Source organism: Odocoileus virginianus, unplaced genomic scaffold (assembly GCF_023699985.2).
Source record: "Odocoileus virginianus isolate 20LAN1187 ecotype Illinois unplaced genomic scaffold, Ovbor_1.2 Unplaced_Contig_6, whole genome shotgun sequence".
In the NCBI taxonomy this organism is placed as follows: Eukaryota; Metazoa; Chordata; class Mammalia; order Artiodactyla; family Cervidae; genus Odocoileus; species Odocoileus virginianus.
This window is the reverse complement of record NW_027224323.1, coordinates 2,531,350-2,816,255: the sequence shown is the minus strand read 5'-3', so window position 1 is coordinate 2,816,255 and position 284,906 is coordinate 2,531,350. Positions and strand designations below refer to the sequence as shown.

The 284,906-nt window shown below is 52.8% G+C and overlaps 5 protein-coding genes and 1 long non-coding RNA gene across 33 annotated transcripts; 3 read left to right on the top strand and 3 right to left on the bottom strand.

Annotated features, from left to right (window-relative positions):
* Positions 1–123,448: 123,448 nt before the first annotated feature.
* Positions 123,449–147,421, bottom strand: CRLF2 (cytokine receptor like factor 2). The gene is made up of 10 exons (XM_070463760.1): positions 146,661–147,421; positions 146,280–146,420; positions 143,407–143,890; positions 138,260–138,362; positions 136,144–136,307; positions 134,896–135,029; positions 133,914–134,076; positions 132,305–132,410; positions 129,745–129,829; positions 123,449–125,547 (listed from the first exon to the last, which is right to left on the bottom strand). Exons 3-10 carry the CDS (start codon positions 143,486–143,488, stop codon positions 125,272–125,274), a joined length of 1,113 nt encoding a protein of 370 aa, XP_070319861.1. The 5' UTR covers positions 143,489–143,890; positions 146,280–146,420; positions 146,661–147,421; the 3' UTR covers positions 123,449–125,271.
* A 12,293-nt stretch (positions 147,422–159,714) lies between these two features.
* CSF2RA (colony stimulating factor 2 receptor subunit alpha) lies at positions 159,715–226,891 on the top strand. Of its 21 annotated transcripts, none has more exons than XM_070463802.1 (14): positions 159,715–160,125; positions 160,343–160,443; positions 164,981–165,088; positions 174,856–174,957; positions 176,162–176,304; positions 177,639–177,762; positions 178,913–179,039; positions 179,134–179,306; positions 179,718–179,851; positions 180,785–180,814; positions 181,351–181,486; positions 183,771–183,867; positions 187,655–187,736; positions 188,710–188,927. In XM_070463802.1, the coding sequence occupies exons 4-14, from the start codon at positions 174,915–174,917 to the stop codon at positions 188,803–188,805; spliced, it is 1,185 nt and encodes a 394-aa protein (XP_070319903.1). In that variant the 5' UTR covers positions 159,715–160,125; positions 160,343–160,443; positions 164,981–165,088; positions 174,856–174,914; the 3' UTR covers positions 188,806–188,927. The 21 variants fall into 21 exon arrangements, with proteins under 21 accessions (XP_070319903.1, XP_070319902.1, XP_070319901.1 ...); XM_070463801.1 differs by having other exon boundaries at positions 164,913–165,088; XM_070463800.1 differs by lacking the exon at positions 164,981–165,088.
* Positions 226,892–229,510: 2,619 nt separating this feature from the next.
* Positions 229,511–251,129, top strand: IL3RA (interleukin 3 receptor subunit alpha). 3 transcript variants are annotated; one of them, XM_070463812.1, is made up of 13 exons: positions 229,511–230,893; positions 232,193–232,314; positions 236,659–236,757; positions 241,945–242,072; positions 242,599–242,713; positions 243,425–243,554; positions 244,151–244,338; positions 245,133–245,251; positions 246,984–247,010; positions 247,595–247,715; positions 249,199–249,298; positions 250,437–250,518; positions 250,770–251,129. In XM_070463812.1, the coding sequence occupies exons 3-13, from the start codon at positions 236,694–236,696 to the stop codon at positions 250,842–250,844; spliced, it is 1,149 nt and encodes a 382-aa protein (XP_070319913.1). In that variant the 5' UTR covers positions 229,511–230,893; positions 232,193–232,314; positions 236,659–236,693; the 3' UTR covers positions 250,845–251,129. The 3 variants fall into 3 exon arrangements, with proteins under 3 accessions (XP_070319913.1, XP_070319914.1, XP_070319915.1); XM_070463813.1 differs by lacking the exon at positions 229,511–230,893 and adding an exon at positions 230,938–231,344; XM_070463814.1 differs by lacking the exon at positions 229,511–230,893 and adding an exon at positions 231,412–232,035.
* A 1,733-nt stretch (positions 251,130–252,862) lies between these two features.
* On the bottom strand, positions 252,863–257,663 carry SLC25A6 (solute carrier family 25 member 6). Its single transcript, XM_070463815.1, has 4 exons — positions 257,462–257,663; positions 255,316–255,802; positions 254,229–254,369; positions 252,863–253,411 (listed from the first exon to the last, which is right to left on the bottom strand). The coding sequence occupies exons 1-4, from the start codon at positions 257,570–257,572 to the stop codon at positions 253,254–253,256; spliced, it is 897 nt and encodes a 298-aa protein (XP_070319916.1). The 5' UTR covers positions 257,573–257,663; the 3' UTR covers positions 252,863–253,253.
* Positions 257,664–257,783: 120 nt separating this feature from the next.
* On the top strand, positions 257,784–265,940 carry LOC139033879 (uncharacterized). Of its 3 annotated transcripts, XR_011486370.1 has the most exons (5): positions 257,784–258,482; positions 259,205–260,550; positions 263,206–263,563; positions 264,988–265,433; positions 265,528–265,940. It is a non-coding gene; the product is annotated as an uncharacterized lncRNA (long non-coding RNA). The 3 variants fall into 3 exon arrangements; XR_011486368.1 differs by having other exon boundaries at positions 257,784–260,550; positions 264,988–265,940; XR_011486369.1 differs by having other exon boundaries at positions 257,784–260,550; positions 263,206–265,433.
* Positions 261,898–282,957, bottom strand: ASMTL (acetylserotonin O-methyltransferase like). Of its 4 annotated transcripts, XM_070463785.1 has the most exons (14): positions 282,806–282,957; positions 281,032–281,163; positions 278,430–278,477; positions 275,987–276,051; positions 274,719–274,780; positions 272,885–272,993; positions 271,376–271,760; positions 270,250–270,412; positions 267,736–267,899; positions 266,236–266,368; positions 265,096–265,239; positions 264,830–264,886; positions 263,476–263,598; positions 261,898–262,871 (listed from the first exon to the last, which is right to left on the bottom strand). In XM_070463785.1, the coding sequence occupies exons 1-14, from the start codon at positions 282,896–282,898 to the stop codon at positions 262,648–262,650; spliced, it is 1,902 nt and encodes a 633-aa protein (XP_070319886.1). In that variant the 5' UTR covers positions 282,899–282,957; the 3' UTR covers positions 261,898–262,647. The 4 variants fall into 4 exon arrangements, with proteins under 4 accessions (XP_070319886.1, XP_070319887.1, XP_070319888.1 ...); XM_070463786.1 differs by lacking the exon at positions 264,830–264,886; XM_070463787.1 differs by lacking the exons at positions 281,032–281,163; positions 282,806–282,957 and having other exon boundaries at positions 274,719–274,823.
* Positions 282,958–284,906: the final 1,949 nt, after the last annotated feature.

Below are 284,906 nucleotides of genomic sequence, written 5' to 3'. Positions count from 1 at the left end.
CTGAGGACCTGTATCTATAGACACACCCCTGTCCTCCACCTGAGGCTCCTTCACCTGATAGTATTAATTCCCTCTCTCACCATCATGAGTTTGTGGATGAAGAGAAGTAACTCATCAGTTACCACTCACGATCCAGTCCTCTTAACCTCATGTTTCTGCAATTTCCCTGCTTTTATTTTGGTGAATTCTCCGGAAACAGAGTCTATAGAGTCTCATGCCCATGAAGACCACTCTCTTTTTTCTCCCTAGAAAGATTCCATAAAAAATTCCTTCAGTTCCCAGCGTTTGTCTGCCAACGATCCCAAGTTTCCAAGGTTCGCCTGCCCCCACCAGCCACTTGAGTATCATGTTCATGGTGACGCTCTTGAAATGTTACCCACTCCGAGAGGGATGTGCCCACGAAGGGAGACAGTCACCGAGAATGAAATGTTTCCCTGAAGTGGTAGAATGCTCGTCACCCTCCCCGGCTTCCTATCGCCGGGCCCCTCCACTTTCTGTGGTGACAACCCGAGCACCCCCGGACTCTCCTGGAGGAAACACCTGTTTTTTCTGTACCCCGGGGGCTGAGCTCTGCCCAGGTGCCTCTGTCCCCTCCTGCTCGGTCTCCCAGGTCACCTCGGCCAACAGGTGTTTTCCCTCAGAACCGGCTCTCGTCTGAATTCAGCCCAGGAATCACAGGACTGCGGGGTCAGGGGTCAAATGCAGCCGCGCGGATTCCCCCGGGGGGCCGAGGCTTACCAGGTGTTTAATATTATCAGCCCTCATTTGCCGAGAGTCTGATGGCGTGTTCTCCGCGGTCCCAAATAAATTTAACGAGAGTAACTTTCAAAGCCCGCTTATTAGAGCGTCTGCTCAGTGGACGGGCCGGTTAACGGTAATTCGAGGAGGCAGGTGGACCCTTTCTGAGAGAGAACACATACGCTCCGCGGCCTGGCCCCATTTGCGGTAATTTTGGGGTCTCATTTCCATTTGTAAGGAAGATAACTACTTACATATGGAAGCAATAAATAAGAGAAGTCATTAAAATTTCTCTCATTTAGGAAAAAAAAAAAATCTTAATGAAGTAATATCTTTGCCAGGGCAGGCAGAAATGTAAATTAGACATAGGAACGAAACCTATTAAAGAGAATTGCTGTGTTGCTAGTCTTTTTTTTTTAATCTAATGAATTTATGAATTGTTGGTTGTTGGGTCACAGACTTGGTTAATTTCCGACGTGTTTAGCTAGGCTGAAAGGAGGAGGGTACGGGCTGCTTAGGAGCCCACGATGCTGAGTCCATTAGTGAGGTCTCGCTCATTGGAACACAAATGCCCATAGCGGGGGCCTGAGGTTAAAAAATGTGGGTTCGCGCTTTTTGACTCTGGGTTTTTTTTCCTCCAACATCTCTCAGTTGTCATGAGAGAACTGAAACAGCAGAAGGCACAGCCCACCTGCTCCACCGGCCAGCCGATGATAAAGTTTACAGCGAGGTTCTGCTCATGTCTTGTCACCCACTCCTTCTAGCGGGATGTGCCCATGAAGCAAGACGGTCACTGAGAAACGCATCAGGTAGTTGTTTCTGAACAGAGGGAAGTGCTGAACGGAACACGAATCTAATTTGGGGGTCCCTGGGCGGCTGTGTAATAAAACGAGAGGTTTCTCCTACGCCACCGTGGCTTATGTGGGGACTTGAAAAGCCCTTTGCTTGAATGTGCAGCGGAAGGGCTGCTGTGGGTCTCAGTGGAGTTTCAGGGGGGTGAAGCTGTGTGCACCCCTTCACCAAAACTGAGTCAGGCAAGATTCTGGGGTCTGGAAATGTGTAATCGCTGTGAGGTTCCTGGTGGTCAAGGTTTTCGCCAGGAACAGCCAGCACATGTGTCTGAGCCGCCCAGGGACCATGCTGACCTCCCAGAGACGCGTTCACCTGGAGACCCCAGACTGAAGCTTCAGGTGATCCATTTCCCCGTGATCCAATAGCTGTGCGTGAGTAATGCGTCATGGCTTTTCACGGAAACCTCATCCTAAAAGTAGAAATGGACTCTGGTCTTAGTGAATGCTGGAGACTGAATTCTGTCTCCTCCCCCAAATTCCTCCATTGAAGTCCTAAACCCCTAGGACCTAAGGATGTGGCTGGATTTAGAGATGGGTATCTACAGGGGATAAAGGTAAAATGAGGTCACTAGGGTGGGTCCTGAACCCGAAGGACTGGGATCCTTAGAAGATCAGGAAATCAGGTGACACACACACACAGGGGGATGAACACCCATGACACAGGGAGGAGATAGCCGTCTGCACACTCAGGAGATAGGTAAACCCAGCAGACACCTTGATATTGGACTTCCTACCTCCAGTACTGGAAGCCAACATGTTGTTTTTCAGTCACAAGGTCATTATTGACTCCTGCCAACCTCATGGACTTCAGTACAACAAACTTCCCTGTCCTTCACTATCTCCTGGAGTTTACTCAGGCTCAAGTCAATTGGGGCGGTGATGCCAAGCAACCTTCTCAACCTCTGTCACCCCCTTCTCTTCCTGCCCTCGATCTTTCCCAGCAACAGGGTCTTTTTGAATGAGTCGTTTCTTCATATCAGGTGGCCAAAGTATTGCAGCTTTAGCATCAGTCCTTCCAATGAATATTGGGGCTTGACTGTCTTTAGGATTGCCAGGTTTGATCTCCTTCCTGTCCAAGAAAATATCAAGAATATTCAAGTACCATTCTTTGGCACTAAGCTTTCTTTATGATCGAGCTCTCACATTTGTTCATGACTACTGAAAAAAGAATAGCTTTGACCATACAAACCTTTGATGGCAAAGCAATGGCTCAACTTTTTTGTAACGACATAAGATGTGATACTTAAGAGACAAAATCTGACAGAAATTAGGGGTTTCTGAGGTAAAATCTGACAGAAATGAAGGGGTTCTGAGGTAAAATCTGACAAAAAGATGGAGGTTCTGTGGTAAAATCTGACAGAAAGAAGGATTTTCTGAGGTAAAAGCTAACTGAAAGTAGGAGTTTCTGATGTAAAAATCTGATAGAAACTGATAGAAACTAGAGGTTCTGATGTAAAATGTGACAGAATGAAGGATGTTCTGAGGTAAAATCTGAAAGTAGGCACTTCTGAGGTGATATCTGACATGAACCATGAGGTTGTGAGGTATAATCTGACCGAGTCTAGTGGGTTCTGAAGTAAAATCTTAAAGAAATTAGAGGGTTCTAAGATAATATCTGATAGAAACTAGGAGGTTCTGAGGTGAAATCAGACAGAAGATAGGGGGTTCTGATAAAAAATCTGATAGAAACTAGGGAGTTCTGTGGTAAAATCTGTAAGAAACGAGGTGATTCTGATGTAAAATTCACCAAAACTATGGGATTCTGTGGTAAAATCCGACCAGAAGATGAGGTTCTGAATTCAAATTTGACAGAAAGAAAGTCTTTGTTATTACCCGAAATTCTGAAGTAAAATCTGCTAGCAAGTAGGTTTTCTGAAGTAAAATTGGGCCGAAAGAAGGAGGTTCTCAGGTAAATCTGACAGAAAGTAGGAAGTTCTGAGGTAAAATACGATTGAAAAAGGAAGTTCTCACGTAAAAATTCATAGAATATAGGAGGCTCTGTGGTAAAATATGGAACGACAGGAAGCCAGTTTCAGGTACAATCTGAAGTTCTGATGTGAAATGTGAACATCAAATAAAGTTCTAAGTTAAAGTCTGAAAGAAACAGGGAAGTTCTGAGGTTAAATCTCAGGTTCCGTGGTGGCATTTGACAGAAAGAAGGAGGGTTAGAAGACTGGTCAAAGGATTCTTGCGGGAGGCAGTGTTTCAAGGAATTTTCATGATGGAGGTTATGAGGGAACGATGGAATTTTGAGAGATGTATGATGACAGGGATTTCTGTGAAAATTAGATAGAGAGGTTACTCTAAGAAGAGGAAAATAGAGGTCCTCGAATAGATGGATGGTGAGAATGTTTTCTGAGTAAAAATGTATGAGTGATTTCTGCGAGATCCAATGTGAGTGAGGTTTCTGACACATTGGGAGGATGTGAGGAAATTCTGAAGGAGAGTGAGAGGTATTTCTGAGTAGTGGAGTGATTGGAATTCTGATGAAGGTTAATGAGGTCATCAGTGTGGGCCCTGATCCCATACGACTGGGGTCCTTATGAGAAGAAGAGATCAAGATATAGACAGACACAGAGGGACGACAACGTGAGGACATGGCCGACTACACACCCACCAGAGAGACCTCAAGAGGAACCAGCCCTGCCCACACCTGGATCTCAGATTCCAACCTTCAGCACTGGGAGGAACAAATGTGGTGTTTGAACCACCCGTGTGGTATCTGCTCCGCAGTCCCGAGCAGACTCATACCCTGACATACATGCCTGGACTTTCCAGCATCATTTAGGGAGCGTTCACCTTGTCCCATGGAGAAGAGGTGGCTGGGTTACAGAGTGGCTGGTGCTGGAAATGGGGTCCGTTCTTTGGCTCCATCCAGGCGGAAGGTGTGCCAACAACTGCAGGATGACTGGAAACAGAAGTGGAGTCAGGTTCTTCCTGGAGAGGAAGGTGTGCTCTACTCAGGGGGTGCAGTCCAGCTGCCTCATGTCCTCAACGCTCTCGGTGTCAGTGAAGCCTCTTGTCAATGAACAGACCAGGAATCCAGAAACCTGATTTTTGGCAGCTCTGTCTACACACACAGGTGGCGCTAGTGGTAAAAAAATCTGCCAGCCAATATAGAAGACTTGAGAGACATGGGTTCGATCCTTGGGTGGGGAAGATCCCCTGGAGGAGGGCACAGCACTCACTCCAGTATTCTTGCCTGGAGAATCCCATGGACAGAGGAGCCTGGTGGGCTACAGTCCATGGGGTCACAAAGAGTCATAGCAGCTCGGTTACGACTGAAACACGCTTAACAAATAACACACACACACACACATGTGATTGGTTAATGTTTCAGGCTTTCTCGGATGAGAGACACAGTCACAAAAGGGATACATGTGGTCTGGAGGTCAAAGGGGGCAGTCCGGGTTGACCTTGCTTGGAGATCCCACGTGCCAGAGTGGTAAATAAAATAAATGAATAAATAATTTGAAAAATAACAAAACAGATGATCAACAAGGACCTACTGTATAGCACAGGGAACTCTGCTCAATATTCTGTAGTAACTAAATGGGGAAAGAAGAGATACTTGTCTATATCTAAGTGAATCGCTTTGCACCTGAAACTAACACGATGTTGTTGATCAACTCTATTCCAATATAAAATTTTAAAAATTCTAAATAAAATAAAATAGCTTTATTTATGCTCCCAGAGATGTGAAACTGGCATTTGCTCCCCCATGTTCATTGCAGTGTTATTCACAATAGCAAGATAGGAAAAAAATTAAAGTGTCCGTGGTGTAGATACACAACAGAATAGTATTCAGCCTTGATAGAGGAGACTGCCCTGACTCTGTGTGACCCCATAGACTGCAGCCCACCAGGCTCCTCTGTCCATGGGATTCTCCAGGCAAGATTACGGGAGTGGGTTGCTATTCCCTTCTCCACAGCAGATTTTTTTGTGCACCTGGACATCCATCCACGACTCCAAAATTCATATTTGAATACAAGATACAGTTACAAACACCGGTTTCTTCATGGGGTGCTCTTGCAAGCAATAGGTGCATTGTGAAGGAAATTCTTTCTAAGCACTCAGACTGGCGAAGATCTAGTAGCCCTGTTTTGTTGTTGTTCAGTCACAAAGTCGTGACCAACTCTTTGAGACCCCGTGGACCGCAGCACGCCAGGCCTCCCTGTCCATCACCACCTCCCAGAGTTTCCTCAAACTCGCGTCCATCAAGTCAGTGATGCCATCCAACCATCTCATCCTCTGTCTCCCCTTCTCCTCCCACCTTCAATCCTTCCCAGCATCAGGGTCTTTTCCAATGAGTCGGCTCTTTGCATCAGGTGGAGCTTCAACTTCAGCCTTGTTTGGTCAAGAAAAAAAAAGCTAAAACGCTGGGGGCTGGCAACTTTGAGAAGGTGCGTTCAGAGGCAGGCGTGGAGAAATCCACCGCAGAGTGTTGTGGATTTTATGTCCTGACCACAGCGGGTGTACATGGAAATACTTGGGTGGGTTTGTGTGAATTAAAACATTTATAGAGCCCCCGGCTCCCGTTACCTCTTAGCCGTCTTATTAAAGTCCCGTTAGTGTCGACACGGGGCTTGTAAACCTAGTGGGCCCCGGCACCAATTAAAATAATAAAAAACAAGCAGCTGCCATGAAGCGGAGGGTGTTGGGACGAGGTTGATGGAGGAACAGGGGAGGGGGGAAGGGAGGGGAGCCCCCCAAGCCGGCTCAACCAAGAGGCAGGGCGTTGGCTGGAGCAGAGAGCGAGCCCCTGGGCTCCTGTCTTGACTGAAGTAGTGTGTTTTCAGGGACTGGGCCCGAGCTTAAGGTGTGCGTGAGCCTTCGGGGTGACACGAGAGAAAGGAAAGGAAAGGTTAGTCACTCAGTCGCGTCCAACTCTTTGCGACCCCATGGACTATAGCCCTCAGGGCTCCTGTGTCCGTGGGATTTTCCAGCCAAGGACACAGGAGTGGGTTGCCATTTCCTCCTCCCCGGGGTCTTCCCGACCCGGGGATCAAACCCAGGTCTCTCGCATTGCAGGCTGATTCCTTGCCATCTGAGCCACCAGCGAAGGCCTAAATTGTGAAATGACGGGACAGCCCTCAATTGCTGCAAAAGCAAGGAATAAGGCTATGGACCAGCTAGCGAGATGGGTGGTCTGTAATGCGATGGGTCTGCGCCCACCCTCCGTCTCCAAGGATGTGAGCAGAGGAGGCGGGGTGTCCACGCCCCCTGGGCAGACCACGGACCCAGGATCGAGGGGATAGGGACATCCCCGCTTGGCTGATGGGCCAGGGCTGGTCCGCGTCCCTTCCTCCGCCACCCGCCAGACTCCCACCCTTCACGTCTTTATATCACCCCCTCCTGCTCCAGCACTGCTGTAGCCCACTCCTTTATCACACACGCCTCCCACTCCACCATCCCCAGGTCCTTCCCCACCAACCCCGGTTTCCAAGATCCAGTCTCTCCTCCGCAGGGCTTCCTGCCTTGAGTCCACCCCTTCCCCGCTTCCAAGATTCAATCTCTACTTGCCGTGTTTCCTATCTTGTGTGGATCTCTGCCCATCACTCGTGGAGGCGCCATGAGGCACAGAGTTTCCAAGCAGAGTGTGTCAGGGACTTGACCAGTAGAAGCAGCAGGTGGATCACTGGTGGTAGACGGATGGGCTGCTGGTGGTCTGAGAGCCCCCATGTGTGGGAGAAGCTCAGAACTTTTTCTGATCACCAGTCAAGGACCAGGACCTGGGCTCTTGGAAGTGCTATGATTCTTAAAGAGATGGGAATACCAGACCACCTGACCTGCCTCTTGAGAAATCTGTATGCAGGTCAGGAAGCAACAGTTAGAACTGGACATGGAACAGACTGGTTCCAAATAGGAAAAGGAGTACGTCAAGGCTGTATATTGTCACCCTGCTTATTTAACTTATATGCAGAGTACATCATGAGAAATGCTGGGCTGGAAGAAGCACAAGCTGGAATTAAGATTGCTGGGAGAAATATCAATAACCTCAGATATGCAGATGACACCACCCTCATGGCAGAAAGTGAAGAGGAACAAAAAAGCCTCTTGATGAAAGTGAAAGAGGAGAGTGAAAAAGTTGGCTTAAAGCTCAACATTCAGAAAACGAAGATCATGGCATCCAGTCCCATCACTTCATGGCAAATAGATGGGGAAACAGTGGAAACAGTGGCTGACTTTATTTTTGGGGGCTCCAAAATCACTGCAGATGGTGACTGCAGTCAAGAAATTAAAAGACACTTGCTACTTGGAAGAAAAGCCATGTGCAACCTAGACAGCCTATTAAAAAGTAGAGACATTACTTTGCCAACAAAAGTCCATCTAGTCAAGGCTATGATTTTTTCAGTAGTCATCTATGTATGTGAAAGTTGAACCATAAAGAAAGCTGAGTGCCGAAGAATTGATACTTTTGAACTGTGGTGTTGGAGAAGACTCTTGAGAGTCCCTTGGACTGCAAGGAGATCCAACCAGTCCATCCTATAGGAGATCAGTCCTGGGTGTTCACTGGGAGGACTGATGCTGAAGGTGAAACTCCAATCCTTTGCCCACCTGATGCAAAGAGTCAACTCATTTTGAAAAGACCCCAATGCTGGGAAAGATTGAGGGCAGGAGGAGAAGGGGACAACAGAGGATGAGATGGCTGGATGGCATCACAGACTCGATGGACATGAGTTTGAGTAAGCTCTGGGAGTGGGTGATGGACAGGGAGGCCTGGCGTGCTGCAGTCCATGGGGTCGCGAAGAGTCAGACACGACTGAGCGACTGAACTGAACTGAACTGAACAGGCACCTGAGCTACCGCCTGGGGGGAAAGGCTGGGAGGGGCTGGGGCTGGAGGCAGATGTGGGAAACTCTGCTCATTGGAACCGACAAGGCGGCCAGGCGAAACGCCGGGGAACTTCCAAGAAGAGCTTGTTTGTAGTAGACCGGGCCGTCCCAGCCTGCCGTTGGGTCAAAGAAACATCTTTAAATGATTTTTTTTTTTTCCACTGCCCGCCCTGCTCTTTTCCGACAGCCTCTCCCATTTCCCAATTCATGAAGGTTCTCTGCCGAAAAGTGAATCCATCTGGTTCCCATTTGATGGCCGTTCACTGGCAGGTCGTCCTGGAGGTTTTTGCTTTTTTTTTTTCCCTTCTAGGTTGACAGGCATTTTAGGAGATGAGCTGGAGCTAGGAGAGTTCTGACAATGGCAAAAGGAGTTTTCGAGGCTAAAAGTTGAAGAGTCCAGATGTCTGGTGTTATATGCACACAGCTCACCCGTTCTCCAGTCTGGGTGCAGGAGAAGGGGGCGCTTCTGGAATCTTCCTTGGGGGAGCATCCTCCAATGAGCCCACACCCCAAGCCTGAGAGAGCTTGGCCAAGGGTTGACAGATAGTTATGTATTTTAAATGCAGCAGTATGTCCATGTCCATCCCAGACTCCCTGACCATCCCTTCCCCCACTCTTCCCCCTGGTGACCGTAAGGTTATCACAGAGTATTGAGCAGAGTTCCCTGGGCTGTCCAGCAGGTCCTTGCTGGTTCTTCATGTTAAACACAGCCGTGTGTCCATGTCCATCCCAGACTCCCTGACTGTCCCTTCCCCCATCCTTCTCCCTGGGTACCATAAGTCCTGGTCTCAGTCTGTGAGTCCCAGAAACTGGATATTTTGGACCAACTGGGTGTTTGTTGCTATTCTAGGCATAGAAATCAAATTCTAATTACCGGATTCAGTCATGGTGAATCCATTTATTCACTCAGCATGTTGTATTCCATTTTGATGATTCTCTGCTGAAAGGATACCTTATCCTCTATTTTTTTCCTAAATGGAAGCTTCTGTCTGCTCACATGCAAATATATAAATATTCAATTAGGGGCCGTAGATAAACAAGATCTGAGCCGTAGTATAAAGTGGTTTTTAAAAGTCTATAGTTGATTAAAGACTGTATTTACTGGAATTTTATAAATCCCCCCAGTGTGTTATAAATTAATAATTTGCTATATTTATTTGTGTGCCATCTATGTAATCCAGTCAATTATTAATGAATACATTTATTGCATATAAATAGTAAAAATTTCCGTCTCATAACACGACCGATGCCTCATGTTAATATACTGAGAATAGCACATAAATAATGAAAGAAAGGTAGAATAAATAATTGTATCGGAGCTGCCAAGCATTTGTTTTCATTTTTTTTAATTAAAAAAATTTTTATGGCAGCGTGCTTGACGTACATTCCAAGCATTTGTTTTTGTCCAGACACTGCAAAATGATGTCTGAAAAGGCACAGGAAACAGAGGCAGTTGAGCTCAGAAGGATATTCACGTAAACACTTGTTCTGCAGACAGGCTGAAGCCTTGCACAAAGACCCTTCCAGGGTAGATGCACATTCACGTTTCTGCCCTTCAGCGCCACAAGCATGTACTGGGTCCCTACCGTTAGCCAGACCCTGGACGAGGGGTTGACGTATCCTCTGCTTAAGGCTCATAGTCCCCTTGCAAGTGGATGCCGTTACCCTCCAAACCAGAGCTGTGCTTTATGATCCAATCGTCGTGTACGGATGAGAGAGTTGGACCGTAAAGAAGGCTGAGCGCCCAAGGATTGATGCTTTCCAACCGTGGCGGGGGAGAAGACTCCTGAGAGTCCCTTGGACTGCAAGGAGATCCAACCAGTCCATCCTAAAGGAAATCAGTCCTGAATATCCATTGGAAGGACTGATGCTGAAGCTGAAGCTCCAATACTTTGGCCACCTGATGCGAAGAGCTGACTCACTGGAAGAGACCCTGATGCTGGGAAAGATTGAAGGCAGGAGGAGAAGGGGACGACAGAGGATGAGATGGTTGGATGGCATCACTGACCTGATGGACATGAGTTTGAGTCAACTCCGGGAGATGGTGATGGAGAGGGAAGCCTGGCGTGCTGCAATCACGGAGGATTGAAAGCACAGTCTTCAAGAGATATTTATACATGTGTGTTCAAAACACCGTGGCTCACAGCAGGCAGAAGGCAGAGGCAGCCTGGTAGTCGGAGGCTGGATGACAGATAAAGAGAATGTGCTCTGTGCCCTCTGGGACAGCGGCTTCCCGGTGAGGCCTTTGTGGACGCCACACGCCCTCTCCGTGGAGAAGACGCCCATCCCCGAAGCTCCATTGACACATTCAGATCTTCATCTCTGCTTGTTTTCCACTCGATTACCCCCCCCCCAAAGCTTGTGGTCCCCAGAGATGTGATGTTATTTACCCCTGCATCCCACACAGCTGGAAAATGGTCGGGTTTGTGGTTTTTGCAGGCAAAGGGAGCAATTTCGGAAGCCAGAACTCTATGCCTGGAGTTCCCAGGAGAGGGAATGAGCCCCAGGTCTGGTCCTGTGTTGGCTGTCTGGTTACCTAAGTCTCCAATCTGCATCCCCAAGATCCTCCCTTTCCCCACCACCCCGCGGGGCATTGCCTGTCTCCCAAGTCCTGTGCATCCTTAGAAACTCTGCAAGCGTGCTGGGGTCTTTTCAGGACACCTTTGCTGATTGTCCAGGCAGAGGATGGCGGTGAGTTCTCCTTAGGTCTTCACGTGAGGTCGGCCGCTTGGAAGGGGTGGCCGTCGGCCACATGTTAAGAAGGGTTCTGAGGTTCCGTTCGGCTTGAAGGGAAGGAAGCTGTGCCGTCCCTCAAGAAGGGGCCCCTGTGGTGTGTCCCAGGAAGGGAGAGGCAGGAAAGAAGTCGGAGAGAAGGCACTTTCTGTTTTCTTTCTGGAAAAAAACTGGAGAGAAGGAAGCCGCATCAGCTGAGCTATTTGGAGGTGGGAGGGGCTAGAATTTTCAGCCTAGAGTCTATAATACAGTGTCTTTCCTTCCTTCCATCCTGTTTTCTTCCTTCCTTTCTTTGTCCCTTCCTTCTCTCTCTCTCTCTCTCACCCACCTCCCTGTCTCTGTTACCTATCTCTATTCTATAATCTATCAATATGTTTTATCTACCTATCAATATAAGCATCTACAGGGCTGCCCTTGTGCCTTGAGACAGTAAAAACTCTGCCTGCAGTGTGGGAGACGCAGGTTCAATCCCTGGGTTGGGAAGATGCCCTGGAGGAGAGCATGGCAACCCACTCCCGTATCCTTGCCTGGAGAATCCCATGGACAGAGGAGCCTGTTGGGCTATGGTCCGTGGGCCTGCAAAGACTTGGACACAACTGAGTAACACTTTCATGCATGTATCAGTTCATCTATCTACTCATCCACCCTATCTATCTACCCATTCTATCATTTATCTCTCATCTTTTATATGTATCAGCTATCTATTATATCCAGGTATGTCCTCATCCATCCACCCATTCATCCCTCTCTCTTTCTGTCCATCCGTCTGTCTGTCCATACCCATCGATCTATTATCTGTCTACCTATCTATCCATGTATTTATCTGTCCATCCATTGCATGTAGCTGGCTACTGATTCTGTCCCTTGTCCGTCTATATACCTATGCATCTACCATCTCTCACCTCTCTCCCCTCCTCCCTTTTTTCCTTCCTCCTTTTTCTTCTTCTTTTCCTTCCTTCTTGCCTCCTGCATTCACCCCCTCCCTTATTCACTCCTCCCCACCCCCTCCCCTCCTTCCGTTTCCTTCCCTGTAAACTGATTCTGTTCACGGATTTGTCTGTGGCACTCTGGGCAGAAAGAAATACAGCTGCATGCTGAGTTTACAGACGTCTTCAGTATCAACTGAAAATTGGAAAGGCATGGGTGAAAATGAGATTAACCACACTCTCATCAACAGAGACCCAATAGAGGTAAGCCCTATCTATCAAAGCTTAGGATACCTAAAAATACATACATACGTCCAGAAAGACTCCTTGTAGGCACATAGAACCAAATGTCAAAAAAAGAAGAAAAAAAAATCCCCAACAACACACACACAAAATGTGTGATGCATATTTAGCATCGTTTAAGCTTATCAGATGAGCGAAGGGCAAACTGCCAAACACACGTACGCTAATTCAATGTTTACTTGGGATTTTCATCATGAGAACCTTATCTGTAATGGGATATTGTAAAGAAAACACGAGAAGGAAAAGAATCTCTCAGATTTTGGAGAGCAAATTTTGCAGTGTTCGACCTTCAAACTTTTCCTGGTGTCTTTGAAAAAGGGTTGCGGTTTTCAAATACGGCAACTGTCTCAAAGCTGTAAGGCCAGCTGCTACTGCTGCTAAGTCACTTCAGTCGTGTCTGACTCTGTGCGACCCCGTAGACAGCAGCCCACCAGGCTCCCCCGTCCCTGGCATTCTCCAGGCAAGAACACTGGAGTGGGTTGCCATTTCCTTCTCCAGTGCATGAAAGTGAAAAGTGAAAGGGAAGTCGCTCAGTCGTGTCCGACTCTTAGCAACACCATGGACTGCAGCCCACCAGGCTCCTCCGTTCATGGGATTTTCCAGGCAAGAGTACTGGAGTGGGATGCCATGCAGTGTGACCCAAACTCCTTGCATATTCACGTCTTCAAGTGTTTGTGTGCGTGCGTACTAATTCACTTCAGTCGTGTGACTCTTTGCGACCCCGTGGACTGTAGCCCACCAGGCTCCTCTGTCCATGGAATCCTCCAGGCAAGAACACTGGAGTGGGTTGCCATTCCCTTCTCCAGGGATTGAACCCTGGTCTCCTGCACTGGAGGTCAGATTCTTTACTGTGTAATGAAGTTGACCTCAACTTCTTAATTCTATGCCACTTTGCCACTTTTCCAAGGGCTTCCCTCAGAGCTCAGTTGGTAAAGAATCTGCCTGCAATGCAGGAGACCCGGGTTCGATTCCTGGGTCGGGAAGATCCCCTGGAGAAGGGCTAGGCTGCCCACTCCAGGATTTGGGGGCTTCTCCGGTGGCTCAGCTGGTAAAGAATCCTCCTGCAATGTGGGAGACCTGGGTTCCATCCCTGGGTTGGGACGATCCCCTGGAGAAGGGAACGGCTACCCACTCCAGTATTCTGGCCTGGAGAATCCCATGGACTGTGTAGTCCGTGGGTTGCAAAGAGTTGGGCAGGACTGAGCGACTTTCACTTTCACTTTTCCTACGTATTCCAAGCTTTGAAACAGAGACTGTTAAAATACCTCTCTGTCTGTTCATTCATGCGATGCACTGTTCTCTTGAACATCGGCAGCACCCCCAGATAGCCACACAGAAGCAGTGAGAGCTGAGTGTACCGTAGGGACTTGTTCTTCGCTGTTACTCCCTCGCTAAGCCGTGTCTGACTCTGCACGGCCCCATGGACTGCAGCCTGCCAGGCTCCTCTGTCCCTGGGATTCTCCAGGCAAGAGTGCTGAAGTGGGTTGCCATGCCCTCCTCCAGGGGATCCTCCCTACCCAGGGATGGAACCCGTGTCTCTTTATGTCTCCTGCTTTGGCCAGTGGGTTCTTCGCCACCAGTGCCACCTGGGAAGCCCTTTCCCGTGTTTGAGTCCAGTCGTGTTTGGCCTCCCCGTGTGTACGCAGGAGGAACGCCAGACTACGGTGCATCCTGAATGAGTCTATTGCAGTCTCAGCACCCTGAAGGTTAAGGAGAAGGAGCTCGCACTCCCATGGAGATAACTGCACTCTTTAGGATGACTTTCTAACGACAAGGGGTCTAAACATTATCCAAGGAACCGCGAAATCCACTGAACCAGGGATTCCAGTCATCAAGCGTAGATGCCCAGGACTCTCTACGGCCTAGACCTTACTATCTGTAGTGGGTCTGTCTGTCTGTCTGTTGTATCTGTCCCTCTATCTTTGTATATATCATCTCTGTCATCTACCTAATCTGTGCAAGCATCATGACTACCATCCACCTACTTGTCCACTCATTCATCCGTCTAGTCATCTCTCATCTCTATGACCATATATCAATGCAACTAGGTACCCATCCATCACATCTATCTATCTATCTATATCTGTGTATCTATCATCTACCTATCTGCATGCATTATATCTACCATCTAGCTAACTATCCATGCATGCTTCTAGTTATTCACTTATCATCTATACAATTATCTATCAATGTAACTAGTTATCCGTGCATTATCTATGTACCTACCCATCTCATATATCTGTCTATCCACCCGTTCATCTATCTATTGATCTACCATCTATATAACTGTACACCCATGTAACTGGCTATCCATCCATCATATCTAACCATGTATGATCTACCTAGCCGTGCAGGCATTATATCTATCATCCGGCTACCTGTCCATCCACTCATCGATTTTTTCACTTATCATCTGTGTAACTCTCCCTGTAACTAAGTATCCATCCAGCATATCTGTCTGCCCATCTACCTCACGTATCTATCTATCCATCCATCCACTCTTCCTTCCTCCCTCCATCCAGCCATCCCTTCATTACATCTATCCATATATCCTGTCTATTTTCTCTCCACCTCACAGTACTTCTCACATGCAAATGACTTTGCCTTCCTGAGAACATCCGTCGATTCGTGGAGACATTTCTGGTTGTCACAACGCGCAGAAATGGTTCCACTGACACGTGATGGGTGGAGACCGGGGCCGCTGCACATACACCCCACCGGGCACAGGACGCCCCGCATCAGAGGGCCTCCAGCCCCGGACGGCAGTGGTGCTGAGGCTGAGAAAGCCTGCCCGGGCATGACTGTCTGACTACCTCTCTATCTACTTATTCTATCTGTCAGCCTTCTTAGTCTATGTATCTACTTATTCTATCTATCCACTTAGTCCATCTATCCATTCTATTCACCCATCTGTCTAGCTACTTATTCTATCTGTCCACCCATTCACCCTTCTATCTACTTATTCTATTTATCTATCCACTTATTCTATCTATTGGTCCATTCACCCAACTGTCTATGTACTTATTCTATCTGTCCACCCACTCATCCATCTACTTATTCCATTTATTCATCTACTTATTCTGTCTAGCCATTCATCCATCTATCTGTCCATCTGTGTAGCTACTTATTCTAACTGTCCACCCATTCACCCATCTATCTACTTATTCTATTTATCTATCTACTTATTCAATGTATCTATCCATCCATCCATTTATCCATCTTTCTTTCTAGTTATTCTATTTATCTATCTGCGATTGTATCTATCAATCTACTGATTCTATCTATCCATCCATTCACCCATCTATCTACTTATTCTATCTACATATCAGGCATCCATTCACCCATCTTTCTATCTAGTTATTCTATTTATCTGTCTACTTATTCTATCAGTCTACTTATTCTATCTATCCATCCATTCATCCATCTATCTATGCATCCAATCACTCCTCTATCCATTTATTCTATTTATCCACCCATCCATCTATCTGTCCATCCATTCACTCATCTATCCACTTATTCTATCTATCCACCCATCCATCTATCTGTCTGTCCATTCACCCATCTATCTACTTATTCTATCTGCCCATCCATTCATCTGTCTATCTACTTATTCTATCTATATCTGTCCATCCATTTCACCAATCTATCTGTCCACCCATTCATCGATCTACTTATTCTATTTATCTGTCTACTATCCTACCTATCTATCCAGCCATCCATTCACCCATCTTTCTATATAGTTATTCTATTTATCTATCTGCCTACTTATTCTATCCATCCATTCATCATCTATCCATCCATCCACCCATCTATCTATCTACTTATTCTATTTATCTATCTACTTATTCTATCCATCCATTCATCTATCTATCTACTTATTCTATTTATCCATCTATCTACCTATCCTATCTTTCTGTCTAACTATCCATTCATCCACCAGGCTATCTACCCATCACTTCATCCATCCATCCCTTTATCCGACGATGGCTGTGGTTCACAACTGGGAGGATGTTTGCCCCCAGGGGACATTTGCAAAAGTCTGGGCAGGTTTTGGCTGTGACCGCGATGGGGGGAGGGGGTGCGCCTGGTCTGTGGGCTGGGACGAGCAGAGATACGCCTTCCACACCCCACGCGGTGCCCCGGGGCGCCCCACATCACAGAGTCACCCCGCCCCAGTGTCAGCAAGACGAGGCTGAGCAGCTCTGACCCAGACAAACGCCGTGCCTGCTGCCTGTCCATTTGGCAGCTCCGCAAGAACCTTCACTCCTACCCCTTTCCTCGTAATTTCTTTGCCCGCCATGCTTCCCCTGAAATACAGAATCCGGTCCCAAAGCCAGCAAAGTGCACGCGGAATGAGAGCCCATGGCCCACCTTGAAGGAAATCGTGAAGCCAGAAACGCACGCTGATCGTCTGCTGGGGGGCCTGGCGGCGAGTCAGACTCTCTGGGGCTTTTCTGGGCCCGTCGCAGCGGCTTCTCCCCGGGGCCGGGCCATTGTAGGGAGACAAAGCAAAGAACGGGCCCCTGCCGAGACCAGCTGTGCCGGCGTCAGCCTTTCTCAGAGGCCTTTCGTATTCAAATGCACCCCGCCCCAACCCCGGTGCTGGGGGTGGGGGGCTGTAACCTCACCAAACTCTTTCCTCCTCGGACTCACGATTTGGAAACCTACACCCCCACCCCACCCCGCACTCCCCCAGCCTGGAGGATCTCAGCTCAGACCCAGGGCCGGGCAAGTGCCAGTCCAGGCCAGTCTGTCTGCCACGCAGAGCCTCCAAGAATGTCTCCCAAGGAGCCCCTGTTGCCGGGCAGGACGTCCCACCCCACAGCCAGCAGCCTTTCCGCCTTTCACTCTGTGGAGCGAGACCCTCTCACGTTCTTACCATTCATGCGGTTCTCAAGGCAAGAATGCCGCAGGAGCCTGCCATTCCTTTCTCCAACCATTCGGCCACCTGATGACTGACGCAGAGAGCTGACTCATTGGAAAAGACCCCGATGCTGGGAAAGATTGGGGGCAGGAGGAGAAGGGGACGGCAGAGGGTGAGATGGCTGGATGGCATCACCGACTCCATGGACATGAGTTTGAGTAAACTCCGGGAGTTGGTGATGGACAGGGAGGCCTGGCGGGCTGCAGTCCGTGGGTCGCAAAGGGTCGGACACGACTGAAGTGACCTAGCACGCACGCACAATGGTTGTTAACAACCGTGAAAACTGAAAGAATGAATTTCCCTGGAATAAGAAAACAGTAAGGTCACATCTTTTTCTTTACAGAGAACTAAAGCCAGGGAGTTGGCAATGAAAGACAAGGCAAGAAGAGAAGGCACCTGCTGCAGGAATTGCATTTCATGAAAGGATAGGTAGGTATTCTCTGTGTCCACAAACTTAACGGATGAAACTTTCAGAGGACAGGATGACTGAATAAAGCCCTTGCTCATATTTCTTGAAAAGAAGCTAAAAAAAAAAAACTGCTTAAAAATAAAATGTTTGCAAATGCTAATGAAAGTACAAAGTAGTTACAACTACATTTAACTTAAGCTTGTCCGTGAAAGTGAAAGCGTTAGTTGCTCACTCATGTCAGACTCTTTGCAACCCTGTGGACCGCAGCAGGCCAGGCCTCCCTGTCCATCACCAACTCCCGGAGTTTACTGAAACTCACGTCCATCGAGTGCCATCCAACCATCTCATCCTCTGTCGTCCCCCTTCTCCTCCCGCCTTCAATCTTTCCCAGCATCAGGGTCTTTTCCAATGAGTCAGCTCTTTGCATCAGGTGGCCAGAGTATTGGAGCTTCAGCATCAGTCCTTCCAATGAATATTCAGGACTGATTTCCTCTAGGATGGACTGGTTGGATCTCCTTGCCCTCCAAGGGACTCTCGAGAGTCGTCTCCAACAGAGGCAGTTTGAAGCAAATAGAAAGCTGGCCTTAATTTTCAGCCAGCAGAGAGGGGAACAGAGCAGGTTCCTGCCTCAAGGCCTGCGCCCTGCCCCCTACGAAGGGTCTAGTGCCCCCTCCCTCCCTCGTCCCCTGACCCCCCGCCACGCTCCAGGAGAAGTCTAGGGACTTATAGAAGCCAAGGGCTCACCGTCAGGAGTTGGTGACAGGGAACAAAGGTGATAGCATCTTGACTTCCTCTTGCGTTGTTTCGGAGGCAGTCGTGAACGGGCGTCAGTAACCCAGTAACGGAGTCTGGCAGTCCGGTGGCTCTTCAGTCTTGTTTCTGAAATATGTGACAAGGGGAAGGGTGTCATAAGGGTGAACAACAGACAGGGGAATGCATTTAGCATAGAGTCCAAGAGAAATACGTGCAAAGGGTAGCTCCCGCAGAGTTAAAGGGCAGGAAAGCAAACTTAGTTATCCACACATTCAGAGTTAGGAGCAGTTAAAACTAAAAACAAGACAAAACTAGGAATGTTCAGGCCTCACTGCTATCTTCTTTGTTCTTAAGAAAGGGAAAGAGAAAAACTCATTCCTCTTTTTCCTCCTGTTCACCGCAACAGTGCTATCTCCTGGGCTAGAAGTCCTGTAAGTTCCCAGCAAATAGAACACAGCTCTCGACGTTTAGGTCGTGAGGAATTTTTTAGGTCGACGGTACCATGTGAGTGCATCGCTTCCTAAGCGACGTAATGGATGTTTTGGGCAGAAGATGCCTCAGAGGGCGGGGACCCAGGGGCGCAGGCTGGCTGAACCCTCCTGGGGTACAACCCCGTGTTCTTGGAGAGGCAGGAATTTGGCAGTCCAGGGGTGACACCGGAGATACAGGAGAAAGGGCCCCCTTGCTGGGGACTGTCTGCTTCCCAGGTCTTTTCGATGCCATCGGGCAAATCCCTGACTCCCAGAGGAACAAGCCTGACTCAAAAGACTTGGGTTCGTTGCGTGCTCTAAATATTGTCTTCTCCCGCTTCCCCATAAAACTGCTGGTCAAGACCTTTCCAGGAGCCTTCAGAGAGTTCCGCTCACCTTGGTGTATTCATCTCCCTACCTCCAACCACGGTCCAAAGGATGTCATTCCCATAAAATGCACAGAGCCCAGATTTCATTCTTTGGCCTTTTGAAAATCTACACATTCCTGGGAGGAAAAAACAGGAAAAAAAAAAGGAAAAAAAACCCTTAAATGGTCTGCAATTGTGAACAGTGTTTGTCATCTTTGCAAATCAAAACACCAGCTTATTGTTCTGATATATAGACATTTATAGACATTCTAAGTGTGCAAATGGCCTTCATCCTACATGCAGGGTGTGGGATGGCACACGCCCGGGCCTGTGCGTTGTGTAACTGACAGTTTGTGCTGCCTGCTTGGGGGAAGAGTTCCCGTGAAGACGGAAATACTGTTGGGCTAGTAACAGATGCAGGCAGGAGGAGAAGGGGACGACAGAGGATGAGACGGCTGGATGGCATCACCGACTCGATGGACATGAGTTTGAGCAAACTCCAGGAGCTGGTGACGGACAGGGAAGCCTGGCGAGCTGCAGTCCATGGGGTCGCAAAGAGTCGGACATGACTGAGCGACTGGACTGAACTACTGTATTTCACATATGAGATGGTTGGATGGCATCACCGACTCGATGGACATGGGTTTGGGTGGACTCTGGGAGACAGTGATGGACAGGGAGGCCTGGCGTGCTGCAGTCCATGGGGTCGCAAAGAGTCAGACACGACTGAGCGACTGAACTGAACTGACCTGAATGGGGGCTTCCGATGGAGTTCTGGTCACATAGCGCCGGTGGGGCTCAGGACATGAGACCCCAAATGTGGCACCTTGCCAGATGGAATATTTTTGGGTGAAAGGGTTCTCGAAAACAGAACAGGGAAGTTCAGTCTGACTACATCAATGTGATATATCAGGAAAGCTGGCTTGGAGGGCATAGTGACTGGGGTGAGGGGAGGAGGAGAATGTGAGAGAGAGGAGGCAAACCGCAAACTGGGAAGAGGGCATTGCTGTGTTGTTCATTCGCTCCATCGTGTCCAATTCTTTGCAACCCCATGGACGGCAGCCCACCAGGCCTCCCTGTCCATCACCATCTCCTGGAGCTTGCTCAAACCCATGTCCATCGAGTCGGTGATGCCATCCAACCCTCTCATCCTCTGTCGTCCCCTTCTCCTCCCGCCTTCAATCTTGCCCAGCATCAGGGTCTTTACGGATGAATCAGCTCTTCCCATGAGGTGGCCAAAATTTTGGAGTTTCAGCTTCAACATCAGTCCTTCCAATAAATATTCCAAGACTGACCTCCTTTAGGATGGACTGGTTGGATCTTCTTGCAGTCCAAGGGACTCTCAAGAGTCTTCTCAACACCAAAGTTCAAAAGCATCCATTCTTCAGCGCTCAGCCTTCTTTGTGGTCCAACTCTCACATCCAGACAAGAGGGCGTTAGGAAGGAGATTTGGCCCAGAGACAGGCAAAGCCGTGACCTTATGGGACTACAAATGGGGTGGCATTAGGCAACGAGTTTGTAAAATGGTGACAGGAAACGGACTTCTCTAAAGTTGAAACGCTGCCAGGATTCACGTTGATGACACTGAAAATGCAATGAAGATGGATCATCACCAACAAGTAACTGGCCAAAAAATAATAATAGTAATTCGGTTAGGAAAAGTGTACGCATGACGAAAAGGCAGCACGTAGATCATATAAAGAGCATGTTACTATTACAACAAAATCAGCTTCATGAGAAACGGACGTGGGCTATTGAAGACAAAAAACGCAAAGCTTCAGTGAGAGGCACATAAAAGAAGAATTAAGCTGAGACTCGTATTGCCTTTCTGGATGTAGAGGTTTACGACTGTAAATATGTCACCATTTCCCAGATTAAAATATGGACTTCATCCCCTAGGAATTTTTTTTTCAAGATTTGAAAAGAGTAGAGTGATTCAAAAAATGTGGCCATAAGCATAAATTTGGTAAAAAAAAAAAAAAAGAAACTCCAAGTCATTTCTGAAGAAGAGTGGAGAGAAGGAACATGCATTAGCAGACAATAAAATCTTTTATAAAGACCTAATAAATGAAACCAGGAGCGTCCTGGCATAGAAGCAGACAGATCCATGACAGTTGAGAATTATATCGAGGGTTTATGACGTGACGAAGGTGGTTTCTCTAATTCATTCCATAAAAATATCCAAGACTTCTGTGCGTCACAAAATATATGCAAAATTAAAGGGTACATGGGAGGGGGGAACATTTGGAAAATACATCATGGACCAGAAAACATCATTAATTCATAAACGGCTGTTTCGAATCAAAACTAATGTTCCCCAATCCAAGAGCCAAAGTACGTGAGACAATTGGCCAGTAATCAAAAGAAAATATTTGAGTCCAGTAAACATTAGACTCTTGAGAGTCCCTTGGACTGCAAGGAGATCAAACCAGTCCATTTTAAGGGAAATCAACCCTAAACATGCACTGGAAGGACTGAAACGGAAACAGAAACTCCGATACTTTGACCACCTGATGCGAAGAACTGACTCCTTGGAAAAGACCCTGATGCTGGGAAAGATTGAAGATGGGAGGAGAAGGGGACGACAGAGGATGAGGTGGTTGGATGGCATCACCAACTCGATGGACATGAGTTTGAGCAAGCTCTGAGAGTTGGTGAAGGACAGGGAGGCCGGGCGAGCTGCGGTCCATGGGGTTGGACAAGACTGAGAGATTGAACAATGAGAAATAACATTGGAGGGAAGTGGGTGACACGTTAGACCACTGCCCTTCCTCACCTGGACTGGCTGGCCCCCAGGCCGCATGTTTAGAAATGCCAGGGGTAGGTCAAGACACTGTCAGATCCTTGATGCATCCACTGAAACATCTGTTCTGTAGGGTTTTTTTTCTCCCTTCAGCAGCCCATGTCTCACCAGAAAGGAGGAAATGCAATTAAAATGAGAAGGACTCACGGACGTATTTCTGAAGGCGGTTCTTGGAATTTCGGTGGTGACCTCGGACTGGACCATAAATATAGAACTCATATGTGCCTGGCTTCCTGCCCATAATTACCTATCAAAAGGCTCAGGCGTTTAAAAGAAGTTCTTTATGAAGGAGAAACGGCCTCATCGTAAGGCTCTGGCTGGCGCTCCCTCACTGAGCCCCTCGGAGGCCCGCCTCACCCCAACACACACAGGAGGAAGCCCCGTTTTCACATTTCGAAGACGTACAATGGCATGTGGACTCCAGGCAGGTTGAGCGTTGTAGTCCTATCATAAGATGTTAGTTCATTTTACTAAAGTTCCTCGTGGAACATTTCCTTTCCGCTCATGCGTGCTGAGTCACTTCAGTCGTGTCCAGACTCTTTGCAACCCCATGAGCTGTAGCCCACCAGGCTCCCCTGTCCTTGGGATTCTCCAGGCAAGAACACTGGAGTGCCTTGCCATTTCCTCCTCCAGGGGACCTTCCCAGCCCAGGGACTGAACCTGCATCTCCTGCATGGATGGGCACATGCTTTACCACTGAGCCACATGAAGAAGTGATGGTCGCTCAGTCACGTCTGACTCTTTGTGACCCCGTGGACTGTAGCCGCCAGGCTCCTCTGTCCATGGGATTCTCCAGGCAGGAATACTGGAGTGGGTTGCCATGCCCTCCTCCGGGGGATCTTCCCGACCCAGGGATCGAACCCGCATCTCTTACGTCTCCTGCATTGGCAGGAGGGTTCTTTACCACTAGCACCACCTGGGAAGCCCTTCTGCTCGTGAACCGTGTGTGACGGGTGCAAACAGGTCTCGCCCTGCAAAATGCCGGAACGTGGCTTTTTGTGAGCTGAGGAACTGGGTTGCATGTTTGCAGTTCCCCGGTCATTATCAGCACGTCATTGACAAGCACGTCATCCCACCTCGGATGTGAAAGTTCTACGGGGCGCAGACAGTTCCTTGATTTTTTTTTTTTCTTTGGCCTCCTTCTGTTCTAAATTCTTCCAGGAAGCCTTTAATCACAGAAGGCGGGAAGCTTATTGTTTTTGCATTGTATCTATCATTTCCTCCGTGTGGACGTGCGTCTGTTCTCAAATTTCTGCTCATGTTTCTGGAGACTGTGTTGTCTTGTCTACTAACAAGTACCCCGGTACTGCTCACAGAATGACAGATCCATCTCCTGCGTAGCCGTGGAGAGCGGGAGACCCGGGGGCGGCGGGGGGCTTGAAGAAAGGAACGGGGTGCCGAAACCAGCCGTCACTAACGCTTTTCAAAGGCTCGCCGATCGTCTGGCAAATCAATATAATTCTAATGGATGTTTCTGCCTGCTCTACAAATAAGGCTGAGCCATGTGTTACAAATTCTTCCCCCCTCTCTTTTCCTCTGCATGTAATTTTTAAACTCTTTTTTTTTTTTTACCCCTCTCGCTCCCGCCTTCTCCCGGCCCCCTTCCCTGGCTTAGCTGCTGAGACGGAGCTAAATCAAACTAATTCTGGAGAAGTACAAATTCCGGGTTAATCGGAATCTGTGCTTGTTAAGATAAAGACCGTGTGACATCTGGTCTTTATTTGCAGGGAGCAATTTGCAGAGAGAAGGGGGCTGGCGGCTGCGGTCCGGGGGGTTGGGGGGAACGTGTGATGCGTCCGGTGTAGCCTGTGGCCCACGGATGCGAAGGAAGGAGGCCTGAGAATCTCAGTTGCAGGACTGAGTGTCTTTGACTGGGGCGGGGAGGAGCCATCTCCAAGGCTCCTGGGGTGGGGTGGGGGGGGGTGTGGAAAACTCTGGCTCTCACCTGTAGGACCTCAGCCTGAAACCTTGCGGAAGGAGCAGCTGTCTGTAAACATGCCTCGCTTCTCAGCAGTTCGGAAGGACTTCGCCTCTTGGCAGCCTGGTCGGATCTGACGCGTGAAACCCCAGCCTCGGGGACGTCCCTGCTGGTCCACTGGTTAAGAATCCACCTGCAGTGCAGGGGAGGCGGGTTCGATCCCTGGTCCAAGAAGATCCCACATCCTGCAGAAAGACCAAGCCCGTGGACCACAAGTACTGACCCTGTGCTCCCCGAAACAAGAGACCCCGCCGTTGTGCGGAGCCTGGGCACCCGCAGTGGAGAGTAGGCCTGCCTCACTGCAACCAGAGAAAGGTGGATGCAACAGTGAAGACCCAGCACAGACAAAAATAAACAATTTTCTTTCATTTAAAAAAAGTATTAAAAAAAAAAGAAACTAGGTTTTCAGAAGACAGGCCACATCGGAGAGCAAAGGATATTTTTCAGAATTAAAAGTGGTAACCTGATGCCTCCTCCCACCTCCTCCAAAAAACAATTAGGTAGAAAAATCCCTTAAGCATCATGTAATATATATTTAAAAACACTACTGGGCTTCTCTGCTGGCTTAGACGGTAAAGAATCCACCTGCAATGCGGGAGACCCCGGTTCGATCCCTGATTTGGGGAGATCCCCTGGAGGAGAGTGTAGCAACCCACTCCAGTATTCTTGCTTGGAGAATCCCATGGACAGAGGAGCCTGGCAGGCTACAGTTCACGGGGTTGCGGAAAGTCGGACACTGTTTTCCCAAATCACATTTCTCAAGCTTCTCCCCGAGTTGAATGAACATGCCGTCATTTCAGGAAACTCTATCACTCCTAAGAGATACTTCTCCAGTGGATGCCAAGGACGGCTCCCAAAGTTTAATTTTGGGATCTTCCAGTTACATGTACCATGTGTCCTTATCTCCAGGGCTGAGTTAACACAATGGTGGTGGTCTAGTCTCCGAGTCACGTCCGACCCTCTGCGACCCCATGAACTGTAGCCCACCAGGCTTCTCTGTCCATGGGGCTCTCCAGGCAAGAATACTGGAGTGGGTTGCCATGCCCTCCTCCAGGGGATCTTCCTCACCCAGGGATGGAACCCGCGTCTCCTGCATTGCAGGTGGTTTCTTTATCATCTGACCCACCTGAGAAGCCCCTGCCAGTCGGGTCCATTTGAGGAAACGCGGTGGATTTTGAGACCCAGCCTTTCATGAACCTCTGCCTTCTCCACAGTCGAGTCGACACGTGGAGGATGCGTCTGAAAACGGCTTGGCCGTAATGACCCATGGAGGTCAATAGCCGAGAGGGTCTCATAAGTGACTCACTTACTAGGTGCAAATTGAAATCTTTAGAGTCTTGGTTGGTTCATTAGCAAAATAGGCAACGTTACTCTTGTTGTCCCGGAGACAACGTGATAGATGACCTAACGAGCAATTAATAGGTTCATAAGTTATCTGACGCGTCAATACTGAGGCTGGACTCTGTCCATTATTTAGCCATCTAGATATCTGATTAGGATCGACCCCTCAATGTCAGATGAGTTCCGATGGACCCTCACGGCAGCCGGACTAACGGGTGCTCCCACACCAGGGCACCCACAGGTGTGAACGTTCCCTCTTAAACACAGAGGGTCGCCCAGGGTCGGCGTTCCTTCTGCCAGTAGCTCTGGTGGTTACTCAGGACAGGACCTAAGGCGAGGCAAGTGAGACTTTGCCTCGGAAATAAAATTTACCGGGGGGCTCAAAAAATTCACTCAACACAGGTATTTCAATGCCGTGTTGTTTCTGTTCTGTCGCTAAGGCACGCCCAGCTCTTTCGTGACTCCAGGCACTGTAGCCCGTCCAGGCTCCTCTGTCCATGGGATTCTCCAGGCAAGACTACTGGAGTGGGTTGCCATGCCCTTCTCCAGGGGATCTTCCCAACCAGGGATCGAACTCACATCTCCTGCATTGCAGGCGGATTCCTTACTACTGAGCCGCCTGAGAAACCCTTCTAATGCAATTGTTCTAAACAAAGTGAATGTCAAAGAAAAATGTGTGATGGACAAATATCAGTTTATGGAGAACCCACAGGGATCTGCTGTCCTGCTCAGGGAACTCTGCTCAATACTCTGTGATAATGTTATGGTCACCAGGGGGAAGGATGGGGGAAGGGACAGTCAGGGAGTCTGGGATGGACATGGACACACGGCTGTGTTTAACATGGAGAACCAGCAAGGACCTGCTGGCCAGCCCAGGGAACTCTGCTCAATACTCTGTGATAACCTGATGGTCACCAGGGGGAAGGATGGGGGAAGGGATAGTCAGGGAGTCTGGGATGGACGTGGACACACGGCTGTGTTTAACATGGAGAACCAGCAAGGACCTGCTGGACAGCATAGGGAACTCTGCTCAATGTCACGTGGCAGCCGGGATGGGAGGGGAGTTTAGGGGAGGATAGATACATGTATGTGGATGGCGGAGTGCCTTTGCTGTCTACCTGGAATCTTCACTACATACTTAACCAGCTATACTCCACTATAAAATTGAAAGTTTAAAACATAATAAATAGGGCCAGGATATTTGAAAAAAAAACTTTAAAAGTATTTCAGGAATGTGTGATTCAGGGACAAAGATGTCTGAAAGAGCGGCAGCATATTTCTTCTGAGTCTTGCCGGTTGAAGCATCAGCCACAGAGGTGTGCCCCCCACCCCCCAGAAGAAGTACCATGTGACCCAGCCATCCCACCCCTGGGTGTTTGCCCTGACAAAACCATAATTCAAAAGGCCACGTACACCCTGATGTTCACGGACGCACCATTCACAATGGCCAAAACGTGGAAGCAACCTAGGCGTCCATCGACAGAGGGACGGATGAAGAAGATGCAGTCAATATACACAGTGGAATACTACTCAGCCATGAAAAAGGAACAAAACTGGGTCATTTGTAGTGAGGTGGGTGCGGCTAGAGCCCGTCATACACAGTGCAGTAAGTCAGAAAGAGAAAAAGAAATACGCTGTATTAACACATACATTTGGAACTAAAGGGTAGAGGTGAAGCTATTTGCAGGGCAGGAATAGAGACACAGACGTAGACAGTGGACTTGTGGACGCAGCAGGGGAAAGAGAGGAGGCCATGAGTTGAGACAGAATCACTGACACGTATACACCACCATGCGTGAAACGGACCGCGGGTGGGAAGCTGGTGTAGCGCCCAGGGAGCCTGGCTCCGGGCTCTGTGATGACCTAGAGGCGTGGATGGGACGGGGTGGGAGGCAGTGTTAACTGACTTGAGGGTGATAATCATTTCACAATGTATGTGTATATCAAAAATAAAAAAAAAAAAGACAAAACACTCTGCCTGGCGATCAGGACAAAGACCTGCAGCTTGGGAAGGGGGTGAGACGGGCAGGGTGGGGGTGCAGGGGGCAGGAAACATCCTTAGACACGTTTTCCGCAGGTTGAGTCCAGAGCACTTTCGGCCGGGGAGGTGGAGGCGCAGGGCTCTGGGGCTGAGCAGGACGTGGAGATTTGGGCCTGCCTTCAGGATGGAGCTGGTCACACCGCGGGGCCAGGCTGGGTCCCTGGGTGGGTGCAGTCCGGCCCATCTCGGAAGGGTCTGCGGTTGTGGGGGCTTTGCCCATCGGGAGAGAGGAGACGCAGGAGGGGGCGATGCCCCAGGGTGGGCTGGATTGAGTGCTTGGAAGGCACCGAGGCGCCCTTCGGGCTGGTCGGCGCGGCGGGCGGTCCTCGTCGGGGTTCATCTGGACCACGGGCAGACCCGTCGCTCTGCGAGGCCACACAGAGCGCCGGCTGGAAGGGCCATAAAACTCAGCAACCCGCCCATCCGCGTCGCATATTTGGCATCGGGCTTTTATTAACATGACTAAGCGCCCGGGGAGGTGGAGGCCGTGAGCATGGGAAACTGTGTTGAAAAAAAAAACAACAACAGGAACACTCTGGGTCTTTTGAGTTAATGCTTTAATTATGCAACCCGGGGATTTATTTCCACGGCGCTCACACTAAGCCGGCAGGCGGTGGGTGGGTGGGGGTTTCTTCTTGGCCTTCTCGCACACCCGGGTCTGCAAAGACAATCGGCCGATTGATGACGGAGGTGGATCTGAAGGAGACGCGATGGCAGAGTCTATGGTAGAAGGGGGGCTGAGATGGGGGAAATCCTGGGTTTCGGGGAGCCCCTGAGAGGTGAGCCAAGGACATGATTAAAGTGAATGTCTCGCCTGACGTCCAGTCTGTGGAGCTTTCTCCTCCTGCAGCCCGAGAACCCCAGAGAACCAAAGCAGTGGACAGAGGAGGTTGGAAGGATGGTGAATAAAGAACCCAGCCAGTTAGTTCCCCCTGACACACACACACAGCCTGGTGTTTCCTGGCGGAGGCTCACTCACAGAGCTCAGCAGGTACCCTCCGTGGTCAAAATGAAGGTGGGCCCTCTCCACGATGGGTCCCATGCAGGCCACGGTTTCTGCAAAGGGGCCAACACCACCTGCTAACAGCCAGAGAGGCTACCTGACCAGAGTTTATCCCTGTGGAGCGCCGGGAAGGCTCTATCTCTGTTTGTCTGGGGCATGTTTTTCTAACCTTCTGGGCTCCCCTGACGGCTCAGACGGTAAAGAATCCACCTGAAACGCAGGAGACCTGGTTTCGATCCCTGAATCGGGAAGATCCCCTGGAGGAGGAGGGCATGGCAACCCACTCCAGTGTTCTTGCCTGGAGAATCCCATGGACAAAGGGGCCCGGTGGATTACAGTCCGTGGGGTCGCAAAGAGTCGGACATGACCGAGCGACTCCCAGGTCACCACGGAATGTGAGGTATTGGTGCCTGTCTGATGCATGTCTTATGAGAAGGAATATTTAATACTAAAAATCAGAGTGCCGTGAGGGCAACTCTGAGTCCCGGCTGGTTGGCTGAACTTAGAGGGATGTTGTCATAAAAGACAGGGTTTTTCCTACACAGGAAGCGTTCACTGTTATCACAGGCTTCTTACCCACAAAGAGCCCGGAAACCAAACGGTAGGGCCAGACACTGGACGTCCGGCCAGCTTCTGCAAGCCTCATTTGCCCCAGCAACCTATTCGCTGTGCAGTCACTCAGTCATGTCCGACTCTGGGACCCCATGGACTGCAGCACGCCAGGCTTCCCCGTCCTTCACCATCTCCCGGAGCTTGCTCAGACTCATGGTCCATCGAGTCAGTGATGCCATCCAACCATCTCGTCTTGGGCCCGAAACATGGTGGACATGGAAAGACCCCCAAGAAATAATGGAGTCCCACCATCCACGTTTCACAGACGCAGGAGCTGAAGTAGAGAGGGATGGTTTGGCTTCCCAAGATCACACTGACAATGGGGTGATTTTTTTTTTGTCAACCCCCATTCCCAAGCCCTGTCCTGTTTCAGGATGCTGCACTTTCTAAATTCCTTGAATGTGAGACTGTTAATCGCTCACTCGTGTCCAACTCCTTTCGACCCCGTGGACTGTAATCCACCAGGCTCTTCTGTCCATGGGATTCTCCAGGCAAGAATACTGGCGTGGGTTGCTATGCCTTCCTCCAGGGGATCTTCCTGACCCAGGGATGGAACCCAGGTCTCCTGCATTGCAGGCAGACTCTTTACCCTCTGAGCCACCAGGGGAGCCCCACAGGTGTTCCCAAGGGATGGAACGACAGAACCCACGCTAATGACCTCATTTTACCTTCATCCCCTCTGTAAAGACCTCTGTCTCCAAATATACTTGCATCCTGAGGTCCTGGGAGTTAGAGACTCACCATACGAATTGGGGGGGGGGCGGGTGTGGACACCATTCGGAGGCGCTAATTTTAGAGAGGCTGCCTGCCAATGCAGGAGAAGAAAGAGACTGGAGTTTGATCCTTGGGTGGGGAAGATCCCCTGTAGGAAGGAATGGCAACCCACTCCAGTATTCTTGCCTGGAGAATCCCATGGACACGGGAACCTGGCGGGCTACAGTGGATGGTGTTGCAGAGAGTCAGACACGACTGAGTGACTTAGCACGCACCTTCAGCCCAGAACAGGGTAAGTTCTATACCACGGCTTTCCTGGGGAGCTCCGAAGGGTAGCCGCAGAGAGCGCGCCATCACCCGGGCTGCTGGAACGTGCGTTGATGGTGCGGAACGTGTGCAGCTGACCGCGCAAGGCTCCGTTCCTGCCGGCAAGAGAGACATCCTGTGATTCCGTCCACGCCGCCCAGCTCGAGCCTGTTCTCTTCGGAGATGAAAATCAGACAAGAGCTGGCGGATCTCGGGGTACGGCTCCCCCAGGGTCTTGCTAGCTGACTAAATTAGCACGGCGCTGTCATCAGCAAGCGCGCGGTCGTGGTGGGACGGTGGGGGCGGCGGGCGTGATCAAACGGAGCCTCCGCCGAGTTGACAGCGGAGGCGCGGGAGATGCCGGCGTGGCCCCCCTGGTCCCCTCGCTCCGGCAGCAGGAGGGGCGGAGACGAGCCCGGGCTCCCCCTGCGCTCAGAGGTGGTTGCCGGGGCAACCGGGGGAGCCGCGCAGACACTCGGGAGTGGGCGGAGCCCTCGCAACGCACGTGGAGGCCCATGTTAATCAGGGGGCCTACGGGATGGGGGGGCCCGCCTGTCCGGAAGGATGCTCTCGGCGTGGGACCCCGGGGACGTCGGGTGGAAGCTGACACGTGCTCCTCGTTGCCGTTGTGAAGCGGGTCCTCGTCTCCCCGGCGAGGAAACTGATTCACGTCCGGCCGCCCTCCAGTTTAAAGCACTCTCTGATCTTGCGCAGGTGGAGGAGGGGGGACCCAAGTAATTCCCCGTTGCACGGTTCCAGGCAGGGCAACAGGAGTGTTGGTACCTGGGGGGGTCCCACAGAGCTGGCACCTCGGAGCGTCTTGTTGGGCTTCCCAGGTGGTGCTGGTGATAAAGAATCCTCCTGCAATGTGGGAGACCTGGGTTTGATCCCTAAACTGGGGAGATCCCCTGGGGAAGGGATAAGCTACCCACTTCACTATTCTTGGGCTTCACTTGTGGCTCAGGGAGAAGGCAATGGCAACCCACTCCAGTCCTTTTCCCTGAAGAATCCCATGGACAGGGCGAGCCTGGTGGGCTGCAGTCCATGGGGTCACAAAGAGTGGGACATGACTGAGCGACTTCACTTTCACTTTTCCCTTTCATGTATTGGAGAAGGAAATGGCAACCCACTCCAGTGTTCTTGCCTGGAGAATCCCAGGGATGGAGGCGCCTGGTGGGCTGCAGTCTATGAGGTCTCACAGAGTCGGACACGACTGAAACAACTTGGTGGCAGCAGCAGCTTGTGGTTCAGCTGATAAAGAAGCCGCCTGCAATGTGGGAGATCTGGGTTCGATCCCTGGGTTGGGGAGATCCCCTAGGGAAGGGATAGGCTACCCACTCCAGTGTTCTTGCCTGGAGAATCCCATGGACAGAGGAGCCTGGGCTCAGAAAGGGTCGGACGCAACTGAAGCCACTTAGCATGTATGCGGGCGACACAGCCTCTTGTTATCCGCAACGCCCCGGGCTGACTCCCAGGAGGAGGAGGTGTTGCTGGCTTGGCTTACAGCTTCCCTGCAGAACATATGCCTTTTGCACTATAGGTTTCCCCCGGAGGTCCTCACTGCACATACATATGTTTTAGGAGCTTTTGCATCCTGGGTCCTTTCTGTCCTGGCCAGATGAAGAGGCGTGAGGACAGTTGGAGCTGGGAATGCCATCTGCTCATCACCAGGGAGCTTGTTCAAGCAGTCAGGCAGAGAGGAGAGATATCTCCCTTTCTCTATGTCCTGTTCGCCTCAGACAGTCAACTGATTAGACGAGGCCCACCCTCATCCCCACCCACCCCAGCGAGGACCATCTGCTTCACTCAGTCCACAGATTCAAACACTCGACTCATCTAGAAACACGCTGCAGACACGCCCAGAGTCACGTTTAAGCAGCTCTCTCGACACCTCTCAGCCGGGTCAGGTGGATGGCTAGAGTTCACCAGTATAGAGCCCCCACGCAACCAGATATCAAGAACTCCTCCAAAGTGGAAATGCATGAAACAACGAGAAAGAAATGCCTTAAAGAGAATTTGGATGGAGATCCTGTTGGGTCTAGAAGCGCAAGCTCCCCCCACCCCCAAATGCTGCATCGTGCTTAGTAGAAGATGTCTCTCCACTTCTGTTCCTAGAGTAATAAAAAATTTTTAAAAGATGCTATGGGGTAAGGAGTTCCCCTGCGGTCCGCTGGTTAGGACTTGGCCTCCCAATACAGAGGGTGCAGGTTCTATCCCTGGTCACAGAGCTAAGACCCCACCTGCCTCAGAGATCAAGAGACCAAAATATAAAACAGAAGGAATATTGTAGCAAATTCAGTCAGTTCGGTCACTCAGTCGTGTCTGACTCTTTGTGACCCCATGGACTGCAGCATGCCAGGTCTCCCTGTCCTTCACCAACTCACAGAGTTTACTCAAACCCATGTCCATCGAGTCGGTGATGCCATCCGACCATCTCCTCCTCTGTCGTCCCCTTCTCCTCCCGCCCTCAATCTTTCCCTGCATCAGGGTCTTTCCCAGTGAGTCGGCTCTCTGCATCAGGTGGCCAAAGCATCAGCTAAGTGTACACACACATCCCCTCCCACCGGAGCCTCCCTCCCACCCCCACGTCCACCCCTCTGGGGCAGCAGAGACCACCAAGCTGAGCCCCGCGTGTTACCCAGCAGCTTGCCACGAGCTGTCTAGTTGGCACGTGGCGCTGTGTACATACGGCTACTCTCTCCGTTTGCCCCAGAGATGCCGTGTCTCTCCACAGCTCTCTTTCTTGTGTAGTTGCTTTCTGAGTCACTCTACAGTATTCCTCATGCTTCTCCACATGGTTCCCGCCAGGAAGCATTCAGAGACCAAGTTCCAGGGCACAGACTAATGAGGAGGAAAGGTGGGGGGCCCCGGGCACCCATCTCTGGTGAGAAAAGCGCCACTTTCCAGGACTTTTCATCATCCAAGCTGTGCTCAGAACCCCTGTACGCTTCTACACGGGGGAGAGAGGAGGGTATGGTGGGAAGGGGGTTTCGGGTGCTTCGAAGCATCAGGGGTGCTGGTTACAAACGGGGCGCCTCTAATTACCTCTAATCTACAGGCAGAGCGACCGGGGACGGCTCCAAGGACTGGTAATCTATGGAGATGTAAGCTAATAACTTAATCACTTGCATTTGTAAATCGCGTTATTGGAAAAGAAATTACTCTGGTGATCGAATTACAGATATTTATCTGCTAATAGGCCTGATTAACTGGTGATGCTAATCTGTCATTTTGAAAGCTAATATTAACAGCATCAATCTCACCGGAAAATAAACAGTTTATAGGAAATAAAACTCGGGTCCGTTTAAAGAGCGGAGGGTTGGGAGGAGCTGGAGCCAGGGTGCCGTGGGGTGGCATCTCCCTCGGCCTGTTAACCCTTCCGTTGGGGTCGTTCACTCCCTCAGACGTGTCTGACTCTTCATGACCCCGTGGACTGCAGCACGCCAGGCCTCCCTGTCCATCACCAACTCCCGGAGTTTACTCAAACTCATGTCCATCGAGTCAGTGATGCCATCCAACCATCTCATCCTCTGTCGTCCCCCTCTCCTCCTGCCCTCAATCTTTCCCAGCATCAGGGTCTTTTCCAAATGAGTTATGTCTTCACTGAACATCTGAGTAACTCTGCTGTATATCTGAAACTATCACAATATTGTAAATCGACTACACATCGATTTTAAAAAAAAAAAACAAACCTACAATGGAAGTCATTAAACAAAAAACTAAGGTGCTTGAAATATCATTTTTTTCCTTAAAGCTCTTTCGAAGGAGATTCCTATTCTCCCAGCTTCTCTCTGAGCTTTTTCCATCTCCGCTTGCCTCTTCTTCTCACCTCCTGACTTTCCAGATGCACTCATCTCTTGGCAAAGGAAGGTCAAGTCCGTCTTAGATTCACTCACTCGTGGATGCCAACCCTGTCGACCCCATCAGCTGTCCATGTGTGTCCAGCTCCACAGAAACTACAGAATTTTTGCTGCTGTCCTGTGAAGCTATACGTTTTCATTTCCTGGGAAACAAGACACGTTTTAAATCGAAGATGCCATAAATGGTTTTTTTGATGAGGTCGGGGTATTGACGCCCTGTACACTCAACCAGGCTCAACATCCTTGTTATCAAAAAAATATATGGAACACGTTATCATAGGAAGGTGTCACCGGGTGGGGAATTCTCAGAAGAATACAAGGAAACCATCGGAAGGCATTAGAGGGCGGCCCTGGGGGCTCCGTGGTAAAGAATTCGCCCAGCAATGCACGGGACATGGGTTAACATTCCTGGTCCCAGAAGATTCTGCATGTCGGGAGGAACTTAGCCGTGAGCCACAGTTCCTGAGCCCGCATGCTGCAGCTACTGAAGCCAGCACCTCCTAGAGTCTCTGCTCAACACACAACGAGAGAAACCGCCACCATGAGAAACTCACGCACCACAACGGAGAGCCACCCCGCTGACCACAGCTAGAGAAAGCCCGCGTGCAGGAACAAAGACCCAGCACGCCCCAAGATAAATGAATGATAATTCTAAAGGTCCGTCTAGTCAAAGCTATGGTTTTCCCAGTAGTCGTATTTGAAAGTGAGAGTTGGGCCGTAAGCAAGGCTGAGTCCTAAAGAATTGATGCTTTTGAACTGTGGTGTTGGAGAAGGACTCTTCAGAGTCCCTTGGACTGCAAGGAGATCCAACCAGTCCATCCTAAAGGAAATCAGTCCTGAATATTCATTGGAAGGACTGATGCTGAAGCTGAAACTCCAATCCTTTGGCCACCTCATGCAAAGAGCTGACTCATTGGAAAGACCCTGATGCTGGGAAAGATTGAGGGTGGGAGGAGAAGGGGGCGACAGAGGATGAGATGGTTGGATGGCATCACCGACTCAATGGACCTGGGTTTGAGCAAGCTCTGGGAGCTGGTGAAGGACAGGGAGGCCTGGTATGCTGCAGTCCGTGGGGTCACAGAGTTGGACACACCTTAGTGACTGAACGATAACACCCAACACTGTGTGATGGCAGCTAGAATGTTCTCCCTAGAGCTTTGAAGATGATCATTTCCCTGCCGTCCAAAGACGCTCGGACATTTCAGGTCCAGACAAATCACTTTCACCGATTTCCCCTGATATCTTGTAAAAAAAAAAAAAAAAATCTCTTAACTGATTTCCTTTAATAACCTCGACGTTCCATTCTATCTTGAAACTTCCTAAATGGGACTCATGGCATCCCTGGAATTTCCTTAGAGGAAGTCGTTTCGCTTTGATTAAGTTGTATGTTTGCATCTCTCTCCTCTTTCTAAGTACCCAGTCCTCTGAAGCACATTTTTCATCCTTTTTCCACTACACGCTCAAAGTGGTCACTAATATTTTTTGACCAATGAGTGCTAAGGTTTCACACTCGATTGAAAAAAAAGAAAAAAGTCCACTCAATTGAAAAAAAAATCCACCTAAGTTAAAAATTCAGAGTGTGTGTTTAATGAATCATCCAGGCTTCACTGGATTTGAAAATGAAGGAAATAAAGAAGGAAAATGTGAAGGATTTAGGGTTCAAGTCATCCTTATATCTCGGTGTTCAGAAGCTCCTCTGGGGTCCTTTCCGTAGTGCCAACACGGGTTCTCCCAGCCCTGGGGGTCACATTCCACGGGGACTGTGAACCTGGTGATGGAGATGAACCAGGAGCCGTTGCAGAAAGAGCCGTTCCTTTTTCTGCAGGAAGCTGGCCCCTCCCGAGTTCACAAGTGACTGTGTTTGACCCGCTCAGCTCAACCCCACTGGTGGAATTCTTTCTTTCAAGGCTGAGCTATGACCAATGGCATCCGATCCCATCACTTCATGGCAAATAGATGGGGGAAAAAAATAAATGGAAGCAGTGACAGACTTTTTGATCTTGGGCTACAAACTTACGGCAGATGGTGAATGAAGCCATGACGTTAAAAGATGCTTCCTCTTTGGAAGAAAAGCTTCTATCAACCTGTGTTTGTGTGAGTCATGCAGTCGTGTCTGACTCTCTGTGGACTGTAGCCTGCAAGGCTCCTCTGTCCATGGAATTCTCCAGGCAAGAATACTGGACTGGGTTGCCGTTTCCTTATCCTATGATCAACCTCAACCATATTAAAAAGCAGACACATCACTTTGCCAGCAAGGGTCCGTAGAGTCAAAACTATGGTTTTTCCAGTAGTCATGTATGGATGAGAGAGTTGGACCATAAAGAACGCTGAGCGCCGAAGAACTGATGCTTTCGAACTGTGGTGCTGGAGAAGACTCTTGCAATTCCATTGGACTGCAAGGAGATCAAACCAGTCCATCCTAAAGGAAATCAACCCTGAATATTCATTGGAAGGACTGATGATGCCGATGCTGACGCGCCAATACTTTGGTCACCTGATTCAAGGAGCCAATGCATTGGAAAAGACCCTGATGCTGGGAAAGATTGAGGGCAGGAGGAGAAGGGGGCGACAGACGGAATATTCTTTCCAAAGAATACTCAGGGCTGGGTTAGGATCCATCTTAACCTGATTATATCTGTGAATACTCTGTGACAAAGAAGATCACAATGGCAGGTAGCAGGTGTAAGGCTAAGGGTTTCTACACGCCTTTGGGGGCGGGGGTGGATGGTAGAGAATTCAGCTCACAAAAGCCTGCCCAGCACTGCTTTCTGTAAACACCGACACGTCCCAGCCCGCGCTGTCCAGCATGGAAGCCACCCAGACTCACTTGTGACAGGACCACTGAGGAATCGATGGCCTAATTTAATTAATCGCAATTAATTTCCATTGAACACACCCCATATGGCTACTGAGGACTGGGAAAGTGGCTGGGGCGCTGGAGGAATTGAATGTTTACTTTAATTAATTGCACTTCATTTACATTTAAAAGCCACATGTGGCCGGTGGCTATTGAACCGCCCACCATTCTAGGGATTTTTTTTTTTAAAAAACGCTTGTGGGGGCCAGAGAGGAAGCAGATAGGAAATTAATTCTTCCCAACCAGAATGCATTCGCCGAGCGCTTACTGTGTGCAGCTATGACCAGCCCCGTCCTCAAGGAGGTGACATTTTCAGCACGTAGACAGATGAGAAACAGGTATCCTGTGGTTTGCGGGTGTGAGTGCTCCCGAGTAAAACACAGGGTGAGGGTGATGGGGTGCAGAGTGATGGATGGGCATGGAGACACGTTATCAGGGTGCTCAGGGCAAGCGCTCACTGAAGACCTGAAGTACGTCCAGGAGACTGGTGCTACCTCGTGGTTAGAACTGTGGGGACCGAAGCCAGTTCTCAGGCTGCATGTTCCGCAGTTTTCTCCTTCTGCAAAAAAAAATTAAATTAAAATTAAAAAATGGTGCAGCTGTGCTAAGTCGCTTCAGTCATATCCGACTCTCTAGGACCCCACAGACTGTAGCCTGCCAGTCTCCTCTGTCCATGGGGTTCTCTGGGCAAGAGCACTGGAGCGGGTTGCCATGTCCTCCTCCAGGGGATCTTCCCGACTCAGGAATCGAATCTGCCTCTCTTACGTCTCCTGCATCGGCAGGCAGAGTCTTTACCACTAGCACCACCTGGGAAGCCCAAAAAAAGAAAAACGAGGTTAACAGCAAAACTCCAGTGTGGAGTCGATGAGCTAATGGGGTTTCCCTGGTGATTCAGTCGTAAAGAATCCACCTTCCAACCCGGGAGACTGGGGTCCCCTCCCCGGGCGGGGAAGGTCCCGTGGAGGAGGGCATGGCAGCCCACCCCAGTCTCCTGGCCTGGAGAAGCCCATGGACAGAGGGGCCAGGCGGGCTACAGTCCACGGGGTCGCAGAATCAGACAGAACCGACCAAAAGCAACACCAGTTGGTTTCCAATGCTGTGCTCATTTGTGCCAAGCGGCAAAGCGACTCGGTGACACACACATGTAATTCTTCTTCCAAAAGTATTTTTAACTGGAGGATAATTGCTTTACACGCTGTGTGGGTTTCTGCTGTACAATAACAGGAATCAGGCATAACTGTTCAGAGATCTCCTGCATCTTGAGCCTCCCGACCTCCACCCCATCCCACCCCGGAAGGTCCTCACAGACCGTTTCAGGGAACTCCCCGTGTTACACAGCAACCTCCAGTTAGCTATCTCTTATACACATATGATAACATGTGTTTCAGCGCTATTGGATACATTCATTTTTATATTCTTTTAACATTTAAAACGGGAGCGCCACCTTTCTTTTCCAGTAAAAAGGAAAATTGCAAAATAAACAGGAACAAAATGACAACAGGGAATGTCAAACGCAAGCAAGATCCTACAGGTTCTACTGATTCTTCAATCAAGCGGCAGGGCTCATCATTAGAGTTTAAGATGACACTTTTATTCTTTTAAAAGCTTTGTGTTGGGCTATAACCAATTAACAATGTTGTGATACTTTCAGGGGGGCAGCTAAGGGCCTCAGCCACACATGTATGTGTATCCATTCTCCCCCAAACTCCCCTCCCATCCAGGCTGCCACGTGACATTGAGCAGAGTTCCCTGTGCTGGACAGCAGGTCCTTGCTGGTTCTCCATGTTAAATACAGCAGCGTGTCCATGTCCATCCCAAACTCCCTGACTGTCCCTTCCCCCATCCTTCCCCCTGGGGACCATCAGGTTATTACAGGGTATTGAGCAGAGTTCCCTGTGCTGGCCAGCAGGTCCTTGCTGGTTCTCCGTGTTAAATACAGCCGTGTGTCCATGTCCATCCCAGACTCCCTGACTATCCCTTCCCCATCTTTCCCCCTGGTGACCATCAGGTTATCACAGAGTATTGAGCAGAGTTCCCTGTGCTGGCCAGCAGGTCCTTGCTGGTTCTCCATGTTAAATTCAGCCGTGTGTCCATGTCCATCCCAGACTCCCTGACTGTCCCTTCCCCCATCCTTCCGCCTGGTGACCATTAGGTTATTACAGAGTATTGAGCAGAGTTCCCTGAGCTCTTCCGCCTGGTGACCATTAGGTTATTACAGAGTATTGAGCAGAGTTCCCTGAGCTGTCCAGCAGGTCCTTGCTGGTTCTCCATGTTAAACACAGCCGTGTGTCCATGTCCATCCCAGACTCCCTGACTGTCCCTTCCCTCCTGCCCCCGGGAACCCTAGGTTGATCCTCTAAGTCTGTGAGTCTCTTTAAGAAGACCCTTTAAAATTCTCTCCTAATGATGACTTGAACAGGATGCATTTTAGTTAATGACACAGAATGCTTTTGAGCATGATATAAAAAATAACACTATCTTGGAACTGCACTCGCAGCCGTGGGGACACTCTCCGGCCCCCGTCCTGTCTGACATGGGGAACAGGAGGAGGAAATTGAAACACAGAAGCTTGACATCTTTTAGTATCTGGTCGCTGGGATGCTAGGGTCTCCCAGGTACCACTAGGGGTAAAGAACCCTCCTGGCAATGCCGGAAACATACAAGAGGCTGCTTCAGTCTCTGGATGGGGAGGGTCCCCTGGAGGAGGGCATGGCAACCCACTCCAGTATCCTCGCCTGGAGCATCCCAGGGCCTGAGGATCCCGGCGGGGCTGCAGTCCACGGGGCCGCAGAGAGCCGGACACGCCTGATCGGATGAACACAGCTCTCATCCGGGGAGGCAGGGCTCCAGGCGCCCCTCCTTCATCCACCCCCTCCCCCCGTCGGCATTGGCACCCGAGATTAACTCAGTAAAGAAACGCCAGGCGCGCCTGCGATTTGTTCCCGCTGCATGGACGCCTCCGTCGGCCCTGTGATGGTCCTGCTCCATCGCGGAGATGCATGAGAGCCCAGGCTCTGTCAGACCCACGGGCTGGTGATGCTGTCGGCTTCAGACAGCACAGGGGCGCTCACTGGTCCCTTGAAAACGCTGTCGGAGAAGACAGTCTGCACAGCCCCTTTTAAATTGTTTTTTTTCTTTTCCTCTTGAAAGGAAAGGTGAGCTGATAATCACCCTTCAGTGTTGGGACGAGATCCCATGGTGGGGCGTGAAGAAGTTGTCGGCCGGGGAGATGCTTCTGTGGCCGCGAGAGAGGCAGATGAACGTGGACACTGCAGGGCTTCCGGAGGATGCAGAATCAGGGGCACTCAGTTTAAAATGTTCCAAGGGGTCAAGTTGCTTTTGTGACAATGAAGCTAAATATGCACACACACACACACACACACACACACACAAATAGATCCAGTTCTCCTGGCATAAACCACAAGGGAAAAGAATATTAAAAAGAATGTATACAGAGTAACACGGAAACCTGTACCTGACCTGTGTGTGAAAGAGACAGCCGATGGGAAGTTACTATGGGACACAGACAGTCCACTGCCAGGCTCTGCGAGACCCAGAGGGGTCAGATGGGGAGGGGGGGGTCAAGGAGAAGGAGATCTATGTACAGTTGAGGCTGATTCACCTTGGGGTACAGCAGAAACCAACGCAACTTGTAAAGCTATTACCCTCCAGTTAAAAATACATTTAAAAAAAAAGAGTTACATGTGTGTACAGCCGAGACACTTTTCTGTGCGGAGCAAATGAGCCCAACACTGTGGATCGACAGCCGTTCAGTTGCTCGGTCGGGTCCAACTCTGGGACCGCGTGGACTGTAGCCTGCCGGGCTCCTCTGTCCACGGGATTCTCCGGGCGAGAATACTGGAGTGGGTTGCCTTGCCCTCCTCCAGGGGATCTTCCCCATGAGGGGAGAGGACGGAGGAATGGAGAGACCCTCCCCCAGCTCCCTTCGCAGTCCTCGAAGAATTCCTTTCCTGCCTTGACCTCCCCCCCCACCCCACTCCAACCCCCGCCCGCCCCAATAGAAAACACCGTCGGTGAGACATTTGGCCGCCAGATCCAATTCCATCGGCCTTCAAGACACTCCTCCTGGGTTACTGCGGTTCGATCTGCGATATCAAAGGAGGCTTCCTCTAGATTTATCGCCGTGTCCTACAGTAAATCACCGTCCGACACTAATCCCCCTCAGGGCCGAGGGCGGCCCGACACACGTGTGGGGGCTCCAGCCGATGGCGCGGCGGCAACCCCGCCTTCCAGCCTTCCCGGCCTGGGTGTCCACTCCGAGCACACGGCTGAGCCCTGGGCGAGGTGGGGGGGAGGCACGCCTGGTGTCCTCGGGACCGGGGACCCTCCGCTGTGGCCGCGGCTCGGGTCCCTGGCTGAGCATGGTCACCTTGAGAATGTCAGCGCTGCCCCCGAGCAGGGATCAGTAGGCTGAGTGATGTCCCCGGAGACAGACATCCACGTCCTGACCCCTGGTGTCCATAAGTAGGACCTTTGTGAAAACAGGGTCTCTGCAGAGGTGATGGAGTGAAGGGTCTGAGATGAGGCCCTCCTGGATGGGGGTGGCCCTAAACCCACTGACAGGGTCCTTATAAGACACAGAAGAGGAGAGACAGGGACACAGAAGAGAAGCCCTGCAGAAACGGAGGCGGGGACGGGAGGGAGGCAGCCAGCAGCCCAGGGATGGATGCCTGGAGCCCCCGGAAGCTGGAAGAGGTGGGAAGGACCCTCCCCTGGAGCGTCTGCAGGGACTAAGCCCTGGGACCCCTTGACCTCAGACGTCTGGTCTCCAAGACGGAGGGAACATGGATGAATATTTCCTGTTTTGAGCCACCCATTTTGGGGTGAGGTGTCTTGACAGTCCCAAGGCCCACACAGACACACAACACCAGATGGGCTTAGGTTGAAACAGCAGCAGGCAACGCCCTGGGAAGGCTCGGAATGAGAAGAGCAGCAAGCACGGTGCAGAGAATGACGTTTGTGGCCGTGACGCAGCAGCGTGTCTGTCCAAGACTCCCTCACCCACCCAGAGTTAAGGTCCAGCTTCTGCACTCAGGGCGAGGCCACGTGGTGCTGGAGAATGGATGCGAAATAAGCCCGCAGCAAGACAGCTCTCTCAGTGGATCCTTGAGCGGCTTTCAAGTCTTGGCTGGCGGCTGTCCTGGGGGCTCAGATGGTAAAGAATCTGCCCACAGTGTAGGAGACCCAGGTTCAATCCCTGGGTCGGGAAGATCCCCGGAGAAGGGCATGGCAACCCACTCCAGGATTCTTGCCTGGAGAATCCCATGGACAGAGGAGCCTGGCCGGCTACAGTCCACGGGGTCACAAAGAGTCGGACAAGACTGAGCGACTAACACTTTGACTCTCAAGAATGCTCTGCCTGCATCTCCTCTCTTTCCCCATCAACGGAGAGGGGGCCAGCATGGGTCTACCTCCCCCAACTCACCTGGGAGAGTGAGCTGATGCTGGCTACCAGACTGGCTAATATAAAGGGTCTGTCTGCATCATTTCTACTTAGATCCCACACATAAGGGATGTCATGCGATATTTCTCCTTCTCTGTCTGATCTACTTCACTCCATATGATGATGCAAGATTCAGCCATGTTGTTGCAAAGGGCGTTGTTTCTGTCTTTTTTATGGCTGAGAAGTATTCCATTGTGTATATGGACCGCCTCCTCTTTGTACATTCATCTGTCCTTTGATAGGTTGAGCACCGTTTGCTTCCATGCGTCGGCTGCTGAAAACACTGCTTCTTGGAACATGGGGAGGCTTGAAGTAGAAACAGACCTAGATACTTAGAGAAAGAATTTAAGGTTGCCAAGAGAAGGATGGGGGAAGGGATAGTCAGGGAGTCTGGGATGGACATGGACACGCTGCTGTGTTTAACATGGAGAACCAGCAAGGACCTGCTGGACAGCTCAGGGAACTCTGCTCCATGTCACGTGGCAGCCTGGATGGGAGGGGAGTTTGGGGGAGAGTGGATACACGTACGTGTCTGGCTGAGTCCCTTCGGTGTTCACCTGAACTTATCATCACAGTGTTAACTGACTATGCCCCAACACAGAATGAAAAGTTCGGAAAGAAGAAAGACAGGAATAGAGGGTTTCTCTGCCGCTGTGAAAGGACCGTCCCCGAGCCAACAAGAGCGCCTCTGGTGATTTCAGCACCCCTGCCATCCTCAGAGTCCACGTCTGTCTGCGCCCGCTGAGTTACAGGCAGAAGACAGAGTTCCCACAGACACCAACATCGAGGTTGTCTTTCTTCATCAAAGAAGACCCATTGGCGAGGCCCCGGGCGGCAGAGGAGGCTTGGCCAGCACAACAGAGAGGAGAAATCACAGCCGCGTCTGCCGGTGCGGATGGAAGCCAGCCTGTGTCCACAGCACCTCGAATTACCCCCGGAGAACAAAGCGCCTTGTGGTTTCCTGTGCTGTCTGCCCCGCCGCCCGGGCCGCCTCCGCGGGCATCCGAGGAGCCGAGAGGAGGTCACTGAAGGAACGCCTCGGGAGGAGGGCTGCGGTCCACAGAGCGCCTAGCTCACGACTCCACGACCCTGAGTTACTTGCAGCCACACAGAGAGAGGCCTTTCCACCACGGACGAGCTCACACCATGTGAGCCGTGAAATACCTTACAAGGGCTGCAGCGTGGGGAGATGGATGGTGGAGTAAACCTCCTGTGGAGGGCTTCTGGGAGTATCTGTTGAATGATGGGTACAGACCAGGGGGAGGGGGCAACAGATATCCACATGCTTGAGTGTCTGTCGCAGGAAAAGACCTGCTGGGAAAACAGTGTCAAACGCGCACGTCACGATGTGCAGACACGGGTCGCCTCTGGGACTGGCCGCTGCCCCTGGAGCAGACGTGACGGAGAGGCGTCTCAGTGAAGAGCACGCTGGAGGGTGGTTTGGTGGCTGAGTCGCTGAGTCATGCCCGACTCTCAGGACCCCGTGGACTGTAGCGCTCCAAGCTCCTCTGTGCATCGGAGGATCAAGGGAGCGAAGGATGAACTGTAACTCACAATCCCAAGAGATGCCGAGCTCCAGAGCTGGCAGACACTTGCTCCTTGGAAGAAAAACTACAACAAACGCAGACAGCGTATTAGAAAGCAGAGACATCGCTTCAACCACAAAGGTCCATCTAGTAAAGCTATCGTTGTTCCAAGAGTCACGTATGGACGTGAGAGTTGGACCATAAAGAAAGCTGAGCGCCAAAGAATTGATGCTTTTGAGCTGTGGTGTTGGAGAAGACTCTTGAGAGTCCCTTGGACTGCAAGGAGATCCAACCAGTCCATCCTAAAGGAGATCAGTCCTGGGTGTTCATTGGAAGGACTGATGCTGAAGCTGAAACTCCAGTCCTTTGGCCACCTGATGCAAAGAGCTGACTCACTGGCAAAGACCCTGATGCTGGGAAAGATTGAAGGCAGGAGGAGAAGGGGACGACAGAGGATGAGATGGCTGGATGGCATCATTGACCCAGTGGACATGAGTTTGCAGAAACTCCTAGAGATCGTGAAGGGCAGGGAAAGCCGGCGTGCTGCAGTCCATAGAGCTGCAAAGAGTCGGAGATAACTGAGTGACCCAACAACCACTACAAGGAATGGTGGAACTGAGACTCTGAGCGCTGTGCTAGCGTTTGCTCTGAGTCTTCAGGGCCTTGGGAATAAACAGTTGGATGGCTTTGAAGACCAAGGTAGATTCTACATTTGAGTTATCCGTGAGCTGAAACTTGGCGATGACTGTGCTTAAAAAAAAAGCTTTTCTCCCGTACGACAACCTCTTTCTCCGTTTCTCCCACCCTGTTCTCGGTAGTCCGTGATCTAAACTATTTCCAAGTGGCCGCCTTATTCCAGGGCTTGTCACTGATGTCACCAAGGTCCTCCCTGCCTGTCTACAAGGACGGGGCAACTTGCTTTTCAGCCAGGAGCCTCCCTCCTTAAGCATTTCGTGATGCTGGGCTTTCTTCCGGCGGCTTGCCTCTCTGGTCATCTCAGATGTGGTTGCTAATGCCACCGGATGCCAGCAGGTATGGACGTTGGTCCTGCCTGCAAACTGTCTCCAGCACGGGGACGGATCACGCCAGCACTGGGGTCCCTGTCACCCTCTCGTCCCCCGCGTCCTGGGATGGCTTTCAGCCTGTGACCTCATCCTACCCCGAAGTTCTTGTCATGTTCTAAGTGTTAGACGCTCAGTTGTGTCCGACTCTTTGTGACCCGCATGGACCGTAGCCTCGCCAGGCCCCTCTGTCCATGGGATTCTCCAGGCAAGAATACTGGAGTGGGTTGCCATGCCTTCCTCCAGGGGATCTTTCTTCCAAGGACTGTGGGTCTCCTGCATTGCAGGCAGACTCTTAACCGTCTGGGCCACCAGGAAACCCAAAGTTACCCCCTCATCTCTCCATTCCTCTCCAGCGTCTGCTGGAGACATCAGTCACTTACTGGTCCTTGCCTGTACAGATCTTTCTAATTATTCTGTGTTGTTTCTTTCTCCAGGCATGGTTTGCTTTATTTATATTTTTTCCACTGATCCAATAACTACGCTGGCACAGTTTTCCAAAGAGTAGACCCGTGCCAATTCAGCTGGACCCTGGTACGCGTGTGTGCAGGAAATTTACCTGGGTAGCAGAAAAAGCGCTTCCGAAGAGTTTCTTCTGCTTTTCCTTTAATCTCAACTTCCAGCAGGGCTTCCCAGGTGGCCCAGTTGTTAAAGAACCCGCCTGCCAATGCAGGACACCCAGGTTCAATCCCTGGGTGGGGAAGATCCCCTGGAGAAGGGAATGGCAACCCACTCCAGTATTCTTGCCTGGAGAATTCCATGGACAGAGGAGCCTGGTGGGCTGCAGTCCATGGGGTCACAGAGAGTCGGACATGACTGAGCGTGCAGGCAGGCAGCCAACGTCCAATACACATGGCCCCAGCCGAGTTTTCAAATTCTCATAATTAATTCAGCCCCATTTCAACCGAATCGGTTTTGTTTGCCGCCGTCTTGTGGTTTTCTCAGACAAGCTTCAGTACCTTTTAAGGTCCTCCATGGGTTTTTGCTTTTTCTTTTTACATTGGTTCCTTTTCCACCAGGTTCTGTTTCCATCAGCCCGAAATCCTCTTCCCATGAAAGAAATAGAAACCACGACATTAAGGATGAAACGGGCTGAGGGCAGTGTTCAGGAGACAGGAGGGCGGGCTCTGTCTTTGAAAGCTGTGAGGTCTCCTGCGGAAGCCAAGATGCTGATGGTTCCCGGCAGCTTGGCCAAGCCAGGCAGATCCTCTATCAGCTGAGCTTCCCTGGTAGCTCAGTCAGTAAAGAATCTGCTTGCTAATGCAGGAGACCTGGGTTCAGTCCCTGGGTCGGGAAGATGCCCTGGAGGAGGGCATGGCAGCCCACTCCAGTATCCTTGCCTGGAGATTCCCGTGGGCAGAGGAACCTGGCGGGGCTACAGTCCCCGGGGTCGCAGAGAGTCGGACACGCCTGAGCGACTAGCGCACAGAGACACTTTTCCATCAGGGTTCTGTCTCCATCAGCCCCACAGAATCTTCCCGTGGAAGAAACGGAAACCAAGACAGTAAGGATGAGACGAGCTGAGCGCAGAGCTCCCGAGGCGGGAGGGCAGGCTCATCCTCTGCCCGCTGAGAGATCTATCCCCGGAGCCAAGATGCTGAGGGTTTCCGGACGCTCCGGCCAAGGCAGCCAAGGCTCTCCCCAGGGAGCGGGGGGTGGGGGCTGCCCTGGGAGCCGTCCAGAGGCTGGACGTGGGCGGTCTAGCAGGGGGATACAGCTGTCTCATGTTTCATGTGGCGATCGGAACGGCAGACCCCACGACCGCTTGGCCCTGCGCAAAGATATCACACCTCCGCTGGAACCCAGACCTGGCGGCCCTGTTGCGGACGCGGCCCCAGCTTCCAAGGCATTGCTGTGGGTGGGGACTTGAGATCTTGCTTCATCAGCTTTCTTGTCCTGGAGCTGAAAAGTAAACACCAGGTGGGAGCAGCAGGAAGCCCGTGGGGGGACAGCGGCCCCCATCTCCCAGGGACCTCTCGGGGGGCTGCGGGCTCTGCAGAAACACCCAAAGACGGAAACCGGGCTGGAGGTGGGCGAGACCCGCACGGATGAGCCCCTTTCTGAGGGAGAATTGAAACGCAAAACCCTGCTGCCAGGCTTCCCCGAAGAACTCTGATGCTGGCACTCTCTCACGCGGCATTGCCCTGGCAGGCTTGAGAGTGGGAAACATCTCATAAAAACGCACTGGAAACCAGAGACCAGAGCAGACAGCTCTATGCACAAGATTTCCTGCACTTCACGATCTCTCTTCCAGGGCACTTGGACAGCAAGCAGATCCAACCAGCCCGTCCTAAAGGAAATCAGCCCTGACTGTCCATGGGAAGGACCAGTGCTGAAGCTGAAACTCCAATCCTTTGGCCACCTGATGCGAAGAGCTGACTCATTGGAAAAGACCCCGATGCTGGGAAAGATTGAAGGTGGGAAAAGGGGACGACAGAGGATGCGATGGTGGGATGGCATCACTGACACGATAGGCATGAGTTTGAGCAACCCCGGGAGCTGGTGATGGACACGGAGGCCTGGCGTGCTGCCGTCCATGGGGTCACAAAGAGTTGGACGCGACTGAACGACAACAGGAAGTTAAAGCCTGTCTGCAACCCCCAGTGCGGGGTTACTGAAACTGCTCATGGGCCCTTATTTAGACAAAGGGTCTTGTTCCTGGCGGGGCTGGAAGAACCTGCATTTTCCACCTGCTGGGAGCCTCTCTTCTCTGTGTGTGTGTGTGTGTGTGTGTGTGTGTGTGTGTGTGTGTGTGTGAAGTGGCGATTTTAATGCTGTTGTTTCTATATTTTGCAGGGTCCTAATTCCTTCTTTGCCTGCTCAAACGATCAGTGACAAATTAAGTGTGCAGGCATCTCCCACCACGGAAGGCAATTTGTGAATTTTTTTTTCTTCTTCCTTTATAAGCGCGAGCAAAGCTGTGGCATTAAGGACCGCATGCATGCAGGACCGTCATGTCTTCTCCCTAATTGAAATGTTTATAATCACACAGTGACTGTATCTCTTCTCACGCATTTTCCCCCCCTTTAAAATTCTGTTTTGTCTCCTCTGGATGTAGCCTTTTAATTCTCCACTTTTCGGTGTCTTTATGTTTCAGGGACGCTGCTTGCAAACAGCATTGAGCTGGTTTATTGTTTTTGTTTTAATACAGTCTCGAATGGAGATTGTAAGTCCATTTAAGGCAGTATGTTTCCAGTCAGTTTAAGGAACTGACTCATTGGAAAAGACCCTGATGCTGGGAAAGATTGAGGGTGGGAGGAGAAGGGGATGACAGAGGATGAGATGGTTGGATGGCATCACCGACTCAGTGGACATGAGTTTGAGTAAGCTCCAGGAGTTGGTGATGGACAGGGAGGCCTGGCGTGCTGCAGTCCATGGGGTCGCAAAGAGTCAGACACGACTGAGCGACTGAACTGAACTCAAGGCGATATGTCTTGATTTTTTTTTCTGCAGTTGTATTCTGTAGTCAAGTGTTCCTGCTTTTTAAATTTGTTTTCTCGTGTCTTGCCATCTTCTGCTTTAGTTGCGTCTTCGTCCTCTTTTTAACAGTTTGGAAGTGATTCCTCCTCTCCCTCCACTTTCAGTGTCTGCTTTAAAAATTCTAACATTTGTATTTAAGGTAACAGGTTATACACTTAATCCATCTCCTTGTCCGCCTGGTGAACATCCCCACTAAGAATGCCAGTCTTCTCTCTCTAAGCTTATGCTTGTGGCTTGAAGTGTAGTAGGAAATTAGGTGGATGGTGAGAGAATTTGGGAGTTTTCACAGAAAATGAGTTTTCAACACTAAAACGCCCCAGCAGGTCATCTGAAATTGCCCCTCAGCACGTCAAGATACAGTCATTTGGAGTCTGTCTCATGAAATTCATTTTCTTTTGTAGGCAAAAAAAGAAAAAAATTGTAATCCAGCAAAAGACTCTTGCTCCTTGGAAGGAAAGCTATGACAAACCTAGACAGCATATTAAAAAGCAGAGACATCACTTTGCTGACAAAGGTCCATATAGTCAAAGCTATGGTTTTTCCAGTAGTCATGTATGGATGTGAGAGTTGGACCATAAAGAAAGCTGAGCGCCAAAGAATTGATGCTTTTGAACTGTGGTGTTGGGGAAGACTCTTGAGAGTCCCTTGGACTGCAAGGAGATCCAGCCAGTCCCATCCTAAAGGAAATCAGTCCTGAATATTCATTGGAAGGACTGATGCTGAAGCTGAAGCTCCAATACTTTGAAGAGCTAACTCATTAGAAAAGACCCTGATGCTAGGAAAGATTGAGGGCAGGAGGAGAAGGGGGCGACAGAGGATGAGATGGTTGGATGGCATCACCGACTCAATGGACATGAGTTTGAGCAAGCTCTGGGAGATAGTGAAGGACAGAGAAACCTGGCGTGTGGCAGTCCATGGGGTTGCACAGAGTCGGACATGACTGAATAACAACAATCCAGCCATCAAGTTTCTTGGTATTTCCACAAAGGAGTTGAAAACTTTGTTGACACAAAACCCTGCACATGGATGTTTATAGCAGCTCTGTTCCTAATTGCCAAGACTCAGAAGCAACCAAGATGCCCTTCAGTAACTGAGGCATAAACTGTGGTCCATCCAGTCGATGGAATATTATTCAGCACTAAAAAAAAAGAAGTGATCTGTCAAGCTATGAGAAGACATGGAGGAACTTTCAATATATTTAATGAAGGTGAAAGAAACCAGTCTGAAAAGGCTACAGACTGTGTGGGTCCAACTCTGTGATGTTCTGGGGAATGCAGAACTATGGAGACAGACGAATTCTCAGTGGCTGTCAGCAGGTAGAGGGAGGGATGAACATATGCGGAGCATAGAGGATTTTAGGACAAAGGACATACTCTGTATGATGCCATAATGGCCGATGCACGCATGTGTGCTTAATCACTGAGTGGCATCTGATTCTGCAACCCCATGGACTATATAGCCCCCCAGGCTCCTCTGTCCATGGGCTTCTCCCAGCAAGAATACTGGAGGTACTGTACAGCAAAGTGAATCTGAGACTTGGGAGAATCTCTAACACAAACAACAGAGGGACAAGGAGAAAGCTCCTTGGTGCCCACGCCCATCCTTCTTGTTAGGAATTGTATCTCGAGGGTGTGATGTGTGGTGCTTTGGCAGCCACTTTGTGACAATGAGGTTAGACTCCCCCCCCCCCCCCCCCGCCCGCAGCATGCTGGATGGCATTACCTGTGCTCACCCTTCATATTTTTTTTTTTTTCAATGTGTGTGTATAACTTGACTATCCCCTGCCTGCACCACTGCCATGGATGGTTCATGGGGCTCTGACAGCAGGCAGAAGGACCACAGCTTGGGTGTGTCTGATTCTTTGCAGCCATTTCTGCCGCTGGGACATGGATCCACGTCCCCATGGAGACGTTTTCCTTGTCACAGTGCAGCAGACGTGGCGGACGGGGGGTCTGCCTTGATCCATGGGCGTTTCTCATAGTTTTCCCACCTGGCTTCGTGCATTTCTAGCCAGAAGGGGCACTTGTGTATGTGCAGTCAGATTTCGGCAGAAGATCACACATGCCCTCACGGGATGCCTTTTCCAAGACCTAAACGCCTCCTAAAGAAAGCACACCCAGCGCCTTCATTTCTCCCCGCCCAAGCCCCGATGAGGTGTTGTGAGAATCCTCACTGACGTGCCTTCCGCCCGAGAAGAGACGCCCCGTCTTAGGTTTTATTACGGGGCCCATAAATTACCTTTTCACAGGCAGCCGCGACGCCGAAACCACACGTGCCTTGTTCTCGGTGCCTGTCTCGCTCCCCCGCTTCTGGGGGCGCGGAGCCCTTTTCCCATCACTCATCTGTCAGCTACCCACTTAAGCAGCACCTCCGAAATCCTTTCAAGTCCCGGAGCAGCTGCGGGTAAGAGCGCTCCGCGTCCGCTGGCCCGGGCGTCCGATCCCTGCCGCGTTCTGCGCCCCCCGCCCCGCTCCAGGCCTTCCTCCTGCTCCCAGGACATGTGTTTACAATCACCGAAAACTCAAGATCGGTTCCAGCCGCCCGCCCGCTCCTCCAACCTGGAGCCTCGTTCTCAACGTTCTCCGATGTCATTTGCACCGGATCTGCGACTGCATTTTTTCCTCTAGAATGCTTGGCCGCGTTATGATCTCTCTTTTTTTTTTCTCCCCCTCCCTAGTCTTCTTTCCTCGGACACGACGCCCTTTGTTCCACCGTGCATGTTGGAAGCGCAGACCTGTTTGCAAGAATTCCATTGTACGAAAGAGTCAGACAGAGATAATAAAAGATGAAGGTTGCTTATGAACGAAAAAATAAATAAAAGTGAAAGGAGAGTGTGCGAAGATTTAGCTTTGTCATTACCTTTTTTCCCTCTTTTTTTTTTTTAATTAGGAGACGTTTAATAACACATATGTGTGCTAAATTGCTTCAGTCCTGTCCGACTCCGTGACCGCGTGGACTGTAGCCCTGCCAGTCTCCTCTGTCCATGGAATTCTCCAGGCAAGAATCCTGCAGTGGGTTGCCATGCCCTTCTCCAGGGGATCTTCCCAACCCAGGGATGGAACCTGGGTCTCCTGAAGCTCCTGCATAGGCAAGTGGGTTCTTTACCCCTTGAGCCACCAGGGAAGCCCCCTCTACCTTTAGGAATCTACAATCAGTGATTTTGAAATCAATCACAATCAAATATCAATAGCCCCATCACTGTAGGTAGTGAGTTGGTCCCGAGATGGCTGTTTGCTCAGGATTTCTTCTCTGCACCAAATCAAACAGATGACCTCAAAGTGGTTCATTTTGATTACGTGGCTTCCCACGGTTTGACGTTCACCCCGTTTTCCTAGGATAACCTGTCAAATGAGTGTTGTGAGTCACATTTTATATCACAGTCCCCAGACCCTACCAACGACACCCAAAATACACACACCATCAAGTACACACACAAGCATCCTCTTTGGGGTTTTCTATGCAAAAAAAAAAAAATCATACTGTGTTTATTAAAAAGAAAAAGTTTCCCCAGGGAAAAGGAGATTTTTGAGGCTCTGATTATTGTCAGTTAGACAGGAGGAGAAATCATTGCAGAAATGACACGGGGGACGCAGACAGATCAGGTGTATCTGAGTCATGGACTTTAGTAGTTTGGGAAGACGCTAGCAGGCAGGCGGAAAGATCCTTGTATCGAGGCCATACGATCTGGGTTATGCTGTGCCTTGAATGAGGAGTGTGCCCCCAGACTGGGGCATCGGAGCAGGACCTTACTAGGAAACACGGTCTTTGACAGTGTCATGCAGTGAAGGGTTTGAGATGAGGTCCTCCTGGGTAAGGGTGGCCCTAAACCCAACAGCGAGGGAAGGAGGTTCAGTTGCTTAGTCGTGTCCAGCTCTCTGGCCACCCCATGGACTGTAGCCCACCAGGCTCCTCTGTCCACGGGATTTTCCAGGCAAGAATACTGGAGTGGGTTGCCATGTCCTTCTCCAGGGGATCTTCCCCACTCAGGGATCAAACCCACATCTCCTGCATTGGCAGGCGGGTTCTTTACCCCTGAGCCAGCAGGGACGGCTGCACTCTCACTGAAACCACCCGCTCTGGCCAGGCGCCATAGTAACCATTTGCGTGTGTTACCTTAACAACAAGCGGTCCTGGTAAGGACGGAACAGAATACGGTAAAGAATCTGCCTGCCATGCGGGAGACCTGGGTTCCATCCCCGGGTTGGGAAGATCCCCTGGAGGAGGGCGTGGCCTCCCGCTCCAGCATCCTTGCCTGGAGAATCCCGTGGACAGAGGAGCCTGGCGTGCTGCAGTCCACAGGGTCACAGAGAGTCGGACACGACTGAGAGACTTAACTCACAGCACAACGGCAGGAAGAGGTCAGGAAAGGTCAGAACAAGATGTCACATGTCCTTTCACCTCCCACAATCCCTCTCTCTCTCTCTCTTTTTTTTCCTTAAGGAATTCAAACTAGAAGCCAACACTGGCTGCCGTTGCCGCTTATAAAACATGCCCGATTTCACATAATTGGACTTTGATTTTTATTTACCTGCGTTCAAACCCAGCAAGATTTACATGCCTGCTGAAGCAAACTCTTAAAAAGAATGCCGGCCCTCCGAATTCTTTCTGCTCCTTTTTGTTATAATTCTGAGCAAGGGTTCCCGGAGATGGGGGGGCGGGGGGCAGGTTCAAGCTGACTCAATATTCTCGCTAACCTGAAACAGATCTTATTTATGCCTGCACTTTGGGAAAACGTCCCCATGCGTGCGGTTTCCTGTAAGGACGCACTGACAACGTAATAACGGAATGAAATGAACTGCAGGGCTGTAATCACCGGCTGGAATGCAGATTTTTATTTTGGCCCAATTAAGAGTCTGAGAGGGTTTCAGGGGCCCTGATGTTTGTTTCTGGAGGGCTTGAACAGAAATCTCAATTTATCGAAGGAAAAGAGAGAGAAAGACAGACAGCGGGAAGTCAGTGACATCCTTCGTGCGTGGCTGGGGTTGCTGGAATGTTCCCAAACATTTTGGACTCCCCTTGTCTCTCTGGGATGAGCAGGGTGTTTGCAGAGCTGCTGGTGAAGGTATTCACGCATCCTGGTCTCTCTTCCAGGATTTGGTCAAAGGGTTGAGGGTAAAATGTAAGCAACTCGGCCTCCTCAAGTGGCTCAGATAGTAAAGAATCTGCCTGCAAAGAGGGAGATTGGGGTTCAATTTTCAATTCCTGGGTCAGGAAGATCCCCTGGAGGAGGGCATGGCAACCCACTCCAGGATTCTTGCCTGGAGAATCCCAAGGACAGAGGAGCCCATGGGAAGGCAGTCCAGAGGGTATATAGTGCATATAGTAGAATAGAAGGGGAATCCGTATATACTACACTATGTATATATATAACATATTTCTTTCTACATGATATATAGGAAGGAATATCTCATATATACTTGTATACATCTAATGTATTTGTTTCTACAAAAGGTAATTACATATAGTAGCTATTTATGGTAATTATCTATATCTGTCTATCTACCTGTATATCTTCTCTACCTATTCATCTAGTGATGGGCACTTAAGAAGCTTTCGGGTTTCCCCGTGGCTCAGTGGTAAAAAAGTCTGCCTGCCACTGCAGGAGACGTGGGTTCGATCCCTGGGTGGGGAAGATCACCTGGAGGAGGAAATGACAACTCACAGCAACCCACTCCAGTCTTCTTGCCTGGAGAACCCCATGGACAGAGGGACCTGGCAGGGTTCCAGTCCATGGGGTCGCAAAGAGTCAGACACGACTGACCACATACACACTCCCGAGATGCTACCATGCCTTGGCTACCGTTGAATAATGCCGCAGTGAGCATCAGGGCACACGTATATTTTGAATTATGGTTTTTTTCTTTATTTTTCTGATAAATATGCAGAAGAGAAGCCCTCGAATTGCATAGTAGTTGCTATTTTAGGGCAGGGCTGCTAGGAATATTTCCACATGTTGTTCCCGATGGGCAGGTCAAGACCTCAGCGAGACAACCTTTTGAAACAGGAAGGAGCTTGGCAAACTTATTATTATTTTTTTTTAATGAATTAAGAATTCTGGCGCTTGGTGAGGAGGTGGCATGAATGGGCTCCCCCACGTTGAGGGTGCCACCGTCTTGGAAACTCGGGGGGCTCTCCCCTCGTGGGGTGGAAGAAACAGCATCGCCTCCCGGGAGCTGGGCGCTGCGGTCCAGGTGTTCGCCTGCCCGGTCAGTGATCCGAGCGAAGCTGTTCCCGACTCACTAGGTGGTTTCAGGGGCCGCGTTAAGTCATTTGCCGCCCCCCCCCACCCCCTCCTCCTCTCCCTGCCTTTCCCGCCAAGGGGAGCATGGATTAATTCACAGGCTTTTCTCCAAGAGTTTTAAATTCTTTATGGAGGGCTTGTAAACCATTTTATGTAATTGCTCCTAAACCAGGAGGACGCTATAAACGTGGGCCGGGAGAGGTTTCACGGCCTGGAAGGCTGCGGGAAGCGAAGACACGATGGAGGATTTATCCGGTCCAGCCCCCGGCCACAGAGGGGTCAGGAGACCAGGGGGTCCGATTTCACGAAGCAGCTGGTCTGATCCGGAGAAAGCTTGAGTGTGTAGAGACTCCCTTTCCTGCCAGAGGGACGTCTTTCTCTTCTGTATTTATTTTTAATTTTTATTTTATATCGGAGCTGATTTACAATGTTGTGTTAGTTTAAGCTGTACGGTGAAGTGATTTGGTTATTCATACATACATTTTTTTTTGCTTTTTCATATATATACATGGTTTTTTTTTTACAGATTTTTTTTTTTCCATTACAGGTCATTACAAGATACGTCGACTATAGGTACCCTGGGTTGTACAGAAGGTCCTTGTTCCTTATCTAGTTTACGTTACAGTACTTTGTATCTGTTAACCGCCGTCTCTTTCCTCTTTGGTAACCCTAGGTTTGTTGTCTATGCCTGTGAGTCCATTTCTATTTTTAAAAAGTTCATGTGTACCATCTCAAATCTTTTTGTTTTATTTTTACATTTCATTATTATTTTTTTAATCTGTCTGTACTGCATGTCGTGAAGGATCTTAGTTCCCCAGCCAGCCATCAAGCCCATGCCCCCTGCTACAGAAGCACAGAGTCATAACCGCTGGACCACGGCCAGGATTCCCCGGTATCATTTTTCTTTATATCCCACACGTAAGTGATGGAATACACTATGTGTCTTTGCCTGGCTCATCTCACTTAGAGCGGTCATCTCCAGGTCCTTTCATGCTGCTGAAAACGGCATGATCTCCTTCTTTTTTATGGCTGAGTAATATTCCACGGTATACAAGGACGCCCCTCATCTTCCTTATCCCTTCCTCTGTTGACGGACACTCAGCTTGCTTCCAGGTCCTGGCTCTTGGCCGCAGTAGTGCAGGGAACACAGGGTGCATGCATCTTTTCAAATCATGCTTTTCTCCAGGTATATATATCCAGGAGTGGCATTGCTAGGTCTTACGGTAGCTTTCTCTCTTGGTTTTTCAAAGAAACTCCATACCGTTCTCCACAGTGCCCGTGCCAGTTTCTACTTCCACCTATAGTTGGGGAGGGGTCCGAGAGGGATTTTTATTTTTGAGCAACTCACTCTCTTGGGGTAGTGGGAGGGGAGTGTATAATGCTATCTGCAAAGAACTTCTATGGAATAATACTGCACCCAACAGCAATCTCTTGAACCTCATCTTTGCTCTTCAAGCTTACTAAACTTACTTCTCTCCTTCTAGCTCTCTTATGATATCATTGACATAGAAGATTGTATCGGTCACATGGCGATTTGACACAGGTATATATTGTCAGTGACTATCACAGCAAGGCTAGTAAACACGTGCTTGTGTGCGTAAGCTAACTCTTTAGTCGTGTCCAACTCATTGGGACCCCGTAGACTGTCCCAAATAACTTTATTTATTTACTGGTTCCCAGACCTGGGATCGAACTCATGTCCCCTGCTTCGGCAGGTGGATTCTTGATCTCTGAGCCACCAGGGAAGCCCCCGCCCCCCGCCCCCCAGAATTCTATAGGGCACACATTGACAAAACTCTGCCCTCAAGGGTGTTAGCAACACAAAATGAAAGAAATCTGGTTCTCTAAAAAAAAAAAAAAAAACAGGATTATTTAATGAGAGAGCAATTTAAATGTTGTATATTCCAAAAAAAAAAATGAAACACACACAGAACTGAGAAGAAAAGGCAAAACTGTTGGTGACCCTGCTTTCGGTTGGTCAGCCGTGTCCGACTCTTTGCGACCCCATGGACTGTATAGCACGCCAGGCTTCCCTGTCCATCACCGGCTCCCGGAGTTTACTCAAACTCAAGTCCATCAAGTCGGTGATGCCATCCAACCATCTCATCCTCTGTCGGCCCCCTCTGATCACGCCTGGTTTAAGCAGTGATTTCTTCCATAGACTCCGGAAGACACAATCGTTACTTCTGTTGAGAGGTGATAAAGGTGACATTATCAAGAATATAATTGTTGGGGCCTTTGGAAGTCACATTGAAGGCAACGAAAAGGCAAGACACGGTCTTGAGGTGTTTGCAACACATGGGACTGATGACAGCTTCACACCCGGGATGACAACCCTAACGCAAATAACTCTATTCTGAGAAAGAAAAAGAAAAGGCAGTTGATGGGAGGAGATCGTTCATCAGAGGAGACATACGGATGGCGAACGAGTACGTGAAAGGACGGCCAGCATCGTAGGTCATTGGGAAGACAGAAATGAAGGCCAGCACGGGATGCCCCAGCACCCGAGGATGCATCTGAGAGCACGCTGACTGCATAGTCCGTCTACTGCTCTTGTTGCTGGTCATCACTCGGTCGTGTCCAAGTCTTTGAGGCCCCCTGGACTATAGCCCCGCCAGGCTCCTCTGTCCGTTCGGGATTCTCCAGGCAAGAACACTGGAGTGGGTTGCCATGCCCTCCTCCAGCGGATCTTCCCGTCCCAGGGATCCAACCAGAGTCTCCTGAGTTGGCAGGCGGGTTCTTCACCATCTGAGTAGCCTGGGAAATACTTTTATCTATTAGGACAAACTTTTCTCATCTTGCCATTGATCCGTGAACCGAGAGCTGGTGAAACAGATGTCCCACTTCACTTGGCAAATGTTTTTCTTACGTGAGTTCACTTACTCAGTTGAATTCTATATATACATAATTTGAAATTTTTATTTTCAAATCAATGACCCAGTTTTTAAATTTTTTTTACTGTTCTTTGATGTTTCTTTCCTGTGGTCCATTTTGTTGTCTGTAAACTACGCTGAAGCTCCAATCCTTTGGCCACCTGATGAGAAGAGCGGACTCATAGGAGAAGCCCCTGATGTTGGGAAAGATTGAAGGCAGGAGGAGAAGGGGACGACAGAGGATGAGATGGTTGGATGGCATCACCGACTCAATGGACGTGAGTTTGGGTGGACTCCGGGAGTTGGTGATGGACAGGGAGGCCTGGCGTGCGGCAGTCCGTGGGGCCGCAACGAGTCGGACACGGCTGAGCGACGGAACAGCACCCCAGCCAGCCTGATTTCAGGCTCACGCTGGGGAGTGGGACGGTTAAAACCATAGGGCTGGTGAGGACAGTGGCTCCTTGCCCTTCTCTGCCTCCCACCCTCTTTGCAAGGCAGTGGGAGTTTCTACCACGAGCAAGGCAAGCGGGGACGGGGAATAAGCGATTCCTGTTTTCTTGTAATCCCCACTCTAAGCAGATTTAATGGCCCTGTTATTGCCGAGCAAAATTAAGTCCTTATGAAACAACTTACAGAGTGCCTTTGTGGGTCCCGTTTTTTCAATAATAAAAAAATAAAAAAAGAGGGTTTGGGTCATGGCGGGCATCTGCTCCTTATTAGCACGTTGCCTGCACAAGGCTGCCTAGCTGAGCGAGCGGTTCTGTTTTCATTAAACGCCTTGTAGAGTGGGGCTGTAATATTTTTTTCTCTTTTCTTTTTTTTAACGTTCAAGTGAAACAGAGAAGTTGAATTGCAGATGACCTCGCAGAAGAGATGGGAGACCCTGACTCCAAGTTCTCGTCCAAATCGAGCCCGTTGTGACCGTGTTCTAGTCCTGGCAGATCAAGAGGTAGAGACGAGTCGGTAATTACGTTTATCTTGGGAGGTGGGACACGTGGGGACCCCCAGGGAAGTGAAACGGAGCCAAGCGAGTGAAGGTGGAAGTGTTAGTCGCTCAGTCGTGTCCAATTCTTTATGACCCCATGGACTGCAGCCCTCCAGGTTCCTCTGTCCATGGGATTCTCCAGGCAAGAAGACTGGAGTGGGTTGCCATGCCCTCCTCCAGGGGATCTTCCCGACCCAGGGATCAAACCCAGGTCTCCTGCATTGTAGGCAGATTCTTTACCATCTGAGCCACCAGGGAAGCCCCTTAAAAGACAAGAGCAGACCCAAACGTAGCCAACACTATGAATAGCTATATCGTGATCCTCTGCCGTGGATGTATGCCTACCCATTAGCAAAATGCTGATGCTCCAACATAGCTGTGAGCTGGTTTTAAAGGTTCTTGCTTTTGCGTGTTCTGTGTCTGAAAGCACAATGCTCTAAAAAAAAAAAAAAAAAAAAAAAAGGACTTTTTTGTTTCATATTGGAGTCTAGCCGATTAGAAATGTTGTAATAGTTCCAGGTGGACAGCAAAGGGACTCAGCCACACATACACATGCATCCATCCTCCCCCAGACTCCCCTCCCATCCAGGCTGCCACGTGACATTGAGCAGAGTTCCCTGCGCTGGACAGCGGCTCCTTGCTGGTTCTCCATGTTACACACAGTCGTGTGTCCATGTCCATCCCAGACTCCCTGACTATCCCTTCCCCCATCCTTCCCCCTGGTGACCATAAGGTTATTACAGGGTATTGAGCAGAGTTCCCTGTGCTGTCCAGCAGGTCCTTGCTGGTTCTCCATGTTAAACACAGCCGTGTGTCCATGTCCATCCCAGACTCCCTGACTGTCCCTTCCCCCATCCTTCCCCCTGGGGACCATCAGGTTATTACAGGGTATTGAGCAGGGGTCCCAGCCGGTCCCTGTTGGTCCTCCATATTATCCCATCCATGTTATCCCATGATATCCATGGTGATTCCCATCCTTCCCCCAGTGACTGTCAGAAAACACAACCCTCTGAGAACCAAATTCCATTGTGTTGCGGCTTCACCGGCCGCTTGTCTCCAACGGGGCGGTTCTTCCTGGCTCACTCATTCTAGTGCTGGAAACTTCCCACAAATATACATTTGCCGCCCTCATGCCTTGCCAACTGCCTCCAAAACGGTGTTGATGGCAACTTTGTCCAGAGGCATTTAACTTTCTTGCCTCATTAGTGATGGCTCAGTGGTGAAGATTCCTTCTGCCACTGCAGGAGATGTGGATTTGATCCCTGGGTGGGGAAGACCCCCTGGAGGAAGGCACGGCAACCCACTCCAGTTTTCCTGCCTGGAGAATCCCAGGGACAGAGGAGCCTAGTGGGCTACATAGGGTTGCAAAGAGTTGGAGACGACTGAACGACTGAGGAAAGAAGCAAGACTCATCAGTGAATTTAGAGTCAGACGGTTTTGCAAGTAATCAGGTCGAGCAGAGAGAACACTTTGTAGGGATGTGAACAGCATGGAGCCTCCAATCCCTGAGGAGGGTCAGGCCACGGGTCTGAGGCCCCACCCGCACAACCTCTTGTCCACATGCCCCCAGACAGAGCCACAGATGAGGCTCTCGGCAGTGGTTCTGAGCACACCACTTCTGGTTTCATTTTCTGTTTTACTGTGTGACCTCCCTGGTGCCATCGGTCTGAGAAGTGGTTCCAGGAAACCACGGGCAGCCGTAGGGAGCAGAGACTTGGACGGGGAAGAAGGACAATGAAAGACACATTTTCCAGCAAGTCTCCGCTGTGGGCGGGGGCACCCAGACCTCTGGGATCCTCCGAGAAGACGTTGGGAGCCTGGGGCAGGATGGCGGTGCCCAGGGTCCAAGAAACTGGCTGCTTTCCACGCTTGCATGAAGGCCTTCAGTCCTGGGATGATGCACCCTCTGACGCCTGCAGGACCGTGTCTTCTGACCATTTTATCCAACACATGTGCCCTGCAGAAGGTGCCTGACACTCTCAGCTCTGCGTACAAGTGTGAGACTCGGACAGTCACCAAGGGTGACTGCTGAAGAATGGACACTTTGAAACTATGGTGTTGGAGAAGACTCTTGAGAGTCCCTTGGACTGCCAGGAGATCCAACCAGTCCGTCCTAAAGGAGATCAGTCCTGAACATTCATTGTAGACTGATGCTGAAGCTGAAGCTCCAATGCTTTGGCCACCTGATGCAAGGAACTGACTCACTGGAAAAGACCCTGATGCTGGATTCGAGGTGGGAGGAGAAGGGGACGACAGAGGATGAGATGGTTAGAAGGACTCACCAACTCGATGGACATGAGTTTGAGCAAGCTCCGGGAGATGGTGATGGACAGGGAAGCCTGAATGCAGTCCATGGTGTTGCAAAGAGTAAGACACGAATGAGCAACTAAACAACAACAGCTCTGCAAGAACCAACTCTGTTGGTTTAGTGAGGGCTGGTGCAATCAGCATACAACGGTCAAGATCTCTGCATGGCCCTCTAACACAGGGACCCTTTGGCCAGAGCCCTCCAGCCATCTCATTTCCTTTTGCCCCACTGACCCACTAGCCACTGCCTCCCACCAGAGCTTGCTATGTTGGCTTCTTTGCATGTTCCATCCATCCCAGCCCCAAGCTGCCCCTTCACCCATTCCTCCAGCCCTTGCAGTCTGCCTTTTGGTACTGGGCTTAATCTTCACAGCTCACTCCTTGAGCCCCACCCATAACGTGGTAGTCAGCCCCCGCCTGCTGTACCACGGACGAGAAACACAGGAGGATGGTCGAGAAAAGAGATGAGTCTTTCTTTGTTTCACTTACTTCACTTAATATGATCATCTCTAGGTCTATCCAAGTTGCGACAAATGACACCTTCATTCTTTTTTGTGGCTGCATAATATTCCAGTGTGTTGTTCATTCTGTTTTTTTTTATTAAGGAAATATTTTTTCAATTAATTTTCTTTGATGGACATTTTGCTTGCTTCTGTGTCTTGACTATTGTAAACAGTGCTGCTGTGAGCACTGTATGTGTGCATGCTGAGGTGCTGCAGTAGGGTCTGACTCTCTGCAGCCCCTGGACTGAAGCCCACCAGGCTTTTCTGTCCATGGGGTTCTCCAGGCAAGAAAAGTGGAGTGAGTTGCCGTTCCCTTCTCCAGGGGATCTTCCCACCCCCAGGGATCGAACCCAGGTCTCCAGGATCACAGGCAGATTCTTTACCATCTGAGCCACCAGGGAAGCCCCTAATTAAATGTCGGGGGTCAAACCCACGTCTTTTACGTCTCCCGCATTGGCAGGTGGGTTCTTTACCAGTAGCACCACCTGGGAATGCCATGAACATGGAAGTCCACAGGGTCACAGAGTCAGGCAGGACTGAGCATGAGCAAGAACTCCTTCTAACTTGTGGATGAGGTCTGGGTAAGCTTTTGAGAGGTGCCGCCGCCATGCCCGTGATAGGAACAGAACTGATCAATAGCACCCATGATTTATTATGCGCCCTCAGAGGCCGGGGAGCGATGGATGCAATGTGCCTCCCCTTTTGCTCATTTCTGAGCAGCAGAACCCCAAACCTTCACCCTCAGTCTCCTTGATTGCAGAGAGATTCCTCACACCGGCATTAACTTACGCGGGTCTCCATCCGTCTTCCCAGGCAGTAACCGTGTCCATCAGGACAATTATTCCCCTCGATGGGATCTCATCCAACCGAGAGTCTCCTCCCCTAAGTACCTATCCTCGGCCGTGATGAAAATGTTGCTCCTCGGCGGCACAGATATGGAAACCCGATTTGTAGTAAATCATACGTCTGGGAGTCGTCGTGCTTCCTAAGTGGATGCAGGCACTTTAAAATGCACGCAGGGTTTGAGAGACCCGACTTGCCAGGGGTGCTTTCCTCCCCCGCTGTAGACCACCGAAGCGCTGAATAAATAAAGCACGTTTCGATGAGTGACGGAGCATCTGTGTCGTCCTCCAAGTGGGGAGGGAGTGAGCACCCTTCTGAGAGGCTCCCGTTAGTATGTAGATACGGGTCTGTCGCGAGCACGCTCGTCCTGACAAACATTTACCCTGACACCTATTATATTTACCGACGCGTAGATCTCCTTTTTCATTATAATAGAAATTTGTAGGCGACCGACGGGCTTGCTGTTGAATATTAAAGGACCAGAGCTGATGTGTGTGCAGGGTGACAATTTGAGGAGCGACTGGCTTGTGTTCCTTACTTTTCCCCTGAGTTCACAGGATGTGGACTCATCAGACGAGAGCTGGCCTTCTCCCTTTCATGCATTAAGGTCCTTGAGGGAGGCAACTGGGTGTTTATAGGAGGTGGGTTGTGCTTCACTTTTGAAAAGTGGACTCCCCCCACTCCCAACTGCTTTTTATTTCACTTAAAAGATTTTCAAATAGAGAATATTGTGCTGGCTGAAACCTCCGTTCAGGTGTTTCTGTGATATCTTGCGGAGAAAACCCAAACTAACTGGCCAACCCAATGGAAATGCTTTAAAACATGAGAGTGTGTGACGGTTTGATCCCTGGGTCGGGAAGATCCCCTGGAGGAAGAAATGGCAACCCACTCCAGTATTCTTGCCTGGAGAATCCCATGGACAGAGGAGCCTGGTGGGCTACAGTCCATGGGGTCGCAAAGAGTCAGACATGACTGAGCAACTGAGACCACACACTCACACTCACACACACACACCTTTCTGGCCAAAGGAATAGAAATGCTTTAAAACATGAGGCAGGCCTTCCCCAGTTGTCCAGTGGTTAGGATTCCATGCTCCTGCTGCAGGGGATATGGGTTCAACCCTTGGTCAGGGAGTGCTAAGGTCCTACACACACATGACCAAAAAAGCAAAACAAAACAAAAACTTGTGGGAGGTCTTATAATGAAGAGCTACACAGTTCTGTCTCATAACATAAGATTAATATATATAATAATGTCCTATATATGGCTCTGTAATGTCTATCATAGTCTATGGGTAGACCTTAGAACAATATAGCTGACACTGTGTGGCTCCACCTATACATAAATATTTTTCAGGATAAAATGTTACAGGCCAGGCATTCTGAGACTGGTTGAATTCTGAGAAGCAGAGGCAGAGGTCTGACTCCCATGCATATGACACCCAGAAATAAGGGTGGGTTAGCCTGTTTTGTTCCAAGCTAGACTGTATTATATGATTCATACATATATAAAATCACCTATCGGTCTGTTTCTCTGGAGAACCCTAACACACTCAAAGCAGCCAAGAAGTGGAAACAACCCAAGTATCCATGAATTGATATGTGGGTACATGGATAAGTGGTTGTGTGGATGGATGGATGAATGGATGGATGAGTGAGTATGTGGATAGATGGATGGATGGGTAAATGGCTAGGTGGATGGATGGAGGAATTAGTAGGTAGATGGACGAAGGGATGGATGGATGGTTGGATGGATGGATCAGTGAGTATGTGGATGGATGGATAGATAAATGGATAGGTCAATGAATGGGTGGATAAGTGGATATGTAGATATATGGATGGATGGGTAAGTGGGAAGGTGGATGGATGGATGGATAAGTGGGTACATGGATGGGTGGATGGATAGATGGATGGATGGATAACAAAGGATGGATAAGTGGTTGTGTGAATGGATGGATGGATGGATGATGTATAAGTGAGTAGGTGTATGGATGGAGGGATAAGTGGGGATGTGGATAGATGGATGCATGGGTAGGTGGATAGGTGGATGGATAGATGGACGGATAAGAGGGTATGTGGATGGATGGATGGATAGATAGATGGGTAGGTGGATGGATGGATAACTGTGTATGTGAACAGATGGACAGTTGGGTAAGTGGGTAGGTGGATAGATAAGTGGGTAGGTGGATGGATGGAGGGAAAGATGGATGGATGGATGGATAAGTGTGTATGTGAATAGATGGGTAGGTGAATAGATGGATAGAAGGATGGATGGATGGGTAAGTGGGTAGGTGGATGGATGGAGGGATAGATGGATGGATGGATAAGTGAGTATGTAGATGAATGCATAGATGATAGATAAATGGGTAGGTGGATGAATAGATGGATGGATAAGCGTGTATGTTGATAGATGAGTAAGTGGGTACATGGATGGATGGGTGATGGATGGTTGGATGACAAAGGATGGATGGGTGGATAAGTGGATGACAAAGGATGGATGGGTGGATGAGTGGATGGATGATGGATAAACAGCATGTGATCCATCCATGCAGTGGAATATTACGCAGCCATGAAAAAGAGTGAAGCTCTGACACAGGCTACAACATGGATGGACCCTGAACACACGATGCTCAGAGAGAGAAGAAGACACAGAAGGATGCATGTGTGTGATTCCATTGACAGGAAACGTCCAGAACAGGCAAATCCACAGAGACAGGAAGTGGGTTCGTGGTGCCGGAGGGGTCGGGGCAGGGGGATGGGGGAGTGACAGTTCATGAGTACGGTGTCTCCCTTGGGGGATGAGGAACTTAGAAGTTTTGAAGCATGATACGGGTGGTGGCTACACCACATTATGACTGTGCTAAGTCTCCACTGAACTGTGCAGTCCACAATGTCGACTTGTGTGCTGTGTGAAACTTTGCCTGAATAAAAATTAAAGATAGCAAGCATCTGTGTGAATGCAAAGACCAGGATATATGAAATCTAAAGCTTAAACCCTTCCTAGGGCTTCCCTGCTGGCTCAGATGGTGAAGAATCTGCCTGCAATGCAGGAGGCCCACGTTCAATCCTCGGGTCGGGAAGAGCCCCCTGGAGGAGGGCATGGCAACCCTCTCCAGTATGCTTGCCTGGAGAATCCCCATGGACAGAGGATCCTGGCAGGTTACAGTCCATGGGGTTGCAAAGAGTCGGACACGACTGAGCGACTAACTCTCTCTCCTTTCTTCTTTCTTCCTTTCTTTCTCTTCTCTTTGAGAAGCTGAGCACCCTTCCTGCCTGTAACAGGGGTGTCCCTCTCATCGCTACTTCCTAGGCAAAGTCCGGGTGGGCGGGGCGATGGAACAGCTGGTCCTCACCGGGCAACTTGGCTCTGACTAAACACCTCGAACACAGAGCCCTCTGCCCTTCCGCGTCCTTGTCACTGCGCACCATCACCTCTTCGTTTTCGGGTGCGTCGAGGGAAATCTTACACCCAGCGTCGGGTTCAGACTGAAAGTCACCGAAGCCACGTGGGGCTGGAGAGTCCACACATGGCCCCACGGGCTGGGCGAGCCCATCTCACAGAGGCTGTGGATTTTTCCCGGGGCATCTAGATGGAAGGGGAGGTTTGCTAATGGGAAGCTCCTTCCTTCCCGGCTCTCAGCTCGGGGTGGCGGGGGGCGGCATTTCAGACAAGGTTTTTGTATGAATGAAAGGAAGGCTTTCAAAACGTTTGCTCTCGGGGTTTTTTTTTTTTCCCCAAAGAAAGGGTCAGAGAAGAGAGCTTTGTGAGGAGCGGGAGGACTGCAGGCAGGCTTTGATAAGACTTCCTGGGCAGTTGGATTCGTGGAAGCCGGGTGTCAACTCAGATGGGGCTTTTTTTTTTTTTGGAGAGTAGAGATCAAATGCAGGTGGCAGAGGGGAGGTGGTGAAGGTCTCAGCTGTGAGGATGGAGAGTCCGAGGGAAAAAGTGATAAGCGTCAATCCCCACCTTCCTGGGATGACAGCTGAGGGGTGCCTTTGAAAGGAGAGTTCCACGGTGGTGAGTGTGTTAAGAAATTTACACAGGCGGGGGGTGGGGGGGTCGGGAGGATCAGACAAGTCGGCGGAAGCAGTAGGCTTTCATCTCGGAGGATGGCACATCAATGCTACAGAGTTGGTGAACGGGAGCCTTCTTCAATGAGTGCTGAGTTCTGGGATCTTCCATCTGCTTTCCAGTTAGAAGGCAGCCTCACAATGAGGCAGTGATTTGCTGTCATCCAACCAGGCTTCCCGGGTGGTGCTGGTGGTCAGGAACTCCCCACCAGTGCAGGAGACCTGGGTTCCATCCCCAGGTAGGGAAGATCCCCTGGAGGGAGGGCATGGCAACCCACTCCCGTTATCCTTGCCTGGAGAATCCCCATGGACAGAGGGCCCTGGTGGGGCTACAGTCCACAGGGCTGCAAAGAGTCGGAGGACATGACTGAGCAAGCCAGCAGCCTACAAGTTGGAGTGCTCAAGTTAAAACCCAGGTGACTTCATGCATCACGCAGATGAACACCAAATGCATTAGAATGGCCACCACCAACCCATGGAAAATAACAAGTGTTGCGGAGAATGTGGAGACACTGGGACCCTTCTGCACTGCTGCTGGGAAGCTAAGATGGATATCAAAGCCCGCTGAGGAAATTACTACGGAGGTTCCTCAAAAAAACTCAACATCCATCTAGTGTAGGATCCAGGAATGCCAGTTCTGGGCATGTATCCGGCAGAATCAAAAGCAGGGTCTGGGTGTTCGTGTCCGTGTTCATGGCAGCATTACTCTGAATAGCCAAAGGGGTGAAGCAATCTAAGTGTTCACGAATTGGTGATGGATACTCAGGGTATGGGATATTGTGCTAAGTTGATTCAGTCGTGTCTGACTCTCTGCAACCCCAGGGAGTGTAGCCCACCGGGCTCCTCTGTCCCTGGGATTCTCCAGGCAAGAATCCTGGAGCGGGCTGCCCTTTCCTCCTCCAGGGGATCTTCCCTACCCAGGGACTGAACCTACGTCTCTATAGTCTCCTGCATCAGCCGGCGAGTTCTTAACCACCAGCACCGCCTGGGAAGCCCGGGATGGAATATTATTCAGCCTTGAAAAAGGAAGGAAATGGAGACACAGGCTGTACTGCGTGCAAACCTTGAAGATGTGATGCTGAGTCAAATCAGAAAGTCACACAAAGATAAACACTGTGTGATTCCACTCATGGGGGGGGGATCTCTAGGGGAATCTAGTTCACAGAGACCAGAACGTGGAAAAAGATGGGAAGGGAAGTCAATGTTTCACAGAGACAGAGTTTCAGTTTGTGGAGATGAACATGTGCTGAGGGTGGATGGTGGCGAGGGTTGTACGGATGCTGTGAACATGTTTCAGTCCACGGAGCTGTGTGCCTAAAAATGGTTAAGATGGTAAGTTTTATGAGGTTTTTTTTAATTTCGTTTTTTTGCCACAGAGTGTTTTTAAAGGTCAAATGCAAGTTAAAGAGGTGTCGGGAGATGGTCGGCTCTTGGCCAGTCCTCTTATGCACAGCTTGGACCAGCCCGCCTCGCTCCAAATCACCTTGTACTACACCCACTTCGCCCTCCTGCACCTTCTCCTCCGAGATCTTCTTTTCGGGTCGTCTGGAAAGGCACGCTTGACTCGCTGGAGGAAACTTGACCCTCTCCCCTGTTCGGGTGTTCTTTTTCCGTAGTGCACTAAAGCGGTTGGGCACTTGATTCCCACTACTTTTTTTTTTACGAGCAGCTCTGGGATTTTATGAGAGACCCACATCCTTCCTCTACACAACTCTCCCAGAGATGTCTTTCCGTTACAGAGACACGTCCTTGGCTTCGACGTTTTTTTTTTAATGTTAATTTATTGATATTCAGAAGTGCTTCTCCAACTCAGGGTTCTTTCCAGTTTAATTTGAATTTTGCCTCAAGGCGTCATGGGGGACCCGAGGTTGTTTCGAGGGCATCCGGGATGTGCGAGCATCACAGTGACCACATGGGTACCACAGGGAAGGGAAGCGGGCAGCATGTCATGAAGCCTTCCAGACAACATGGAGCTTGGAGGAGCTCAGAGATGGTGATGGGCTTCCTGGTGCCCATGGAGAAAACCCCGGAAAGCTCCGTTTCAGCCAAAGAGGGTTGGTGGACCCGTGTTCTGCTCCAGGGAGGTGGTAAGGCTTTTAGGGTGAATCCAAGAGCAGGACTCTAGAGGAGGAATTGGCAACCCACTCCCGTATTCTCGCCTGCAGAATCCCATGAGCAGTGGAGCCTGGTGGGCTACAGCCCAGGGGGACGCGTCTGAGCGACAGAGCGTGAACACACACCAAGAAAAGCACCTCTATGACTGGGAAATATACGCTGGAATCTATAAGGCTGTGACCCGTAGTTTTAGGATCCACATGGCTAGGACCCATAGAGTGGGAGGTCTGCACACCTGGGGCTCACAGGACTGGATTCTCAAAGGTTGCATCCACAGGAGCGGACTTCCGAGGGCTGGGTCCCAGAGGGTTTAGATACAACAAGACCCGGAGTCCATCGGTTTGGGACAGACAGAGGTGGGAGCTAGCTACCATATTGGGGTCCATAGGGTTGAGAGGCAAAGAGTTCTATTTGTAAAGCTGAGATCCATAAGACTGGGATCTATAAGGCTGGAATCCTTAGGGCTGCAACACATACCGTGGGGCCAACAGCGTGAGAGTGAAAAAGTTAGTCCGTCGTGTCAGACTCTGCAACCCCATGGGCTGGAGCCCACCAGGCTCCTCTGTGCATGAGATTCTCCAGGCAAGAATACTGCAGTGGGCTGCCATTCCCTTCTCCAGGGGATCTTCCGATCCAGGGATCGAACTTGGATCTCCCGAATCGAGGGTAGGCTCTTTACTGTCTGCCATTCAGTCGCTCAGTCATGTCTGACTCCTTGAGACCCCATGGACTGCAGCACACCAGGCCTCCCTGTCCATCACCATCTCCTGGAGCTTACTCAAACTCATGTCCACTGAGTCAGTGATGCCATCCAACCATCTCATCCTCTGTCGTCCCCTTCTCCTCCTGCCCTCAATCTTTCCCAGCATCAGGGTCTTTTCCAAGCAGTAGGCTTTGCTCATCAGCCTTTACCATCTGAGCCACCTCAAACTGTGGAAGACAGAGGCGAAGCGTGTGGCTCGAGGACCAGCAAGGTTTTCCCAGGAGCCTTCTGCTCAGTGATGAGCCCATTGACTTCAGTCTTGCCCTGATCAGGACGGTTAAACTTTGTCATCGGGAAGCATGGGCCGTTGCTTCAGTAACACCCTCTCAAAGCTTCCGGATGAACGCTTTGGGTGGCATGTCTCGCTTTTCCCCGTCACAGAGCCCCCTCTCCTCCTTCGGGTTTCTGCAAAAGCAGGAGACTTAATGTGGCAATTATACAGACCAGCAGGTGATGAGCCGTCCCCGGAGGGGTGGGAGTGGGGAGGTGGACGGCTGGTTTGGAGGGGAGGGGGGGAGCAGGAGGGGGGGTGCTGCCGTGTCTGTCAAGGGCTTGATGAAGACAGCTTCTCCCCTGCCAGGCTGGGTTAACGAGGCTGAGAGCGTGGCGTGACAACGGCGTGCTCCCGGACGGGAGGCCGGAGATTTTCCTGTCTGTGAAACGTCAAGACAAAATAAATTGACCTTCTGCGTTGAAATGTTTCCAGTTGGTGATCAGCCTGAATTTTTCAACCAACCAGGAGAAAATTTTTTTTTTTTTTCTCTCAAGATGCTCCGGCCACGGACGATAAGAGCTTCCATCGAAATCCACGCACATGGCTCCTCATTACCGAGGTGGCTGTCACATCTTGTGCAGATGATCGAGGGGTCTCTATTGGGGGGGAGAGGTCCACCACACCGTCGGCAGTAGTGACCGACCTCCCTCCTCCTGACTGTAAACACAGACGCCAGGCTCCTCTGTCCATGGGATTCTCCAGGCAAGAATACTAGACTGGGTTGTCGTTCCCTTCTCCAGCGGATCTTCCCAACCCAGGGACCAAACCGAGGTCTCCCACGTTGCAGTCAGATTCATTCCCATCCAAGCCAGCAGGGAAGCCCACACTTTCTTGCAAAATGCTCAGGGAGACAGGCAGAGGAGATGAGCTCATGTGCAAGGTGGGTCGTGTTGATGGTGGGGAGGTGGGGGCGGGGGGCAGACAAGGAAAGCCACCAGGAGAGGTTTCCTGGCATCACTCGGTCACCCCCTCGGAGACTCGGGGTGCAAGTGGCTGGTGAGCAGACCCGATGTGGGTAAATGCCAGCTTGTCAGCCTCATCCGGTGCCCGGCAACCCAGGAGTCAGGAAGGCACTTTTTTTTTTTTTGAATGCTACCCCAGAGTCAATTAAAATACAGTAAGTCTGACATCTGCAGAATACAGGATGATCAAAGGAGAGAATGCCCATACAGATACTGACATAAAAAAAAAAACACCGTGTTTGCGGCAGACTGACACCGTGTAACAGGTCAGATAATTATGAGAAAATGTATGATATATCTGTTGGAATTGCTCCTCTTGTTTCCATTATCAGAGCCATCAAACATAGCGGCGGGCTCACTGCCGCTTGCCCGATCCGAGTGCCGCTGACACTCTCACCAGGCTGATACAGATGGCATCTTCAGAGCCGCTGAATTAATTTGACAGTAAATAGGTGATCGCAGTTACTGCCTGGCTTATATATTTATATATATATTTTTAATTGCAGCAGATAAGGTTTTGTTTTGTTTTGTTTTTTGCATTTCTGGGCAAAATTGGGAGAGCACGGGGCTGGGGGTAGTTTCTTATTCACACCATGCCCTTCCTCCCAATCCCCGGTCCACACACACACTCAGCCATCCATGCATCATAATTCCATGTGCACCTCAAGACAAGCTGCTGTGGTTTTATCGTTTGCATGTTAATGACTCTGCGGGCTCACTGTTTATTTTTTTTTTTTAGTCTCCTGTCTCTTTCCCCCGCCCCCCAACCCCAAAACCCCAAGCTGAACACGTGCGTTAATTACGATGATTAAGGAGTGGTCCCATCTCTGGCCTTGATGTGTTGATTAAACTAACGAAGGATGTGACAGATGAATCGTCACGCGCAGGGTACGGTCTGGAGAAAGCCATGGGTGTGTTCCGGAAGGCTGGATATTCTCTGCCCCAGCCCATCTTAATTGGCTTAATGGGCCCTGCCGTGATGCAGACCAGCTCTGACCCTCCTCCAACCCTCGGCAGCTCTCGGAAGCAGACTAATTACAGCTTTTTACATTAAATCATAATAGAGTTCCATCTATCTCCTCTGAAACGTCACAACCATTACAGTAATAAATGAGGCATACGGATGCCCTGTTCATCAAAACCGTTTGGGTTTGTCATCATAGCAGCGCATTACGACGCATGCTGACTAACTGTGTGATAATTACCGCGGCGAGGAGTGGTACCTGTGTGTGTGTGTGTGTGTGTGTGAGGCGTCTATTTAACTGAGTCTCTGATGCATTCTGAAAAGTCTGCAAATACTTCCCACATAGAAGCAGGTTCACATCAAAGGCAGGAATATTTAGAAATAACGATTTTGTACCATCCCAAGTCTCTTATTTTTTATTTTTTCTTTTCTTTTTTTTTTTTCTACCTGCCTTTTCTCCCGAACGCCCGTCAGCACAGGGAAATGTCTTGCCCACACAAATATGCATCACAAATGTCCTCTTTGCTGAGTGAGATAAGCATCGAATTCCATTTATATTACCAGCACCTCTATTCCATTTTAATGGCCTCCCATTATTCCAGCAGAGAAGCCAGGAGGCTGTCGCCAGCTCCCTTAATCAGGGCGGACGTCCCCAACTCCCGGGTCCCGAGGCCTCGCGAATATCGAGTCCAGGACTTGCTTCAGTGGCCTGGACAGGCATCTCGGCTTTATTTGTCACTCCTTGCCGAGGCGGCATGTCATGAGTGGGCTGCCTGTGAAGTCCACAGCCGGTTCTGATATAAATTGTAAGAGGACAGATGGTCCCAGAGTTTCAGAGATTTCGACAGGAGTCTTTTTTTTTTTTTGTCTTTTTGAAAGGTAACTAGACCAAACTTTCAGATGAGCTTTCCAAACTCTGGAGGTGATGGCTCACGGACAGTCACAGCTTTTAAAAGCTTGTGTGCTGTGCTTAGTCGTTCAGTCGTGTCTGACTCTTTGTGACCCCATGAACTGTAGCCTTCCAGGCTCCTCTGTCCATGGGGATTCTCTAGGCAAGAATACTGGAGTGGGTTGCCATGCCCGCTTCTGTTTAAACGAGTATCTGTGCAAAAAAAAAAAAAAAAAAAGGCAAAAAGACGAAATACAACGCAGCCTTGGATATGATTTTAATCCAAGTTTTTTCCTAGTGCAAGAGTTGTTGACTCCCTCAGCTCCTTAGAATTGCTGCACTTTCCTTTGAAATCATATTTTTGAGATCTTTTTTTCTTTTCCTTTTGGGCTTATAAGGACTTCAAAGAAATGACTTTTATGGACCTGCGCATGGATATCGACAGCACCATCCTAACTGCCTTTGTTCTTTAAGAAAATTCCCCTTAAAATGCACACGCTCCACGTTTGCACTCAGTATTTCGTGACGAGGTACACAAATTATTTCTGCAAAAGAGTAAATACTATAGCAATTCTAAACTCTGCTACAAGACTCTGACGTCTTAACGCACAAAAGCCACCACTGACAACAGGTAAATGAGTGAACACGTGGGTGTGTCAGTAAAACTTTACTAGCAAAAACAAGTACGGAGGTCAGATCTGGCTCTCGGGGCAAAGTCTGCAGATTTTAATAACGCAACTGGCTTGATCACCGTGATTGACCTTCCTGCCGATTTCAGGTGATATTTGGCTTCTTCGAATTCCACCCCAAATTTATTCCTGGTGGTGTTGCTGAGTCGCTGTGGTGTGTCCGACTCTGCAAGCCCGAGGACTGTAGCACGCCAGGCTCCCCTTGTCTCCTTCACTATGTCACAGGGTCCTTCACTGTATCCCAGGGTCCTTCACTGTATCCCAGGGTCCTTCACTATGTCCCAGGGTCCTTCACTATGTCCCAGGGTCCTTCACTATGTCCCAGGGTCCTTCACTATATCCCAGAGTCCTTCACTATATCCCAGAGTCCTTCACTATATCCCAAGGCCCTTCACTATATCCCAGAGTCCTTCACTATATCCCAGGGTCCTTCACTATGTCCCAGGGTCCTTGACTATATCCCAGGGTCCTTCACTATATCCCAGGGTCCTTCACTATATCCCAGGACCCTTCACTATATCGCACGGTCCTTCACTATGTCCCAGGGTCCTTCACTATATCCCAGAGTCCTTCACTATATCCCAGAGTCCTTCACTATATCCCAAGGCCCTTCACTATATCCCAGAGTCCTTCACTATATCCCAGGGTCCTTGACTATGTCCCAGGGTCCTTGACTATATCCCAGGGCCCTTCACTATATCCCAGGGTCCTTCACTATATCCCAGGACCCTTCACTATATCGCACGGTCCTTCACTATGTCCCAGGGTCCTTCACTATATCCCAGTGACCTTCACTATGTCCCAGGGTCCTTCACTGTATCCCAGGGTCCTTCACTGTATCCCAGGGTCCTTCACTATGTCCCAGGGTCTTTCAGTAGATCCCAGGGTCCTTCACTATGTCCCAGGATCCTTCACCATATCCCAGGGTCCTTCTCTGTATCCCAGGGTCCTTCACTATGTCCCAGGGTCCTTTAATGTATCCCAGGGTCCTTTACTATATCCCAGGGTCCTTCACTATGTCCCAGGGTCCTTCACTATATCCCAGGGTCCTTCACTATATCCCAGGGCCCTTCACTATATCCCAGAGTCCCTCACTGTATCCCAGGGTCCCTCACTGTATCCCAGGGCCCTTCACTAGATCCCAGGGTCCTTCACTGTGTCCCAGGGTCCTTCACTATGTCCCAGAGTCCCTCACTGTATCCCAGGGTCCCTCACTGTATCCCAGGGCCCTTCACTAGATCCCAGGGTCCTTCACTATGTCCCAGGGTCCTTTACTGTATCCTAGGGTCCTTCACTATATCCCAGGGTCCTTCACTATGTCCCAGGGTCCTTCACTGTATCCCAGGGTCCTTTACTATATCCCAGGGTCCTTCACTGTATCCCAGGGTCCTTCACTATGTCCCAGGGTCCTTTACTGTATCCCAGGGTCCTTTACTATATCCCAGGGTCCTTCACTATGTCCCAGGGTCCTTTACTATATCCCAGGGTCCTTCACTGTATCCCAGGGTCCTTCACTATATCCCAGGGTCCTTCACTGTATCCCAGGGTCCTTCACTATATCCCAGGGTCCTTCACTGTATCCCAGGGTCCTTCACTATGTCCCAGGGTCCTTCACTGTATCCCAGGGTCCTTCACTATATCCCAGGGTCCTTCACTATGTCCCAGGGTCCTTCACTATATCCCAGGGTCCTTTACTATGTCCCAGGGTCCTTCAGTAGATCCCAGGGTGCTTTACTATGTCCCAGGGTCCTTCACTGTATCCCAGGGTCCTTCACTATGTCCCAGGGTCCTTTACTATATCCCAGGGTCCCTCACTGTATCCCAGAGTCCCTCACTGTATCCCAGGGTCCCTCACTGTATCCCAGGGCCCTTCACTAGATCCCAGGGCCCTTCACTATATCCCAGGGTTTGCTCAAACTCAGGTCCACTGAGTCAGGGATTCCTAGAGGCCCCCAGGTCAGATAAGATGGGATGGATTGTTTATTCAGTCATCATCCCATGATGAGTAGACACTGTGTTGAAATACATAAGTGTGATCTAAGACAGGAAGACTTCCGCCTCACGCTTCTCAGCACAGCAGACCCGGGGAGGGTGCTGTCCAAGGAGTACTATGAAACGCAAGACAAGACTTTCCTGCTGTCTTGACTGGGCCTTAACTATGAAGGTTTCACTCCCACGTCCGCCAGTATATCTGTGTCTCTCTAGGAAAATATTATATACACCACGAGCCGCTCACTTTTCCCCTCAAAACCTCCTGCTTCTGTAACTTCTCCCTCGGGACCTCCGTCTTTTCCTCTCTTCCCCAGGACTTCCTGCTTGCTCTGAGACTTCCCTCACTTGTCACTCAGTCGTGTCCAATTCTTGGACCACAGCTCGCCAGAGTTTCCCTGTCCATCACCAACTCCCATAGCTTGCTCTATGCGTTCCTTCAGACAGCACTTCTTTGCTGGGATTTTCCGTAGACTGTCCTTCTTTGTCTCACAGTTCCTGTCAGCCACACCTTACTCTCAAAATCCAAAGAGAGAAAAAAATACAGAGAGATAGGAGCAAAGAGAGAGAGAGAATTACAGAGAGAGGAAAAGACTTCATTCAGGACGGGACCGCTCAACCCCTAAGAGCTGAGTCCAAAGAGTGGAACAAGGGGAGTTGTGTGTGCAGCCTGCCTGGCAAAGTGATAACTAGAATCACGTGTGACTGTCAGAAAGCGAGATCTACACCCCATCAGAGAGCACAGACCCTTCTCATAACGAAACGCAGGGCAGTGCATATACGTGCCTGGTCTCCAGCCAAGGAAGGCACAGAACGATTCAAACACATGGGGGAATGAAGCGTAATCAAGACGCCTTTGCTTGGCGATTCAATGATCTATGTCCTAAGTGTTCAGGGGCCTCCCTCTTTGGTGCCCAGAAGTCATGCAACGTTTGTTGTGCAAGGTTTCCATGCCTTGGGCTCTATAAGGATATGTCCCCAGAATGGCAGGCCGCCTCCTCCACGCTGCCCTCCTGGGTTTGCTAGGGGACAATCAACTTTGCTTCTATTGAGGTGGAAAGGAAAAAAAAAGAGGAATGAGGTTTTTTTCTTTCAATTTCCTGGGAATACACAAGATGAAGAGAAGAGTGAGCAGGCCTCAACATCCCTAGTTTTTGTTTTTGTTTTCACTTTACTCCTACCCGTGCATGTCTGTAACTAAGTTTGCTTTTCTGCCCCCTAACTCTGCAGGAGCTACAGTTCACACCTGTTTTCCTTTGACTCTATGTTAAATACATCCCCAAAAGTGAAAGTATTAGTAGATCAGTTGTGTCCGACTCTTTATAACACCATGGACTATAGCCCACTAGGCTCCTCTGTCCATGGGATTCTCCAGGCAAGAACACTGGAGTGGGTTGCCATTCCCTCCTCCAGGGGATCTTCCTGACCCAGTGATTGAACCTGGGTCTCCTGCATTGCAGGCAGATTCTTTACATTCTGAGCCACCAGGGAAACCCTACATTTATATATTTTATACATCCCCTGTCTGGTATTAGCCCTTACACACCCTTCGCCTTTTCAGAGCCACCAAACCGCCAGACTCGATTAGTGGGTGTGACACCAGTCTATGACTTTCGTTGACAAAATTCTAATACCTTTGTCCCTCATCAGCCACTCCTGACTGCAAGCCCTCATTTTATATAAGCCCCGAGACGTCTCATCAATTCTAAAGGAAATCAACCCTGCATATTCATTGGAAGGACTGAAGCTGAAGCTCCAATACTTTGGCCCCATGATTCGAACAGCCAACTCATTAGGAAAGACCCTGATGCTGGGAAAGATTGAAGACAGGAGGAGAAGGGGGTGACAGAGGATGAGATGGTTGGATGGCATCACTGACTCGATGGACATGAGTTTGAGTAAGCTCCGGGGTGACAGTGAAGGACAGGGAAACCAGGTGTGCTGTGCCGGGGTCCAGCCCCAGCAGGATCCAGGGGAACCCTCAGGATGAACGGCGTCGGCGAGAGAAGACAGACAGACAGACACACACACACATTGCATAGAAGAGGTAGCTTTTTTTTTATTTTTAGGATAGCTCAGTTTTTATAGAATGAATGTTAAGTCACCACATATTACATCAGATATTGGTTTGTGCTTCCGTCAATATTTTTTCCCCATGTTTTTCCCCTAAGCATTCATCTAGAACGTTTCTGATTACAGGGTTTATACTTAAATGTCCCATACATAATCTTCTTGCCTCAATGGCCTAACATTCTCACTCTAACAAAAACAATGTTTCATAAATCTCAGGTATAGTGTAAATTCTTTGGACAATAAAACAATACATGGGAAGGGTCACAGTAACGTGTTTGACATTTCTGAAAATAGTACCATGAGAAAAACCTGATATTTTTCTTTACCTGAAACCACAAAATCTCAATTTACAACAATTAACTATTAAACAGCAAAAAACACCTCTAAAGCAGCAAAACACCTCTATTAATAGTAAGATAATGGCAGTAAAGCTGGTTAATATAAGTCTTCTATTAAAATCCTATATACCCCGTTTTCTAATTTTACAAAAATACCCATAATATCCCATGTTGTTTAAAGAAAGGGGAACAATGAACAAGTAGCAGCCAGGAAATAGCAACAGTGAAAACCCTTTCAACCAAGGAGCAAGTAAACTAAAGCAGTACATCTACTTCTAAATCTAAACACCTCTACTCTTTTCTAGAACGTTATAATCTTTTAGGCAAGCAGCCAAACTATACCTGTGGCCTTTTCTTTTATGACTTGATGTTTACGGTCGTGTCCTGAGCCAGAGCAATCATAAGCATTTCCAAAAAGACTTGGACTTTTCCAGTGAGGCCTTATTACTATATATTATCATTTCCAAAAATTAATAGAAAGCCCAGCAACAGTAAGACAGAAGGAAGAAAGGGACTTACCGGGCCCCCGGGACGGCCTCGAGGGGAAGACCTGCCTTGCAGGCTCCTTTCTCGTCGAGGCGGCTCCCAGCAGCGCTGCAGTCCACGGGGTCGCAAAGAGTCAGACACGACCGAGCGACTGAGCGAGACTCCCCACGGAGGAGGGGGCCGCACTGTCCTGCAGGGAGGGGTCTTCTGCGCTCCCCGTTCTGCCAGCTGAGATTGAAAGCCACCTTTCCGTCTCCAACCTCTGTCTCCGTCTTTTTTCACTATGCCTTGGCTGGGCAGAGAAAGGCAGGGTTTTGGCCCGCAGTGGGCTGCCCAGACACACGCTCTTCCTGTCTGCTGTGTGTGTGTGTGTGTGTGTGTGTGCAAGCGCACGCGGGGGTGGGGATGGGGGAGGGCATGATGGTGGGGGTGGCGCGTGAGCCCCTAACCCTAACTTCACCCTTACTGCCCCTCACCCCGTCTTTCCTCCCTCCCCCTTTCCCCTCATCCCCTCTTTCTGCCCCATTTCCTCTCCTTCCCATTGATAAAATCAAAGTCGCTCACTCGCGTCCGACTCTCTGCGACCCCATGGACCGCAGCACGCCAGGCCTCCCTGTCCATCACCAACTGCCGGAGTCTGCTCAGACCCATGTCCATGGAGTCGGTGATGCCATCCAACCATCTCATCCTCTGTCGTCCCGCTTCTCCTCCTGCCTTTGATCTTTGCCAGCATCAGGGTCTTTTCCAATGAATCCGGTCCTCGAATTGGGTGGTCCAAGTACTGGAGTTTCAGCTTCAGCATCAGTCCTTCCAATGAATATTCAGGCTTGGTTTCCTTTTTACGTACATATGCATTATATGTACACAATACATATAATATATATATAATACATGTATAGTATATACTGGAGAAGATCCCCTGGAGGAGGGCATGACAACCCACCCCGGTATTCTTGCCTGGAGAATCCCAATGGACAGAGGAGCCTGGTGGGCTATAGCCCATGGGGTTGTAAGATTCAAACACAACTAATGACTAAACTATTACTACTATATAATATATACACTATATATACATATATATGTGTTCACATATATAACATTTTATATGCGTTATATAAAATATAATGTATGTATGTAACATAGATTTTATATACATGTTCATATATATGACATATTTTATATATCTCTATATAACTATCATGTCTATATATATATACATTTTAATAAGCATATCTTTGCCATATATATTCTGTGTCTCTATATGGAATGGGAAAGATTGAGACAAATACGCACGTCATGCATATAGACTGGCATTTGTATGTGTGTGTACGGATGCTGGATTTTGTGTTATGTATGTGCGGTCTCCCATCCAGTTACTAACCAAGCCCGACCCTGCTTAGCTCCCAAGATGGAACACGACTGGGCACGTCCAGGGTGTTAGTGGTACGGTGGTAGGCTATGTTGTGTATGTGGACACATAAGTGTTAGTCGCTAAGTCGTGTCTGACTCTCTGTGACCCCATGGACTGCAGCCCTCCCGGCTCCTCTGTCCATGGGATTCTCCAGGCAAGAATACTGCAGAGAGTTGCCATTACCTTCTCCGGGGGATCTTCCCGACCACAGATAGAACCCAGATCTGCCACGTTTTGGGCAGACTCTACTGTCTGAACCACCAGCAAAGTTCTACGGACACCTATAGAATACATACTTGTAAGTGTGTGATTGGGGAAAACGTATACATGAGTTATATGCATACATAGAGGATGTTGTATATGCAGACTTGTCACGGATGCATGTCTATATTACACATATATAACATGCGTTTACGTGTGCACACAATGGTGTGTATGTCTCATATGCGTATACAGTACATGCATGCCCATGTAGAAGCCCTTTTATGTACACATATGACATACATATATGCATCTGGATGTTGGATATTGTTGCATATGTATATGCAACATACATACATACACACAAGAAATTTATGTACGTATATAATCTGTGTGTTTTTATTTATACAAATTGTATGTATGTATAGTAGATATTACATGGGGTCGCAAAAAAGTCGGATACTGCAGAACAACCGAACTGAACTGATAGTATATATTATATACAAATATACACAGATACATTACTCACATCTATATTTATATATTTTCTGTATATATTGATATATCGCATATAAATTTACACACACATATAATATGTATACATGTATGTGTGTTTGTACATTTATAAGACTTCCAATGTATATATGTGTTAGATCCCTGGCCAGGCAGCTAAGATGCCACATTTCCCTGTGGCCAAAATACATACGACAGAAGCTATATTGTAGCAAATTCAGTAAAAACTGAAAAAATGGTCCACATCAAAAAAAGAAAAAGAAGTTACAAGTTTGACGCAAGAACAGCAAGCCTCAAAAACGCAGAGACTGTGCCAATTTACTGGCCTATAAAGAAAGCTGAGCGCCGAAGATTTGATGCTCTTGAACTGTGGTGTTGGAGAAGACTCTTGAGAGTCCCTTGGACTGCAGGGAGATCCAAACCAGCCCATCCTAAAGGAAATCAGTCCTGAATATTCATTGGAAGGACTGATGCTGAAGCTGAAACTCCAATACTTTGGCCACCTGATGCGAAGAGCTGACTCATTTGAAAAGACCCTGATGCTGGGAAAGATTGAAGGCGGGAAGAGAAGGGGATGACAGAGGATGAGATGGTTGGATGGCATCACCAACTCTATGGACATGAGTTTGAGCAAGCTCCGGGAGTTGGTGATGGACAGGGAAGCCTGGCGTGCTGCAGTCCATGGGGTCGCAAAGAGTCAGACACGACTGAGCGACTAACCTTATGATTACAGTCAACAGTGAGCTGCTGTGTCTGGACCAAGGTTACATGTTAGTGAAGGATGCTGCCCGCCTGCGTCAGGTGTGAATGCAGCAGGGTCTGTGCCCTGCACCTGCTCTGGGTGAGTTCAACCCTGACCATTGGGTCAGAGACACACGCTGGGAGAACGCAGCATTTACAGGGAGCCCAGAGAGTCATCTCAGACGCACGCTCCAGGAAAACAGCCTCAGATCAGAAAATGAGAACCCAATAAAATTAAACCTGCCCCTCCAATTAACTGCGTTAACCCACTAATTGCATGGACCAAAATTAGTCGGTTATAAAAAAAGTAAATAACAAAGGCCCACTTAGCCTTACAGTAGCTAAATTGGTTGTTTCTCCCCAGCAAAGGATATCCGTGGATTATACCGATTAATATTTTCCCTACTTTTAAAAAACACTGGAAGTTCCTAGAAATGAGGGTTTAAAAAAAAAAACAAAAACAAAAACAAAACCTCCAGGCTTCAGGCCTGGGTTAAAATTAAGTGAATTGTATTCATTATCAGCAGTATTTCCTAAATTACAAAGGTATAATTGCATTTAGGCATTTCTCACTGACTTCCACCTTCCATGTGGGAAGTTCATCATGTTTGCTATGAACAAGCTGGCTAGGCAGAAAGAAGGATGAGGTGGTGACTGTCCCCGTTTTTGTCTGTGTGACCACGGCCAACGGGGAAGGCACCCTGAGCGTAGGGATGGATGGATTAGATGAAGATACAGATGCACATGGGTGGTAGGGGTGTGGGTGTTAGTACAGTTGTTCGCAGATAACATATAGGGGTTACGGGTATAGATGGTGGCATTGTGGTAAAGAATCTGCCTGCCAATGCAGGAGATGAAAGAGACACGGGTTCAATCCTTGGGTCGGGAAGATCCCCTGGAGAAGGAAAGGGCAACCCACTCCAGTATTCTCGCCTGGACTATCCCATGGACAGGGGAGCCTGGGGGGGCGGCCTACAGTCCGCGGGGTCGCAGAGAGTCGGACACGACTGCGCACACGCATGTGCTAGGTGCATGTGGTACATTGCACGTGATATAGAGAGACAGAGATTCACAGGTGAAGACTCAGAGATTCTGAGACACAGTGAAAAAGCAGTACACTAGGGATGGATGGAGCTGCTATACAACTTCCAGGTGGTCAGTGGTAAAAGAATGATATGGATGTTCAGTTCCGTTCAGTCGCTCAGTCGTCTCCGACTCTTTGCGACCCCACGAACTGCAGCACGCCAGGCTCCCTGTCCCTCACCATCTCCCTGAGCTTGCTCAAACTCATGTCCATTGAGTCGGTGATGCCATCCAACCATCTCATCCTCTGTCGTCCCCTTCTCCTCCCGCCTTCAATCTTTCCCAGCATCAGGGTCTTTTCCAGTGAGTCGGCTCTTTGCATCAGGTGGCCAGAGTACTGGAGCTTCGGCTTCAGCATCAGTCCTTCCAATGAACAATCAGGACTGATTTCCTTCAGGATGGACTGCTTGGATCTCCTTGTAGTCCAAGGGACTCTCAAGAGTCTTCTCCAACACCACAGTTCAAAAGCATCAATTTTTTGGCACTCAGACCGCTTATGGTCCAACTCTCACATCCAGACATGACCACTGGAAAAACCATAGCCTTGACTAGATGGACCTTTGTTGGCAAAGCAATGTCTCTGCTTTTTAACATGCTATCTAGGTTGGTCATAACTTTCCTTCCAAGGAGCAAGCGTCTTTTAATTTCATGGCTGCAGTCACCATCTGCAGTGATTTTAGAGCCCCAAAAATAAAGTCTGTCACTGTTTCCACTGTTTCCCCATCTATTTGCCATGAAGTGATGGGACCAGATGCCAAGATCTTAGTTTTCTGAATGTTGAGCTTTAAGCCAACTTTTTCACTCTCCTCTTTCACTTTCATCAAGAGGTTCTTTGGTTCTTCTTCGCTTTCTGCCATAAGGGTGGTGTCATCTGCATATCTGAAGTTATTGATATTTCTCCCGGCAATCTTAATTCCAGCTTGTACTTCATCCAGTGCACCATTTCTCATGATGTACTCTGCATATAAATATATAGACATGATAAGTAGATATATAGATGCTATAGATATATGGATGATATAGATATAGATATAGATATGATAAACATATAGATTATATAGATATAGATATGACAAATAGATACATAGGTGATGTAGACATATGATGATATAGACATGATATATACATATATATAGATATATATAGGTGGTATAGATGGTATAGATATATGATGATGTAGACATGATAAATAGATATATGGATATATGAATGATAGATATAGATATGATAAATATATATATAAATGGTATAGGTATATGGATGATATAGATATAGACATGACAATTAGATATATAGAAGGTATAGATATATGATAATATAGAAATGATAAATAGATATATACATGGTGTAGATATAAGGATGATATAGATATAGATATAATAGAGATATAGATTGTACAGATAATGATGATATAGACATGACAGATGAATGGATGGTACAGATATGTGATGATATAAATGTGACAAATAGATATACAGATGGTATAAAGATATGATGGTTAGACATGATGGATATATGGATGATATAGATATACAGGTGAACAAATGCAGATTGTCACTATGATCCAGATATGCAGATGATAAAACTGAAGCTGTGTGTGCGTTCAGTCATCTGCGACCCCATGGGCTGTAGGCCCCAGGCTCCTCCGTCCATGGGATTCTCCACCCAAGAACACTGGAGTGGGTTGCCACTGCATCCTCCAGGAGGTCTTATCGAGCCAGAGGTTGAACCCACGTCTCTCGCGTCTCCTTTTTTGGCAGGCGGGTTCTTTACCAACAGCACCATCTGGGAAGGCTGTTAATCAGCTGTATCCCAACGCAAGACAAAAAGTTTAAAGTCTGAGGAATAATAATAAAGCAGGTAGTCTTGAGCGGGGGAACCAGGAGCTCCCTGCCAGATCAAGGGGCCACGGAAGGAGGGGGCCCCTGGGGTCCCATCAGTGGTAAGACTCCCTGAGACTCTCCTGCAAAACTCTGATCCCACTAGACAGAGCGTGATTCACAGAGAAATGGCCTTGCAGAAGCTGTTTCTGTTCATATTTGCAAAAAAAGTGGCTTGAGGCCACCACGGTCAGCTACTTGAATGGACCCTGGGGACGCCATGGCCATCTGACCACTGAGTGTAAAGTGGATGGATCGGTTTTAGAGAAATGGGCTGGCTGGACTGGGGCCTCGCAGGAGGCTCGGGGGTAAAGAACCTGCCTGCCAATGCAGGAGACCTGGGTTGATCCCTGGGTGGGGAAGATCCCCTGGAGGAGGGCATGGCAACCCACTCCAGTGTTCTTGCCTGGAGAATCCCATGGACAGAGGAGCCTGGCGGGCTACAGTCCATGGGGTCGCAGAGAGTCAGGACACGACTGAGCACCCAGGCATGCACCTGACTTGACTGTATTAATAACCCACTCCTCCTGCGTGTTCCATAAACACAGGGGCGGTGGCAGTAGCAGAAATGAACCTGCCAGTAACTTCTGCTTCCCTGGTTTGTTGAATCAACAGAGTTGAAGGTGTTGCATAAATGAATCAACATCTATGTCTGAAGCCGCCTTGCTGGTGTCGATTTGCATAAGTGGGTAAGCTGTGAAAAATGCAGAGTGTGAGCCCGCTGCAACGGAGGAATTCCTTGAGCAGCCCCAAGTACCTGCTATTTGGAAACTGTGCTTCCCCCACCTCCTCCAGGAAGGCTCCAGAAAGCATGCTGTTGTATTCAATCCACAGGCTTCCCCCAGACGGTAAAAGCATCCGCCTGTGATGCAAGAGACTGGGTTCGATTCCCGGGTCCAGCGATTCCCCTGGAGGAGGACATGGCAACCCACTGCAGTATTCTTGCCTGGAGAATCCCACGGACAGAGGAGCCTGGTGGGCTGCAGTCCACGGGGTCACAAAGAGTCGGACACGACTGAGTGAGTAACACTTTCAATCTTTATGCAACCCACAAAGGCGTGAATTTCTGAGGGCCCCAGTGTTTGCCTAGGTGTCTGTTACAGCAGGGCTCCAGTATAATCTTGTCTGATTTCAGCAACCGCATGGACTGAAGACAATCTTGCTGTTGATTTTTAGTTGCTAAGTTGTGTCTGACTCTTTTGCAACCCCAAGGACTGTAGCCTGCCAGGCTCCTCTGTCCCTGGGATTTCCCAGGCAAGAATACTGGAGTGGGTTGCCATTTCCTCCTCCAGGGGATCTTCCCAACTCAGGGATCAAACTTATGTCTCCTGCATTGGCAGGCGGGTGCTTTACCACTGAGCCACCAGGGAAAAATAAAAATGTTAACAGCTCAGTCTTGTCTGGGTCTTTGCGACCCCGTGGACTGTAGCCCGCCAGGCTCCTCCGTCCATGGGATTCTCCAGGCAAGAACACTGGAGTGGGTTGCCATGCCCTTCTCCAGGGGAATCTTCCCAACCCAGGGATCAAACCCTGATCTCCTGCATTGGCAGACAAATGCTCTAGGGTCTGAGCCCCTGGGAAACCTGTTGAAGATGTTACCTGTCAGCAGTTAGAACCCAAGCCGGACGTCGTTTGCCCAAACACAGGAAACGTGCCGTTAGTCTCCTGGTTCATCGTCTGCAGGCTGTGGTCTTCCTGTCTGGGGCTTCTGCTGTGGCTTTTAAAGGTGCTGTCCACAGCGGAGTTTGGGCCACTCAGATTCACTTGGAGCCAGGCTGACCCGGCATGAATTAAGGGACGGAGGGAAGGCGTGTGAGGGAGCTGATGACAAAGAGCTCCTCCCTGGTTTCGAGGCGAGAGAGACCCTCTCAACGGTGACCTGCAGCCTCGTTATATGGGGGGCCACGGGCTGCGGGCCAGCCTTGTTCCTGGCGCGGCAAGCATCCAGCCAGCATCATCTGCTCAGTGAGTGTTCGTTGCAAATCTTTGGCCACCTGATGCGAAGAGCTGACCCACTGGAAAAGACCCTGATGCTGGGAAAGATTGAGGGCGGGAGGAGAAGGGGGCGACAGAGGATGGGATGGTTGGATGGCATCACCGACTCCATGGACATGAGTTTGAGTAAACTCTGGGAGTTGGTGATGGACAGGGAGGCCTGGCGTGCTGCGGTCCACGGGGTCGCAAAGAGGCGGACACGACTGAGCGTCTGAGCAACAACGACAGCCTCCCAGGGGAGCAGGCGGGTGGCTCAGAGGACGCGACCCTGGGCACAGCGCCAGCGTGGTTCCTCAAGGCGGTCTCTTCCTTCAAGCAGAAGCCTGGAAGTAGGAGGCAGCCAGCCTCCGAGTGCAGGCACTGGAAGGGACCGTATGCTTTCTGCGGGCTCTGTTTAGACGAAAACAACAGCAGCAACAGGAAATCTCCACTTCCTTTTGTGGGAAATCCACCTGAGTCTGGGGCAGCGGCCGGGTCTCCGCGTTTCCGAAGGGCTGTCATCTCCGGCTCCGGCTGGAAGCCTGCCAGGGTGCCCCGCTGGGTGTCAGGGCAGGCGGTCCCCCAGTGGGCTCTGACAGGTTGACCTGCCCCAGGAGGGCGCTGGGGGCCCTAACAGAGTCAGACCCCCTCTCCACCCCGGTGGGGGTGGGGGGAGTTGAGACCCTTCTGGGAGTCCAGGAAAAGAGGCTTGCGTGTGTGCGTGCGTGAGCTATTTCTCGTCCATAATAGAATCGTGGCGAGGTTAGATTAGAAAACTTCAATTAAGCCTTTCCAAAAAAAAAAAGACCATCTGCCGACCGATGACGGGGGGGTTGCGTGTAAACAAAAATGCCTGCGCCGATGACAAACAAATGATCTTATCCATTGTATTGTGTTACAAATTAAAATTAGATTAAGCCACCTACACGGTACCTCGTCTGCATGTTCAATTGCCCGGCGCATCCGAGCGGCGCTCCGCACATATTGAAACCGGGCCGGAGGAGCCCTCATTATATCTGTGTAGCGGCATCGCTAAGCGAGCGCAGCATAATCAAAGCCTCGGGGTACGTATTAATTATCCTTTTGAATAGTGATGAAATTTTAAAAACATCTCCTTTAGGCTCAGATCATCAGCAGATGAAACAAAGGCAGCCACAGCTTGCGTGTGCAGCCCCGCATGTGTTTTTACATCTGTTCAGGATATTTCAATTTGAAGCTCAACAAGCAGAGACGGCGATTAAAGAGGAAGATGGAGACAGACGGGGGGGTGGGTGTGGAGTGGGGGAGAGAGAGGGAATAAAGTATAAAACCCTGCAATAACAAATAGACTCCCCCACACACACCACCACCAGCTCATCAACCAGAGAGGAAAATGAGGTTCCTTCCCAGAAAATCGCACCGTTGTTCTATGATGCGTCGGTAACGACTGGGATTCAAACGCTACAGTCACGGGGTGAGGTGTCCACCTGTTACCTCCAGACTCGAGCATCCAGCTCTCGAACCTGCAAATCAGGGCCGCCTCCCAATGATTTTCGAGGTTGAGGCACCAAATTCGCAGGATCCATCAGTGGACTGTGCAATATAACAGGAACTGGAAAGCAACTGTGTGGCTGTTCCATCGCTCAGCCATGTCCGACTGCTTGCGACCCCATGAATCACAGCTCACCAGGCCTCTCTGTCCATCACCAACTCCCAGAGTTCACCCAAACTCATATCCATTCAGTCGGTGACGCCATCCAGCCATCTCATCCTCTGTCGTCCCCTTGCCCTCCCGCCTTCAGTCTTTTCTAGCATCAGGGTCTTTTCCAATGAGTCGGCTCTTCATTTCAGATGGTCAAAGTATTGGAGCTTCAGCTTGAACATCAGTCCTTCCAGTGAACACCCAGGGCTGATTTCCTTTAGGATGGACTGGTTGGATCTCCTTGCAGTCCAAGGGACTCTCAAGAGTCTTCTCCAACACCACAATTCAAAAGCATCAAGTCTTCTGCGCTCAGCCTTCTTTGTAGTCCAAATCTCGCATCCATACATGACCACTGGAAAAACCATAGCCTTGACTGGATGAATCTTTGTTGACAAAGTAATGTGTCTGCTTTTTAATATGCTGTCTAGGTTGGTCATAACTTTCCTTCCAAGGAGTAAGCGTCTTTTAATTTCATGGCTGCAGTCATCATATGCAGTGATTTTGGAGCCCCCCCCCCCAAAATAAAATTTGCCACTGTTTCCCCATCTATTTGCCATGAAGTGATGGGGATGCCATGAATTTAGTTTTCTGAATGCTGAGTTTTAAGCCAACATTTTCACTCTCCTCTTTTACATTCATCAAGAAGCTCTTTAGTTCTTCTTCGCTTTTTGCCATAAGGGTGGTGTCATCTGAGGCATATCTGAGGTTACTGACATTTCTCCCGGCAATCTTGATTCCAGCTTGTGCTTCATCCAGCCCGGCGTTTCTCATGATGTACTCTGCATATAAGTTAAATAAGCAGGGTGACAATATACAGCCTTGACGTACTCCTTTCCCGATTTTGAACCAGTCCTTTGTTCCATGTCGGGTTCTAACTGTTGCTACTTGTCCTGCATACAGGTTTCTCAGGAAGCAACTCTGGAGCCCAGGAAGAGAAGAACCCCTACTGTGAGATGTTAGGGTGATGAGAGCGGGGGTCTTTGGCAGTTGAGGGGATATTTCATGGACTTCTCTGCGCTGGAGTGAAGGTTGGCGGACACGCAACCAGACGCCCTGCAGACCAAACTTCTCGGCGTGGGATTGAAATGTAAGGTCTCGAATTAAACCCTGGATGCTCACAAATACTGATTTGTGCTTTTTTAAGATTTTTTTTTTATGTGGACTGTTTTAAAAGCCTTCCTTGAATTTGTTACAGTGTTACTTCTGTTTTATGTTTTGGTTTTTTTGGCCACAAGGCATGTGGGATCTTAGCTCCCTGACCAGGGATTGAACCCACACCCTTGCATTGGAAGGTGAAGTCTTAACTGCTGAACCACCAGGGAAGTCCCCAACTTGCTTTTTACGTTCTTGTTTAAAGCAGTTCAGAGGGTTTTGTGAAATGGCAGAACATGAGTAGCTTTTGGAAAGATTATCCAGAAACAGGGCCTTCTCTGGTGGCTGAGATGGTAAAGAATCTGCCTACAATGCGGGGGGACCTGGGTCCAATCCCTTGGTCAAGAAGTTTCCTTGGAGAAGGACACGGCAATCCACTTCAGTATTCTTGCCTGGAGAATCCCACGGACAGAGGAGCCTAGCGGGATACAGTCCAGGGGGTCACAAAGAATCGGACACGACTGAACAATGAATACTTTCTACTTTCTTTTTTCAGAAATCAAAAAGTAAATCAAAAGCCATTTGAAGCGTACAGCAGTTGTGTGACTGTAGGTGTCTTTGAAGTGGCATTTGACAAAATGACCCCTTATATCACTAGGTGTGATGAGAGCTTAACCCCAAAATACAGTAACGATAAAATTCAGGGTCATTTTGTAAAATCTCTGAACCTGCTTTTCTGGACAACTGGAGATGAATGAGGTCTTCCATTATGCATGCTGTGTGTTGCGATAAGTCACTCAGTCGTGTCTGACTCTTTGCCACCCCATGGACTGTAGCCCGCCAGGCTCCTCTGTCCATGGGATTCTCCAGGCAAGAATACTGGAGTGGGTTGCTATTTCCTTCTCCAGGGGATCTTTCCAACCCAGGGATCGAACCCAGGTCTCTTACGTTGCAGGCGGATTCTTCTATTATCTGAACCACCAAGGAAGCCCATGTTGTATCGATGTCCTAAGACAGCTGTGTGGCTTTAGCTGGTTATTTCTCAGGTGGGGTGGATGGCCAGGAGATCTTAGGAAAATAAAAATTTGTTCTTTGCCATTTCTGGAGATGGGAACTTGGGAATCAAGATGTTGGCGAGGCTGGGCTCCCTCCAGAGGCTCCAGGGGAGGGTCCTTCCCGCCTCTTCCAGGGTCTGGGGACTCCGAGTGTGTCCCTGGGCTTGTGGCCGCCTCCCTCCCATCTCTGACTCCCTTGCTGCTTGGCCATGGAGAGCCAGCATTGATGGCAGCAATGCAGCCAGGAGGATGGAGCTGGGAGGAGACAAGCAGGCCTCGGTGAAGGACAGAAGTCCATCTGCAGGTGATGGTCAGTGCTTGTACCTTGGGTTCAAAATAGCCCTGGACTAAAACACTCCTGAAGTCCGTGTGAATTCATCTAGGCTGAGAATGGCCAATGCACAGGCCATCCAGACAACTCTATCTTATTCTAGCTCAGCAAGTGGGCAGAGGGGGCAAAGAAAGGACCAGGGTGACTCTAGAGTTGACCCCAATCAGGAGCTCAGGTCAGACACAACCTCGCAGGGTGGTCCCCTAGTGGACCTCACCCACGTGGACCCAGTGGGTATATCTCCTCGAGGGAGTTCCACGCTTGACCACAACCACCTGGTCCCAAAGGGCACATCCTCCTGGGGGCGTTCTCCTAGTTGATCAGAACTATGTGGACCCAGTGGATATATCTCCTCAAAGTAGTCCCACATATGACTGCAACCGTGTAGACCAAATGGACACATCTCCTTGGGGAGGTCCCACAGCTGATAGTAACCCAGCCATATAGACCCAATGGGCACATCTTCCTTGGGGGGCTCCCATAACTGACCCCAGCCAAGTGGACCTAAAGGGCTCATCTGCTCATGGTGGTCCCCTAGCTGACCCTGTCCTCAGTATGTCATTAGTTGGAAATCTTCATGGGTAGAGAATCTTGTCAAAGGAATGCCCTAAACCTGGGGTCTTCACCCGAGTCCAGAATTGCCCAGAAACATCAGGGGCATCCTGATGTTATAGGGGGGATTTTTTTTACGTGTGTCTTTCTAAGAAGAGGTCCGACTTTTCATGCATCTCACAGGGCTTTGTCTAAAGAAGCTTGAGATTTGCTGCCATTGGAAATTAAGACACTTTATAAAAGGGGGAGCCTCCATGGTGGAGATTGGAGAGGACACAGCTTCTAAGCCCAGCCTTTGGGCGACCCAGAAAGGCAGTGCTCTGGTCAGATTAGTGCCACATCCATGGGCCTCCGGTCACACGACGTTCTCATCCTAAGACCCAGGACACACAATTCCAGACAACGGTACTTTGTTCAGTTGTCCGGAATGACGGCCCCCAGTGGAAAACGCATCCAGCCCCCAGACGATGAAAATCCAACTCCTCCTGGTTGAAACGCCCTTGAAATTCACTGTGATGGTCTCTTGAAATGACTAGATTTATTTTTCTTTAAACCGCCTTGATTTTTGTTTAATTGTGTCTTTTGCTCCCGGGCTGAAATTCTACGCCTCATTTCAGCCTACAGCGGTTTGAACGGCCGAGTGATAAAGCCCCTAAAAATAGGGTTCTTCCAGCCAAAGTGCTGATGTCACTTTATCTCCTAAGGAGTGAAGGTGGCAGAACTATAATTAAAAGGACCCAGAGTACTCTGTCTTTGACTAACCTAAATAGCTATCAGGTTAACTTAAAGTTTCTCCGGATTACGGAAGGCTGTAGGACATGGAAACCGTGTTCTTCCTTGCCACCAAAACAGATTGCCCAATTCCGATGATAGGTGAAGAAAAGCAAGCTTGTCTGTGGGTTTCAAAATGACACTAATAAAATATTCTTTGAAAATGCACAGAGAGCGGGCCACAGATGGGGGCTCGGGCTGCATAAAAAGCCACTCAGAAATGGCTGAAATGATTCTCCCCGCGTTCACCCCAGTCTTGAAAGAGGCTTCAGCCCTGCCGTTTGACGGCGAGCGTAGTCGTTAATGCTTAAAATTGGATAGTAGGTAATAAAAATAAGCATTTCCCCTCCTGTATCTCTCGCTCTCTCTTTCTTTACGTACTGTGGCTAATTTTTTTTTCCTCTCTCTCTCTGCCTCTTCTGGATCTGATATTCTGTTGATTTCTTCAGTGTGGGATGAGTTTTCATGTTCATTCTGGCTTAATAATATTTTCTTCTGAGATTTCGTTGGACGCCTTGATAAAAGCTCTGCTGTTTTATAACTTAGCATTTTATGACTTCCCTTCAGCGCTGTTCCTGCATTCACCCTGAGTTTTTGCTTGCTTGCTTTCTCTCTCTCTCTCTTTTTTCTTTCTCTTTCTTCTTTTTTCTTTCTTTCTCTCTTCGCTCCTTCCTTCCTTCCTTTCTCTCTCTCTCCCCCTCCTCTCTCTTCTTCTTCCTCCTGCTTTGGACTTGCTTCACTCTTAGCTCCTCATTCCCAACACAGTGTTGGCAAGTGAGGTTCTCCTAACCTGGTACAAGAAGGCATGTCTTGTTTTTTATTTTGTGTGGATAAGTTGACCCACTGGCCATCCTCTGTGGATATTTTTCTTCTGACTAGGAAGGATTCATGAGTCCTAAAGTGGAGTACTGAAAGAAGGGATAAAGATGGAAATTATGTCCTTCAGCCCAGAGGAAGCAGAAATAGGAGAAACAGTAAAATAACGGGACAGTTCATGGAGATACAAGTCTTTCAGTACTATCCCATCATCATCATTGCCGTCATCATCAGCAGTATCAGCACCAACTTCATTATTACTATCTCCACACTCACAAGCTGCTTGTGATGCTTGCCTATGCAGGCTGGGTCAGCGTCTGCAGGACAGTCAGGAAACCGGGATGCGCGTTCGTCGCGTGCCCTCTGCTGGGGAAATCCAAAGCCTACCTCTCTTGCTTTCAGCTTCCCTACTTCCTGAGGCTGTTGGGGAGGGGGGTCGGGGGGGGTGGTTGCAAAGATAAGACTACGTCCTTAAGACAGGCTGGAGGAGGAAAAACCCAGGTGTGCATTGACCCTGCAACGCCACCCGTGTGTGGGACCCGCTGAGAATGCAAAGAAAAAAAGTATGAGGCCTGCTGGGGATGATACTGTGACATTACTTATCCTAAAGACCGCCAAGAGAGGGAAGCAGTCCCTGCAGGGAGAGACGGTGGAGCTCACAGCTAACTCCGATAGACCCAGTATCCCCCAGCCCCTCATCCCAGCCCCTGGGAAGAAATGGATGGTCATTGCATTGCTTCCGAGGGCTGCTGCAAGAACAGCTATGGGCTTCACAGGTGTCTCGGTGGTAAAGAAGGCACCTTCCGATGTGGGAGACACAGGAGACGCAGGTTCGATCCCTGGTCTGGGAAGATCCCCTGGAGAAGGAAATGGCAACCCACTCCAGTATTCTTGCCTGGAACATCCCATGGACAGAGGAGCCTGGTGGGCTATATTCCGCGGGATCACAGAGTCGGACACACCTGAGCAACTAACACAACACTATCTTTGGGAAGGAATCTGCCTGCCAGTGCAGGAGATCTGGGTTTGAACCTTGGGCTGGGAAGATCCCCTGGAGGAGGGAAAGGCTACCCACCGTGTATTCTTGCCTGGAGAATCCCATGGACAGAGGAGCCTGGCAGGCTGCAGTCCATTGACTCACAAAGCGTCGGACAAGACGGAGCAACTGAACAATAACAAAGAACAGCCACAGACACAGTAGCTTAAACGGCACACACATTTTTGTTGCCTAACAGTTCCAGGAGTGTGAGGTCCCAAAGGGCGAAAGACAAGGCGTGTGCAGGGCTGGTCCCTGTGGCAGCTGAAACTGTGTCCTTCCCTTTTCAGCTCCTAGAGCTCTCCAGCATCCCCTGGCTTGTGGCCCATTCCTGCATCTTCATGGGACATCACTGCAGCTTGGGTCCAGTCTTCACATCTCCTGACTCCGACCCTCCGACGTCCCTCTTATGAAGGGTGACATGCATGCACCCAGGATTATCTTTTCGCCTCAAGAGGCTTAATTCAGTGACCTCTGCAAAGCTGCTCTTCTCAGATAAGGCAACAGTCAGGAATTCTAGGGGTCAGGACGTGAACACCCTTGGGGACGGTACTCTGCCCATCACACGGGGCCCTCAAGGACATGGACATCCTTGAGGATACACTCTGTCCACCACAAACATCTCTGAACGGAACGCACCCGCCCGGCTGCCAGGTTGGCCCGAGGAGACCTTTCCGACACCCAGGGCTCATCCTCGGGGGCCTTCAAGGTACCACACAGTGAAGGCCAAGCCACCCCAGAAGGGACTGAACCCGAGGCAGAGTGGGGGTGGGAAGGGGGCAGGCACAGTCCCGGTGGATGGAGCTGGCGTGCCCACCGATCAGCTCCTAGGTCTCAGGTCCCACTGTAACCACAGCCAGCGTCCAGAAGGTTCCAAGCTCCAACACCCTTCCCCCATCCGCTTCCCTCCCCAGCTCCTCCAAGACCTACATATATAAACATATAGCTATAGAGAAGTGTTACTCACTTAGTCGGGTCTGACTCTTTGTGACCCCATGGACTGCAGCCTGCCAGGCTCCTCCGTCCATGGGATTCTCCAGGCAGGATTCTGAAGTGGGTTGCCATGCCCTTCTCCAGGGGATCTTCCCCACCCAGGGATCGAACCCACATCTCCTGCATGGGCAGATGGAATATTCACCAGCAAGCCACCTGGAAAGCCCACCGAAACGGCGGGACAGCTAAATGCCTGGGAAGTGCACCCAAACTCCATCCCAAATAACCAGCAGGGGTTATTTCCACTCTGAGCAGAAAACCCTACTCTTGGCAAGGAGGGTTAACCCTGGAAGACGCAGGACCCCCGGGGGAAAGAAACATCCTTGTTTCTGGTTCACGTCCTGTTTATGAGTTTCACTGGAGCTCATGTTCCGGGCCGCGGGGGTGGGGTGAGGGTTACGGTTTAATTTCCTTCTCTCTCATGCATTTGTAATTAAAAATCTGGAGGACAGAGGAAAGAAGCCTTATACGGCCCCCCGCTTGCGAAGACTCCGAGGAAGGGCGTTCTTTTTTCCTCTTCTGCGATGGATCAGGGTTAAGTGATGCCCACACGGAACCCACGGCCCAAGGGGAGGCCGTCATCCCTGCAAGTGGAGCGGGATTGCCTGGCCTTGGACACACACAGGGCATGCACACACAGGAGACCAGCTGACATGGAGCGCCTGCCTTCTGGGACACTGTTTCCCTCTGTGGAACCATGACCAACTAATTCGAGAGTTTGACCACTGAAAACAGAGGGGGGGGGAAAAAACCATTCTGACTTGTATTATGTATCACATGGTCTTGTTCAGTCGCTCAGTCGTGTCCAACTCTTTGCGACCCCATGAACCGCAGCACGCCAGGCGTGCCTGTCCATCACCAACTCCCGGAGCTTGCTCAAACCCATGTCCATTTAATCGGTGGTGCCATCCAACCGTCTCATCCTCTGTCGTCCTCTTCTCCTCCCGCCTTCATTCTTTCCCAGCATCAGGGTCTTTTCCAATGAGTCAGTTCTTTGCATCAGGTGGCCAAAGTTTTGGAGCCTCAGCTTCAGTCCTTCCAGTGAATCTTCAGGGTGGACATTCTTTAGTCCACTGTTTAGTTTACTGCAATTTATTTTACGCAGTTCCATGAATTTGGTCTGTAGCACAAACAGGCACACATTGCCCTGAGCCTTGAAAACAGACAGCGCGCTGCAGGAGAGTGGTGTTTTTACCTGGAAGTACTCAACGCTTCCACCAGCCCTTGGAATCTCAGACTGCCTTTGAAGGTAATGGCAACAATTATCTGGGCTTCATAAATAAGGAATTACCCTGTAATACTCCTGGTTATTAACCGGGGTATGGCTTTTAAGATGAGACGTGTGCGTCATGGAGAGCCTTCACTGGAGGAATGAAATCAGTTCCTAGGAGGTGGGAACGTGGCTTTGATGTCTTGGGTGTAGAGAACCACATGGGGAGGAGCCGGCCCCGCTTGTTCGCGGCTGGAAAAGGGCCGGGAGAGGCTGAGGCCCCAGGGTTCCTTGCCTGTCCTCTGCGATACTCCATCTCTGATGGCTGGCGGGGAAGTAAAATCTTTCCTGATGAGCCGGGAGGGGAACACAGGAATAACGACGGGCGTACAGTTTGTTTTCCTTCGGAGGATGGGAAAAACCTGGGGATCTCGTGACTCAGAGACAGGATAATGTCCCCAGGGACATCCACGCCCTGGTCCCCGAGGGGTGGACGGAACAGTGTCCCCAAGGTTGTCTGTCCACCCCCCCCACCACCACTTCTGGAGGCTAGAAGCTGAGCTCGAGGAGTCAGCAAGGCCGGTTCCTCCCGAAACCTCTGTCTTCGGCGAGTGGGCGGCCGTCTCCTCCCTGAGTCCTCAGCTGGTCATCCCTGTGTGTGTCTGTGGCCCGACTTCCTTGTCTTATGAGGACCCCGGTCCTGTGGGATGAGGACCCACCCTAGTGATGTCATTCCACCTGCATCCCCTCTTTAGAGACACCCGTCTCCAAATAGAGTCTGGGGTCCTGGGGGTTAGAAGTTCAATACAGCAGTTCGAGGAGGACTCGATTCACCCGCTAACCGTCAGCATGCATTGCATCTTTGTAGTTTTAACCCCGTGGATTCCTTGTTTCATCAGCACCTTTGAGCTTCCCAGGGCGCCAGCAATAAGTCACGGCCATCAAGCCCTCGGGCGCTGCAGCTGTCCCCAGCGGCCCAGGCTGAGGGGACTCGGGATGGAGGGAAACAGGACATGGGCCGCAGAGAGCTGGGGCACACATCAAAGGAATGACTTCCATGAGCCCAGACTCTTGCATGCGTCCCCGGAGGCTCAGCTGGTAAAGAATCCACCTGCAAGGCCGGAGACCCCAGTTCGATCCCTGGGTCGGGAAGAGCCACTGGAGAAGGAAACAGCCATGCATTCCAATATTCTTGGGCATCCCTGGCGGCTCAGCGGGTAAAGAATCTGCCTGCAATGCAGGAGACCTGGGTTTGATCCCTGGGTTGGGAAGATTGCCTGAAGAAGGGAATGGCAACCCACTCCAGTATTCTTGCCTGGAGAATCCCATGGACAGAGGAGCCTGGTGGGGCACAGTCCATGGGGTCGCAGAGAGTCAGGCACGACTTAGCGACTAACTTTTAGCTGTTTTACAAGGCTGTGTTCATATTTGCTGCCCAGGAAAGTGAGTCAGCTGGGAAGTGAAAACGTTAGTCGCTCAATCCTGTGCGACCCCATGGACTGTATCCCACCAGGCTCCTCTGTCCACGGGGTTCCCCAGGCAAGAATGCTGGAGTGGGTTGCCACTTCTTCCTCCACGAGATCTTCTCAATTCAGGGATCGAACCCGTGTCTGCTGCACTGGGAGACGGGTTCTTCACCACTGAGCCACTTGGGAAGCCTTTAACACACCGTATAGAAAGTGACTTCTTTATTATTATTGCTGTTGTTCACTCACGAGGTTGTGTCACACTCTTTGCAACCCCACGGACTGCAGCATACCAGGTATTCCTGTCCATCGCCAACTCCCAGAGCTTGCTCAAACTCATGTCCATCATGTGGGTGATGCCATCCAACCATCTCATCCTCTGTCATCCCCTTCTCCTCCTGCCCTCAATCTTTCCCAGCATCAGGGTCTTTTCCAATGAATTGGCTCTTTGCATCAGGTGGCCAAAGTATTGGAGCTTCAGCATCAGTCCTTCCAGTGAATCGTTCAGGGTTGATTTCCTTTAGGAGGGACTGGTTGGACTGTTGCAGACCAAGCGAGTTTCAAGAGTCTTCTCCAACACCTTGAGGCTGCTAACGGCCCCTTAGGATGGGATCACTTTCACGGACAGAGTGTCCCGACGGACGACAGCCCATAGGGTCACAAAGAGTCAGACACGACTGAGCGACTAACGCTTTCACGAAGTGCGTCTTTGTCCTGCGGAGTCTAACCCGCCGGGTCTGTGATGAGGATCCAACACGCATGCGGAGAACGGACTGAATGCGGCCTTCGACGCCCCGGGGCGCCCCTTTTGGAGCCGCCCGCCTCGTCCGCGGCCGCTGGGGGCGAGGCCGGCCTGCCGCGCCAGCGCGCTCTCCCCGCCTGCCTTTGTGTGCCGCGGAGGTGATCTATTAGCCGGGTCCCCAGCTTCCCTCTTTCAACCTCTCAAATTGGCGTTCGCTCCTAATGGGAGACAGAGGAGTCCGGCGGGTCCCCGGCGCGCGCTCGTTAGCATCTGCGGGCAGGACCGGGCGTGATGAGGTGCTAATCGGACCCAGCACAGGCAGAAGCGGCCCCGGCGTCTCGGCCCCACGTCTGGGTGAAATACGGCCCCGATCTGCGCGGCTTTCATGTGGCCGTCTGCAGGAATGCGCGGGCCCCGCCCCCGCCAGCCTCTCCCCGCCCCCCAGCCCCGGCCTCACCCAAGCCCTGCCGAGCCTTTGGAAGTCTGAGCCGGGTTTCCAGAGCGCGAGGCTCATCCAGGTTGCCCCGCTCCCTCGCCAGGGAAGGGATAGGGCCGCCCGGGCTGTGTGTGTGTGTCTGTGTGTGTGTGTGTTTGAAGTTGTGTGTCGTGGGCTGGGTTTCTAACAGGCTTCTATCTAAAGGGACCCCGCAGAGCTCTTTCCCCCTAGGGCTTCGGGGGGTCAAGCATCCGCCTGCCAGTGCAGGAGACCCGGGTTTGATCCCTGGGTCCGGAAGACGCCCTGGAGGAGGGCATGGCGACCCAGTCCAGGATTCTTGCCTGGAGAATCCCATACACAGAGGGACCTGGCGAGGCTACAGTCCATGGGGAAGGAAATGACAACCCACTCCAGTGTTCCTGACTGCAGAATCCCGGGGACAGAGGAGCCTGGTGGGCTACAGTGCATGGGGTCGCAGAGAGTCAGACACGACTGACCGCAACACACAGGATATAGATGGCTGGATAGATAGCTCGGTAGATAGAGAGACAAACGGATGGATGGATGGGTGGTTAAATGGATAGACAGATGATTGCTAGACAGATACATACATATGTAGATCGCAGATAGATGATAGAGGAAAGACATGATGGATACAGATAGATGGATGGACAGACAGATAAATGATAGGGAAGAGAGATGGATGGATGGATAGACAGATAGTAGAGACAGATGGATGGGTGGGTGGATTGATAGATGGATGGATAGATAGGTGGTTAGACGCATAGATAGATGATTGCTAGATAGATACATACATATATAGATCACATATAGATAATAGGTGAGAGAGATGGTAACTAGAGACAGTGGGCAGACAAATTGATGATAGGGAATAGACATGCATACACGGATGGATAGATGGATGAAGGGATAGATAGGTAGATACATAGATGGCAGAAGATAGGGATGGATGGACAGATAGATAAACAAATGGATGGATGGGTGGGTGGTTAAATGGATAGAGAGATGGTTTCTAGATAGATACATACATTTGCAGATCACAGATAGATTATAGATGACAGAGATAGATACAGATAGATGGATGGACAGATAGATGATAGATAGAAAATAAAGATGGATGGATGATGGATAGATAGGTAGATAGCTAGGGGAGAGAGGTGGATGGATGGATGGATAGATACACAGACAAATGGGTCGGTGGGTGGGTGCTGAAATGGATAGAGAGATGATTGCTAGACAGATACATACATATGTAGATCACAGAAAGATGATAGATGAGAGAGATGATAGATACAGACACAGGTGAGATATAGAATAGACACAGATGCATAGACAGATAGATAATGGATAGATGATAGAGAATACAAGTGGATGGATGGATAGACAGATAGATAAGTGAATGGAAATGGACAGATAGATGATTGCTAGACAGATACATACCTATAAAAATCACAGACAGATAATAGATGAGAGAGATGATCGATACAGACAGACAGGGAATATTAGACAGACAGACAGTCTCCTGTGGCTTGCCCAGAGATTCTCCAGGCCAGCATGTCAATCCCCAGGTAAGGACAACCCTCTGGTCTCAGGTCCATCACGCTTTGCCACCCTGAATACCGTGCAGAATCTACAGCCCAGGAAAGGGAAAGGCTCGAGTCTCTCCCTTTTGCTTCTGGGTCCAGAGTGGAGTTTCTGCACCAAGAAAGCCTGATACGGTGGGTTGGAGTCTTGACCCCAGGTAGGCTCAGGGCACGTCTGTCTCCCGAGGTCCATCTGGGAAATAACTCTGCTCACCCCAGGGTGTGACCCAGCACGCCCAGGGCCCATTTCCCACTTAACAGATCACCTTCTACCAGGCCTTGCAGAAAACTCTAGTCTGACCGAAAGCTCGTGAAAGAAAGCTTCCCTTTCAGTAATAGCCTCCAACTTTGTCTTTTTTTTAAGGGGAAAAAAAAAATATGAACCGTAGAACACTTCCTTTATTTATTTTCTCCGCCGCCCCAGCCCCCAAACAATAAACTATTTAGGCCATGCCGTCCTTGGCTTCTCACCTCGGTGGTCAAGTCATTAATTACGAAGCCTGGCCGGCTGCTAAAGGGTTCTGCTGGCCCGCTCCCGCATGGGGTGCAGAGAGCGCTAACAGTGGGGAGCTTGTCCGGCCCTGGGGGAGGGCGGGGGCCCCCCTAAAAGGGCTACTGTGGCCGCCAGGGGGATGGAGGGAGGTGGGACCGGCTGCCCGCCCGGCAGGACTGAGTCCTCTTTCTGCGCCTCTGGAGGAGGCAGCCTGCGGGGCTGGCGGACAATCGGGATTTTATGCAGACTCACGTTGAACCCGATGCTGGGAAAGCTTGAGGGCGGGAGGACAAGGGGGCGACGGAGGACAAGATGGTTGGATGGCATCACTGACTCGACGGACATGAGCTTGAGCAAGCTCTGGGAGTTGGTGATGGACAGGGAGGCCTGGCGGGCTGCGGCTCATGGGGTCGCAGAGAGTCGGACACGACTGAGCGACTGAACTGAACTGAACGTGGAACTGGGGCTTCCCAGGTTGTGTCGGTGGTGAAGAAGCCGCCTCCCGACACACGAAAGTATAAGAGACCTGGGTTCAATCCCTGGGTCGGGAAGATCCCCTGGAGGAGGGCGTGGCGACCCACTCCAGTGTTCCTGCCTGGAGGGTCCATGGACAGAGGAGCCTGGCGGGCTACAGGCCACGGGGTTGCAAGGGGTCAGACATGCCTGAGCGGGTGAGCGGGCAGGCATAAGTGACTCTCACCGGCAGCCTGGATGCCGACGCCGGCCGAGCTCAGGGCTCAAGGTCCCATCTTTCTCCCTCTCTCGCATCCCTGCTTCCCACCCGGGACGTCTACATCCTGCAAAACAGGACCGATGGCTGCAGACACCCCACCCCTGGGAGCGGACCACGGCGAGCACACCACACACCTCTACAGGTCCACAGCGTCGCCTGCCACGAAGCTCCCTCGAGAGAGAGGGGGTCACTGTATTTCTTAGGGGGGTGCTCAGGTCACACTCGGGCTCAGCGATGCTTTCAATCCTAAGGAAGGAAGTGAAAGTGTTAGTCGCTCAGTCGTGTCTGACTCTTTGCGACCCCGTGGACTATAGCCCACCAGGCTCCTCTGTCCACGGGATTCTCCAGGCAAGAATACTGGAGTGGGCTGCCATTCCCCTTCTCCAGGGGATCTTCCCCACCCAGGGACGGAACCCACGTCTCCTGCGCTACAGGCAGATTCTTTACCATCTGCGCCCACCAGGGAAGCCCAATAAAAATAAACCAAATGATAACCAATTTACAAATTATAAATTGATTATAATTATCAACCAAACTAATCAAGCTATAATATCAGAGGGAATAAAAGGGGAATTTTCTTCTAAGACACTCAGCGGATTCTATTGACAGGCATTTCTTCTGCATAGTGACGTTTTTAAGGCATTGAAAGCTCTGATCTCAGCATGTATGCTTCTTACTGACCCATGAAGGCTGCATTCCTCCAAGGAGCTTTCATGGACGTCGCTGGGGATCCAGAGGATAGGAATCCGTCTGTCAAGGCAGGGGACACGGGTTTGATACCCGGTCCAGGGTAATCCCACTTGCCACAGAGCAGCTGAGGCCGGGCACCACAGCTACAGAGAGGCTGTTACAATGGGAAACCCACACACAGTAGGAGAGTCGCCCCGCTTGCCGAAAGCAGAGCCAGTGAGAGGCTGTGAAGACACAGCACAAGCAAAGATCAATAAGCAAATACATCTTCTAAAAAAGAATCATTCACGACTAGACATTGCTGCTGTTGTTGAGTCGCTCAGTCGTGTCCGACTCTTTGCGACCCCATGGACTGCAGCACGCCAGGCTTCCCTGTCCTTCACCATCTCCCAGAGTTTGCTCAAACTCATGTCCATCGAGTCGGTGATGCCATCCAGCCATCTCATCCTCTGTCGTCCCCTTCTCCTCCCACCCTCAATCTTTCCCAGCATCAGGGTCTTTTCCAATGTATATGTTGCATGTATTTTCAACCTCACCACAGACTGAGATGTCATGGAAATTTTTCCTTCCTAGTTCTTCCTGACTTAAAAAAAAAAAAAAAAGAATTTTTAAAAAATGTAATGGGGACAGACTCTTGGTTTCAGATGACGGAAATGTTCTGCCGATAAATGGTGGGGATGGATGCACAGCAAAGTAAGAGTCTTCTGTGGGCCACATAACTGTGAGCTTAAGAGTGATTAAGACGGCAAATTTTATGTCGCCTATCTTGTACCACAACAGAGACCACTACATGCAGAAATTCATGCTCTTCTTTTATTTCTCATTGACTATTCCTTGTACCGCCCCGGCTGTAAGGTGAATGAAAGCTTCAATATGTGTTGCCCTCAGGATGTCATAAAAATCCTGCCCAAGGGTAATATAAACCATCCTCTTTCCTGTGAGAATTCAGCCTCCCGAGGAATTGAGGCCGCCGTCTTCAACTCCAGCGTCGTTTAGATGGAACACCTTGACGTCTGTAAGCGAACCGTCAGGAATTCGGCGTGTGCTGGTTTGAGTTTTTGCAAAGCATTATTATGGAGAGGGGCAGAGGTTAAAAAAAAAAAAAAGCAGTCCCGACTTCCGCCGTGGGTCACCCCAACCCCGAGCGCCCACGGGCGGGTCGCATACCTGGTCCACACAGCCCTGTCTTCCTCCGCTAAGAAAAGAGGAGATTTGCAGAAACAAAAACGCGCTGGAAGGGAAACGGGCAGAGATTAAAAATTCACTCACATCATTTTCGCCAGACCCATCCACCCCAAAAATACCAGGGGGAAATCTGTAGCATTTTAACTGGAAATAGTTTGGGCGTTAAGAAATCATATAATCATAAATCCCACCTATAGAGCTAGCCCATTAATGAGTTTCACCTGTTTTGGGGGGAAGGGTGTAAGTCACGCCAGACCCCGAATTTCAGAACTTAGGGCAATGAAACCTAACACTTCACCCTGGACTGTTGGGTTAAGTGACACAGTCACCCTGACTCGTGTTTTTTTCAAACGGAAAGGAAGAAAATTGAGGAGAGGAGACTTTGAATTAGTTAAGCATGCAGAGAAGGTGACATTTCATTTTACATGCTTCTTAATAATATTTTTTTTTATGAGGCTTAATCCAATTGCAAATTCTTCCCAAGGACCGTTTTCTTGGATTTTTCAAAAGCACAAAGCCCGAACGTGCAGACTCAGTGGAGAGGACCAGGCCCTGCCTGTGTGGCTCACGTGTGGCCTCCTGCAGGCACCGGTTCCATGTGCCTCTTGTTCAGTCGCTCAGTCATGTCCGACTCTTCGCGACCCCGAGAACTGCAGCACACCACGCCTCCCTGTCCATCACCACCTCCTGGAGTTTACTCAAACTCATGTCCATCGAGTCAACGATGCCATCCCACCATCTCATCCTCTGTCGTCCCCTTCTCCTCCCACCTCAATCTTTCCCAGCATCAGGGTCTTTTCAAAATGAGTCAGCTCTTCGCATCAGGTGGCCAAAGGACTGGAGCTTCGGCTTCAGCATCAGTCCTTAAAATGAACATTCAGGGCTGATTTCCTCTAGGATGGACTGGTTGGATCTCCTTGCAGTCCAGGGGACTCTCAAGAGTCTTCTCCAACACCACCATCAGAAAGCATCAATTCTTCCGCTCTCAACCTTCGTTATGATCCAACTCTCACATCCTTACATGACTACTGCAAAAACCATAGCTTTGACTAGATTCACCTTTGTCGGCAAAGCAATGTCTCTGGTTTAAAATAAATATTAAATGTCAGGGAAAAAGCAAAAGCACCTTCGTCGACCTCAAAGCAAGCTGACCCCAAGGCTGTACCATTGGTCCCTACCACCCAACCAGACCCACGTGGGTAAAGTGGGAAGAGTCTGGAGCTCCCAGGAGCTGCGAAATGTCCCCCAGCCGCATCGCTTTTCCTTCTCCGGGTGCGTCCCCTCCCGGTCCCCACCACGACTTCCCAGACACTCATTTATTCAGAAATAGGAAGCTCCCCGGCTCTCTGCTTCTCTTCACGTTCACCCTCAACGTGACCCTGCCCCGCTCGCCGTAGCCCAAGACATCTTCTGAGCAAATCGCCAAATACCAGCCCCGCCTGGGATCCACGGACCAACACGCCGTGTTCCCCTCGGGTGACGTGGAGCTGAACCAGAAACGCCCGACGTGGACATCTTGGCTTCCCAGCTGGCTCGGAGGGTAAAGAATCCACCTGCCAATGCGGGAAACTCAGGTTCGGTCCCTGGGTGGGGAAGACTCCCCTGGAGGAGGACTTGGCAACCCACTCCAGTATTCTTGCCTGGAGAATCCCTTGGACAGAGGACCCTGGCAGGCTGCAGTCCACGGGGTTGCAGAGAGTCGGGACACGACTAAAGCGAATGAGCATGCAGATGCACGCCCTGGTTCTGTGACCCTGGGCGACAGCTTGGCTGGTGCCTCAGTCTCCACGTAGCAAGACCGACCTTGGGGGAGAGAGTGGGCTTCTGGGGCATGACTTGATAACCCCTGGGGTGGGTAGGTCTGTCTTTCGCACCCGCTGTGGAGTTTGGGGGAATGCAGGGTGCATAGTGGGTTCTTAACAGTCCTTACATTTAGTCTTTATTTTTGCTTTTTGTTTTGTTTTTTAAACCAAAGGTCTTCTAGAGAAGAGGCAGGTATCTGCTGCCCCCTAGTGGCAGCTGGGGAGTAAGGCTCATCCTCCCCGCCCGTCTCCTAGGAGGGCTTCCCAGGTGGCTGAGGGTAAAGCATCCGCCTGCGGTGCAGGTTCGATCCCCAGGTTGGGAAGATCCCCTGGAGGAGGGAATGGCAACCCACTCCAATATTCTTGCCTGGAGAATCCCATGGGCAGAGGATCCTGGCGGGGCTACTGCCCATGCTGAATCAAAGAGCCAGACACGACTTACGGACTAAACACAGCAGCAAAATAGCAGAATAAAAACATCTAATTTTATGGGTTGAGGCAGAAGTAGATGGAAAAATAAACTGTATCTAATCTTATGCATTTGGCCACAAAGAAGTAGAATAAACTATACGGAACCTTATGCATTTAGGCAGAAATAAGTAGCAGAATAAAAATATCTAATTTTATACATGTAGTCAGAAATAGAGTAAAAACATCTAATCTCATGCATTTATGCAGAAATTTTAGAATAAACTATATCCGATCTTATGCATTTAGGCAGAAATAAATAGTAGAATAACCTAGATCAAAACTTATGCTTTTAGCCAGAAGTAAATAGTGGAATAAACTATGTACAACCTCATGCATTCATGCAGAAATAGATAGCAGAATAAACTATATCTAATGCTATGCATTTAGGCAAGAATAAATAGAATAAACTACATTGAAACCTATGCATTTAGGCAGAAATAAATCATAAAATAAACCACATGTAAACGTATGCATTTAGGTAGAAATAAATAGTAAAATAAATTATATGCAGCCTGGGCTTCCCTGGCGGCTCCGCTGGTAAAGAATCCACCTGCAGTGCGAGAGACCTGGGTTTGACCTGTGGGTTGGGAAGATCCCCTGGAGAAGGGAAGGGCTACGAACTCCAGTATTCTGGCCTGGAGAATTCCAAGGACTATACAGTCCATATGGTCGCAAAGAGTTGGACACAACTGAGCAACTTTCACTTTCACTTTGACACATGTAAGCAGAAATAAAGCATAGAAAAAAACATATACATTTAGGCAGAAGTAACTAGAATAAAGTGCATCCAATCCTATGCATTTAGGTAGAAATGTAGATTGGATGAAATATACCTAGTCTTATGCACTTTTTTTCCCCTAAAGATCAAGCTTTTTGTATACAGGAATGATAAGCAATCAGAAAAAAAAAAAAAAAAAAGCACAGCTTTTACATCACATCCGACAGCTTCATTCTCATTCCAGAATCAGGCTTCCTAAATAAATGAAACTTTGGGCTCCTTATAAATAAACAGGCATCTCAAACCTCAGCTGCCAGGTGTGGGTGACCTGTCGACGATTCCCTCCGAGGGAATGCTGAGAAATTCGGCATTTGCGATGGTGCGCTGGGTACCAGGATCTGAGCGGGAGTCTTGTGTGTGTTTGGATCACAGGACATCACTCTTGCAAATTCCCTTGGGTCATTTTTTTCTTCACTTTTTTTTTTCTATTGGAGAATAATTGCTTTATAATATTGTGTTGGCCTCTGTCCTTGTATCATTTTTTTTTAGTGGACAGAAAGATGAAAGAGGGGGGTGACGCCTGCTGCCCTCAACAGCGTATTTTCCATCATGAAGATGTCCGATTCTCTTCCAGCAGCTCAGAGGAGGCGACTGGTCAGTGGGGTGGACTTGGGGGAGTGCTATTGCTGTGTGAAGGCAGGTGCGTGCCAGGGCGTGGAAATAAAGGTGCATTCGACCTGAATCTTCCTTCCTTTCAGAAAAGGAAATAAGTTTTCTCTACCTTCAGAAAGGAGTTTATGCACACTATTAATGGCGCCCACAGAACACAAATCAGGAGACTGAATTCAGGGAAATTCACCTTCTCTCCCGGAAGGAAATCTGGAAGCTGACTGGCAAGGAGGGACTGAATTAGTAGCAGTATCCAAACACCAGCTTGGCGGTGAAGAAACTGGCAGAAAGGCAATGATTGGGGGCAGGAAAGAAATGCTCTGGGGTAGGATGCTGGGCAGGGGTGTTGGGGGGAGATGCAAGAGAGAGAGGACATATGTGTGTATGTAGAGCTGATTCACGTCGTTGTGCCGCAGAAATCAATACAACACTGTAAACCGACTATGCGTGCCCGGGCGCTTCCGCCGTGTCCGACTATGAGACGCTACGGACCGCAGCCATGCCCTCCTGCAGAAAGCAATTAGACTCCAATTAAAAATAAATTTAGGAAAACAGCAAATAAAGTAGATGAATTGCTAGGGCGGATAAATTTGATAAAATCGACTGCAAGTTGATTAATTGCTAAGGCTGAGCACACAGCGGGGAAAAAAAAAGTGAAACCGTTTCTCTCAGTCAAGTCTGACTCTTTGCAAGCACATGGACTGTAGCCCGCTAGGCTCCTCTGTCCAAGGGATTCTCCAGGCAAGAACACTGGAGTGGGTTGCCATTCCCTTCTCCAGGGGATCTTCCCGAACCTGGGATCCAACCCCGGTCTCCTGTATTGCAGGCAGATTTCTTCACCGTCTGAGCCAGCAAAGAAGACCCAAGGGAAGGACAGAGTAGATTAGCAAAATATCTACTGTATTTCTAGCCACTGCTAATGAAAACTTACAAAGTAAAATTTTAAATTAATGTATAAAGAAGTATTTAAAAAAATGTATACATACACCAGAAACTCCAAATATAAATAATTAAATCTAGCAAAATAAATTCAGCACTTCTTTCAGAAAGCATTTGTAAAACTTAAATAGATATGATCATCAATTTTGTTTGGCGGTTAAAAACTCAATATGATAAACATTTCAATTTCCCTGTATTGCTTATGGATTTAAGGGAATTTTAATTAAAAAAAATCTTTGCTGATTTTTTTTTAAGTAGCATGGACACATATGCATTACCATATGTAAATTAGAGAGCCAGTGGGAATTTGTTGTAAGAGCTCAAACCAGGGCATCTGTGAAAACCTGGAGGGGTGGGAAGGGGAGGGAGGTTCCAGAAGGAGGGGACACGTGTCTACCTCTGGCTGCTTCATGCCGATGTTGGGTGCAAACCAACACAATATTGGAAAGCAATTATCCTCCAATTAAAGACAAAGCAATTTTTTTAAAAAAGGAAAGAAAGAAAGAATTGCTTTGCACATATGGCGACCCGCCCGGGGGTCAGAGGGCTGAGGAAACGAGGACTGTGGGTCCCAGGCGCCCGCAGGGTCAGGGGTCACCAAGGAGAAGTGGTACCCAGAGCCACATGTGGAAGGCGATGGGGCAACGGTGCCTCCCCTCTGAGAGGCGAGGGCTGCAGGTGGGCCGGGGGCGGGGGGCAGGCACCCCGTCTGGAAGCAGGGAAAGCGTGCCCCGCCTCCCAGGGAGAACAAATCAGAAGAGGTTAGGGGGCTCGGGGCACATTTCAGGAACAGGCAGTCAGGATTCCACCTGCTGGACCATCACACATCCGTCTGGGTCCCCAGATCTTGGAATCTCAACACAAGGGCAACCCCACAGGCAAACTGTGCATGACATTGGCGAGTGTTTGCTATAAGACCGAACGCTACCTTTCCCCCTTCAACCCCGGCAAGAGAAGGCATCCCAGATGTGACCACACACGCTAGTTCAGTTTTGTCCTGAGCCGTCACTTCCTGGGAACGTGTTTCTGTGTTGAGGGGGAAAGGGGTGTGGGACTTGCCCCTGTGGCAAAAACGTTTCTTGTGCCAAAGTCCCTTGAGCTCCTTCGTCTGAGCCTTGAGCCTCTTCATCTGCCTCAAAGTAGAGTCTCCCCCACAACCCTACCTGTCCTACACCCACTTCCTGGATGCAACTCTAATCTTGCTTTCTGGGCAGTGAGGATGGGACCACACCCCACACAGACGTTCATACACAAATATCGTATCTCCCATCTATTCTACGAAGGGCACCTTTGCCTTCTGTTCTCCGAAGGGCACCTTTATCTTTCCAGTCATTTGTTTTTCTTTCCGTGCCCTTTGTCTCGCCATTTCCAGGAAGCCCTTCCTTCTCCCAGAAATGTCCTCCTTCCTCTCCTTGTTCCCTGTGAACATGATATAGAAAGCCCCTAATGATTCGGATTGCTCCGTGAATTCCTATGCATACATATAGGCATCGCTCGATGTTTTATTCCCTCGTTAACTCAGCTTTTATCAGTTTAATTTGCACACCCCTCTGAAGGCACCTAACAGCGTAGAGGAAAATCTGTTACTCCTTGACCATATTGATAGAGGGAAAAATGATACAGAGTGGCTGGATCCAATGTACCCCCCACTTCCTCTGCTCCCCCAGAGTAACCTTTCCTCTTTTTTCTTCCTTTCCCCCTCTTCAAATTTCTGCCTCCCCAGATACCAATGCAGGAGACCCAGGTTCAATTCCTGGGTTGGGAAGATCCCCTGGAGGAGGAAATGGCAGCCCACTCCAGTATTCTTGCCTGGAGAATCCCTTGGACAGAGGAGCCTGGTGGGCTACAGTTCAAGGGGTTGCAAAGAGTCAGGCACAACTGAGGAACTAGCACTTTCACTTTTCAGATATTAACGAAGTGCAAGCTTTGCGCTTCCTTGAAATCATTTCTCTTGTGGCATTGAGGCTGGACCAGAGAGACAGCTTTCCCCCTGCAAGTATGTAGGAAATGGTCCCTGGGACGTTGTGATGGGCAGGACTGTGGGAAAGGATTCTCAAGGGGCCCTGACAGGAAACTTGGGAAGCCAGAGCCAGACCCTTGACCAGGGTTCTCTCAGCCCCTTCAGTCTTGGTGCCAAACTCCCCAGGTGACTTGGGTTATTGTATGGGCTTCTCTGCTGCCCACTGTCTGCAGGGAGAAAACTTTTCCATGCGGGGGGCGGGGGGGCGCTGAGTTACTGTCTCTGTACATAAGTGGATGACCACAAGGGCATATACATCAAGCCTGTATGAGTTGAGTTACTGTGAGTTGGGCCTTAAGAAATAAAAGGCTGGCTTTGGGAATTCTGGTGAAATTAGATTTCTGAGTCTGTAAATTTGAAGGGGGAGTATCAATACTGGGGGAAATCAAGCTAAGGAAACCTATTTTATATATCCTGGGCTACCATCCAGGTAGCCCAGGCTACTTTAGTAGCCCAGTTACTTTATAACTAAAGTCAGCAGACTTTAGTTATAAGCGCTATTCTCTCAGTCATGTCTGACTCTTTGCAACCCCATAGACTGTAGTCTGCCAGGCTCCTCTGTCCATGGAATTCTCCAGGCAAGAATACCAGAGTGGGTTGCCATTCCCTTCTCCAGGGGGTCTTCCCATCCCCAGGGACTGAACCTGGTTCTCCTGCATTGCAGGCAGATTCTTTACCGTCTGAACCACCAGAGAAGCCCATTTAGTTATAAAGAGCTGAGAAAGAAAAGCTGTAAAAGATCACTGACCGGCAAAAAAAAAAATTCCAAAATGTTACTGAAAATGGAATCAAGAGATGATACACCATATTTCCACATAAGACACTGCATTTCAAAGAGACTGAGGGTCTGTAAATTCGCCTGGTGATCCCACCCAATTCCAATCAGAATTTCTGTGGGGTTTTTTACCCCCCATTGTTATTGACAAGGTATTTATAAAGGGTGTGTGGAAATTCAAAGGGGCTTAGAATCGCCCAACAGAAGGGGTGGAGGAGGGAGGGAGGCGGACAGAGAAAAGAAGCAAGAAACACATTCTGGCAGACAGGCAGATGTCACGTTTACTTGTTGCTGCTGTTGACTTGCTCAGTCGTGTCCAGCTCTTTGTGACCCCATGCAGCCCTCCAGCCCTCCCTGTCCTTCACCAACTTACCCAAACTTACTCAAACTCACGTCCTTCGAGTCAGTGATGGCATCCAACCATCTCATCCTCTGTCGTCCCCTTCTCCTCCTGCCTCCAATCTTTCCCAGCATCAGGGTCTTTTCCAATGAGTTGGCTCTTCGCATCAGGTGGCCAAAGGGTTGGAGTTTCAGCTTCAACATCAGTCCTTCCAATGAACATTTAGGACTGATCTCCTTTAGGAAGGACTGGTTGGATCTCCTTGCAGTCCAAGGGACTCTCAAGAGTCTCCTCCAACACCACAGTTCAAAAGCATCAATTCTTCAGCACTCAGCCTTCTTTATAGTCCAACTCTCACATCCATACGTGACTGCTGGGAAAACCGTAGCTTCGTTTTTTTATACAGACCTTTGTTAGCAAAGTAATGTCTCTGTTTTTTCATATTAAACACTGAAGCACTCAGACAGGAGGAGTGAGTTACCACCTGGGGAAGGGGGACTTGTTTATACGAAAATGCAAAAGAACAACATAATCAGGAAAAGACTGACCCAGCCAGGCGTCTCTGGACAGTAGGGTGAAACCTCATTTCCCACTAGAGATTTTTTCCCCCAAGTCCCTTCCAAACACTTCCACTGCCTTTCTAATGCATTTCTTGCTTACGCCAAGAACTGCACCCTCTTAGAACTCTCCGATCCCCTGGAGGAGGGCATGGCAACCCACTCCAGGATTCTTGCCTGGAGAATCCCATGGACAGAGGGGCCTGGCTGGCTACAGTCCTTGGGGTCACAAAGAGTCAGACACACCTGAGCGATTAACAGTAGACTAGAAATCTCTGGAAGAGTGTGTGTGTGTTTCTTCCTTTTTCTTAGGAGCCCTGGTTTTTGTGTGTTTTTTTTAAATGCTGCCCTGCCACCGTGTTATTGGCAGACTGATGTTTATCGGGGGAAGGCATGGCTTTAGCACACGCACCCCCGTGAGCTCGTTGTCACAGAGAAGTGCTGCCTCAGACCGGAGTCCTGGCTTCCATCGGCTTCCACCCGGCTCCACGCTGACCCCCGGAGGCAGGAAGCCGCCACCCCTGGCCCCTCCCCAGGCGCCAACCGTCAATCTTTTTGCAGAGAAGGAAACAGAGTTGCACAGAAAGCCTGGTTTCTCGCCCAAAGAAACCCCAAATCCGGGGCTATGCTGGTTTAGCGGCTCGGTCGTGTCCGCCTCTCTGCGACCCCATGGACCGTAGCCCGCCAGGCTCCTCTGTCCATGGAACGCTCCGGACAAGGATACTGGAGTGGGCTGCCATCTCCTCCCCCAGACCCAGGACTGGAACCCAGGAAGCCACCAGGACAGCTTGGGGAATAAGGCTACACAAATGCCTCCTCGAGGTGGAGTTACTTCCCGAACTCAGAACATCAGGAAGTCTCCTCCCTTTAACAAAAGATTTAAAAATAAAAAAGAACCTCCCCCCACCCAATCCCTTCTCCAGCAGACCTGATATCATCGAAGGAGTCAGAAAAGTTATCACACCCCTGCAGACTCACATCATCACAAACTTTCTTATCTCAGTTTGTGCTCGGAAAACCCCCTCGTTTCTCCAGAAAGTCACTTGTTTTCCTTGCGGTGCCTTTTGATCCAGCCAGCCTTCCACCCTCTCACCTCGTAAGATGTTACAGAAGCCCCCGAAATCCCAGCCAACCTGACGGGTGACTCACAACACATCACCCCCCGGCAATGCCGCTTCAGCCTGTGGGGGGTTTGCACCTAAAAGTAACAAAGAACCAGTAGGCTCCGAGTAAGCCCCCGGTGTTCCGTTAAAGCACGTTTCCACGTATGATGGAGATGCACCTTTGTAAAGTTCAGTCTCTGCTTTTTAACATGCCGTCCAGGTTTGTCAAGGTTTTTCTTCCAAGGAGCAGGCGTCTTTTAAAAGCACACACATCACTTTGCCGACAAAGGTGCATCCAGTCAAAGCTACGGTTTTTCCAGTAGTTATGTAAGGATGTGACGTTGAACCATAAAGAAGGCTGAGTGTTGAAGAATTGATGCTTTTAAGCTGTGGTGTTGGAGAAGACTCTTGAGAGTCCCTTGGACCGCAAGGAGATCCAACCGGTCCATCCTAAAGGAAATCAATCCTGAATATTCACTGGAAGGACTGGTGCTGAAGCTACAATTGTTTGGCCGCCTGATGCAAAAAGCTGACTCCTTGGAAAAGACTCTGATGCTGGGAAAGATTGAAGGCAGGAGGAGAAGGGGACGACAGAGGATGAGATGGTTGGATGGCATCACCGACAACGGACACGAGTTTCAGCCAGCTCCGGGAGTTGGTGAAGGACAGGGAAGCCTGGTGTGCGGCAGTCCGTGGGGTCACAATGAGTCGGACATGGCTGAGCGACGGAACAACAAATGATGAATCTGTCTCCCATACTGGGAAAAAAGGAGGTTACTTAAGAACTTCTATCAATAGACAAAGAAGCCACTTAGGATAAACCTAGAGTCTATCATACACGGTGAAGTAAGTCAGGAAGAGAAAAACAAATATGGTATATTAATGCATACATATGGAATCCTGAGAAACGGTGCAGATGGACATGTGTACAGAGGTGGTGGACATGCAGATGTAGAGACTGGACAGGTGGACACAGCAGGGAAGGAGAGGCTGGAACGAGCAGAGAGAGGAGCACTGACATATACATTTTTAAAAGGATAATTTTTAAGTTAAAAAAGATAGAGAATGCAGCCACTTAAATCTGCATAACAAATGCTAATACCCTATTTCACCAGACTTTCCAAGTCAGCTCCCCATAATTTGCCTTCTCCCCAAATCTCTTTTCCTTTGATTCGCTTAGAAAGGTATGTAAGGACCCGTTTGAGTTATTGGCCTCTGGGGACTGCCAAGTGTGACTGAGATGCTGTGTTAATAAACTTGAGTTTGTCTTTCTCTTGTTAATCTGTCTGTGGCCAACCTCAGTCATGGGGTTCCACACAGAGAACTTAAGATGAAGAGAGGAAAAACGTGTCTTTTCTTACACATGCTCATCACTGAATTCTGCTGGAATTAAGCACATTGCATGCATAAATCAGCTCTGGCATGGTTCCCGCCCCCCTTCTTATTAATCTTTTGTTGGCTTAATTCACAGGCCCCAGTCACAGAGCCTAAGAGGGTAGAGGAAAAGTGTTTTTCCCCTACAGTTCAAATCTCACTATGGAACTGTCCTCGCAGACCAATTCCTCTTGCGCACCACTTGCAAGCAGAAAATTCTGTAGCCATCTAGGTCTTGGGCCAAATTCTTGGGTCTTCTCCCAAATGCTTCATCTCCACCATGCACCCAGTTGGCTTGGGGTGTGATGGACATGGCAAGAATGTCCCCAACTCAGCAAGAGTGTCAATAATGGGAACCTTATGGGAAAAAACGTAGGTTATCAGAGTCTATAAATATTCAGAAAAGGAAGCCTGGATTCCAGAAGGTCATGACATGGCCATACCTTTGTGACTTGATCCTTCAAGTGGCTGACATGGCTGGGTGGGCCTTGTCTGATCACTTGAAAGTCTGAACAGAACAAAAGCCTGACACCTTGCCGATTGCTTGATTTCAGTCATGGAAACAGATCCTAAGTAGAAAACCCAGCTCAGAAATGTGTATGACATACACATTATATGTTGTCAATATGGCCAAATGTGTTTGTCATAATGTGCTATGCATCATAGCTAAATAAAGCAATCCTTAACTCAGAATTTATACACAAATTTACCTAGATGGAATACACACAGACTTACAATTAGGGAGTTATTTTAACTTCTAGGAGGGAATAGGAAGCTTTATTTATGGCATCAGAATAGGAAATGATGTGTTTAAACAAGACAGCAGACACCCACCCTAGACACCAAAAGTATTCTACGCATCCAAGAGCATGAGTCCATAAAAATATTCTGTTCCATGTGAACAAGCGAAGGGTCCTCAACACAGGTCATCAGTCATCACCCTTCAGATTTTATGTTTGAGGGAATCCAGAGGAGTCTGTCACTGGCCAGAATTCCTAGATGTGGATAAGCCCAAGATATGTAATGACTGTCATCGTGTGAGAAACACCGTCTTCCTAGGAGACATTTACAACTCCGTTTCCTCCAAGGGGATTCAGATGCAGGCGGCAAATGATGCAGACCTTAAACACGTTCTTGCTTCTGCTGAAATGAACTTCCGGAACCCCATATTTCCAGCAGAATAGGTGGGGACCACCCAGATGTGAGATGCGGGAGGTGGGAGAGTGGAGGAAAATTGAAATATTCACTCTTTACCAAGTTCTGTGTCTCACAGCCCAGGGAAGGTAAATAGAGAAACTGAGAAAGTAGGGTCAGCAGGTAACACACGTGGAAATCACTCACTCCCTTGTTATAAAATTCAGCTGCTTGCAAAATTCCCTCCACAAAAATCTGGGGGTATTAGAGTGTGAATATGTGAGTGTGTCTGTCCTAGCTTGATTTTGCATCCATGAACCTGGTTTTAAAAAATGTGATTTTTGACTTAAGACTGGGAGCCTCTGAATTTATACAGCTCAGCAGCTCTTAAATTCATGAGGTTTTTTGGCAGGCACACAGAGGCACGATGTGGAGGCTTCAAATATGCCTCTTAGGGGATTTTTTTTTAATTGAAGAAAATGTGAAAATAAAGTCAGCAGTGATGTTAACAAAACATGGACATTTTTACTACTTTTTTTTTTTTCCCCAAGAAAAAAAACACAGGCCCCTCACAAGGCCTGGAAAAGCTCTGGAATTTTTTTCTATTAAAAACCCTGTTTGCCCTGTGTGACAGAAACAACCCCAGAGGGCATTCAGCACTTCTCACCTGGTGGGTGATAAGGTACAAAAGATTCTTCTGACAAACACAGGCAGAACATACTATTAAATGGAGGACCCATTTATTTTGTGGAATTTTTGAGCATACATTTTTCCTAGAACACATTGTTAAGTCAGATTTCCATCAGAAAGCTCCTTCTTTCTATCAGGATTCCCTCAGAAATTTTATCATTTCTCTCAGAAATCACATTATTTCACCAAGGTTTCCAAGAGATTTATCCATTTATCTGTTAGGATTCTCTCAGAAATCTACTTTCTGTCAGGTATACAAAAGTCTCCTACTTACTCTCAGGTTTCTCCCTCAGAAATCTTTCTACCTCTCAGGTTTTCAGAGAAAACGTCTTTCTCTCAGATTTTCGATTCAAACCTATCTCTTTTAGCAGAGTTTCACACACACAAAAAAATTCTTCCTCAAGACTCTACCTCAAAACTCTTTCTTTTCATCAGATTATGCTTCAAACCAACATATCATCAGATTCTATTTCAAAAGTGCCTTACTTATGTTAGCTATTACCTCAAAATAACTTAGTTTCAGTCAGATTTGCCTCAGAACAGCTAGTTCAGGTCAGATTTTAGCTCAGAACCTCCTAGATTCGATCAGATTTGAACTAAGATCCCCCTAGTTTCTATCAGATTTTACCTCAGAACCTCCCAGTTTCTGTCAGATTTTGCCTCAGAAGACCTTACTTTCTCAGAAACACCCTACTTTCTCAGAAGACCCTAGTTTCTGTGAGATATTAAATGAAAAACATCAAGTTTCTATAAGATTTGATCTCAGAATTCCCTAGTTTCTGTCAGATTTTTCCTCAGAATCCCCCAGTTTCTGTCAGGTTTTGCCTCAGAAGACCCTACTTTCTCTCAAATTTTGCTGCAGAAGATGCCTTCTTTTTGTTATGTTTGCAAAAGAAGCCTCCAAGTTCTGTCACATTTTGGCTCAGAACACCCTAAATTCTGTCACACATGCCTCACAAGGTGCTCCTTTTGGACAGATTTTGCCTCAGAGGTACTTCTTTCTGCCAGATTTTATCCCAGAAGGTCTTTCTTTCTGTCTGATTTTGCCTCAGAAGGTCCATTCTGTCAGATTTTACCTCAGAAGGTCCTTTCTCTCAGATTTTACCTCAGAAGGTCTATTCTTTTTCTTAGATTTTACCTCAGAAGGTCCTTCTCTCTGTCAGACTTTTCTACAGAAGGTCCTCTGTATAATTTTACCTCAGAAGGTCCTTCTGTCAGATCTTATCTAATAGATTCTTTCTGTCAGATTTTATCTCAGAAGGTCCAACTTTTTGTCAGTTCTTACCTCAGAACCTCCTAGTTTCTGTCAGATTTTACCGCAGAACTCCCTAGTTTCTGTCAGTTTTCCTCAGAAGCCCCTAATTCAGGTCAGATTACACCTCAGAACTCCCTTCAGTCAATTCAGTCTCTAAGTCATGTCTGACTCTTTGCGACCCCATGGACTGCAGCACACCAGGCCTCACTGTCCATCACCAACTCCTGGAGTTTACTCAAATTCATGTCCATTGAGTTGGTGATGCCATCCAACCATCTCATCCTCTGTCATCCCCTTCTCCTCCTGCCCTCAATCTCTCCCAGCATCAGGGTCTTTTCTAATGAGTCAGCTCTTCACATCAGGTGGCCAAAGTATTGGAGTTTCAGCTTCAGCATCAGTCCTTCCGATGAATATTCAGGACTGATTTTTCCTTTAGGATGGACCGGTTGGATCTCCCTGCAGTCCAAGGGACCCTCAAGAGTCTTCTCCCCAACCAGGGGTCAAGCCCAGGCCCCCTGCATTGCTAGCATGGCATCCTAGCCACTGGACCACCACGGAAGTCCTCAGCTACTCGTGACTAGCAGAAAACCTTTTGTAAATGAATTGCTTGATTGCGTGAACTTCCCCTTCACCAGATCACGTATGCACGGACCCTCCCCCTGACCTCTTTGGAGCAATCTCTCAGAGCTCTCTGACATGCCATCTTCCGGGCTGCAGCCTCGTTCTGCCCCAAATATATCTTGACTTCCGTCTCTCTCATGTCGTGCACTTGTTTTTAAGGCAGCAGTGGACACCGCTCCTTCATTTTTCTGGACTGCGCAGGCCGCAGCCGAGGGACTCTCATACACCCAGGGCCCGATGCGGGGTGGGGGTTGGCGGCACCCCCAGCCATGCCGGGTGGCCGCAGACAGGACCACCACGTGTCCACAGCTGAGAGTGTCCCCACGGAAGAGCGATCGCAGCCAGAACCGGCTGCAGCCTTGGACACGTGCACGGATGACAGTGTAGACAGACACAGAGGAGCCAAGCTCCTCTCTGCTGGACAAGGGAGCCCCGAAATTCCGGGCAGGGGGCTTTCCTCAACTGAACTGTGCAAAAATGAAACAAGAAAGGAAGCCCCTTGGGATCTTCCCACATAAAGCCCCGAATCCCCACCCCACTCAGAAATGAAGACTCTGCGCTAATCTTTCTTTCTTGAAGCAGAGTTGATTTGCAAGGCTATGTTAGTTTTCAGCACGCAGCATAGCAAGTCAGTAACATTTTTCAGATTCTTCTCCGTTATAGTTTATGGTAATATGTTGACTAGAATCCTCTGTGCTACGCAGCAGGTCCTTGTGCTGAAGCTGAAGCTCCAATACCCTGGCCACCTGATGCGAAAAACTGACTCACTGGAAAAGACCCTGATGCTGGGAAAGATGGAAGGCGGGAGGAGAAGGGGGCGACAGAGGACGAGATGGTAGGATGGCATCGCCGATTCCATGGACATGAATTTGAGCAAGGTTTGGGAGTTGGTGATGGACTTGGAGGCCTGGGGTGATGCGGTCCATGGGGTCGCAAAGAGTCAGACATGGCTGAGCGACTGAACTGAACTCAACTGTGGAATATCTGTTTTATACATAGCAGTGTGTATCTGTTAATGCCAAACTCCTAATATATCCCTTCACCACTTTTCCCCTTTGGAAACCCTAAATTTGTCTTCTGTGTCTGCGTGATGTGAAGAGAAAGTGATGGTCACTGGGTCGTGTCCAACTCTCTGCAACCCCATGAACTGTATATAGCCCACCAGCCTTCTGTGTCCATGGAATTCTCCAGGCAAGAACACTGGAGTGGGCCGCCATTTCCAGGTGATCTTCCCGACCCAGGAATTGAACCCGGGTCTCCTGCAGTGCAGGCACATTCTTGACCATCTGAACCAAGAGGGCAGCCCAAGAACAGTGGGGTGGGTAGCCTATCCCTTCTCCAGGGAATCTTCCCAACCCGAGGACCGAACCCAGGTCTCCTGCATTGCAGGCGGATTCGTTACCCTCTGAGCCCCCAGGGAAGCCCCGAGGGTCTGAGGCTCCTCCAGGGAAACCGCTCTCGATGCTTCTGACACAAGCAGGGTGTCCGCGTGTGTGGTTTCCACGTGGAGGGAGTCTCCGTTCTCGCTGAACAGCAGGAAAGTGCGTCACCGTCCGTGGTGACCTTGAGTTCCCGAGGCTACCGCAGGCCCCGCCGGGTGCAGAGTCGGCCGCCGGGACCGGCGCGGCTTCAGCCGGAAGGCAGAGACGCGGAGGGCGAGGGGCGGGGTGAGGGCGCCCCCTGCTGGCCACCCCGCAGCACCTGCCGGAGGGCACCGCCCGCAGCTCTCCAAGCCCCGAAGATCAGGGCTTCGCGGCGATTCCGCCGGGGGGTTAGGGTTAGGGTTAGGGTTAGGGTTAGGGTTAGGGTTACGTCTCTGGGCAGGGCTGAGGAACTCAGTCTCCAGGTCCCCCTCTCCCCGCCCTGGAGGGCAGGAGGATGGGCCCGAACATTTCAACCCGCTAAACACTGGGCTGGTTTCCCTGGCAACCAGCCTCCATCCCAAAAGCTTCCAGGGGCCCCTGGAGGGTTGAAAGGGGCTTACTATGAATAACAAAAGATGTCCTTCTCCCCACAATCCTCAGGGCCTCCTGGGGGTTTTTAGGACTTCTGTGGCTGGATCCTGGACAGAGACTATATGTTAATAATGGTTAAGTCAATACGAAAAGATCTGTCTAGTCAAAGTTGCCGTTTTCCCAGGAGTCACGTATGGAGGTGAGAGTTGCACTATAAAGAAAGCTGAGCGCTGAAGAATTGATGCTTTGAACTGTGGTGTTGGAGAAGACTCTTAAGAGTCCCTTGGACTGCAAGGAGATCCAACCAGTCCATCCTAAAGGAAATCCAACCCTGAATATTCATTGGAAGGACTGATGCTGAAGCTGAAACCAATACTTTGGCCACCTGATGCGAAGAGCTGACTCATTTGAAAAGACCCTGATGCTGGGAAAGATTGAAGGCGGGAGGAAGAGGGGAAGACAGAGGATGAGATGGCTGGATGGCATCATTGACTCAGTGGACATGAGTTTGAGTAAACTCTGGGAGTTGGTGATGGACAGGGAGGCCTGGCGTGCTGCCGTCCATGGGGTCGCGAAGAGTCAGACATGATTTAGTGGCTGAACAACAAGAACAAAAGCAGGAGACTTCTGCTTGTAGTAAAAGTCGGCAAAAATAGGTCTTGTTTGGCATGACTTTCAGTACCTGCAAACTCTCAGCTGCAGAAGAATGCTTCCTTTCCTAAATAAAATTATGCGTGTGTGTGTGTGTGTGTATATATATATATATATATATATATATATGAAAGTGAAGCAAAAGTGTCAGTCATCCAGTCATGTCTGACTCTCTGTGACCCCATGGACTGTAGCCAGCCAGGCTCCTCTGCCCATGGAATTCTCCAGGCAAGAATACTGGAGTGGGGGAGGGAGGCGGGAGGGGGGAATCGGGATGGGGAGCATAGATCCATGGCTGATTCATGTCAATGTATGGCAAAAACCACTACAATATTGTAAAGTAATTAGCCTCCAGCTAATAAAAATAAATGAAAAAAAAAAAAAAGAATACTGGAGTGGGTTGCCATTCCCTTCTCCAGGGGACCTTCCCGACCCAGGGATCGAACCCGGGTCTCCCGCATTGCAGGCGGATTCTTTACCATCTGAGCCACCAGGGAAGCCCATTTGTCCCTTCTATTTTGCATTTCCTTCCCATTTAGGTCACGAGACAGCATTTTCTAAAAGACACTTACACCCCAGTATTCATAACAGCCCTGCTTATTTACAATAGCCAAGACATGCAAGCAACCTAAGTGTCCATCAACAAAGAAATGGACAAATGAGAAGTGATACATATGCACGTCCTAAAGGAAATCAGTCCTGAATGTTCATTGGAAGGACTGATGCTGAAGCTGAGACTCCAATCCTTTGGCCACCTGATGCAAAGAGCTGACTCACTGGAAAAGACCCTGATGCTGGGAAAGATTGAAGGTGGGAGGAGAAGGGGACGACAGAGGATGAGATGGTTGGATGGCATCACCGACTCGATGGACATGAGTTTGAGCAAACTCTGGGAGATGGTGAAGGACAGGGAAGCCTGGCGTGCTGCAGTCCATGGGGTTGCAAAGAGTCGGACACGACTGAGCAACTGAACTGAACTGAACTTATATACAACGAAATATTACACAGCTGCAATGAGGAATGAAACTGAGTCATTTGCAGGTTTTTATTTGCATTAGTAACAAATTCTAGAGGACCCAGAATATTGTGCATCAGATATATAATAGCCAGTATGGGTAACAATATGGATAATTGTATAGCATGTATTATGTTGAGTAGGTCCCATGCAAGGGATTCCTCTTTCATAATGTTCACCAACCAAGTTTATTATTAACGCTACAACCTTCTTGGCTTCCCCAGCAGCTCAGCAATAAAGAATCCACCTACCGTTGCAAGAGATGAGAGTTTGATCCCTGGGTCAGGAAGATTCCCTGAAGAAGGAAATGGCAACCCACTCCAGTATTCTTGCCTGGAGAATCCCGTGGACAGAGGAAGCTGGTGGGCTACAGTCCACGGGGTTGTAAAGAGTCAGAGGCAACTGAACACGCACACACACTCCCTACAAACTTCTTGGAAAGTAGAGAAATACTCTCTTTTATAAATAAGCCTGAAATCTGTTCATCTGAAAATAGATTTCTCTCTGATAAATCGTACAGATAAATGGTCCCCAGGGAGAGTCTCCCACCCACAGGAATGGAAGTGGAAGATGTGGAACCCACGTGGAAGAGGAGTCTAACTCCACCTCCCTAGTTTAAAGGGCTTTGCAAACCCCTGCTTCCATCTGGTCCACGTTGCCACACCCCTCTGCCTGGGGACCTGGCTTCTTGGTTCATTCCTCCAGCTGCCCCGGGCGGGACTTCAGGCTTTCACAACAGACAGGCTCAGAGAGGTCGCTACCCTGCCTGAGGCCACACAGCACAGCCCCATCTGACTCCAAGCCCCTGAGTCCCTCTCTCCGAAGCTCCAGCCCCGCGCGGGGTTGCGGTCCCTTGCTGTTCGGAGAGTATATGTGTGCCCTTTGTGCAAAAACGTTCCATCTGCCTTTTCCCACCGCCCGGACCTCCGGGCACACGGGTGCTCGGCTGGGGTGCGCGGGGGCGTGCCGCTAAAGCCCGTGAGAGTCATTTCCGAGGTTGATCACAGTGATAACCGCGCCCCCGGGGGCGCAGGGGAAAGACGGCGGGGCACGGGGCGCATGGCGTAGCCGGAGAGAGAGGGCAGATAGCATCTCTGACTCACGGCCGTCCTGCACAACAGCCGATATCTCGGGGTGTGTTAGGGGCGTAGCGTCACGGACATCCACCATCTCACAGAAGCAAAAAACGTGAGGAGAATCGCCCCGGTGCTGGGTCGGAGTGCGGGGGAGTTGGGGGTAGAGTCCCTTGACCCGACTTACCTCTTTGCAATTGATGGTCACGGAGCTCCGACGTGGGGCGCAGCGGAGGGTTAGCAGAGTTGTGTTCTCACGGCGGGCGTGTACACGCTGAATGAGGAAGGGACACCATGCACCACCCCCCCCCCAACCCTGGGAGAGACCAGACTTTGTTCTAGCAGAACCTTTGACCTGCAGCTCGGTGACAAACGGGCAGGGCCATCTTCTGGACCCCTTCCTGAGACCCCCAAGCCTCAGAGCTCAAACCCGCCACCCACCCAGCCAGGGAGCAGGAATTCTAAACCTCAGGGAGGTCCCCAGCTCCCCACGGCTGACCCTCTGCATGAAGATGGACACTGTAGCTCCCTGGAAAGGGGCCCGGGCCCCCTCACTCCACAGTCCACCAAGGACAGGACCCCTGGTCCCCTCTCCAGGGTTTCAGCCACACGTTTGGCTGCTTGGTCAGATCCGACTCTTTGCGACCCCGTGGACCACAGGAGGCAAGGCTCCTCTGTCCATGGGATGCTCCAGGCAAGAACACTGGAGTGGGTTGCCACGCCCTCCTCCAGAGGCTCTTCCCCACCCAGGGGTGGAACCTGGATCTCCCCCATTGCAGGCGGATTCTTTACCCACTGAGCCATCAGCGCCTAAACCTTAGCCCTGGAACTTAAAGTGCAGCTTTATCTTATACCTTAAATGTTACGGTTTCTGACACAGCGGACCTCAGCCCTGAGCATAAATCAGGTTTGGTATCACAGGGCCCCTTATGGTTCCCTGGGGGGGAAGGATGGGCGAAGAGATAGTTAGGGAGTCTGGGACGCGAGTTCCGTCCCTGGGTGGGGAAGATCCCCTGCAGGAGGGCATGGCAACCCACTCCAGCATTCTTGTCTGGAGAATCCCATGGACAGAGGAGCCTGGCAGGCTACAGTTCATAGGGTCGCAAAGTCGGACACGACTGAAGCAACTTAGCACAGTGCAGCACATGGCTGATCCATGTTGATGTAGGCCAGAGACCAATACGATATTGTCATTATCCTTCAATGAAACATAAATCAATTAGAAACAAAAAGGTGGTGGAGTGTTGAAAGCCATCACAGAGACGGATGGAGAGTAATGTCCTGCCTCCCTCGTTTCATCGATGCCTGTCTAGAGACCAAGAAGGCAAAACAGGGTCAAACCCAGGGCTCCCGTGAGAGCTCTGAGCAGGACGGCTCAAATGCATCCACATCCTCCTTTCTCTGAACTATTCAGGGGGCCGTGGGATGCAGTGGTTTCAGAACAACGCAGTTTTTCTCAAACAGGATGTTCTAAACTTTCTCTCGGCTCACAAAAGTCCCTGACCCGATGCTACCACCCACCTTGGGATCTGCCTCGCGGAGCGGTGACTTTTGGGGTCCCCGCACCCCGATTGGAGACCCGGCACACCACCTCTGACCCAGGAATGACACTTCCATACCAGGAGCCCCCAGCCTCCGGGGCAGGCGGGGTGGGGGGACTGACTGCAGCTGGAACCCTGGCCCCAAGTTGCAAAACCCACGTCCCACAGATACAAGACACGTGGTGGTGTTTTCTGGAAAAGGCCCGGGGAATGGGTGGCTGAGCTGAAAAAACAAAAAATGGGGTGAGAGTCTTTCTCCGTTTGCAATACCCTGTCAAGCGGGCTTCCCGCGATGGGTGTTGCATTCTGGTGTCAACTGAAATCAGTGAGCCCCGGAAGGAAGAGTTATTTTATTGGGTGGGAGTGTGTGTGGGAGTCCTGCGCCCCGGGGGGACAGCATCTCCGGAGCTCTGAGAATACGGCTCCGAGTAGGCGAGAGGGGGAGTCAGGCTGTGTGCAAGTCTGCAACAGAGGGAGCAGGCAGGTCTGAACATCAAAGATCAGGTATCAAGTGAAGGAATTTAGCATTCTGTGTAAGGGAGGATGCAAGCTTCTGGGCTCACTGAATTCTTTCCTTTCAAAAGCACTTCTGCTGTCTGGAGCCAAGCCTGTTTCCTTGTTCACCTTAAAGAGTGAGAGAGGTCACAGATGGCTGATTGTTGCATTTTCCCCAGCTCCTCAGCCCCTTATCAACCACCGTGGGGTGGGGGGTGGGGGGTGGCATCTTCTGGATCACAGGTTTGGGAGCTCACATTCGTATTTGTCCCTTGGACGGCAAGGAGATCTAACCAGTCCATCCTAAAGGAAACCACTCCTGAAGAGTCACTGGAAGGGACTGATGCTGAAGCTGAAACTGCAATCCTTTGGCCACGTGACGGAAAGAGCTGACTCACTGGAAAAGACTCTGATGCTGGGAAAGACTGAAGGTGGGAGGAGAAGGGGACGACAGAGGATGAGACGGTTGGATGGCATCCCCGACTCGATGCACATGGGTTTGGGTGGACTCTGGGAGTTGGTGATGGACAGGGAGGCCTGGCGTGCTGCGGTCTGTGAGGCTGCAGGGTCAGACAGACGCCAATTGGTGACTGACCAACATTCGAATGCGGAGGGGAGAAATCGCCGATGGCTGTGACACGTCTTGTTTATTTGACACGGCGGGAGGTAGTTACCCTTCACACTGTCTTGCTGTTTGTTCACTGATAAAGGTGACCTCTGTTTTCTAGGGTGGGGAGACATTCTGCTAAATTAGACATCCTCGAGACCACATACACACACACAGACTCCAGGTATATCTGATCAAGCTTGTTTACTGCATCCTGCAGACACAGACAAGATAAAGTCAGTACCAGCCTGAAAAAAAAACAAAAACCGAGAAATCAATACTCTAGACGTCTAGAAAGCTCCTGAACCTGAAGTCTAAGGGGATCAAACTGCTCCTGTGTCCACAATCAGCAGCAACCCGCTTACATTCTACCAGAGTTCTCATGCACACACTTTTAAAAAATTTTCAGTATCAAAAAAGAAACAATAATGTACACTCAACCTGGGACGCTTTGTTCCTCTGGAGCACCTTTACATTCAAGTATCTCTCAGGACCAAGGGCCTGAGTCACTAGTTAAACGGAACCCTGGTTTGTAAAATGCCTCAGCGACTGTAGAATTTTTTTTCTCTCTCTCCAGGGCGGGAGGTGGGTGGCTGTTCGGTGTCAGTAAAGCAGGTGTTCTGCACCTGGCCGGCTGGGTACGTGTGATGAGTGACAAATGATCCAGGACCCACTTGCGAGTGGAAATGTGGAAAGGACAGGAGCGGGCGGGTGGGCGCGTGTAAAGCAGGGTGGCCTTGATCGTCTTCCCTTATCATTTGTGAGAGCCAGGTGACGGCAAGAACCAGCCCGACCAAGCGTCTGCCGCCTACAGGCGGTCCACTTTCAAGCCCTTGGATGTCAGCATGAATGGGATGCATCGGTTGAGGGTGAAGGGGCGCTGGGTGACCTCAGACACGGGTTGGGGCGTTGGGGCACTGGGTGACCTTAGACGTCAGCATCCTTGGTTCTGGGGAGTCCCCTTTATGGTGGTTTTTTTTTGGGCCCCCAAGATGTTCTCCCAGGTCGTCAAGCATCAACGTAGAGTGGGACGTTGGCTTGTGAGTTTGCACCCCCTCATAACATCATGTAAGAGTTGTCACTCATCACAAACGTGAAATCCCCAAGAGAGATCACCCCACGGCCCTGGGGCTGTTGGCGAGGGAGCTGGCCGGAGTCCCCGGCGCCCTCTTCCTCCCCCGTCTGCGGGTACAGCGGGCTCGCCATCACCACGGTCTTGGGCGTCTCGGCCTCGGCCGGCTGGACGACCACGGCATCTTCGGGGGCGCACTCCAGGTCCCCGTCTTCCATTCTGTTCAAGGGGGCCACGTTCTGCGTGTCCTTGATCCACTCCTGCAAGGAGGAAACATTGCGGCTCACTCACGAAGCGTGAAATGATGCCGTTTGCACCAACATGGGTGGACGTAAAGGGCGTCATGCTGAATGCAGTAAGTCAGAGGAGGAGAACTATCACGTGGTCTCCCTTTCCTGTGGGATCTAAAGAGACATGATACACAGAAACTCACTGGCAAAACAGAAAGAGACTCAAAGGCGTGGAAAACGAAGGTACGGTTGCTGGGGGGGAGGGAATTTGGGAAGGTCAGGGACACGCTGCTGTATTTAACATGGAGAACCAGCAAGGACCGGCTGGACAGCTCAGGGAACTCTGCTCAATACTCTGTAATAACCTGATGGTCACCAGGGGGAAGGATGGGGGAAGGGATAGTCAGGGAGTCTGGGATGGACATGGACACACGGCTGTGTTTAACATGGAGAACCAGCAAGGACCTGCTGGACAGCTCAGGGAACTCTGCTCAATGTCACGTGGCAGCCTGGATGGGAGGGGAGTTTGGGGGAGAATGGATACGTGTACATGTATGGCTGAGTCCACCTGTTGTTCACACTGTTAATCATCTATACCCCAATACAAAACGTTTTTGGTGTTAAAAAAAAATTAAAATTAAAAAAAGTTACTGCGGGTCAGACTCTGTGTCATAAAGCCCTGCCTTCGGAGCTGGTGCATCTTCACACACGTCCCCCCGCGGGGACACTTGCCCCGGCTGGGCCACAGAAAGCTCTGGTGTCTAGCGCCTCGGTCCGGAATCCTGTGGTTTTCACACCTGCCTTTTGTCACCAGCCTCACAGCACCAGCCTGTGGTCACTCTAGACACACGAGGGCGCCTGAACGTCTTTTCAGAAACCCAGATCCGTTCTCCACCCCCAGGGATGTTGTCTGAGATGGGCGTGACGACGTGTCAGCAGGAGGACCCTCCGCCGGCAGGTCCGAGGGGGCGGACTCTGAATGTCTAACCGGCGACCCAAGATTTCCTGAGGTTGGGAGCTCCCCGGCACCGCCCTCCTCAAGGGGACTCCTCACTCCGTTTCTAACATGCCTCCCCGGCTCCTTCTTCTAGCCTCAATTTTGGGGAAAAAAATGAGATTCCCTGTCCTAAATTCTCTTGTATACCCCTTTCCCCTCCCTTGAAGGGGACCGGGACACCAGTCCCAAACACGCCCCTTTGACGTCCAGAGGGTGTTGACCTGAAGGCAGCTAGGTGTGAAGAGTCTCAGTGCGAGCTCTCTGCTCTCCGCTTATCCTCCCTAAAACTGATATTAATTGACGCCGCTTTGGGAAAGTAAATGTACATCTGGAAGTCACCCGGTCCCTTCCAACTCCAGAGACAACGCTTATCATCTGAGAGAGCTTGAGTCTGCATAAAACCTTACAAAACAACCCTCATTTCTGATGCATTTCCTAGTCACCTCCTCACATCTCACATGCCACTCACAGGGCCCCAACCCCTTTTTACTTTAGCTAGTCTCTTCCGAACACTCTACCATCCTTTGTGAAAATGGCAAATCGGCCCCAAGGTCTCACTGCTTCTTGGGGGATGTTCACATCTCTCTCTTTAATCTTTCTGGTCTGTTTAATTTGCAGGACCCCAGGGACAGAACATAAGGGGGTAGAAGAAAAAAAAATTTTTTTTTCATTTCATCTCCTACACCTAATTAGTTTTACAATTCACTTTGCCCCTCTAGGAAACTGAATGGACTTCCCAGGTGGTGCTAGTGGTAAAAAAAAAAAAAAAAAAAAAAAAAGCCTGCCAGTGCCAAGGACCTAAGAGATAGGTGTTCAATCCCTGAGTCGGGAAGATGCCCTGAAGAAGGAAATGGCAACCCACTCCAGTATTCTTGCCTGGAGAATCCCGTGGACAGAGAAACCTCAGCGGCTGCAGTCGATGTGGTCGCAAAGAGTTGGATACAACTGAAGCAAGTGAGCAAAAAAAACAAAAAAAAAAAAAAGAGAGAGAAAGAAACTGAACACTGCACTCTCTTTCCAAAATAATGATATACCCAAGGGCTACCCCCCAGAACCTGGGGACAGGACTTAATTGGGAAACAAGGTCTCTGCCGAGGTGATGGAGTGAAGGGTCTGAGATGAGGCCCTCCTGGACGGGGATGGCCCTAAACCCAGGGACAGGGTCCTTATAAGACACAGAAGAGGAGAGACACGTGGAGACGCAGGCAGAGACGGGAGGGAGGCAGGCCACCAGCCCAGGAACGGACGCCCGGAGCCCCCAGAAGCTGGAAGAGGCAGGAAGGACCCTCCCTTGGAGCCTCTGCAGGGAGCCCAGCCCTGGGGCACCCTGACCTCAGGCGTGTGGCCCCCGGGACCCGGGCAAGGATGCCCGTGTGATGGTTTGCACCCCAGGTTTGTGGCAGCCCCAGGGAACGCACGGCTCTCCGATCCCGGCGTCCTATAAAATCCACGCCTGGTGATGCGGGGAGCCGGACCCCACCTCTCTCCATCCTCCCCAGGCCCCCTTTGCCGCCCCCCCTCCACCCAGTAAGCGTTTATCACAGGAACAAAGTTAACGACCACAAACGTTGAAAAGCGGAAATGCAGGTTTCGCTGTCGGCCCCCTGCAGTGGGAACAGACTAAGAACGGGACCTCCTGATAAGATCGGAAGGCCAGGAGGCTGGAAAATCCCATGGTCCTGGGGCAGAGGGGACACCCATCTGAGACTAATTTCAAGAGAAGCCGCCCTCGGAGACTCTGGGATCCACTTTCTCTTACCGAGAAAGAGAAAAACAGTAAAACCGCTGCTTTCAGATTTGAGGAGGCTTGCAGGCGTTTAAAGAGGAATAAAAGCCATTTGTTTTTTGTTTTTTGTTTTTTTTTCATGAATAGTGAATCAGCCCCAATGTTTATTGCAATCCTGTTTACAATGCCCCAGACAAAGATGTGAGCTAAGTGTCCGACACAGTAAAGAGCACACATTTCCTCCTCCAGGGGGATCTTCTCGATCCAGGCATCCAACCCAGGCCTCCTGCTTTGCAGGCGAATTCTTTACCTTCTGCGCCACCGGGAAAGCCCCCGATAAAGGACATGTGGTGTATACATACACACCCTGGACTGTTGCTTCCTCATAGAAAGGATGAAATGCCCTGTGTGGCAACAGACACGGACCTAGATTCTCATTCTCAGTGAAGTCAGCCACACAGAGAAGGAGAATTGTCATATGACATCCCTTACATGCAGAGTCTAAAGAGAAATGATACAAGTGGGCTTACGGACAAAACAGAAACAGGCTCACAGGCTCAGAGAATGAATTTATGGTTGCTAGAAAGGAAGGGGGTGGGGAAGGGACAGTCAGGGAGTCTGGGATGGACATGGACACCCTGCTGTGTTTACCACGGAGAACCAGCAAGGACCTGCTGGACAGCTCAGGGAACTCTGCTCAATACTCTGTGATAACCTGATGGTCACCAGGGGGAAGGATGGGGGAAGGGATGGTCAGGGAGTCTGGGATGGACATGGACACACGGCTGTGTTTAGAATGGAGAACCAGCAAGGACCTGCTGGACAGCCCAGGGAACTCTGCTCAATACTCTGTGATAACCTGATGGTCACCAGGGGGAAGGATGGGGGAAGGGATAGTCAGGGAGTCTGGGATGGACATGGACACACGGCTGTGTTTAACATGGAGAACCAGCAAGGACTTGCTGGACAGCCCAGGGAACTCTGCTCAACACTCTGTAATAACCTGATGGTCACCAGGGGGAAGGATGGGGGAAGGGACAGTCAGGGAGTCTGGGATGGACATGGACACACGGCTGTGTTTAACATGGAGAACCAGCAAGGACCTGCTGGACAGCCCAGGGAACTCTGCTCAATACTCTGTGATAACCTGATGGTCCCCAGGGGGAAGGATGGGGGAAGGGATAGTCAGGGAGTCTGAGATGGACATGGACACACGGCTGTGTTTAACATGGAGAACCAGCAAGGACCTGCTGGTCAGCACAGGTAACTCTGCTCAATGTCACATGGCAGCCGGGATGGGAGGGGAGTTTCGGGGAGAATGGGTACATGTGTATGTATGGCTGAGTCTCTTTGCTGTCCAGCTGAAACTGTTATTAATAGGCTATACCCCAATGCAAACTAAAAAGCCAATTAAAAAAATACCTCTAAGCAGAAAAAATGAAATATTGCAGAGGGGTGATATTAGGGCCGCCCAGAGCGAGCTTGCAAAGGAGATGCTGCTTACCTGGAAGTTACCTTGGTGGGATTCAAAGAGCCCCAAGAAAGAGAACTTGGGATCAGGAACGCTGGGCATGAGAACCTTCTTAATCCTGAAACGGACATGGACAGTCTGGTCAGATGGGCTGGCACCCCCCGAGCAGGGCATCCACGTGGAAAGACCCCCATCAGGGACAAGGGCAGCTGCGCATGGGTTTCGGAGACTCAGAACCTTGGCGGAATTGCGTCCGCTTGAGAAAAAAGCAGAGCCAGGAGACTCTCTCTGCTCTCTCTCATCTGCCTGAAAGCAGAACATCAATTTCCCTCCTGATTAAAAAAAAGAAAAAAGCAATAATTCCATTAATAAAAGTGCACCCTCTCCTGTAGCAGGAAATGGAGAATGAGTCATATCACCAAGATGGTGTCAGAATGATTCCATTCAGACAAGTTTCATCTGCCTGCAGTTTGTCTCACACATCTCTTAATCAGTTCCCCACAATTTATGCCCATCCAGACTCCCCTTCCCCTTGTCTAGCGACTTCTCCACAGATTATTGCCCTTCGTTAAAATGCTATAAAAATCCCCAGATGAACCGCCTGGTTAGGCGTTCACTTGCTTCCTGTGAAAGACTTATGCACTTAAAAATGTTACATCAAAAAACAATATATAGACATATTCTTCTGTTACTGCCTTTGGTTGGTCAGTTTAATTTGCAGGCCCCTAGGAACAGAAGCTAACAGAGGTTCTCATCTGGTAGGATGCTAATCCGATGGGAGTGGGGTCCTTATAATAAGAGGAGGTCAGGACACAGACACACACACAGAGGGAGGAGCAGGTGAGGACTCGGAGGAGACGGCCGTCTACACGGCCAGGAGAGAGGCCTCAGGATCAACCAGCCCTGCTCACACCAGGGCCTCAGGCTCCAGCCTCCAGGACTGGGAGAAATAAATGTCTGTTGTTTGAGCCCCCAGATTTTGGTCCTTTGTTATGGCAGCCCCAAGAAAATAATACAGTTGTTTAGACCACTCATTGTAAGAAGCTTTCTTAAAGACAGGAGGAGTGGTTTTCTTCCCCCCAAGTGTATTCCTCAGATTCCCTTTGGGGTGATTTTGAATTAAAAACACCAGACCAAAACAAAACAACTACAAAAGCAAAAAACCAGCAGACCTGTCACTTGTCAACACCCCTATCTGATGGCTTCATCTCCTCCCGACTTCCTCTGTTCCCAAACAGAGAATGATAAAGGTGGCATCTGTCTGAGCTGGTGAAAGCGGGAAATCTAGACTGAAGAATTAATGGGCAATTTGCAAGAATTAAGAGAATTATCCCCATGCCGTATCCAACCGTGATGGAATGTCCTTGAAACTGTCTAACTCAGACTGGCTCAGACCCAGCGTGAGTGGTCCAGAATGGCACTCCATCTTTCTCTACGCATCACTCCTGTTGTTGCTAGGGAAACGTCAACCTAAGAAATAAAGATGGCGCCCACAGTCCTGAGCATCAGCCCCTTCAAACATCATCAACAATCAAATGCCTGGGCACAGCTACGCTTGAGGAAAGCTGGAAATGGCAGCAGTTAAGTTAATGCCTGGAAGGATAACAGAGCGAACTATTTAACATCATATTTTTGAAAGGCTTTGTATGGTTTCAAAGAATCATGTTTTTCTGTATCTGTAACTGGATTTACAAACCACACAGGCTTCGCTTGGCCAGTTCTCCTCACATCACTCACCAAGTTGCCCAGTTTAATAAATATCCATAAAAATTAAAAGATGTTCTACATGCTTGTCATTCTAACATGATAGGAGGACAGAGCCTCAGTGGGTGTACATTTGAAGCAAGGTAACGACAATAAACTTGGACCAACTACTAAAAAGCAGAGACATCACTTTGCTGGCAAAGGTCTGTATAGTCAGAGCTATGTTTTTTCCCAGTAAGTCATGTATAGATGTGAGAACTGGACAGTAAAGAAGGCTGAGTGCTGAAGAACTGATGCTTTCAAACTGTGGTGCTGGAGAAGACTCTTGAGAGTCCTTGGACAGCAAGGAGATCAAGTCCGTCCTAAAGGAAATCAGTCCTGAATATTCATTGGAAGGACTGACGCTGAAGCTGAAACTCCAATACTTTGGTCACCTGATGTGAAGAGCTGACTCGTTGGAAAAGACCCTGATGCTGGGAGGGATTGAAAGTGGGAGAAGGGGATGACAGAGGATGAGATGGCTGGATGGCATCACCAGCTGGCTGGACATGAGTTTGAGGAAACTCCAGGAGTTGGTGATGGACAGGGAGGCCTGGCGTGCTGCGGTCCATGGGGTCAGACACAACTTAGTGATTGAACAGCAATAACACTCATAGGAATGAACATTCCTGCATCTTATGGTCTTCATGAGAATATTTCTGAACAAGTTCTGCAGGTATCTCCGCACCTTTGGCACTATTCACCTGTTTTCTTGTCATATACCATATGCATCAGAGAGAAAGTGATATCCAGCTAAATAACCACACCACACAATTATTTTTTTCTCCAACTCACTACATATGGGAACCAAAGCCCATGTGTCTGAGGATTCCGGCGGGGACATCCTTACCTGTGTAGTTTCCATAGAGACAGAAGCAGAAGGAAGACTGTCAGGAAGGAGACCATGCCAGCAATTAAAATAAATTTGGGGAAAAAGCTGTTTTCCCAGCACGAATCTAAAGGGAAACAGGATGAGGGCTGTTAGGCTTTCAACATGATACCGGATTGCGCGCTAATCCCCCTCCAGTGCTGTTTTTCTTTCCCTTGAGAATTGTCAAGGTCGGCAGATCTTGATTTTGGTGTGAAACATCCTGGGAGGAAAGGTGGGCATGCTGGAGAGGCAAATGTCGGGCAGAAGGCAGCACAGACTCACCTTACTGCCAGCGGTGTCTGAGGGTATCAGGGCTTGATTTGGTCTATCTGCCCATCTGTCTATCTGTCCAGCTGTCTATCTATCTCTGTCTCTATCCATCTGTCTGTCTGTTCACCTGTCTATCCATCTGTCTGTCTGTCTGTCTACCTATCATCTACCTGTCTATGTATCCATCCATCTATCATCTATCTATCTGTCTACCTTGGACTTTTCCACGGGCCCAGTGGTAAAAATCCATCTGCCAATGCAGGAGACACAAGAGACCTCAGTTTGATCCCTTGGTCAGAAAGATCCCCCTGGAAGAGGACGTGGAAACCCTCTCCAGCCAGCATTCTTGCCTGGAAAATCCTGTGAATGCAGGAGACTGGCGGGCTACAGTCTGTGGGGTCACAGAGTCGGACACCACTGAAATGAATAAGCAGACATCCACCCATCCATCATCTCTTTGTCTATTACCTATCTATTATCCATCTACTTGTCTATCACCTGTCATGCATCTTTGTCGATCTATATACCTCATCCATCTGTCTCTGCCACCTATCTAGCATCAACTTATCTACACCTGCTTCCTAAGTCACTTCAGTCGTGTCTGACTCTCTGTGACCCCATGGGCTGCAGCCCGCCAGGCTCCTCTGTCCATGGGATTCTCCGGGCAAGAATACTGGAGTGGGTTGCCATGCCCTCCTCCAGGGGATCTTCCCGACCCTGGGATCGAACCCAGGTCTCCTGTTATACTGCCTGCAGATTCTTTACCACTAAGCCATGGAGGACGCTCTGAATTATCTATGTCTGTAATCTATCATCATTTATCATCTATCCATTAAGCATCTATCATCTAGTAGCCATTTATCATCTGTTTATCTATATATCTATCTACATCTCTATACCCATATCCACAGAACAACATTCAGTCATGTCCGGCTCTTTGCAACCCCAGGGACTATACAGTCCATGGAATTCTGTGAGCCAGAACACTGGAGTGGGTAGCCTTTTCCTTCTCCAGGGGAATCTTCCCAACCCAGGGATCTAACCCAGATCTCCCACATTGCAGGTGGATCCTTTACCAGCTGAGCTTCCAGGGAAGCCCGACAACATTCATAAATAACACTTATCATTCTTGCTGGGTCCATAGAAATAAAAGTGAAGCTGAGTCCGATGACAAGGGCCACAGGAGGAGGCATTGCTTCCACAGTGACCTCCACACAAGGCCTGGGGGCCATCCGCGTTTTCAGGCACCCCGCTCCGCCCTCCCTGCACGTAGCCCGCTGGCCTGTATCGGGCAGCGACGCTGCGTTGCAAGCATTACCTCGCAGCACACCCCTCTGTTGGTGCGTCACCTCTGACCAGTCACTGGGGTACGTTTCTGAGCCGTAGGCAAACTCCAGAGCTTTCACCCTGGCCCGGAAGGAGTAACACTTCTCAGCATCCAAACCGTTGATGGTGATGTTGCAGGTTTCTGCCTCTGCGGACTGGAGCGGACAAAATGCACATGGTGACCCCTGGCTGACGCTTTACCCTGACGCGTTCATCTTGTGCCAGAGATTTGGCACCAGATTCCTGCTTCCAGGGCTTCCTTCTCCTCTTTCACTTCTCTCTGGGCAGGTGTTTATCCTCAAAACAACAGCCAAAAAAAAAAAAAAAAAATCAGAGACAGTTCTGCCCTTCCCTCCACAAAGGAAATAAATCCACCATAACAAATATGACGAAAGAGGCTTTTGAAGACTTTCTAAGCTCTTCCTTTTTACAAAAGTAATTTAAAAAAAAACAATGTATTTATTTGGCTACATCAGATTTCAGTTGAAACAGGTGGGATCTTTTTTACAGAACAAGGGCTCAGTCATTGCCTCCCAGGCTGAGTTTCCCTGACGCACGTGGAATCCTGGGTTCCTGGATCAGGGATGGAACGCACCCACATGGCCTGCTTTGCAAGGCGGATTCCTAACCACGGGACCGCCAGGGAAAGTGAAAAAGAAAGTGTTAGCCGCTCAGTCGTGCCCGACTCTCTGCGACCCCGTAGATTGCAGCCCACCAGGCTCCTCTGTCTATGGGATTCTCCAGGCAAGAAAACTGGAGTGGGTTTGCCATGCCCTCCTCCAGGGGATCTTCCCGACCCAGGGATCGAACCCGGGTGTCCTGCATTGCAGGTGGATCGTGTAGCATCTGAGCCAGCGGGGAAGCCCACAGTCACGTGAGCAAGTGCGTAAAACAAGTCTGGATATCTGTGTCTCTCGGTCTCTCCATCCCGGGGGATGCCTACTCACCCCCGACCCGAGACGATGTCCCCTCACCTGCCACTCGGAGTCAAAGATGGTCTTGTGCTGGATTTCATACTGGAGATCGTTGTATCCCAGGTTGGAGCAGGTCACCGTCACGGCTTCCTGCCGCCACTGGAAGCTCAGGTCGTCGGGGGATCTGGGTTTCACTTAGAACAAGAAAGAGCACAGTGACTAACGCCTCTGCGAAGACAAACATGGCCCATCTCTGAACCCGCAGCAGTCCCTGGGCTTCGATTCACTTTCCTCTCCGCCTGCTCCCCATCCTTTCCCAAATACTTCATGAGACGTGAGGTTTCCTTGTCTTTAGCGCATGGACAGTCAGAAGGGTTAGCCAGCTCTCTAAGGACCCGTGGGGGTGGGGGGGTCTCGTGGAAAGGAGCTCCCCCTGAAATGGGTCGAGAAAGTTTTCGGGATGTGTCATGAAACGAACTGTGTTCCCACCAGAAAAAGACCGCCTTGAACTCCCGGCGCCTAGCCCTTCACGATCTTTGGAAAGAGGATCATTACAGAGGTAACTGTTTAACATCAGATGAGGTTGTAGAGACTGTGAAATTGAACAACGTCAGTTCGACAGAGAGGCAAAAACATCCTATGACATCCGTTATGTGCAGAATCTAAAAAGACATGATACAAATGAATTAGTTACAAAACAGAAAGAGACGGTCTTAGAGAATGAACTTATGGTTCCCAGGGGGAAGGATGGGGGAAGGGATAGTCAGGGAGTCTGGGATGGACATGGACACGCTGCCTTGTTTCACATGGAGAACCAGCAAGGACCTGCTGGACAGCACAGGGAACTCTGCTCAATGTCACGTGGCAGCCTGGATGGGAGGGGAGTTTGGGGGAGGATGGAAACCTGTGTATGTGTGCCTGAGTCCCTTCACTGTGCTCCTGAAACCATCACAACACTGTTAATTGGCTATGTTGTTGTTGTTTAGTTGGAAAGTCACATGTGACTCTTTGCGACCCTATGGACCGCAGCCTCCTCTGTGCAGGGGATTCTCCAGGCAAGAATACTGGAGTGGGTTGCCATTTCCTCCTCCAGCGGAATCTTCCCAACCCAAGGGCCGAACCTCTCATTGGATTCGAACATGGACCTCTGACATTCCAACCACCAGCCAAAGAGAAAGGAAGAAAGGATCATTATGTCACAGAAATGCAGATCAAGAGAGGAATCTTTGAAGAGACTGGATCACTCCATTTGTACAATGGCTCCTAACCCAAGACGCACAGTCAGCCTCCAAGGTCCTGAATACGTACAGTAAGCGCTAATCTCTAGGCCCTTGGTGAGCAGGGGCTCTGTTCCATTCCGGATGGAAAAATACAGAGGTCCATCTCCTTGCACGTCCAGCAGGCACCCGGCCCTGTAACCTTGTTGAAGCACGTAGCTGGAGCAGGGTCTGTATTCCTCCTTTGTCTTGAATCTGTAATTTTAAAAAGAGAATCCCTCAGTCACGTAGCGCCCTTGGGAATACCGTCCCAGGCCTTTCCTGGTGGATCCGCCTGCCGATGCAGGAGGCTCGGGGTCGACCCCTCGGCCAGGAGGACCCCACGAGTCGCGGGGTAGCTGAGCCCGTGAACCTCGACGACGGACCCCACGCTCTAGAGCCTGCAAGCTGCGACTGGTGAGGCCCGTGCAGCCTAGAGTGTGTGCTCCATGACAGGAGACGGTCGCCCACAACAGCCAGAGACAAGACCGCACAGCCCCAAAGGCCCAGCACAGCCAAAGGTCATACACGTCAATAAAGTGAAAACTACGCAGCATTGCGAGGGCCGTTCCTCGGTCCCGCGGCTCCGCCACGGACTCAGATCGGGTGCCGGGCCGTCTGCCCGGATGCCCTCCCTCCCCTTACGACTACAGCAGGACCTGTCCAAACAGAAAAGGGCCCCCCTCTCTCTCAAGTGTTGACACCCCTTCGAGATCCCGTAGGGGCTGAACGGTGGCTCTGTAAATGGCATGTCTACCCGCGAACCCAGAACCTGTGAACAAGACCTTATTAAGAAGCGGGGTCTCTGTGGCTGTGATGGAGTGAAGGGTCTGAGATGAGGGTCCTTCTGGGTGGGGGTGGCCCTCAACCCAGGGACAGGGTCCTTATAAGACACAGACGGGGAAAGACAGGGACACAGAGGAGAAGCCACGTGGAGATGCAGGCGGAGATGGGAGGGAGGCGGCCAGCAGCCTTGGGGAGGGAAGCGGCCAGCAGCCCAGGGACGGACGCCTGGAGCCCCCAGAAGCTGGAAGAGGCAGGGAAGGACCCTCCCCTGGAGCCTCTGCAGGGAGTCCATCCCTGGGACCCCTTGGCCTCAGACGTCTGGTTCTCAGGAGTGGGGGAAGATACATTTTGTTTTTTCTGTTGTTCCAAGTTACCCAGCTTGTTGTAGTTTGTTGAGACCATCTAGGATACTATTAACAGTATCAGTAATGATCACTGTGGTCACATATCAATATCATGAGCAACCAATAAGTAGGTATCAATAAACAATTGACCTCCAGAGCAACCGAGCCCTTGATTCAAGGATGCACTTTTAATACGGATGTGCCGAAATGGGATAAACCTTTGAGAGTCTCCTGGAGTGTTAACGGGAAGCCTAAAGATGGGTCTACACTCCATCCTTAAGCCCTCAACCCCAATCTGTGATGAGATCAAGAATTATCTCCTGTATGACAGAACAAACAGCTGCTCAGGAAGAAAAAAAAAAAAAATGAGATAAAATGAAGCTATCAGGGAGACCACTTATCCCATCCAGCACTTTTTTCTTTGCCCCATGAGTCATTTTCCTAACAAATTCATCTTAAACGTTTCCCTCTTCTGTTCGCCTTCCCGCCTATCTCGTGTTTTATCAGGTGACCACGACTCAAGCCCTCTCAGAACAGCCCACTCTTTACAGAACTGAGACCAAATTCGTTGGAGGAAAACACCCTGCCCCCCACGTGGCCGCTCAGGTCGTCGAGTCAGGCAAGGCACAGCACCCTGTGGAAGGGGGAGATGGGTTTTATTTGGAAGGCGGCCCCTGGCAAGCAGGGAATGTAGCTGCAGGTGACAGAGACGCAGGCAGAGGCAGCTGCTGGGACATTGCAGGGGACGCCGCGGGGTCAGACCGCTCTGCGTCTCCTGCGAGGATGCAGGTGGATTCGAGCGAGACTCAGTCATCCCTCGGTTACGAGGTCTGGGCGCTGTGGTTGTCCTTGTGGTGATACCGGGGGTCCAGAGGGCAGTCTCACTCGCTCTTACGGTTCTTCACACCTTCACTTCCTGGCCGCCCCCCCATCGGTGATGTCTTCCGAGGGGCGATGTTTTATCCAGAGGCGTGGTTTTCCAGGGAGGGGCCCTTACTTGCAGACGGACCTGACATTAATCCCAGTGCCGGCACTTACTTGTAAATGAACGTGAAGTTGATCCCGGCGTATGCATTTGTGTTCCACGTAACCTGCACGGTTTCGAAATTAAAGTTGATCACCTGAAGTTCCAATGCGCTTCCTGTGCAAAAAAAAAAAAAAAAAAAAAGATAAGCAGAGAGGACTCTGAGGCGATGCTGGAAAGACTTTGAGATTTGTAAAATGATGTCAGCGCTCATAAGAATGACACAGTGCTTTTAAAAAAAAAATTGATGATGCATTTTATTTAGCCCGGTATACTCAGAATATTTGCCTTCCACGATGGTTCGGTGGGTTAAGAAGCCACCCGCAATGCAGAAGTCACAGGAAATGTGTGTTCGATCCCTGAGCTGGGAAGATCCCCTGGAGGAGGAAGTGGCAACCGACTCCAGTGCTCTTGCCTGGAGAATCCCATGGACAGAGGAGCCTGGTGGGCTATGGTCCATGGGGTCACAAAGAGTCAGGCACAGCTAAGTCACTGAGCACGCGTGCAACCAGAATATTATCATTTCAACATGTTACCGATCATCATCATCATTATATCATCAAGTTATTATCTGTCTACTCTCTGTATTGATGTATCTATCAATCAACTATCAGCTGTGTCATCTATCTAGGTTACTTATCTATGTAACTATGTACAGCTATCTATCTAGCTATCTATAATTATCAAGACACATTATGTTTTTACTATGTGCCCGGAGTCTGTGTGTGTTTCGCAATCATAACACAAGAATGATACAGTTCTTCAAAGGGAGTAAGGAAAACATTTTATAATAACTGTGAAGGGGGCATCGCTTTTCAAACATGAGAATCGCTACACTGTACACCTGTAACTTATATGAAAATACGACGCATCGGCTGTGCCTGCGGGCCCGAGTGCTCAGCCGTGGCCGACTCTTTGCGACGCTACGGAGTGCAGCCCGCTGGGCTCCTCTGAGCGGGGGGATTCTCCAGGCGAGAATCCTGGAGTCGGTCACCGTGCCCTCCTCCAGGGGATCTTCCCCACCCAGAAACCGAACCCGAATTTTCTGTGGCTACCGCTTTGCAGGCGGCGTCTTGACCGCTCAGCCACCGGGAGAGCTCGTGCATCAGCTTTATGTCAGCTAAAAATTCTGTAAAGCAATTATCCTTCTATCAAAAAAAGAAATAATCTTTTGTTTAAAAAAAGAGAAAGGATTGAGTTGTGTGCTTGAAAGAGGTGAATCATCTGGCGTGTGAATTAACATCCCAACAAAGCTGTTAACCAGAACATCACCATCTGCCCCCGCCCACCCACCCGCATCCACCTTTTTAGCCTAGTTTCATTTCCCCCAGATCCTCCTCACATCTGACTAACAGTGGTGTTAGCAGGGAACCCCACGGAGAGGCTCTTGAAAACGGAGCCTCCTATCTCATAGACCCAGACGGTTCTGAAAGGCCTGGGGGCTTTTGTAAACATCACTTTGGTTCTGGAACCTCAGTTGTTGTTGTTGTTTAACTTTTTCTCAGAAAACCACCAAGGTCACGAGCAATCTGGAGGTGAACAAACGTACCCGCTGCGGGTCTCCGATAGGCAGACACGTCGTGTAAATACCAAGAATTCCCCGCCCTCCCTAGAGGTAGAACCTGCTTCCCAGTTTGGAGAGCATATAGAAAAACATGCAGATGAATCAGAGGCATTTGTTCCAAGCGAGCTCGGGAGCTCAGACGGACTCTGAGCCCAGCCCCGCTGGGTATTTCCGAGGGGGTGTGAGTAAGGTCATCCCGGGCGGCAGGTCGTGGGGTGGAGGGGGGGGGGGGGAGTCGGTACACCTTACATCGCTTGAAGTGGAGTCCTGGGGTCTTTTTCCATCCCCACAGGCTGGGGTGGCTCAAGCAGCCTTGGCTATTACAGACACCACACGGGTTTTTCATCCACACACGCTGCTGCCGCCAAGTCGCTTCAGTCGTGTCCGACTCTGTGCGACCCCACGGACGGCAGCCCACCAGGCTCTGCCGTCCCTGGGATTCTCCAGGCAAGAACACTGGAGTGGGTTGCCATGCCCTTCTCCATATCTATACATACATACATATATATATATATATATATATATATATATATATATATAAATCTCATCTCACTAGCTTCCCAGGTGGCGCTAGTGGTAAAGAATCCACCAGCCAACGCAGGAGACCTAAGAGATGTAGGTTTGATCTCTGGGTTGAGAACAAGATCCCCTGGAAGAAGGCATGGCACCCCATCCCAGTATTCTTGCCCGGAGAATCCCATGGACAGAGGAACCTGGCCGGCTACAGTCCACGGGGTCGCAAAGACTCAGACACGACCAAACGACTGAGTTCACACACACACGTGCCTGCTCACACACACTCCGGCTCCTGCCCACACCGCCTTCTTATTTCTAGAGCAGCTCATGAGCTCAAGGCCACAGCAGCAAAGACCCAGCAACGGCCCAGAGTAAACGTAGAGATAAAATAAAAAATGGCATGCTGAGGGTCGTTCCTGTGTCCCACGTCTCTGCCACGGGCTCAGACTGGGTGCCAGGTCATCTGCCTCGATGGCCTCCCTCCCCTTACGACTACAGCAAGGCCTGTCAAAACAGAAAAGGGCCCCCCCAAATGTTAGCACCCCCCCTCAAATGTTAGCACCCCTTGAATAGAGCCTGTAGCGCTTGAACGGTGGATCTCCATATGGCATGCCTGCCCGCTAACCTGGAACCTGGGAACAGGACTTTATTAAGAAATGGGGTCTCTGCAGACGTGATGGAGTGAAGCAGCTGAGATGAAGGGTCCTTCCTGGATGGGGGTGGCCCTAAACCCAGGGACAGGGTCCTCATAAGACACAGAAGAGGAGAGACAGGGACACAGAGGAGAAGCCGCGAGGAGACCGAGGCAGAGACGGGAGGGAGGCGGCCACCAGCCCAGGGACGGACGCCTGGAGCCCCCAGAAGCTGGAAGAGGCGGGGAGGAGCCTCCCCTGGAGCCTCTGCAGGGAGCTCAGCCCTGGGACACCCTGACTTTAGACATCTGGCCTCCAGGGTTGGAGATGCATACGTTTTCCTTGCAAATTCAAGGGCATTTTTTGGGAGGCAAAGGTGCCTCATCAGGAGCCCAGTATCTTTGCCATCAACACATGATGGCCTCGGATGGAAATACTGACAGTCCACTGCAGCCGTTAAGTCTGACTCTTGTTTAAAAATGGATCGATTAAGTGGAAATGGCCCCTGAGGCGTCTCTAGACACAACTCTGGGGCCTTGGGTGGGAAAAGGGGTTGCTTTATTAAGACCACGCCCGGGGAGTTCTTAGGGTCTCACATCTGTAATGACCTCAGGCAAACAAAGGCCATTCATAAAGTGAGTCTACATTTCCCAGGAAGTTCCTACCAAGGTTCTGAGTGAGCCCAGCTTCACAGGGGGATGAGCCCTCCACCCTTCCAAGGTCTCTCCACATCCCCATGTCCTCGAGAGGCAAACCTAGACAGCGTATTAAAAAGCAGAGACATCACTTTGCCGACAAAGGTGAAACTACTCAAAGCTAAGGTTTTTCCAGTAGTCATGTATGGATGTGAGAGTTGGACCGTAAATAAGGTTCAGCCCCGAAGAACCGATGCTTTTGAACTGTGGTGTTGGAGAAGACTCTTGAGAGTCCCTTGGACTGCAAGGAGATCCAACCAATCCATCCTAAAGGAAATCAGTCTTGAATATTCATTGGAAGGACTGCTGCTGAAGCTGAAACTCCAATACTTTGGCCACCTGATGTGAAGAGCTGACTCATTGGAAAAAACCCTGATGCTGGGAAAGATTGCAGGCAGGAGGAGAAGGGGACGACAGAGGATGAGATGGTTGGATGGCATCACCAACTCGACGGACATGAGTCTGAGCAAGCTCCGGGAGTTGGTGATGGACAGGGAGGCCTGGCGTGCTGCAGTCCACGGGGTCACAAAGAGTCGGACACGGCTGAGCGACTGAACAACAGCAGAAGCTTACTATTGTATTTGTGCTTCAGGTGGTTCAGATTCCAGAGCTGGTCTAAACTGCACTTTTCCACCCAAACTCCAGGTGCAGGAGTGGCGGTCAGGACGAAGCTACAGCTCTCAAGGAGTCTGTGGCCACAGGCACGCCAAGCATCGCGGGTCCTCCCCCACTTACGTCTGTCCCTGGAAGACGGGAGGCCGGACCTGCACTTGTGAAGACAGACTGTGGGCACTGCACACAGCTTGGGAAATTACGTGAGTGTAATTTCCAAGGGACAGGCTGGAGGACACCCCACATCCAGGCTCCCTCCCTCTCCCCGCTGTGTCTGCTGGAAGCACAGCTTCCCACCACCCCAGGGCTGAAGCCCAGAAGAACCCCAGGACCCGTCCAAGCCAGCCGGGCAAGAGGCCGCCTCAGACAGGAGTGGTCTAGCGTGGGGTGATGCCCGCGGACAGTTCAGAAGAATGTCAGGAACGTGCCATCGCCAGCTCCCACCTGGGCGTGAAAGTGGCAGTGACTCAGTCATACCGACTCTCTGTGACCCCAGGGACTGTGGCCCACCAGGCTCCGCTGTCCCTGGGGTTCTCCAGGCAAGCATACTGGAGTGGGTTGCCATTCCCTTCTCCAGGGAATCGTCCCAACCCAGAGACCAAACCTGGGTCTCCTGCATTGGCAGGTGGGTTCTTTGCTGTCTGAACCTTCAGGGAAGCCCCACCACAGAAAGGTAAGTATTAATTTAAGCAAAAGGCTTGCACCTCTTTGCAGGCAGCCAGGCACAGTGAAACCACCCAGATTCTCAGTTTTGTAGACATGGACTCTCGTATTTCATTTTTTTCCAGCTGAAACTAATCCTGAACACAAGAAAGAGGGGGTCCTTTACAACAGACAGACTCAGGTTTGTAGAGACTTCAGTTGTAACCAATTCTTTGAGACCCCATGGGACTGTAGCCCACCAGGCTCCTCTGTCCATGGGGATTCTCCAGGCAAGAAGACTGGAGTGGGTTGCCATGTCCTCCTCCGGGGGCATCTTCCCGACTCAGGGAGGGGAACCTGTGAAAGCTGTTGTCAGTTTCACAAAGAAAACTGTGAGTTTGCAAAAGACATCATAAAAAGGAAAAAAAAAAAAAAGCAGAGATGTTGAAAGCAAGGGCATTTCACACAGACAGGTGGCTAGAGCTGCAAGCAGCACTTACCCGGCTTGGTTTTCCCTGACGCGTTCGCGTGCCCCAGCAAGAAGACAGCGGCGGCCGCCCAGGACAGAAAGACACGCCTCATGGTGGAAGCCGGAGGTGGAGGCAGCGAGCAGAAGGTCGACTCCTCCAAGGGGACTTCGGCTCATGACTAACGTAGAAAGGTCACCCCTTTTTTAAAAAGGCGGAAAAGAAACTGGGGAAATGACTACAGGAAACAGTCATGCTTTTATTTTATGAGATGACTCTGGTCAGAAAGGAAAAAAAAGTGCAGAATCATTTCTTCAGCCTCGCCAATCATTGGTACAGCCCTGCTGGATACAACTGTCTAGAGAGGCTGATCAGATAATGGATCTTGTCCAGCCAGGGTTCTCAGCCTCTGGTGGGTCGTGAGAGTCCTGTGTTTGGAGACAGAGGCCCAGACAGGTCTCATCTAGCTGATGCTTTCTGGCTGCTCATCCAGGATCAGGGAGATTTGGTCCAGTTCCTGATGGCATCAAGGAAAGCAGGGGACAGGATGATGTCTGTGTCAGGGACAAAGTTGGCTGGTAGTTCTCTGGGTTGCAATGGAAAATCACTTCCCAGAGGTTATCAGGGAGATTTGTCAGTGGGATTTGTCCTCTCAGTAGGCTTTGTCTTGCAGGACAAAGCCTGGGTTGACCATCAGGAGCCAACTTACCCTTCCCCCCTCCAGTCATAAAACCAGTCCATCCTAAAGGCAATCAAACCTGAACATTCATCAGAAGGACTGATGCTGAAGCTCTAATACTCTGGGCACCTGATGCAAAGAGCCAACTCATTGGAAAAGAACCTGATGCTGGGAAAGACTGAGGGTGGGAGGAGAAGGGGACGACAGAGGATGAGACAGTTGGATGGCATCACTCCCTCGATGGACATGAGTTTGAGCAAGCTCTGGGAGTTGGTGAAGGACAGGGAAGCCTGGCATGCTGCAGTCCCTGGGGTCGCAAAGAGTCGGACACGACTGAGCAACTGACCAAGAACTCACACCTGCATCCAGAAGCACTCCCGGGAGCCGGTGTTGCTGTTCAGGCCACAGTTCGTGTCCACCTCTCTTCGACTCTTACTGAAAATAACACCCAGCGTGATAACCATCCTTGTAAAATCAGGTTTAAAAAACCACAAAGCCCTAGGACTTCCCTGGCGGTCCAGGGGTTAAGAATCCACCTTCCCTCCAACACAGGGGTCATGGGTTCCACCCCTGGTTGGGGAACGAAGCTCCCATGTGCCTCGGGACAACTAAACCAGGGCACCACAGATAAAGACGGTGTGGGCCACAGTGCAAGACCCAGCATGTTGAAACAGACCCGATGCAGCCAAAGAAATTTAAGACAAATTTTTTAAAAAAAGCACACACACAAAAACTACCAACCCCTTTCACAGATATCCACTGGCAGAATCTGTGAGCCACGGGCAAAGTGAGCATAGATTGGTCCGTTTTAGAGTTAGGACCCGAGTTTTCCAGAAGCTGATGGTGGCTGTATGTGCGCTAAGTCATTCCAGTCGTGTCCGACTCTTTTTCGACCCCATGAACTGCAGCCTGCCAGGCTCCTCTGTCCGTGGGATTCTCCAGGCAAGGATACTGGAGCGGGTTGCCATGCCCTCCTCCAGGGGGATCTTCCTGACCCAGGGATCGGTCCCTGGCTGATGGACCTCAAATTGTTCATTGTGGTGCAGGGTGAGATTCAGATCTTCCTGGCCCAAGACTAGGGGTGCTTCGGCCACGACCATCCTTCTGGAGGTCAGAGGCTCAACGCTGTGGTCTCTGGGCTAAAATCCAGGGGTAGAGTAAGTAGATAGATAGACAAATAGAATAAGTAGATAGATAAATAGAATAAGTAAATAGAAAGAACAAGTAGATAGAATAAGTAGATAGAGAAATAGAATAAGTAGCTAGATAGAAGAAGTAAGTAGATAGAATAAGTATATAGACAGAATAAATAGAGTAAGTAGACAGAATAAGTAGCTACATAGAATAAATAGATGAATAGACTAAGTAGATAGAATAACTAGGCAGATAAATAGAATAAGAAGATAGAATAAGTAGCTAGATAGAATAAGTAACTAGATAGAAGAAGTAGATAGAAGTAGATACAAAGAATAAGTAGATGAACAGAATAAGTAGACAGAATAAGTAGACAGATAAATAGAATAAGAAGACAGATAATAAGGAGATAGCTAGAATAAATAGATAGAGAGACAGCATAACTAGATGGATAGTCACAGCATCCTCATGTAGGTCAGGATTCCCCAGGCTCACTCTCACGGATGCCTGGATGGATGGATGGATGGATGGATGGATGGATGAGTAGAGAGGATAAATATGTGATTACACAGTGACGCCTGTCCAGGGTTTCTCGGCCTCAGCAGTGCTGACGCCTGGGGCTGGACATCTCTCTGAGGCGGGGCGTCCCGGGTCCCGGGCCCTGCGGGGTATGGAGCAGCGCCCCTGGGGTCCCACCCACCGCACGCCAGGAGCACCCCCTCCGCAACCAGCTGTGACCCTGAAATGTGCCCGGACGTCTCTGCCCACCGCCCCGCCTCCCTCCTCCCTGCCTCGCGCCTCCTGCAGAGAAGCCGGAGCTTCGAGCCCTTCTCTGGGGCTCCAGCTCATCCTAGGGGAACCTTGCATTTCAGACATTTTAACCTGAAAAGGGAACAAACGCCCAGGCAGAGGTGGCCGGGGCGGTGACGGGGCGGTCTGAGGTCACAGGTGCTGCTTTCCTGGGCGGGGCTGGGAATCCGGGGAGATGAGTATTTCACAGGACCAGAGATGCGTGGTTCCCAGAGGCAGGGTCTCCCATCCTCCCTGGGGTCCGTTTGTCGTTTGAGGGAACCCAAGGGGCATCAGAATTTACCATGTCCTCCAGCGTCCCCTGGGAAACGGTGAGAGAGAGACCGCATCCTGGACACGTTAACAGCTCCGAGAGGTGGTACCCACTGGGCTTCTGCAGTCTCGGCGGGCTACCCAGGAACCTCTTAGGTTCTCCGGTCTTGCCCTTCAAGGGGACATAAACGTGGCGGAGACGGGGGCGGGAAATAATGAAGCAAACCTCCCCATCCACCCGCCGAACGTCCCCGGCTCCCTTCCAGATTCCACGATGGAAACAGTCCCTCCACGCGAATCCCGAAGACCACTGGCATCACCTCTCACGTGGATAACACACCGCCCCTCTTGGGAACCTCCTCCCCATGCCCCGTGCGTTGCACGCAAAACCACAAACCGATAGGGTACCTACCGTGCGTTTCTTCCACCGGTCAGGCGCTGGGACTGAGTCAGCAAGCTGAGAAAAGCAACAGGGTGGAGGTGGGAAGATGTGGTTGTCCCAGCAGAGCTAGAAACGTCCGCTGTTCTGTCTCGCGGGCCTGGCTGCCCTCCTGCACACATGGGAATGACGTGGGTGGGCTACGGATGCGTCTTGTGAGGCCACAACGCTTGGTGGCATAGCGGCCGGTCATGTGTCCCGATTGACAGGGTGGGTGCGCCTGGGAAGTTCTACTCGGGGTCGGGGGAGGTGGGCACCAGTCTCAACGGGAGGCTTGAGTGCAGGGCACTTGAATGTTCTAGCACCTTCACACACACACTCGCACACACACACACACACACACACACGGCCGCTGGGCTTGAAAAGGAATCCGACAGCTTGAATGGTCTCTCTTCCCTGGCTGGGAGACTTGATTTGACGGTCAGCCTGCCTGAGGGTCTGGTCATTTCAGCTATCGCCCACTGGCCAGAGGCAGTCACGGGCCAGCCCAGACTGCAGACATGCTGAGCATCCTTGCGAGGAGCTGTGAAGAATTCACAGCCGGCATTCCCTGGTGGTCCAGTGCTTAAGAATCTGCCTTCCTGGAGGAGGAAATGGCAACCCGCTCCGCTCTTCTTGCCTGGAGAATCCCGTGGACAGAGGCGCCTGGTGCGGCTCCCATCCACCGGGGTCCCACAGAGTCAGGCACGACTGAGCAACTAACAGCTTTCACACTCTCTTTTTGTTTAAATAAAATAGTGTTTCCTCTCCCTGGAAAAAAAAAAAGAAAAAGAAAAATTTGCCTTTCAGTGCAGGGGACATTCCATCGATCTCTGGTCTCGGTCTCGGGGGTGATACCACACACAGCAGGGCAACTAAGCGTCGAAGCTGCAACTACTCGCCCTTGTGCTAGAATTACTGAGCCCATGTTCCACAATGACTGAAGCCCACACACCCTAGAGCCCGTGTTTGGAAACAAGAGAAGCTTCCGCCGTTAGAAGCCCTCTCACCACAACTAGAGAGCCCCCCCAGCCCCATTCACTGCAAGTAGAGAAACCTTGCAAGCAGCGAGGAAGATCCAGTGCGGTCAAAAAAAAAAAAAAAAGAAAGAAAGAAATACATTAAAAAAAAAATGAATCCACACCCATAAGGATGTCTGTTTGACAAGACTCAGCATGCCTTCCAAAAAAAGACACTCGGGTCTTGCATGAATTCAAGATAAGACGGGCTCACGCTTATCCCGCCCCGCCTTGCACGTCACAGCCTCCAGCCCGCACGTCGCTCTATCGGAACGCGCCGAGTGACACGACCTCTTATCTCTCCTCCAGCCCGCCAGGTTGTCGCGGCCAACTATCACAGAACAGCCCTGCGTGGTCTGCTATCAGATCCATCTGTCGGCTTTGACACTCCGGTGAGAACTGTTACATAACAGAAGGGTTTCCCCGTCCCAGAAGCAGAGAGCAGAGGCCAGTCTGTACAGCACAGAGATGGTGTGGGAAGCTGTCTGCTGTTTCATCTGTTTGGAGAGAGATTTGAAGATGCACAGAGGTGATGATCAAGAAACTTGGAAAAGGAGGGATTGGCTTCAGGTGGTGCGAGAGTGGAACTCGGGGGTCATAAGGGGTCTGTGCCACGTAGACCAAGGTTGTTGTTGCTTTTGAGTCGCCGAGCTGTGTCTGACTCTGTGTGATCCCATGGACTGCAGCACGCCAGGCCTCCCTGTCCATCACCAACTCCCAGAGCTTGCTCAAACTCACGTCCACTGAGTCAGTGATGCCATCCAACCATCTCATCCTCTGTCGTCCCCTTCTCCTCCCGCCTTCAGTCTTTCCCAGCATCAGAGTCTTTTCCAATGAGTCAGCTCTTCGCATCACGTGGCCAAAGTATTGGAGTTTCCGCTTCAGCATCAGTCCTTCCAATGAGTATCCAGGGTTGATTTCTTTTAAGACTGACGGGTAGACCATGGTGTGTGTTAGTCCGTCATTCATGTCAAACTCTTTTGTGACCCCGTGGACTGCAGTCCAACAGGCTACTCTGTCCATGCCATCTTCCAGGGAAGAATACTGAAGTGCATTGACATTTCCTTCTCCACAGCATCTTCCCGACCCAGGGATCGAACCTGGACCAGTGCACAATGCCTACATCTCAAGGCAGAGAAAAGACAACCTCTTGACTGTCTTGGCCATAGAGTTGCAACGTTGAGCACTGGGGTCTCCCTCTGCCGAGCACACAAGCTCTTAAGTACATGGAACCCACCCTGCTGACGCTTTGCTTTTGGACTCCTGGCTCCCAGAACTGCCAGATGGTACATTTCTGCTGTTTTCAGCCACCCTGCCTGTGGTGCTGTTACAACCAACTGCAGAAACTCACATAGGTGTGACGCTAAGTCTTGTAGGGGCAGTAAGCTTGGACCATCCATCTGGTGTCCAAACGGCTACAGTGGACAGAAAGTCCACCTGCTCCCTGCCACCTGGCCTGTCCTCTGACCCCACGGAAAAACCCATCTCCGTGGGAGCCCCGTTCAGATAGCTGAGGATGGCAAATGCTACCTTGACTTCCAGGTCAAAAGAGCCTCCTTCTTTGATGCTCTCCAAGACTCCTCAGTCGCCTGATATCGTGTCAGATTCAAGATGCTGGGCGACCCTCGGTAGACTTCCTTCACATCCCCAAACGGTAATGATGGAAAGGGAACAAGTGCGTCACAGAAATGACACTACATGGGCAGGCACTAGTGGAACATGGTTCTATAAGATTCTGGGCTAAGAAAGAGGATTGACTCTTTCAGAGAAGAGGGGGAAGGAGGGGGAAAAATGAAAGAAAAAAAAAAATCTTTTCCCCTCTATCCTCTTAGGTTCTGTCCCGGTGCCCCTGCAAATTAAATTGACAAGACGATCGGTTTGTAGGAAAGAGGAAAGCAGAGTTTACATGTTCAGCATGCATACATGGGGGAGAAACTTGGTGACGAGTGATTCCAGGGAATGGTTAGAGTTTGGTGTTTATCTAACTTGGGCTTCCCAGGAGGCTCAGTGGTGATGAATCCGCCTGCCGATGGGGACATGCAGGTTTGATCCGCGTGTTGGGAAGATCCCCTGGAGAAGGCAATGGCAACCCACTCCAGGATTCTCGGCTGAGAAATCCCACAGACAGAGGAGCCTGGTGGGCTGCAGTCCATGGGGCCGCAAAAGAGTCAGACACGAATGAGCGACTGAACCACAGGAAAAACGTGCCTAACTCAGTAGGTGATGGGGAGGTGGATAAAGCTCACTTAGGGGAAAACAAATGGCTTTGTGATACGTAAGTGGGTTTTCAGGAGAACAAACAGGAGATGAGAGAGTGGGACAGTGTTTACACAGATAAGAGTGAATTTTCCACCTCCTTCAAAGCTGCAAAATTGCCCTGGAGATGGAATTTGCGGGGTGGGGGTGGGGGCTTTTACTGTCTTCTCCCACTAGGGAGTAGACCCACCCCAGAGGAGAGGTATTTATGGAGCCCTATTTCTCAGAAATTGCTGCTTTTGATCAGATAGGGAAGCTCCAAGAAGACTTTTTTTTTTTTTTCCCCTGCATCAGTTGCAATTCAAAGGTCTTCAGCTTAAAATCATCTTGACACACAAAAAAATGTCATCTTTTGGGTGTGGTGTATTCAAATCCCACAGCTGAGGAGTAGTCCGTGGAGCCCCTTTTGCCTGGAGGAACCCGAGTACTTCATGAGGCTTTGAAGAAGCAGGTGGAAGGTGAGAGATGGATACCCAGCAAGATAGAAGGAGCCACACCAGGTCTTGGATGCATCAACCCAGTGAGCGGGCCTGAAGAGGGGCTGACCAGCCAGCACTATTGGATGAGAATACCTTGAAAGGGAATCTGTTATTTTCTGTAACGTCCCCCCTCCCCCGCCCCAAGAAATCTGTATACTGGAATGTCCCTGGTGGTCCGGTGGTTAAGAACCTGCTTTGCAACGCAAGGGACGCACCTCACTCTCCCTGACCCCTGCTTCCCCTTTGTGGCAGGCATCTCTCGGGACCGGCCATGGGGAGCCGGGCGGGGTGGCAGCTGCAGGGCGTGTGTGGGTGCGTCACCCGCTTCGCAGTCACAGCACACGTCTCTCTCCCGGCTAACTCCATCGCTGGGCGGGGAACGGGGATCCCACGTGCTGGAGCAAGGCAGCCTGCACAAACGCGACAACCGAACTCCACACGCGCCAGAGTGAAGACCGTCCGTGCTGAGCTCCAACGCAGACAACTAAATATAACCCAATCATTTTTTTAAGATTGATCTTTTTAACTGAAGATTAACTGCTTTGCGCTTCCCTGGAGGCTCAGCTGGTAAAGAATCTGCCTGCAATGCTGGAGATCTGGGTTCCATCCCTGGGTTGGGAAGATCCCCTGGAGAAGGGATAGGCTACCCACTCCAGTATTCTTGGGCTTCCCTGGTAGCTCAGCTGGTAAAGAATCTGCCTGCAATGTGGGAGACCTGGGTTCCATCCCTCTGGGTTGGGAAGATTCCCCTGGAGAAGGGGATGGCCACCCACTCCAGTATTCTGGCCTGGAGAATTCCAGGGACTGTATAGTCCACGGGGTCACAAAGAGTCGGACACGACTAAGCGATCTTCACTTCACTTTTTAACTGCTTTACAGAATTTTCTTGCTTTCTGTCAAACGTGAACAATAAACAAATACCGGAAAAAAAAAAAAAAGACCAAGCTGTATTAAGCATGATCTTTAGAGTCTGGGCTTCCCTGGTAGCTCAGACGGTAAGGCATCTGCCTGCAATGCGGGAGACCCAGGTTTGATCCCCGGGATGGAAAGATCCCCTGGAGAAGGAAATGGCAACCCACTCCAGTATTCTTGCCTGGAGAATCCCATGGAAGGAGGAGCCTGGTGGGCTACAGTCCACGGGGTTGCAAAGAGTCGGACACGACTGAGCGACTTCACTCACTTTTAGAGTTCTGGGTTAGCCAAGAGCAGAACTGGCAAAGAGAAAGAGGGGTTCCAGGTGTGGAGGGGTGACTGACAAAGAGCAGCATCTCGTCTTTTTTTTCTGTGATGCTGTCTAGATGTGGCGTCTTAAGTCACCTCACGCCACCTCAAAGTCGGGCTCATTCACTTGAGCTGTAAAGAGATCCAGCCAGTCCATCCTAGAGGAAATCAATCCTGAATATTCACTGGAAGGACTGATGCTGAAGCGCCAATACTTTGGCCACCTGATGCGAAGAACTGATTCATTGGAGAAGACCCTGATGCTGGGAAAGACGGAAGGCGGGAGAAGGGGACAACAGAGGATGAGATGGTTGGAGGCCACCACCGACTCGATGGACATGCATCTGAGCAAGCTCCGGGCGTTGGTGATGGACAGGGAGGCCTGGCGTGCTGCGGTCCACGGGGTCGCAGAGACTGACTTGGGACGTGGTGACTCAACAGCAGAAACAACACATGTTCTTCCTCTGGAAGGAACCAGGCTCGCAGATCTGCCGTCTCTCTGTGCCCCCCGGCCCCCCGCCCCGCCCCGTGCGGTAACACGGAGGAGGAACGCTTACGTGTTCTCTGGACACGCTGTAGACGGCCCACAGCAGATTCACGGTCACAAGGGGCAAAGGGTGGAGGGATCCCCCAGAGGAGGCATCTTTCTCTTCAGCAGAGACTTTATTTTTAGAGCATTTTTACGTTGGCAGCCAGCTTGAGAGGGAAGTACAGGGCTTTCCCAGAGGCGCCCGTTCCCCCACACGGAGAGTTCCCCTGGTATCCGCAGCCACCCTCGGTCGGATGTGCTAGGTCTGTTAGATCGATATCGATACATGGTCACTGACACATTGATGGCTATCAGTGTGTGATGAATGTGACGCTGTGAATCCGCAGGAGCCTTTGAGCCTGACGTGATCAATCTCGTTGTTCAGTCTCCAAGCCGTGTCCGACTCTAGGCAGCCCCATCGACTGTAGCCCACCAGGCTCCTCTGTCCGGATTCTCCAGGCCAGAATACCAGAGTGGGTGGCCATGCCCTCCTCCAGGGGATCTTCCCGACCCAGGGATGGAACCCGCGTCTCCTGCATTGGCAGGCGGATATCTTTCCCGCTGAGCCGACTGGTAAGCCCCTGTTTTATAGGCAAAGGATCCAGAAGCATCAGGGAAAGATCAACAGTAGGAAAAGCCAGCAACTCCAACGTCTCCATAGTTTATAAAACAGCAGAAAGTGAAAGAAAGTGAAGTCGCTCAGTTGTGTCCGGCTTCTTGTGACCCCGTGGACTGTAGCCTGCCAAGCTCCTCCGTCCACGGGATTTGACAGGCAAGAGCACTGGAGTGGGTTGCCACTTCCTTCTCCAGGGGATCTTCCCAAACCAGGGATGTGAACCCAGGTCTCCCACATTGTAGGCAGACGCTTTACCATCTGAACCACCAGGGAAGTCCTATAAAACAGCACAAGGGTGACCTTACATGGCGTGCTGTGGCTAAAGCTGGTTCTTTTTTTCTGGTATCGAGCTTACGTCAGCTTCCCAGGTGGCGCTCGTGGTAAAGAACCCACCTGCCAATGCAGGAGACACAAGAGACGCGGGTTCGATCCCTGGGTCGGGAAGATCCCCTGGAGGAGGGCGTGGCAACCCACTCCAGTATCCTTGCCTGGAGAATCCCACGGACAGAGGAGCCTGGCGGGCTGCAGTCCACGGGGTCACAGAGAGTCACACACGCCTGAAGTGACTCAGCACGCACATGTCCTGCGTCAGCCACGGGGTCTTTGCAGCTCACTGTCCCTGTCCCCTGCTTCCCCTTTGCGGCAGACACGCCCCTGAGGACCGGCCATGGGGCGCTGGGCGGGGATGCCACCGTGCGCCGCGGTGGGCGTGTCACTGGCGCTGGAGTCAGGGCCACGTGTAACTCCGTGGTCACCGACCATCCCCAGCGGTGTGTTTTGTACAAACATCCCCTGCCACCCACGGTCCTGACTCATGGGCACGGGGCCGGGGACCGGGGTGGGCATTGCACCAGGCGCCCGCGTGAGGTGGCAGAGACAGGAGCCCACAGCTGGTCAATCGGTGGGAAGATACGGCAGGGTCAAACACATCGGCAGCCCGTCCGTCAGAGCTTCGGACCACGTTCCTGGGGCGGTGGGCTATCTGCAAACCCGTAGGCTTTTCGAAATGTGCCCCTGCTTGCTGCTCCGCTTCAGGCCTATGCTCACTTTTCCTGCACACTGTCCGCTCCTTTCCCAAAAGATATCACCTCCCCGGGAGATGGGAGAGGGACGAATTGGGAGTTTGGGGTTAGCGGCTGCAAACCGGGGCTTCCCTGGTCGCTCAGGCGGTGAAGAATTCACCTGCAATGCGGGAGGCCTGGGTTCGATCCCTGGGTCGGGAAGATGCCCTGGAGAAGGGAACGGGTCAGAACATTATATGAATATATATATATATATGATGGATAAACAACCAGGTCTTACTGTAGAGCGCAAGGACCTATATTTAATATCCTATGATAAACCACAAAGGAAAAGAATATGAAAAGTATATATATATATGTATGTATGAATCAGTTTGTTAAACAGCAGACATTAACACAACATTGTAAATCTACCACGTACCTGTCGTTCAGTCGCGTCCGACTCTTTGCGACCCCGTGGGCTGCAGCCCGCCAGGCCTCCCTGTCCATCACCGACTCCGGCAGTTTGCTCAGACTCATGTCCATTGGGTCGGTGATGCCATCCAGCCATCTCATCCTCTGTCGTCCCCTTCTCCTCCTGCCCTCAATCTCTCCCAGCATCAGGGTCTTTTCAAATGAGTCCGTTTTTCCCATCAGATGGCCAGAGTAGTGGAGTTTCAGCTTCAGCATCAGTCCTTCCAGTGAATATTCAGGGTTGATTTCCTTTAGGATGGACTGGTTGGATCTCCTTGTAGTCTAAAGGGACTCTCAGCTATAATTTAAAGAAAGAAGACACCCATCACCGAATTGTTGATACAAACTCGGGCCTGCCCCCCCCAAGTGAAAAGTCTGATGTTCTAAACTGCCTGAAAATTCCACGCTCCTTTTTCCAGAAAGTCACACTTTTTTTCTTTGCTGTTGCTGTGATCTTTTCTTCTCCCCGAGTGGGCGGCGGGGACACCCACAGTATTACTCCAACAGCATGAAGCACACTCCTAGCAGCTCCAAGAGCCCAATTAGGCCTCTGCCTTCCTGCCTGCCTCATTAGCATTATAAGCATGGACAAAAACAACGACAACAACATAAACCCTTCTTCACGAGACTCAGACGGCGGAATACATTTCCATTTTCTCCTGTATCAGTGATTGAAGTTCCAGCCCGAGATGAGGGAACTATAAAATAAGCGCACGCCTCATGACCCCGAATTGTTTTTTACCTTGAAAGTGGATATTTTACCCCAGGAAATAGCCCTCCAGGGAATCGCTCCTGGCTGGGGCTGACTTTTAGGGAAACTGGCATTTGTAATCTTTAAAGGCACTCAGAGAGCACTTGTCTGTGGACTGAAAGAGGGTTTTCAGGAATTCCCCGGCCGACCCTTGGAACTTCTGCACTCGAGGCTTGAAAAAAAAATTGGGTGACTGTGTCCTTCCCTTCCCCCCAAGACTCCATCACCTGCTCCCCGCTCCCAACCTACACATAGCCCCGTCTGGCTTGGTCCTGGGACTCTGCAGGGCTCGTGAGCTGACAGCCCCTTTCAAGCTCCGTACAGACGATGGTCAGGCAGAAATGAAGCGCTGAATGCCTTGGTTATTCCCCGGAGTGAAGCACCTGAAACAGGGACTTCCCTGGTGACGCAGACGGTGAAGAATCTGCCTGCAAAGCAAGAAACTCGGGCTTGATTCCTGGGTAGGGAAGATGCCCTGGAGGAGGCGTGGCAACCCACTCCAGTGGGTATTTCCACTCCAGTGTCCTTGCCTGGAGAATCCCATGGACAGAAGAGCCTGGCGGTCTACAGTCCACGGGGTCGCACAAGAGTCAGACACGACCGAGCTACGAAAAAGCAAGAGCGCCCTTGCAAAGGCGGCCGAATTCACCTACGGATCACGAGACTCCACCACGCAGGCCCTCTCTGACCCGTGCGCGTGTGTGGTTACTCGCCCAGTCCCGTCCGACTCCTCGCATCCCCTGGACGGCAGCCCGCCAGGATCCTCTGCAAACCCCGGGGGTGTTTGAGGAAGCCCTGAGACAGGCAGGTTGCTCAAGCAGACGCTGAGCTGCTGACCCAGACCCCCTCCCCGGGAGAGACCCTGTCCCGGGACTCCTCAGCGAGTCTCCGGGACTGTGTCTGAGCGGTGCAAAAATCGGGGGGTGATTCTGGGGTCTCTGGGGTGGTTGGAGGAAATCGGGGATGGTCTTGCGGAAGTCTTTGAGCAGAGTGGGTAAAAGTCTGGAATGATGGTAAGGGTCCTGAGAGACGAGGGATGGAAATTTGGGGTGACCGAGGGGAGTCTCTGGGGTGATGGGTGGAAATTCAGGGCGAACGGGGAGGGGCTGGGTCTCGGCAATGAATGATGGACATTTGGAGTCAGTGAAGGGTGTCTGGGTGAAGGAAAGGAGAAGGGCATGGCTACCCACTCCAGGATTCTTGCCTGGAGAATCCCGGGGACAGAGGAGCCTGGTGGGCTACAGTCCACAGGGTCGCACGGAGTCGGACACGACTGAGCGACTAAACCACCAAGAGGAATCTGGAGTGAGTGGGGTTACTGCTGGGGTGATGGATACCAATGTGGGGCGAATGGGGCTCTTTAGGGTGAGTGGTGGAAAGCTGGGGTGACTGAGGATCTCTAGGGTGAGATGGAAATCTGGGGTGAACGGGGATGTCTGAGGTGATTGGTGGAAGTGTGGGGTGAGCCCCAGGGTCTCTGGGATCAGAGATAGAAACCTGAAGAGAGTGGGGGGGTCTCTGGGGTAAGTGCAGACAGTCCGGGGTGAATAGAGGCTCTCTGGTGTGAGAGGTGGGAAGCTGGGGTGAGTGGGAGGGGGCTGTCTCTGGAGTGAGCCTGGGCGTCGTCAGAAGTCCCCTAACCCTAAACCTGCCAGCGCACAACAGATCTGAGCACGAAAGTGCAAGAACAGTGAGCACTTATCTCTTCTCCCCATCCTTGACAGACAGAGACATAGTCCGGTCGCTCAGCCGTGTCCGCCTCTCTGCGACCCCGAGGACAGAAGCACGCCAGGCCTCCCTGTCCATCACCAGCTCCCGGAGCTTGCTCAGACTCCTGTCCTAATCCTTGCACAAGATGCACAAACAAGAAACACACACGGGGTGGAAAAACAACAGCAAACAGACATCAAAGCCCGGAGAGATAAAGCCGGGGCCGTGGGGGTCACGCGGACCCCGGGCGCAGCCGGGAGCTTTCAGATGCCCTCTCACTTCCCACTGCAGAGAGCGATGCTCCCCGCCCCGCACCCCAATCTCTCCTGCATCTAACCTCTCCCCACCAGTTACCTTTTATTTAAAATTTTTTCCAGGAACAGAAGCTCCTGGGGGCTGGGAGGGGGTTTCCGAAACTGCTGCAACAATAGAGATAAGCCCGGCAGATAAGCACACTAATCTCCTGTTTAAAAAAAAAAAAAGAAAATATGAGCGAGCTGGTTCTGCAACCACCTGGGGAAAAAAAAAATATCTGCAGTTATTTCTGCCTTCAGCGTGGACAGGCGGAGATGAGTTGCCTGGGGTGGAAGAAAAAAAAATCTGAATAGGAGCAGGAGGGGACATAGGTACACCTATGGCTGATTTGTGTTGATGTTTGACGAAAAACAGCAAAATTCTGTAAAGCTATTATCCTTCAATTAAAAAAATTTTTTTTTTTTTAAAATAAGGAGGCCTCGTTGGGGGAAGGGGGGTAGTACAGTGGGTGTCCCCTGCTCCATTTGGGCGGGAGTTTTTTGTGACTGACTCTGGGCTTCCCTGGTGACTCAGGGGAAATCTGCCTGCAATGCAGGAGACCCGGGTTCTATCCCTGGATGGGGAAGATCCCCTGGAGGAGGGCATGGCAACCCACTCCAGTATTCTTGCCTGGAGAATCCCATGGACAGAGGAGCCTGGTGGGCTGCAGTCCATGGGGTCGCAAAGAGTCAGACATGACTGAGCAACTAACACTTTCACTTTCACAGTCTGTGACCTCAGGTGGTCTCACACTGGTCCCTGGGGGGCTGGGGGTGGTCTCTGGCTGACGTTGGAAACCCTAGGACCCAACAGCCAATGGTTTGTCCCCTGTGTTTGCATCACAGTGCATCCCAGGGAAGAATGAAACAGCCTCTCACTCGTGTCCGACTCTTTGTGACCCCGTGGACTGCAGCACGCCAGACCTCCCTGTCCATCACCAACTCCCGGAGCTTGCTCAAAGCAGGGAATAATACCTTTTGCATTTAAAGGAGAATCTGGGGTGGGTGCGTTTTGAGAACCAACACCCCCCCCCCATTCCAGCATGACCCCTGTGCCCAGGAACACCTCTCCCACAAGCAGGGTGGGGTGGGTGGGTGGGGCGGGTGTATTGTTTCTTCATGTCCGACTCCTTGCAACCCCGTGGACTGTAGCCCCGCCAGGCTCCTCTGTCCGTGGGATTCTCCAGGCAAGAACATCGGAGTGGGTAGCCACGCCCTCCTTGAGGGGATCTTCCTGACCCAGGAACTGAACCCCAGTCTCCTGCATTGGCAGGTGGGAGCAGGGTGAGTGGGCTCATAGAAGTCCCAGACTCCTTCAGTTCAGTTCAGTTCAGTCGCTCAGTGTCCGACTCTTTGCGACCCCATGAATTGCAGCATGCCAGGCCTCCCTGTCCATCACCAAGTCCCGGAGTTCACTCAAACTCATGCCCATCAGGTCGGTGATGCCATCCAACCATCTCATACTCTGTCGTCCCCTTCTGCTCCTGCCCCCAATCCCTCTCAGCATCAGGGTCTTTCCCAATGAGTCAACTCTTTTCATGAGGTGGCCAAAGTATTGGCGTTTCACCTTCAGCATCAGTCCGTCCAATGAACACCCAGGTCTGACCTCCTTTACGATGGACTGGTTGGATCTCCTTGCAGTCGAAGGGACTCTCAAGAGTCTTCTCCAACACCACAGTTCAAAAGCATCCATTCTTCAGTGCTCAGTTTTCTTCACCGTCCAACTCTGCCATCCATACATGACCACTGGACAAACCACAGCCTTGACTAGATGGACCTTTGTTGGCAAAGTAATGTCTCTGCTTTTTAATATGCTATCTAGGTTGGTCATAACTTTCCTTCCAAGGAGTAAGTGTCTTTTAATTTCACGGCTGCAGTCACCATCTGCAGTGATTTTGGAGCCCCCCACCAAAAAAAGCCTGACACTGTTTCCAGTGTCTCCCCATCTATTTCCCATGAGGTGATGGCACCAGATGCCATGATCTTAGTTTCCAAACTCCTTACGCCCAGCCATAGGAACACTCTTGCTTGTTCAAAGATGAGCTCCTGATATCAGTGCCAATGGGAGGCCGCTTTCAAGGGCAGCAAAACTCCTCGGACGCCCGCTGACTTGGTACGGACTTGCAGAGAGCGCTACTGACCTCTAGTGACGAAAACTTCCAAACCGCGCCAGGACCACCCACCCCCACCCCCCCACCCCCACCCCCACCCCCGACCACCCAGCAGCTTAAAGAGCCTGGGGTGGGGGCCGACCCTGCCCAGCTCCACCCGGCAGGACCTGAATGCACAGGCGTTGGGGACAGCTCCGGGCTTGCCAAGTCAGAAGGTGGAGGGTGGTTTAGTCAGTGTGGGTAAAACTGTTTCCGTCCAGTCGCTCAGTCGTGTCTGACTCATCGCGACCCCGTGGACCGCAGCACGCCAGGCCTCCCTGTCCATCTCCAACTCCCGGAGCTTGCTCAAACTCGTGTCCACGGAGCCGGGGATGCCATCCGACCATCTCATCCTCTGTCGTCCCCTTCTCCTCCCGCCCTCAATCTTTCCCAGCATCGGGGCTTTTCCAGTGCGTCAGTTTCTTTGCATCAGGTGGCCAGAGACCTGGAGTTGCAGCTTCAGCATCAGTCCTTCCAGTGAAGGCTGTTGCCAGGACGGAATCTGGAAGCTTCGGTCACTAGGGGCCAGTAGCGCTCCTTGCAGGCGCAGGGCAGGCGCGCGTGCGCGCCCCGGCGCGTCCGGGTCTTTGTGACCCGCTCCGAGGACTGGACCCCGCCGGGGTCCTCCGGCCGTGGGGCGAGCCAGGCGAGCATCCTGGGGCCCTGGGGCCACATCTTCTTCCGGGAAAGCTGGGCTCCACAAAGAGAAAGTGAAAGTGGAACTGGGCAGCGTGGGTGCGCGGCGCTGGGGAGACCGAGGACGCCGAGATGTGAGCCCGGGGGGCGGGGGGCGGGGACCGCGGTCGAACACCCGGGAGACCCCGGGGCGATGAGATGATGGGCCAGGAATGTCTCCGGGGGGCAGCTCAGAGGCGGTTAGGCCGTGCCCACGAGGCTCCCGCGGAGGGATGGTCCAGCGCCAGACTTAAGTCCTGGCCTCGGCGTCTGCAGGAGCTGCAGGTAAGGAGGGCGCATTGTGCATTTAATCCTTTTATTTCTGGGTGTCTGTTTGGCCCAGGCTGGCTCTTCCTTGCTGCACGCTGAGCTTTTTCTCTAGTTGAGGCCAGCAGGGTGGGGTGGTTGGGGGGGGGGGTGCAACCTCTTTGTTGGGGTGAGCGGGCTTCGTTGGGGTTCACGGAGTGAGGGTTTTTGTTTTTTTTTTTTTTTCCTGGACCAGGAATTGAATCGGTGTCTCCTGCATCTGCCGGCGGATTCTTTACCACTGAACCAGCAGCGAAGCCCCAAGGAAGTCACGTTTTCCATCGGCTATCACTGAAGGTGCGGGTCCCAGGGGGGGTTTGTTTGGGGATTGCTTTTTGTCTTTTTTTTTTTTTGCCACTTTACAGCCTATGGGATCTTAGTTTCCCCGACCAGGGATCGAACCTGTGCCCCACCCTGCGGTGGCAGCTCAGAGTCGTAACCCCTGGACGGCCAGGGACCTGCCATGGTGTGGGGGTTTCTGACTATGTGTGCAGACGGTTGTCATCACAAGCTAGGCAGTGGACGGCGTTCTGTGCATCCTCCCGGGTCTGTCTTCTGCCCAGCGGTGACTCCAGGTGATGTTTGACTCTGTCACCCCCCGTGGGCCTCTCGCTGTGTCTTCTGTGTCTTTCTGTCATCTTTAATGTCTGTGGAGGCTTTTTCAGTTCTTTCTGCAAAATAGGGCAGAAGGTGAGGAAGCAAGAGTTTTACTTATTATTATTTTTTCTTTTTTCAGTATTTGTTTATTGAGCCTGAGTTATGGCAGGCAGGCTCTTTAGTTGATATGTTTTGGGTCTAGTTCCCTGAACCAGGGATGGAACCCAGGCCCCCTGCACTGGGAACTCTGCGTTTTAGCCACTGGACCACTGGGGAAGTCCCAACTCTTCCCTTTCTAAGAACGGTTTCTTACTGATGTCTGCTGACCTTCAACTTTGTATCGATAATGCATTTTTCTCAAATTGCTTTCCCTTAGAGGTTATGAGAAGGTGTGAACGTATTTCCTGTGTTACAGGGTGAATCCTTGCCTTTGCATGTTTTATATAACATAATTGTGCTTCCCTTGTAGTTCAGTCGGTAAGGAATCTGCCTGCAACGCAGGAGACCCGGTTCGATCCCTGGGTGGGGAAGATCCCCCGGAGAAGGGAAGGCTACCCACTCCAGTATTCCTGCCTGGAGAATCCCACGGACAGAGGAGGCTGGTGGGCTACAGTCCATGGGGTCGCAAAGAGTCGGGCACTACTGAGAGACTAAACCCCCATCACCATACGAGACATTTAATAGAAGTCCGTGTGGGCTACGGCAGGTCCTTGCTGGCTATCTATGTTACATACAGTGCTGTGCATACGTCCATCATGATTTCATTCTTTTTCATGGCTGAGTAATATTCCACGGTGTGCGTGGGCCGCGTCTTCTTTATCCATTTCTCTGTTGATGAACACTGAGGTTGCTTCCGAGGGTGGGTTTTTTTTTTTGTTAATTAATTAATTTTTTTGGCTGCGCTGGGTCTGTGTCACTGTGTGCAGTTTCTCCCTAGGTGCAGCTCCCAGGCCTTAGAGAGCAGGCTGGATACTTGGGGCATGTATGTTTAGTTGCTCTGTGGCATGTGGGATCTTCCCGGACCAGGGATTCGATCTGTGTCCTCTGAGTGAGCAGGCGGTTTCTTTACCACTGAGCCACCCGGAAGGCCTGCCTCTTTCATTTTTAACACTAGGTGTTACTTAAGTCTTCTGACCTTAAACTTTATATATACATGCATATATATTATTTCAGATTATTTTCCATTATAGGCTTCTCCAGTGGCTCACATGGTCAAGAGTCTGCCTGCAATGTGGGAGACCCAATTCGATCCCTGGGTCGGGAAGATCCCCTGGAAAAGGAAGTGGCAACCCACTCCAGTACTCTTGCCTGGAAAATCCCACGGATGGAGGAGCCTGGCAGGCTGTATAGTCCCTGGGGTTGCAAAGAGTCGGACACGACTGAGCGACTTCTCTGAAACCTCGTTACGAGGTTCTAATATTGTTTCCTGGGCTATACAGTAAATCGTTGCTTCTATATATTTTATATAAGGTATTGTGTGTGCTTCCCTGCACCAAACAGTAGGTCCATGTGTTTTATCTATTTTGCATCTAGCAGTGTATATCTGTTCATTCCACACGCCCGGCTTATCCACCCTTGGCACCCACAAGTGTGTTCTGTATGTCTGTGAGTCTGTTTCTGCCTTGTAGATAACTTCACTGGTGTCTCTCTCTCTCTCTCTTTTTTTTTTTCTGATTCCACAAATAAGCTGTATCATATGATACTTGTCTTTTTCTGTCCGACGTATTCCTGTAGTGTGATTCTCTGGTTACGTTCGTATTGCTGCCAGTGGCATTCTTTCATCCTTTTTCATGGCTGAGTAATACTCCGTTGTACACATGGACCACATCTTCATCAGTCGATGGACTCCAAGGTTGCTTCCGAGTCGTTGCTGTTCTTGTTGAGTAGCTCGGTCGTGTCCGACTCTGCGACCCCGTGGACGGTAGCCGTCCAGACTCCTCTGTCCATGGGATTCTCCAGGCAAGGATACTGGAATGGGTAGCCTGTCCCTTCTCCAGGGGATCTTCCCGACCCGGGGGTCGAACTTGGGTCTCCCTCACTGGCAGGCAGATGCTTTACCCTTGAGCCACCTGGGAACAGTCCTCAGCCATAAAAAAGAATGGAACAGTGCCATTTGCAACAACAGGGATGTAACTAGAGGTTATCATACTGAGTGAAGTAAGTCAGACAAAGACAAATATCATATGCTATCACTTATATGTGGACTCTAAAAAGAAATGATACAAATGAACTTATTTATAAAATAGAAACAGACTCACAGACTTAAAAAACAAAAAAAACCTTATGGTTGCCAACTTAGGGCTTCTCTGCTGGCTCAGACAGTGAAGAATCTGCCTGCAGTGCGGGAGACCTGGGTTCGATCCCTGGGTCGGGAAGATCCCCTGGAGGAGGGCATGGCAACCCACTCCAGTGTTCTTGCCTGGAGAATCCCCATGGACAGAGGAGCCTGGCGGGCTACAGTCCCTGGGGTCACAAAGAGTCAGACACGACTGAGCGACTAATATTCTCACCGCACTTCCATACTCCAATGAAAAAATTCTAAAATGGGGACTTCCCTGGGGGTCCACTGGTTAAGCCTGCGAGCTTGCACTTTAGGGGGGGTTCTGGGTTCCATTCTTGCTCAGGGGACTAAGATCCCGCAGACCTCTTCCATGGCCAGTAATAATAATTCGAATAAAATGAAACTTAATAAAAGAAAAGAAACGAAACGACACAGCACAGCCTTCCTGCTGCCGAAGATCTTTGTCCTGGAGTCTGGGAGGAAGTGAAGCCAGCTCTCACCTCCCCCCACCCTTGAGTGTGAAGCCCGGCTCAGCCCACCAGGAAGTTGAGAAACTGTGTGAGGTCGTTGGGAAATGCGTCTCCTGGCATCTGGTTTCTTTTCTGGGAAAATCGATGTTATAACTTCGGGGGCTGCACCCACCCCCCGAACGCTGGCTCACTGAGGTCCTGCTGCCCACAACTCCGTTTTTCTGTGGAAGAGGCGCTGACCCCCACCTCCCCATGGCTGCTTTTCTTCTCTGACCCCGAGGAGAGTCTGGGAAGGGCGGAAACGTGGGGTTCTGGCGGATGAGGGGGTGGGGAGGAGCTGTGTGGGCAGAAAGGGCAAGGAGAGGCTGTCACCAAGTGTCTGCGTTGAGCTGGTCAGCCTCAGCCGCTGGACGAGTCTCTGATGGGGGGGCGTCCTGGGCCCTGTGCAGGGTGTGGAGGAGAGTCCCTGGGCTCCCCCCACCGCACGCCAGGGGCAGCCCCTGCCCCCATCACTGTCACGGCCAGAAGGTCTCCAGACGTTGTTATATGTCCCCTCAGAGGGTAAAGTCCTCCCAGTCTGTGAACCACAGCCATAGGTGCATACGTGGATGGATGGGTGGATGGATGGGTGGCTAGTTGAAATAGATGGATGATGCATGATGGATGGATGGATGGATGGATGGATGGGTGGATGGACAGGAAGATATATGGATCAATGGATGGATGGATAGATGGATACATAGAGGGTTGGATGGATGGATAGATGTATGGATAGATAGATGGATGAATGGATGGATAGATACATGGATGGATAGATAGATGTATGGATAGACACATGGATGGATGGATACATGTGCGTATGTATGTATATATGGATGGATGGATAGATAGATGGATGAATGGATGGATAGATAGATGGATGAATGGATGGATAGATAGATGGATGGATAGACACATGGATGGATGGATACATGTGTGTATGTATGTATATATGGATGGATGGACGGATAGATGGATGAATGGATGGATAGATACATGGATGAATGGATGGATAGATACATGGATGGATGGATACATGTGTGTATGTATGTATATATGGATGGATGGATGAATGGATGGATAGATACATGGATGAATGGATGGATAGATACATGGATGGATGGATACATGTATGTATGTATGTGTAGATGGATGGATGGGTGGATGGATGGATGGATAAATGTTTGGGTGGATGGATATATGGATGGATGGATACCTAGATGGGTGGATGGATGAATGGATGGGTGGATGGATGGATCGGTAGATAGATGGATGAATGGATGGATCAGTAAATGGATGGATGGATGGATGGATGGATAGATACGTACATATACATGATAGATGATAGGTAAATGATTGCATAATTATACCAATCATAGAGAATGGAGACGGATAGAAAAGCAGACTGAGAAATCGTTAGACGACAGACTCTGTCACGCCTGCTCAGGTTTCCTCAGCCTCAGCACTTCTGGACCGTCTCTGACGTGGGGCATCCTGTGCACTCCGGGGTGTGGAGCAGAAGCCAAGGCCAGTCAGACAAAAGCTGTATTAAAATGTAAGCAAATTTTTAAAATATTCAGTGGATTAAGATTTTTATTATTCTAAAAAATATGCAATAACCATCAAGGATGTACTGTATAATATAGGGTACTGTACTTTTATTCGGATTTACATAAATATATTCCTTTTTGGATTCTCTTCCACTCTAGGTTATTACAAAGTGTTGAGTATAGTACTGTGTGCTTCCCAGGTACCTTCGTGGTAAAGAAACCACCTGCTAATACAGGAGACATAAGAGGCTCGGGCTTCCATCCCTGGGTGGGGAAGATCCCTTGGAGGAGGGCATGGCAACCCACTCCAGTATTCTTGCTTGGAGAATCCCATGGACAGAGGAGCCTGGTGGGCTATAGTCCATGGGGTCTCAAAGAGTCAGACACGACTGAGCAACTTAGCATGCTTGCACGCATATACACACATTTGTATAAGTGAATCACTCTGCTGTACACCTTAAACTAACACAACCCAGCATATGAACTCTACTTCAATGAAAAAAAAAAAGTTTTTTTTAACATGCAGATCAGAAAAGAGAAGCAAAACTGTATCCATCTGCAGATGACTGTTATATATAGAAAATCTTGACGAGGCTCCACTAAAAAAAAAATCCTCAAACTAATACCCAGATTTGGCCTGGCGGCAAGGCATAAGATTCAGACACAAACGCAAGTGCTGTGGACCATCCAAAAAATGAAATTGGGAAAACAAGTCTATTTGCAATAGCATCCAAAAGATTGAAATATGTCCATTTTTTGTTGTTCTTCAGTTGCTAGGTTTTTTTTTTTAATTTTAATTGGAGGCTAATTACTTTACAATATTGTAGTGGTTTTGCCGTACAAAGACATGAATCAGCCACGGATTTACATGTATTCCCCATCCCGATCCCCCCTCCCACCTCCCTCCGCATCCCATCCCTCTGGGTCTTCCCACTGCACAGCCCCAAGCACTTGTCTCATGCATCCAACCTGGACTGGTGATCTGTTTCACACTTGATAATATACATGTTTTGATGCTGTTCTCTCAGATCATCCCACCCTTGCCTTCTCCCACAGAGTCCAAAACTCTGTTCTTTACATCTGTGTCTCTTTTTCTGTTTTGCATACAGGGTTATGGTTACGATCTTTCTAAATTTCACATATATGCGTTAGTATACTGTATTGGTGTTTTTATTTCTGGCTTACTTCACTCTGTATAATAGACTCCAGTTTCATCCACTTCATTAGAACTGATTCAAATGAATTCTTTTTAATGGCTGAGTAATATTCCATTGTGTGTATGTACCACAGCTTCCTCATCCATTCGTCTGCTGATGGGCATCTAGGTTGCTTCCATGTCCTGGCTATTACAAACAGTGCTGTGATGAACATTGGGATGCACGTGTCTCTTTCAGATCTGGTTTCCTCGGTGTGTATGCCCAGCAGTGGGATTGCTGGGTCATATGGCAGTTCCATTTCCACTTTTTTAAGGAATCTCACAGTTAACCTTTAATAAAGGGTAAAAGGTATTGTGTGTTGTGGCGGGGGAAACCCAAGCCTCAAACAGAGACAGTGAAAATGGGAACACGCATGCGCTGTGTTAAAGGGACCGTCCCCCGGCCAGCAGCCCTTGTAAGTCGGCGGTCACTCTGGAGGACTCTGTGCCCCAGGCCCTCTGCCCCGTCTTCCAACCTCTCTGCACACTGTCCTGAAGGACTCTTAGCTGCCACCCAGGACCAGGCATCATCTCCTTTACTCTCGTTTGCCTTGTCCACAGACCCTGCTGGGAGGTCTCAGCTGGTCTCAGAACACGCCAGGGCGATGAAGATGAAAAAAAGGGCAGAAGGTGAAAACGCAGAGACTGTCGCACAGACTCAAGGGGGTCAGAAAGAGAAAGACAAGTGTCGCATCTTGACAGGTTTATGAGGAATCTAGAAACATGGCAGAGATGCTCCCGCTTGCAAAGCAGAAATAGAGACACAGACGTAGGGACTCGGGGGAAGGTGGGGGTGGGATGGCTTGGGAAATGGAGATGGACGTGTGTCCACTGTTGAGGCGTGCGTGCTAAGTCGCTGCAGTCGTGTCTGACTCTCTGCGACCCCGTGGACTGTGGCCCCGCCAGGCTCCTCTGTCCGTGGGAGTCTCCAGGCAAGAACACTGGAGTGGGTTGCCATGTCCACCTCCAGGGGAGTCTTCCTGACCCAGAGAGCAGACTCGTGTCTCGTAACGTCGCCTGCGTTGGCATGCAGATTCTTTACCACTAGCGCCACCTGGGAAGCCCATATTGACATGGATGCGATGTAGGTGATACATCATTATACACGTTGGCATGTACAATATATCAATAAGTGTGCATATTGATACTATGAATGTAGTAGATAATGAGAACCTACCGTACATCACAGAAAGCTCTACTTAGGGCTCCGTGGAGACCTAATGGGAGGGAAATCCCATAAAGAGGGGATACACCTGCTGAAGGGCCAATCCTTTGGCCGCCTGTTGCGAAGCGCCAACTCATTGGAAAAGACCCTGATGCTGGGAAAGATTGAAGGCGGGAAGAGAAGGGGACGACAGACGATGAGATGGTTGGATGGCATCACCGACTCCATGGACAGGAATTTGCGTAAACTCCAGGAGTTGGTGATGGACAGGGAGGCCTGGCGTGCTGCAGTCCACGGGGGTTGCAAAGAGTCGGACAGGACTGAGCAACTGACCTGAACTGAGCTGAGGGGACTAACCTGGTGACTGATGTGAGTCGACTTGGGGAAGCTCCGGGTCCCGTCCTTGGGAAGACGACCCTCCCCACCCACGTCTGTGATGAAAATGCTCACTGAGGGTCTTCGCTGGTGGGCCCAGTGGGGAGGAACCCTCCTGTCACTGCAGCAGACAGCAGTTCCATCCCCAATCGGGGGGGAAAAATCCCACGTTCCCTGGAGCAGGTAAGCCCGTGCGTCACAACTGCCGAAACCCGGGGGGCCTTGGAGCCCACGCTGCATAAGAAAAGCCGCTGCAGCGACAAGCCTGTGTGCCCCAGCGCAAGAAAACCACAGCACGGTCCAGAAAATCAAATAAGTTAGAAAAAGAAAAAATGATCAGTGAGACCAGACCCACCTGGTCCCTGCTCTGAGAAGACTCGGTGAAGCGTCTGGCCCGACTCTAAGAAAGACGACCTTCTCCTCGCGAGTGGACGGGCGCGGGTGTGGAGGAGACCAGAGGACCCACCTGTCCCAGTTCCTCCTAGCGGCAGGCGTGGCAAGGGGAGGGGGAGGGAATCGAGGGGAAGAAAACAGGAACACGGCTGAAGGCGTCCGTCCCGTCACTGTCGTCCGTCCCGTCACTGTCGGATGAGGAAGAGACGAGTCGGGGCGCTGAGACGGGCAAGGCTCGCGGGAGAGCGATGGGGATCGCAGGTCGGCAGACGCGAGCGTGGGGTGTGTGTGTCGGAGGGGTGGGCTGTGACCCGGTCCCCCTTGACCCCCGGGGTCCCCGAAAGTGTCCTTTTCCTGCTTCTGTTCCTGCCCCGGACGGCTGGCGCTCCAGGTGGGTCAGAACAAAAGTTGCTCTGCCGCGCCGGCTGCTAACTCACTTCAGCCGTGTCCGAGTCTCTGCGACCCCATGGACCGTAGCTCCGCCGGCCTCCTCTGTCCGTGGGGATTCTCCAGGCAAGAATCCTGGAGTGGGTGGCCGTGCCCAACCTCCAGGGGATCTTCCCGACCCAGGGGTCAAAGCTGGGTCTCCTGCATGGGCAGGTGGATTCTGTTCCGTGCGCACAAGCTGGGAAGCCCCGGTAACCAGAGGGTGTGCAGTGAAAACACCTTTCCGATGCAGGGCGCCCAGGCAGACGGCGTGACCGCTGGGGGGTAGCGTGTGGGCGCCGCGTTCTTAGGTCCGGATGAGCCCCGGGGGGAGCTGGCCAGGTCGGGGTGGGAGATTTCGGAGTTCCCCGGGGCCAGCCCGTGTCTGTGGGGACTGGAAGCCAGCCTTGGGTTTGCGAGCTGTGTGTGTGCTGCGGTGATGAGGGCCCGTCGGGGTTACAGGTCTTGCCTGGGACGCTGGCGTTGCGTTTTGTGTGGCTCCGTTGGTCAAGAATCCGCCTGCATTGCAGGAGACCCCGGTTCGATTCCCGGGTCGGGAAGATCCGCTGGAGAAGGGATAGGCTACCCACTGCAGCATTCTGGGGCTTTCCTGGTAGCTCAGCTGCTAAACAATCTGGCTGCAGTGGGGGAGACCTGGGTTCCATCTCTAGTTCGGGAAGCTTCCCCTGGAGATGGGAAAGGCTACCCACTCCAGTATTCTGGCCTGGAGGATCCCATACAGTCCATGGGGTCGCAAAGAGTCGGACACAACTGAGCGACTTCCACTCACGCTCTCCCTGGCACGCCTAAAACCACGGTGAGCTCCACGGGCAAGCTTGTGCCAGGATCCCCCTTGGACCGGCCTCCCGGTTACCCAGCCCCCTCCGCAGGGCGTGTCTTGAATCTGAGAGACGGCGCGGTCCCCTCCGCCCAGCCTACACGGTCTCAAAACTGAAATCTTTCAATGGGGGAAGAAAGCGCGGCCTGGTGACCACCAAAACAGGAAGGGAAAGCAGGCATGAAGAAGCAAAGGGCGACTCGATTCCATTCACGGGCAGCAAAGCAGCAGCGGGGAGTCCACGGAGGCAGAAAGTGGGCGCGTGGTCGGAGGCGCTGGGGGCCGAGGGCTGCAGGCTGACTGCTCACGGGGACAGGTCTCCCTTGAGGAGACGGGAAGCTTCTGCAGCCAGGCTTTGCGGATGTGCGGAGTGTCACTGCCTTGCATGAGGGGCCTGCCCGGGTGCCTCAGCTGGTAAAGAATCGGTCTGCCGATGCCGGAGACGCGGGTTCCATCCCCGGTTCGGGAGGATCCCCTGGAGCGGGAAATGGCAACCCACTCCAGTGTTCTTGCCTGGAGAACCCCCGTGGACAGAGGAGCCTGGCCGGCTGCAGTCCACGGGGTCGCAGAGAGTCGGACACGACTTGGTGACTGAGAATACAGGCTTGCATCCCGTGTGAATTTAGCCTGAATTCCAAAAAAAAAAAAAGGCAACATTAAGTGAAACTGCAATAAGATTTCTGTGGGTTCGGTCTTCTGACCACTTCTGTGAGGCTCCTGGAAGTGTTTCGTAGGATGGGAGTGACAGTTAAACCAGGGATTGGCTGAATAAGATACATCATGTCGTTATTCAGTCGCTCAGTCATGTCTGACTCTCTGCGACCCCATGGACTGCAGCATGCCAGGCCTCCCTGTCCTTCACCATCTCCCGGAGTTTGCTCAAACTCACATCCATCGAGTCGGTGATGCCATCTAACCATCTCATCCTCTGTCGTCCCCTTCTCCTCCCGCCTTCAATCTTTCCCAGCGTCAGGGTCTTTCCCAATGAGTCAGCTCTTCGCATTGGGTGGTCAAAGTATTAGAGCTTCAGCTTCAGCATCAGTGAATACTCAGGACTGACTTCCTTTAGGATGGACTGGTTGGATCTCCTTGCTGTCCACGGGACTCTCAAGAGCCTTCTCCAATGCTAGGATACATCACGCTCATTGCAGTCTCCTTCGGAGATTTCCTCACAATCCTTGACCAAGAGCCGGGGTCTGCGATGAACTGATTATTTGAAGCGAGCAGCTTCTGGGGCTGGATTTCTGAGTCCCTTTGTGGTACATGAGAACTCTTTTTTTCAGTCAAGGTTACAGCAGTTTCTGGTTTTTGCTCCATCACGATGAGCAGGAAGCTGATGGGAGTTCAATGCACAGGAAGTCAGTGGGGAAGTTGGGGTGAAGGGTGTTGATGAGTCCGGTGTGGGGGGATGATGCGTGTGTAACCCCCTCCGCGTGTCCACCCAGAGGCCAGTACAACGCTATGGCCCGCGGGGGAGAAAGCGGGAGTCAGGGAGCTTGGTAAGACAGGTGCTGCCATCACCGAGGAGATGTGGAGATGGGTCAGGCTGTGGTCCCCTCCTCCCCCCGCCCCGTCTCCCGTTAAGCAAAGCTCAGACCACAGACATTTCGCAAATTGCAGATGTGAAAATCCAGGCGCACAGCAAGAGCCGTGGGTGTGTGTTGATTGAGGAAGGTCCTCTCTGAGAGGTTCCAGGGTGCAGTGGGCAGGCAACCACACCCCCTCCCCACTGCAGGAAAACAGCCTCCCCCGGAGGGGATCAGACAGCAGACCCCCGAGAAAGATGAAGTCTGCGTGGGGCGGGGTCATGGCGTGGGTCCCTGAGGCGGGGGAACAGGAAATGACGGTCAGGTGGGAAAGTTGGAACGGTTCTGGTGGATGGTTTGGTTTGGTTTGGTTTGGTTTTTTCCCCCACTGTGATGGCAAGTGAGGTTCCCTGGGGGGAACGGGGTAGAAGGTGTTGGGGCGGGGGCAGGAATCTGAGGCTGGGTGCTTGTCCCCAGGAGTGCTGACGGACAGGTGGCCCTGTCCCTAAGTGGGGAGGGTGCTTGCGGTCCTCCATCCTCGGCATCCGGCCCGGAGGACCTGGAGAAACTGCAGACGGTCTGAATGAGTCTAAGAAGAGAAGGCGGGGAAGTGGGCAGAGGAGAGTGGGTATCTGGAAACAGCAGAGAATCAAATATAGGAGGCCCAGGGGACTTGTTAGCAGAGACGCTGAGGGTGTTGGGAGTCGGGGGTGGGTGGGAGCTTCTCCGGTGGGTCAGCGGTTACAAAAAAAAAAAAATCTGCCTGCAAGACAGAAGATGCTGGAAACGCCATAGGTTCGATCCCTGAGTTGGGAAGATGCCTTGGAGGAGGGCATGGCAACCCACTCCAGTATCCTTGCCTGGAGAATCCCACGGACAGAGGAGCCTGGCAGGCTGCAGTCCACGGGGTTGCAAAGTCAGACTCGCAACTGAGCAGGAGGAGGGCCTGGTCTGGAGCGTGTGCAGTGTCAGCAGACGGTGACCATCACGAACGTGTCTCCGAGACGTGATCCAGGGGGACTGGGCGAGCGAGGGCAGCTGGGGTGCAGGGCCGCGGGGGGCGTCTTTCCCGGTGGAGATGCCCGCGGGAGCCAGGAGGTTCCCCCCGTGGAGGTACCTGTGTCGCCAGAGGGGAGACGCGGGCCAAGAATGGGATGCCGTGCGGAATGTGCGCCGGCCATCTGCAGGTGGAGGGGGGGGACGAAGCCCCCTGGGTGGGGAGGGGAGCCTGAAGGCTCTGAACTGGACGTGCGCCCGAGACGCAAGGTCCTCGGAGCGGAGCGGAGCTACGGCTGAGTGAAGAGGTGGAAGATGGTCTGTGAGGACCAGACGGAGGAAGGGGAAGATGGAAGGTGACAGGAACGATGCAGGGATGCAGGGAGGGGGAGAAAAGGAAGGGAGGGATACAGGGAAACAGGCAAGGAGGAAAAAAGATCAGAAAGGAAAAAAGTGCCGTGTCATTTCTCACGGCAACCCCCAGGAAAGGAACTCCCCAAGAGACAGAAAGGTAGACTCCAAAAACCCAAGCACATGATCGAAAATTCGACCGTGCCTGGTAAAATAGAGACAGGTAGCGGGGAACCCTTGGGTAAAGATACAGGGTCCAGAGGACGGGATTCCTGGGAGCAGGAGGAGATGAGGAGGGGGTCTGCTAGAACGGAGCTCGAGACGAATGGAGATGTGCACCGTACACAAATGTAAAGGCACATTGCAAGTGACAGCAATACCGGAAAGGAATCACCCCGACCAGAGCCAGCCGGGTCTGATTTTTGGTGGCCCCGTGGACCATAGCCCCGCCAGGCTCCTCTGTCCGTGGGAGGGATTCTCCAGGCGAGATCGCTGGAGCGGGTTGCCGCGCCCTCCTCCAGGGGATCTTCCCGGCCGGGGAATCGAAACCGAGTCTCCTGCGTTGGCAGGCGGGCCCTTCACCACCTGAGCCACCGGGGAAACGCAACCTAAAAACACTGCTGGGGAAACGGCAGGCACGTCCACAGATGCCACCCCAAACCCAGCTGGGCAATCGGCTGCTTTCTGTGGAGTGTGGCTTTGTGGGGGATAGAGCACGGTACCTTTGTAAGTTTAATCTTTTAATTTTATATTTTTGCCCAAGATGTGCAGCATATGAGATCTTAGTTCCCCAGCCAGCGATGGAACCCGAGCCTCCTGTGTGGGAAGCTCTCCGTCTTAACACCTGGACCACCAGGGAACTCCCTAAATTTTTTGTTTAATGTTCTTCGAGTTTATTTGTCTGGGGCGAGTGTAGGTTTGCAGAAACATGAGGTTTGGAAAGTGTTGGGAATTCCTCTGTACCCACTTCCCCCTACAGTCAGTTCCGCAATGGTGGACACCAGGCGTCAGTGTGGAACATCTCTTGCAATTGATGGAGCAAGTTTGACGGTATATTCTTGACTCAAAGTCATAATTTGCATTAGGGGGTCACTCCAATAATTTGGCTGCCGGATGCGAAGAGCTGAGTCATTGGAAAACACCCTGATGCTGGGAAAGATTGAGGGCAGGAGGAGAAGGGGACGACAGAGGATGAGATGGTTGGGTGGCATCACCGACTCGATGGACATGAGTTTGAGTAAACTCCGGGAGTTGGTGATGGACAGGGAGGCCCGGCGTGCTGCAGTCCATGGGGTCGCAAAGAGTCGGACACGAGTGAGCGACTGGACTGAACTGAACTGAACTTGCTGTTGGACGTTCTGGGGGTTTGGACAAATGTGTGATGGCATGTTTCCGTCATTAGAGCAGAATATTTCCACTGCCCTAAAAGTTTCCTGTCCTGCACCTGCTCATTCCTCCTGTTCTCGTAACCCCTGGCAACCACTGATGCTTTTTCTGTTATCCATTGTTGGTGTTCACTCACTCACTCGTGTCTGACTCTTTGAGACTCCTTGGGCTGAAGCCCGCCAGGCCTCCCTGTCCTTCACCATCTCCTGGAGTTTGTTCAGATTCATGTCCACCGTCTCCTGGAGTTTGTTCAGACTCACGTCCATTGAGTCAGTGATGCCATCCAGCCATCTCATCCTCTGTCGTCCCCTTCTCCTCCCGCCTTCAATCTTTCCCAGCATCAGGGTCTTTTCCAGTGAGTCAGCTCTTCGCATCAGGTGGCCAGAGTATTGGAGCTTCAGCTTCAGCATCAGTCCTTCCAATGAATATTCAGGACTGATTTCCTTTAGGATGGACTGGTTGGATCTCCTTGCAGTCCAACGGACTCTCAATAGGGTTCTCCACCACCAGTTTGAAAGCATTGATTCTTTTGCGCTCAGCTATAGTTTTACCTTTTCCAGAAAGTCATAGAACTAGAATCATGCACTGTGTGGGTGCTAAATCGCTCAGTCATGCCCGACTCTTTGGGACCCCATGGATTATAGCCCGCCAGACTCTTCCGTCCATGGGATTCTCCGGGCAGGAATAATGGAGTGCGTTGCCATTCCCTCCTCCAGGGGACCTTCCCAACCCAGGGATCAAACCAGGATCTCTTAAGTCTCCTGTGTTGGCAGGCAGGTTCTCTACCACTAGCGCCACCTGGGAAGCCCATGCACTTTGAACCCTCTTTCAAATTGTCTATTTAGTTAATTTACTTATTTTTTTGGCTGCACCGTGTACCCTGGGGGATCTTAGTACACCGACCAAGGATCGAAACCACGGCCTCCGGCGTGGGGAGGGTGGAGTCTTAACCACTGTAAGCAAGTGACCCAGGATGCTGGCCAGGTCACATTGTCGATGCCGACCACCACCCTGGAGAGAGTCCTGTGGTTTGTTTTTTTTTCCTCCCCCATCTCCCTGGGGAAACATCACTGGTGTCTGCATCAAGACTCCCACGAAGGCTGGTTTTTCTCTCCCTGCAGAGCTCCTGCGTCGTCCGGGAAGCCCCGCGAGTCTCCTGGCCGTGGCTGTCCTCCTGACTATGGTGCTCAACTCTGCGTGGCTTCTCCCCCAGGAGCAGCAGGGTGAGTATGTGAACGTGCCTGACCTCCTCCTGCCTCCGCCGTTCCCCGGACCCCAGCTTCTGACACACGTGCCTGTCAGTTCACTTCAGTTGCTCAGTCGTGTCTGATTCTTTGCGACCCCATGGACTGCAGCATGCCAGGCCTCCTTGTCCATCACCAACTCCCGGAGCTTGCTCAAATTCATGTCCATTGAGTCGGTGATGCCATCCAACCATCTCATCCTCTGTCGTCTCCTTCTCCTCCTGCCCTCAATCTTTCCCAGCATCAGGGTCTTTCCCAATGAGTCGATTCTCCACATCAGGTGGCCAGAGGATTGGAGTTTCAGCTTCAGCATCGGTCCTTCCAATGAATATTCAGGACTGTTCTCCTTTAGGATGGACTGGTTGGATCTCCTTGCAGTCTAAGGCACCCTTAAGAGTCTTTTGCAACACCTCAGTTCAAAAGCATCAATTCTTCGGAGCTCAGCTTTCTGTATGGCCCAGCTCTCACATCATACATGACCACTGGGAAAACCATAGCTTTGACTAGACGGACCTTTTTGGCATGCCTGTAGGCATAGCCATGGGTGGGGCTGTGTCTAGTTTCGTGATTTTCCTTCGATTCCGCAGTCTGCTGGCGTTATACCTCGTGTTGTGTTCACCCCTTGTGGTTATGTGAATAGTCCCGCACCCATCCTGCAGAGACAGGTGATGGTGCCCGTGACAAGATGGGAATAGATAGCCTCCGCTCCTTCTCACTTGCTTGGTCTTCATTTATTGTCGTGGTAGACGTCTCCCCTTGGCCTGCCCTGGTGGCTCAGAGGTGAAGAATCTGCCTTCAGTGCAGGAGACACGGGTTCCATCCTTGGGTTGGGAAGACCCTCCCCCCGCCCCCAGAGGAGGACATGGCAACCCACTGCCATATTCTTGCCTGGAGAATCTCACGGACAGAGGAGCCTGGCGGGCTACAGTCCAGGGGGGTCACAAAGAGTCGGACATGGCTTAGCGACCGAAGAACAACAACAGAAACATCCTTCCACTTGGAGAAAGGGGCAGGAAGCAGAGACGGGACAGACAGTAGGGGACAGAGAGGATTTGACAAGAGGTGGTTTACAGTTGATCCCCACCGCCGATCCTTGCTTGCAAGACCTGAGACGAATTGCTTAAGTGGGTATGGAGTTGGGAAAGGGGGAGTTTTCTTTCATTCCTGAGGTCACGTCTTCCAGATCTTCCAACCGTGAGGCCAAACTCCAGTCTCAATGTGAAGTTCGACCCAAAGACGACGAGGCTGACTTGGGACTGCAAGGAGAACACTACGTACGGGGAGTGCGTGTTGATTCACAAGGAGAAGGGGCTGATTAAGAAAAAGGTGAGGTGGTGTGGGCACGAGCTTGAGGAAGCTCGGGGAGATGGTGAAGGACAAGGGGAACCTGGCCTGCTGCAGTCCATGGGGTCGCAAAGAGTCGGACTGAGCAGTAATAGGAGGTAGATTGGATGGGCCCCGTTGCTGTCCTTTGCAGAAAAGGATATTTGACAATTTATTCCCTCCACGTCAAGCGCAGGAGACAAAAATACAAGCGGGACTGGGGTTGCATCGAGGAAGTCATGGTTCCAGGTGCACCAGGGAAGTGACCCTCGTCTCCAGGATGTGTTCAGTAGGCTGACTCTCCCTGGGGGGACAGCCACATTCTTTGGCTTCGTTGGTCCACGTGCTAGACTTGATCCTGAGAAAGAAACAGCATTCACTCTGCCTGTTAGGTGGAGACAAACTGAACAGACTGACTTGGATACAGTGTCAGCATGCCATCCCTGAGAGAGTGACTATGAGATCAGAGAAGAAAAATCTATCCCGTACAAGAGGGTGTGGGGACTTGCCTGCTGGTTTAAGACTTTGAGCTTCCAGTGGAGGGGCTGCGGGTTCAGTCCCTGGTCGGGGAACTAAGATTCCCACAAGCTGCATGCTGTGGCCAAAAACACACGCGGGGAGTGTGAGGTTCCAGAGAAAGGTAAAGCGGTGAGGGCGCAAAGAGCGGTCCAGCCTGCATCCCTTGGGAGTTTTGTGAGAAACAGAGGCTCTCAGACCTCACCTGGGACTTGTCCAACCAGACTGTGCGTTTTTACAAGATCCCTGGTGAGCTACGGGTGGGTTCGGAGGGAGGTTTAAGAGGGAGGGGACATAGGTATACTTCTAGCTGATTCACGTTGTCGCGGCAAAAACTAACAGAACGTTCTAAAGCCGTTACGTGCATGTCCCTTCAGTCGTGTCTGACTGTTTGTGATGCAATGGACTGTAGCCCGCCAGGTTCCTCTGTCCATGGGATTCTCCAGGCAAGAATACTGGAGTGGGCTGCTATGCCCTCCTCCAGGGGATCTTTCCCATCCGAGGGATGGAACCCATGTCTCTTGCGTCACCTGCATTGCAGGTAAATTCTTTACCCACTGAGCCACCTGGAAAGCCCAAAGCAGTTATAACTCCAATTAAAAATAAATTTTTTTTCTTTTTTTTAAAAAGGTGAGCTCTGAACACTGCCTTTCTGAACCTTGCTAGTTAGTGGCCGTCTTCTCAAAGAAGGTACCTGGGCGAGATTTCACGTAGGGAGGTGAACGTCGTGACGGGGGTCAGTGTAGGAGCAGATAGCGTTTGAGGATGAGAGGAAAGAAGACAGGTTCTTCCTAACCCACTGGCTGGTTGCATCTCTTCAGGTCAAAGACAGCGAATGTCACTGCACATTTCCGGACTGTTCTCTCCACGGGGGAGTCACGCTCACCGTCCAAATAAATGTCAACCAGAGACGGCTTTCAGAAAGGCTGGTCTACAGTAACCCAGGTAGGGAAAACACGGCGGGTGACCCTTCTGCTCCCCACGAGCATTCGGAGTCCACTGTCCCGCCTATTTCAGCTTCACGCAGATACATTTGACGCACAGCAGTTGTGTATCTCTGGGGATTTTTTGGGCTTTGTCATTTCGGTGTTTTTGGTTTTGGCGGTCCTTTGCGGCTTGTGGAACCTGACACCCCTGACCGGGGATTGAACCCAGGCCCACAGCAGTGAAACTGTGGAGCCCTAACCACTGGGCCTCCAGGGAATTCCCACATGTGCCGTTTCGATGTGTATGCGCTCCGCGAAACGGTGACCGCAAACAAGCTGTTAATGCATCTATTCGGTTGCATCTGTTCTTGTTGGTTGCTTGGTTGGTTTTTTTTGTGTGTGTGTGTGGTGAGAACCCTGAAGGGATCTTCCCTCTTCAGTTCAGTTTGGTCTGACTCTGTGACCCCACGGACTGCAGCACGCCAGGCCTCCCTGTCCATCACCAACTCCCAGAGCTTGCTCAAACTCATGTCCATCAGTCGGTGATGCCATCCAACCATCTCATCCTCTGTCATCCCCTTCTCCTCCTGCCTGCAATCTTTCCCAGCATCAGGGGCTTTTCCAGTGAGTCAGCTCTTCGCATCAGGTGGCCAAAGTATTGAAGTTTTAGTTTCAGCATCAGTCCTTCCAATGAACACCCAGGACTGATCTGTAGGATGGACTGGTTGGATCTCCTTGCAGTCCAAGGGACTCTCAAGAGTCTTCTCCAGCACCACAGTTCAAAAGCATCAGTTCTTCGGTGCTCAGTTTTCTTCACAGTCCAACTCTCACATCCATACATGACCACTGGAAAAACCATAGCCTTGACTAGACGGACCTTTGTCTCCAGACTAATGTCTCTGCCTTTTAATATGCTATCTACGTTGGTCATAGCTTTTCTTCCTTTGAGCAAGCGTCTTTTAATTTCATTTCTTTTCTCAGGGAATTTCAAGTGGACAATGCAGTATTGTCAACTGTATCCATCACCTTGTGTGTTAGATCCCTGGAACTCATTCTCCTGTTTTTCGGGAAGAGCCTGAGAATGACCGGTATTGATTCTTCTTTGAATCATGAAGACGTTGGGTCCGTCCCCGTTTAAACGTCATTCTTTTGTTTCTGTCCCTTCCCAGGTAGGGAGGGCACGGCTGCCCGAAACTTCTCCTGTGTCATCTACGACGCGGATTTCATGAACTGCAGCTGGGCCAAGGGCCGAGCGGCCCCCGATGACGTCCAGTATTTTTTGTACACGCGATCAAAGTAAGTGTCGACCTCACGTAGACCACCCCGAGAGATGATGTGCAGAAGTGAAAACTGCCCTGACGGTTCTCTGAACGTTTTGGGGATCTCACAGGAAAAGAATCGAAAGGGAATGTCCTCATTACCTGAAAGACTCGGGGACCCACGTGGGATGTCACCTCCGAGATCTCTTGGGGTTAACTTCATACAGTTACTTCCTGGTTAACGGAAGCAGCCAAGAAACGGGAATCCAGTTCTTCGACTCGCTTTTGCTGTTAAAGGAAATAGGTGAGAACAACCACCCGGAATTTAAAAGCAGTGATTAGTTTGATGTGACAGAATTTGTGTAGGCATCTGCGTTGAGGTTCCCGGAGATGCTATAACAAATGACCACACACTGGGAGGCTTCAAAGAGCGGAAATGTTTTGTCCCAGGGTTCTGGAGGTCACAAATCGTGGTCCCTTTTTGGAGCATCTGAAAGAACACCCGCTCCCACATCTGAATGCTAGCTCCTGGTGAGAGCCAGCAGCCCTTGCTTCCAGACGAATTATTGCAGGCTCGGAACCTGCTCCCTCTTCCTGGTGAAATCGGGAGCTCCTGTTCCTGTCGGGATAGCAGAAACGGGTCTCCCCTCCGTGGTCCAGGGGAGGCATTCTGCATCAGAGGCGTCTCCGGGGCGGGGGCGGGGGTCTCTTACAGAGCGGTACAACGCTCCCGACAATATCACCGTCCACTGCAACGAGTCCCACTGCCTCGTCCGGTGGGAACAGCCCAGGACCCGGCAGCCTCGGTCTAACAGGGAGTTCCAGTACCAGCTGGACGTCCAGAGATGGGTGAGCGGACTCGGCTCCGAGCAGGGAGCCTGGCAGGCAGCCCCGGCGCCCGACACCAAAGAGCGTGCGGGAGGGGTGGGCGTCGGGGGAGATCCAGGGTCCGCTGCAAGGCCAGCTGGACCCAGCGTGGACACGGGTGACCCTCGGAAACCTGGCTGCCCAGACCCAGCGTAGAGAAGAAAGCAGGATCCCTCTGCTCTATGTCCCCTGGGATGCATTGGACTAGAGGCCTCTACTCCATGTCCAGCTGGACCCAGCGTGGACACGGGTGAGGCCACAGAAGCCTGTCTGCCCAGCCCCAGTGTAGATAAGAAAGCAGGATCCCTCTACTACGCGTCCACGGGGACCCATGTTAGACACGTGCCCGCTACTCATGTCCATCCGGACCCAGTGTAGACGAGAAGGAACCCTTTACCCATGACCTCCAGAACTGACACGGCCGAGCAAGATGCTCTCCCTGTATCTGAATCCAGTATAGACAAGCAGGAATGCTCATTCTCATCCACCTGGACTCAGTGTAGACTTGACTGACCCTCCTCACGTCCCCCGACCCAGTGTAGACGTGACTCACCCTCCTCACCTCCTCCTTGCCCAGTGTAGACGTGACTCACCTCCTCACGTCCCCCTGACCCAGTGTAGACAAGAGGACCCTCTTCTCGAAGGCCATGTGCGTTCTTCATATGGCCCACCAGGAGCCACGTTTCTATAGGAGCCGTGAACCAAGTCCACCCTCTGTCCTGTGGACATGTTTCTTCCTTCTGTGAGGGTCCAACTGCGGCGTAAGGGGGATTATAAGGAGCTCAACCGTTTGTTGGGCACTGACTATTTTGTTTTCTCTTGACTTCATGGAAAGGGGAGATGGGACGAGATCTATGAAAAACTTTCAAGATGGAGAGAAGTAAATATTCTCTTTTGGTTTGGGTTCTTTTCTAGCATGATACCAGCAGCAATAGAGGTCAACTGGTGAGTGACGACCCTGACCCTAGCTACCACCCTTGTTGTTTAATCTTACGTGTGTGTGGGCGTGCGCAGTCGCTTCATTCGTGTCCGACTCTCTGTGACCCCATGGACTGTAGCCCACCAGCCTCCCCTGTCCATGGGATTCTCCAGGCCAGAACACTGGAGTGGGTTGCCATGCAACCTCCTCTGTCCGATGAGGAAGTTGGACTGGGTCCTCTGAGCATCCTTTGCGGGGCCACGACCCGTCTGTGGGTCTGTCCACATCCTCCGCCGTTCCTCAACTGTCGCTTCATCTGTACTGAACGACCCCAGGGGCCCCAGGACTAGTCAGTCAGAAGATTCAGGACAATCACCCATGCTCTTTATTTATCTATGCATCTCTTTGCAGTATTCGGGACGCAAATTACAACATTCACACTCAGGTTGGGAGGGTGTGGGCTTGAATGTTTCTCTCCAGTTGGACAACTGAAAAGACACCCCCCACCCCCAGTCTTTTTCTCAACACAGGTCACAACTCTAACTTTCTGCTTTCTCCAAAGATTGTGGTGTTTGGTGACTCGGGAAATAGGTACAACTTTCCCAAACCGGGATCCAAAGCAAAACATACTGTGAAGATAAGGACAGCGGACGCCCGGAAGGCCCACTGGGGTGCCTGGAGCCAGCCCGTTGAGTTCGGTAGGTGTCCCGAGACCATCCCCGGGCAGGTCCTGGCATGCTGAGTCCTTCTCTGAGCCATTCAGCGAAGCGTTCCCGTCCACGAGCCCGTGGTGACATTTCCCCTGGCATCAGCAACACCCAGTCAGGGAAAGTGAAAATTACTCAGTTGTGCCTGACTCTTTGCGACCCCATGGACTGTAGCCCGCCAGACTCCTCTGTCCATGGGATTCTCCAGGCAAGAATACTGGGGTGGGTTGCCATGCCCTCCTCCAGGGGATCTTCCCAACCCAGGGATTGAACCCAGATCTCCTGCATTGCAGGCAGATTCTTTACCATCTGAGCCAGCAGACAAGCATTAATTTAAACTATGGGCCAAAAAAAAAAAAAGAAATTTGACTTTTCCCAGAATACAGTTCTAAAACAGACTTGGCTCACCTCCACGTGATTATTCTCTTCTTTTTTTGCTTTCGCCTGCTATCTGTAACATGCAGTTTTGACAACTGATGTGTCGCTTAAAAGATACTGCTTTGCCTAAAAGGTCACGTTTTATCTGTGTATACTGAGAAATGTTGCAACCGTGAACATGTCCATCGGGTTATAATCACTCTGATCAAGTGAGAGTGTCTACTGTATTTCTGACTCCTCACAGATGAAAAATGTGCCCTATTTAGGAAAATAATTTTAGAGAAGAAAATGGCAAACCACTCCAGTATTCTTGCCTGGGAAATCCCATGGACAGAGGAATTCTTAGTTGTGAATTGTAGCTCAGTTGGTAAAGAATCTGCCTGCAATGCAGGAGACCTGGGTTCGATTCCTGGGTTGGGAAGATCCCCTGGAGAAGGGAACGGTGGTCTGCAGTCCATGAGGTCACAAAGAGTCAGACACGACTGAGCGACTAATACAGACAGAGGAAAGTAGTTTATTGTAAAGAGCACTTATTCTAAATGACACATGAAATTAAAGCTTAAGGATAGATGGGAGAGGACTTCCCTGGTTGTCCAGCAGGTAAGATCTGCCTTCCAATGCAGGGGATGTGTGTTGGATCCCTGGCTGGGGAGCTAAGACCTCACATGCCTTGAGGCAAAAAGACCTAAATATAAAACAGAGGCCATAGGGAACTCCCTGGCAGTGCAGTGGCTGAGAGGCTGTGTTCCCAATGTTTACTCCCTGGTCCTGGAACCAGATCCCACGTGCCGCAGCTAAGCCCCAGCACAGTCAAATAAAGACGAAATATTAAAAGAAGAATTAATATTGCAGTAAATTCACCAAATGGGAGGGAATTTGGTTTACAACTGTTTGCCTAGAACTGTTCATCCTGTTCAACTAGTCATCCTTTCTTCTGTCCATTTTTAAATGGAGTGGTCTTTAGGTTGCTGTGTTCCAAGCGTGCTTTAGGTGCTTTGAATGTGGTGTTGGGCTTGTCTCTCATCTGTCATCCAGTCCCTCACTTTTGTCCGGCTCTTTGCAACACCATGGACTGCAGCATGCCAGGCCTCCCTGTCCATCACTGTCTCCTGGAGTTTGCTTTAACTCATGTCCATCGAGTCGGTGATGCCGTCCAACCATCTCATGCTCTGTCGTCACCTTATCCTCCTGCCTTCAATCTTTCCCAGCATCAGGGTCTTTTCAAAGGAGTCAGTTCTTCATATCAGGTGGCCAAAGGATTGGAGTTTCAGTTTCAGCTATCAGTCCTTCCAATGAACACCCAGGACTGATTTCCTTTAGGATGGACTTGTCTGATCTCCTTGCAGTCCAGGGGACTCTCAAGAGTCTTCTCCAACGCCCCAACTCAAAAGCATCCATTCTTTGGCGCTCAGCCTTCTTTGTGGGCCAGCTCTCACATCCGTACATGAGTACTGGGGAAACCCTAGCTTTGACTAGACGGACCTTTGTGGGCAACGTGCAGTCTACTGTGTCACGAACATTTTCTGTGAAAGCTCCGGGTTAGGGTACTCTCGTAGATTTCCCTTCTCTTTATGGGCCTTTTCTGGTGGCTCAGACGGTAAAGAATCCGCCTGCCGTGCAGGAGACCTGGATCTGGTCCCTGCTTCGGGAAGATCCCCTGAAAGAGGGCATAGCAGCCCACTCCAGCGTTCTTGCCTGGAGAATGCCCTGGTCGGAGGAGCCTGGTGGGCTGCAGTCCGTGGGGTCGCGAAGGGTAGGACGTGGCAGAGGGACTGACGCTCTGGGTTTCGCCAGGCGTGTTTCCGAGCCCCTGAGCCCGTGAGCTGGCTGAGCGGTGCCGGCTCCTCCCGCTCCCCTGCGGGGTCCGCGGCATGTCCCCCGCCTCTGTCTTCCCCAGGCTCCGAAGAACCAGAGTCCAGCCTGGTGCACGTCTACATTCTGGTGGTCCTGGGGACTCTCGTCTGTGGCCTGACCCTCAGCTGCCTTTTCAAAAGGTAACCCCGGGGAGTCCCGGGCTGGCTAACCCCCGTGGTCAGTGGAGGGGCCAGTGCCCGTTCTAGAGTCACCGCCCCCCCGCCGACCCCCTATCAGCTCACAAAGATGAGAAGACAGCCTGCAAACCCCCCAGGCGGTCCCAGCCGCCGTGGGGGTTTTCCGGAAGAAAATGTGTCTGGGGAGAACAGTGTTGACTTTAAAAAAAATTGCACAGGGTGAATGTTGCGAGTTTAATGTTTTATTCTGGGGCAAAATTAGGACCGCAGGCTTCCCCGGTGGTTCAGATGGTAAAGCATCCACCTGCGATGCGGGAGACCTGAGTTCAACCCCTGGGTCGGGAAGATCCCCTGGAGGAGGGCGTGGCAGTATTCTTACTGGAGGCCACTCCAGTACTCTTGCCTGGAGAATCCCATGGACGGAGGGGCCTGGTGGGCTGCAGCCCATGGGGTCGCGAAGAGTCAGACACGACTGAGCGACTTCACTTTCACTTTTCGCTTTCATGCATTGGAGAAGGAAATGGCACCCACTCCAGTGTTCTTGCCTGGAGAATCCCAGGGACGGGGGAGCCTGGTGGGCTGCCGTCTATGGGGTCGCACAGAGTCGGACACCACTGAAGCGACTTAGCAGCAGCAGCAGCAGCCTGAGAATATCTAACCATCTGCAGACCTGTCCTGCCAGTTTTTTGGGTGTTTTTTTTTTTCCTCCAGAGCACAGAATGTCTCATCTCTGCTCTCTACCCGGAACTCCTTGGAGGAGAGGATTGAAGGTCAGCAGCTGCAGAAGCAGCTGGTTTAATGCTTGTAGAGATAGATGAAGTTTTGAAAGTGTGAGTCTGCGCAGTCATGCCCGACTCTCTGCGACCCCGTGGGCTGTAGCCCACCAGGCCCCTCCGTCCGTGGGATTCTCCAGGCAGGAATACTGGAGTGGCCTCCAGTAAGAATACTGCCGTGCCCTCGTCCAGGGGATCTTCCCGACCCAAGGGTCGAAGCCAGCTGTCCTGCACTGCAGGCGGATTCTTCAGCGTCTGAGTGAGCAGGAAAGCCCCCTTACAGTTCAGCTGTGCCCCAAGGCCCGCCTTCTGGTCTTTCGGAGCCTCTGGAATTCTTGGAATGTCCCTACAGACCTCTGTTTTCCTGCAGCGTGTTCTCAGCCCCGGCCGCTGCAGCCAGCCTCCCCCACCACGGGGACCCCTGCCAGCGTCTTTCCTGTTCTGTGAGCTCAGCAATCAGGCAGGCTCTCTCAGATGCCCGGGAAGGAAGCCCGGCACGTGCAGAGGAAAGCTTGCGTGCTCTGCAAAGCCACGGGGAGATTTGGCTCACGGGGAGACCCTCCTGCAGGGCGTGTGGGCGTCCACTCGCGACGTCTCTGTCACCAGGCGACCCCCGCCCGCGTCCCCGTGGGGCGTCCTGGGCTCAGACTCCCGGCCCGCCCCAGAGACAAGGGGCGACCCTGAGCGCCCGCTCCAAGACGCTGCAAGGCATCGCGGTTCTCGGGACACGACCACGGGCTGTGGGGACGGGAACACATGTCATGTTTTAACACCAAAGACTGATCTTAGACAAAAGCCACGTCACTTCCTGTGGCTGCCGGAACCAGTGACCACAAACTGGGGGCTTAAAGCCACAGACATCCGTCCTCCCTGAGCCCTGGGGACCAGATGTCTGCGGTCTAGGTGTCTCAGGCTCGATTCCCTCTGGGGGCTCCAGGGGAGGGTCCTCCCCGCCTCTTCCAGCTTCTGGGGACTCCAGGCGTCCGTCCCTGGGCAGGTGGCGGCCTCCCTCCCGTCTCCGCCTCCGCCTCCACGTGGCTTCTCCTCTATCTCCCTGTCTCTCCTCTTCTGTGTCTTATAAGGACCCTGTCCCTGGGTTTAGGGCCACCCCACATCCAGGAGGGCCTCATCTCAGACCCTTCACTCCAGCACTTCTGCAGAGACCCCATTTCAAAGCGAGCTCCCTTTCCCGGGCTTCAGGACTCAAGTGGACCTTTGGGACCACCGCTCCACTCAGCACAGCATCTTATGATGTCACAGGGTTGCCTCCTTCTCGTGAGAATAAAAATAACCGCCCGGGCGGTTGTTCAGCACCACTGAGACACTTGGGGACCATGGAATAGCCCTGAAAATACGTGCCATCCGCAGAAAACTGGTCCGTCTGGAATCGTGGCCTTCAAGGCTGGATAAATCTCCCTGCCTTTTAACAGCAGAGAGTGTGGATTACTCCAAGCTGCTCAAGACTGGGCACATACCACCACTGCCGTCTCTGCGCCCGAGACAACGAATGTTCAGTTCAGCTCAGTTCAGTCGCTCACTCGTGTCCGACTCTTTGCGACCCCGTGGACCGCAGCACGCCAGGCCTCCCTGTCCATCACCAGCTCCCAGAGTTTACTCAACCTCATGTCCATTGAGTCAGTGATGCATCCAACCATCTCATCCTCTGTCGCCCCCTTCTCCTCCCTCTGTCAATGGTTTCTCTTCAAAGACAGTGAATGAAAGTTCTGGAAAGACTTTCTTGGGCACTTCTTAAGTACATCCGCACAGTCTATTTATATTCTCCACAGTCTAAGATTGCAAGCCATCCTGTGATATTAAGATTTTTTTTTTCGGTGGATCATTATATTTTTTAATGTCTCTCTGTTTTTGGTTTTTTTTTTTTTGAGCTTTGAAATTTTTATTTTGTATTGAAGTATAGCTGATGAACACTGCAGTGATGGTTTCAGGGAGACAGCCAAGGGACTCAGCCATACATGCACACATATCCATTCTCCCCCATCCTGCCCCCTGGTGACCATCAGGTTATTACAGAGTATTGAGCAGAGTTCCCTGGGCTGTCCAGCAGGTCCTTGCTGGTTCTCCATGGTAAACACAGCAGCGTGTCCATGTCCATCCCAGACTCCCTGACTGTCCCTTCCCCCATCCTTCCCCCTGGTGACCATCAGGTTATTACAGAGTATTGAGCAGAGTTCCCCGTGCGTCCAGCAGGTCCTTGCTGGTTCTCCATGGTAAATACAGCAGCGTGTCCATGTCCATCCCAGACTCCCTGACCATCCCTTCCCCCATCCTTCCCCCTGGGGACCATCAGGTTATCACAGAGTGTTGAGCAGAGTTCCCTGGGCTGGACAGCAGGTCCTTGCTGGTTCTCCATGTTAAACACAGCCATGTGTCCATGTCCATCCCAGACTCCCTGACTATCCCTTCTCCCCATCTTCCCACCCCCTCATAACGATGCATTGGTTTTGTAAGTCTGTGAATCTCTTCCTTCTGTTTTGTAAGTCACTTTGCATCATTTCTTTCTAGGTTTCTCATGTAAGGGGAGTCACACGACATTTCTCCTTCTCTGTCTGAGTTACTTCACTCAGTACGACACTCTCTCGGTCCCCCTGGGTTGCTGCAGATGGCATTATTTAGTTCTTTTTAACGGTTGCATACTATTCCATTGTGTTAATGTACCATCACGTAGATCATTTTTAAAGTCTTTACTGAATTGGTTACAGTAGTGCTTCCATTTTATGTATCTATTTTTTTGTCTGCGAGGATTTGTGGGGTCATAGCTTCCTGACCAGGGATCGCATCGGCACCCCAGGGACTGAACCCACACCCCCTGCCTTGGAAGGTGAAGTCTTAACTCCTGGACTTCCAGGGGACGTCTCCCTTTCTGAGAATCTTAAAGGAAACTGTTGTGGAGATGTGAGTCCAGAGGGTGTGTTTGCACGTAATATGGCAGTGCATCTCCTCTGGACAAAAATGTGGTCCCGTCGGTCTTTTCTTCATCTCGTGTCTCATCTCCGCAGGTTCGTCAGGACCCACAGGTTATTCCCTCCGGTTCCACAGATCAAAGATAAATTGAACGATAACCATCCAGTCGACCACGAGGTATGTCTGGGGTGAGTGAGGCGGGGAGCCAGGACGGACAGGTGGGGAACGGTGAGCCCAGAATCTCGTCTGTGCTCAGCCAACGGGGTCCACAGGAGGAGGCTGGAAACCCGTGTCCTGCTCTCTGACTTTCTTCTGGCGGGCGGCGGGGTTGGGGGTTTTGTCTGCAAGCTCTGTGCGGGGAAATTAGCCGGGTCGTGGAGAAGGAGGAGGAGAGAAGAGGAAGATGGGGGTGGCAGAGAGAGACAGGGATAGACTGAAAGGGGTCCAGCCAGATCTTCATGGGGGGGCAGCACATAGGATGAAAAAGGATAGCAGACAAGAGAGGACCCCCCCCCCCCCGTATGTAGGGCTTCCCTGGTAGTTCAGATAGTAAAGAACCCGCCTGCAATACGGGAGACCCGGGTTCAGTCTCCGGGTTGGGAAGATCCCCTGGAGAAGGGAATGGCAACCCACTCCGGTATTCTTGCCTGGAGAATCCCGTGGACAGAGGAGCCTGGCAGGTTATATGCTCCATGGGGTCACAAAGAGTTGGACATAGCTGAGCGGCTGACACTTTCACTTTCCAATGTGGGAAACCCTCCCCTCCACTTGGGTGCCCCTGTCCAGCCTGTCTTCTGGAGGCGGGGACTGTGTCCGCCTCCTCCACGGCGTGCCGTCGCATCAACCAGGTGTCGGCTTGCTCACCTGGGTCTCTGAGCCAGCCATCGTCCCTCCCACGGACACCGACTCAACGCCCTGGTGGGTTCCCGGGGAGGTCTAGGGCCCCGCGACACTCTCTTTCCAAGCTCTGAGCTCCGCGCAGTCCCAACGAGTGTGGTACCCGAGTCTCAGACGTCCCTCCCCCAGCTCATCAGCCGACGACGAACTCCCGCTCGGAGACCCGGCTGCCGTTTCTGTCTAAACCCTCCACGTCCGTGGCTCCCCCGGGGGCTCCTGGGGAGTTGACATCCCTGCCTTTCTCCCCCATCAGATACTATGGGAGAAGTTTACACATGAAATGGGAAAAGATGACAAGGAAGAGGTCTTAATCGTGGAGAAAGTCTCAGAAGCCCCAGCAAAACTGTGAATTCCAGGCGTCTCCATACCCGGGACTTTCTAGAAGCTGTCGACTTTTTTTTTTAAATATATTTTTTTTAACATTTCTTAAATGTTTTATTTACTGTTTCGAATGAAGCTTTTTTAAATTGTTGTGAGCGTTTGTATAGCATTCTTTTTGTTCTTTTACTGAGGCTTCCCAGGGAGTCAGTGGCAAAGCATTTGCCTGCCAATCTAAGAGACTCGGATTCGATTCCTGGGTTGGGAAGACCCCCTGGAGCAGGGCATGGCAACCCACTCCAGTATTCTTGCCTGGAGAATCCCATGGACAGAGGAGCCTGGCCATCTAGAGTCTATGGGGTCATGAAGAGCCGAACATGAGTGAGTGACTAAACAACATTTTTTTTTTTACTCTAGAAGATAGTGTCATGTTTTCCAAAGCTGCTTTTGTAGTTGGAGGGGTGGTTGGATGCCTGCAATTGTGAACACTTAATGCACCTCTCAGCGCCACCTGGAACCCCATCCCTTCATCACAGGCACATTTCTAGGATGCTTGTGGCCGCGGTTACTGGAACACCATCTCCCCTGCCTCTGCTTCTGCTGGCGGAGCGAATACATCCTCCTTTTTTTCTGTATCAGCTGCAGTTTAGAAAGAAATGAGTTTCCAGAGGCTTCTGCAACAGGACCTCCATGATGGGCTTGCGTGGCAGGAATCTACCCATTAACAGTTCATACGTCTCCTGTGTAATTCTGTGATGACCTTACCCTGGGGCGGGTGGTCCACGACCCAGTCTCCATCTCGGGATCCTGGCACTCATCACGGCTGTCAACCTCCTTGTGTCAGAAGGCAACCTGTTTATGGGTTCCGGGATTTAGGATGTCGTTGGGGATGTTATTCTGTCCACCACACGGGGAGGGCATGCAGACGTCCTTGGGGACATTTTTCTGTCCGCCGCACGGCGCCCAGAAAGAGGAGCTTCGCTGAGTGGCTGTGATGGGAATCCGGAGCCATCCCCAGACCTGCAGATTCAAAGGCTCCTTCCCCCCACTCTCCCACCCCCTCATACATGTGGTATGCATTCCTCCCGTTCCCCTGGAATTCTCCACCAAGACCAGCTGAGTCGTATGCTTTTTGCACAAACCGGCAAAGCCTTCTTTTTTGTTTTTTTTAATTCCCGTCTTTTCGTGAAATTTGTGAGCCGTTTTAGCCAATTACCTAGCCCCACAGAGGGGGTCTTGGGAAGCCTGATTTATAAGCTGGTCGGTCAGAAGTCTGGGCTGCCTGGGACCACCCCAGGCAGGGTCTGAAAAGTCTGTGGGGTCACAAAGTCTGAAGAGACTGCGGTCAGAAGTCTTGGGGAGCCAGTTTTTCCTGCTGGAAAATGACCCGGAGGCTGACAGCCAGCCAGCTGAAAAAACGCATCGGGGCTAGAAATGATCTGGACACAACATCCATGTCACTTTAACACGTGGATTTTACACAACTCAGGAAACGTGAGCTATTTGCGTCTGTTGGTCTGTTTCTGTTGGTACACAAATTACTTTTATTTTATTTTTTTAGATTCCAAAAGGATGGTTAACCAATGGGGAAAGGAAGGTAGGGTTGGTGGGGCGGGGGTGGGAGGGCGGGATAATTTAGATGTTTGGGGTTAAAAGTGTGAAATGTAAATTGATTAATGGATATAAAGTGTTAGACGTAGAATAGATAAGCAACAGAGATTTATGGTACACCTCAGGGAGTCAGATAATCATGTTCGATATCATGTCAGACACTATAATCAAAAGGGACCCGAAAAAAATGTGTGTCTGCATAAGTGAACCAGTTTGCTGTAGACCAGAAACTAAGAGTGTTCTAAGTCACCTGTGTGCTCGGTCGCTGAGCCGTGTCCGACTCTCTGCGACCCCGTGGACTGCAGCCCGCCAGGCTCCTCCGTCCGTGGGATTCTCCAGGCAAGAATCCTGGAGTGGGTTGCCATGCCCTCCTCCAGGGGAGCTTCCCAAGCATCAAACCTGTGTCTCCTTCATTGGCAGGTGGATTCTTTACCACTGAGCTACCTGGGAACCTATACTTGAATAAAATAAAATAAAAACCTTTCAAAAAACAGTCATTCTAAAGGCTTCGCAGGCGACTCCATGGCAAAGAATGTGACTGCCAATGCAGGCAGGAGACTTGGGTTCAGTCCCTGGGTGGGGAGATCCCCTGCAGAAGGAAATGGCAACCCACTCCAGTGTTCTTGCCTGGAGAATCCCATGGACACAGGAGCCTGGCGGGATGCAGTCCGCGGGGTCGTGGAGAGTCGGACACAACTCAGCGACTGCACAACTGCAAGAAGGTTATTCTAACGAGAAAAAGAAAGCAGTTCTTCAGCCGCACGCTCCCTGGCACTGAGGATCTGATGCCCCCAGCTGCCCTCCTCATCCTGTCCCCCCAGAAGGGCCCCTCCCAGGCCCCCGCCTGCCGCTGAGGCTGCCGGCCCAGCTGTGCCATCTCTGCCGCCCGGGAGGCCGCTGTGTACCCTGCTGGGTTTGCACCGCAAACCCAGACCTGGTCTGCACCACGACGCCCCTGCAGAGTCCGGCGACCAGGGAGTCGAGAGTGTCAGGAACTGGTGTCTGCGCCCCCGGGAGGATGAGGAAGCTGGCGCGGCTGGGCTGCCGGGTCAATCCTGGGGACCCGGGTCGGGTCCTCGCCCGTGCGGGAAGGCGCAGGGCGACCTCGTGCTTCCTGGGGGCCCCTCTCGGGGCGGCTCTGCAGCTGGCTGAGTCGCTCATTTAGGACCGAGTTACCGGGCGTGGATGCATGGAGCAGGGTCTGGTTCAGCCTCATGGGATGCCCCGGGCGGGGCGGCGCTGGGAGGGGTGTGTGTGTGTGTGTGTGTGTCTGTGAGAGTTGCTCAGTCGGGTCCAGCTCTCTGCCACCCCATGGACTGTGGCCGCCAGGCTCCTCTGTCCGTGGGATTCTCCAGGCAGGAATGCTGGAGTGGGTTGCCGTTCCCAGACTCTTGTCTGGGAAACCTCACGGACGGAGGAGCCTGGTGGACTATTACAGTCCAGGAGAGGTAGGCAGAGAATAGTTCCCACCCCCAGGGAGGCACCTCCCGGGGAAGAAGGTGAGAACACGGCACGTGGAGAAGGAGGAGGAAGTGGGCGGCGTGTGAGTGACGTTGGTCTTTGAATCTGAAATTCCCTCCAGCTTGCAGCTTCTTCCTTGTTGTTCCGTCGCTGAGTTGTGTTTGACTCTTTGCGTCCCCTTCTCCCCCCGCCCTCAATCTTTCCCAGCATCAGGGTCTTTTCCAATGAGTCAGCTCTTCCCATTAGGGGGCCAAAGGACTGGAGTTTCAGCTTCAGCATCAGTCCTTCCCATGAACTCAGGACTGATTTCCTTTGGGATGGACTGGCTGGAACTCCTTGCAGTCCAAGGGACTCTCAAGAGTCTTCTCCAACACCACAGTTCAAAAGGGTCGGTTATTTGGCGCTCAGCTTGCTTTAGAGTGTTGTGTTAGCTTCTACTGTAAGACGAACTGAATTGGCCATGTGTGCACATATATCCCCTCTTTTTGGATTTCCTTCCCATCTAGGTCACCGCAGTCCCCTCTGCTATACAGTAGGTTCTCATTAGTTACCTATTTTATACACAGTATCGATTGCGTCTCAGTCCCAAACTCCCAGTGTATAATATCCCTTCTTCCTCCCTTTGCTGTGATGCGTTTGTTCTTTGCATCTGCGTCTCTATTTCCGCTTTGCAAACAGGTTCATCTATACCATTTTTCTAGATTCCACATAAATTGTGTTAACACACGTGGCTTCCCTGGAGGCTCAGATGGTAAAGCATCTGCCTGCAGATGCAGGAGACCCCGGTTCGATCCCTGGGTCGGGAAGATGGTTTTTTTCCCTTTGTGACTTGCTTCACAACAAGTGAAGGATGGACTCTGGGTCCATCCAAGTCCATCCCCGTCTCTCAGAGAGCATTTCCCCGCTGCTGGGCTGGGCTTTAATCTCCTGCCTGTTCTGTACTTTGCAGGCCTGCTCCCTGGGGCAGGGATGCGGGAGGCTCAGAACACCTCCAGACCAGTGAAGGCTCAGCCACACCCCTGCTGGTGGGTCAGCTCCGCTCAAGGCGACCGGGAAACTGTAGCAGTCACAGTTCACCAGAGAAATAAGACCAGCAGGATGGAGATTTGTGATACATGGGTGGATAGATGGGCAGACGATGTGATAGACAGAGAAAATAGGTATGGAGACAGGTAGACAGATAATAGAGATGATAGATATAATAGGTACGTAGAGATGATAAATAGAGATGATAGATAAATAGGTAGACAGGCAAATAGAGATGAAAGATATAATAGGTAGACAGAGATGGTAGATAAATAGGTAGTAGAGATGATAGATAAATAGGTAGACAGATAGGCAAATAGAGATGATAGGTAGATAGAGATGATAAATAAATAGGTAGACAGATAGATAGGTAAATAGAGATGATAGGCAGATAGGTAGATACGGTGATAGGTAGATACAGATGATCGATGGACAGATAGACAAATAGGTAGACAGATAATCGATAGGTACACACAGATGATAGATAGACAAATGGGTGGACAGATAGATGGACAGGTAGACAGAGATGATAGGTAATTAGACAATAGGTGAATAGGTAGATGATAGAAATAGATAGAAAGATAGATATAGATAGATAGGTAGGTAAATAGAGATGATAACCAAATAGGTACATACAGATGATAGATTGATAGACAAATATGTAGGCAGACAGATAGATAGGTAAATGGAGATGATGAATAGGAAAATAGGTAGATCAATAGACAGGTAGGCAGAGATGCCAGATAGACAAATAGGTAGATAGATAGGTAGATAGAGATGATAGATATGTAGGTAGAGATGATATATAAATAGAAACATAGGTAGATCAATAGACAGGTAGGCAGAGATGCTAGATAGACAAATAGGTAGATAGATAGGTAGATAGAGATGATAGATATGTAGGTAGAGATGATATATAAATAGAAAAATAGGTGGATCAATAGGTAGATAAAGATGATAGAGATGATAGATACATACATAGAGATGACAGATAAATAGGCAGATAGGTGAATAGAGATGATAGGTAGTTGCAGATGACACATTTATAGACAAGTAGGCAGACAGATAATCGATAGGTAGATACAGATGATAGATAGACCAATAGGTAGATTGAGATGATAGATACATAGATGGAGATAACAGACAAGTAGGTAGGCAGATACATAAATGGAGATGATAGGTAGATATGGATGGTAGATAGACAAATAGGTAGATCATTAGGTAGATAGAGATGATGGATACATAGAGATGATAGATAAATAGGCAGATAGGTGAATAGAGATGATAGATAGTTAGATGCAAATGACAGATTCATAGGCAAATAGGTAGACAGATAATTGATAGGTAGATACAGATGATAGACAAATAGCTAGATCAATAGATAGGTAGGTAGAGATGATAGATGGACAAATAGGTAGACAGATAGATGGGTAGATAGAGATGATACGTAAGTAGACAGTAGGTAAGTAGGTAGATGATAGATTGGTTGAGAGCTATAGATATATCCAGGCAGATGCATAGGTAGGTTAAATTGATAGGTAGATAGATAGTTGGTAGATGATAGAGATGAGATGTAAGCTTTGGATATACAGAGAGATTTATATATGTGTGTGTGTGGATATATGTACGTATATATATAGATGTAGATAGGGAGAGGCAGAGAGAGTCTCATACAACTGATCCTCCAAGTGCAGAACCCAGGGCCACGGAGGGCCAACTGTATACATACGAAGATAGATACACAGGTATCTGTCTAGCTATAGAAACAGATACAGCTGCACATATCTATTTGGAGAAAAGTAGACACATATGGTGATAGGTATGCATAAGGATGGCGAGACATTTATTTCAAGGAATTGGCTCGTGCGACTGTGGGGCTGGTGAGTCTGAAGTCCGCAGGTCAGGGGGCCAGGCTGGACAGCCAGGCAGGAGTTGACACTGCCGTCTGGAGACAGAATTTCATCTTCTCTGGGGAACCTCAGTGTCTGCTTTTAAAACTTCACCTAGAATTCCCTGGTGGTCCTGTGGTTATGACTCACCGCTTCCAGTGCAAGGGGTGAGGGTTCGGTCCCTGGTCAGGAGAACTAAGATCCCACATGCTGTGCACCGTGGCCAAATTTAAAAAAGAAAAAGACACTGTCTCTTCACCTGATTAGACGAGGCCCACCACCACATGGAGGCTTCTCTTTGCTTCAACCCCCTCATTTAAAAAAAACTTCACCTGATTAGATGAGGCCCACCACCACATGGAACTTCTTCTCTTTGCTTCAACCCCCTCATTTTAACAAAAAAACTTCACCTGATTAGATGAGGCCCACCACTACATGAAGCACTTTTTTCTTTGCTTCAGGTCACCTTCCCCACACATTTTTTCTTAAAAAACCGCTTCACCTGATCAGACAAGGGCCACCACCACTGGAGCCTCTTATGTTTGCTTCAAGTCAGCTGGTTGTGAACTTGAGTCACACCTACAAAACCTGTGCCCAGCCACCCCCTAGGCAAGAGTGTGAATGAATGGGGCTGTCATTTGGACAGATGGACACGTGAACGGACCACCCCGGGAACATGTACACCACATCCCAGCTAATAGCAGTGTCGAAATGGCAGCCCACTCCAGTGTTCTTGCCTGGAGAATCCCAGGGACGGGGGAGCCTGGTGGGCTGCCGTCTATGGGGTCACACAGAGTCAGACACGACTGAAGCGACTTAGATGCACTGCCCGCCTACTGCAGGATGTTCGTAGCATGGAACTCACGGGAAAATAGGGGAGAGTGGAGGAGAGGCCCACGGGCGCTCTGCCTCCTGCTAGGTGCATGTAAAAAGCCAAAAATGTGAAAAAAATAAAGTCCATTTGTAATAATCCACCCGCCAATGCAGGAGACACAGGAGAGAAGAGTTAGCCTCCTGGGTCAGGATGATCACCCGGAGGAGGGCATGACAGCCCACTCCAGTGTTCTCACCTGGAGAATCCCCTGGGACGTAGGAGCCTGGCAGGCTGCAGTCCACGGGGTGGTGAAGAGTCAGACACAGCTGAGCGAGAGAGCACACAGCGATCCTATGAAATTATTATCGAAGCCAGGAGGGGGAAAATAAACAGCCGGTATCTACAGAGCGTATCAGGGTCTTCTGCAACAAAACCGGGTCCCGGCCGACTCTCTCTCTTAGGTGATGAAACCCAGAAGTTAAGACAGAAAAGGGAGACTTGAAGAAATGTCACTTGTGGGCGGACCGCAGCACAGAGTCACTGCCGACTTGCACTGTCTCCGGCTGTGTCTAGCGTGTCTCGGTCTCTCTCTCTCTCAGACGAGCCCCCAGCGGCCGCGGCTGACTGCTTAGGGCCTCCGGATCCGGGGAGCCCCGTCTGTCTGTCTGTCTGAGACACGGGGGGACGGCCTCTGCAGTGGGTGGTGCCTGCTGGCTCCGGGGGCCGCGCTGGACATCCCCGGTCCTTCCGTGGGTGCTGGTGCCGGCTCAGAGGTGGAAACGGGACATGGACTCGCAGACTCATGGCCTCCGCGCCTGCTCTGTCTCCTCCCAGTGAGTCTGGTCCCACACGTGATCCCACAGGGCTAGGGCAGGTCGCACCCTTGGGGGCCTGCGATTCCTACCACCCTGGAGCCTCAGGGCCAGAGCGGCCATTTTCCAATCACACCTTCATCTACTTCTGCATCACCGACTACGCCTTCGACCGTGTGGCTCCCAACAACTGGAGAATTCTTCAAGGGATGGGAATACCAGACCACCCGACCTGCCTCCTGAGAAACCTGTATGCAGGTCCAGAAGCAACTGTTAGAACCAGACATGGAACAACAGACTGGGTCAAAATAGGAAAAGGAGTCCGTCAAGGCTGAGTATTGTCACCCTGCCGATTTAACTTCCATGCAGAGTACAGTATGCGAAATGCCGGGCTGGAGGAAGCACAAGCTGGAATCAAGGTTGCCGGGAGAAATACCAATCACGTCCGACGCGCAGATGACACCACCCTTATGGCAGAAAGCGAAGAAGAACTAAAGAGCCTCTTGATGAAGGTGAAAGAGAGTGAAAAAGTTGGCTTAAACTCAGCATTCAGAAAACGAAGATCACGGCATCCGGTCCCTTTACTCCATGGGAAGTAGATGGGGAAAGAGTGGAAACAGCCTGGCAGGCTACCGTCCGTGGGGTCGCAGAGAGCCGGACACAACGGAGTGTGACATAGCAGGGGGCTGTGAGACACTCCTTAGGGAGACATGGCCTGAATGTAAGTCAGCTCATTTCTTCCCTCCCTCCGACCCGGGGCCCCTGGGGCACACAGACCCGGGCAAGAGCCAGTCCCAACCTCTGGCAGAGCTTCCGAGCTGAAAGGGAGCCAACTCCCAGTGGATGCAGAGGATGCTCTAAGGAGAAGCCAGTTTCCCGAACACGGGGACACAGATCCAACACCCCGGTGACCCCCGCCACCCCGCCACCCCTGGCCAGAACATGCAGGAAAGCCAAGTGGCCATCTAGACCCCTGCTACTAAAAGAGGAACCTTGTGAGGTTGATTAAACAAAAAAGAAAAAAAAAACTGAGAGGCAGGCTACTTGCTTGAGAGGGAATGTGGACTGTGTTATGACATTTCCTGTTCCTTGAGATGATAACAACTGGCTGGTCACTCAGAGACGAGGAAGGCTCTGCTGCTAGGAGATTATTTAAAGAGAGAGGGAGAGAGAAAGAGCGTGTTCGTGCGGAGGACCAGATTCAGCCATACCTGCCATAGCTGTCCCCCGAATCCTACATCCGGAAGGGCATTGGGGGCTCTCCCCCCTTGGGGAGCCTGCTACTGAAGTGTCTGACACTGTCCACCCGCCACGTACCCCGGGCAGGCAGGACAGCGGCTCCAAGGAGCCCCGGATTCGGACAGTTGGGTGAGAAAGATCCAGGAAGCTGACGGACCGGTAAGTGGACGGCACCCCCATTTTCAGGGTGGCTTGCTCTGGCCGGTGGGATCCTCTGACCACGTGGGTTTGTGATGGGACTGGAGATTGGAGTCCCAGAGAGACGGCCTCAGCCCAGGGGAGGCTGGAGAAAGGAGCTACCGGGGAGAAAGTCACGCCACCGGAGCTTCGGGAAGGGAAGGGCGGACACTGGGTCTTCGTTTCCGACTGACGTGGCGGGGAGTCGTTGTCTGGTGGGGTCCGATTCCTCTGTACGCCGTGTTATCTGCGTGCACGCTTGGTCGCTCGGTCCTGTCCGACTCTTGTAGCCCCGTGGACTGTAGCCTGCCAGGCTCCTCTGTCCCTGGGCTTCTCCAGGCAAGAACACTGGAGTGGGTTGCCATGCCCTCCTCCAGGGGGTCTTCCTGACCCGGGGAGCGAACCTGGGTCTCCTGCCTTGGCAGGTGGATTCTTTGCTGCTAGCGTCACCTGGGAAGCCCGTGCTATCTACCTGTGAAATATTTCCTTTGGGGGCGTCTTTAAGCTATGAAGTCCTCGACGGTTTTGTTCTCACGGGACAACACGCACGGGACTGATTTCCACTCCCATCCCCTTCGATCTCGCTGGGGACACAGGCCCTCACTGGGGACATAGCTCCCTCTGATCTGGCTTACGATAACACCCAGCAAGGGCGTGGAGGGGGGGAGGTCTCTCCCCTGGGAAACACAGAACTGAGATCACCTTCACTGCATCCTCATGAAACTTAACAGAAGTGGCGGGGGATGTCAGCCTGTGCTCAAAACCACGCAAAGCTTTTTTTTTTTTTTTTTACCTCCTGACCGCACGGCTTGTCAGATCTTAGTTCGAACCCAGATGCTCCGCAGTGAAGGGGCAGAGTCGTCATCACTGGCCCACTGTCAGATTCCCCCAGGAAGCCTTTCCGTGCCTTTCGCTGCAAAGCGTCTGGGAGCCAGGTGGGGATGTTTAGGTTCCTTTGGTAGAGAAGCACATGGCAGGCCACCCCGGCATTCTCGCCTGGAACATTCCCCGGACGGAGGAGCCTGGCGCACCACCGTCCATGCGGTCGCAAAGAGTCGGTCACGGCTGAGTGACTCAGCATGCACAGACGCACGGGGCCCGCAGGAAGAAAGTGGGTGGGTACCAGACCCAGTCCATCTCCAGAACTCATTCCATGACGTTTCCTTATTTTCCGGGAGGTCAAGAGGCTGGGGTTACGTTTCAAAGCATCCCCGTCGTGACTTAAGAGATACAGATGGGGGAAAAAAAACAATCGAGATGGAGATGTCTGTCCATGGATGAGAAGTGAGGGGCTTCCCTGATGGCTTTGTGGGTGAAGAATCTGCCTGCAGACACAGGAGACACAAGAGACGTTGGTTCGATCCCTGGTCCGGGAAGAGCCCCTGGAGGAGGAAATGGCAAACCCCCTTCCGGTATTCTTGCCTGAAGAATCCCGTGGACAGAGGAGCCTGGCGGGCTACAGTCCCTGGGGTTGCAAAGAGTCAGACACGACTGAGTGAATAAGCAGAAAAGGTGAGGGTCTGGGACCTTGCTGGTGGCCCACTATCTAAGACTCCACATTCCCAATGCAGGGGGCATGGGCTCCATCCCTGGTCAGACTAGACCCCATATGTGGCAGCTAAGACACAGCTCAGCTAAATAAAGGGGAAGGAAAGAAAGAACGAAGGAAGGAAGGAAGGAAGGAAGGAAAGAAATGAGCGTTTGCAGTAAAAATAGCCCTGGAGGCAGTTGACACCGTGGAGACGTGCAGGAAACAGGCGGTGGGTGAGGCGATGATGGTCAGAGACCTAGCAGGGAACCTCGGCACACACCCGCTGAAAGCACACGTGGGCAGGGCTGACACCTCTCCAGACGCTGGGACGTTGCATGAGGTTCAGCCACAGGAAGCTTCCGTGGAAAAGGATGGCTGTGGGCGTGCGGACCACATGGATAAAGAGCCCCGCTGCTCGTGGACAGAATCTGTTAAAACGGAGAAGGCACAGCCGTTGCGCACCCTCCCCCGCCCCGAGCACGTCCTGTTCCTCTCCACCCACCAAGGAAGAGGCGTCCAGTTTGCACGCACGCTGTGGTTTCCCGAAGCCCTGTCCTTCCCTGCCTCAGCCTGTCCTAAAGAGGAAGACTTCTGGCTCGCTGCTGAGACCCGGGGCAGAAAGGAGGCTACCCCAGATAGAGACGAATTTGTCTCCAAAGGGTGTCGGCAGCCACCTCCCAAAAGGAGCCCAAATGCCGAGGGTCCTTGCGCCCCATGTTGAGGGTGGCCTCCTGGCTGCTATCACCTCCTCCTGCAAAGGTGTTTCATTGTCAGGCAGGTTGCCTGCAGCTTCCCTCCTGATCACTTCTGTGCAACCAGCAAGGGCGTGCCCATCTCTTTATGTTCGTAAAGTCGTGAAGATATCAGGAAAGAGAAAAAAGATCTACTCAAATGCACCAAACCCAGCCCTGTAATCACCAAACATAAAAAGAACCTCCATCAGAATATTCTAGAACTTCTTACAGACTTTTATTTTCCTTGCTGCCCTGGTGAAAGAAGCAGTTTTTTCAAAGGAGAGGTAAGTGTTTGGGAGTCAGCTGACCCTCCTAAGCCATGGTTTATCCCCTAGGTTGTTGCTGGGGCCTTTGTGAGCAGAAGAAAATGAAAAAAACCAGGGTGCCTGAACTCAGGGACAGACAGTTGCCTCATGCCCCAAAGTGGATGCTGTGGACCCAGCGTCCTCATCATACATCCCTTCTTTTCATTGGGGGTGTCACCTCCCCAGACCCTCACTGACCACTTAGGAGAGGATCAGCTTAAAATAATATTGATTACAACAGGAGCCATTTCCTCTTGGCTCAGGGGAGCTCCAGGGTAAGGTCCTCTGCGGAGGACACTTTCTAATTTGGAAAAAATAATAATAATAATATTGATTAGCCACTCCCAAGTATACCTCTCAGCAGCAATAATGTGGACCAGTGGTAGTGGGCTGAAGGGAGAAAAACAGGTTGGGCAGAGCCCAGAAAACATTTCTTTAATCCCAGTTTGCTGAGACTTGTCATCATGAATATGTGTTAAAAATTTGATGCTATGGATAGAGTTTGAAACAGAATTTAAAAGGGAATCTCATGTTGATGTATGGCAGATGCTAGCACAGTTTTGTAAAGCAACTATCTTCCAGTAAAAAAAACTTAGAAAAATGGAATCTGATCATGCCAGGTAACCCAGAGGTGTACAAGGAGGATGGTAACCTCACACTGTACTCTGATGGAATATTGCTGACCAAATAGGGACATTTGGACAAACCAAGAACCCTTTAGAGGGGTGGAAGGGGTGAGGCTACCAGTGAAAAGAAGGGATATGTAATGAGAATGCAGGTCCATGGCAGCCACTTTGGGATATTGTCTGGCCCTGAGCTAAGTGCCTTGGGCCTACCATTTTTCTCTACTCACAAAGGCTCTGGCAGCCAGGTTCTGATTCCCAACGACTGCCTGGAGGTTGTGCTAAGAAGGAAGTCCTCCTGCCTTGATTGGAATCCGTTTTCTGAACTGCTGTCTCCTCTTTGGAGGTTTAGGTCCAGCTTCAGGTCTGAGGCATGGTGGTCCTGTTGGATTTCGTAAGCCTCCTGGTACTCCTGAACTCATCTTGCTCCACGGCCCTGGGTAAGTGCCAGTAAGTCTTCCAACGCTGGGGAGTCCATGCTGGGGTGGGGGCTGCCGCCCTCCTAACCCCTGAAAGGGCAGAGTGTCTCGTGACCTGGAGGACCTCCCACCACTGCTAGGTGAAGGGGGTCTTCTTGCAAATCATTCTAGAGGTGGATACCTTTATTATTCAGCAGAATCAGGGACTTGGAAGCGAGGGAGAGTCCTACAGCTCCAGCCCCAAACCCCAAACTCAGCTGGAATGTCAGATTTGCTGCCTATGTTAAGGTTGTTGTCATTAAATCACTCAGTTCTGTCCAACTCTATGCCCCCATAGACTGCAGTACACCAGGCTTCCCTGTCTTTCAAAATCTCCAAGAGCTTGCTCAAACTCATGTGCATTGAGTCAGTGATGCCATCCAACCCTCTCATCCTCTGTCGTCCCCTTCTCCTCCCGCCTTCAGTCTTTCCCAGCATCAGGGTCATTTCCAGTGAGTCAGCTCTTCCCATCAGGTGGCCAAAGTACTGGAGCTTCAGCTTCAGCATCAGTCCTTCCAATGAATATTCAGGGTTGATTTCCTTTAGGATTGACTGGTTGATCTCCTTGCAGTCCAAGAGACTCAAGAGTCTTCTCCAGCACCACAGTTCAAAAGCATCAATTCTTCAGCGCTCAGCCTTCTTTATGGTCCAACTCTCACATCCATACATGACTGCTGGAAAAACCATAGCCTTGACTAGACGGACCTTTGTTGGCAAAGTGATGTCTCTGCTTTTTAATATGCTGTCTAGGTTGTCATAGCTTTTCTTCCAAGGAGCAAGTGTCTTTTAATTTCACAGCTGCAGTCACTGTCCACAGTGATTTTGGAGCCCAAGAAAATAAAGTCTGTCACTGTTTCCATTTTTTCCCCATCTGTTTGCCATGAAGTGATGGGACCGGATGCCATGATCCTAGTTTTTTGAATGTTGAGTTTTAAGCCAGCTTTCCATCATTGAAAACGAAATCCCCCGAAAATCCCCGGGAAGCCTCTCTGTGAAGCGGGCAGAGACATAAAACAATCTTCTTGTGAAATAAGCCCAGAACCAGAATTATGCCCGCTAACGAGATCACTCAGATGGAAAGACACTCCACCCCGTGAGAGAACCAAGTCCAACATGTTACCTGATATGAGAAGCTCCAATAGTTTGGCCACCTGATGCAAAGAGCCGACTCATTGGAAGAAAAAAAAAACTCTGAAACTGGGAAAGATTGAGGACAGGAGGAGAAGGGGATGACAGAGGATGAGATGGTTGGATGGCATCACTGACTCGATGGACATGAGTTTGAGCAAGCTCTGGGAGTTGGTGATGGACAGGGAGGCCTGGCGTGCTGCAGTCCATGGGGTCGCAGAGAGTCAGGCACAGCTGAGAGACTGAAGAACCCGTTACCTCTGGTGGGTTTGCCGTTTGGAAGTTCCGGCTGCATCTGGGTTCTCTCCTGCTAGGAAACTGGGCAGGTGGGCACAGCTTTCTTCCAGGGTCACCTCTGGGCAGAGCTTTTATTTAGCCAGTTACAGGATTTCTATGCATCTGCAAAGGTCAAGCAAAGAAAAGACGAGAGAAGGTGGGGTGGGTGGTGAGAATGTCTTCGTTTAGGGCAGGCTTGTCCTGACAGGAGGTGCCTCCAGCACCAGCTCCTTCACTCCAGCCCCCAGGTCAAAGGGGACTTTCTGGGACAGCACACCACCGCCCACCCACCACCCACACGCCCACATGCCCACACAGCTCACCCATCCCCTCCTCCATCCTGAATGCCCAGAAAGGGCAAGCCGCTCACTTAAACCAATGCATCATGCCCTGCCTTTGCTTCCGCGCCAACATGGAGCGTTCCGGTTCCTGGGCATCCTCTCCAACGATTATCTTCTGGTTCTTCAAATCATTACTAGAGATAGACATCACTATAGCACCGCTTCTCAGGTGGCGCTAAGAGAACCCGCCTGTCAATGCCGCAGACGTTAGAGGCTTGGGTTCCATCCCTGGGTGGGGAAGATTCCCCCGGAGGAGGGCATGGCAACCCGCTCCAGTGTTCTCGCCTGGAGAATCCCAGGGACAGAGGAGCCTGGCAGGCTTGACTCAGCACAGCACACAGCTGATCTCATGGGGATGGCTCGGCGCTTCACCGAAGTCTGGATTTGCTCCCTCTGATGATTCAGGGCGCCCACCATCTGTCACGCGCTCCTGGGTGTCCCTGTGTTGTTCGCGTTAAAAGAGCTCGCTTTGGTATTTCCCCGGGGCTGCAGTGGCTTAGGACTCTCCCTTCCAGTGTAGAGGGTGTGGGTTCAATCCCCGGATTGGGGAGCTAAGACCGCCCCCCACGTGCCCCGTGGCCAAAAAGCCAAGCGTAAAACAGGAGCGGTGTTGTAATAGATTCGATAAAAGACAGGAAAAAAAAAAAATGTCCACATCAGAATAAAATAGCTAATTCCAGAGAAAGACAAATACTGTGTGGTGTCCCTTATATGTAGCATCAGAAAAATACAAGCAACTAGTCGATGTCACAAAAAAGAAGCCTACTCCCAGGTATAGCAGACAGATTAGTGGTTCCCGGTGTGGAGACGGAAGTCAGGGGGTGCAAGATAGAGGCCGGGATTTAAAAGAGGTGGGAGATCAAACTAGGAGGTATAAAACAGATAAGACATAAGGATGGGTTGCAAAATGCAGGGACTATATCCCATATTTTATAATACCTGTAAATGAATTACAACCTTTAAAAGTGGCAAATCGCTATATTGTACTTCCATAGTGACAATTTGAAAGGTTACTGCCGAACCACGAAAAGCCTGCGGGATTCTTGGCCTCTGGAGGAGAAGAATTCAATCCGGGGACAGAGACAGGCTTGATGGCTCAGAGCTTCTGTGTCACAAAGCTTTATAAAGGAGATAGAGAAAGCTTCTGACAGAGGCATCAGAAAGGGGCAGAGAGAGTGCCCCCTACTAGTCTTTAGCCGCATGTTATATAGCTACTAGCAGTCTGCTAATTAAAGGAAGGAAATGTCTCAAGACCAGAGAGCGGCATCAGGCTTTCACCCACAAGATGCATTTTGAGATAGTCTTGGAACCAGGTGAGTCATCCTGGGCCATAACACCGTTGGCAGGAATCTTGAAGAAAGGCAGATTCCCTTACAAATAGATAGTTTCATTAACATAGATTAGGAGAACAATATCTGAGTATGACATATTGGTTTGTCAGGTCAGCTCTGAGCCTTTAGGCTGAACCGACCTGAAGACAGAGTCTGGGGTAAATGCAGAATATATTAACATAGCTTAAGACTAACACTTCCGTGAGAAAAATGCACAGGTTAGCTCAAGATTTGACAAAGGTTTTGAGTTCAGGTGGAACCAGGGGTCACTCTGGCAACACAGCATTTTAGGAGAAACCTCTTTTTAAATTTGTATAGAGAAGGGAAAAAAAATAATCGCTAGTTTGTCTCCTCCTGCCGCTTAGGAGAGAGATGAAAAAATGTCTGACACGTGCAGGCTATGTCCTCTATTCAGAGAGCCCTGTCATGCCTGTCTGTTACCCCATCAATAGTATACACATATATTCTATATATTGTACTCTCACAGATTGTGTTACATTTACAGTTATATTTACTTGTGTATAAATATAGGTATCATATATCTGTGTTATCATTATATTTATTATGTAATGTATTTAACATAATTATATACAATATATGCTATATAATATAGCAAACAACAGAATTAATAATATATATGATACATAAACATAAAGATATACCTTTATATATACATTTATTTATATATTATAATATAAACATGTTTCTATACTATGCATTTATTTATACATTATAATATATTCATATAATGTATTTGTGTGTCGGTGGTGGTTTACTCGCTGAGCCGTGTCCGACTCCTGTGACCCCGTGGACTGTGGCCGTCCAGGCTCCTCTGTCCCCGGGATTCCCCAGGCAAGAATCCTGGAGTGGGTGGCCATGCCCTCATCCAGGGGATCTTCCTGACCCAGGGACCGAACCTGAGTCTCCTGCATTGCAGGCGGATTCTTTTCCATCTGCACTAGCAGGGAAGCCCTGATTCTCCCTAACTGTCTTTTTTGTTCTGTTTTTAATGACAGCAGGAGACACGGAATCTCCTATTGTAAACGTGACGCTGGATCCAAGAAAAAAAATATTAAGCTGGAACACCCGGGGAATCGTGACTCGGCAAACATGTGCGATCGTCACGCCTCTCGACCCCGACGACGTCAGCCCAAACCTACAGGTGGGTGCTCATGGCTCACGTCCTGTGGGTCTCTCTGCTCCTTGTCAATCTTGAATTTCCTTGTAAAATGCCTCTTGAGCCTCTCACTGTTTAATATTCTTGGCTGGGAGGAAAACACATTTCTTCCATGTTCTTAGGTTCAGTGGCTGGGGTCTGCAGATGAACTGGACAAACGCCAGGTAACTGGGAGAAAAAGCATCCCAGTTTATTCACTTTTTCTATTGTTGTTTTTGGCCACACGGTATATGGCGCCTTAGTTCTCCTACCAGGAATCAAACCCACGGCCCCCCACACTGCAAGTATGGAGTCTTAACCATGCATCGCCAGGGAAGTCCCGACATTTCTGATTTTGACATAAATGAGGCTTCACAGAAAAGAAGTGATCGGACTAGGGGGTTTGTGTGGCTTTCTTTAAAAAGGTAATAAATTACAAAAATGTGAGAAGACAAAGAAAATGGGATTTGGGTTTCTGGGGCTGAAAAATAGTGGGGAAGGGACTAAGAAATATGTAAGGAAACTAATGGAAGATGAAGATTGTTTTAAGTTCCGTAAGTTCCTTCAGTTAAAGTTCCTTTAACTTCCTTAAGCTCCTTGCGGTTAGGGCTCTGGGCTTTCACCGCTGTGTTCAATCCCTGGTGAAGGAACTGAAATCTCACAAGCTGCACACTGCAGTGTAAGAAAGAAGAAAGTTATTTTATGAGGTCACCTTGAAGCTACTTCCCCATCTAAGTGGTAAACATCAACCTCCTCAATCCCATGTGGATAAGATAGGATGTTTATGCCACCTTCACAAAGGGACATCTATGCCTGCTTTTGTGCAGAGAGCAACCGGTTCTGCATTTATTGATTCTTCACTGCCTTTAGCTCTGAAAAACCTTTATGCCAAAGTGGCGTGTTTTGGGATCCCCAAAGCATTAATTTGAAAAGGTACATACACCCCAGTGGTCACAACAGCACTGTTCATGATAGCCAGGGCACAGAAGCAACCTAGGTGCCCCTGGGCAGATGAATGGATAAAGTATGTATACGCAATGGAATATTACTCGGCCATGAAAAAGAACAAAGAGATGCTATCTGCAGCCACATGGATGGACCTGGAGGGTATTATGCAGAGTGAAATACGTCAGGCAGACAGACAAATATCGGATGATATCATTTGTACGTGAAATCTAAAACATACCACAGACTAGTGAATATAGCCAAACAGAAGGAGACTCACAGATGCAGAGACCAAGCTAGTGGTGACCAGTGGGGAGAGGGAAGTGGGGAGGAGAAGATAAGGGAGAAGGAGTAAGAGGAACAAACTACTATGATTCAATAAGCTACCAGGATGTATTACGCAACGCAGGGAATTGAACTAATATTATATCATAACTAAAAATGGAGCGCTTGCATGCATGCTAAGTCGCTTCAGTCATACTCAAGTCTTTGCGACCCCGTGGACTGTGGCCCCGCCAGGCTCCTCTGCCCGTGAGATTCTCCAGGCAAGAACACTGGAGTGGGTTGCCACGTCCCCCTCCAGGGGATCTTCCCCACCCAGTGATCGTACCCGGATCTCTTGCTTCTCCTGTGTTGGCTGGAGGGTTCTCTACCACATAGCGCCACCTGGGAAGCCCAGAAATGTATTTTAGAACCTTTACAAATTCTGAACCACACTGTTGTCGAGCTGAAACTAATCTCACATTATCTGTTAACTGCACGGCAATAAAAAAGGACATGGGTCCTTGTGAGGGTGCCCCACGCTACCCCGAGTCACTGGAACTGTCGCGGGACTGAATCCAATGCACGGAGCCCACACCACAGGTTGTACATTTATTCTCCCTTCCGCCCCTTACAGGTCAGAAACAACGATTCCTACTTCTGCACATTTCCCAACGCCGTCCTGCACCAGGGGGCCACGCTGACCGTGAACGCCACCTCTGAGGGCCAGGAGTTCTCGTGCCAGCTGACCTTTAAAAACCCAGGTGACGTCTCCCCGGCCTCTGGGCACGTTTCCTACGGTGCCCGGCGTCCATGTGGCCGGCGGAGCGCTGCTGATGACTTGGCCTGCGGTGAGGAACTGGCTGTCTTGTCTTCCCAGGCAAGGAGGGCTCCGGAGCCCAGAACCTCTCGTGCGTCATCTACAACATCCGATTCATGAACTGCAGCTGGACGCGGGGCCCGGCCGCCCCTGCAGACGTGCGGTATCAGCTCTACACATGGACCTCTGTGTAAGCCTGGCTGGGGTCTGGATGTGGAATGCTGGGGGAGCCACGGGCTTGTCCCATGATGCAAGGACTCACACGGTCCTGAGGGTGAATGCTGGGTGAGCCCAGCCCGCCCCCCACCCCATGGAGCAGGGACTCACAGGGTCCTGATGGTGAATGCTGGGTGAGCCCAGCCCGCCCCCCACCCCATGGAGCAGGGACTCACAGGGTCCTGATGGTGAATGCTGGGTCAGCCCAGCCCGCCCCCCACCCCATGGAGCAGGGACTCACAGGGTCCTGATGGTGAATGCTGGGTCAGCCCTGCACGCCCCCCACCCCATGGAGCAGGGACTCACAGGGTCCTGATGGTGAATGCTGGGTCAGCCCTGCACGCCCCCCACCCCATGGAGCAGGGACTCACAGGGTCCTGATGGTGAATGCTGGATCAGCCCTGCTCCCCCCATGGAGCAGAGACTCACAGGGTCCTGATGGTGAATGCTGGGTGAGCCCAGCCTGCCCCCCACCCCATGGAGCAGGGACTCACAGGGTCCTGATGGTGAATGCTGGGTGAGCCCAGCCCGCCCCCCACCCCATGGAGCAGAGACTCACAGGGTCCTGATGGTGAATGCTGGATCAGCCCTGCTCCCCCCATGGAGCAGAGACTCACAGGGTCCTGATGGTGAATGCTGGGTGAGCCCAGCCCGCCCCCCACCCCATGGAGCAGGGACTCACAGGGTCCTGATGGTGAACGCTGGGTGAGCCCAGCCTGCCCCCCACCCCATGGAGCAGGGACTCACAGGGTCCTGAGGGTGAATGCTGGGTGAGCCCTGCTCCCCCCATGGAGCAGGGACTCACAGGGTCCTGATGGTGAACGCTGGGTGAGCCCAGCCTGCCCCCCACCCCATGGAGCAGGGACTCACAGGGTCCTGATGGTGAATGCTGGGTGAGCCCAGCCTGCCCCCCACCCCATGGAGCAGGGACTCACAGGGTCCTGATGGTGAATGCTGGATCAGCCCTGCTCCCCCCATGGAGCAGAGACTCACAGGGTCCTGATGGTGAATGCTGGGTGAGCCCAGCCCGCCCCCCACCCCATGGAGCAGGGACTCACAGGGTCCTGATGGTGAATGCTGGGTGAGCCCAGCCCGCCCCCCACCCCCTGGAGCAGGGACTCACAGGGTCCTGATGGTGAATGCTGGGTGAGCCCAGCCCGCCCCCCACCCCATGGAGCAGAGACTCACAGGGTCCTGAGGGTGAATGCTGGGTGAGCCCTGCTCCCCCCATGGAGCAGGGACTCACAGGGTCCTGAAGGGTGAATGCTGGGTGAGCCCAGCCCGCCCCCCACCCCATGGAGCAGAGACTCACAGGGTCCTGAGGGTGAATGCTGGGTGAGCCCTGCTCCCCCCATGGAGCAGGGACTCACAGGGTCCTGATGGTGAACGCTGGGTGAGCCCAGCCTGCCCCCCACCCCATGGAGCAGGGACTCACAGGGTCCTGAGGGTGAATGCTGGGTGAGCCCTGCTCCCCCCATGGAGCAGGGACTCACAGGGTCCTGATGGTGAACGCTGGGTGAGCCCAGCCTGCCCCCCACCCCATGGAGCAGGGACTCACAGGGTCCTGATGGTGAATGCTGGGTGAGCCCAGCCTGCCCCCCCCCCATGGAGCAGGGACTCACAGGGTCCTGATGGTGAATGCTGGATCAGCCCTGCTCCCCCCATGGAGCAGAGACTCACAGGGTCCTGATGGTGAATGCTGGGTGAGCCCAGCCCGCCCCCCACCCCATGGAGCAGGGACTCACAGGGTCCTGATGGTGAATGCTGGGTGAGCCCAGCCCGCCCCCCACCCCATGGAGCAGAGACTCACAGGGTCCTGATGGTGAATGCTGGGTGAGCCCAGCCTGCCCCCCACCCCATGGAGCAGGGACTCACAGGGTCCTGAGGGTGAATGCTGGATCAGCCCTGCTCCCCCCATGGAGCAGAGACTCACAGGGTCCTGATGGTGAATGCTGGGTGAGCCCAGCCCGCCCCCCACCCCATGGAGCAGGGACTCACAGGGTCCTGATGGTGAACGCTGGGTGAGCCCAGCGCCCCCACCCCATGGAGCAGGGACTCACAGGGTCCTGAGGGTGAATGCTGGGTGAGCCCTGCTCCCCCCATGGAGCAGGGACTCACAGGGTCCTGATGGTGAACGCTGGGTGAGCCCAGCCTGCCCCCCACCCCATGGAGCAGGGACTCACAGGGTCCTGATGGTGAACGCTGGGTGAGCCCAGCCCGCCCCCCACCCCATGGAGCAGGGACTCACAGGGTCCTGATGGTGAATGCTGGGTGAGCCCAGCCCGCCCCCCACCCCATGGAGCAGAGACTCACAGGGTCCTGATGGTGAATGCTGGGTGAGCCCAGCCCGCCCCCCACCCCATGGAGCAGGGACTCACAGGGTCCTGATGGTGAATGTTGGGTGAGCCCTGCTCCCCCCACCCCATGGAGCAGGGACTCACAGGGTCCTGATGGTGAATGCTGGGTGAGCCCAGCCCGCCCCCCACCCCATGGAGCAGGGACTCACAGGGTCCTGAGGGTGAATGCTGGGTGAGCCCAGCCCGCCCCCCACCCCATGGAGCAGGGACTCACAGGGTCCTGATGGTGAATGCTGGGTGAGCCCAGCCCGCCCCCCACCCCCTGGAGCAGGGACTCACAGGGTCCTGATGGTGAATGCTGGGTGAGCCCAGCCTGCCCCCCACCCCATGGAGCAGGGACTCACAGGGTCCTGATGGTGAATGCTGGATCAGCCCTGCTCCCCCCATGGAGCAGAGACTCACAGGGTCCTGATGGTGAATGCTGGGTGAGCCCAGCCCGCCCCCCACCCCATGGAGCAGAGACTCACAGGGTCCTGATGGTGAATGCTGGGTGAGCCCAGCCCGCCCCCCACCCCATGGAGCAGGGACTCACAGGGTCCTGAGGGTGAATGCTGGGTGAGCCCAGCCCGCCCCCCACCCCATGGAGCAGGGACTCACAGGGTCCTGATGGTGAACGCTGGGTGAGCCCAGCCCGCCCCCCACCCCATGGAGCAGGAACTCACAGGGTCCTGATGGTGAACGCTGGGTGAGCCCAGCCTGCCCCCCACCCCATGGAGCAGGGACTCACAGGGTCCTGATGGTGAATGCTGGGTGAGCCCAGCCCGCCCCCCACCCCATGGAGCAGGGACTCACAGGGTCCTGATGGTGAATGCTGGGTGAGCCCTGCTCCCCCCATGGAGCAGGGACTCACAGGGTCCTGATGGTGAATGCTGGGTGAGCCCAGCCCGCCCCCCACCCCATGGAGCAGGGACTCACAGGGTCCTGATGGTGAATGCTGGGTGAGCCCAGCCCGCCCCCCACCCCATGGAGCAGGGACTCACAGGGTCCTGATGGTGAATGCTGGGTCAGCCGTGGGCCCCCCATGGAACAGAGACTCACACAGTCCTGATGGTGAATGCTGGGTGAGCCCAGCCCGACCCCCACCCCATGGAGCAGAGACTCACAGGGTCCTGAAGCTGAATGCTGGGTGAGCCCAGCCCGCCCCCCACCCCATGGAGCAGCGACTCACAGGGTCCTGATGGTGAATGCTGGGTGAGCCCAGCCCGCCCCCCACCCCATGGAGCAGGGACTCACAGGGTCCTGAGGGTGAATGCTGGGTGAGCCCTGGGCCCCCCATGGAACAGAGACTCACACAGTCCTGATGGTGAATGCTGGGTGAGCCCAGCCCCACCCCCACCCCATGGAGCAGGGACTCACAGGGTCCTGAGGGTGAATGCTGGGTGAGCCCTGCTCCCCTTATGGAGCAGAGACTCACACGGTCCTGATGGTGAATGCTGGGTCAGCCCTGCTCCCCCCATGGAGCAGGGACTCACAGGGTCCTGAGGGTGAATGCTGGGTCAGCCGTGGGCCCCCCATGGAGCAGGGACTCACAGGGTCCTGAAGCTGAATGCTGGGTGATCTGTGGGCTGGGCCACAGTCCGAGGCCTCAGCGGAGCTTCGCTATGCTTCGTCACTCACTCAGGTCTGACTCTCTCCGACCCCTCGGTCTGTAGCCCGCCCAGGCCCTCTGTCCACGGGGTTCTCCAGGCGAGCATACTGCAGTGGGCTGCCATGGCCTTCTCCAGGTGATCGGATGCTAAATGCTGGAAAACGCATGAACCCGTCCCACAGTCCAGAAATGTTTCTTTTCAGACTGGAGGACATCGATCTATGATGTCCAAACAGCCAGGGAGAAAAGCATCCATCTCCCTGTCTCCTTCATGTGGCTCGTCGCTCCAAGTTGTCAATCCGCCTGTGGGTCTGAGAGTGTCAGGAAATGAGCAGCTTTGTATTATTTTTTAACAACTGAGAAGCATCATTCAAACTAAGTACAGCAGCTTCAGGCACATAGCATGCACACACACACAGACACAACATATATATATATGTGTGAGCTTCCCAGGTGGGGCCAGTGGTAAAGAACCCTCCTGCCAATGCAGGACATGTAGAGATGCAGGTTCGATCCCTGGGTCGGGAAGATCCCCTGGAGGAGGGCATGGCAACCCACTCCAGTGTTCTTGCCTGGAGAATCCCACGGACAGAGGAGCCTGGCGGGCTGCGGTCCACGGGGTCACAAAAGAGTCGCACATGACTGAGCTCCTGAACAAGAAGAACCCCAGGAGGATACACACCACTCAGCTGCTCCTTGGTGTCACAGGCACGGAAACGTGTCCGAGTGCGGCCTCTACATCCTGGACTCGGCCGGGACGCGCGTGGGCTGCCACTTCGACGAGCTCGGCGAAGGCCACACCACAGACGATTACTTCTTCCTGGTGAACGGAACCAGCAGCGACACGGACATCCAGTTTTTGGACTGCCCTCCCGTGAACGGCCCGAGGCTGGGTAAGACGGTCGCTCACTGCCCTTGTATTGCTCTGCTCCTCCGCCAGCCTTCTGCTTCATGGTGTTCGCATTTGTCCCAGGGCTCTGGAGGCTGCGCGTTGCGTTCCAGAGCTGGCCTCAGCGGGATCTAGATTAGGGGTGAAAGACCCTGATGCTGGGAGAGATCGAAGGCGGGAGGAGAAGGGGACGACAGAGGAGGAGATGGTTGGATGGCCTCACCGGCTCAATGGACTCGAGTTTGAGCAAACTCCGGGCGACATTCAAGGACAGGGAAGCCTGGCGTGCGGCAGCCCACGGGGATGCCGAGACGCGGACACGGCTGCGTGACTGAACAACCACCCCAGGTGTAGACAGGGTCATGACTCTCCCTTGGGGTGGGATGTGTGTGCTTGCGTAGCACGTGAACAAACCGGACTGACGGACGCAGTCTTGGAAAGGAATTCCTCTCTGTGTAGGGGACCTAGTGTCCTTCTGGGGGACGCTCCCACATCACAGAGTCTGGTTCTGGACAGACCATTTGTTGGACTGGCCGGTGTGTTGACCTTGAGTTGGGCACATGAGTGACTCCAGGAGTGTGTGTGTATAAGTCCCTCCGTCGTGTCTGACTCTTTGTGCAGAGAGCGTGGAGGTGTGGAAGACGGTGTGGAAGTGTCTCAAAAGAACTAAAAACAGAACTAAACGTATGACCCAGCAATTCCACTCATGGTTATATATCTTAAGAAATAAAACACCAAACATGCAAAACTGAAAATACCAGTTCAAAAAGATGACACGAACCCCAATGTTCATCGCAGCGTGGTTGACGATTGCCAAGATAAGGAAGCCATCTAAGGGTTCATTACCTGGTGAATGGAAAAAGAATATATAGTGCATATATACAATGAAATGCTGTGCTAACTCACCTCAGTCGTGTTCCACTGTCAGCGACCCCATGGACTGTAGCCTGCCAGGCTCCTCTGTCCATGGGATTCTCCAGGCAAGAACACTGGAGTGGGTTGCCACTCCCTTCTCCAGGGGAATCTTTCCAACCCAGGGGTTGAACCTATGTCTCTTAACGTCTCCTTGGCAGGCGGGTTCTTTACCACTAGCACCACCTGGGAATCCCACAAGGAAATACTCAGTTCAGTCACTCAGTCGTGTCCAACTCTTTGCAACCCCATGAGCCACAGCATGCCAGGCCTCCCTGTCCATCACCAACTCCCGGAGTCCACCCAAACCCCGTGTCCGTCGAGTCAGTGATGCCATCCAGCCATCTCATCCTCTGTCATCCCCCTTCTCCTCCTGCCCTCAATCTTTCCCAGCATCAGGGTCTTTTCAAATGAGTCAGCTCTTCACTTCGGGTGGCCAAAGTGTTGGAGTTTCAGCTTCAACATCAGTCCTTCCAGTGAACACCCAGGACTGAAATAGTACTCAGCCATAAAAAAAAAAAAAAAAAGACTTCTGCCATTTGCAACACCGTGGATGGGCTTGCAGGGTCTCATGCTAACAGAAGTAATTCAGACACATAAAGACGTGTGCTGCTGCAGGTGATTTCGTCACTGAGTCATGTCCCACTCTTTGCAACCCCAGGGACTGCAGCCCGCCAGGCTCCTCTGTCCATGGGCTTCTCCAGGCAAGAGTACTGGAGTGGGTTGCTGTTTCCCTCCTCCAGGGGATCTTCCCGACCCAGGGATGGAACCTGAGTCTCCTGCATTGGCTGGTGGATTCTTTACCGTCTGAGCCTCCAGGACAGCCCAGTGACTCCAAGAGTTGACACCAAGTCTGCCTGCTTGGGTGGTACCTGTAGATGCTGGGGGAGTTTACTTCCCGCTTGTAGGGTGTCCCGGAACAGGCGACGGATGTGCCCGGAGAACTTTCTCCGAATGGCAGCCCACTCCGGTATTCTTGCCTGGAGAAGCCCCACAGACGGAGGAGCCTGGCGGGGCTACAGCCCTTGTGGACGCGGCCGAAGCAACGTAGCTCGCATGGCAGCATCTCTGCCTGGGGCTGCGGCGAGGCTGAAGGTAGAGGCAGAGGGCGGGGGAGCCCGGCCAGGAGCGGACAAGCCCAGGACGCACGCTCAGCGGACCTGAGGTTTGGCATCCCCAGGATTCAGGGTTTTGTGTCCGGCTTCATGCAACGACACGGAAACGGGCCCAGGTTACCGGGGGATGTCCTTCCACTGCCTCGCGCCCACTCGGCTCCTGTGGGTTGCAGATGTGTAACCCTGTTTCCTGTTTGGGTCTCTTCTCAGAAAAGTATAACCCACCCGCGAACCTCACCGTCAAGGACAACGTGTCCCATTACGTGATTCGCTGGGATGCCCCCGCCATCAGATACAGCCTGTCCAATAGCGTCTTGCGTTACGCGCTGGATATCCAGAAGACGGTGAGGACCTGGACCTTCGTGGGGGAGCGCGGACTGCCTCTCCTCTGCTCCTCTCGCTTTGGGGTCCAGCCCCCGCCCTCACACACACACTCGGACGTCCCTCTTTGCCTCACGAGTCTCTTCTGTGATGCGTCCTTTACTGTCTCTTTGTCCTAAAAGTGCCGCTCACTCCTCTTAAGATTTCTTAATTTATTTTTGGCTGCGCTGAGGCTTTGTCGCTGCACGCGGACCTTTTTCTCCAGTTGCAGACAGCGGAGGCTGCTCTCTAGAGTCAGTAGTTTTAATGCTCAGGTTTAGTTGCTGCAGGACACGCGGGATCTTCCTGGACCAGGCATCGAACCCATGTCTCCCGCGTCGGCAGGCAGAGCGTTAACCACGGACCCTGCCCCACCCCAGGGAGGTCCGTGCGCATTCATTTTTGCTGACGTTCACTTACGAACTGCTGTTTCGTTTTTTTTTTTTTTCCTGTCATCGACGGTGTTGGCGGTCGTACCTAGGAAACCGGCTTGCAGGGCCCTAGGTCATAAAGAGGAGAAGGCAATGGCACCCCACTCCGGTCCTCTTGCCTGGAAAATCCCGTGGATGGAGGAGCCTGGTAGGCTGCAGTCCATGAGGTCGCCAAGAGTCGGACACGACTGAGCGACTTCACTTTCACTTTTCACTTTCATGCATTGGAGAAGGAAATGGCAACCCACTCCAGTGTTCTTGCCCGGAGAATCCCAGGGAAGGGTGAGACTGGTGGGCTGCCGGTCTATGGGGTCGCACAGAGTTGGACACCACTCTGACGCGACTTAGCAGCAGCAGCAGGTCATAAAGATGGTGCGTGTGTTTGAGTCTCAGGGTTTCGTGGTTCTAGCAGTTCCGTTTAGGGCTTTCATCCACGTCTGCTGTCTGCCTCTCTCCCTCCCCGCAGGAAGGCAAGTTCTCTCAGAGCAGGGGCCCCAACAAAAAAAAATAAATCAACTTTCATTCATTCCTGCACGGAATTCACATACCGAAAGGTAGCATCTTTCCTTCTAACATGGAGAGAGGAAAGGCTAGAAGAGGAGAGAAAAAATGTGTTCCTTCTTTTTCCTTTTGGCTACACATCTTTTGTGGTCTTTGTTCTGGACCAGGGATAGAACCTTTGCCCTCAGCGGTGGAAACACAAGAGTCCTAACCGCCAGAACACCAGGGCTGATGTTGTTCAGTCAATCCTTGGGTCAGGAAGACCCCCTGGAGAATTGCATGCACAGAGCCTGGCGGGCCACAGTCCACAGGGTCACAAAGAGTCAGACACGACAGAGGGGTAAACACAGCCCTAAGTTTGGTAAAGAATCCACCTGCCCGTGCAGGAGATACAGGCGTGGTGGGTTCGATCCCTGGGTTAGGAAGCTCCCCTGGAGAAGGAAATGGCAACTCACTCCAGTATTCTTGCCTGGAGCATCCCATGGAGTAGGTGACTCAGATGGTAAAGAATCTGCCTGCAATGCAGGAGACCCAGGTTCGATCCCTGGGTCGGGAAGATCCCCTGGAGAAGGAAATGGCAACCCACTCCAGTATTCTTGCCTGGAGCATCCCATGGAGTAGGTGACTCAGATGGTAAAGAATCTGCCTGCAATGCAGGAGACCCAGGTTCGATCCCTGGGTCGGGAAGATCCCCTGGAGAAGGAAATGGCAACCCACTCCAGTATTCTTGCCTGGAGAATCCCATGGACAGAGGAGCCTGGTGGGGATCCAGTCCCTGGGGTCCGACAGAGTCAGACACAAGTGAGCGACTTAGCACTCACTCCCAGAAGCTTTCTGCTTTCAGCTTGATAACAGAAACTCCGAGGAGCCGCTTTTAAATCGCTGCATCTGTGGAATCTCAATTATCTCCAGCTTAAAATAACCTTCACAGCCCTCCTGGGATTCGCAGGGGGGGTCTCGAGTTGGCGGACAAAGCCGAAAAGACAGGCACTTACATCTCTCCCTTGCTCTCTCTTTACAGGGCAGCTTTGCTAAGAGAGAACCCGTAAGTATGTCTTCTTTCTCTGCTGCATCTGTGTTTGAATCACAGATGCTCAGAGTCCCGCCCTCCGCGGGCAGGGCGCTCAGCTCGGCCCTGGGTCCCTCCGTGCCTGCGTTCGGGGTCACCAGGCTCTGGGGACTGATGGAGAAGTTGTAGTTTCCCAGACGCCTCTGACTCAGCTCAGGCAGCCTGTCGTCACCCTTCTTGTGGACGGAATAACATCGTGGTCCCAAATGGGCCCCCTTGCTCCTGAGTCCACACTGTGGTGAGCTCAAAGGGTCCCCCGAGAAGTCAGGTCCGCCTAGAACTGCACTACAGGACTTTATTCGGAAACGGGGTCTCTGCAGAGTGACGGGTCTGAGATGAGGTTCCTCCTGGACGGGGGTGGCCCTAAACCCAGGGACAGGTCCTTACAAGACACACAAGAGGAGAGACACGGACACAGAGGAGAAGCCACGTGGAGACGGAGGCGGAGACGGGAGGGAGGCGGCCACCAGCCCAGGGACGGACGCCTGGAGCCCCCAGAAGCTGGAAGAGGCGGGAAGGACCCTCCCCTGGAGCTTCTGCATGGAGCTCAGCCCCAGATCCTTGTGGCCACCGGGCGCCCCCAGGCCAGGCCCCTCTTTCCTCCCTGACCACCCAGCCTCTCCAGATGTGCAGGTCCCAGGAGAGCCCCAGGGGGCGTCCAGGGACTGCCATGCTCTGACCCCCAGCCATAGGAAAAGGACTGTCCGGTGTCCGCGTGTGGGTGAGGCGTCCACGGGCGTCCGGGCCTGGCTGTGCCCTGCACGTTCCTGCCCTATCCCGGATCCTGTGTGTAGAATCCTTTCATTTTTTTTCAACAGTTTTTTTTTTTAAGTATTTTTATTTATTTATCTTGGCTGTACTGCGAGGCATGCGGGATCTTAGTGCTCAGGCCAGGGATTGAACCTGCACCCCAGCAGTGGAAGTGCAGCGTCTTAACGACTGGGCCACCAGGAAGTCACCCCTCTGTGTAGACTCGGAATAACCGCAAGCCCACGTCCCGAGGGCACGGGGACCCTGCAGGAGGCACGGACGCAGATGGGCAGCCGAGAGCCCTGATTGTTGTTCAGTCGCTAAGTCGTGTCTGACTCTTTGCGACCCCATGGACTGCAGCACGCCAGGCCTCCCTGTCCATCAACAACTCCTGGAGCTTGTTCAAACTCACGTCCATCAAGTCGGTGATGCCATCCAACCATCTCATCCTCTGTCGTCCCCTTCTCCTCCTGCCTTCAATCTTTCCCAGCATCAGGGTCTTTTCCAGTGAGTCAGCTCTTCGCATGAGGTGGCCAAAGTATTGGAGTTTCAGCTTCAGCATCAGTCTTTCCAATGAACACCCAGGACTGATCTCCTTTAGGATGGACTGGTTGGATCTCCTTGCAGTCCAAAGGACTCTCAAGAGTCTTCTCCAACACCACAGTTCAAAAGCATCAGTTCTTTGGCGCTCAGCTTTCTTTATAGTCCAACCCTCACATCCATACATGACCACTGGAAAACCATAGCCTTGACTACAGAGATCTTTTGTTGGCAACGTGATATCTCCACTTTTTAATATGCTGTCTAGGTTGGTCATAACTTCCCTTCCAAGGAGTAAGCGTCTTTTTATTTCATGGCTGTGGTCACCATCTGCAGTGATTTTGGACCCAAGAAAATGAAGTCTGCCACTGTTTCCATTTTCTAAGCACTTGTTTGCCATGAAGTGATGGGAGCCCTGGATGCGAGCTGGCAAAGCCCCTTCGGGCCCCCACAGTGGGCTGGGAGGGATGGACCAGAGGCGGCAGGTCCGCTGTGCCCCCCAGCTGTCAGGGGATGCACCCTCCGCCTTCTCCGTGTTTCCAGTCTGGTATTTGTGGCCGTCACATGGTCCTCTTTTCTTTCAAAGGTTTTTCTAAGCAGACAACATAAAAACGAGTACAGACTGCCCAGCTCTGACGTGAGAGGAGAGCACACAGTCCGCATGAGGGTGCAACACGTGCATTTTCAAATCTGGAGTGAGTGGAGCTCCACGCACCGTTTCGGTGAGTCTCCCAGAAATACCCGTGGATGCTGCCATGTGCCTGGAGGGGAATAGGAATGACCTTCCCTTTGTTCTCCAATCCTCCTTTTTTTTTTTTTTTTTTTTTGACAGTTTCTCTTTCAAACCAGTTCACCTTCATTTTTGTTGTTCAGTTGCTCACACACACCTCTCTCTCACCCTTGACATTTTGCAATTACGCATTCATTCCTTTGGCTATGCAGTGCAGAACTGAAAGTTAATATTCACCGACAAGGAAGGCATTATGCAGTATTAATTGTGCCTTTGTGGAAAAGTAACTGGTGCATCATCTTTTGAGAGTGGCAAGGGGGGAGGCGGGGAGATTTGTTGTTTAGTTGCTCAGTTGTGCCGATTCTTTGTGACCCCGTGCACTGCGGCATGCCAGACTTCTCTGTCCTTCACTGTCTCCCGGAATTTGCTCAAACTCATATCCATCGGGTCGTTGATGCCATCCAACCATCTCATTCTCAGCTGCCCCCTTCTCCTCCCGCCTTCAATCTTTCCCAGCATCAGGGTCTTTTCCAAGGAGTCAGTTCTTCGCATTAGGTGGCCAAAGGACTGGAGCTTCAGCTTCAGCATCAGTCCTTCCAATGAACATTCAAGGTTGATTTCCTTTAGGATGGACTGGTTGGGGACAGCGATACACAGTGTGGTGTGGTGGGTGCAGGATCCCAGAAGAATAGACTCTTTGGTGCCATCCTTCTCAAACCCCTGCGGTCCCTCTGTCTGGAAGCACCCGCCTCCTCTCCAGCCCTGCTTCCCCCACCACAGCTCCCCCTGTCGCCCGATACCAGGGATGGGCGGGCAGGGCTGGTGTGTGCAAACCGGATCGCCCAGTCACGCCTGACCCTCTGCGTGTCTGCCCGCCAGGCGTCCCCGAGAAGAATTTCCTGGTGGTCTCGATCGGGCTGGCGGTGGGGGCCGCGGTTTTGTTTGGCATGGCCGTGATGTTCCTCTGTAAAAGGTAAGACACCCCCCCCCCAAATAGGCTCAAAAACGGCATGTCAGAACCCACACATGAAAGAGCCCACGCCTGTCACTGCAGCCCCGTGGAGTGGCCAGAATCCCAGGCTCAGAATGCAGCGTGGGGTTGCTCACGGTGGAGGGGTTGGGAACACGGGGAAGGAGTGAACTTTAAAGAGAGGCTTCCAAGAGAGAGGTGAGGCCAGGTGTCTCTGCAGAGAAGACAGACCTGTGCCGAAGATGGATCCCGAGCACGTGGCCGGGCCAAGCGAGCGCCGCACTTAGGCTCGGTCCCTGGCGTCACGATCCAGAAATGCCTCCCCGGGCACCCTGCAGGCTCAGCCGAGAAGGCGGTGGAGGCCGGCTACGGCCACAGCCGCCACACGGGGGCGGCAGCGAGCTGCACGCCCGTTTCCGAGCCCCGGTGTCTCAGCCTCCGAGGACCAAAGGCGGGAGGAGAAGGGGGCGACAGAGGATGAGAGGGTTGGATGGCATCACCGGCTCCATGGACGTGAGTCTGAGCAAGCTCGGGGAGATGGTGATGGACAGGGAGGCCTGCTGTGCTGCGGTCCAGGGGACCGCAATGAGTCAGGCACCACTGAACTGAGGAACAGAGGGGTGGACTCTGGCCGGAGGGGAGACCCGGACTATGTGGCACCAACCTCAGCGGCAGACGCAGGCTCTGTCCCCTTCCCTGGCTGCCTCCTCACACCCGCGCAGGTGTACTGAAAGCCAGGTGACACCCCCGCCCCGGAGTGTCCGGAGAACGGCCGCCCGTAGGAGACCCAGGGCAGAGGGCTGCAGCGGGCATCCGGAGGGCAATTGAGGCCGTTCTCGTATCCACGCTGGATGTGTCCGGAACGTTTCCTTCACAAGGACCGGAATCAGTGATGGCGTGTCTCGGGGCGCTCATATAGAAGGCGGTCTGTGAGGACACACGGGGGCTTCCCAGGTGGGCCTAGTGGGAAAGAACCCACCTGCCACGGTAGGAGACGTAAGAGATGCAGGTTCGATCCCTGGGCGGGGGAAGATCCCCTGGAGGGGGGCATGGCAGCCCACTCCAGTGTTCTTGCCTGGAGAATCCCGCGGACAGAGGAGCCTGGCGGGCTACAGTCCTCTGGGTTGCAAAGAGTCGGATATGACTGAGCGCCTTAGCGGGCACGCACGCACGCACACAGGCGCATGCACGCACGCACGGACGCACGCACACAGGCGCATGCACGCACGCACGGACGCACGCGCACAGGCGCATGCACGCACGGACGCACGCACGCACACAGGCGCATGCACGCACGCACGGATGCACGCACGCACGCACACGAGGACAGGGGCGTCCTGGAGGTGTTTGTGTGGCATCCAGGAGGCTTTGGGGCCTGGGGAGGGGATACTTGAGGGCGCTCAGAGGGGCTTGGGTCCCTGGAGGGTCTTGAGGTCACATGCTCGGCGAGTTTGCGCAGACACGGTGGTGGGGTGTCTGGAGCTGGGCACGTCCCGGTCCTGAGGCCGCCTGCCTCTGGGTTTCTGCCCTGGCCGCAGCTAGGGGCCTGGGGTCTAGGACGCCTCGCTCGCGGGGGACAGGGTCTCCTGTCTCGGCTGTCTGTCCTCGAGGGCCTGCCCCGCACACGGGGTGTGGCGGGCAGCTCCGTCGGGCGGTGAGCGGTCCCCAGGACGCCTGGCCTCCCCGCCCAGACCCATGGGGGCGCCCCGAGCACCGACCCCGCAGCTCGGGAAGGTGGCTACTGCCAGCCACGTGGGCACTGGTCCTCACCGCGCCCAGGGCTAGGTGGGAGAGCTCTCCGGGCAGCGCGCTCACCCCTGAGGCTGGCCGCGCCACACGCAGAGCCGGCCTCACCACGGGGCCGGGGGTACTCGGACTGGCCAGGCCCCCCTCGCAGCCCTGAGGCTGGGCCGCAAGCGTCTCTCGCCTCTTCCCGCCAGGTTCTCCCTGAAGAAGAAGCTGTTTCCGCCCATCCCGCGGGTGAAGCAGGAACTCGCTGGCTCATTCCTGGCCAGCCTGGAGGTTAGCAAGGCCGCCTCCCCGGCGCCGCCTGGGCTCGGAGACGCGCTCGGAGACGCGGGGGACGCAAGCGTGCTGGGGGTTGAAGGCTGGCTTGGGGTGGTCAGTGCAGCCAGGAGGGGAGGGCAGGGCAGGGCAGGGGAGAGGAATGTGGAAGGGTGGGCAGGGGGAGGGGGGCAGCGGGAGGGGGAGGGGAGGGGAGGGGGGAGGGGCCGAGGGCGAGGAGGGCATGGGGGGAGGGGAGAGGCCTAGGGGAGGGGAGGGGCCTAGGGCAGGGAGGGAGTGCAGGGGAGTGTGGAGGGGAGGGGCCTAGGGGAAGGGAAGGGCTTAGGGCAGGGGAGGGGCGTGGAGGGGAGGGTTGGGGCGAGTACGGGAGGGGCGTGCTGGGCAGGGCCGAGGGCTCATGCAGCGGAGGGGACGCGGGTGTCCAGCTGCCTGCACCCACAGCGGCTTCCGCAGCGAACTAGAGAAACCTAGGCAAGCCGACTTATTTCCAAGCCGGGAAACTGCAGGGCTTGGTTTTTGTCCCGGTCTGGGGTCGCCACGGAAACCGCGGTGCGCTCACCTTGGGCTCTTCCAGGAGTGGCATCTTCAATGACCGCATTTCCGATCCAGGCTCCCCGTGTGCACTCCTTGGTGGAAGTTGAATTTCGGCAGGAGGGCGCCTGTGTGACCCAGGAGCTCCCCCCAACTCCCCACCCACTCCCCCACCCCGCGGTGGCTGGAGGCAGGGACCCTCCCGGGAGCAGCTCTGCGCCCCTGACTTCATCTCCCCATCCGCCGCACGTACCTCTGTCCCCCTAAGAAAGCAGAGATGCCCCTAGAGCTCGGCCCGTGTTTTGAGCCCAAAGCCATTTCCCCAGGCAGCCTCCTCCCCGGAAATCCCTGCTTCCAGTATTCCTGGGTTTCCTCGGTGGGGCCCATTGACCCCAAAACAGGAGTTTAGCGTTTCTTGATCTGTGCGTGACCATGGTTCACTGTGGCTAGCGCTGTTGGGATAATGAGATGAAGCCACAGATTGTCAGCCATCTGAGTCTCCCAGGGGTCCCATGCTGACCTCACCCCTCTGCCCTGCACATGCATGCATGCGTGTTAAGTTGCACCAGGTTCCTCTGTCCGTGGGATTCTCCGGACAAGAACACTGGAGTGAGTTGCCATGCCCTCCTCCAGGGGATCTTCCGTACCCAGGGATTGAACCCAGGTCTCCCGCATTGATAGGTGGGTTCTTTACCACTAGCGCCACCTGGGAAGCCTCCTGCCCTGCACAGGCGAACCCCAGGTCCTTCCAGTGTGCGGTCCTGTATGTGGGACTCAGTGGCTGGACATCAAGGGTCCTTGTTTCCTGGAGGGTGGAGTTGTGAACGTAACCACCCCCAGCCCTGACTCTCAGCCTCAGGCCAGCCAGGATCACCCACTACCTAAACTGGGGAGTGATGCTCCCCAAGTTTTCAGTCAGCCACGCCCCTGGCTCCCCAGGGCACTGATCCCTCTGGTCACCTCTGTACTTGGGGTCTGGGCACACCAGCTAGGTCGGGGCGTGGCGTCCACGAGAGGTAACGCCAAGACAGGGGAGGGTCTGTTTAAAATCGGAAACTGTCTCTCTGTGGTTCCCTGGGAGATGGCAAAGACCCATCCCTCCACCTGGGTTGCAAGCATCTCAGAGATGATTGTACCTCTGATGTGTTCCTTCTTTATTAAAAAAAAATAATAAAACAGCGTTATTGAGATTTCACTCACATGCCGTAGAATACACCCATTAAAGTAACAATTTGGTGCATTTAGCAAGTTCCCAACATTCTGCAGCCATCAGCTTTGTCTGGATCCAGAACATTCTCATTGCCCCCAAGGACACCCTGTCTACATCACCAGTCACTTCTCCCCTGCCTCCCCCAGTCCCTGGCAACCACAAACCCATGTGCTGTCTCCGTGGATTTGCCTGTTCTGGATGTTTCCTATAAATGGAGTCACACACCGTGTATTCTGTGTCTGCTTGTCTCACTGAGCATCGTGTGTTTGAGGTCCATCCATGTTGTAGCCTGTGTCAGACCTTCTCTCCTCTTCATGGCTGTGTAATATTCCACTGTGTGGATGGATCCCCATGCTGTTTATCAACCCATCCATCCATCACCCATCCATCCATCATCCGTCCATTCATCATCCATTCATCATTCATCCATCCATCATCCACCCATTCATTCGTCATCCATCCGTCATCCATCCATCATCCATCCATCCATCACCCATCCATCCATCATCCATCCACCCATTCATCATCCGTCATCCACCCACCCATTCATCATCCATCATCCACCCATGCATTATCCATCCATCGTCCATCCATTCATCATCCATCCATCATCCACCCATCAAATGATCATCCATCCATTATCCATCCATCACCCATCCATCCATCATCCGTCCATCCATCCATCCGTTCACTCATCCGTCCATTCATCATCCATCCATCACCCAGCCATCCATCATCCATTCATCATCCATTCATCATTCATCCATCCATCCATTCATCCATCCATCATCCACCCATCCATCCATCATCCACCCATCCATCCATCCTCTCACATATCCATCCATTCATCATCCATCCATTATCCATCCATCACCCATCCATCCATCCATCCATTCATCCATCATCCATCCATTCATCCATCATCCGTCCGTCCATCACCCATCCATCCACCATCCATCCATCCATCCATCTATTATCCATCCATCCACCATCCATCATCCATCCACCCATCCATCATCGATCATCTGTCCATCCATCTATCATCCATCCATCATCCATCATCCATACGTCCGTCCATCATCCATCCATCCACCCATCCATCCATCATGTATAATCCATCTCTCCATCCATCATCCATCCATCCATCCATCCATCCATCATCCACCCATCCATCCACTCACCCGTGAATGGACACGTGGACCCTTTCCACCCTCTGGCCGTCATGAGTACCACTGACTGGGAGGACCAGGGACTCCAAAGCGTGGCCTCACCTGTGTGCTGTGTCCTCTCTTCTAGGAGACGGCCTCATGCGGAGGCCACCCACCGCCAGCCTCCCAGGACCCCGAGGACATCTTCACCGTGGAGGAAACCCAGTCGTTGGCGAGCGGACCAGCGAAGATGGTAGCCCCAGCCCCAGACCCCGACGCTTACGAAAACATCCCTTCTGGGCGTCCCCTCCCCAGCCAGTGAGAGGACCCTGATCCGACTCGCTCGCCGTCCGATCCCACTGCCTCAGTCTCTGCTACGCCGTCCCCCCGCTTCCCCGCCCGCTGGCCACCGCTGCACACGCCTTTCCGAGCTGCGGGAGCGCCCCGCCACCAGCAGCCGTCGCCCAGATGTGCCCCGTCGGTGGGTGAGGGTCCTGGCAGTCTGGCTTACGCTCTGGTCCAGGTTCTCCCTGTGAAGATGGGCACCGAACTTGCCCGAAACAGCACAGACATGGGGATGAAGAAATAACGGGGTGTTCGGTCTCCATGGGTTCGGGAAGATGCCCCGGAGGAGGGCACGGCAACCCACTGCAGGATTCTTGCCTGGAGAATCCCAGGGACACAGGAGCCTGGCGGGCTGCAGTGTGTGGGGTCAGAGTCGGACACGGCTAAAGCAAGTAAGCAACAAAAAAATGAACAACATGCACGCTGGAGCCGTCCCGTGTGGATAAGTACAGGACAGCGTCAGCGTGGTCTCCCTTTTGGGGACGGGTTTCCCGTTAGACACTTCTGAACTGAGCTGAACTGAAGGGTGCCAGCCAACCAGATAACCTGGAAAGCAACGGAGGCCTCAAGAGAAAGTGAGCACGGTTCTCCCGATGAATCGGCTGGCCTCAGTCCGTTTTTCGAGCGACGGGAGCGGACACAGGATGAGGACGGAAGACGTCAGGCTGAGCACGATCCTCTTCCGTGGCGCCTGTGGACAACCACACGGGGAAGCATCTCTCTCGGTTCCAACCTCGTCCAGCAGGGACCCGTCTCCCGGGCACAGCTCTCTCACGCTTGGGCTGCCGGCCAGCGATGCTAGAAGCAGAGACACCCAGCTCCAACAGCGGGGCGCCCCCCCCACCCCCCACACCCTGCTCTGATTTCCCGGAAACACCGTGAGCCGGGCTCAAGCCAAGCTACGGAGAAACAGGTGTTTCGCAAGAGACGGCAGCCGCTGGTAAGATTTCATCACAAAGCTTCCGCGTTTGGGGTTGGCGCACCTCGCTCAGGAAGAGTGTCTTGTGAAATGCTTGCGGTGTTTCGAGAAAATCGAGAAAGATGAGGTCTTGGAATCAGGGGAGGCGCCCGCTATCGCTGTGGCCGCGGAGCCTGCATCCCCGAGATAAGCCGTGCGGTCACCCCAGCGGGTCTCCGGGGCAAGGTACCGCCCGTGATCACCGGGCGGGGGTGACTGCAGACGCCCCAGCTCCGGCCGGGAGTGGCCTGGACTTGCAAAGATCAGCTTCCCTTCCGGCCTCAGGTCCGGCTGACAATGGGCTTGGACCCCCAGGACACGCTGACTGACAGGTATGAGTTTTATGAGTAAGTTCAGCATCAGAACCCAGGCATTCTCCTGGTGGCCGGTGGTGAAGACTTTTCCTTCCAGTGCCCCGGGGCGTGGGTTTGATTTCTGGTCGGGGGCCTAAGATCCCGCATGCTGCCACACCAATAAAGCAGAACATAAAACAGAGCAGTATTGTAACAAACTGAATACAGGCTTTTAAAAATTGCTCTCTCCATTATGTCTGACTCTGCCACCCCATGGACCGCAGCACGCCAGGCCTCCCTGTCCTTCACCAACTCCCGGAGTTTACTCAAAATCCATGTCCATGGAGTCGGTGATGCCATCCAACCATCTCATCCTCTGCCGTCCCCTTCTCCTCCCGCCTTCCATCTTTCCCAGCATCAGGGTCTTTTCCAAAGAGTCAGTTCTTTGCATCAGGTGGCCAAAGGACTGGAGCTTCAGCTTCAGCATCAGTCCTTCCAATGCAGCAGCAATAGGATTCACTGTCATGGGATTCATTGCCTTTTTTTTTTTTCCCCCCTGTGAAACTGATCCATATCCCTAAGAATACCATCATTGTTGGTGGCTGAGCACCTTTTTAGAAAAGTTATCGTTCATCTTGGGGAGTGGTGAACAAGTGAGAATTTGAGAAGCTCAGGGAGCAAACATTGGTTTAGGTGTTTTCTGATTCTCTTTCATTTTCTTTTTCCTTCTTCCAAGACATTTTCTATTTGTAAATGAAAATAATTTCAAAATAGGGCGGAGGGAAATTTTGCAGCAAAGATCTCGCTCTGCCGACAGGGAGCTGGGGAATCATAAGTGCCTCATGCCCAGAAGCAGGGCTTGGAGCACCGGGGGGGCTGGCGGGGGGAGAGGTGTGCAGGTTCCCGGAGGTCACAGAGGGCAAACCTGGAGGATCAAAGAGCAAGGAGTGCCCCCCGCCACCCACCACCCCCAACACACACACACACACGAGGAAGATGGCTTGGCCACTGCTGCTGGAAGTGTTATTTGCCGGATAAATTAATCAGGGAAGCCCCTCGTCTCGAGGGAATCCCACTGGCGACGGTTGGGGAGATACAAAATGAGAGTATCTCCTGCCGTCTCAGTAAGAAACGTCTCGGCCAGCAGCGAGTTCTGGGCTCCAGACGTGAAGGCCCAGCTCCAGAAACTTAGATCCGTAGCTCCCAGTGGTGATGGCCCCGGGGGCTGTGGGCCGGGAAATGCAAGAATCAGACATCTGTCACTCCTGAAGTTGAACAAGGGAATAGCGTTGGCCTCAAACAGCTGCGATGCACGTGAATGGAATGACCTTGGTGAGCCCAGAGGCTTGCACCTTCCTGTCATAGACCCATCGGTTTGTTAACTCGATATCTGATCTTTCATGTCTAAACTGCCTGCTCCCCAAAATTGTGTATGGCTTGACTCCCCCTCCTGCCTCCTTGGAGCAGTTTTCTCAGAGTTACTAAGATGCTGTCTCCGGAGGCTCGGAGTCCTAAACATGCCGGAATAGAAAGTACTGTACTTCCAGGTCGTGACTGTATTTTTACTTTTGTTTTTTTTGGTAGTTGACAGAGAGCAGGCTGGCCTGACTCCCAATGACAAGGCCAGCCGTATGTGTTCTGGTCTGCGTTCTGGGCACGTGGTCCCCACCAGAGGATGAGTGGGAGGGGGTTTTAGGGGCTGTGTTTCTGGGAACACAGAGGGAGACCCCTCCCCACCTCCCACCCTGGAAACTGACCCACCCGTCCAACATCTGCATGGACGCTCAGAACCTCCCGTCTGCCTGGGAACCCAGAGAGACAGGAAGCTGTCGTCCAGCCCCCGATGGCCGTGTGGCCCTGGGCTGATGTCCGTCACCCATGGGGCCACGGGCTTCCCAGGATCCTCCCATTAGAGGAAACACTCAGAGCGAAACCGCCGGCCCTGATGGGGCACCCTGGTGACCCTGTGCGTAAGTTATTTTTATATGGCAAGAGATCCCGAGAAGGGAAACGGAACTGATGGCTGCGCAACGCGTGCGCCACCGGGAGGGACCCCGATTCAGAGCGATTGGCTGGAGGGAACCTGGAAATGCGCGCTCTCGGCGGCTGCCCTCCCCGACGCGCCGGACGCGAGCCTGAGCAGGCTCAGGGGGTCGGTGATGGACGGGCAGGCCCGGCCTGCCGCGCGGTCCACAGGGCCGCAGAGAGTCGGACATGCCCGAGCGACCGAACCACCAAGCTCATCGGCATCAAAGCCGGGACCGCGGAGCCACGGCGCAGAGTCGTCACCCTGGGTTCCCTTACCCCGGTGCTCCCCGCCCGGGGATGGGGGGGACCCCTTTTCCAATGAAACCTCTTGCTTTCTCAGCACGTGTCCCCCCTCTGACGGTTCGTTTCCGAGCATCCGACGAGAGCGGAGAAGGGGTCCCCCCCACCCGCTTCCTGCACCGTGGCCCCTCCGCCCTGCTGGCCGCGCCCTTGGGAGGCGGGGGCTGAGGGGAAGGCGCCACGCTCGAGAAGCCGTGGTTCTGGCCTCTCTCCCGGCCCAGCTGCTCGGGGCCCTGGGCTCCCCAGTCCTGCTCGCGGTTCCCCGTTTCTGTTCCTCGCGGACCCCGCCCCGCGAGGGCCGGTTCCGGCCGCACGGTGCATAAGCACATCCATCTCTGGCACTCCTGGTTCTGTGCCGGCTTTTCTGAAGCTGGTCAGTGGTGGTCGCAGGGCACAGGAGAAGCAGAGAGGAAACAGGTGATGGAGGGGCTAGTGGGGGGGGTGGGTGGGGGGAAAGGCAGGTGGGGATGGAGCCAGGGTCCCCGGAACCGGGGACCCACTGGTCTGCGATGCTGGGGGGGCTCGGGGCCCAGCACGCACGTGCCCACAAGCCTCTGTGCCTCAGGGCCAGATGCTGAGCCTGCTCTCACTTTGTGGGGATGCTGGCGGGGCTGTGAGCAGACCTCGGGGTGCAGAGTTCCTGAAGCAGGCTTGGCGCTGGCAGCCCTCCTCACGGCACGTCCAGGCTTCCCTGGAGGCTCAGATGGTAAAGAATCTGCCTGCCGCGCGGGAGACCCGGGTTCGACCCCTGGGTGGCGGAGATCCCCTGCAGGCGGACACGGCAACCCACTCCAGAATTCTCGCCTGGAGAATCCCATGGACAGAGGAGCCTGGTGGGCTACAGCCCACGGGGAACAGAAAGGGTCGGACACGACTGAGCGACTGCACAACAGTGATGACCGTGGGACTCTGCCCCGTTACATTGTCCAAATAAAACACGTCTTATTTTTTTAAAAAGAAAAAGGGAAAGAATGAAAACAGAAAAGAAAGGGGGAAAGAACAAAGAAAGGGGGAAAAAGAAATAATGATAAGACAGAAAAGAAAACGGAAAGACAGAAAGGAAGAAAGAAAAGAGCATGGAAAAAAGAAAGGGAAATAAGATAGAAAGGAAAGATGGAGAGACAGAAAGAAAGGAAGCAAGGAAGAAAAGCAGGAAAAAAAGAGAGCAAGGCGAAGGGTCGGGGAAGGAAAAGAGGGTGACAGCGGCAAAGCCGGGCAGCCCCCATGGGGCCCCTCGGCGCTGACGCTGGAATTCGGGAACATCCGCGTCTGCACGCCCAGCGCTGGCAGCCTTCTCCGTGGCGGCCACAGCTTCTCATCAGAGCCCGGAACGGCAGGAGGGCCAGCCAGCGTGTGTCATAACCGTGGGGCCAGCTCTGAGGTCAGCGTGGCCTCCTAATCTCCGCCGGGCCCCCGCCGCCCCCGCTTCTGCAGAAATTGCCTGGTTCCTACCCCACCCCATTCCCCCAAACCCAGCGTCGGGGTGCAGGGCGGACATGCTGCCTGGAAAGAGGTTCGCCCGGGCTCAGCGCCATCCGCTCCGGACTGACTGCGACCCCTCACATGGGTCATCTGTCCGCCTCCTCCATCTCCCTGGAAACCCCCCCTCCACCCAGCTCTTCATCATCCTGCTTCCGTCCTAGACCAAGAGGGGCCGGAGACGAGAGGCGGTCGTTGTCCATCAGGCATTCTGGAATCTCCCCAGCACTTAGCAAGACAGTCATCACCCCTGAGCGGGATGAAGAACCATCTGGAGGGGGGCGGGACACAGGCTTTCATCTCCTGGAGGGGTACTCGGGAACCAAGACTCCTGCTCTGTGGCAGGTGGGCGGCCGTCACAGAGGACTCCATGCTGGACGGCTGCAATCCACAGGAAACCATCCTCTCCTGCAGTCCTGGGGACCACGTGTCTGAGGTCCTGGGGTCCCAGGGTGGTTCAAGGGGTCCCAGGACTGAGGTCCCTCCAGGAAGCCTCCAGGGAAGGGTCCTCCCCGCCTCTCCCAGCTCCTGGGGGCTCCAGGCGTCCGTCCCTGGGCGGGTGGCCGCCCCCCTCCTGTCTCTGCCTCCATCCGCAAGCGGCTGTATCCTCCACCTGCCCATGTACGAGGGGCCGTCTGCTCAGAAGCGCGGCGGCCCCGTGGGACGTGGGGACCGCCCTGTCCCAGCTGGCCTGTGTGTTCCCCTCATCCTTACCCTTGTGAGAGAGCCCCGCTTCCACAAGAGGTCAGGCTCTGAGGTTCCAGGTGGGCGTGCAAGGCTTAGGCAGGCGGAAAGTAGGCAGGAGACAGGGACGCAGAAGGGACTTCCCGGCCCATGGCATCAGGCCCGCTCTGATGGGGTGGAGCCCTGTCTGCTCTGCATCCCAGGTAAGATGCCCCCGACCCCCGACACACACACACCCACCCAAGAGGTGGGGAAGGCAGATGGCTGCCCCTGGAGATGCAGTCCTGAACACCGCCTCCTGGGGGACACCGGGATTTGGCACGCATCTCGTGGCCGCTGAGAGGTGCCGCCCGGGAGGACGGACTGGCGAGTGGGGCTGGAACCCAGGAGCTGTGACAGACACATGGACGGCTGACCCATGTTGAGTGAGGGCAAGGAGGAGGCTCCGGGCGCCGGGAAGTCAGAGACGTCCTGGTGGGCGTTCCGGGCTGAAACGTGAATGTGGCGGACTGAGACTCAGGCAGCCAGCACATGGGCGTACCCGGGGTCACCTCCCTGTCCCCGCAGGCACGAGGGGTCACTCCCACGGGTACCTCGACAAATGGGGGGGGGGCGTCCAGGCATCCAGGGCCCCCCCCCAGACATTCATTCCGGCTGGCTCCAGGAAATTGCCCAGTCCAAGGTGGAGGGGTGGGCAGTCACCGGGGTCCTGACAAAGCAGAAGCAGCAAAGCAGAAGTGAGAACAGGAAAAGAAATACTTTGAAAGAGAGAGTGTTTCTTCCAGGAAAAACCCGGAACCTTGGCCAGGGTCCTGACCCCCAGATTAGAACTGTGACTCGCGGGCTGCGGAGGAGGGGCGGGATGCCAGCCGGACTCGGTCACATCCTCATGGGGTTGATGATTTTTACTTTTCTTTCTTTCTGACGGGGTGGAGCCGCCCCCTCTGCCCTCCCTGCCCTCCTCTCCCCTACCCCCACCCTCTGGAGGCTATAAAAACGTTAAATGTGGGAGAAGAGAAAAACACACACACAAGTTTTGTTTCTCGTTCAGGAAGCGGACTGCATCACACGGCCGGGAACTCGAGCCCAGGATCCACCCCCAGGCCAGCAGGACGGGCGCCAAGCGGGGCCCGCCTGGCTCCCACTGACGTCGGACTCTGCTCTGCATCCCAGGTAAGACCCCCACACACACACCCCTCACCCAAGAGGTGGGGAAGGCAGACGGCTGCCCCTGGAGACTCAGTCATGAGCACCGCCTCCTGGGAGACACCGGGATTCAGAACACATCTCATGGCCGCTGAGATGTGTCATCCGGAGTCTACCACAGGCCGGATCCAAAGACGTTATGCCCAAGAAGCAATGATGGAGGGTCTAACTAACCAACGCAGGTGAGGCAGATCCGAGCCCTGGGTCGGGAATATCCCCCAGAAGAGGGCATGGCAACCCACTCCAGTTTCCTCGCCTGGAGGACCCCAGGGCCACGGGAGCCTGGTGGTGCTACAGGCCGTGGAGTCGCAGAGAGTCGGACGCGACCGAGAACAGGACAGGACGCTGGTTTCACCCTGGTGCAAGCCTGGGTGTGTGGTGTGTCTTCGCCGGTTCTGTATTTCGTGCTGGGTCTTATGCTTGAATGAATGAGCTGGTCGGAGTGGCCTTCCCAGGACGAGAGGCTCCCGGTAACCAGAGTGCCCAGCAACTCTTTCTGGCTCAAACTCCTGCCACCTCCAACCCAGGCAAGGCGGGGCTGCTAATGTCGAGAGCCCCACCGTCTCCCCCTTCCAACTGTGCGGACCCCGGCTCCAGCCTCCGGGGGCCCAGGTCTGTCCATACAGGCCCTGTCCCTTTGTCCTTTGGGGTCAGCCACAGATGATGACCACGTTCATGCTATTTGGGTCTTTAAAGATGTGGGCATCTCCGGGTGAGGAGGGAAGCTTGTGGGTGGACGCAAATGTCACGGGGCTGGAGCCCTGTGTACGCTGCAGTGGGGTGGGGTGGGGCGGGATGGGATGGTGGGGGGGCTCGGCTCACCTGAGCAAAAGCCAGGACTGCACCGCCACCCTTCCAGGGCCATCCCCGAGGGCTGTCTGCATAGACGAAGATGAGCCCCATGCCCTCCTCTTTGGATCATGATGAGTGAGAGTCGCCCAGTCGTGTCTGACTCTTTGTGACCCCATGGACCATACAGCGCATGGGATTCTCCAGGCCAGAATACTGGAGTGGGTTGCCGTTCCCTTCTCCAGGGGAATCTTCCTGACCCAGAGATCAAACCCAAGGCTCCCGCATCGCAGGCAAATTCTTTACCAGCTGAGGCACCAGGGCAACCCAGCAATACTGGAGTGGGTAGCTCTTCCCTTCTCCGGGGCATCTTCCTGATCCAGGGATCGAACCCAGGTCTCCCACATTGCAGGCATATTCTTTACCAGCTGAGGCACCAGGAAAGCAACCTCATCTGATACTTGTTCACTGTTCAGATTTTGTTTTTTTTCTCCTCCCGTGAGCTTGCCACCTGGATCATTTGTTGTCGTTCAGTCGTGTCCGACTCTTTGCGACCCCATGGGCTGTGGCCCTGCCAGGCTCCTCTGTCCATGGGATTCTCCCAGGCAAGAAGACTGGAGTGGGTTGCCATTTCGTCCTCCAGGGGAATTTTCCCGAGTCAGGGATCGAACCTGCGTCTCCTACACGGGCAGGCAGATTCTTTATCACTGAGCCACTGAGCCAGAACGCGCGTGGGCAGGGTGTTGAGCTGTCCTGGATTGCGACGCTGGGCTTGGAGGCAGCCTCCTCTCCAACTCAAACGTTAGGAGGTGGCTGATGCCTCGCCCTGCACACCCTGATCCTTGTACTTCACTTGGGTTGCCAGGCGTCCGTCCCTGAATACCGTGATACCAAGTCTTGGGGCTTCCCTGTAGACCTGTCCTGAGACGGAGTCTCTCCGGGCTTACCCCCCAAGTTCAGCAAGAACTACAACAGGAGTCAGCCTCTGGGATCAAATGTGTGTGAAAGCTGGCACTTTGCGGGGGGGGTTGGGGCGCAGGTGCAGAGGTGAGTCCTGGGGAGACTCGTGGGAGCCCCGGAGCGGGCTGGGAGAGCAGGCAAGGTCCTGGATGGCTGGAGTCTGGGCTGGGTGTCGTGATAGAGCAGCTGAGAAGGCCCCGAAGGATGGGGGGGAAGAGTCCCCGCCCCTCCTCTTCAGTTCCAGGCTAGATTCTTGAGGTACGCTGCCCTCAGAGGGGGTACGTTTGCGGGAGCAATCCTGAGGCCCTGGTGAGGGGCGGCCCCCCAGTCAGGGGAGCATCCGAGGCTCCATCTGTGTAGCCGTCCCCCACTGGCCCACAGGCGCCGATGGTGTTCGTGTGAGTGATTCAGGCAGATGGGGAGGGGTGGGTGGGCTCCACCAGGAGACCCCCACGGCTGGTGCCCAGGAGGTGAGGAAAGCGAACCCCCCACCCCGGGGAAGGTTCAGGAGAGCCGGCCTGCTGAGGGGGGTGCTTCATGCGGACCCCAGGGGGAAGAATTCTGGTGGGGGTGGTGCCCATTACCGTAACTCGGTCTGAGCAGGAAAGTGAGTCCGTGTTGATTTCATGCGTTTAATTGCACTTCCTTCCACTGTTTGTGAGCCTAGCATTTCCCGGTGCCGCCTGGAAGGTGCTTTCTGGGCTCCTCTGGTGGTGGTGGCAAGTGTGATTTATAACCCAGGGCGGGAGCGCTGTAGACAGGGTGAGACACATGTAGGCATACAGACATACAGGTGCACACATGTGGACATGTATGCACACACACACACACATGTAATATGTGCACACAGATGCAGACAGATAGCATATCCATTCACAGCACACACATACAAGCACATGCACACAGGCACACAAAACACATGTGTGCACACAGATACATATGCATACCCAGCACACACAAACACATGGACACAGACACACAAACATGTGTAGTGTGTGCACGCAGATACACAGATACATATGCATACCCAGCACACACATATGAACACATGGACACAGACACACCAACATGTGTAATGTGTGCACACAGATACACACAGATACATATCCATACCCAGCACACACAGACACGTGTGCACACATGCAGATATGCATGTACATTCCCACACATGGATACACAAACACATGAGTCAGGTGTTCACACAGATACCCACAGATGCATGCAAGACCCACAGAGACACATGTGTGCACACATGCAGACCTGCATGTATGCATGCACACACAGTGTGCACACCGATGCACACATATACATACATGCCATGCACACATGTAAGCACAGGCAATGTGTGCTCACATGCATGCATGTACATAGACATAGGCATGTAGTTTGCACAGATGCATACACAAGACACACATATAGGGGCACACGTGCCACAGACATATTCACAGAGATACACATGTGCACATATATGCATACACAGTGTCCCAACAGATACATAAACACAAGTAGTATGTGCACACAGGCATACACAGGCACATACGTACGGTGTGCACAGATGCATATATAAGACACACACACGTGCACTCATGCATATACACACAGACACACAGACACACACACATACACAGGTGCACATATATGCACACTCAGTGCACAGACACACAAACACATGCGTGTGCACACATGCATGCGCACAGGCGTGCAGTCTACATGGATTCATGCACACGTGCACACGTGTGTGTGCACACAGTGCACACAGACATATTGCCAGAGACACACACATCCACATATATGCGTGCCCAGGCAAATAAACACAAGTAATCTGTGCACACATCCATACATATACACAGACATACAGTGTACACAGGTACATATACAAGACACATGTACACACATGTGCATATACACACATGTACACAGACATATACAAACAGACATACACGTGCACATATATGCACTCGGTGAACAAATAAACACGTGCGCACACACACATAGGCATGAGGTATACACAGACACACACAGGCACACACATACACACATATGCACACTCAGTGCACACGCATGCATATACACACGTGCACACAGATATATGCAGACACATGCATGCACATATATGCACACTCAGTGAACGCATAAACACGTGCATACACACGCACACATAGGCATGCAGCATACACAGACACACACAGGCACACACATACACACATGTGCACACTCAGTGCACACGCATGCATATACACACGTGCACAGATATATACAGACACATGCATGCACATATATGCACACTCAGTGAACGCATAAACACGTGCATACACATGCACACGTAGGCATGCAGCATACACAGACACACACAGGCACACACAGGTACACACACATGCACACTCAGTGCACACACATGCATATACACACATGTGCACGCATGCACACACACAGGAGGCTCCCCTCCCGAAGCGGCTCTCCGCCCTTCCTGCAGGACACACAGTAGGGTTCGGCACCCCCCCCGTCCGCTCCCCCAGCCGTCCCCCGCAGCCGCCCCACTGGTCACTGTGTCTCCTCCTCCAGCTGACGCCCGCCCTCCTGTGGGAACTGCCTCGCCCATGGCCCTCCTCTGGCTGGCCGTGCTCCTGACACTCATCTGCCACTCAACGACCACGGACCACGGTAGGAAAAGCCGGGGGCGGGGGGGAACAGCCCCATGCGGCGTGCTGGGGTCCCTGGGGCTGTGCTGCGTTTCAGTTAAACGGCCGGTGCTGGGGTCACGGCCGAGCCGCTTGGCCACCGAAGGAGATAATCAGCCGCTTCCCATGTGGCCCTCTTCTCAGCTGCCTTGGCGGGTGCGTCTTGCAAAACTCGGACCTCAGAGCCAGAATGTTCGTGCTGATACGGTCACGAGGCTACAGCCAGAGCGCCTGGCGTAGCTGGGGCGCCAGGATCCATCTCTTATCTTCGATCTCCTGTCATCCTTTTCCTGGATTGGGAGACGTCCGTGGGAAAATGAAGGAGACGGGCTGAACTCTGTGCTCAGCAAATGCATGTCCTCAAGTCTTAACCAACAGAACCCCAGAGGGGAGTTGTTTGGAAATAGTCTTTACACATGCTCTGTATTATTATTATTATTATTATTATTATTATTATTATCATTTGACTGTGCTGGCTCTTTGTTTCAGCACATGGGCTTTTCTCTAACTTCGGCGAGCAGGGGGCCTTCTCTTTAGTTGCAGTGTCCAGACTTCTCATTGCAGTGGGTTCTGTTCTTGTGGATCACAGGCTCTAGGGCATGGATTAAAGCACAGAGTTTGGGACTTCCCTGGCCATCCAGTGGTTAAGACTTTGCCTTCTGATGAAGAGGACGCAGGTTTGATCCCTGGTCAGGGAGGTAGGATTTTTGGCCACAAGGCGCAAAATCCAAAACATAAAATGGAAGCAATATTGTAACAAATTCAATAAAGACCTAAAAATGGTCCACATGAACAAAGAGAATGAAAAAAAAAAATGATGCTTTGGGGGCAACCCCATCCTGTTCTTTTGACATTCCTCATGGAGATTTAAGGGAGGTGGGGGCCAGACCAGGGTCTCAGGTTCCCAGGATCGTCACTGAAGATGGTGGTTAGTGAGGGGTTCACGAAACCATCGTGAGACTCCTCGGGGGTAACAGTGAATCAAGATGTGAGAATGGGTGATGGAGATTGTCACCCCACGCACCCGTCTCTGACCATCTGGCTGAGTTTGGGTGGCAGTTGTAGCTGACGGAGACCGTTCAGAGTGGGGGTTGGGGGGCTAGCCAGCTGCTGCAGGAGAGGTCCCCCAGGGGGACACCCACGCCTTCAGCTGCCCCAGGTACAGAGATTGTATGTTGCTTTGGCTGCAAGCCCGGGGATGCTGGTGGGATTCAAGCAGACACGGTGCCCACCAGGCAGGCGTGTGCCCTGGGGAGGGTCTGCAGTGGAAGCCCATCCCGTGCAGACTTCCCTGGCTGATCAGCAGACCCCACACAGGGGCCGAGGGGGCCACGTCCACCTCGGCCTCCTGTCCGACCCTCACCGCATGCGGACGGGGACCAGGCTTTGGGCGACAGACTGGAGCAGAGCCAGGCCAGCTGCTCAGCACAGATGCTCTGTGATTGCGCCAGACAGGGTGACCTGCCTGTGGTGACAGCCACGACGTTGCATAACCGGGAGAGGTTTGTTCTTTCTGCAAATGGTCGTGGAATGGAGGTGGTGTGTGCGGCTGTGTACATGTGTGTGTGTGTCTCTCCCCGTGTGTGCATGTGTGTACATACATAAACACGCACCCATACATGTATGTGCATGTTGCATGTATACATGTGTGTATATATGGATGTGTGTGTGTTTGTTGTCTGTATGTATCTGTGTGTATGTCTCTGTGTGTGTCCATATGTGTACATTCATATACATGCATCCATACATATATGTGTAAGTTGTGTGTACACATGTGTGTATGTGTGTGCCTGTATATATGGATGTGTGTATGTGTGTGTGTGTGTCTGCATGTGTGTAGTGTGTGTCTCTGTGGGCACGTGCATGTATGGATGTGTGTGTGCTAAGGTGTCCGTGTGTGTGTGCGTGCAGGCAGGCATATAGGTGTGTGTGTGTGCATGCGTGTGCTGTATATGCATGTGTGTGCATGTGTCTGTATACATGTGTGTACGTGTGTGTGTGTATACGTGTATGTATACATATATGCGTGTGTGTGTACGTGTATGTGTGTATGTGTGTGTTGGGGGCCTGTGTCTCCCTAGGGGCTACTGACTTATGCAGCTTTGTGTTGCCTTAATAATACCATAGTCTGGAGGATTAAGTGACAGATTTATTTATCATAGCCTTGGAGACCAGACGTCTGAGGTCAGGGTGTCCCAGGGCTGAGCTCCCTGCAGAGGCTCCAGGGGAGGGTCCTTCCCACTTCTTCCAGTTTATGGGGGCTCCGGGCACCCATCCCTGGGCCAGTGGCCGCCTCCCTCCCGTCTCTGCCTCTGTCTCCACGTGGCTTCCCCTCTGTGTCCGTGTCTCCACTCTGCCGTGTCTTACAAGGACCAGTCATGGGGTTTAGGGCCACCCCCATCCAGGAGGAAGCTCATCTCAGACCCTTCACTCCATCACAGCTGCAGAGACCCTATTCCCAGAGAAGGCTGATTCTCAGGTCCTGCAAGTTAGGCCTTCAGTATGGTTTGTGGGGGAGGATGGAGAGAGACCAGCGTTCATTCCACCCCAGCTGGCTGCATCACCTCGGAGGAGGAGTGTGTAGAGGCCTCCCAGGGAGGTTTTACAGGGGCCGCAACTGCAGGGACCACAGGTTGCTTCTGTCCGTCTCTTCGTGCTGAAATCAGTCCCAAGACTGCAGCCGGTGACCCGAGGGGCTGGGAGACGCAGCAGCTCTAGAAGGGAGCGGGCTTCCTTCACGTCTCGGGATGCTGCCCCCAGCACGTCCTGCCTCTGGTCTGCCCCCACTGCTCTGGGGCGCGAGGCTGCCGCCACCTCTCGGATCACATCAGGCCCGTGGGTGAGGAGGGGTCACTGACCACAGACAGGAAGTGACCTCCTCTCCAGGAGACAGTGAAGGAAGTGGGCTGCAGGCTGCAACATTATAACGACCCACCCTTCAGGCCCTGCTAAAAATACAACCTTGGTGGAACTGCATTAGAGGGGCTGTGGGTACAGGAGACAGAGGAAGAGAAGGCAGCCCTGAGACCGCACACATGTTCGTGTTGAGTCATACGGAGAAGTGGTTCGTCTGTCACCACCGAGTCTTAATTAGCACATGGATTTTTCATAGCTTTATCTAGGGGAAGGACGTGTTCTTCCATTTCTAGTTTGCTGAGAGCTTTTAATCCTCACGGGTGTTAAAATGCTGTTGAAATATTCAGAAAAGCAAAATAAAAGTTGGGACTTCCCTGGGGGTCCACTGATGAAGACTCCGTGGTTCCAGTGTAAGGGACACGGGTTTGATCCCTGCTCTGGGTCCGAACGTTCTGCATGCCATGTGGTGTGGCCAGAGGAGAAACAATAGATGAAAAAAACAGTCAAAATATTTCCTGCTCCTGACAAGGAGATGGTCACTTTTCTGTTAGAAATGGTGAATTATAGGGATGGTTAAAATAAACTTGCATTCTTAGAGTAAGTGTCTTGGGTCAAGAGGTCTTACCAGGTTTATATGTTGCCCTATTTTATGTACTCACATTTTGTAAAGGAATTTTGTATCTATGTGATAAGGCATATCGGTCTCTAGTTTCAGTTCAGCCCAGTCGCTCAGTCGTGTCTGACTCTTTGCGACCCCGTGGACTGCAGCACGCCAGGCTTCCCTGTCCATCACCATCTCCTGGAGTTTGCTCAAACTCATGTCCACCGAGTTGGTGATGCCATCCAACCATCTCATCTTCTGTCATCCCCTTCCTCCTCCCGCCTTCAATCTTTCCCCGCATCAGGGTCTTTTCAAATGAGTCAGTTCTTGGCATGAGGTGGCCAAAGTATTGGAGCTTCAGCTTCAGCATCAGTCCTTCCAATGAACACCCAGGACTGATTTCCTTTAGGATGGACTGGTTGGATCTCCCTGCAGTCCAAGGGACTCTCAAGAGTCTTCTCCAACACCACAGTTCAAAACATCAATTCTTCGGCGCTCAGCTTTCTTTATAGTCCAACTCTCACATCCATGCATGACTACTGGAAACATTATAGCTTTGACTAGAGGGTCTCTAGTTTACTTTCATTATTATTCATTTATTATTATTATTTATTTTGGGTTTCCCTGTGGCTCAGACAGTAAAGAATCCGCCTGCAATGCAGGAGACCCAGGTTTGATCCCTGGGTCAGGAAGATCCCCTGGAGAAGGAAGGAAGGACAGAGGAGCCTGGCACTGCAGTCCGTGGGGTCACAGAGTCGGACACGACTGAGTGACTGAACAGAACTGAATGGCTATTTTAACAGACTTCTCTCTTACTTTCGTCGTCTGCCACTTATGGCGCAACTTCATTCTTGAATATTTATTTGGGTCTTAGTCGTGGCAGTTCGGTTTCCCCACACTTATGCCGTGTGGGCCCAGAGGCCCCGAAGCATGTGAGATCTCAGTTCCCTGACCAGGGATAGAACTCACATCCCCTCCACCGGAAGGCGGATCCTTAACCAGTGGACCTCCAGGGAGGTCCCAACGGGACAATTTCTAAGCCCTGATGCTTCTGCTCACGGCCGACACATGACTGCCTCTCTGAGCGTCTAGTAACATTTTATCAGGTGCCATCCTGTAAAGGCTGGGTTGGGGAAGGTCTGCTTTGCTTGCCTTCTTTCAAGACGGTTGGGCTTTGCAGGTGGCCCAGCCATAAAGAATCCTCCTGCCAACGCTGGAGATGTAAGAGACGTGGGTCCCATCCCTGGGGTGGGAAGATGGCCTGCAGGAGGGCGTGGCAACCCACTCTAGTACTCTGGCCTGGAGAAGCCCATGGACAGAGGAGCCTGGCAGGCTGCAGTCCACGGGGTCGCAGAGATTCGGACACGACCGAAGCGGCTTAGCATGCACGCACGCCGTGTTGCTTTCTGCCATAGAGCTAAGTGAATCAGCCACACGAACACAACTTTCTTCGACGTGTGTGGCTGAGAAAGGTACATTTCCTAACAACAAGGATGCGAGAGGTGACCCGCTTTCCTGAAGTGCCCCACTGCCCACCCCCCACCGTCGTTGGTGAGAAGGTGGGATAACTAAGATGCTACAAATTCTTGATTTTAAATTTCTATAGATTTGTGGTTGCTCCTGGCAACCACGTCTCCACCTAGAACTCAGCTTCCCAAAGGCTGACTCCGCAGAGACAATTTAAGCGTTCTGTCTCTCTCTCCCACTGTGTAGCCATCTCTGATCCAGACCCACCGATTACGAACTTAAGGATAGATCCACAAAGGAAAAGATTGGTCTGGGACCAGCATGGGAATGTTTCCGAAATTGGGTGTTACGTCAATTCAAAACTTTTAGCAAAGGTAAGCCATCTTCCCTGGACTTAGCCTCACAGAGACATGGGTTCCACCCTGGACCCAGGGGTCATTTATGGACACCAAGGCTCAAGACATCCACAGTGGCACCTCCTGGACAGGATTGGTGTGAAAAGGGGCTGAGATACTGCAGCTGGACAGACAAACCCAGTTGAAAGTGGTGTTTTTCAGTTGCTCAGTCATGTCTGACTCTTTGCGACCCCATGAACCACAGCACGCCAGGCTTTCCTGTCCATCACCAACTCCCGGGGTTTGCTCAAACTCATGTCCATCGAGTCGGTGATGCCATCCAACCATCTCACCCTCTGTCGCCCCCTTCTCCTCCTGCCCTCAATCTTTCCCAGCATCAGGGTCTTTTCCAATGAGTCGGCTCTTCGCATCAGGTGGCCAAAGGATTGGAGCTTCAGCCTCAGTCCTTCCAATGAATATTCAGGACTGATTTCCTTTAGGATGGACTGGTTGGATCTCCAGGGGGCTTGATTTTACTGTGAATAAATGGCTTCATCTCTCTCAGGCAAACGGGAAGCTCTATTGCAGTCTCGGTGACTTGTCATGTGAAGTAAAAAACTACACTGTGAAGGTTATGAATGGTCAACCATTCTCTGCTTGGATTCAGTATCCAAAGCAAGGTGAGAGGTAGACACTCTCTTGGGGTTTCGTTTGCTTTTGATCACCCGTTAGCATTCTGAATAGCAAGATAATGACTTTTAACTTGGATGGATGGGTCTGTAGTGACATAGCTTTGTGGGGAAAAGGCCATTTCTTGAGAGTCCCTTGGACTGCAAGGAGATCCAACCAGTCCATCCTATAGGACATCAGTCCCTGAATGTTCATTGGAAGGACTGATGCTGAAGCAGAAACTCCAATCCTTTGACCACCTGATGTGAAGAGCTGACTCACTGGAAAAGACCCTGATGCTGGGAAAGATTGAGGGCAGGAGGAGAAGGGGACAGAGGATGAGATGGTTGGATGGCATCACCAACTCGATGGACATGAGTTTGAGTAAGCTCCTGGAATTGGTGATGGACAGGGAGACCTGGAGGGCTGCAGTCCACGGGGTCGCAAGGAGTCAGACACGACTGAGCGACTGAACTGCACTGAACTGATGTTCAAATTCGTGTCCATTGAATCCTTGAGGATTGACCGGTTAGCTCTCCTCGCCCTCCAAGTTAATGTCCGCTGCATAGCACAGTGACTCCGTGGTATATACGTATATTCTTTTGCATGACGGTTTTCCCCAGAGGAGCGGATTCATTTCCCCGTGGTCTACACAGTCGGATCCTGGTGTTGATCGAGGAGCTCACTTTCCCCCCTCCTCCCTCTTCTTTGCAAACCCCAAGGCAACCCCTGGGCGGCCGCGGACAACCTGACCTGCCGGGTGCACGACGTGGATCAGCTCAGCTGCAGCTGGGCGGTAGGCAAGGAGGCCCCGGAGAACGTGCAATACTATTTCTACTTGAAGCATTCCTTGTAGGTGTGACCTCGCGCTCCAACGGGGTCCGTCCCCAAGCCCCGCCCCCCAAGCCCCAGGGGCGGGGCGGGGGTGGGGCTTCGGGGCGGGGCTTCAGGGGCGGGATGGGGCTTCAGGGGCGGGGCTTTGGGCGAGGCTTTAAGGGCGGGCCTTCAGGGCGGGGCGGGGCTTCAGGACGGGGCTTCGGGCGGGGCGGGGTGGCTTCGGGCGGGGTGGGGTGGGGCTTTGGGGCGGGGCTTCGGGCGAGGCTTTAAGGGCGGGCCTTCAGGGCGGGGCGGGGCTTCAGGACGGGGGGGGCTTCAGGGGCGGGGCTTCGGGCGGGCCTTTGGGGCGGGGGGCTTCGGGTGGGGCGGGGGTGGGGCTTTGGGCGAGGCTTTAAGAGCGGGCCTTCAGGGCGGGGCGGGGGTGGGGCTTTGGGGCGGGGCTTCGGGCGGGGTGGGGTGGGGCTTTGGGGCGGGGCTTCGGGCGAGGCTTTAAGGGCGGGCCTTCAGGGCGGGGCGGGGCTTCGGGCGGGCCTTTGGGGCGGGCCTTCAGGGCGGGGCGGGGCTTCCGGGTCTCCCCCTGACCTGGCCCCAAGCACCCGCTACCCCTCTAGGGAGACGTGGCCGTGTCCCAAATACATGCAGAACCAGCAGGGCGTCAACGTCCAGTGCCATTTTGACAGCATCTCCCTTCAAACTCAACCTCAGCGGAGCCAAGCTCTGTTCCGTTTCCTGGTGAACGGTACCAGCGGTGGTTCCAAAATCCCCTGCCGCGAAACGCTTCATAGATTACAAGAAATTGGTGAGAAGACGTGAGACCCTCCTTCACGTGCCCCCCACCCCACCCCCGTTCCTTGGCTCTGCGATGCCAGTATCTTGTGGCGGAGGGTGGGGCAGGGTACCCCACCCTCGGAACCAAAGGGTAACCCGAGGGTAACACCAAGGGTCTTTGCTTTCAAGACCCTTGTAACCAAATCCCTCAAGCTGGGGGGGGGGGGCATGTGTTACTCGGTCAGTCATGTCCAACTCTGCGACCCCGTGGACTGCAGCATGCTAGGCCTCCCTGTCCATCGTCAACTCCCAAGTTTGTTCAAACTCATGTCCATCGAGTCGGTGATGCCATCCAACCGTCTCATCCTCTGTCGTCCCCTTCTCCTCCCGCCTTCAGTCTTTCCCAGCATCAGGGTCTTTCCCAGTGAGTCAGTTCTTCGCATGAGGTGGCCAAAGGATTGGAGTTTCAGCTTCAGCATCCGTCCTCCCAATGAATATCCAGGACAGGTTTTCATGGGCTCTAGGGCGCTTGGATTCCAGTCGTTGCAGCTTATGGGCTCGCTGGTTCTGGCTCCCCAGCTCCAGAGCACAGTCTTAATAGTTGTGGCCCACGGGCACAGCTGCTCCAGGGCATGTGGGATCTTCCTGGACCAGGGATTGAACTCCTGTCCTCTACACTGGCAGATGGATTCGTATCCACTGGGTGGATCCACAGGGAAGGAAGTCCTAGGAGGCCTGTTCTGAAAGTATCTTCGGGAAACAATTTTTTTTGTTTGTTTGCTTTTCATGTGCTTTACTCATAGAAATTTTTTTTCCCTCCCCTAGAAATATTAGCTGCCCCAAACATCACAAAAACATGGTGTTCCGAAAACTACTCATTCATGGAATGGGAAGTAAGGAGTCTCTTTACTGAAGACCTTAAGTATGAACTTGAGATACAGAAGGTAAGCATGCCACCTCCCAGGTGGGCGTCTCTTGTGGTCTGATGCCCCGGACTCTGGAGTTCTGGGGGGAGTCAAGCCGTCTAAAGAAAAGAGGACCATGAGATAACTGAGCGGCAGCGAAACCTGAAGCATTTGGTTGTCTGGGACTTCCCCAGCCATCTGTCGGTTAAGACATCCCCTTCCAGTGCAGGGGGTTTGAGTTCAATCTCTGGTTGGGGACCTAAGATCACATGTGCTTCTAGGCAAAAGAAAAAAAAATGTAAGAGAGAAGCAATATTGTAACAGATTCAATAAGGACTTCAAGAATGGTCCAGAAAAAAATAATTGAGACAGCAACAACAAAATAAGCGTTTGGGTGTTTGAAAGACAACAGTGAGCTTGGAAAAGCAGGCAGAACGTGCAAGAACGTTTTCTGTCATGTTTGGGGTGGAGGAGACATGCTCAGCTGTCCTTGTGCAGGACACAGATGACGCGATAGAAAAAGACAAGGCTGACACAGACACCGGGGAAACCCTCTGATCGCAGGTCCCATGCACACGTCTGAGCTAACTCCCTTCAGTTGTATCTGACACTGTGACCCCGTGGGCTGTAGCCCGCCAGGGTCCTCTGTCCATGGGATGCTCCAGGCAAGGATACTGGAGTGGGTTGCCATTTCCTCCTCTAGGGGATCTTTCTGACCCAGGGATCGAACCCGAGTGTCTTATGTCCCCTGCACTGGGAGGCAGCTTCTTTACCACTAGCAGCACCTGGTCATGTCACAGAGCCTGCAGTTTCCGTGCGAGAAAGGAAATCCTTCCTCCCCACCAAAGATGGTGCCTGGGTGTTCTCAGAACCTACGTGTATAATGGTCCCCAAGTTCGACACTGCTTGAGGGACAGGATGACCGAAATATGGCCACAGAGTGGAATCCTATCCACCAAGAACTGGAGCGTCCTATTTTACAATAGCCTGGACGTAGAAGCCGCCTAGATGCCCATTGACAGAGGAATGGATAAAGAAGCTGTGGAACATGTACAGACGATGGAATATTACTCAGTCATGAAAAGGAATGCATTTGAGTCAGTTCTAATGAGGTGTGTGAACCTACAGCGTGTTATACAGAGCGAAGTAAGTCAGAAAGAGAGGAACAAGTATCGTATATTAGCACCTGCATCGGGGAGGAGTTTGGCTCAGATGGGACAGAATCTGCCTGCAATGCAGGAGACGTGGGTTTAGTCCCCATGTCAGGAAGACCCCCTGGAGGAGGGCATGGCAACCCACTCAAGTATCCTTGCCTGGAGAATCCCCACGGACAGAGGAGCCCAGTGGGCTAGAGTCCATGGGGTCGCAGAGTCAGACACGGCCGAGTACACACACAGACACGGTGCGTGTATATAAGTCCCAAACTCCTCTAATTTGTCCTTCCCCCAGGTACTTTTCCGTTCATTGATACGCTATACTCAATTACCTCTATTTATTATTTTTATGGGCTTCCCTGGTGGCTCAGATGGTAAAGAATCTGCCTGCCAGTGCAGGAGATGCAGGTTCGATCCCTGGGTCCGGAAGATCCCCTGGAGGAGGGCATGGCAACCCACTCCAGTATTCTTGCCTGGGGCATCCCATACGTATGACATCTGTGATTTCTGTTCATTGAGTGATTAGCGTCGGCTTTTCTGTGACCGTGAAACCGCTCGGACCAATGAGCCTTTCTTGGGTGTGGATCAGACTCCCACGCTCCGTTGTTCTCTTACAGGGCACGGACCTCGCCTACAGAGAGGAGGTGGGTATCCACCCCGCGTGGCCCCCGCAATCTGCCGTCCCAAGCACAGGCTCCTTATTTCAATCGGTGTCCAGACCCTCTGAGACGAGGCGCCCCAGCGCACGGGCCAGGCGTTATCACCTACGCACCCCCGCTTCACGGCTAGATCCCGGGGACTCGGTGACAGCATCGTCACGCCCAACTAACCGCATCCAACCCGCAGAGGCGGCCGTTCCCGCGGGCAGTCATGAGTGCCAGTGGAGAACCCGTCTCCGTCGTCTCTGTCTCTGTCTGTCCCTCCCGTCTCTGCCTCCGTCTCCACGTGGCTTCTCCTCTGTGTCCGTGTCTCCCCTCTTCTGTGTCTTATAAGGGTCCCATCGTGGGGTTTAGGGCCACCCCCAGCCAGGAGGGACCTCATCTCAGACCCTTCACTGTATCACCTCGGCAGAGACCCTGTTCCATAGAGGCATCTTCTGAGGCTCCGAGCGTCAGGACCCCCCACATGTGAACTTGGGGAGGCCCCGCTGCGCCCCCTGCCCAGCCCCCGTTCTGCAGCCGCAGATCTGCAGGGGTCTCTCCCCCGTCTGCTTGCCTTTCAACTGCAGACGGAGCTCGAGACCTTGAGGCTGAGGAACCCGGGACCCTACACGGTGAAGGTCAGGGCCATGGACTCTCTGTTCTTCAGGAGCAGACCCCAGGGCCAGTGGAGCGCCCCGCAGCACCTCGGTGAGGGGGACGCCCCTCGGTCTCTCCAGGGGTGGGCAGCGGGGCTGGGGCGGCTGTGTGTTGGGGCGGGGGTCACGGAGGCAAGGACCCCGGTGGCCAGCAGCCTGCCGGACACTGACCACCGCTGCTCCTTGATGCGCCTGCTGGAGGGAGAGGGGACCGTCCACCCGCCTTGGCCCAGTCCCCCAGACAGGGCTCCAGGGACCATGGCTGACCCGCGGGGGGCGGGAGACAGGAGATGGTCCCAGGGAACCAGCCCTGCCCCACCCACCCCACTCACCCCAGCCCAGCCCATCATACATCATACGGGAGGGGTGGGCTGCTAGCGGGGTCTCGGTCTCTGTCTGCCTCCCAAAGTCGCCCTGGGGGTGGGCTGCTAGCGGGGTCTCTGTCTCCCTCCAAAGTCGCCCTGGGGACGGGTTTTCCTCCGCAGTTAGAAGGCTTTCCCCAGGTGACAGCTGCTGGGTGTCCTTGAGCTCTGCCCCAAAGCCCCACCTCCTCTCAGGCCCAGGCCACATCCCATTCCTGACCTGACCCAGCAGGAAAACCTGGGGCGCCAGGCCGAGGCCGTGGGCGTGAGTGTCCTGGGGCGGGGAGGGGGGCGGCTGTAACAAATGACCACAGACAGGGCTTAAGCAACAGACACCCACCCTTCCCAAGTCCTGGAGACCAGACGTCTGAGGTCAAGGGGTTCCCAGGGCTGACCTCCCTGCAGAGGCTCCAGGGAAGGGCCCTTGCCGCCTCTCCCAGCTTCTGGGGGCTCCGGGCGTCCATCCCTGGGCCGGTGGCCGCCTCCCTCGCATCCTTGATGGACTCTGTGCCCAAGTTGCTCCATGGAGATACGCAAGGCACGTGTGCAGACGGCCATGGCCTAAACTCTCAGAAGACAAACTTTTTAATGCATTTTAAAAAATCCAAAGGGATGTGAGAAATTTGTGATGACCATATATTAAATTCAAAGGCTGGCGCAGGAGCGTAACCAGTATGCCACAGGGAAGGAGGTGGTGATGGTTCGCCTGGGAAACAGACCTGCCCAAGTGGCGCGTGCTGTGAAAGTGTCAGTCGCTCAGTGGTGTCCGACTCTCCGCGTCCCCATGGACCGTAGCCCACCAGGCTCCTCTGTCCATGGGATTCTCCAGGCCAGAATAGTAGAGTGGGTTGCCATGCCTTTCTCCAGCGGAATCTTCCTGACCCAGGGACCCAGCCCGGGTCTCCCGCATGGCAGGCACATTCTGTGCACCAGACTCCATCTGGTGGTCAGTGGCGGGGGCAGGGGGCAGGTAGTGGTATTCAGGCGGCTTGGGAAGGATTCCCGCGCGGCCCGGGCAGTGGGCGCAGGTGGCTGATGTCCGCGGGGTGGATCGCGCTCCTGGGTGCGGCCCTGCGTCCCCAGCCCCGCAGGGAGGCCCTGCGTCCCCAGCCCCGCAGGGAGGCCTTGTCCCGGGCCCCGCCCGACATTTCCCGCCCGCCCCTTCTTCCCTAGACTGTGACCGCAAGGACGCGTCCTTCCCGCTCTGGCTGGTGTACCTGCTGGCCCCGCTTGGGGCGCTGCTCCTGGTGGGGCTCCTGTTTCTCTGTCGCAGGTGAGCCCCTCCTCCCCGGTTTGCGCTCCGGAAGTTTTTTTCTGGAGGGGGGCACGGGCAACCCACTCCAGTATCCGCTATCTGGAGAATCCTCACGGACAGAGGAGCCCCCCTGAGCGGCTGACACTTTGTGGAGCGCGATCCGCAGGCCCGGCGGCGCGCGCTCCCGCCCGGACCCGTGCGCCCTGTGTCTTGGCCGCGGGACGCGCGCCCCCGAGGTCTCCGGCCGCCGCTTCCAGTCTCCCCAGTGGTCTTTTATCAACAGGACCCTGGTTTCCCCCGTCTGTTCTCTGCCTCCTGCAGAAGCCAAGGAGCCCAAAGTCCACAGTGCACCATCCTCGGGGCGCGGGGTCCCTGCCTCCACGGGCCTTCAGTGCACGTGGGGCGCGCTATCTGCGGCCGGTCCCCTGCCGCCCCCCGCACTGTGCTCCCTTCACACCTCCCCGCGACGCCGTTGGCCCCCTCCCCGCCGCCCCCAGCAACCTCCGCACTGGCCTCAGGGAGCCCTCCTGAGCCCAGCAGACAGGCAGCAGGCGGGCGCCGGCGGTGTGCTGCCTTTTCAGCCCTGACCGCGCCCCCGCGGTGCCTGCCAAACGCTGCGCAATCAGCCTCATCCGTGCACCGCCCTCGGCCCACCACCGGGGCTCGCTGCGGCTTCTGCCTCGTGAAGCTTCTGGTTTCACACACACACGGACACACCCAGAAACACGCAGACATACACAGACACACACGACCCCATATATAGACAGACACACACACACACCGCCTAACCAGGGGCTAGGGTTGGGAGTGGATGGGCCGCAGCCCCAAAGCAGGGGGACCACCTGCTCCCCGTGGACGCCACTGGGAGCGGGGAGGTTGCCATGGTGATGGGATGGGGCGGCCTCCATCCTTACAGGTTCTTGGGGGAGGTGCTGAAGAGGAGCTGATTTCGCTGCCGCCGCTGCTCTACTAAGGCTCCCGCCGCTGCTCTACTAAGGCTCCGATTTCTGTGTCCGGATGGTGGGGGGCGGGGGTTGGGAACGAAGACCCCGTCCCAACGGAGGGCGGAGTCCGAGTGCTTGCAGGCCTCGCTGGGCCCTCTGGGGGGCGCCGCGGTGCCGCGCGGGTTTCACACCTGCACATCTTCTCCTCCGAGGTGGCCGGTGATGCGGAAGCTGTTCCCGCGTGTCCCTCACGTGAAAGACCCCATCGGCGACAGCTTTCAGAATGAGAGGATGGTACGCGCTGCGCGGGGGCTGGCGCGCGTGGCCGGGTCTAGGGGCGCACTTCCCGCTGGCTGCCGGCGGTGGCCGAGCCTGCATGATGGGCAGGGGAGTTCGCCCCCCGAGGCGCAGGTCTGGGAGCCCCCTGCCGAGGCGGGGGGTGCCCTGTCCGGATCCCTGCGCTATCCGAGGTTCTCCGGGGCGCACTTGCCGCCCCCCTACCCCACCCCGCACCCCCACTCACCCCCACCCCCTGCACCCTGCAGATGGCCTGGGACCCGGAGCCGGAGAGCCAGGAAGAGTGTCCCGTGGCCCAGGTGCAGGTGTTGGGGGAAACATGAAACTCATGCAAGCGGGGGCTTCGTTCTTCCGCCGGGGAGGGCCCATGGCCGGGCCGGGTTGGACGCGGACATTTGCTGCACGGCTGAGGATGGGAAAGCCTGCTGCACCTGACTGGGGGGTTGCCTTCCTTGTGCTTATTTCTCAAACTACTTTTTGACCTGTCACGGGCCCCCTGGAGGTGGGGGGGGGGGGGTCACCCCGCAGTGCCGCACAGCCCCCTGGACACCCCCAAACGTCCACTGTGTTGGCTGGCCTGGTTTCTCTTTAAATGGTTCCATTTCCCATTGTGTGTGTTAGTCGTTCATTTTCCCTTTTAAGCCCCTTAAATCACTTAATTGAGATGTGTACACACACACACACACACAGACACACACACACACGAAAGGACTTAGCCTATCCCCGCCCCCCCCCACAGGAACTCAGGGCTTCTCAGGAGGGACCTCAGATCTCTTTAGTCTTGTTCACACGCTTGAGTTCTGGCTGCAAAGAATTGACCCCAACGGCAGAGGCGGGGTTGCCAAGCCTGAGGGAGGTAAGCCAGCCCAACGTGCCCCTGCGGTTATTCTACTCAAGGTGCCGAAGGCACCGTGTCCAGGATCTGACCGGCGCAGCGCAGGTTTGGGCTGACAGGTTCCTGACTCGGTCGGTCCGCCCTAGCGGCTGGGTCGGAAGTCCGGACACTTCTGTGGGCGGGCGCCTGGCTCAACCCCCGTCGGCGAGTGCGGGCTGGACTCGTTCCAGCGTGGGCTGGGCGACCTTGGGGACAGCTGGCTCCAACTTCCTGTTCTCGCAGTGACCTCACACTGCTCTGCAGATTATCAAAGCCCTGCCTTTCGAGGACGTAATCCAGCTTGGGGGTGGGGGTTGTGGTTGGGCTGCGACCTGCAGATGACCCCCACCCGACCTCTCCAATGTCACCAGTGCTGGCAGCGGCAAGTGGAGCCAGGGGACGCCTCTGGGTGCAGCCTCCCGAGGGCTCAGGGTGGTTGATGACTCCACAGACACCCCGAGGCGGCCTCGGAATCCACCCCACGCCCCCAATCACATACCACGACCCTGACATCGGCCTGGTGGACGGTCCCAGCAGTGAACATGAGGGCTCTGGTTTCTGCAGGAATACTGAGCTGCGGGGGGTTGGCGGGGCGGGCGTATCTTAAGTCCATCAGTGATGGCTGACACCCCGAGGGCTGTAGCCCGCCAGGCTCCTCTGTCCAGAGGATTCTCCAGGCAGGAATACTCCAGTGGTTGCCATGCCCTCCTCCAGGGGATCTTCCCCATTCAGAGAGTGATTGAACCCGGGGTCTCTGGCACTGCAAGGGCGACAGTCGAGAGCCTAAAAGTTGGTGAACAATCTGCCTGCAATGCAGGAGACCTGGGCTGGGGAGATCCCTTGAAGGAATCGGCAACCCACTCCAGTGTTCTTGTCGGGAGAATCCCATGCACAGAGGAGCTTGTGGGGCTTCAGCCCATGGGTCACGAAAGACTCACAACTAAACCACCACCACCAGGGAAGCCTGGGTGCCACCTCAGAGGGGATTCCCTAGTGAGCCCTGGGCACGGGTGGGCCACACAGCTGCCACCACCTCGGGGGTCCTGTGTGGTTAAACCCCAGCTACAGCTGAGAAGGCTGACCGCCGAAGGATTGACGCTTCTCAACTGTGGTGCTGGAGAAGACTCTTGAGAGTCCCTTGGACTTCAAGGAGATCCAACCAGTCCATCCTAAAGGAAATCAGTCCTGAGTGTTCACTGGAAGGACTGATGCTGAGGCTGAAACTCCCAATACTCTGGCCACCTGATGTAAAGAGCTGACTCATTGGAAAAGACCCTGATGCTGGGAAAGACTGAGGGCAGGAAGAGAAGGGGAGGAGAGAGGATGAGATGGTTGGCTGGCATCACCGACTCGATGAACATGGGTCTGAGCAAACTAAGGGAGTTGGTGATGAACAGGGAGGCCTGGTCTCAAACCTGCCGCTGCTTCCCGCGTCTCGAGGACTCTGCTGAGAAAGGAGACGAGCGCCTCTGTGTCCTGATTTTATTGTTCCGCAGCGGAAATGCCCGACGGAGAAACATAGTCGCGAGTACCCGGCTGTGCAAAGAGAGGATAGTGCTTAAGTACAAATGGAGACATGATTTTCTTAAATAAATACTTAAACACGGGTCGGTCCTACAAGCACCTGGAGTCTAGGTCTGGTGTGCGGAGCTGCCTCGACTGTGGACCCACGGAGACCCCCCCGATTGCCCTCTCCCCCCACCCCAATCAACGCGTGGACCCAGGGCCGATGGTCCGCCGGCGAGGAGCCCCCGGCGCGGGGCGGCCCGGCCCCGGCGGGGACACTGGAATTTCTCGAAGTCGGTGGTCCGTCACAGTGAGGGATGGCGCGAGGCGGTTGCGGCGGGCGGCCGGGCGCCTAGATGACCTTCTTGAGCTCGTCGTAGAGGACCAGAACGAAGGCGCCGCCCATGCCGCGCAGCACGTTGGACCAGGCGCCCTTGAAGAAGGCCTTGCCGCCCTCGTCCTTGAGGATCTTCCGCCAGCAATCAACCGTGCCCTTGTACATGATGTCGGCTGTGGGGAGACGGCGGGGTCAGGGCGCGCTCGGACGCGGCCCCAGAGGACCCGGCAGAGCTGCTGAGCCCGGGGCCGCCCTCTGCACGCCAGGAGGAGCCCTGACCCGAGAAGAGGCGCTCTGAGCACGAGCTCTCGGGAGGGGTTCAAGCCCAGGACTCTAGCCCCCATGAGGCCCAGGGACGCCAGGGCAAAGACCGAAGGAGCTGCGGGTGCGGATGGGCACCCACGGGGGACCCCCTTATCAGATCACGGGACGCCGGAAGGGCCCTGTGCCTGCCCCACCCACAAGTAGCCCAGCGTGGACAGGCACCCCCATGGGGCCTCAGAGAACCCCCCAACACCTGGAGGACTCTTCCCACCCGCCCCCTGCTCCCATGAAAGCCGGCTGCCTCTCTGTGGGACCAGACGCTGGCCCCCGCCTCTGCAGGAAGACCCAGGGCCGCTCATAGGGCCCCTCCCCGAGCCCATCAGAGCGCGACCCTGAGCGGAGCCGGCCCATCCTTTGACAGCCCCCTTCCCCCCGCCACCGCCCCCCCCCCACCCCCGGGCCTGAGCACAGCCAGCACGTCCTCTGCCCCCTACCCCCTGAGCGGAGCTGGCCCATCCTTTGACAGCCCCCTTCCCCCCACCACCGCCCCCCCCACCCCCGGCCCTGAGCACAGCCAGCACGTCCTCGGCCCCCTACCCCCTGAGCGGAGCCGGCCCACCCTTTGACAGCCCCCTTCCCCCCGCCACCGCCACCGCCCCTCCCCCACCCCCGGGCCTGAGCACAGCCAGCACGTCCTCTGCCCCCTACCCCGAGCGGAGCCAGTACCTCCTTTGCGCCCCGACTGCATCATCATGCGCCGCCGCACCGTGTCGAAGGGGTAGGAGACCACACCCGCCACGGCCGTCACCGTCTGCGCGATCATCCAGCTCACCACGATGTGCGTGTTCTTGGGGTCGGGGAGCATGCCTGCGGGCACGGAGGGGTCGTGGGGTGAGGCCCAGGGCCGCCCACACTGCCCTGTGGAGTTCCACGGGGGACACTGGCTGGGCCGGACTGGGGTCAGTACCCGCCCTGGCAGCTGGCAGGGAGGGGACGCTCTGACACCTGCTCCACTGCAGAGGATGCCAGCCGGCTGGCTCCACCTCCGGGGCGGCTCCCCTACAGGGACTGAGCTGTGCCACCCCCCAGATCGTGGTGGGGCCCCAAACCCCGGAACCACAGGACGTAACTGTACCTATAGGAACGCTATTGTATGTAACTGTAGGTACATACGGGAAATCAAATATTTTACAGACAGAACCAAGATCATAGGGAAAAATTCTAACTCACTATAACTGGGGTCCTTGTAACAACAGGTCAGGGCAGACAGACACACGGGGACAGCAGGTGAGGATTTGCAGAGGAGAAACCAGCCCCGCCCACACCCGGGTCTCAGCCTCCAGGACTGGGAGCAAAGAAGGTGCGCTGCTTAAGCTGCCCTCTGTGATATCTGCCCAGGCCAATCAGGGATCCCTCTTATCAATGGTGACCAATTTACATGTTGAATCCCTAACCTCAGGAGCCCAGAATGTAGCTTTGATAGGAGATGAGGGTCTTTCAAGAGAAGGTGAAAACGACGTCACCAGGGTGGGTCCTCAGCCCACAGGACTGGGGTCTTTATGAAAAGAGGTCAGACACGGACACACCCAGAGGGAGGAGCTCGTGAGGATTCAGGGGGTCCACAGGGCCAGGAGAGAGCCCCACCCACACCGGGGGCCCCAGCCTCCAGGGCTGGGAGCCCCCAGCTATCTGTAGCTGAAGCGCACAGCCCTCCCTCCAGGACCAGACCCCCGCCCCCAGGGAGCCGAAGGCCCTGACCCTCCGGGGAGCCATCCCCCACCCCCGCCTCCAGCACCTCGAGCAGGGCGCTCACCCTTGGCGGTGTCATAGATGCCGAAGTAGGCTGCGCGGTAGATGATGATGCCCTGCACGGACACGTTGAAGCCCTGGTACAGCCCGCGGATGCCGTCGGACTTGGTGATCTTCACCAGACAGTCTCCCAGGCCCTTGAACTCGCGCTCACTGCCTGACTTGCCCACGTCGGCCGCCAGGCGGGTCCGGGCGAAATCCAGCGGGTAGACGAAGCACAGGGAGGTGGCACCGGCCGCCCCGCCCGAGGCCAGGTTGCCGGCGAAGTACCTCCAGAACTGGGTGTGCTTGTCCACGCCCCCCAGGAAGATCTGCTTGTACTTGTCCTTGAAGGCGAAGTTGAGGGCTTGCGTGGGGAAGTAGCGGATGACGTTGGCCAGGTTGCCCCGCCAGAAGGATAACACGCCCTGCTCCTTGGGGATACGCACGATGCAGTCCACGATGCCCTTGTACTGCTTGTCGGCCGCGATCTGCTTGCTGGCGTGCTGCACCTGGGGGGCGGCGGGGGAGACACAGGGCTCTACCGGGGGCCTGGGCTCACCGCCATGTCGACTTATGAGAAGATTCTGGTAAAGCTCAGACAGCTCTGAGCGACTGCTCCAGGGAGGTGAGGGAAAGGTCAGTATGCTGGTCAACAAGTTCATCTTTTCGCAGAGCGTTTCTTACGCTCAAGGAACATTTGTCACCGTGAAGGTTTTCAATACTTTTTCAAACATGATGGACAGGGAAGCTTGGCCTGCTGCACCTTGGGGTGAGGGGGAACAACTCCATGTCCACTTGTAAAAAATACACAACTTGGAAGTGGCGAATTAAGATCTGGGGCAAAACGAGAATTACACCCCAGGGGGAGAGCAGCTCAGATAGCTGAGAGATTGCTCCAGAGGTGAGGAGGAAGGTCAGTATGGATGAGATTCTGGTCAATGGGAAATTCAGAGCAAACACGTATTTTCGCAGAGCCTTTCTCATAGCCTCAAGGAGCATTCGTCACCATGAAGGTTTTTAGTGCTTTTCTACACATGATGGAGAGGGAAACCTGACGTGCTGCTGCCCATGGGGTCGGCAAACGATCGGACACGACTGAGCGACTAAGCTGAAACATGAGGTGGGCAAGCGAGAAGTGGGCTCACAATCAGACACTGGAAACATCTGTCTGATGACCTGACCTGTCACATTTTCCCAGAACCCGCATGCCTCATTCCTGCTCTCCACCCTTAAGTCCTTTCACAGGGTTTGAAGGTCAGCAGCACCTGATTTAATACTCATAGAGGCGGCTCAGATGGTCAAGAATCACTCCGCAATGCAGGAGACCCGAGTTTGATCTGAGTCAGGAAGATTCCCTGGAAAAGAGCTTGGCAACCCACTCCAGTATCCTCGCCTACAGAATCCCATGAACAGAGGAGTCTAGCAGGGCTACAGCCCATGGGGTCGCGAGAATCGGACGCGACTGACCTAATACCGCTTTCAGAGGTAGACAGCAGGTGCCCACAAGTGTCAATTTGCAGTTGACACCCGCAAAAATCACCAACGACAAACGTGTCCTTAATAACACCTTTGTATGGGGCCTTTAAGCTCTCCTAACATCCTTCCTGGGGAATCCTATATTCTTTAGGGGTTGCAGTCACATTGCAACACTAATTCCACTGGCTCCCTACTTGTGACGCTCCAAACAGACCAGCGCAGTTTATTCCGCGTCAGACCCGCGCAAACAAGTGCGAACAGTGGGCAAAGAGGACCAGTACAACGACGGGCACAAGAGATCTGCCCTCGCGCGACTCCGTCCATCGCCCAAGGGCACAAACCCCACACCCAGCCTCGCAGGGTCAGTCCACGGGGCTCTTCCACCGCGCCTGCGCGCCCTAGAGCCGCAGGCCCTAATGCGCACGCGCGGAGGCCGCCGCCGCCGGCCGCCCACCGCGCCTGCGCTACCCCGCGCCCCAATGCGGCGGCGCAGACATCGCCGCCGGCCGCCCCCCGCGCATGCGCTCCCCCGCGGCGGCGCCCACGTGACGCGACCCCCCGGAAGCCGGCCGGGTCGGCCGCGCGCGGACAAAGCGGCGCGGCCTCCCCGCTTCCGGTCCCGGGGCCGCGCGCGCCCCCGAGCTCCCCGGGGCACGGCGCCGGCAGCCGCGCGCCCGCAACCTGACACGCACCTGCAGCAGCAGCTTGACGCGCTCGATGGGGGCCACGGCCGTCTTGGAGATGGCGGCGGCGATGCCCCCGGCCAGGAAGTCCTTGGCGAAGGAGATGGCCTGTTCCGTCATGGCGGCGGGCGGAGAGCGGAGCGGAGGCGCAGAGGGGCAGAGAGAGACAGCGGGAGGTTGGGCGCCGCTAGTTCAGCGCTGCCGCCGCCGGGACCGAAAGGACTGGGCGGCCACCGCGCAGCCGCTAAGGGGCCCGCTCCCCGCCCCGCTGCCCCCGCGCGCCTCGCCCATTGGCTGCGCTGCCACGCAGGCCCCGCCCCCTGGGCGCGCGCCCCGCCCCCGCGCGGGCTGCCGGGAGCGGCGCCTCGTTCCGCCCCGTGGGTCCGTACGGCCGCGCCCATTGGCCGCGCCGCTGCCCTGCTCCGCCACTTGGGCGTGCGCCGCGCTCCCCGCGTGCTGCCGGGAGCTGCGCCTCGCCCTGCCCCGAGGCCCCCCGTGCGCCACACCTATTGGCTGCGCCACCACGCAGGCCCCGCCCCCTAGCCCGCGCGCCGCGCCGCGGGGCATGTCGGGAACCTCGCCCCGCCCCTGCGCCGAGCGTGCCCGGGGCGGGTCACATTGAGGTGAGAGGCGGCCACTTTGACCTTGTGAAGGTCACGCTTGGTGTGGCGGCCGCGACGGGCTGCGGCGGTGAAAGGGACAGGTCGGGCCTTGCGGAGACCCGCGCCCTCTCTTGTCTGGATCGTAGCCCCGGACGCTCGGGTCTCCAGGCTGGTCCTGGAGATCGTCCAGTCCGGCCGGTCCAATCATTGAGGTCCGGACCGCGGGTCTGGCGCAGGTCTCCGCGCCGCAGACCTCCGAGTCCCCGCCGCGACCCCTACCCCCAACCCCGCAGCCCCGAGAGGCCCTGATGACCCCTGGCTTCCTCCAGGCCCCGCGTCGCCCCGGGGGACGAGCGATGCAGTCTGTGGGTTCTGACCCAGCGTATGAAACCGCCCCAGAACCCCGCCCGGGCCGGCTTCGGAGCAAGGTTTGCCTATGCCCCGCCCGGGACACCCGGGTCCGCCCAGGAGAGCGCCTCCGGAGGACCCAGCTTCCCGCCGTGGGGTCCCCCAGCCCTAACCCTGATTCCTCCGGGTGCACTTGGGGGGGGGGGTCCCAGGATGGGGGAGGTCCGGCTGCCTTTCCAGGCCCAGTGGGGCTCACACTCGGAGTGTCCCTGTCAAGCCGGGCACCGCGACTTGGAAGAGGGTCTCCTAGAAGAACGGGCACGTGTGCTGATGTCACAGGCTGACAGGTGCACTCACGTGTGTGTATACGTGTGTCCACACATGCACGCGTATGCAGCCATTGTACATGCCCACGCGCGGACTTGTATGCACAGTGTTACACGCGGCAGTATTGGCCCCCTGCCTCCAAGGGCGTGTCCAGAGACCTTGGTGTTTGGAAGGCCTGACCGCCTTGTGCAAGTGGTGTTCCTTCAGGCCTGTCTGACCGTTTGCAACTGTGGAATAAAAGAAAGTACAACTTGAGAGTTGCGAGTTCAGTTTTATTTGGGGCAAAATGAGGACTGCCGCCCTGGGAGGCAGCATCTCAGCTAGCTCTGAGAGACTGCCAAAGCGGCAGTAGGGGAAAGAATACATGAAGTTTTGGTGAAGGGGGAGTTCAGTGCCATGAAGCACTCGGTTTACAAAAGGTTTTTGTTAGTCTTGAGGATCTATGTCACCAGGAAGGGATTTAGTGCTTCTCTAGGTATGACGGACTGATGTTGAAGCTGAAAGTCCAACCCTTTGGCCACCTGATGTGAAGAGCTGATTTCATTTGAAAAGACCCTGATGCTGGGAAAGATTGAAGGTGGGAAGAGAAGGGGACGACAGAAAATGAGATGGTTGGATGGCATCACTGACTCAATGGACGTGAGTTTGAGTAAACTCCAGGAGTTGGTGATGGACAGGGAGGCCTGGCATGCTGCGCGGTTCATGGGGTCACAAAGAGTCGGACACGACTGAGCGACTGAACTGAGCTGAACTGGACTAGATATGAGGAGTTGCAAGGATTGAGATCATAAAATCTATTCCTAAAAACATCCAACTAACTAAAGACCTGTCCCAGCACATCGCCTGGAGCACAGAGTGCCTCAGTCCACCCTGAACTCCCTCAGGGATTGTTGAAGGTCAACAGCAATAGCAGCAAGGAGGTTCAATCTCCCTAGAGGCAGATGACAAACTGCCTTTGTTGTACAGTTGTTGGCAATGCACTTTAAATGCCAATTTGTAGTTGACACGACCCCATAGACTTTAGCCCTCCAGGCTACTGGGATTCTCCAGGCGAGAATACTGGAGTGGGTTGCCATTTCCTCCTTCAGGGGAATCTTACCCACTCGGAGTGAATCCAGATCTCATCCATTGCAGGGAGGTTCCTTTCCCGTCTGAGCCACCACAGGAAGCCCGTGTGAACTCCTTATTGAATTTTAAATAACACAAGTCCCAAGTGTATCGTCCTGTGAATTTTCACAAAGCAAATGCCGAGGTGTGTCCCCAGCCAGGTCCAGAAAAAATAAAAGTCTTTGTAGCAACGCGGGTTCAAGAATTAGTTCTTAATTTGCCTCTCTCTCTCCCCTGCTGTTTTTCTCTATCCCCGTCCTCTTTTTTCTTTATGCCCCGCCCCCCACATTGGCTCCGACGGTCAAGAACCTGACGAGCCAGGTTTCGATGGCGGGGTCGGGAATATCCCCCGGAGGAGGGCAGGGCCACCAAGTCGGGTATTGTTGCCCGGGAAACCCACGGGCAGAGGAGCCTGGTGGGCTACAGTCCATGCGGTCGGAAAGAGTCGGACACGACTGAGCGACTGACACTTCCTGTTTCCGTGGCTTCTTTCTCATCCCGGCCTCTCGGTCCTTTCTGCCGCCCCGCCCTCCTTCTCATGAGGGGGTCTCCTCCAAGTGATACTGGATGGATGGATGCTAGGGACCGACCCACAAGAGCCCAGCACCCCCCCCCCTCCAACCCCCGCCCCAGCCGGTCATTCATTTCTCCAGCCCCCAGTGACCTGGCAGGAGGGCCTTCCAGAGAGCTCTCGTGATTTCCTGGGTGAGGCAGGTAAGAGGCGTGGCCGGAGAATGACCGGGCCCGAGGGGTGGGTACGGATCAGGTGGCTGTCAGCCGGTGAGGATTGCGGCGGGAGTGGGGGGTGGGGGGCGGGGGAGGGCCTTGGTGTTCTGGCATTTTCTGAGGCTTCACTGGGGCCTGGAGGACGGAGCTGGGTGGTGGCCCAGCCCGGTTCCGGCCGGCCGCGACTACACGGCGCTGGAAGAGAGGGCGAGGCCGCCCCGGGTTCTGGTCTCTGGCTGCGGGGCACGCCCGGTCAGGGAGGCGTCGCCCCGGTCATCTGCAGTTTGTACACAGCGGGCACCAGCCCGTCTGGGCGGGGCGGGATCCCGCGATGCTTATCACTGCCCGCTGGGCCAACGAGGCCCAGCCAGCTGGAGCTGGTCCTTCAGGCCGGGAGGCCCTGGCAGTCCGCACTTTGCTTTCAGAGCCGGCGTTGGGCACACCAGGACGCCTCTCTGCAGCCTCGGTGTGGCGGCGGTTAACCCCTGGGCCACCCTGTCCCCTCCCCTAGGTGACGGATCCCCCTCCCTGGGGCCCCACGTGCATCCCAGGGGTCACCCCCACTCCGACCCCCGCCCAGGTCAGCAGCTTGCTGTCTGCGGGAAGGACTGAATGAATGTGACATCTGTCCTCCTTGCTCACTAGGGCGCAGAACGTGTTTCTCCTTTAAAAGCATCTCACGTGGGCCTTCGATGGAGGTCTGCTCCCTGTGTGTGTCCTGGGGACGGGTGGGGGGCATCGGTGACCCAGGCCGTGTGCTGCAGTCACGGCTGAGCCGGGAGGGCGGCAGGACCACAAACGCCCCAGGTACTGGGGAAAGACTGTGCACCCGTAGGATTGTGCACCCAGGTAGACCGAGGGGTGGGATGGGGATGGTTAAGGGAGGTGGGATGGCGGGTGGGGGGTGGGGGTGGGGGGAGGAAGGGGTCCTGTTCCAGGACTCCGGGGCAGGAGTGCAGAGACAGCGGGCTGGCCCCCATTCCTCAGCACCCTCCCGAGGTTTAATTACGACATTCACAGCGTTAGACAGCGGGCTGGCCCCCATTCCTCAGCACCCTCCCGAGGTTTAATTACGACATTCACAGCGTTAGAGGCTGCGTATCCGAGATGGTTTTTGTCGTCTCGCTGCTAAGTCATGTCCGACTTTGCGACCCCATGGACTATAGCCAGAGTAGTGGCACGGGTGGCCATGTCCTCCTCCAGGGGATCTTCCCGACCCCGGGATCGAACCTGCGTCTCTTAGGTCTCCTGCATTAGCAGGTGGCTTCTTTACCACTAGCGCCACCTGCTCGTCTGTGTTCTAAGCAATGAAGAGACAGGTTAGGTGTCCGTCAGTCATATTTCCACTTCTCGCCTTTTAATTTTTTTTTTTTTTTTTTAACTGCAAAGAGTCCCAGCAGGACAAGGAGAGTGAGGCGAATAAGGGCCCCACGGGCCGTCCGTCCTGGCTCCCGCAGGCGTTCGCTGCCGTCAGCCTGCAGCTGGGGCCCGCGCTCGGGCGTGTCCCCGGCTCACGGGCCTGGTCGTGGGTGTGGGATCCCCGAGTCCGGCCCGCATCAGGCGCACTGCTACAGGGACTCTTGGGGGGCCGGGGTGGGGGTGGGGGGCTCGGGTACCCCCGCCCTGCGGGCGGGTGCTCTGACCCCTCCGGTTAGAAGATCAAGTTTCTTCTAGCGATCCTGGTGTCTGGAGGGACCGCGCCCCCCACGCGCCCCCGGGGGAGCAGAGGGCGGCTCTGCACGTCACTCGTTCTCACTGGGGGCCCAGCCCGGCTGCGACCAGGTGCCCTCGGGAGAAGGACCGTACCCCGTGCCTTTCCCGGGGGTCCCCTCTGTCGGTCGCCTCCAGCCCCGGGGGCCTCTCCGAGTCCCCGCGACCCCCGCCCCCCAAACAAGCAGTCCCAGGCCCCGTACCCTTCCCCTCCCGGGTTGGGGGCGCGCATCTCCTGGGTCCAGGGCGCCCCCTACAGACGCGCGCGGAGACTGCCTGCTTTCCGCCTCCTCTAATAATCGTTGTCCCAGCGGACGCCTCTTCTCCGGGAATCACCCCCAGGCTCGCGCGGCGACCGTCGGGGCGGGGCGACCCTCAGGGCGGGGCCCGGGTCCCCAGGACCACGTGCAGCAGGTCTCCCGCGCGCGTCGCCTGCACGTCCTGGAAGCCGAGCCCCTGTAGGAGGCGCCGGTACTGCCCGGGGCCCCGGGGGGGCCGCCCCGCCCCGAGGATCCGCAGCCCGGGGGACCTCCGCGCCGCCCCGCCGGCCTCCTCCTCCTCCTCCGCGGGCGCCAGTTCGGCCAGCAGGAGGCCAGCGCCTGGGGAGACAGACACAGAGATAACCGGGAAGGGATGCGCAGGCGTCCCAGGACCCAGCCTGCGGGTGCCCCCGGGGCTCCGCACGGGAGGACTTCCCCGTGGGAAGGTGGGAGGAATTCTGTCTGCAGGGACAGGGCTGCAGACTGCGATGACCGGAGGTGCGCTCTGCTCTGTCCCTCAGGCGGGTCCGACTCTGCGACCCCGTGGACTGCTGCCCGCCGGGCTCCTCTGTCCACGGCGTTCTCCAGGCAGGAATACTGGAGTGGGTAGCCTGTCCCTTCTCCAGGGGATCTTCCTGACCCAGAGATCGAACCTGGGTCTCCCGCATTGCAGGCAGATTCCTTACCGTCTGAGCCACCAGGGGGAGCCCATGGGACGCCATGCGCATACTGCGGCTGGAAAGCTCAGAAATGAATGAGGGGCAACTGGGAATCAGCTAGGGCCTGGGCAGGCGGTAAACTGGGCAGCGGACCGTGGGCTGGATGGGTGGGCAGGCTGACTGTGTGACATGCATTCGGGTCTCTTTCTTTTTTTTGATGGGAAATTGTCTTTAAGTGTGAAGAAAGGCAAGCGCACGAAGAAAAGGCAAGTCCAGGGTCTCACCTGCTCTGCAGCTGCGGGAGACCCGCCTCAGGAGCCCGTGGAGCCTGTGGTCAGGCCCGTCGTGCGCGAGGCTGCAGAGAACGTACAGGTCCGCGGGCGGGAGGCGGCCGCTGGAAGGGTCACCTGGGCCACACACAGACGGGCTGGAGGCGTGGAGGCCAGGGGCTGCTTCTGCAGCCAGCGTCCTACGCGCAGATGTGACCCAGATGCACACAGACACAGCTGCACACAGACAGACACAACCACACAGACGCACATAGACGCAGCTGCACACAGACACACAGACGCACACAGACACAGCTGCACACAGCCACACACAGACGCACACAGCCACACACAGACACAGCTACACACAGATGCACACAGACACACAGACGGGGTGGAGGCGTGGAGGCCCAGGGGCTGCTGCTGCAGCCAGCGTCCTACGCGCAGATGTGACCCAGACGCACACAGACACAGCTGCACACAGCGACACACAGACACACAGACGGGGTGGAGGCGTGGAGGCCCAGGGGCTGCTGCTGCAGCCAGCGTCCTACGCGCAGATGTGACCCAGACGCACACAGACACAGCTGCACACAGACGCACACAGACGCACACAGAGACAGCGACACACAGTGACACAGACGCACACAGCGACACACAGATGCACACAGACACAGACACAGCTGCACACAGCGACACAGACGCACACAGCGACACACAGCCACACCACACAGAGATGCACAGACACACAGACTGACACGGAAGCACACAGCGACACACAGACGCACACAGACACAGCTACACACAGACGCACACAGACACAGCTGCACACAGTGACACACAGCCACACACACAGATGCACAGACACACACACTGACACGGAAGCACACACAGAAGCACGCATGTGTACACATACCCGCACACGCAACACCCTGGCGGCTGAGACAGTAAGGGGTCCACCCCCAGGGTAGGAGACCCGGGTTCCATCCCTGGGTGGGGAAGATCCCCTGGAGGAGGACATGGCAACCCACTCCAGTACCCTTGCCTGGAGAATCCCATGGACAGAGGGGCCTGGCGGGCTGCAGGCCATGGGGTTGACGTGCAGTGAACAGCTAACACTTTTTCACTTTACCCACACACAGAAACACACAGATACACACACACACACACGCAGGAAAATACATATATAGACACATAAACTCAGGTACATACACATTTAGACACACACAGAGACCACATATGCATGCACACACACACATACAGGCACACGTGGACACACTCACAGGCACAGAAACACACAGCACACAGTCAGAGACAGACAGAAATGTACACATAGAGACACACACACACTCCGTATGTGTGTGCGTACTCAGTCGTGTCCAACTCTCTGAGACCCCATGGACTGCAGCCCGCCAGAGTCCTCTCTCTGTTGGATTTCCCAGGAAAGAATACTGGAGTGGGTGCCATTTCCTCCTCCAGGGCATCTTCCCGACCCAAGCGCCGAACCCGCGTCTCTTGCTTTGGCAGGCGGGCTCTTTACTGCTGGGCCTCCAGGAAAGCCCTACCCACCCCGTACAGGAGATAAACAAGGTCGCCCAAAGAGTGACTGCTGGCAGACAAGGACGCCGCACTGACCTGGCACAAAGTGGACCCGCTCCGACGGCCCTGCGCCGGCCTGAAAGCCCCCCGCAAGCTCGATGACCTCTGGGAGGTCAAACACGGTCACCTGCAGACGCGGGTACTCCTGGACAAGCTTGTGGGCCAGGGCGCCCGTGCAGCCTGTGGGAAGAAACGTGGACTCTGCACCAACCTGGCCTGTCTCCAGAGGCTCAGCTCTGGCAGGACCAAACCAGCGCTCTCGGACATGACCTCAGCATGTGCCCTCAGAGGAGGTCAGCCCGTGGGGAGGTCTCTGCTGCCTCAAACTCAGGGCCTTGTGGACTGATGGTGGACCAAGCGCTGGCCCGAGCCAGGTGAGCAGGGTGGAAAGAGATCCACAGGGAATCCTTAGGGCAGAGTTCTAGAGAGTTATACTCTTTCCTTCTCCGTTCTGTTGTGGGAATGCAGGTGTGATGGCTGGTGCCACAGCAGCCACTCTGGGCCACCAGGAGGAAAGCTGTGCAGAGGATGGGAAAACGCAAGCTGCCAGCTCAGGAGCCCTCCTAGGACCCCAATCCCACTACATCCCTTGGGAAGGCATCTGCTCCTCCTCCGTCTAATGTCCTGGGGGAAGGACTGGCTGGGAGGGGTGGACGGAGTGTGTGTGGCATAATTAGACCTCATGAGATGGCAGCAGACAGGTTCCACGGTCCCGTGCTCTGCTTGGCAGCCCCCAGGAAGGGTTCCATAACCTCTACGAGGGTCTGAGCCATCCCTGGGACCTCCGAGCACTTGGGAAAATCAGCCCAAGCCCCACATCCACCCTGGACACATTTAGATCCTTGTGTGGTTTGTAGAGATAAACCCATTTTCCAAGTCTTGTTAGTAGGTATTGTGTGTTAGTTGCTCAGCCCTGTCCAACTCCGCAACCCCATGAACTGCAGCCCACCAGGCTCCTCTGTCCATGGGGATTCTCCAGGCAAGAATACTGGAGTGGGTTGCCATTCCCTTCTCCAGGGGATCTTCCCGACCCAGGGATTGAACCCGGGTCTCCTGAACTGCTGGTGGATTCATCCACCCGGGAAGCCTATCTGTAGATAAGGCGCCTGCAGCTTCTGACAAGGTAGGAAGGCTTGCCGCCGTTTGCCCTGACTCCTGTCGGGTGAAGGGATGTACCTTCCAGGTGGCAGGCGGAGGTGAACGGGGACAGGTCAAAGGCCGTGGCCACATGGTGGGCGGTCAGCTTGCTGAGGCCGTGCGAGGCCCTCATGAACTGCAGGGTCGCCTCCGTGCTCTGCTTGTGGGGCGCCTGAAACAGAACAGGATCTCAGGAGAGACCCACCGGGGGCCCAGGCGGTCCTGCATCCGCGATGATGTTCTACATGGCCTCTCTGAGGGCAGAGGGTTGGTGGACTTCCCCGGTGGACCAGACGGTAAAGAGGCCACGTGCCATGCAGGCGACCCGGGCTCCGTCTCTGGGTCAGGAAGATTCCCTGGAGGAGGAAATGGCAACCCACTCCAGTACTCCTGCCTGGAGAATCCCATGGACAGGGGAGCCTGGGGGGGTACAGTCCATGGGGTCGCAGAGAGTCAGACAGGACTGAGCGACGAAGCGTGGGGGGCTTGCTCGGTGGGATGGTGGGGGCAGACCAGATGGGCAGGGGTCCAGGGGACAGAGTGGAAGAGGAAGGGGAGGACAGGAAGACATCCATCGAGGAGCCAGGAACTGCGTCCTCATTGGACACTACACCCACCCTCGCCGGGATTTCAGAAGTCCCGCTTCTACAACCGCAGGAAATAAGTGTCTTTTGTTTCTAAGTGAAAAGAAGCTGCGAGTCGTTGAGTCATGTCCGACTCTTTGCGACCCCATGGACTATATTCCATGGGATTCTCCAGACAAGAATACTGGAGTGGGTTGCCATTTCCTCCTCCAGGGGATTTTCCTGACCCAGAGATTGAACCCATGTCTCCTGCACTGCAGGTGAATTCTTTACCAGAAGGGAAGCCCTTTGTTTCTAGACCCCCTGGAGAGCCCTGAAGACCCAGACCCACTGAAGTGAAGTGAAGTGAAAGTCGCTCAGTCGTATCCGACTCTTTGTGACCCCAGGGACTGCGGTCCTACCAGGCTCCTCTTTCCATGGGCTTCTGCAGGCCAGAGTACTGGAGTGGGTTGCTATTTCCTCCTCCAGGGGATCTTCCCGACCCAGGGATCGAACCCAGGTCTCCCGCACTGCAGGCAGACGCTTTACCATCTGAGCCACCAGGGAAGCAGCTTGCTCAGTCATCTCTGACTCTTTGCAACCCCATGGACTGTACAGTCCATGGAATTCTCCAGGCAAGAATACTGAAGTAGGTTGCCATTTCCCTTCTCCAGGGGATCTTCCCAACCCAGGGATCGAACCCAGGTCTCCTGCATTGCAGGCGGCTTCTTTACCAGCTGAGCCACAAGGGAAGCCCCCCCAGACCTACTAGACACCCCACAAGGCTCTCTCTGGAGGGTCGGGAGCTGTGGGCAGCCAGCTGCCCCCCACGCCTCCCCTAATGACCCGCATCCACAGCGTTATGCTGGGAAAACGGGTTCTGATGGTCCCCGGGTCTGGGACGCTTTGGGGGCCCGTGGCCAGTCTCTCAGCGGCAGAGACAGCACGTGAGAAGCAGCGTCAGGTTCTGCGGTACCTGCGGCAGCGGCTCCGGGATCCATGTCGCCCCCTCCCGCACGGCCCGGCCCAGGTGCGTGAAGGCGCCCCAGACGGGCCCGTCGAGGTAGGCGGCCAGGCCGTGGAGGGACTGCTCGGCGTCCGACACCAGGTGCAGGCTGGCCGTCTCCGTGTTACTGTAACCTGAAAGGAAGGGGCATCGTGGGACCCCCGTAACGGCTCCCCTGAACATCGGAGGGGCGGGGGGAGCCGCCGCTCGGGGTCCCGGACCCCCGTAAGGGCTCCCCTGAACATCGGAGGGGCGGGGGGGGGCCGCCGCTCGGGGTCCCGGACCCCCGTAAGGGCTCCCCTGAACATTGGAGGGGCAGAGGGAGCTGCCGCTCGGGATCCTGGACCCCCGTAAGGGCTCCCCTGAACATCAGAGGGGCGGGGGGGGCCGCCGCTCGGGGTCCCGGACCCCCGTAAGGCCTCTCCTGAACGGAGGGGCGGGGGGCTGCCGCTCGAGGTCCCGGACCCCCGTAAGGGCTCCCCTGAACATCGGAGGGGCGGGGGGGGGCCGCCGCTCGGGGTCCCGGACCCCCGTAAGGGCTCCCCTGAACATCGGAGGGGCAGAGGGAGCTGCCGCTCGGGATCCTGGACCCCCGTAAGGGCTCCCCTGAACATCAGAGGGGCGGAGGGAGCCGCCGCTCGGGGTCCCGGACCCCCGTAAGGGCTCCCCTGAACATCGGAGGGGCGGGGGGAGCTGCCGCTCGGGGTCCCGCGGTGTTAGCGCAAGCATCCTCCGGCCGACAGCGTGACACCCTCGCACGCGCCCGACTCTGCCACCCCAGGGACTGCAGCCCCGCCAGGCTCCTCTGTCCATGCGACTGTCCAGGCAAGAAGACCGCAGCGGGTTGCCATGCCCTCCTCCAGGGGATCTTCGCGACCCAGGGACCAAACCCACTTCTCTTGCACTGGCGGGCAGGTTCTTCACCACCAAGCCACCTGGGAAGCCCATCTATGTATCAACCTGTCTGTTTACTATCTGTCAGTCACCTTCAACTCTCTCTGTCTCATCTGTTAACCACCTATCTGTCAATCTATATATGTCTCATCTACCTGTTTATTTAGCAGCTATCAGCTGTGTGTGAATAAGTCTATTTACCTATCACTTGTCATCTCTGCTCATCTATCGTTTATCCATCAACATATGTTACCTATTCATCAGTCCCTCCATCACCTTTTTATCCATTTATCTGTCTACCCTGGAGAAGGAAATGGCAACCCACTCCAGTACTCTTGCCTGGAAAATTCCATGGATGGAGGAGCCTGGTAGGCTACAGTCCATGGGGTCACAAAGAGTCAGACACGACTGAGCGACTTCACTTTCACTTTTTGGGGTCTCAGAGGTAAAGAATCTTGTGGCCAATGCAGGAGACACAGAAGACGCAAGTTTGATCCCTGGGTGGGGAAGATCTCCTGCAGAAGGGCATGGCAACCCTCTCCAGCATTCTTGCGTGGAGAATCCCACAGACAGAGGAGCCTGGCGGGCTACAGTCCCTGGGGCCACACAAAAGCGGCCATGACTGAAGCTCCTGAGCAAGCACCATCTGTCTGTGACCTGTTTGTTATCCGTGAAGTGTCTATTTATCCACCATCCATCCATCCGTCCATCCATCCATTCAAGTATCATTCTACTACCTCTCAGCGTCTAGGCATTCACCTCACCTGTCTGCCTACCTGAACAGATGAGTAAGAATGTGCAGCTATCTATGCTGTGCACACGTCCACACCCTGAGAGTTGTTTCCTTGGAGGACCTTGGCAGATACAACCCCTCTGAGACCACAAAGAAGTCTCTCTCCTAAACATCACACACACTCACACACACACACACACACCCATCACACACACACACTCACACACACCATGCTGCTAAGTCGCTTCAGTCGTGTCCGACTCTGTGCGACCCCACAGACGGCAGCCCACCAGGCTCCCCCGTCCATGGGATTTTCCAGGCAAGAGTACTGGAGTGGGGTGCCACTGCCTTCTCCGACACACACCCCTAGTTCCTCCTAAACATCACACACACACGCACACACACACCTATTTCCTCCTAAACATCACACAGACACACACACCTGTTTCCTCCTAAACCTCACACACGCGCGCACACACACACACACCCGTTTCCTCTTTGCCCACGCCCCTGCTCCCCGCCCTCTGGGAACTGCCCCGTGTCCGGGACACAGGGCTGGCTGCTCTGCCCATCTCTGCTCAGGAGCCACTGTCGCTTGGCGGCCGGGTCCCACCTGCGGAGCTGACATGCCGACACCAGGGCGGCCCCTCACCTCCGTCCGGCCGCCGCGCCGACAGCCGGGAGGCCCCTCACCCCCGCCCGCCTCCTCCAGCGGCCCAGGGCCGCCGCGCCGACAGCCGGGAGGCCCTCACCCCCGCCTGCCTTCTGCAGCGGCCCAGGGCCGCCGCGCCGACAGCTGGGGGGCCCTCACCCCCGCCCGCCTTCTGCAGCGGCCCGACACCTGGGCGGCCCCTCACCTCCGTCCGCCTTCTGCAGCAGCCCCAGGTCCGCGCAGACGTCCAGCAGGCGCTCGGTGCCGTCCACCGAGGCGCCGATTTCGCGGGCGACGTCCGCAGCCGTCAGGGGGCCTCGATCTTTCAGAACATCGAACACGTTGAGCTTGCAAGCCGTGAGCAGGACCTGACCGTGAAGGAGGGCCACAGTCAGGCTGCGACGGGACTGACCGATCGCTTGTGACCCCCCCACGGACAGCGGGGAGCGGGGGGGCCGGCGGAACTGTCAGAAATGCCACGCCCGTCAGGGACCCTCTGCAGGGGAGAGTTGGGTTTGGGCTCCAGCTTGCATAAGTTTTACTCCAGGGAAGAACGAGTCGGTGAGGATTAAGCAGAAAAGCTCTCTCGGCAGAGAAACCCAATGCGCTACGGTCAAGGGGTGCGCGGTAGCTCCCCACGGTGCCTACGTCGAGGCCACAGGCCCTGGGACCTTGAGACGAGGCTGTGTGTGGACTTGGGCGCTCCCTGCGGGACAGACTCCACGCCACGCACAACACTCCTCACGGGACGGGCTAACCTCCCCGGGGCTCTCATAAAAGAGGAAACTTCCCCGGACACGTGGGGCACAGCGTGCTGTGAGCCGTGTCCCTGCAGACACCCACTCGGACCCCGCCCCAGCCCTGCCAGGCACAGACCATAGTCACGTTCGAAAAAGATAGTGTTCACATCCTGACCCCCAGAACAAGCGAACAAGGCCTTCCGTGGAAATGAGATGCTTTCGCAGACGTGATGGAGTGAAGGGTCTGAGATGAGGCCCTCCTGGACGGGGGTGGCCCTAAACCCAGGGACAGGGTCCTCATAAGACACAGAAGAGGAGAGACAGGGACACAGAGAAAAAGCCACGTGGAAACGCAGGCAGAGACGGGAGGGAGGCGGCCACCAGCCCAGGGACGGACATGTGGAGCCCCCAGAAGCTGGAAGAGGCGGGAAGGACCGTCCCCTGGAGCCTCTGCACGGAGCCCAGCCCTGGGGCACCCTGACCTCAGGCGTCTGGTCCCCAGGATTGGGTTGGGGGCTGTGAGATGGATGCCTGTGGTTTGAAGCGCCCCCCTGTGCTGGGGGTCACGTGGTTGCGAAGGCACAGGGGTACCTTGGATGCTTTGAAGCCGTCCATCAGCCCCAGGAGGCCCGCGGGGAGCGGGGGCTGGCTGTCCCTCACCCCATTCAGGTCCGGAGCGTCCCGGGTATGGGGAGCCCGCGGCTGCGCCCCGCCCGCCTCCAGGCCCCCGTTGGCGGGAGCCTGGTCGGAGACGCCTCCCTCGGCGTCGTTGAGGTCCTCGAAGGTGTCGACGGCAGGGATGGAGTCGTAGTGGATCCGCGGTGGGGCGCCGGGGGCCCGGGGCGCGTGGTAGAGGCGCGCCAGCTCCTTGCAGAAGCGGTTCAGCGGGAAGCCCACCACGTTGAGGAAGTCGCCGCGCACGTACTCCACCAGCATCCCACCCAGCGCCTGGATCCCATAGCCGCCGGCCTTGTCCCTGCGCGGCGTGAAGGACCGCAGCGGGGCAGGAAGGAAGGGGAGAAGAGACGGACACGGTGATGATGAGCTTTGACGGGTGTGCACACCCGGCCAGTCGGGAGCCCGCTGACCTCCGGTCCGGAGCAGCCGTGCGCTGCGGGCAGCCAGCTCCAGGACCAGCCCCCAGGAGCATTCCCTTGGTGCCGCCCCCAAGACGGGATGAAGGCGGTTTCTGGGGGTGCACGAGGGGGCACCTGCCCCCACGCCAGGCCTGTGTCTCCTGAGGGGGTGGGCTTTGCCCACAAGAGACCGGGGCCCCCAAGTGCGGTCTTCCCTCATCTCTCTGCCAGGAGCCTCAACAGGAGGACTCCTCGCGGGGGTCCACAGCCCGGGTCTTCCCGGAAACCTCTGCTGAGACCTCCTTACATGGGAAAAGGGGTCCGTCCAGCGCCTCGGTCCATCTGGACTGAGCCCCCAGCCCTTCTGCACTCTAGCCACCCCTCTTCCCACAGACCAGGGTGCAAAGAACAGAGGAGCTGGGATTTGGGGATTTGGGGTGCGGGGGGCTCCCTTGAAGTGTCAAAGGGTTTCCCAGGTGGCACTAGTGGTAAAGAACCCGCCTGCAATGCAGGAGACACGGGTTTGATCCCTGGGTTGGGAAGATCCCCTGGAGAAGGGTCTGGCAGCCCACTCCAGGATTCTTGCCTGGAGAATCGCATGGACAGAGGAGCCTGGTGGGCTACAGTCCGTGGGGCTGCAGAGAGTCGGACACGACTGAGCGGCTTTCACTGACGCTGGGCGGGGAGACCAGCCCCACGGCAGCATCTGCACTGACCTGCCCGACCCACAGCAGCGCCCTTTGCTGGAGGAGACGGCAGTGATGTAGGGACAGGGGCACGGGGTAAGACACCCTTCCATCTGTCCTAAGCACGCTGCCCGGCCCTGGGCCCCTGGGCACGTGGTGGGCACAGGCCCCCAGCGCGGGCTCAGCCCCGGCCCGTCTCCTGCCCGCGGTGGGCATTCAGCACCACGGCTCCAGACCGGGGCTGGGTTGAGCACCGCGGCTGTGGACAGGGGCTGGGTTGAGCACCGCGGCTGTGGACAGGGGCGGGGTTCAGCACCGTGGCTGCGACAGAGACTCACATGGGCTCCCCGCTGTCGATGTATTCCCACAGCAGCTCCTCCGACAGCTCCGAGAACTTCACCGTGGTCTCCTCGTAGAACTCGGACACCCGGGTGTCCAGCTGGCCGTCTGCAAGGAAGCGCGCGCTGCGGTGAGGGGGCGCAGCCGGTGCCCGTGGGGGCCCACAGGTCTAACCCTTTGAGCCCATGAGGAGGCAAGCGTGATGCTGAAGCTCAAGCTGCAATCCTCAGGCCACCTGATGCGAAGAACTGACTCATTGGAAAAGACCCGCATGCTGGGAAAGATTGAGGTCAGGAGGACAGGGGATGACAGAGGATGAGATGGTTGGATGGTGTCACCATCTCGATGGACTTGAGTTTCAGCAAACTCCGGCAGATGGTGATGGACACGGAAGCCTGGCGTGCTCCAGTCCATGGGGTCTCACGGAGTCGGACACGACTGAACAAGTGAGGAGCAAGAAAGTCTGAGCTTTGCGTGTGACTCACACACACACACATGCTCATTAATAGGGAATAAAAGATTCTCCACTGTACACAGGAGAAACAGAGAGAAAGAATAAAAGAGAAAGTGAAGCGAGAGTGTTGGTCACTTCAGTCACGTCCGACTCTTTGCAACCGCGTGGACTGTAGCCCGCCAGGCTCCTCTGTCCATGGGATTCTCCAGGCAAGAACACTGCTGTGGGTTGCCATGTCCTCCTCCAGGGGATCCTCCCGACCCAGTGGACTGAGCCTGGGTCTCCTGCATTGCAGGCGGATCCTTCACTGCCTGAGCTACCAGGGAAGCCAATAAACCAGAAAAGAAGCCGACAAGATGGGCACGTGGCAGAAAGGCCTGCAGTCTACAGGGCTGGACGAGACGGGGCCCCTGGTTTCTGTGGGAATTTACGGACTGGAGTCATCGTTATGAGAGGACAATTCTGAGATCTACACGAGGCTTTCGGCTGTGGGCTTGGAAATGCCCCATGCACACGGCACGCTGGGCACACACAGGGGCCACTTGGGAAAAACCTCCACGCCAGGCGTCCCGGGGTCAACGAGTGTGTGCGTGCCTGTGAGGTCAGTGTCCCAGTCATGTCCGACTCTCTGCAACCCCATCAATCGCAGCCCGCCAGGTCCTCTGTCCTGGGGATTCTCCAGACAAGAACGCTGGAGTGGGCTGCATTCCCTTCTCCAGGGGATCTCCCCGACCCAGGGATCGAACCCACGTCTCTGTGCCTCTGCATGGGCAGGCGAGTCCTTTACCACTGAGCCACCTGCGAACCCCCCGCAGGCTCCGTGGTGCTCCTTAAACTTCAGGCCCACCTAGGACCTCAGAACGGGACTTTATACGGAAACAGGGTCTCTGCACACGGGATCAAGTGAAGGGTCTGAGATAAGGTTTCTCCTGGATGAGGGTGGCCCTAAAGCCCATGGCAGGCTCATTCCTCGGGATAAAATCTCTTTTAAGCAGCTTTAAAGTTACTCCTCAGGCTTTTTGTGCTTAAAAAAAAAAAATTTTCTTTTCATCACAGAATGTCTTTAACACCCGCCAACAGGAGCCAAGCTGATCCACCACTCGGACGAGAGAGCTCAAAGGCAGGCTCTCGGAGGGTCATGTTGGATGAGGTGCGCTGTCCCCTACACCCCACATGGGGTCCACTGGAGGCTCAAGATGAACCCCTCCATATTTCCACGTGGGACCCCAACGTTCCCAGGCCAGGTGGGAGGGCGGGCCCGTGTGGTAGCAATGACAGGGATGCCCCAGGGTGCCTGGGCCCTCCCCCCAGGAGCCCCGGCGGCTCCCACGATGGCCCTGGGGCCCAGGGGAGGTGGCGGACGCGGGCGGCCCAGGTACCTTTGGTGCAGCAGTGGACGACGGCCACGCCCGTGAAGACGCTGTGCTCCGTCCCGCTGAGCCTGCAACACACGGCCGGGCCGGACGCGTGACTCCGCAGTGTCTCTGCAATGCAGGGCGATCCCTGGCCCACAGCCCGAGGCCCCTGTCCACCCACCGGCCCTGCCCCCATCATCCCGGGTGGGGCCGCCGAGGAAACCGTCCCATGGGAACCGTGAAGCTCCCTGCGGGACTGTGATCACTGGCTCAGACAGCGGCCGGGGGGGTGGCTGGGCCATCTGAGGTCCTTGTCCACCCACCGGCCCTGCCCCCATCACCCCGGCTACGCAGTCGCCGAGGAAACCGCCCCACGGGGACCGTGAAGCTCCCCGCGAGACTCTGGTCACTGTGGCTCAGACAGCAGCCGGGGGGGTGGCTGGGCCATCTGAGGTCCCTGTCCACCCACCGGCCCTGCCCCCATCACCCCGGCTACGCAGTGGCCAAGGAAACCGCCCCACGGGGACTATGAAGCTCCCCGCGGAACTGTGGTCATTGTGCTCAGACAGCGGATGGGGGGGGTGGCTGCGCCATCTGAGGTCCCTGTCCACCCACCGGCCCTGCTCCCATCACCCCGGCTATGCAGTCGCCGAGGAAACCGCCCCACGGGGACCGTGAAGCTCCCCGCGAGACTGTGGTCACTGCACTCAGACAGCGGCTGGGGGGGTGGCTGGGCCATCTGAGGCCCCTGTCCACTCACCGGCCCTGCCCCCATCACCCCGGGCGCACGGTGACCAAGGAAACCACCCCACGGGGACCGTGAAGCTCCCCGCGGGACTGTGGTCACTGTGCTCAGACAGCGGCTGGGGGGGTGGCTGGGCCATCTCACGGGACGAAACACAGGACCACGTGAACCCTGACGGGAGCGGTCAGCCGTGCACAGAGGACCCGGATCCCGGCCACTCTGGGCCACCCCTTTCCTGGGTCCCTGTGAGGTCCTGGGCATGGACAGTCAGCGTGCCCGAGCCAGGAGGAGACCCTGAATGTGGGGGCTGGTGTGGGGAGTTGTTAAGAGTCGAGGTCAGTTCAAGGGCACTGCCTGGTCCCCTGACCTGAACCAGAAGGGGCTATCTCTGGGAGACAGCGGATGTGGTGCCTGTGGAGGACACGGGGACGTGATGTGGGTGGGCGGACAGATAGGTGATGAGCGGATGTTGACGCTGACTGGACACATGGCGAACGGCCTAGCCTCTGTCCCACGCGTCCCCGGAGGACGGCCGGGACCCACCCACCTTGACAGCATGCGGTAGGCATCCTGCTTGTCCACCGGCTTCTCCAGGATCAGTCCCCCGACCGCCTGCGAGAGAAATGCCACGGAGAACATTGCTTCTGTTCCCCGAGCGGCTCTGCACCAGCTACACTGTCCACCGTTTTAGACTCAGGTTTTTTGTTTTTTGTTTTTTAATTGAGGTGAGATTCGTATAACGTGACACTCACCATGTTAAATGAAACCATGTGGCACATTTCCACTGTTGGGTGAGGATCACTACTGAGTTCCTGAAGTCTTTCATCGTCTGGACACCCCATCTCCACAAGCTGTCTCTCCCCACCTCGTTCCCTAGCCCCTGACAACTGCTGATCTGCTTTTCTCCTCAGTGGATTCACCTATTCCGGACATTTCACACAAACAGAATAATACATGTCCTGTGTCTGCTTCTCTCACCGAGCACTGGGTGTTCAAGATCCATCCATGTTGTAGCCTGTGTTGGGGCTTCACTCCTTTTCATGGCTGCGTCATATTCCACGGTGTGGGTGGACCCCATGATGCTTATCAATCCATCCACTTATCGTTCTATCCATCCAACCATCTACCCATCCATCCATTCATGCATCATCCATCCATCCATCCACCATCCATCCACCCATCCACTTATCCATCCACCCATCCATTTATCCATCCATCCATCTATCCATCCATCCATCAATCCATCCAACCATCTACCCAACTATCCATCAATCCATCCAACCATCTACCCAACCATCCATCCATGCATCTTCTATCCATCTATCCATCCATCCATTATCCACCCACCCATCCATCCATCCAATCATCTACACAACCATCCTTCCATTCATCCATCATCCATCCACCCATCCATCAACCATCCATCCATCCATTATCTATCCATCATCCATCCACTCATCCATTTATCCATCCAACCATTTAACCCAACTATCCATCCATGCATCATCCATCAATCCATCTATCCATCCAACCATCTACCCATCATCCATCTACCCATCCATCAACTATCCATCCATTCATCCTCCCATCCACCCATTCATCCATCATCAATCCATCATCTATTCATCATCCATCCAACCATCCATTTATCCATCCAACCATCTACACAACTATCCATCCATCTATCAATCCATCCAACCATCTACCCAACCATCCATCCATCTACCTAACCATCCATCAATCCATGAGCCATTCACCTTTCCATCCACCCATCCATCAGCCATCCAACCATCTACCCATGCATCCATCCACCCATCCATCAAGCCATCCACCCATCTACCCATGCATCCATCCACCCATCCACACATCCTTCCATCCACCCATCCATCCATCATCTATTTATCATCCATTCACCCATCCATTTGTCCATCCATCCATCCATCCGTCCATCCAACCATCTACCCATCCATCCATCCATCCATTATCCACCCATCCATCTATCCATCCAACCATCTACCCAACCATCCATCCATCCATCCATCCATCCATAAATCCATCCATCCATCCACCCACCATCCATCCATCCATCCATCCATCCAGCCAGCCAGCCAGCCAGCCAACCAACCATCCATCCATCCATCCATCCATCTACTCAACCATCCATCCATCCATCCAACCATCCACCCACCCATCCATCCACCATCCATCCATTCATCCTTCCATCCACCAACCATCCACCCATCCAGCATCCATCCAACCATCTACCCAACCATCCATCCAGCCAGCCAGCCAGCCATCTACCCAACCATCCATCCATCCATCCATCCACCCACTCATCCATCCACCATCCATCCATTCATCCTTCCATCCATCCAACCATCTACCCAACCATCCATCCATCTATCTAGCCATCCATCATCCATCGACACAGCCATCCAGGGACACTGCTGCTATGAACACCCCAGCAGTGAGGCCCAGCATCCCTGGGCGACGCTCACCGTCGGGCCAGCCGGGGTCTCAGGCAGACGGCCATGGCCAGCGAGACAGAGCTGCTCTATGGATCACTGTGATGAGCCATCCAAAATTGACTCTTGGCAGCGAAAACCCCTATCATGGGGAGATTCCTTTCCCCTAGGTCCTGACCCCCCAGCCCTGTGAACAGGACACTGTTCGATAATAGAATCTTTGCAGATGTGACAAAATTTGAGAGGAGGTCGTACTGGGGCCAGGTGGGTCCTAATCCATGACGGACGGTGCTCTTGTCAGAGGAGAGACAGACACAGAGGAGAAGCCACATGGAGACGGAGGCAGAGACAGGCGGGAGCCGGCCACCAGCCCAGGAATGCCCAGGAATTTGGAAGAAAACCATCAGAAGCCGGAAGAGAGAGAAGCCTGGGATGGATTATCCCCCAGGTCTTAGAGAAAGAACCTGCCTTCCAAGGCCTGGATTTCAGTCGACAGCGACACGGAAAGCCAGAAAACACACTCACCACGATGGTGTCGGCTCCGATGACCACGTCTGGGGCACGCAGGTCCTTCTGCAAGAAATACAGACTCGGCTTTAGGCAGGACGAGCCTGTATGTCTAACACATTTTCACGTCAGGACGCGCGGCACAAAGCATCACAGTTTATTTATGGATCCAGTCTTGCTTTAGAAAGCGAGACTTGAGTGTCCTCAAGACACCAATCCAGAGAGACAGTGAAAGTAAAAGTTAGTCGCTCAGTCGTGTCCAACTCTTTGCAACCCTTTGGACCGTAGCCAGCAAGGCTCCTCTGCCCATGGGATTCTTTAGGCAAGAATACTGGAGTGGGGTTGCCATTCCCCTTCTCCAGGGAACGTTTCCCACCCAGGGATCAAACCTGCGTCTCCAGCATCGGTACGTGGGTTCTTTATCACTGAGCCGCCATGGGGTCCCCAGTTATATATTACTATATATAATTATGACTTCCCAGCTGGCTCAGATGGTAAAGAACTTGCTTGCAATGCAGGAGACCTGGGTTCAATCCCTGGGTCGGGAAGATCCCCTGGAGGAGGGAATGGTAACCCACTCCAGTCTTTTTGCCGGAGAATCCCAGGGACAGAGGAGCCTGGTGGGCTACAGTCCATGGGGTCACAAGGCAAAGAGTCGGGCACAACTGAGCAAATAACACTTCACGCTTTCATATATTATTATATATTATATTACTTACAACTATTATAAGTAATAGGAAGCTACATTGATTCTATATCATAAATGACACATTAATTAATACATTTTATAGTAACACAGATAATCTATATTAATTCTGTGTTAAAAATGATAGTTATTTTATATAACAATAATGTATTGTTTCATTATAATGTATATAATTCATTATGTATGCTATATAGCATTAGATACACTATACATAAAAGTATATAGTATACAATATTATGTATTTTTGTATATTATAGAGTTACACCTCATAATAGATAAGGTATATTAATTCTACATTGTAAGCGATATGGTTATGTTAATTGCAATTGGATATTCCATAATAACACTTATAGCAATACAGAGATATGTTATTCCTATATTATAAGTGATGCTGCTATATTAAATACCATAGTATATTAAATAGTAACAGTAATATATAAGCAACACTGTTCCTATATCATAAATGATGCTGTTACATAACCTATAGTAGGTTATATAGTAATGGTAATAAACTAGTTATTTTCTATATCATGATGCTGTTATATTAAATACCATAATATATTAAATAGTAACAGTAATAGATATGGTACATTATTTCTATATCAAATAGTAATAGGAATATATAAGCAACAGTTTCTATACCACAAATGATGCTGTTATATACTATAGTACATTATATAGTAATAGCAATAAACTAGTTACATTTATTTTCTACATCATGATGCTACTATATTAAATACCATAATATATTAAATAGTAACAGTAATAGATATGGTACATAATTTCTGTATCATAAATAATGCTGTTATATTAAATAGTAACAGCAATATATTAACTACATTGTTTCTATAGCATCAATGATCCTGTTATGTAATAGACCACAGTATATTAAATAATAACAGTAATATATAAGCTACACTGTTTCTGTATCATAAATGATGCTGTTATATCATATACGATAGTATGAAAGTGAAAGTCCCTCAGTCGTGTCAGACTCTTTGAGACCCCATAGACTATAGAGTCCATGGAATTCTCCAGGCAAGAATACTGGAGTGGGTAGCCATTCCCTTCTCCAGGGGATCTTCCCAACCCAAGGACTGAACCCAGGTCTCCTGCATTGTAGGCAGATTCTTTACCAGCTGACCCACAAGGGAAGCGCATACTATAGTACATTTAACAGTAACAGTAACATATAAGCTATATTGTTTCTACGGCATAAATGATGCTGTTATATACTGTAGTATGCTATATAGTAACAGTAATAAACTGGCTACATGATTTCCATATCATGATGCTATTATATTAAATACCACAGTATTTTACAGAGTAACAGTAACAGACAAGTTGCCTTATTTCCATACCCACCAGTGATGCTGCTATAGTAAATGCCATGGTATCATAGTATATTATATGGTAATTCAGTGCTAAAGCTACATTAACTCTATATCACGCTCAGTCGCTCAGTTGCGTGGAAGTCTCTGCGACCCCATGGACTGTAGCCCGCCAGGCTCCTCTGTCCACGGGATTCTCTGGGTGAGAATACTAGAGCAGGTTGCCATTTTCTCCTGCAGTATTCTGTCCAGAAGCCAGGGGATTCTACATCATAAATGACGCTATTATATCAGTTACGGCAGCACACGGCCTGGTAGCACCTGGTAATAGACTAGGTAGCTCAATTCTTCACCCCGAATGACACTGATATGAACTGCAACAGCACGCTACATACTAGCAAAGTGAGAGATAACGTTGCATAAACAATCCCATCCCATGGATCACACGTGTCCACAAGGCAAGGACACTCAGTCACAGAGAAGCTACACCCACTGCCCGCTGCGAAGGGCACTGCTTCACAACAGGTGTGATTAACGCCCGAAGGCGCCCAGCTAGCAGGAGACCCAGGAAAGGAGCCCTCACCTGGTGCATCCGGCCGGCCACCTCCAGGGCCTTCTGCTTGGCCGTTTCCACGGCGTACGCCTGCGGGGTGGCGAACGAGGCCTTGTGCAGCTTCTCCTTGAACCTGGATGGGACCACCTCGAACCTGAGGCCCTGGAACGGGACAGAAGAGGGGTTTGCGGGGGGAGCCCCAGGACGCTGACAGGTGAGCAGGAACTGAAGGAGCCTCCTTTGTCCCCCCCACCCAGCCCACCTTCCCTGACTACAGATGCTGAGCAAGGGCCAGCTCCCGGCCGCTGGGCGAGTGTGACCGGTGCAGGGGTGGGGGGGCCCGGGGACCCTGGTGGGAAGACCTCTGTGCATGCAGAAGCCAGCAGGGCGCTATCGATTGGGGTGCAGCCCCGAGGGGTCAAAGGGCTCCTGGAGAGTCCCAAAGGCCGGCATTTTGCCCTCACAGAGGTCAGACTACTGAGATGACAGCGGCTGCAGGAAAGGCCCCCCAAAAGCCATAAACACGGTGGCTGCATGAGGGAGAATAACTGGGGTGCCTTAGCTTGGTGCCCAACACAGGTGACCAGGCAGGTCACCTGTGGGAGATGGGTCACGGACACCGCTGCCTCCAGAGTGGTGACCAGGCAGGTGACCTGTGGGAGGCGGGTCACGGACACCGCGGCCTCCAGAGTGGGGGCTGGCGGTCTTGACCACAGAGGGTCAAACTCCCCCTCCCACACTGCCCACGCGGGACCTCTGTGAGCAGCCAGCTCTGCCTCTTACTCTTCTGCATCCCAGCCCCCTCTCCACCTCCATCGTGGACCTCCCAGACCCCCAGTTAACCCCTGGGTCACACTATGAGACACCCCCCCCTCCAGTTCTGTACTCTCCCCGGGAGGTACTTATAGCACCCCTCATTCTGTACCTACCCCCACCCAGCCCAGCTCACACCCCCCACCCAGGCAAGAATTTCTGCTCTCTCTCTCCCCCTAGCTGGTATCCCTGCTTCTCTGCCCCTCCCAGATAGGGCCTCCCCAGGCAGACCAAGCCTCCCCCTTCCCCACCAGCACCTGGACAAATCCAGCTCAGGCACACAGACCTGGCCTTGGCCCGGCAACCCCACACCCCATGGCCAGCAGATCGCCAGGTCACTGAGCCCTGGCTCAGAGCTGGAAGACCAGAGCTCCCCCCGATCACGGAGACCACAGATCTGGACCCTGGTCACTAGGATCCTGATACCTAGGATATCCTAGGCCTAGGATACCTCAGGCCCCAGTCCTGAAGACTCCAGATACCCCGTCACTGAGGCCCCCAGCCCTGCAGAATCCCCACGGCCCTGCTCACCAGGCCCTCAGTCACAAGGCCTCTGCCCTGAGACCCTGGATCTCTGACCGTGTCAGCCGGGCCCACCGCTGATCCCGGGCCTGCAAACACCCACCCCCTCTTACCTCCGCCCTCCCAAGTCATTAGGACCCCCAAACACTAGGCACCGGCCCTGCAGACCCCCCAAGGCCCCTGTCATCTCCCCCACCGCCCCCCACCCATGAAGCCTAGGTCATCAGGACCCTCGGGCACTCGTCTCCAGCCACCGGCCACTGGCCAAAGCCGTCCCCTAACTACTAAGACACCCCCAGTTTCTAGACCCCGGACCCGCAACTCTGGCGCCCATACAGGAGGCCTGGGTCACGACGCCGGGAGTCCCGAGGCCTCCAGTCACTAGGCCCGGGTCCGCAGGCCCGGCCCCCCCAAGACCCCGACCCCTCCAGACCCCGGCGCCCCCAAACCCCGGGCCCGGGCCGCTCACAGCATTGCTGAGGATCTCCTGGCGGCGCGGGGAGGAGCTGGCCAACACCACGCGCCTGTGCTGCAGCTTCCGGATCACCGGACACAGCAGCATCTCGCCCGGCGCCCACCGCCTCGAGCCGCGGTGCGCGCGCAGCAAAGCGCGACAAGCCCCGCCTCGGCCCCGCCCCCTTCGAGGCCCCGCCCCCGGCCGCTGGAGCCACGCTCGGGCCTCATCTCCAATGAAACCCCGTCTCGGCCCGCACGGGCCCCGCCCCAGGGCCCTGCCCACTATTAAGCCCCGCCCCGGCCTTTGGAGCCGCGCCCAAGCCTTGCCACCGCGGAAGCCCCGACTCAGGCCCGCCCACGGCCGGGCTTCACCACCAATGAAGCCCTCGCACAGGCCTCACCACCAACGAAGCCCCGCCTCGGCCCGCCCACGGCCCGGCCTCAGCACCAATGAAATCTCGTTCCAGGCCGGCCCCCAGCGAAGCCCCGCCCCGGACACTGGAGCCACGCCAAGCCTCTCCGCCCCAGTTCACGCCCCGCCCCCGAGGATGGTGGAGCTCCGGCTGCGCTTCCGGGCCGGCCGCGAGCGAAGCCCCGCCCACCCTCGAAGCCCCGCCCCCGGCAGCTGGGGGTTCTTACCAGGCCGAGGCAGAGGGCGGGGCCCGGAGCCCGCAAGGCATCTTGGGAGCGCAGAGATGAGGGTCCCCGGGGCTTGATGGAGGCAGAGATGGGGTTCCCCAGGGGTTGATGGAGTCCTCGGGGCTTGATGGGGGCGGAAACGGGGCTTCCGGGGCTTGATGGAGGCGGCCCGGGGCTTGATGGGGTCCTCGGGGCTTGATGGAGGGGAGATGGGGTCCCCGCGACTCGGTGGGGTGAGGTGGGGGTCCCCGGGGCTCGATGGAGGGGAGATGGGGTCCCCGGGGCTTGATGGGGGCGGAGACTGGGGTCCCCGGGGCTTGATGGGGTCCTCGGGGCTTGATGGAGGGGAGATGGAGTCCCCGGGGCTTGACGGGGGCGGAGACGGGGGTCCCCGACGCTTGATGGGGGCGGAGATGGGGTCCCCAGAATGCAGTGCGGGTGTGTGGAGATGGGGGTTTTCGGGGCGCGGTAGTCTGTGCAGATGGTGGTCCCCGGAATGCAGTGGGGGTGTGCGCAGGTCTCCGGCCTGCGTTGGGGGTGCGGGCACTTCGCAGCCTAAGCACTACTGACGCTAGGGGCCGTATCATTCATTTTCGTGGGGCTGCCCTGGGCGGCTGCAGCGCGTTCAGCAGCGGCTCTGGTCTGTGTCCACTAGATGGCAATAGCTGCCCACTAATGGTGACAACCCGACCACTGCAGGCGCCCCGTCCACTGGGGGACCGAGTCAGCCCTCACTGTGCGCCCCGGTTAGACAGGGCTGGAGAGGTGGGTGATGGACGGGCGGATAGATATGATGGATGGATGGGTGGATGGGTATGATGGATAGATGGATGGATGGATGGATGGATGGATAAATAAATAGATGATAGATATGATGGACCGGCGGATAGATGTGATGGACGGATGGATGGGTGGATGGGTATGATGGATGGGTGGATGATGGATAGATGGATGGATGAATGGATAGATGGATATGATGGACAGATGGATAGATAGATATGATGGATAGATGTATATGATGGATGGATAGATGGATGTGATAGATGATAGATATGATGGATGGATGGTTAGGTAGATAGATATGACGGATGGACAGATAAATAGATAGATTATAGATAGATATGATGGCTGAATGGATCGATAGATATGATGCATGGATAGATAGATGATAGATATAATGGATGGATAAAGTGAATAGATGATTGCCAGATATAGATGCATGGATGGATAGGTAAATAGATGATAGATAAAATGGATGGATGGATGGATAGATAAGATGATTGATAGCTATAATGGATGGTTACACTGTTGAATGGATGGATACATATACATTGATGTAGACAGATAAGTAGGTGTTAGAAAAGTGCTAGATGGATAGATGAGGCAGATTACACTATAGAAACCAACAGATCTGACTGACGGATGGATGGATACATAGATGGAGGATGAGAGATGACAGATAAGCAGGTAAGAGT

Bases quoted from the DNA above. Each gene is read 5' to 3' on its own strand.
- CRLF2 (XM_070463760.1), bottom strand. From the start codon at position 143,488: ATGAGGCGTGTCTTTCTGTCCTGGGCGGCCGCCGCTGTCTTCTTGCTG. The intron at 135,030-136,143 runs GTACGTATTCAG...TCTTGTTCTAAG, and splicing joins CCTAGAGATTAGCGCTTACT to TGAAACCCAGATCCCCCGAC. The intron at 125,548-129,744 runs GTAAGCAGCATC...TCCTCCTTGCAG, and splicing joins CCCACCAAGGTAACTTCCAG to GAGTGGATCAAGGACACGCA.
- CSF2RA (XM_070463792.1), top strand. From the start codon at position 201,370: ATGGTGGTCCTGTTGGATTTCGTAAGCCTCCTGGTACTCCTGAACTCA. The intron at 207,903-212,581 runs GTAAGCCTGGCT...TTGGTGTCACAG, and splicing joins CTCTACACATGGACCTCTGT to GCACGGAAACGTGTCCGAGT. The intron at 222,163-225,202 runs GTTAGCAAGGCC...CCTCTCTTCTAG, and splicing joins CATTCCTGGCCAGCCTGGAG to GAGACGGCCTCATGCGGAGG.
- IL3RA (XM_070463812.1), top strand. From the start codon at position 236,694: ATGGCCCTCCTCTGGCTGGCCGTGCTCCTGACACTCATCTGCCACTCA. The intron at 242,714-243,424 runs GTGAGAGGTAGA...GCAAACCCCAAG, and splicing joins GATTCAGTATCCAAAGCAAG to GCAACCCCTGGGCGGCCGCG. The intron at 245,252-246,983 runs GTAAGCATGCCA...GTTCTCTTACAG, and splicing joins ATGAACTTGAGATACAGAAG to GGCACGGACCTCGCCTACAG.
- SLC25A6 (XM_070463815.1), bottom strand. From the start codon at position 257,572: ATGACGGAACAGGCCATCTCCTTCGCCAAGGACTTCCTGGCCGGGGGC. The intron at 255,803-257,461 runs GTGCGTGTCAGG...GCCGCCCCCCAG, and splicing joins GCGTCAAGCTGCTGCTGCAG to GTGCAGCACGCCAGCAAGCA. The intron at 254,370-255,315 runs GTGAGCGCCCTG...CCGTGCCCGCAG, and splicing joins CATCTATGACACCGCCAAGG to GCATGCTCCCCGACCCCAAG.
- ASMTL (XM_070463785.1), bottom strand. From the start codon at position 282,898: ATGCTGCTGTGTCCGGTGATCCGGAAGCTGCAGCACAGGCGCGTGGTG. The intron at 271,761-272,884 runs GTGAGTCTCTGT...CACGCCGCGCAG, and splicing joins ATCGACAGCGGGGAGCCCAT to GGACAAGGCCGGCGGCTATG. The intron at 264,887-265,095 runs GTCAGTGCGGCG...GAAATCCAACAG, and splicing joins GCGGGTCCACTTTGTGCCAG to AGAGAGGACTCTGGCGGGCT.